The sequence below is a fragment of the Pan troglodytes genome, chromosome 19, assembly GCF_028858775.2.
Source record: "Pan troglodytes isolate AG18354 chromosome 19, NHGRI_mPanTro3-v2.0_pri, whole genome shotgun sequence".
Lineage (NCBI taxonomy): Eukaryota > Metazoa > Chordata > Mammalia > Primates > Hominidae > Pan > Pan troglodytes.
This window is the reverse complement of record NC_072417.2, coordinates 51,445,003-51,728,855: the sequence shown is the minus strand read 5'-3', so window position 1 is coordinate 51,728,855 and position 283,853 is coordinate 51,445,003. Positions and strand designations below refer to the sequence as shown.

Here is a 283,853-nt window from a genome sequence, read left to right as displayed (position 1 = left end):
TAGTAGCGACGGGGTTTCACCGTGTTAGCCAGGATGGTCTTGATCTCCTGACCTCGTGATCCGCCCGCCTCGGCCTCCCAAAGTGCTGGGATTACAGGCGTGAGCCACCGCACCCGGCCTTAAAAAGAAGTTTTAAAAAAACTAATTTGGATTCCGTATACTAACTTTATAGCTCACTAAGCAGTCACACCCCATAATTGGAAAAACTGTGTGCAAAATACGTAAAGCCCTAACACTGTGCAGAGATTTTACCTGGGCATAATCAGCAGATTGAAAGTGAATGAAGAAGGAAATTGCCTTCCCACTGTAGTTGATTATCTACTGAGGCGGCCACCAAGAACTTCTCCCTGCCCTGTGCACTCCGCCACCCCCACATCCAAAGGTGAAGCCTATTTCCCCTCCCCTTGCATCTGGCCTGGCCTTGTGGCTGTTTTCACCCCTAGAATGCACCCCCACTAGAATGCACCAGAAGTGATGTTCTGGGACTTCCAAGTTAAGACCTCAAGAGGACTAGCAGCTTCTGATTGTTATCATTTGGGATGCTCCTTCTGGAAATGAGCCACCACGTTGTGAGGAAGCCCAAGAAGCAACACAGAAAGACCCATGCGGAGAACTGAGGCCCTGGGCTAACAGCTCCAGCTAAGCTTCTAGCTGGCAGCCAGCAGCAACTGCCAGCCACATACTTCCTATCCATGCCTACGGCATCATACCACGAAAACACAGGATGACCGGGCGCAGTGGCTCACGCCTGTAATCCCAGCACTTTGGGAGGCCGAGGTGGGCGGATCACGAGGTCAGGAGATCGAGACTATCCTGGCTAACATGGTGAAACCCCATCTCTACTAAAAATACAAAAAATTAGCCGGGCGTGGTGGCGGGCGCCTGTAGTCCCAGCTACTCGGGAGGCTGAAGCAGAAAAATGGTGTGAACCCGGGAGGTAGAGCTTTCAGTGAACTGAGATCGCGCCACTGCACTCCAGCCTGGGCGACACAGCGAGACTCTGTCTCAAAACAAACAAAGAAACAAAAACAGGATTCCCAGTTAAAATTGAGTTTTGAAAAAATAGTGAAAAATTATTGTCACTATTATTTTTATTTTTATTTTTTTGAGACGGAGTCTGGCTCTGTCACCCTGGCTGGAGTGCAGTGGCACGATCTTGGCTCACTGCTACCTCCGCCTCCCGGGTTCAAGCAAGTCTCCTGCCTGAGCCTCCCAAGTAGCTGGGACTACAGGCAAGGGCCACCACTCCTGGCTAATTTTTATATTTTTAGTAGAGACGGGGTTTCACCATATTGGCCAGGCTGGTCTCAAACCCCTGACCTTGTGATCTGCCCATCTCAGCCTCCCAAAGTGCTAGGATTACAGGCGTGAGCCATTGTGCCTGGCCTGAAAAATTATTTAGTATAAGTATGCCCCAAATAACATGGGACATTCTCATACCAAAAAAAAAAAAAAAATTCATTCATTGTTTTCTAATTTAACTGGGAGTCCTGTATTTTTATTTGATATATTCAACAACCCTGCGGACTTTCTCTGGCTTCAAGAGAATGCTCAGCCCGGGCGAAGGGCAAAAGAACAATGAGGACAAGTGCCACCCTCTCCAGCCCTTGTTGGGACACTTCCGAGCTGTGCTCGCCCAAGAGCACTGAGCCTCTGCTGCCTGCAGCAGTGACCTGCTCCTTCTTGGCTTTCACCCCTTGATCTCACTTCTCCACATGCCTGCTGGTGCCTCCTAGGGTTACCTCCCAAAGAAACTCCCAGTACCGAAATTCTTGTCTCAGGGTCTTTTTTTTGAGACGGAGTCTCGTCCTGTCGCCCAGGCTGGAGTGTAGTGGTGCAATCTTGACTCACTGCAACCTCCACCTCCGGGGTTCAAGCAATTCTCCTGCCTCAGCCTCCCGAGTAGTTGGGACTACAGGCGTGTGCCACCACGCCTGGCTAATTTTTTGTATTTTTTAGTAGAAATAGGGTTTCACTATGTTGGCCGGGACGGTCTGGATCTCCTGACCTCAGGATCCATCCGCTTCGGCCTCCCAAAGTACTGGGATTACAGGCGTGAGCCACCGCGCCCGGCCTATTTTAGAACTCAAACCAAGACAGGAAGAGCTGGGTAAACGCTAAGTTTAATGATGGCCGTTATTCCAATTATTCACTCGCATTTCCTCTTACTGTAGAGGAAAATAAACAGGAATGTAATAATCACAGCTAACATTAATTAAGCCCCTACTGGATATGATACATGTTCCAGATGTACTAACTCACTTCTTACCAACAACCATCTGAAATATCTTTAAGTCCATTTTCCACACAGGGAAACCAAGGCATAGAGAGCCTAAGCAACTTAACATCTCATTGCCAGCAAGCAACAGCAGCAGAATTCACACCTAGAAAGTGGGGCTTAATAAAATGTAAAATTGTTCTATAAATAGATAAAGTGTTATTAAAAAGAAAAATAGAATGAATTTTGAAACGTCAATTAATGTACTTATTTATTTATTTATTTGAGATGGAGTCTTGCTTAGTCGCCCAGGCTGGAGTGCCGTGGCGCAATCTCGGCTCACTGCAAGCTCCGCCTCCCAGGTTCACGCCATTCTCCTGCCTCAGCCTCCCGAGTAGCTGGGACTACAGGCGCCCGCCACCATGCCCAGCTAATTTTTTTGTATTTTTAGTAGAGATGGGATTTCACTGTGTTAGCCAGGATGGTCTCGATCTCCTGACCTTGTGATCCGCCCGCCTTGGCCTCCCAAAGTGCTGGGATTATAGGCGTGAGCCACCGCACCTGGCCTATTCATTTTATTTTTAAGACAGGGTGTCACTCTGTTACCCAGGCTGGAGTGCAGTGGTACAATCATGGCTCACTTCAACCTCGAACTCCTGGGCTCAAGTGATCCTCTCACCTCAGCCTCCTGAGTAGCAGGTGGGCACCACTCAGGGCCCATGTGTTCACATATTAGGCCACAGTGCCTCTCCAACCCCCAGAATGAAATCCAAGCCCCTTGGCCTGGTCCTCAAGTCTTTCTCTGACCTGGTCATCCCTGCCACCTGCCCTCTCTTCTCCAGCTACCTTGAATCACTTGAAGAATCTCCATGCCTCACAGCTTTCATTGCTGTTACTTCTGCCTTGAACACCCTTCCTCCTTGTCATTCCCACTTTTCAAGTCTCACATCAGCATGCACTGCCTCCTCCAGGAAGCCCCTCAGCACTCACCCCAGAGTCCGCCAGGCTCCTCTAGGTTCCTATGGCCTCCCAGCTGTCCCCTATTTGATCACAAGTGCTGGCTCTGGAAGAGTTGATAGAGGAGCAGGCGGCTGAGTGAGAGGCACCATGAGGAGTGGGCGGCTGAGTGAGAGGCACCGTCCTGCCCCATGGTTAGCGCAAAAATCGATAAACCAGCACCCAGTGGGCACCTACTGTGTGCAAGGCACTGTTCTCAGTGCTGGGGCTACCCATGGAAGTAGACAGACAAAAATCCCCGCACTAACAGGCCGACTTTCTCCTGGGCAGGCAGACGATAAACACAGTAAGTAGGATGGAGAGCTGGGAGGTGGCCCAAGGAGAGCACATGAGGGAGGATGCTGGGCGTTCGTGCCATTTGCATGGCTATGACAGCGTGCTGCGGGGGCATCGATGTTCCCACCTCCCCATGAGGCCTCCCCTCGCATCCTCCGATACACACTGGCCCCTCCAGCTCCACTTCCCCCTTTTTTTTTTTTTTGAGATGAAGTCTTGCTCTGTCGCCCAGGCTGGAGTGCAGTGGCCCGATCGCGACTCACTGCAACCTCTGCCTCTCAGGTTCAAGCGATTCTCCTGCCTCAGCCTTCCAAGCAGCTGGGACTACAGGCGCCCACCACCATGCCCGGCTAATTTCTGTATTTTTAGTAGAGACAGGGTTTCACCGTGTTGGCCTGGCTGGTCTCCAACTCCTGACCTCAGGTGATCCGCCCACCTCAGCCTCCCAAAGTGCTGGGATGACAGACTTGAGCCACCACGCCCGGCCTTTTTTTTTTTTTTTTTTTTTTTTTTTAGACTGAGTTTTGCTCTTGTTGCCCAGGCTGGAGTGCAATGGCGTGATCTCAGCTCACTGCAACCTCTGCCTCCCAGGTGCAAGTGATTCTCCTGCCTCAGCCTCCCGAGTAGCTGGGATTGCAGACATGCCCCACCATACCTGACTCATTTTTTATTTTTGTTAGAGACGGGGTTTCTCAGTGTTGGTCAGGCTGGTCTCAAACTCCTGACCTCAGGTGATCCGCCCGCCTGGACCTCCCAAAGTGCTGGGATTACAGGCGTGAGCCACCGCGCCCGGTCCGGCTTCACTTCTTTAAGCACTCACCCTGTGCTAGACAACTGACATTCCGCGTTGTGTTTATTGTTTATTGCCTGTCCCCTCTATGTCAGCTTCCTGAGGCAGTGACTTTGCTCATCGTTGTCCCTGCGGTATCGCCGGTGCCCAACTCAGTATCTAGCACACGGTAAGTACTCGGGGAAGAGTTGTGGAGGATACATTTTGCGGAAGGGGAAACTGAATCTCAAGGAAGGAAGATGATTTGCTCGAGGCCACATGAAAATTAGAAGGCAGGAGAGGGATTTGAGCAGGGTCTGTGGCTCCGAGACCGAGGCTCCTCTCCGGGTGACTCTTCCCGGGATTCTGGCCTCATTTGGACCTCCAGGCCCCCGACCTGAGCCTGGGGCAGAGCTGGGACCCAGGCGGGCGAGGCTGAGCGGCTAGCTGAGAGTCGCCAGCAGAGGGCGCTGTCTACACGTGTCCGGGCGCAAGGAGGCACCAGTAGGGCTGAGCCTGGGGAGACAGAGAGAGCGGCGGGTTGTGGGGTGGTGGGGCAGTGGGGCGACAGGATGGGGAGGAGACTGAGGCAGGGGGTGCTGTGGGAACCTACAGGAGAACTTTACCAGCTGGATAAAGGCAGGTTTCCCAGGAATTTATTTTTAAACTGTATGCTGAAAAATAAATGGGAGGTGGCGTTTGAGAAAGCGAAGCGTGTTCCAGGTGGAGAGAACAGCATGTGTGAAGGCCCAGAGCCGGCCCCCGGATCTTTTCAGAATGCATCTTGGTCAGGGGAGGATGGTCGGCCAGGACACATGCATGGCCCCCTGGAGTCGTGCAGCGCTGGCCTCGGTGAGTCTTCAGGCACAGATTGAGGCGTAAAGGAGGTGCTCCTGCCGAAATTTAATTATGCCCAGGCATGGTATCCCAGCATTTTGGGAGGCCAAGGTGAGAGGATTGCTTGAGGCCAGGAGTTCGAGACCAGCCTGGGCAACATAGTGAGATGCGATCTCTACAAAAATTTTAAAAATTAGCCAGGTGTGGTGGCATACACTTGTAGTCCCAGCTACTCTGGAGGCTAAGGTGGAAGGATCACTTGAGCACAAGAAGTGGAGGCTGCAGTGAGCTGAAGGGGCCACTGCACTCCAGCCTGGGTGACAGAACAAGACCCTGTCTAAAAAACAAACAAAGAAGTAAATGCCCTAGTCTCAGGTATTCTGTTAGAGCAACACCAAACACACTAAGACAGGGAGGAAGGGGCTGGGTGGGCTCCCACAGTCCTGTCCAGCCACTGGGCCCGTGCAGCACAGCACTTCCCGGGTGCATCAGCATTGAGCCTTTCCTGAGTGCTGCTGCCATCTGTCCTCCAGTTATGAAGGGAACAAGAGACCCAGAAGGGGTGGGGCTGGCCCTTGCTCACAGCCCTGGGCTGCAGCCCTTGTACAGAGCTGCCTCCTGGTCAGCCACGAAAGGCTCACTGGAGGAGGAGGGGTAGGTCAGGCCTCTTCCTGGCCTCAGAACAGGATATGGGTGGGGGATGTTGGTGTCTCCTACACTGGGGTCTGCCCACCTTCTTCCCCCAATGTTCCTCCATCCTGCTCTGAGCGTTGTGCAGAGGACCCTGGACTGTGGGGTTCATCCTTTCCTAGGGAGCTTCCAAGGGCCCACACAGCCTGCTCCCCGCACCCCATGGAGGCGCAATGATAGCAGAATTACTGACACTGTTAACCTGCTGGAGTTGGAACCTGGAGTCCTGGAAGGTCAGAGGTCAAGCTGGGGGGCTGGGGGCACGGCCTGCACTGGCCACTGCAGTGCAGAGAAGCTGAGGTGACCTCAATCTGAGAGACTGGAGACCAGGGTTGGGTGAGGGTGCATGGGAAACGGGTGGATGGGGACTGGGTGAATGGGTACTGAGTGGATGGGGACTGGGTGGATGGGGAGTGGGTGGATGGATAGTGGGTGGATGGGGACTGAGTGGATGGGTACTGGGTGGATGGGGACTGGGTGGATGGATACTGGGTGGATGGGGACTGAGTGGATGCGTACTGGGTGGATGGGGACTAGGTAGCTGGATACTGGGTGGATGGGGAGTGGGTGGATGGATAGTGGGTGGATGGGGACTGAGTGGATGGGTACTGGGTGGATGGGGACTGGGTGGATGGATACTGGGTGGATGGGGACTGAGTGGATGCGTACTGGGTGGATGGGGACTAGGTAGCTGGATACTGGGTGGATGGGGACTGAGTGGATGGGTACTGGGTGGATGGGTACTGGGTGGATGGGGACTAGGTAGCTGGATACTGGGTGGATGGGGACTGAGTGGATAGGGACTGGGTGGATGGGGACTGGGTGGATGGGGATTGGTGGATGGGGACTGGGTGGATGGGGACTGGGTGGGTGGGGACTGGGTGGGTGGGGACTGGGTTGATGGGGATTGGTAGATGGGGACTGGGTGGATGGGGATTTGTGGATGGGGACTGGGTGGATGGGGATTGGTGGATGGGGACTGGGTGGATGGGAACTGGGTAGATGGATACTGGGTGGATTGGGACTGGTGGATGGGGACTGACTGGATGGAAGGAGGGCGGGGGCCAGGTGGGGCCAGGTGGGGCCAGGCAGCCTGCCTGCTCTGCTGAGCAGCCTGGACCCAGGGGCTGCCTCTCCCAGGCCTCAGTCTCATCGTCTATAGAATGGAGTTTCCAGAGATGGTCTGAGGCCCCTTCCAACTACCTGCAGTGTGCTGGGTCCCAGGTCCACAGGAAGGACTGGTTCCTAGGGTCTTCCTTCCCAGCAAATTGTCCCTCCTGCTTCTGGCAGCAAAAGCTTCCCAGGATAATATTATCAATAGTAATATTGTCCCCCCTCCTCCTCTGCCTCTTCTTGTGTTTCTATATTCCAGGAACTTTCCTAAATGATTCATTTATTTATCAAATAATTTAATCCCCCACAATCCCATGAGTAAGAGACATTTACTGATCCCTTTTTATAGTTGAGGAAACAGACTCAGGGAGGGGAGGTGACTGGCCAGAGCCACACAGCTGGCAATCTGGCTCCTGTACTTCCGCATCCCTGAGGTCACTTTAGTGCCCCTGCCGCATGCCAGGGATAAAGAGACCCAAGACCTTACCGCAACTCACGGAGACCTATGTGGCTGCATGTGTCACCCCCAGGCAGAGTGACCTGAAGGGCCCAGGGAGGGGCCTCTTTTCATCCTGGGGACTGCCAAGCCCTGGAGTCCAGCTGGGCACGGGCAGTCAGCCTGGGCTGGGGGATGGTGCCTGGCTGCTAGGATGCTGGTCCTAGCATGGCAGGCATGGGTTAAAATCCCAGCTGTGCCACTTTCTGGTGTGTGATTCCAGGCACGTGACCTTTCTGCTTTGTGCCTCAGTTTCCCCTTCTGTGGAACGGGGATAATAGCAACACCTCTTTTATAAGGCAAGGTGGTTGTGAGGATTCAATGAAGCAATACACGAAAGCACTTGCCTGCTTGGTCCCGTGGGTTCTCCATGGGATAGGGAACCCATGGAAGCCACGCCCAGCTAATTTTTTTGTATTTTTTTTAGTAGAGACAGGGTTTCACCATGTTGGCCAGGCTGGTTTCAAACTCCTGACCTTGAGTGATCCACCCACTTCAGCCTCCCAAAGTGCTAGGATTACAGGCCTGAGCCACGGCTCCTGGCTGTTTGTTTTTTGAGACAGGGTCTCACTCTGTCGCCCAGGCTTGAGGGCAGTGGTGCTATCATAGCTCATTGCAGCCTTGATCTCCTAGGCTCGAGTGATCCTCCCACTTCAGCCTCCTGAGTAGCTGGGACTACACGTCCACACTACCATGCCTGGCTAGTTTTTTATTTTGTAGAGGGGGGATTTCACCATGTTACCATGGTCTTGAACTCCTAAGCTCAAGTGATCCACCCACCTCGGCCTCCCAAAGTGCCGGAATTATAGGCATGACCCACCACGCCCAGCCTGAATGGCCACTTTTGATGGAGCACTTACTATGTGTCGCTAAACCCCTCTGAGCCTCAGTTTCCTCCTTTGTAGGTGGGACTTGCTCAAGGACTCACTGCTGGCCTTGGGGAGCAGAGAACTCAGGTCTTTGTGATTCCGAAGTCCAGGTTCTTCCACCTGCAACTGCAGTTTCCAGAATTGGTCTCACCCCAGGAGGATCAGCCAGGTGATATGAGATTCTGCTCGGGGCTGTGAAAAGGGAATGGGAAGTCAGGGCACCCTGCCTGGTCCCACACTGATCCACCTGGGGTACCCATCTGAGAAACAGGGGTGGAGACCAGACTGGATGATGCAAATGGCATGTGGCATTGATCATTGGCCCCTCACCCTGGCCACGGCCTCTAGGTGGGCAGAGTACACTCCCTGTCTCTTGACTCTGGGCTCAGCCATGTAACTTGCTTTGGTCAATGGGATAGCAGTGGCTATAACAAGACCAAAGGCTTGAGGTGCACTTCCACAGTGGAGCTGTCTTCTTGGCTTCTGCTGTGAGAAGATTGTCCCCCTGAATGGCTGCCGGCCCTTCAGCCTCGCCCCGCCAAGAGACACATGGAACAGCCAGAGCCCAGCCTAGAGCCTGTATCCCAGCCTAGCCTGAGGCAGAGCCACCCAGCCAAGACCAACTGACCTTCAGCTAACCTGCAGATGCATCAGGGGGAATTAAATGATTGTTCTAAACCACTGAGTTTTGGGGTGGTTTGTTATGTGGCATTATTGCAGTGATAGCTAATACAAGCCTGGTATCACTCTACAACTCTTGGACTCTGAGCTGCATTTACATCCTGAATCCATCACTTACTGAGAATCAGGTCTTTATTATTATTATTAATTTTACTCCATCAATTTCAAGTTTTCCATAAGAGACATAGACAATGTAAAGGTCAAAGATTTTGGGCGACAAAACAGAGATAACTACAAAACCTCTGGCAAACAACAGTTGCTACCTTTGCACCAAGCTGAGCTCTGAGCTTCCTGACAGGCACGGCAAAGAGAGGAAGAACATGCACTACTCATATGCTGGGGAGCATTAAGGTCCTACGGGCTGCGTCCCATGGGCTGGCGACCTCCCACTGGGGCCCTCTTCACATTGCTGTGGGATCCCAGCATTTTCCCCAACTTTCCTCCTTCCAGACCCTGCTCCAGTATCACCCCAACTTGAAGCCTTCCTGGCTGTTAGAATTTCTTACAGCAGATTGCCTCTGTCACTCATTAGTTCATCCCGTATCTGCTGGCATCAACCTATGTTGTGCTTAGAAAAGACTTATAGAGGCCGGGCGTGGTGGCTCACGCCTGTAATCCCAGCACTTTGGGAGGCCGAGGTGGGTGGATCATGAAGTCAAGAGATTGAGACCATCCTGGCCAACATGGTGAAACCCTGTCTCTACTAAAAAAATGCAAAAAAATTAGCTGGGCGTGGTGGCGGGCGCCTGTAGTCCCAGCTACTTGGGAGGCTGAGGCAGGAGAATCACTTGAACCCGGGAGGCGGAGCTTGCAGTGAGCTGAGATTGTGCCACTGCACTCCAGCGTGGCGACAGAGCGAGACTCTGTCTCAGGAAAAAAAAAAAAAAAGAAAGAAAGAAAAGAAAAGATGTATTGAGGCTGGGCGCGGTGGCTGAAGCCTGTAATCTACCAAGGTGGGCGGATTGCCTGAGCTGAGGAGTTTGAGACCAGTTTGGGCAACATGGTGAAACTCCCGTCTCTACTAAAATACAAAAGAAATTAGCCAGGCATGGTGGCATCCGCCTGCAGTCCCAGCTACTCGGGAGGCTGAGGCAGGAGAATGGCTCGAACCCAGGAGGTGGAGGTTGCAATGAGCCGAGATTGTGCCACTGCATTCCAGCCTGGGCGACAGAGCATGACTCCATCTCTAAAAAAAAAAGAAAAGAAAAGAAAGGACTTGGCTGGGCACGGTGGCTCACGCCTGTAATCCCAGCACGTTGGGAAGCCAAGGTGGGCGGATCACGAGGTCAGGAGATCGAGACCATCCTGGCTAACACAGTGAAACCCCGTCTCTATTTAAAATACAAAAAAATTAGCCAGGTGTGGTGACGGGTGCCTGTAGTCCCAGCTGCTCGGGAGGCTGAGGCAGGAGAATGGCGTGACCCCAGGAGGTGGAGCTTGCAGTGAGCCGAGCTTGCACCACCGCACTCCAGCCTGGGCGACAGGGCGAGACTCTGTCTCAAAAAAAAAAAAAGAAAAGAAAAGAAAAGAAAAGACTTATCGAGTGAATAATGAATAAATGAATGAATGAGGAAATGAATTTACAGATGGGGAAGTGAATTAATGAAGTTAAAAGCAAGTACATGGAAGAAAGTGTTTGTTTACCTGAGTCTGATTAGGGGAAGGAGCCCTGAGTGGAGGCACTGTCGTTTGAGGTGGTCTTGCCTATACGTTTGTAAAGAATGCTTGAGAAGTTTCTTGAGGGGTTCTGGGAGCTGAGGATCACATAAGAATTCTAGCTGAGAACAATTTGTCAGCTGTCACAGTGCAGAGCATCATGGTTGAACTCAAATGCCGCCAAGCAGATGACGGGACACTTTCCACCTAGTTCAGGAACATAAGCTAAGGCACTTCAGGGAGGTTTATTTTGTTTGTTTGTTTTTAATTTTTTTGAGACAGGGCCTCGCTCCGTCACCCAGGCTGACTGCAGTTGTGCGGTCTTGATTCACTGCAGCCTGGAACTCTTGGGCTCAAGGGATCCTCCCACCTCAGCCTCCTCAGTAGCTGGGATCACAGGCTTGCACCACTATGCCGGCTAATTTTTTAATTTTTTTCCAGAGAGGGGGTCTTGCTTTGTTGCCCAGGCTGCTCTCAAACTCCTGGCCTCAAGTGGTCCTTCCACCTCGGCCTCCTAAAGTGCTCAGATTACAGGCGTGAGCCACCGTGCCCAGCTGGGGAGTATTTTTATGTCCCCAAAATGCAGGATCTGCCTCCAGTTGATTTATCTTTAGTGAATAAGGATGAAAATGCTATCTATTTCCTGGAAAATTCTCTTGGCCTTCAACCAAAAATGGTTAAAACAGATCTTGAAGAAGAGCTAGTTGAGTGGGGCAAAATGGGAGCCTATGGTCACGAAGAAGGCAGCATCCTTGGGATACAGAGATGAGAGTATTGTAGGCCTACAGAAGGACTATAGGAGCCTACGAGAAAGAAATAGCCCTAGTGAATGCGCTGACTGTTAATCTACATCTTCTACTGTTACCCAGGGTCTCACTCTGTTGTCCAGGCTGGAGTGCAGTGGCACAATCACAGCTCACTGCAGCCTCAACTTCCCAGGCTCAGGTGATCCTCCCATCTTAACCTCCCAGGTAGCTGGGACTACAGGCACACACCACCACGCCAGACTAATTTTTGTATTTTTTTGTAGAGATGGGGTCTTGCCATGTTGCACAGGCTGGTCTCGAACTCCTTGGATTACAGGTGTGAGCCACCGCGCCCAGCCTTAGTCCAGTTATTGTTTAAGCCTATACCAAATGGTATAAAATTCTTATAGAAGCCAAAGCTTTCTCTTTTAATCATTATACTATTGAGTCACAGCTACGACTCCATGGAGTTAACATTGAGGAAAGGGGATTATAAAGCCAAGACGGGGGAGGAAACCTTAAGAATAAAGGATATTGGCCGGGCGCGGTGGCTCATGCCTGTAATCCCAGCACTTTGAGAGGCCGAGGCCGGTGGATCACCAGAGGTCAGGAGTTTGAGACCAGCCTGGCCAACATGGTGAAACCCCGTCTCTACTAAAAGTACAAAAATTAGCTGGGCGTGGTGGCAGGCGCCTGTAATCCCAGCTACCCTGGAGGCTGAGGCAAGAGAATCGCTTGAACCCGGGAGGTGGAGGTTGCAGTGAGCTGAGATCGCGCCATTGCACTCCAGCCTGGGGGACAAGAGAGAGACTCGTCTCAAAAAAAAAAAAAAAAAAAATTAGCTGGGTGTGGTGATGCATGCCTGTAATCCCAGCTACCCAGGAGGCTGAGACAGGAGAATCACTTGAACCCAGGAGGTGGAGGTTGCAGTGAGTCAAGATAGCGTCACTGCACTCCAGCCTGGGTGACACAGCAGGACTCCATCTGAGAAAAATAAATAAATAAATAAAATAAAATAAAGGATATCCCTGAAGCAATTGAGAAGGGAGGAGGCTCAATTACAGCAATCCTGTTCAGTGGGCTGCATTTTTATACTGGGCAGCTCTTTAATATACCTGCTACCACGAAAGCTGGACAAGTGAAGAGATGTTTTGCTGGCTTGATCTAGCATGTACAGTTGGAAATGCTGAACTCACTTACATGACAGAAGAGTTGACTTTGCCCACTGGTGTTCCCACAATAATTTGAATGCAGGAGCAGGAGGTCTGGCAGGTACTTTTTCCATGAAAAGCATGCCCGTATGATTAAAGCTGTGCTGCTGGGGTGGTTTGGCTGTGAACTCAGCACCAGATTTGAGATGGATAACCAACTGCAGTTAATCCCTGGGGTTAGTGGATTCCAAATTTCAAATCCTCCCATTTTGTTGGTCTGTTTCTTACAGTTTAGAGATCTTTAGGCAGGCAGCGATTAAAGCATTGTGGAGAAAATCTATTTTGCTGACTGGTTATCTGGAATACCTGATCTAGCACTGCTATGGCAAAAATAAAGCAGAATCTAAGAAGCCAATGGTGACCTGGAGGTGACCATTACTCCATCCCATATGGAGGATCAGGGCTGCCAGCTGACACTAACATTTTTCTGTTCCAAAGAAAGATGTTTTCCAAGAGGTAGAAAAAAGAGGAGTGGTTTATGACAAGTGGAATCCAAATGTCATTCAAGTGGCTCCAGTTCCTTTCTATCATTCTTTCCATGATGTTTATAAATTTATCAATCTGGGCTGGGTGCGGTGGCTCACACCTGTAATCTCACCACTTTGGGAGGCCGAAGCCAGAGGATCACTTGAGCCTAGGAGTTTGAGAACAGCATGGACAACATAGTGAGACCCTGTTTCTACAAAAAAAAAAAAAACAAAAAAAAGTATTTTTAATTAGCCAGGCATGGTGGCACACACCTATAGTCCCTGCTACCCAGAAGGCTGGGGCAGGAGGATCACTTGATCCCAGGAGATCAAGGCTGCAGTGAGCTGTGATGGCACCACTGCACTCCAGCCTGGGCAAGAGAGTGAGACCCTGTCTCCAAAAAAAAAAAAAAAAATTATCAATCTGCTCACTTCTGTACTTCACTCTGCAGAAACAAAAATTTGCAGTGTTTTCTAGAACAATTTAAGCAAATTATACTGAAAGCTGATGTGTGTTTTTTTTTTTACCATTATTCAATTTTTAGTTATTGAAAGTATTTTACAATTGATTGCATGTAGCTGGCAGTAAGTAATATACTTTACAGAAAAGAAAAATAAGTAAATGAAACAACAAGTAAGCCTAAGGAGTGATGGGGGGGCTAAGGAAATTGCTTTTATTTTATACAAGTTTATTGAAAACCACCTGTACTTATCCCTGAGAGAGGATGCAGATATGGCCCCTGCTTATTAGAAGCACAGGTCTGAGGGGGGGAGGCAGATCCAGACCCAGCCAATCATGGCTGAAGGTGATCAGTGCTGTGACAAAGGAGTCCCAGGGACTGAAGGGCCCAAGAAAGCCCCAGTCCATCCTGGAGGTCAGGGAAAGCTCCCTGGGGATGGAAAGAAATGGGTTGCATAGGAATTTGCCAGGAGAAGAGGCGGGAGAAGATGGAGCAACATGAGCAAAGGGTGAGGAATGAGAAGAACTAAGCAAATGTGCAGGAGAAATAAATGGAGCTTCTAGAAATTTAACACCTAGTAACATATTAAAAACTCAATGGAGAGTTTAAACGACAGTTTAGACAAAGCTGAATAGAGAATTCATGATCTGGAAGATGGATTTGAAGAAATTATCCAGAATTCAACCCAGAAAGAAAAATAAATGGAAAATGGGGGTGGTGGGGAAAGAAGAATTCAACCTGAGAAAGCTGAAGGAGGAGGAGGAGGAGGAGGAGGTGGCAGCAGTAGCAAGGAGAAGGAGAAGAAGAAGGAGGAGGAGAAGGAGAAGGATGAGGAGGAGGGAGAGGAGGAGAAGAAGAAGAAGAGGAGGAGGAGGAAGAGGAGGAGGAGAAAACAAAGAAAAAAAGTGGTTAGGAGCCAGGGAGAATACAACAGGAAGATCTAACATAGGTAGCAGTTCCAGACAGAGAAGGGAAAATGAGACAAATGCAATATTTGAAAACATAAAGTCTGACATTTTTTTCCATATCTAATAAGCACCACCAAATGCACAGATTCTAGAGATCCAATGAATCCCAAGCAAGATAGGTAGGAAGAAATTCATGTCTGGACATATTGTAGTGAAAATATAGAACACCAAAGTCAAAGAGGAGATCCTAGAAGCAACCAGAGAGAAAGCAGAGGAGATTCTTTAAGTGTTTCAGTGTTGCAACAGTGAGATATTCAAAGGCAGGGAGTATAGGGAAATGGGGCTCTAGTAGAGCCAATTATTAAGGGTGATTTTGAGCCAGAGGAGTGATACGATGAGATCTGTGTTTCAGAATCTGAGTATGGAAAGCCAGGTGCGCTGCTCAAACCTGTAATCTCAGCACTTTGGGGGGCCAAGGTGTGTGGATCGCTTGAGACCAGGAGTTTGAGACCAGCCTGGGCAACAGAGTAAGAGACGCTGTTTCTTTTTCTTTTCTTTTCTTTTCTTTTTTTGAGACAGAGTTTCACTCTGTCACCCAGGCTGGAGTGCAGTGGCGTGATCTCGGCTCGCTGCAACCTCCGCCTCCCAGGTTCAAACGATTCTCCTGTCTCAGCCTCCCAAGTAGCTGGGACTACAGGTGCCCACAACCAGACCTGGCTAATTTTTGTATTTTTAGTAGAGACAGGGTTTCATATTGGCCAGGCTGGTCTCGAACTCCTGACCTTGTGATCCACCTGCCTTGGCCTCCCAAAGTGCTGGAATTACAGGTGTGAGCCACCGCTCCTGGCAAGAGACGCTGTTTCTACAAAAAAATAAACAAAAAAAATTAGCTGAGCATGGTGGCATGTACCTATAGTCCCAGCCATTTGAGAGGCTGAGGTAGGAGGATCACTTGGGCCCGGGGGCTCAAGGCTACAGTGTTCGCACCACTGCACTCCAGCCTAGTGTGCAGACTGGAGTGATGGAGTGAGACTCTGTCTCAAAAAAAAAAAAAAAAAAAAAAAAAAAAAAAAGGAAAAGAAAGATGCGGTTCTACTCAGCGTCATCTGATTGCTACCCTGTAAAAGTGCAGCCCCAGAGTTCTGAGCTTCTGATATCCCAAAAGAAATGGAAACAGGTGGCCCCTGGATGAAGGAGGAGGTCAGGGGTGGCTGGAAGGCAGGTCCTGGGGAGTGTAGGGGCTGGAAGAAGACGGAGGGGGAAGGTGTGGTAGACACTATTATAATAGCTGACTGATCCTTGTGTACCATTCCCAATTCCCGTCTTCCCTGCTGCTTTCCACTGTGGAGGCTGGAAAAGAGAAACTACTTACCTTCTCAGCCTTTGTTGCAGCTGGGAGTGACCATGTGACACAGTTTTGGCCAATGACATCTAAGGAGTCTCATTAGATCTCATTATGTGTGTGTGGCAGGGGTGGGGGTGGGGGGTGAGGGGGGCGGGGTGCCTGGGAGATTATTGACGAAAGTGACAAATGCTTTCAATTAACCCTGAAAGTAACCATTCCTTTTCCTTTCTGTCTTAAATGCGGAGGCAGATGCAACGCCAGGAGCAGCATCAGCCACGCTGTAAACAAGGGGGAAACCCCAAGCGCATTACAGAGGACGTCAGCCCTGCCATCACTGGGCTGGGGAAACAATGCCAGCCATGGCTGGTCTCCAGGTTCACAGTGATAGGGGAAATAAACCCTTATTTGTCTAAGCCATTGTGATTTGTTTTCCTTTTTTTTTTTTTTCAGCCACTTTACAGAAGAGGGATATTTGTTAAAATTCAGAAGGGGAGAGAAAAGGAGAGACTGCGCAGGTTGAAACGGTGGTGGGTAAATGTCAAAGAGAGAGAGACTTTGTTTGCAGGTGGCAGGGGCCTGAGCACGATTTTGTCACAATAGCAGATTGAGCACAGGATGTGCCAGGCACAGCGCTTTATACTGATCGACGCGTTTTAAAAATATTTTGTAGGCCGGGCGCGGTGGTTCACGCCTGTAATCCCAGCACTTTGGGAGGCTCAGGCGGGCGGATCACGAGGTCAGGAAATTGTGACAATCCTGGCTAACGCGGTGAAACCCCGTCTCTAGCAAAAATACAAAAAATTAGCCAGGCGTGGTGGCACGCGCCTGTAGTCCCAGCTACTCGAGAGGATGAGGCAGGAGAATCGCTTGAACTCGGGAGACGGAGGTTGCAGTGAGCTGAGATCGCTCACTTGAGATCGCGCCACTGCACTCCAGCCTGGGCGACAGAGCGAGGCTCCGGCTAAAAAAACAAAAAAAAAACCCAAAAAAAAACAAATTTGTAGAGACGGGGGGGGGGGGGGTCTCACAATGTTGACCAGGCTAGTCTCAAACTCCTGACCTCAAGCCGTCCTCAGGCCCGGCCTCCCAAAGTGCTAGGATTAAGGCCTGAGCCACCGCGCCCAGCAGAACGCATTTAGTTCTCACTGCAACTTTCTGAGGCAGGCTGTGCTGTTATCCCCACCACACAGAGGGAACTGCGGTGCTCTTCTTAGACAAGAAAAGCGCCAGCCAGCGGGTGGTGAGGCAGGATTTGAACTCGAGCACACGGAGCCCATCCAGTCCCGATGGACTGACTCCTCCGTCAGCGGAGGAGGGAGCGAGTCGTTAGGTGAACAGTGAGTGTCTCAGGGTCCCGAGTGTGAGGTGGGGCGTCTGACGTGTCGCGGGGTCCTGCCTGGCCGTGTCCGGGCCGAGGCAGGGGAGGACGATCCCGGGCAGGGCAGCCAGCACTGCTCTCCCTGAGGGCCGGGGCTGTGCGCGCTGCGCGGTCTGTGCGTGGGATACGCCGGGCCCCGCCTCGCCTTCCCGCCCCGTCTCCCAGTCCTCCGCCCTGGCCCTGCCATAGGGAGCCCGGCCCGGGGTTTCTGCGGCTGCCGCAGCCCTGACAGGGGCCGGGGACGTGGAGGGAGCGGGCCGGCGCTGGCGCAGCCGCAGAACTGTGCAGGAGAGAGAGACTGTGACCCCGGTGGCCCTCTCTGAGTCTTGGTTTCTTCCTCCGTGAAATGGGGCTTGAGCAGCGCCTCCTCGACGGGGAAGAGGGCCCGCAGAGACAGCGCGCCAGAGAGTCCAGGGCAGCGCAGGGAAGGAGCCTGTGGATCCCTCCCAGGCCCATCCCACCGCCGATCCCGCCCAGGGGCGGCCCAGAGCATTTCCTGAAGGGCCTCAGGAAATACCAGGCCCCCGCCCCCAACCCTCCCGCCACCCCCGCCGCCCCCGCCCGTCCGCCCGCTGGCGTCCAGCTCCCTGGCCGCCCCTCCCCCGCCTCCTTCCGGCCGGGCCCCTGCTCGCATCTTGGCTTGCTGAGGCTGCGGGTCTTGGCCGGGGCTTCGAGAATCCCCCGCCGCCTCCCCTTCTGGAGGTATCTGCGCCGCCTCCTTTCTCCCTCCCCTTCCTTCCAGCCCTTCATTCCCTCGGGGCGGGCAGGCCGGCAGGCCCCGCGCAAACCTGGGGAAAGGTAGGTGGAGGGTGCGGGGTCCGATAACTGGCAGCCACACCCAGTAGGCCAGGCAGCTGCAGGAAAGAGGTTAAAGGAGTTGGAAGAGATTCTGGGAACTCAGGAAAGGAATCAGGGAAAGCTGCCTGGAGGAGGCGACATTTAAGTTTGGACTGGAAGAGCAAGGCGGGTCAGACAATAATTCATGTATTTACCAAGCATTTATCGAGCACTTACTGTGTTCAAGACCCTGGGGTTGGGGCAGGAGGCAAGATAACTGTGTCCTTATGGGTTCTGCAGTAGGGAAAACAGTGAAGGCAACCATCTCACAAACTGCTGGAGTTGAGACCACCAGCGGGGACAATAGAATGTTAGTTCCATTTGATCAATGAGACCAGAGAGGACTGGGGTGAAATTACTTTCCCACAGTCACAAGTAGTAGAACTGGGATTCGAACGTGTGCTACTGTAACATGAGCCCCTAACCACAGGAGTCTCTGTGGCTTTTCAAAGCAGACACGCTGCTGCACACAGGAGCAGCTGCCAGCCTGCCTTGCAGCAGCCATGGCCATGCTGCAGGGCCCACCCGGGGCAGGTGCTGGCAGAGGGGACAGCCAGCCACTGGTGGGAGATCTTGCCCTGGGAGAGGCAGCAGCGGAAATTGCTGTGGGATGGTGGAGGCTGTGGTGGCCATGATGTGGTTGCTTCGGGGCCCCTGTGGTTCCAACCGGGGCACTGTGCCTGCCTTCTGTGGCTTCTTCACCCACAGAGAACCCTCACTGGGGCCATGTCCTGCTTCCTGGAGCTGAGATTGAGTCTGGGAGCCCAGGTGGAACCCTTCTCACTCTCTGGGGACCTCCCACCCTTTATCTCCTGGGAGGCTGGGCTAGCATTCCTGCTTTATAGAAGAGGAAACCAGGGTCAGAGAGGCATGTTGGCTCGTCCAGGGCCACACAGCAGAAGGCCTGTGTCTGCTCAATGACTGAAGATACGCGGCTCTTTTCTTGATTCTCCATTCATTCGTTCATTCACTCACTCACTGTAACACATGCACATATCCTCTGGGTACTCACTATTCCATTGCACAGCAACCTGAAGGCTTCCAGCTAAGCTTGAGCACCTGAGGACCAGCGACTCTGCCTGGGGGCTTCATCCAGCAGCTGCAGCCTGCTGGCCCCCTGCCCCAGAAGGCCACCGTAGTGCTAGAGTAGGCTGTAAAGTGCTATCCCCCGAGTAGCCTTGATGCACGACTGACCTGGTGAGAGTTAGTGATAAACAGTTCTGCATCATCGCCCAAGGTTCCCCAGCTGTCCATGGTGTTATGTGCTCATTCCCATACCCTTTGTTGGCTCCTTCCCTTCCCTGTATCATTTTCCTGACAACCTAAAGGTGATTCTTGGGATCTCATTCAAGCCAAAAACCTTGCACTGGAATTTTTTTCCGGACTGGGCTTCTGAGGGTAGCAAATGAAGACATTCATTTATTCAGTCTTCAAACACGATTGACCTAACCTGAGCCCGCCCCATGCTGGGCTCTGGGGGTGTGGGCATGATTCATAGGCGTTTTCTGGCCTCCAGAGCCCCTTGCTTGATGGAAGAGGCAGGAACAGCTTCTGATGATTCTCACCCAGTGTGGTTAATGACGTGACCACATCTCCAGGGAGAATGACCCCTTCTGCCTGGGAGGTCAAGCGGCATCTCCAAAGATGTTCCCTTCCAGCTTGGCTTTGAAGGATGAGGAGGTGTTCCCCATCGGGACCAGGGGGCTGGGGAAATGGCATTCTTGGCAAAGAGAACAGCATGTGCAGACCAGGAGCAGGAGCATGGAGGGGCTGACAGATGGTGGCACTAGGGACGTTGGCAGGGTCAGACTGTGCCAGCCTTGAAGGCCAGGGGAGACCCTGGGACTGTGGCATGGTCATGGGAAACCACCACTGACAGTTTTGGAGCAAGGGCAGGATTTGGTTTTAGGAAACGCACTATCTCTGGAAAGACCTACAGGTTTAATGGTCCTTCCTTCCTCATTGTAACTCCCAGCAAGTCAAGGGAGTCCAGCCTGGAGCAGCTGAACAGCAGCATCGCTATACGTGGAGCTCTTATTAACACTTCATTCACTGGGTCTTCACACCCTTGAGTGAAGCATCCTTTTTAGTAACCTCTTTTTATAAGTGGGGAAACTGAGGCATGGTACAGGACTCAATCAAGGTCCCATAGCTAGGAAGCGGGGGCATTGGGATTAGAACCCATGTTTCTTGGCCAGGCATGGTGGCTCACGCCTGTAATCTCAGCACTTTGGGAGGCCGAGGTGAGCGGATCACCTGAAGTCAGGAGTTCGAGACTGGCCTGGCCAAGATGGCAAAACCCTAAACATACAAAAATTAGCCAGGCGTGGTGGCACACGCCTGTAATCCAAGCTACTCGGGAGGCTGAGGCAGGAGAATTGCTTGAACCCAGGAGGTGGAGGTTGCAGCGAGCCGAGATCGTGCCACTGCATCCAGCCTGGGCAACGGAGCAAGACTCCGTCTTAAAAAAAAAAAAAAAAAAAAAAGACTGGGCACGGTGGCTCATGCCTGTAATCCCAGCACTTTGGGAGGCCGAGGTGGGTGGATCATGAGGTCAGGAGATCGAGACCATCCTGGCTAACATGGTGAAACCCTGTCTCTACTAAAAATACAAAAAATTAGCTGAGCTTGGTGGCAGGTGCCTGTAGTCTCAGCTACTCGGGAGGCTGAGGCAGGAGAATGGCGTGAACCCAGGAGGCAGAGCTTGCAGAGAGCCAGGATCACACCACTGCACTCTCGGGACAGAGTGAGACTCTGTCTCAAAACAAAACAAAAACAAAAACCCAAACAACAACAACAACAACAAAAGAAGCTGTGTTTCTTTGGCTTTAAGCCCATCCTCTACGTTGCGCCACTGCCATGCTTTTCAGAGGCTAGAGGGCTCCAGGAACCACCTTCTCTCCCCAGCACAGCCCTGGGGGTGGGTGGGTGGGCAGAGAAGGGACAAGCAGCCCAAGTCACAGCCAGGGATGGAGACAGCATGGCTTCTTTCGGAGAAATGAAGAAGCAGGAGTGTTATTCTTGGCCAGGATGGGAAACGGGTTGGAATCTTGGCTCCTATGCTCACCAGCCATGTGGTCTGTGGCAAGCCACATCCTCTCTCTGTGTCTTGGCTTACCCATCTGTAAAATGGTGGCTCCTCATAACCCCCACCTCATAGGGCTGTTGTGAAGATTGAACGTACTGAAGACTCAAATTCTTAGTACACTGCCAGGCACGTAGGAAGAGCTCTTAGAGTGTTATTTTATAGCCCTCATTTGAGAGGGTGTGGGCAGGAGCACAGCCTCTGGGCTCCAATCCACAAACTGCCATCTACTAGTCCATTTGTGAGCTGGCTGGTAAATTCATCTTCCTGGGCCTCAGTTTCTTCATCAGTAAAATGGGATAATGATGGTGCCTTCCTAGTTGGGTTGTGGTGAAGGTTAAATGAGATGCCATGTGGAAGTGCAGAGGAGAAGGGCTGCTATAAGGGGCTCCAGGTGGGTGCTGCTGTTATGATTGGGCACCTACTGCATGCTGTGTCCCTGCATACAGGAGTCGACCTTTGAGACCTGCTTATTCATGGCTGTTTCACGGATGTCGAAGTGGAGGCTCAGCAGGGTTGGAGGTTCCCGGAGTCTCCCAGCTGGTAAGGGCGGTGTCAGGACTGGAACCCCAGCCAGGCTGACTCAGACATCCCTGGGGCCTGAGCCCAGCAGGGCAGCTGTGACTCAAGTTTGCAGGAAGAGGAGGAGGAGGGTGGGGTAAATGGGTGCTTGACGGAAGCCACAACCTCTATTCCCTCAGAAATGGAAGTGCTTGGTGAGGTTTGGTGTGTCCGAGCCGAACAGCAGCCAATGACAGGCCTGGGGATCATCTGGCACAGCCCACTTGACAAGGCCTTGGAAACTTGGTCTCTGCAGCAGCAACCGGATTTCAGCCTGGGCCTCGGACACCTCGGCCTGGGTACGGATGCGACTTGGATGCAGTCCTTCCCTGGCAGTGGAGGGGATGCCCAGGCTGGCACAGGAGTCTCAGGTCCTCTCCGGCTCTACCCCAATCTGCTGTGTGATTTTGGGCCGAGGCAGGGACCCCTCTGGGCTCTGTTACTGGAGAAAAGGCAAATGGCTGGGACAGGTGGGTCCCCAGCCCTCCTTGCCTGGAGGTCTGCGAGTTGGAGGGCTCTGGGGTAAAGCCAGAGCCAGGCCCGGGGAGAGCCTAGGCTCATCTCTGGTGAACAGGGTACCCTCTAGCCAAAGCAGGGGCAAGGCGAGGCACATGCCCCTCATATGGGAGCTGGGGCTGACCCCCTCTCCTAGCCCTGCACACCTTGAGCACATGGCCTTGGCCCATCTGCCCTGTGGGTGGACACTTTCCAGCCCTGGGTCCTGAACTCTACCAATCAGCAGGAACCTAGACTCCTGAGGGGTGCAGCCTGGATGGGAGGTCAGGGAACTGGGTTCCTGAGCACATCTCTGTGCCATTCATCTCTCCATTGGTTTCCCAAATGTGGACTGAGCACACACTGTGAGTCAGGCCTGAGCTAGGTTCTAGGGATGCTACTGTCAACAAGACAGATGAAGGTTCCTGCCCTCATGGAGGGGAGGGAGACAATAAGCAAAGAAATAAATGCATGATGTAATGTCAGCCAGGGAGCGATGCTGCAAAGCAGGGTGGGCGTGGGGAGTGACGCAGGCCGGGGTTGGGGAGGCATCGTTGTAGTGGTCAGGAAGACTGCTCCGAGAGGCAGACTGAGGGAAGGAGGATGGACATCTAGATGTCTGAGGGAAGGGCCATTTGGGCAGAGGAAAGAGCACAGGGCTCAGTAAGTGTGGGGGGGAGGTTGGAGGGGGCTCCGTGTGCGAATGGGGAAGGGAGGCAGGCTGCGAGTGGACAGGGCTATATGTAGACTTCATTCTAACTGTGACGCAAAGGCCTTGCAGGGTTTGGGAGGGGGACATGATCTCATTTGGTCTTCCCAATAACTCCCTGCCAGAAAGAGACAGAGCCCCAAATTGCAGTGAGGAAGCTGAGGCTTAGAGGACACCCCTGTACATGTCTGGGGTGTCATATCATCATCATCGGAGGAGCTGGGACTCAAACCCAGCTCTGGAACCTGCTCTGTCCCCAGCTCCGTCCCCAGCTCCATGATAACATTGTGTGAGGTGCTGGGTGCAGCTCCCAACTCCTCCCTGCTCAACCATGCTCTGTTAGCCTGTGGTCTACAGAGTGGCTTCCTCCAGGGATGTCTTGCCTTTTTTTTTTTTTTTGAGACAGGGTGTTGCTCCATTGCCCAGGCTGAAGTGCAGTGGTGGGATGATAACTCACTGCAGCCTCAACTTCCTGGGCTTAACTGATCCTCCCACCTCAGCCTCTCAAGTAGCTGAGATTACAGGTGCACACCAATACGCCTGGCTAATTAAAAAACAACAAACAAACAAACAAAAATATGTTTTTTTTTTTGTAGAGATGGGGTCTCACTGGGTTGCCCAGGCTGATCTGAAACTCTTGCCCTCAGGTGATCCTCCCGTCTCAGACTCTCCAAGTGCTAGGATTGAGCCACCACGCCCATCTGGGATGCCTTGTCTTTTATACCTTTACTCCACAAATATGTGCTTAGGCATTGCTTGCTGTGGCCAGAACCTTGCAGGGGTGAGGGACACAGGTAAATGAGAGCTGGTCCCAGCCCTCCCTCAGAAAGCTGCTGGACCACAGGGTGACAAAACTGAAGCTGTCTGTCACATCCGGGAGCAGGTGCTATGAGGATAAGCAGCCAGAGAAGACCCCTAACTTGATCTGTGGCCATCAAAGAAGGCACCCAAGGCAGGATGCCTCCCTGAATCCTAAAGCCAATTAGCAGTCAGCCAGGACAGCTGCTAGAGGGGGTCTAAGCGGGAGTGGAGAGGATGTTCCAGGCAGAGGGAATAGCAGACAGGAAGGCTCAGAGGTGAGTGTGAGCAGGCAGTCTCAGGGACCCCAGACAGTTGGTGAGGCTGCAGTGCTCAGGGGAGGTGTGCCAACAGGTAAGCTGGCAGGGCCGGGTCCGTGGGGGCTGGCTTGTCCTTTCTGCCATTGTCTGAGAGAGTGGGTGGCTGGTATCTGGTGGCCCAGATGAAGATAATGGCGATGCAATTGTGTTCTTCTTTCTGCTCGGTGCCTCTCAGTTAAGGACATTTGCAAAAATTAATAACAGCATATGCTTTTATGTCCTCCACTTAAATTTCCTTTGGATTAAAGAAAGTAATGGAGGGAAAGGAAGAAAAGCAGGAAGGAGCGAGAGAGGGAGGGGAGAGACAAAAGAAGGAAAATAATTTGGGGAAAAAAAATTTGTCCTTTTCTGGGCTAAGATAGCCCCAGCCTTTGCATTTTCTCACCCACTGAGTCACCAGCCTCCTGCCCTCTTTCAGGACTGTACATCTTGGCCTCTTACCTACTGTGTCTGCGTCAGCCTCCCTCACAGCCTGATGGCCCCTGCGGCAGCCCCAACCCAGTTTCAGGGGCTAAGAAAACTACAGTTGCATGAACGAGTGGAGGTGAGTGGGAGGCAGAAGCGGCGGGGAGAACCAGTCTGTTCCGAGATCTCTGGACCAACCAGTGGCTCCTGATGGTCAGCCTTGTCTAGAGCCCCTTCCAGCGTGCAGGCCAGTCCTCCTGGCATTCTTCTAATTACACCGAGCTGTGAGTTATGTGTGCCAAGTATGTGCTGGATTTTGTACCAAGTGCTTTCCATTCATCAGTTCAGGGTAGTGATGCAGGTAGCTCCAGGCTCAGAGAGGAACAGTGACTTCTCCCAGGTCACACAGCTGGAAAGTGGCTGAGTCTGGATTCAAACCCAGACTTCCTTGTTGCTAGGACCTGTATTTTCAACCACTGCCTATGCCTCTATAACGAGCCAGCTTATGGCTGTGTTCACGCAAAGAGAAAAGCATCCAAATGGGAAGGCTGGAGAATTCAAGCAATTTTCCCACGTGTCAGACAGTCCTGTTTCCCTCTCCCTTCAAAAAAAGTCCTGGATTATCTCTCTCTCTCTCTCTTTCTTTTTCCTTTTCCTTTTTGTTTTTTTTCTTTGTTTTTTCTTTCTTTCTTTCTTTCTTTTTTTTTGAAACAGGGTATTACTCTGTTACTCAGGCTGGAGTGCAGTGGTGTGATCACAGCCCACTGCAGCCTTGATGTACCTGTGTCCCTGGCCTCAGGTGATCCTCCCACCTCAGCCTCCCAAGTAGCTGTGACTATCCCGAGAAGCTGAGACTACAGGTGTGCGCATGCCATCACGCCTCACTAATTATTTTACTTTTTGTAAAGACAGGTTTTTTTCGCCATGTTACTCAGACTGGTCTTGAACTCCTGGGCTTGAGTGATCCATCGGCTCCCAAAGTGTTGGGATTACAGGCGTGAGCCACTGCACCTGGCCTGACATCTCAGTCTTGATTTGCACTTTTTGCCCAAAATAATCGAGTGTAAGGCAGGCCAGAAGTGGTCAGGGGGCAGGGACAGTCCCCAGCAGGGTGGCAAGTCTTTCTGCAACATTTTTGGAATACAAGCAGAAAGTGATTTGCTATTCCACACAAAACATGATTGGGAGGGCACTGGATGAATACAACTAAGATCTAAGCATTACTTCAACAAATATATACACAGAGCTAAATCAGTATCAGGAAGCAGTGGAGAAGCACTCAGAATAGGCACAGATCTCCACAGCTGTTAAGAGTCTTGTTACTTTTTTTTTTTTTTTTTTTGAGATGGATTCTTGCTCTGTCGCCCAGGCTGGAGTGCAGTGGCGCGATCTCAGCTCACTGCAACCTCCGCCTCCCGGGTTTAAGTGATTCTCCTGCCTCAGCCTCCCAAGTAGTTTGCCTTAAGGAGTGTAGACACAAAGCAAGGGAAGCGTCCCCAGAGAGATCCCGGCCCACAGGGTCAGTGCCTCATCCCCACATAACATAAAAACAGCCTGGGACAGGCGCCCATCACCATGCCTGGCTAATTTTTGTATTTTTTAGGAGAGACGGGGTTTCACCAAATTGGCCAGGCTGGTCTCGAACTCCTGACCTGGTGATCCACCTGCCTCGGCCTCCCAAAGTGCTGGGATTACAGGCGTGAGCCACCGCGCCCGGCCACATTCTTTTTTTTTTTGAGACGGAGTCTCGTTCTGTCACCCAGGCTGGAGTGCAGTCGCATGATATCAGCTCACTGCAATCTCGGGCTCCCGGGTTCAAGCAATTCTCCTGCCTCAGCCTCCCAAGTAGCTGGGATTACAGGTGCACACCACCACGCCCAGCTAATTTTTGTATTTTTTAAGTAGAGACGGGGTTTCACCATGTTGGTCAGTCTGGACTCGAACTCCTGACCTTGTGATCCGCCCACCTCTGCCTCCGAAAGTGCTGGGATTACAGGCGTGAGCCACTGTGCTCGGTCAGCTGTTTATTGATTTTGAGTATGTTATTGATTTTGTGAATGGAGAAGGGATCATCGGGTAGGGTTCTTTGATCTGGAGCAAAAGATATGGATTCTGATTAACCAAAGGGGAAAAAAGAGGGGGGTGGATTTAGTGGAAAGAACTGGAGTAGTTCAGAGAACCAAAGGCAAGCCAGCACGGTCGCTCACGCCTATAATCCCAAAGACTTGGGAGGCTGAGGTGGGAGGATCGCTTGAGCCCAGGAGTTTGAGGCTGCAGTGAGCCATGATCACGCCGCTGCACTCCAGCCTGGGTAAGAGAACAAGACTGTCTCAAAACAAATAAACAAAACAAAACAAAGGCCAGGCTTGGACAGGCCACCACCCAAGGTAGCTCCAGGATCTCAGAAATGAGAATTAACAGGCAAGTTTTTTGTTTGTTTGTTTGTTTTTGAGACGGAGTCTCGCTCTATCGCCCAGGCTGGAGTGCAGTGGCGCGATCTTGGCTCACTGCAAACTCCGCCTCCCGGGTTCATGCCATTCTCCTGCCTTAGCCTCCCGAGTAGCTGGGACTACAGGCGCCTGCCACCACACCCGGCTAATTTTTTGTATTTTTATAGAGACGGGGTTTCACTGTGTTAGCCAGGATGGTCTCGATCTGACCTCGTGATCCACCTGCCTCGGCCTCCCAAAGTTCTGGGATTACAGGCGTGAGCCACCGCGCCCGGCCTGTTTGTTTTTTGAGGTGGATTCTCGCTCTGTCACCCAGGCTGGAGTACAGTGGCGTCATCTCGGTGCACTGCAACCTCTGCCTCCCACGTTCAAGGGATTCTCCTGCCTCAGCCTCCCAAGTAGCTGGGACTACAGGCATGTACCACCATGCCCTGCTAATTTTTGTATTTTTAGTAGAGACAGGGTTTCACCATGTTGGCCAGGCTAGTCTTGAACTCCTGATCTCATGTGATCCGCCTGCCTCGGCCTCCCAAAGTGCTGGGATTACAGGCATGAGCTACTGTGCCCGACCAGCAGGCAAGTTTTTGAAGGCAACACTGCTGTGGGTGGTCCGCAGGGTGGACAGACGCTGGGCAGTTAATTCAACAGAGGACCTCTCCAGGTGGCTAGGGTGTTGGCTGACAGCATGCAAATCTCCAGAGCTCTCACCTGCAGCTGGCATGTGAAACCCCACTGAACATGAAGCAGTTTTGTTCTTTAAATCCTACCTTTGAATCTGAGAATCAAATATAGGTTGAGATACCTGGCCTACCAGTAACCTTTAGTCTAGACTATGGAATTTCCCTTCTAGAAACTTACCCTGCGGTTAAATTTGCGCAAGAACATATATGAGAAACAGAATGCAGGGTATAATGTACGTCATCTGCTGGGGACTGGTTAAATATAGGAAGGCTTTAAGAATGAGGTTGGGTACAGGGGCTCACGCCTGTAATCCCAGCACTTTGGGAGACCGAGGTGGGTGGATCACCTGAGGTCAGAAGTTCGAGACCAGCCTGGCCAATGTGGCGAAACCCCATCTCTACTAAAAATACAAAAATCAGGGGACGGGGGTGGTGGCTCACACCTGTAATCCCAGCACTTTGGGAGGCCAAGGTGGGTGGATCACTTGAGGTCAGGAGTTTGAGACCAGCCTGGCCAACATGGTGAAACCCCATCTCTACTAAAAATACACAAATTAGGGGCCGGGAGTGGTGGCTCACGCCTGTAATCCCAGCACTTTGGGAGGCCAAGGTGGGTGGATCACTTGAGGTCAGGAGTTTGAGACCAGCCTGGCCAACATGGTGAAACCCCATCTCCACTAAAAATACACAAATTAGGGGCCGGGAGTGGTGGCTCACGCCTGTAATCCCAGCACTTTGGGAGGCCAAGGTGGGTGGATCACTTGAGGTCAGGAGTTTGAGACCAGCCTGGCCAACATGGTGAAACCCCATCTCCACTAAAAATACAAAAAAGTAGCTGGGCATGGCGGCACATGCCTGTAATCCCAGCTACTCGGGAGGCTGAGGCAGGAGAATCGCTGAACCTGGGAGGTAGAGGTTGCAGTGAGCCAAGATCACACCACTGCACTCCAGCCTAGGCAACAGAGTGAGACTCCGTCTGAGAAAAAAAAAAAATTGGGGCCAGGTGCAGTGGGTCACCTGAGGTCAGGAGTTCAAGACCAGCCTGGTCAACATGGTGAAACCGCATCTCTCCTAAAAATACAAACGTTATCTGGGCATGGTGGTGCATGCCTGTAGTCCCAGCTACTCGGGAGGCTGAGGCAGGACAATCATTTGAACCTGGAACGCGGAGGTTGCAGTGAGCTGAGATTGTGCCACTGCACTCCAGCCTGGGCAACAGAGCAAGACTCTGACTCAAAAAAAAAAAAAGAGCCTGGGCGTGGTGGCTGACGCCTGTAATCCTAGCACTTTGGGAGGCCGAGGCGGGTGGATCACCTGAGGTCAAGAGTTCAAGACCAGCCTGGCCAATATGGTGAAACCCAGTCTCTACTAAAAATACAAAAGAATTAGCTGGGCATGGTGGTGCATGCCTGTAATGCCAGCTGCTCGGGAGCCTGAGGCAGGAGAATTGGTTGAACCTGGGAGGCGTAGGCTGCAGTGAGCCGAGATCGTGCCACTGCACTCCAGCCTGAGCGGCAGAGACTCCGTCTCAAAACAAACAAACAAACAAACAGAATAAGGCAGTTCTCTTTTGGTGGGTGTGCAACAATCTCCAAGAGTTACACCGTTAATGATATAAGCATGAGGTAGTGTGTGGAGGGAGTTACTGTTTGCATGTGTGGGGGTGAAGGAAATACATACAATAAGATTATGTCAGAATCTCTGTTACACTGTAACAGTGATTGCCATTAGGGAGGGGATCTGCAGATCAGGAGAAACAGTAGGAGGGAGACTTGTTGCATATGTCCTTATGCACTGATTGAACTTTTTTTCTGTGCATGTATTTTTTTTTTTTTTCTTTTTCTTCGAGATGGAGTATTGCTCTGTCACCCAGGCTGGAGTGCAGTGATGCGATGTGAGCTCACTGCAAACTCCGCCTCCTGGGTTCAAGCAATTCTCCTGCCTTAGCCTCCTGAGTAGCTGAGATTACAGGCATGTGCCACCACGTCTGGCTAATTTTTGTACTTTTTTTTTTTTTTTTTGTAGAGGTGGGGTTTCCCTATGTTGCCCAGGCTGGTCAAATGCTACTCTTTTGAGCAGACTTCTTTGTATTACAGTTTGGAGTGGTTATGTTTTAACTCTCAAGCCAAGCTGAAAGTTTTAAGCGTGTGAAACTTGTCTGTAAATTTTCTGAAGAAGCAAGCACCGTGCCCTTCTGAGGCAGGTGAGGAGCTACGGCTTTCTCAGAACACACTAAGAGTCTCTTGTAGAAAGGTGCTATGCACATTTCCAAAGAAGGGGCACTCTGAGAGAGGACAGCAGAGAATAGTGGATAGATGTTGGTCCCTGGCTCTGACTGACATGTGAAAATCTCAGCCTATCAGCTGGGCCACCAGCTATTGCCCCTCTCTGCACCTCAGTTTACTTTGCTCATCTGTTAAACAGTGATAAGTGTGCCTGTCCTACCCTGTTGCAACGATCTGTCAAGAAACAAGCCAAGACCGGGTGCCGTGGCTCATGCCTGTAATCTTAGCACTTTGGGAGGCTGAGGCTGGCAGATCACTTGAGGCCAGGAGTTCAAGACCAGCCTGGCCAACATGGTAAAACTGTGTCTCTACTAAAAATACAAAAGTTAGCCAGGCATGGTGGCCTGCACCTGTAATTCCAGCTACTCTGGAGGCTGAGGCAGGAGAATCACTTGAACCTGGGAGGTGGAGGTTGCAGTGAGCCGAGATCTCACCACTGCACTCCAGCCTGGGTGACAGAAAACAAAAAAGACCTGAAGCCAAGGTTGTGTCTGTTTACTAAAACAATGCATGTGAAATGTTTAGTCCATGTAGTTACCATTTCTTTTTCTTTGGGTGGGGGGGGGGGGTGTTGTTTGCTTTTTGTTGTTGTGTTTTTGTGTTTTGTTTGTTTGATTTGTTTTTGAGACAAGGTCTCGCTACTGGACCCAAGCGATTCTCCCACCTCAGTCTCCCAAAGTGCTGGGATTACAGGTGTGAACCACCAGGCTCAGCTTATGATAACTATTTCAAGTCAGAATTTGACAATCTGAAGAAAACTTTTTTTTTTTTTTGAGACGGAGTCTTGCTCTGTTGTCCAGGCTGGAGTGCAGTGGCGTGATCTTGGCTTACTGCAACCTCTGCCTCCCGTGTTCATGGGATTCTCCTGCCTCAGCCTCCCGAGTAGCTGGGACTACAGGTGTGCACCACCACGCCTGGCTAATTTTTGTATTTTTAGTAGCGACGGGGTTTCGCCATGTTGGCCAGGCTGGTCTCAAACTCCTGACCTCAAGTGATCCATCCACCTCGGTAGGCCTCCCAAAGTGCTGGGATTGGGATTACAGGCATGAGCCACTGTGCCCAGCCAAAAACATTTTTTTTTTCTTTTGAGACAGAGTCTCACCCTGTCACCCAGGCTAGAGTGCAATGGTGTGATCTCAGCTCACTGCAACTTCTGCCTCCCAGGTTCAAGTGATTCTCCTGCTTCAGCCTCCCGAGTAGCTGGGATTACAGGCATGCACCACCACGCCCAGGTAATTTGTTGTGTCTTTAGTAGAGACAGGTTTTCATAATGTTGGCCAGGCTGGTCTCAAACTCCTGACCTTGTGATCCAGCCACCTCGGCCCCCCAAAGTGCTGGGATTATAGGCGTAAGCCACGGCGACCAGCCTGAAAACGTTTTTTAAATGGCCCATTTTGTTTGGAATCTTCACCACTTTGGGAAAAAACCTAAAGATTAATGGAACAGAAATGTGCCATAAGATCAGAGACTAGATATTGAGTGGATGCTATCTTTTTTTTTTTGAGACAGAGTCTTGCTCTGTTGCCCAGGCTGGAGTGCAGTGGCACGATCTCAGCTCACTGCAACCTCTGCCTCCCAGGTTCAAGCAATTCTCTGCCTCAGCCTCCTGAGTAGCTGGGATTACAGGTGCCCGCCACCACGCCCGGCTAATTTTTTGGTATTTTTAGTAGAGACGGGGTTTCACCATCTTGGCCAGGATGGTCTCAAACTCCTGACCTTGTGATCCACCCTCCTCGGCCTCCCAAAGTGCTGGGATTATAGGCGTGAGCCACCGCGCCCAGCCACGGATTTTTCTCTCTCATTTCCCGTCTGTGCCCAGCCTTCCAGCCAGCCCACTACCGCCAAATCGCCCCAAGTACCTTCTAGCCCAGCGGAGGAGAGAGCCTGCTCTTTCTTTTTTCTTCTCTTTTTTTTTTTTTTTTTTTTTTGAGGCGGAGTCTCACTCTGTCACCCAGGCTAGAGTGCAATGGCGCTATCTCGGCTCACTGCAAGCTCCGCCTCCCAGGTTTACGCCATTCTCCTGCCTCAACCTCCCGAGTAGCTGGGACTACAGGCGCCCACCACCGCGCCCGGCTAATTTTTTTTGTATTTCTAGTAGAGACTGGGTTTCACCGTGTTAGCCAGGATGGTGTCGATCTCCTGACCTCGTGATCCACCCGCCTCAGCCTCCCAAAGTGCTGGGATTACAGGCGTGAGCCACCGCGCCCAGCCGAGCCTGCTCTTTCAAACTGGCCAGAGGCAGAGCCTGTCCTGGCTGGGACTGGGCAGAGGAACTAACTGGAACCTCTCACACTCGGCGTGTCCACCCAGGACAGGCCTTGTGGGGCTGGGACTGGAGGCGGTGCAGCTGTGGGTCAAGATCATGGCAGACATGACTGCAGCGCTGCCCCGCTGTGCTTCGGGGGTGGCTGGCCTGCCTCACGGCCCAGGAGGAGCAAATTGGGCCCTATGTTTCAGTTTCTCCACCAGTCATCCCTGGGGCAGCTTGCTGCTTTATTGATGTTTTAAGATGAAAGATTTCAGATAAAGATGTGTTCAAGGCCGGGCACGGTGGCTCACGCCTGTAATTCCAGCACTTTGGGAGGCCGAGGCGGGCGGATCACGAGGTCAGGAGATCGAGACCATCCTCGCTAAACCCCATCTCTACTAAAAAACAAAAAAAAATTAGCCAGACGTGGTGGCGGGCGCCTGTAGTCCCAGCTACTCCAGAGGCTGAGGCGGGAGAATGGCATGAACCCAGGAGGTGGAGGTTGCAGTGAGCCAAAATCGCACCACTGCACTCCAGCCTGGGCGACAGAGCAAGACTCTGTCTCTAAAAAAAAAAAAAAAAAAAAAAAAAAAAAAAAAAAAAAAAAAGATGTGTTCAAGGTTCCCACCCTCTGGTCTGTATGAGGCATAGGGCAAAACAGGATTCCCCCTACTCCATTCCAGTCAAGGGGTCCAAACCACTTCTAAACACACCTCCAGGCATTTGCACACAGAGTGTCCTCCAGCTAGAGGGAATTTTTCTTGAAATCCTCATGCCCCAGTGGGGAAACTGAGGCCCCGAGTGCAGCCGCGACCTGCCCAGAGCCACAACAGCAAGAAAGGTCAGAGAGCTGGGGCCACATTTGAGCTCATACATGTAAAACGTTGCCTAATGCCCTCCTGATTGGTTATTATCACATAACAATAGCAATAATAATTATTCCAATTATGATATTACTATTGTTCCAGAGCTCATCATTCCAAGTCCATTTCTACTTTGCCATGTTGCTACCTGGGCTGTGCCCCCCAGGAGGCCCTCCCTCCCTGCCTCATCCTCTCTGCCTGGCCAAACCTTAGCTACCTTTCCCAGCTCTATAGCCAGCCTGCCTGGACTTACACCCCAGCCCACCTCTCTGGGCCTCTGCGTCCTGGCCTGCCAAATGTGGGCGATAGTGCACTCCTTGCAAGGGAGCTGAGAGGCCTGGGACCCTGGGGGCTGTGTGGGTGCTGCCAACAGAGCCACCCTAGGCCCACCTGGCTGGGCTAGGGGCTGTGGGGAGAACACAGAACAGTCCCAGCTCCCAACCAGAAAGAAGACAGTTTAGGACCCCGAGGGAGGGCACCTGTTCAGGTGGCTGGCGGAGCTAATAGCTGGGAAAGCCTGGGGCCCTGTGAGCCGGGTGAGGCAGGGTAGGGGCACAGGATGGCCACTGGGAGGTAGATAGCCCCTCAGCCTCCTGAGCCACAGGCTAGGGATCTTTTTGTTCACATTTGGGCTAAATGAGATCCAACCACCAGTCCAAAGCACTTGATGACTTGATGGTACACATGCGCGCACACACACACACACACACACACACACACACACATATACACACACACCTCAGCCTCCTGAGCCACAGGCTAGGGATCTTTTTGTTCACATTTGGGCTAAATGAGATCCAACCACCAGTCCAAAGCACTTGATGACTTGATGGTACACATGCACACACACACACACACACACACACACACACACCTCAGCCTCCTGAGCCACAGGCTAGGGATCTTTTTGTTCACATTTGGGCTAAATGAGATCCAACCACCAGTCCAAAGCACTTGATGCCTTGATGGGACACATGCACACACACACACACACACACACACACACACACACCCCTACCTCTCCTGGGTTGTAAATTGAAATCTGGTTAAACAATTTGGTTGCAATACATTTGCAAGCTTGGGTTCACGCACAGCCTGAGTTCCTTCAGGTCTATGGTTCTCCCGAACAAGAGGGTGGTGTCTGTCACCCCAGCTGCCCAGATCTGCTGCTCCATCTGTCCTATCCCTGCCTGTGGTTGAGTTTCTCCACCAGTCATCCCTGGGGCGGCTTCCTTCCTTATTGATGTTTTAAGATGAAAGATTTAAGATAAAGATGTGTTCAAGTTTCCCACCCTCTGGTCTGTATGAGGCGTAGGGCAAAATGGGATTCCCCCTACTCCATCACAGTCAAGGGGTCCAAATCACTTCTCCCTTTTTTTTTTTTTTTTGAGACAGAGTCTCGCTCTGTCACCCAGGCTGGAGTGCAATGGCGCGATCTCGGTTCACTGCAGCCTCCGCCTCCTGGGTTCAAGCGATTATCTCATCTAAGCCTTCCGAGTAGCTGGGATTACAGGCACCTGCCACAACGCCTAGCTAATTTTTGTATTTTTAGTAGAGACAGGGTTTCACCATGTTGGCCTGGCTGGTCTCAAACTCCTGACCTTGGGTGATCTGCCCACCTCGGCCTCCCAAAGTACTGGGATTACAGGTGTGAGCAACCGCGCCCAGCCCCAAACCACTTCTAAATACACCTCCGGGCATTTGCACACGGTATTTCCTCCAACTGGAAGGAATTTTTCTTGAACTCCTACTCATGCCTCAAGGCCCAGGTAAAATGGCGCATCCTGTGAGAGCTGCATCAGACCCCATCACGCAGTCAGGGCCTTCTTGGATCCCTCAGCCCCTCTCATAGCCTTCTTGTAACTTGCTACTCAAAATGACTTGCATATGAGACACTTAAAAGGCAGGGAGGCAGGAGTGGGCCCTGAAGGTCCAGTCTAGCTGGGACTCAGCAAACAGAGCATCACTTTCCAGGTCTTAGGTCCTCATTGCGATGCTTTCTTCTTGAAACCCACTTCTGTTGGTTCTGAACTGGGATTGCAGCCCACCAGGTGTTCTGACCCTGAACCCAGGCTCCGGTGGCCAACCCATTGCTCTAAGATGCATCCAGCCCTCAGGGTCACACAGCCAGAAAGAGAGCTAGTTCTCCCCATGAGAACAGAGGCTCTCGACAGGTGGAGCAATGGTCCCCAAATCTGAGACAAAGCTGCTCACGTGCCGTCAGAGGACCTTGTTCCCAGTGACTCAGCCACTTGTGTTGCCAGCTGTGGGACATGTGTGTCCATGTGCTCATGACGCGGAGGTGGGTGTGCAGGCAGATGTGTGTCTCCTGCCCTGTCTGGCCTTCCGAAGCCTCCCAGAGGCTTCCGAGAGGCAGCCTCTGAGCCCCATGACTCCCTAGTGCCACGTGCTAACCAGCCCAGGGTTTACTGAACTTTGGCCGTGGTGCCTGGGGAGGAGCACTGCTTCAAGCAGTGGAGTGACGGTGACCCACAGCTGGGCAGGCGAGAAGCCTGGAGACAGGGATCCCAGTGGCTCCACCTCTGGGGCACCGGGTACCCAGGCAGAAGGCCCTGACTCCCTGTTGGCCCCGAGGAGGGGCCTGCGTACAGGTGGCCCCACTCCTCTGGGTGAGGGGACAGAAAGGGTGTGGTGGGTTTGAAAATGATTTCAAACCCAAACGACCACAACTTTGAATTTTATGGTATTTGACGTTCATCTTTAGATACTTGGAAAGTTATCTAGAGCAGATAGAACGTTATCTGGAGCAGTTCTTTGATCATATAGTAGAGTCAGGGAGTGGAGAACAGGAGATAAGGGAAAGGGAGCCAGGGACCCAGGGATTCTAGGGCTTTCCAACCTGGGAACTGGAGAATTCTCAAATCTGGGAAACGTGCATGTGCCAGCCCCTACCTAGTCTGTGTGTGGCACATACTAGGTGCTCAGTAAATGGCAAATCTTGTCCCTTCTCCCACCTGGTCCAAATGTCCTGCTTTACAGCAGAGGACAGTGAGGCTTGGGTGCAGCCCCTCCTGCTGAGCCAGCCCCTGCCTGAGGCCAAGCGGTGCTGTCTCTGTCATCTCACAGCCCAGCATCCCAGCTGTCACTCCCTCTCCCAGCCTGGCCCTTTTCCCTAGCCTGGCTGGGCTCTTGCTCATGGCCCTCACCAGAAATAATGCCTTTTCCCTTTTCTCTGTCTAGTCTTGACCTTAGCCATCCTTCAAGGCCCAGGTGGAGCCTCAAAGCATTTGAGAATCCCCCAGACTGGGGCTACCCTCTGGGGCCTCTCCAGACCTCATCTCCACTCCGCTTCCCAAGGCCTGTGGGAACTTCAGAGCTTGCAGGAGGAACGGAATCTGAGTCCAGATGGCCCCGGAACCGGGAGGGCTGGATCCAGTGCAGCCAGCTCTGCTGCATGAGCCTCCCAGAGCCAGAGGAGGGAGGGGGCACTGGGATTGTGGGCCTGAGTTGGTGAGAGGAGAGGCTGCTGGAGCCATTCACTTCAGTGGGCAGTGCCAGGGTGTGAGAGCATCTCCATTGTGTCTGAGTGTGCATTCCTGGGATGCTTGTGTGTGTGTGTCTGTGTGTGTCTCCCACTGTGTGGAGTGACTGTTATGTGTGAGTCTCTCACTGAGCAATCATGAGTATCTTTGTCTCTTTGTGTGACCCCTACATCCACCTACCCAGGGGAACAAGGGGCTAGGCTGACCCCTGGGCTGTCAGAAAAGCCCCAAGGACCAAGTCAGGCCTAATGCTGGCAGCAGCCAGTCCTGCCCAGCGAGTTTTTCTGGCCTGGTGGCAGCAGCAGCAGCAGCAGCAAAGGTAACAGTGTCAGCCCAGAGAGGAAAAACAAGGCTGGGGTGGGGGCAGGAGCCCTAGGACACCCCCTCCACCACCCCAACCAGGGCTTGTGGACGTGTGGACCCACGTGGGTGCTAACTGCCTGCTGGGCGATCTCCATCAGGCATGGCCCCTCTCTGGCCTCAGTTTGCCCATCTGTGAAAAGGAGGGGTGGAACAACCTGTTCGGCAGCAGACAGGAACCAGAGTCAAGCTGAGCTTGGGAGGGGCAGGACACTGGTGCAGACAGACTCCTGCTGGGTCTTTGGAGCTCAGGGAGGGTGGGTGGAGGACAGACCAGGTCTGTCAGGGCACAGAGGTCGGTGGGCACCAGCTCTAAGTTCCTCGCTGTGTGACCTTGGGGAAGTTGCTGCACCTCTCCAGGCTTCAGTTTCCTTACCTGCAAGCTGGGCTTCTGGGGATCAGGCAGGTCTCCTCACTTCCCCCCTGTCCTTGCCTGCAGCCAGTCCCTTCCTCCTAAAATTGCACCCCCCCTCCACCACTTCCCGGCTTCATTTTCTCCAAAGCCTTGGTCATTGTGTAAGATTTTATACAATTTCCTAATCACTTATTGTCTGTCACCCAGTAGCACATGGGCACTTGAGGGACAGAGAGCTTTGCCCTATTTTGTTGCTGGCTGAATCCCCAGGCCCTGGGACAGGGCCGGCACACAGCAGGGGTTCAGTGACCAGATGGGCAGGGCAAACACATGTGCATTGACTCCAGGGTACCTCTGGCTAGAAAGGAGGCAAATATGTCACTTGGAGACAAACTGTCATTTATGGCAGAAGAGTCCACAGTAGCTTGGATAGGAGTGTGGGGCAAAAGTTAGGCAGCCCAGACACTGCACGCCAGCCTTGGCCCCTGGCCCGCTGCCCGCCAGCTCAGACATGCTCCCTGGAGGAGGAGGGGGACAGCCCTTTGTAAACTCATAAAGGGCAGCTAGCTATGGCCACAGTTGCTCTAGGAGGCAGCATGAGGCCCATAAACCCCACCTCTGACAGCTTTATAGGGCTTGGTGTGAGTATGCCAGAGATGCCATGCATAGTGCCATCAGAGTTCCCAAGTACCAACCAGCAAGGGTGGAAGAGCTCTTACACACCAATCTGCCAGGCTGTCATTTTCCGAGGTGGCCATCAGGTCACCCGGCTTCCCAGCATCTGGGTTCCCTGACTCCCTGTGCTGCTGCCTCTTCTCTAAGAGTGTTGGATTCATGGGCAGGGGGTGGGGGGCAGCCTTCCAGGCCAGGAGGGGCTCCCTAATTCCTCCCCAGCTTGGTGTGCGGTCCTTGGGGCCTTAATATAATTATGATAACTGGCACTTATCATGTGCCAGTCATCATAAAAAACATGTTACATAGCTGTCCATTTTATAAATGAGGAAACTGAGGCTCAGAGGGGTAACTTGCCCAGGATTATACAGCGAGCAGCTAGCAGGTGTCAGAGCTGACTGTTGCTCAAAATACCGTGCTCTTAGCCACATGCCCCATTTGAGTCTCAGCTTCCAACTCTGACCCCTGCTTGGTGGTTGTCCAAGGACCACTGAGAGGCCCCATGACAGATGATGGACAGAATGGGAGCAGGACCCAGGAGCCTGGGCCCAGGCAGGAAGAAGCCAAGGGTCAAGGGCTCCACCTGCTGGTGCTGTGTACAACCCACAGCCAGCCAAGCCCAGGAAGCGCCTGACAGTTTTGACCTGGGCACACTTGGCCAGTATGCCTTGGACAAAGGGTTGGGGGGCACAGGCCAGGATTTCTCTGAGGGTCGCTTCCAGATCCCTTCCCAGGAAACACCGGTGCTGGCTCGCCTGCTCAAGAACTGCTCCCTAAGACTGTCCATCTTCCCTCCTGGTCAGAAAACACGTTGTTATCCAAACACACCCCTCGCTTCCCCGCCTCTAGATCTCTACTCACGCTGTTTCCTGTGCCTGGCATATCATCTACTCTCCTTGTGCACCAAACGCCTACTCATGCTTTAGAGCCCAACTCAGATGTCACTTCCTCCCTGGTGCCTTCACTATGTGGAATGTATCCGCTGTCATTGAATTTCATTTATTCATTTGCTCATCATAGAGACCCCTGGGCCAGGCTGTGACCATTTCCCCTTCACATGCCTCTGGTTTGTCTCCTGTTTCAGTCCTGCCTTGTGGTTTTCACACAGCTGATGCTCAATAAATGCGTGCTGAGCAAACTCACAAGGCTGGGGTGTTCAGGTCTGATCATGTGCGTGTGCGCAGGTGGCTGCACTTACAGAGAGACGCCTGAAGAGGGCAGCACACTGGGGCGCTAACTTGGAGAGTGAGGCCGCGTGATTTGTTAGAGGAGGAAGCCGGAGGGCGGAGGGAGGGCCAGCCCCTCCCCCTCAACTCGGGCTCCAGACGTAGTTTGAGTCCCCTGTGCCCCCACTTTGCTGGGTGACCTTGGGCTTTGGGGTTGGTTCCAGGAGCCACTCAGCCAGGCCAGCCCGCCTGGCGGACGCCATTCCCAGGAGATGACCAGGCCCTGGACAGCCGACACTTGGAAGACTGCCACGTCCTGCCTCCGCAGGAGCCGCAGCTCCCCGGGGCTGCAGGGAAGTGGGGGCTGGGCTGGGGGGTGGGGGGTGAGCCCGCGGGGACTCCAGGCTCCAGGTGCCCACACCATCCCGGGGGTGGGCAGTCAGGGCCAAGAACGCACAGTAACCCCCCAGCACGCACAAGCGCACACACGCACACGCTGACAGCACTCGCATTTTTAAGATGGGGAAATAGAGGCTCAGAGGGGGCATGCGCGTTCCTGCCCCTCAGGATCACCAGCCTGCCCCCAGGAGAAAAGGGAAGGGAACAAGGCTGATGGCTGGTTCCACCAACTGGGCGCCCGGGCTCAGGGGGAATGCGGGGGGCTGTGACCCCTGAGACGTTGGATCTGCCTCCCTGATACGGTTTGGATGTTTGTCCTCTCCAAATCTCTCATTGAAACGTGACTCCCAGTGTTAGAAGTGGGGCCTGGTGGGGGGTGTTTGGGTCACGGGACAGACCCTCATCAGTGGCTCTTTGCAGTAATGAATGAGGTCTGGTTGTTGAAAAGAGCCTGGCACCTCCCTCCCCGACTTGCCCCCGTCTCGCCATGTGATGCGCCGGATCCCCTTCCCCGTTTACCATGCGTAAAAGGTTCCTGAGGCCTCACCAGAGGCACATGCCGGTGCCATGCTTCCTACACAGCCTGTAGAACACCAAGTCAAATAAACGCCTTTTCTTTATAAATTACCCAGCCTCACATGTTCCTTTATCACAACACTAAATGGACGAACACACCCCTAGAGCCGCCTTCCTGACCATAGGCTCCTATGCCTTGCGGGTGCCTCCAGGCTCAGGGGAGCTCGCCACCCTGCAGGGCTAGCAGCAGACGTGCTGATCCCACACAGTGAACAGCTTGAGCTTGTTTCAAAACAGGCGGGCTGAACACATGGGAGTCACAGGGACCCGGCAGAGCCTGGAAGGCATCAGGTGGGTGGGAATGCTTTTCCCCCAGCAGGAGCCCTCATGGGCTCCTGGCCCAGCCTGTCTGAGTCTGCCTTTGTCTGCTTCTTTGGGACCCCCTGACTCCAAGCCCCATCAGGCTTGCGTCTCCACACCCAGCCCCAGTGTTAGCTATCGACCCAGGCCTGTATTTCTTTGTCCTTTATTTGTATTTGTATTTGTATTTTTTGAGACAGAGTCTTACTCCATCACCCAGGCTGGAGTGCAGTGGCACAATCTCGGCTCACTGCAGCCTCTGCCTCCCGGGTTCAAATGATTCTCATGTCTCAACCTCCCGAGTAGCTGAGATTACAGGCGTGCGCCACCATGCCTGGCTGATTTTTGTATTTTTAGTAGAGACGGGGTTTCAGCATGTTGGCCAGGCTGGTCTCAAACTCCTGACCTCAAGTGATCCACCCGCCTTGGCCTCCCGAACTGCTGGGATTACAGGCGTGAGCCACCACACCTGGCCTTCATCCTTTAGGAGATCGTGAGAGGCCACTCTGCCCTCCTCTGGGGCCACCCCTTCCTTCATCCCTTCCTCCCGGCTGGCCTCTTTACCACCCCAGTGCTAGCTCCGCTGGTGGCAGTAAGAGCTGGCATGGTAAGCGCCTCCTCCGTTCCGGGCTCTGTGCCCACAGCAGCCCTGAGAGCTGGTACTGCTGGTGGTCCCCCCGCACACCTCCATGCCTGGGCCCAGCCATTTCTCTGTGTCCCCTCATCAGCCCCTACCTGTACAGTCCCAGAGGCCATCATCTCCCTCCTGACTCCCCACGGGCCTCCCTGCCACCACGCTCTCCCCCAGCAGCTCTTTCTCCTCACAGCACTCAGAGTCATCTGCTAAAAATGGAGTCCAATTACATCTCTCCCCTGCTCAAGACCCTCCACGGCTCCCTATTGCTCTGAGAGAAAACCCGACCTCCTTTCAGGCCCTCTGTGATCACTGGATGTGGGTGGAACTCCAGCCCCTGCCCTTCGCTCACTCTGCTCCAGCCACGTCACCTCCTCCGGGCTCCTACATGCCCCAATCACATTCCCACCTCAGGGTCTTTGCAAATGCTATTCCCTCTGCCTAGAAGCCTCTCCTCCCAGGTCCTCCTCATTCCTGGGCACCTGGGAAGCCTCCACCTCCTAGTTCAGAGCTTTGCTGCAATGCCACCTCCTCAGAGAGCCCTTTCCTGACCACCTTGGTTCATTCTGTATTAACATGTTTTCTTGTTCACTCACAAAGACTGAAACCCACGACAGCAGCAACTTTGTTTTTTTTCCCATTTGGTTTCCCCAGCCCCTAGAGCATCCTGGCACATGGCACCTAATCAATAAATATTCCTTGAATTAATGCATCTAGATTCTACCAAGGCCTAAGAGTAGGAAGGACAGAGACTAACTAGGAGCCTGACCCTGTCTACCCCCACCCCCATTCCTGCTGCTACTTTCCAGCCTGGATTCCTCAATCACTCCAGGGTGGCCCTTTAGGATTGGATTCTGTGCTGCCCAGAGGCTGCCACACCACAGCTGAGGGCCGCCCTAATACAATGCCAGATGTTCCCCAGCACGGCCACCCTGCCTCCATGCCAGGGACTATTCTAATTGCTTTAAATATACCAACTTGTTTCGTCCATGCAATAGCCTATCTTACATGTGAAGAAACAGGCACAGAGAAGGTAAGTGACTTGCCCAAGCTCACACAGCCAGGAAGTGGCAGAACTAGCATTCGAGCCCAGGCAGCCTGGCCTCAGGGGGCATCTTCCCAACTATATCACATAGAGTGGGACCCTGTGCGGAGCACATCCTGGACACCCGCCCTGGGCGTTTCAGCACTCTCCTGCCCTCAGTCTCTTGCCACATCACCACCCTGGACATCGCCCTCTCCTGATGAAGAACCTATGATGGCTCCTATACTCGTAGAAGCCTGGACTTCAGCCTGGCATTGAGGCCTTGCACAGCTGGCCTGATCCTGCTTTCCCAACACACCCCACTGCTCTGGGCTGCACCCTGGGGTGCCCAGACCACCGCCTGTGTCCGGAAGGCCTCTGCCCGGACTGCTCCCTCTGCAGGGATGCCATTCCTCCACCCTCACTCCGTGAGCCCGTCCCGGGCCCCAAGGCTCAGCTCAAATGCTGCCCACCCCCCGCCCACCCTCCTCTGCACACACCCCCAAGGGCCAGAGCTCACTTCACAGACACAGAGAACTCCCCTGGGGAGCTCTCGCTCTCCCGGATCAGGAAGGCTCCCAGATGGTTCCGCTTCATCAGAATCTCTTCCGCCAGCTGCCGGGAAATCCTGCCCGAGTACCACCTGTGGAGAGAGGGAGCCGGTGAAGGCAGTGTGAGACCAGGCTCTCAGCCAGCCTCCCACCCCGTGCCAGGTGTTCAAGGTCTGAGACAAGGGAGATGTGATTGCACCCATTTTACAGATGGGAAAACTGAGGCACAGAGAGGTGAAGCAATACACCCACAATCACACAGCAGAGGCAGGCAGGAGCTGGAACACAATCCCAGCATTTTAGCTCCTGAGGCCAGCCTCTCCTACCATGCCAGCAAACACACACCCTTATGGAAACAGAAAAGTCACACTCCAGTGAGCCACACCCCAGCCAACCTCAGTCTAACTTTCCCTTTGAGATGGTAGATTCTTTAAAGTCAAAAAATAAATCAGGCTCGGTGGTGCATGACCGTAGTTCAGCTACTCGGGAGGCTGAGATGGGAGGATCACTTGAGGCCAAGACTTTGAGACCAGCCTGGGGAATAGAGAACCTCCCACCCCCATTCCTTAAAAAAATACTTTTGGCCGGGCGCGGTGGCTCCCGCCTGTAATCCCAGCACTTTAGGAGGCCGAGGCAGGAGGATCACGAGGTCAGGAGATCAAGACCATCCTGGCTAACACGGTGAAACCCCGTCTCTACTAAAAATACAAAAAAATTAGCCGAGCGTGGCGGCATGCACCTGTAGTCCCAGCTGCTGGGGAGGCTGAGGCAGGAGAATGGCATGAACCCAGGAGGCGGTGCTTGCAGTGAGCCGAGATCGCACCACTGTCCTCCAGCCTGGGTGACAGAGCAAGACTCCGTCTCAAAAACAAACAAACAAACAAACAAACAAACACTTTAAAAAAAAAAATAGAGTCTTGTTCTGCCGTCCAGGTTGGAGTGCGGTGGCATGATCTCAGCTCACTGCAACCTCCGCCTCCTGGGTTCAAGTGATTCTCCTGTCTCAGCCTCCCGAGTAGCTGGGACTACAGGTGTGTGCCACCGCCCTGGCTAATATACATATATATATATATATATATATATATATATATATATATATATATTTGTATTTTTAGTAGAGACAGGGTTTCACCATGTTAGCCAGGATGGTTTTGATCTCCTGACCTCGTGATCCGCCCACCTCAGCCTCCCAAAGTACTGGGATTACAGGCGTGAGCCACCGCGCCCGACTGAGAACTGTAAGAAATAAATTTGTGTTATTTATTTATTTAAGCCACAAAGTCTGTGTATTTTGTTATGGAGCCCAAGAAAAGACAAGCAGCTTCTTCTGAAACTAAACACTCTTTCGGTATGATCAGAACTCGTGCCTCTTGGTGTCTACCCAAATGAGTTGAAAATGTCCACACAAAAACCTGCACACCTGTTTATAGCAGCTTTATCCATAATTGCCAAAACTTGGAACAAACATGTTCCTGAATAGAGCCGGCGGCTGTGGCTTGTGTCTGCAGTCCCTGCTACTTGGGCAGCTGGGGCAGTCACTTGAGATACTTGGGCAGCTGAGGCAGTCAGTCAGTCACTTGAGATCAGCAGTTTGAGACCAGTCTGGGCAACAGAGTGAGACCCCCATCTCTATAAAAAGTACTTTTAGGGCCGGGTGCGGGTGGCTCACGCCTGTAATCCCAGGAACTTCGGGAGGCCGAGGCGGGCGGATCACCGAGATCAGGAGTTGGAGACCAGCCTGGCTAACACGGTGACACCCCGTTTCTGCCAAAAAAAAAAAAAAGCCTGGAGTGGCGTGTGCGCCTTTAAACCCCGGCTACTCGGGAGGGCTTAGGCAGGAGACTCGCTTGAGCCCGGGAGGCAGATGTTGCTAGGAGCCGAGATGGCGCCACTGCACTCCAGCCTGCGCGCCAGACAGGACAAGAGACCCGGAGACCCCGTCTGGAGGTGGGAGTGGCGGGCGGGAAACGGCAACAAAAGAGGCAGCGAGAATGGGAGAAAACGCAAAAAGAGAATAGGAGGTGCCACACAGCACCCCCCCACGCCGAAGCCTAAAATTAAAAACCCACCCGGACGAAACACGACGGCCATCGCCGCTGAAACAGAAAGCAAAAGCCTTCCTCCCCACATGCGACGCACGAACTGAACAGCCCGGAGAGCTCGCACACTAGCGCTATCATTGAACCATCAAGAAGGAAAAACCACTCAGACCGCGTTCTCTCCCTCTTACTCCCCCAAGCGGAGAGAAGAACGATCATCAATGGCTGACGGCAGTTGCAGCTAAGCAACACCATAAAGCCGGCTTCACGCTCAGGAGAAAACGCTATGTCTCTTCCTCGTGGCTTTCGGTGCTCTACACGTTCAGAGAAACTTCTCTAGTAACGAACTATAGAAATGATCCCTGAAAGTATAGTCTTAACGCCCTCTTCCCGGCCTCTGCTAGGTCTACAGCTGCCGCAAACTTTTAACTGATGGCGAGATACTTTCGCTAGTTCCGATGCCATTAGGAAACAAATAGGAAAATAGTTTGGCAATAACAGCTTTTCGAATATTATCACTTGACACATTTTAACGTTTTAGGTGGAAAGGTAATTTTAAAAATTGTTTTAAGAAGTTTAAAAGCAGGCATGCTTAATTAGCATAATACTGAATGACAGCCAATCACAAACTGAATTTTTAAAACCGGAAGTGTTTGCTCCTGGTGTGGTGCGCCCGCCTGTCATCCGGGAATCCCAGCGTTTTGCGAGCCCACGCCCAGGCCCAGGAGGGAGGATCCTTTGTTCTATGAGTTCGACACCAGCCCAGGCAATATAGCGGAATCCCGTCTCTACCAAGGGGGGGTGGGGGGGGGGTGGGGGGGAATCAACAATGAGCTGGGCGTGATGGCACCGTCTGTAGTCCCAGCTACTCGGGAGGCTGAAGCGGGATGATCGTTTGAGTCAGGGAAGCTGGCTGAGTTCAAAGCTGCAGTGAGCTTTGATCAATTACCCCCACTGCACCCCAGCCTGGGAGACAGAGTGAGATCTTGACTCTTAAAAACAATTTTTTTTTTAGGGGGGATGGTATAAAATAGATACAAAATTTACCATTTTAACCATTTTTCACATATACAATTCAGTGGCATTAAGTACATTCGTGTAGCCATTGGCATGTAATCATCACCATTATTTATCTCCAGAACTTTTTCGACATCCCAAACTGAAACTCTACCCATAAAACAAACTTCCCTTTCCTCCCTCCGCCCAGACCCTTTTAACCACTATTCTACTTTCCGTCTCTATGAATTTGATTCTTGTAGGTATCTCTATAAGTGGAAACATGCAATATTGTCCTTTTGTATCTGGCTTATTTCACTTAGAATGGCGTTTTCAAGGTTCATTCACGTTGTAACATGTTGCAGAATTTCACTCCTTTTTCAGGCTGGAGTGCAATGATGCATGATGTGACAGCTCACTGCAGCCTTGACCCCCCGGGCTCAGGTGATCCTCCCACGTCAGCCTCCTGAGTAGCTGGGATTGTAGGCACATGCCATCACGCTCCGCTAATTTTTTGTATTTTTTGTAGGGAGGGGGTTTCACCACATTGCCCAGGATGGTCTTGAACTCCTGGGCTCAAGGGATCCACCCGCCTCGGCCGCTCAAAGTGGTGGGACTACAGGCGTGAGCCACCACGCCCAGCGGTTTTCTTAATTACATTTTTGAATTGTTCCTTGCTAGTGCATAAAAACACAACTGGACCGGGCACGGTGGCTCACGCCTGTCATCCTAGCACTTTGGGAGGCCGAGGCGGGTGGATCACGAGGTCAGGAGATCAAGACCATCCTGGCCAACATGGTGAAACCTCGTCTCTACTAAAAATACAAAAACTGGCCGGGCGTGGTGGCCTGCGCCTGTAATCCCAGCTACTGGGGAGGCTGAGGCAGGAGAATGGCTTGAACCCGGGAGGCAGAGGCTGCAGTGAGCCAAGATCACGCCATTGCACTCCAGCCTGGGCGATAAGAGCATAACTCCTCAAAAAAACAAACAGGAAACCACACAACTGGTTTTTGTGAGTTGATCTTGTGTGATCTGAAACTTTGCTGCATTTGCTTATTAGCTCTAGTAATTATTGTGCGTGTATTCTTTGGGATTTTCCGTATTTAAAGCGATGGTTTTATTTCTTATTTCTCAATTTGGTGCCTTTTCTTACCTAAAGGCTCTGGCTACAACTTCTAGCAAAATGTTGACTAGGCCAGGCGCGGTGGCTCACATCTGTAATTCCAGCATTTTGGGAGGCCGAGGCAGGCAGATAACAAGGTCAGGAGCTCAAGAGCATCCTGGCCAACATGGTGAAACCCTGTCTCTACTAAGAATACAAAAATTAGCCAGGCGTGGCAGTGCGCACCTGTAGTCCCAGCTACTGGGGAGGCTGAGGCAGGAGAATTGCTTGAACCCGGGAGGCAGAGGCTGCAGTGAGCCGAGATCACGCCACTGCATTCCAGCCTGGGCGACAGAGCAAGACTCCTTCTCGAAAACACAACAAAACAAACAAAACAAAAAAACAACATTGAGTAGCAGTGGTAAAGGTGAACCTCTGTGTCTTGTTCCTGAACTTAGGGGGAAAGCTTTTAGTCTTTCACCGCTAAGTATGATGGTAACTGTGGTTTTTTCACAAATACCTTTTATAATGTTGAGGCAAATCCCCTCGTTTCATAGTTTTCTCTATGTTTTAATGATGAAATGTTAGAATTTCTTAGATGCTTTTTCTGTGTCAGCTGGAATGACTGTTTTTTTCCCTTTGTTCTACTAATGCGGTACATTACGTTAACGGATTTTCTTATGTTGAACCACCCCCTGCATTCCTGGGATGAATCCCTCCCATCCCCTCAGCTGCAGCACCTGATTAAAGCCTTCCTCCTTGGCAATAATCGTTGTCTCAGTGATTGGCTTTCTGTGAGGTGAGCAGCAGGCCCTAGATGGAACCCCTGGTGTTTGAGTAACACCAGGATGGCCAGTAGCCTCCAGACGCCGGAGGAGTCAAGGAAGGATCCCCCTTCGAGGCTTCAACAGTTTGATTCCTGACTTTGAGCCTCCAGAACTGCGAGAGAATAATTTCTGTTTTGACAGAGTTTCACTTCATCACCCAGGCTGGAGTGCAGTGGCACGATCTGGGCTCACTGCAACCTCTGCCTCCTGGGTTCAAGTCACTCTCATGCCTCAGCCTCCTGAGTAGCTGGGATTACAGGCATGCGCCACCGCGCCTGGCTAATTTTTGTATTTTTAGTAGAGACAGGGTTTCACCATGTTGGCCAGACTGGTCTTGAACTCCTGAGCTCAAGTGATCTGCCTGCCTTGGCCTCCCAAATTCTGGGATTATAGGTGCAAGCCACCATGCCCGGCCTACATTTCTGTGTTTTTTTTTTTTTTTTTTTTGAGACGGAATTTCGCTCTTGTTGCCCAGGCTGGAATGCAGCTCTTGGTGTCTACCCAAATGAGTTGAAAATGTATGTCCACACAAGCCTGGAAACATATGTTTATAGCGGCTTTATCCATAATTGCCAAAACTTGGAACTAAGATGTTCCTAAATAGAGCCGGGGGCGGTGGCTTGTGTCTGTAATCCCTGCTACCTGGGCAGCTGAGGCAGGCAGTAACTTGAGATCAGGGGTTTGAGACCAGTTTGGGCAACAGAGGGAGACCCCATCTCTATAAAAAAAAATACTTTTAGGGTCGGGCGTGGTGGCTCATGCGTGTAATCTAACCTCTTTGGAAGGCTGAGGCGGGTGGATCACCTGAGGTCAGGAGTTCGTCACCAGCCTGGCCAACATGGTGAAACCCCATCTCTACTAAAAATACAAAAAATTATCTGGGCGTGGTGTCGGGCTCCCGTAATTCCAGCGATTCGGAAGGCTGAGGCAGGAGAATCACTTGAACCCAGGAGGCGGAGGTTGCAGTGAGCAGAGATCTTGCCATTGCACTCCAGCCTGGGCAACAAGAGCGAGATACCATCTCAAAAAAAAAACACAAAAACCAAAAAACTTAAAAAAAAAATAGACTGGGTGTGGTGACTCATGCCTGTAATCCCAGCACTTTGGGAGGCTGAGACAGGTGGATCACGAGGTCAGAAGATCAAGACCATCCTGGCCAACATGGTGAAACCCCATTTCTAATAAAAATACAAAAATTAGCCGGGCGTGGCAGTGCGTGTCTGTAGTCCCAGCTACTTGGGAGGCTAAAACAGGAGAATTGCTTGAACCGGGGAGGCAGAGAGTACAGTGAGTTGAGATCGTGTCACTGCACTCCAGCCTGGGAGACTCTGTCTCAAAAAAAAAAAAAAAAAGAAAGTAAAAGAAAATAAAAAAAGAAAAACCCCAAAGGCAAAACACTACAAGAGGCAGAAAAAGAGTGGAAGACAAAAATAGAAACAAAGGCAACAAATAGAAAACAGTAAAAACAAAAAAAGGCAGCTATTAATCCAATTATATCAACATCCCTTTGCATATCAATGGTCCAGATGAACCAATTAAAAGACAGAGATTGTCAGAGTGAGCAAAAAACAAGACGTAACTATATGTTGCTTACAAGAACTACACTTTAAAGACTTATGTATTAAAAGCGAATGGATAAAGAAAGATCTATGCCAACACTGATCAAAAGAAAGCAGGAGTCTCTATATTAATTTCAGACAGTACAGACTTCAGAGCAAGGAGAGTCATCAGGAATAGGCCAGGCACAGTGGCTCACACCTGTAATCCCAGCACTTTGGGAGGCCAAGGCGGGCAGATCGCCTGAGGCCAGGAGTTCGAGACCAGCCTGGCCAACTCGATGAAACCCTGTCTTTACTAAAAATGCAGAAATTAGCAGGGCGTGGTGGTAATCCCAGCCTGTAATCCCAGCTACTCTGCAGGCTGAGGCACGGGAATCGCTTGAGCGTGGGAGGCAGAGGTTGCATTGAGCCGAGATCCCTGCACTCCAGCCTGGTTCGCAGAGACCCTGTCTGAAAAACAAAAAGAAAAGAAAAGAGAGTCATCCAGGATAAGGACAGGGCATTACATAATGATTAAGGAGTCAATGCTCAAAGAAGACATAACAGTCCTTAACATGTATGATCCTAACAAGAGAACATCAAAATATCTGAGGGAAAAAGCGACAGCACTGCAAGGAGAAACTATTATAGTTGGCGACTTCAATGTCCCTCTATCAGAAACGGACAGATCCAGCAGGCAGAAAATCCGTAACTCAGTAACACCCTCTATAACTGGATATAATGGAAACCTATGGACTATTTCATACAATGACAGCAGAAAAAAAAGAAAAGAAAAATGCTTTGGTTTTTCCCGTATCTTAGGCTGGAGAGCAGTGGCACGATCACAGCTCACTGCAGCCTTGAACTCCTGGGCTCAGGAGATCCTCCCGCCTCAGCATCCTGTCTAGTTGGGACTACAGGTGTGCACTAACACACCTGGCCAATTTTCTTTCTTTCTTTCTTTCTTTCTTTCTTTTTTTTTTTTTTGTGACGGAGTCTTGCTCTGTCGCCCAGGCTGGAGTACAATGGCACAATCTCGGCTCACTGCAAGCTCCGAGAATGGAAAATGGTTCACGCCATTCTCCTGCCTCAGCCTCCTGAGTAGCTGGGACTGCAGGCACCCACCACCATGCCCAGCTAATTTTTTGTATTTTTAGTAGAGATGGGGTTTCACCGTGTTATCCAGGATGGTCTTGATCTCCTGACCTCATGATCCGCCCACCTCGACCTCCCAAAGTGCTGGGATTACAGGCGTGAGCCACCGCGCCCGGCCCTTCTTTCTTTCTTTTTAAATTTTTTTCATCATGCAGCTCAAAATGTCATAATTTTTAAAAATTTACTTTTCTGTAGAGATGGGATCTTGCTATGTTGCCCAGGCTAGTCTTGAACTCCTGGCCTCAAGCAATCCTCCTACCTCGGCCTCCCAAAGTTCTAGGATTACAGGTGTAAGCCTGAGTCACCATGCCTAACCACAAATATATATTTTTATTTTTTGAGACGGAGTTTCACTCTTCTTGCTCAGGCTGGAGTGTAATGGCATGATCTCAGCTCACCGCAACCTCCACCTCCCGGGTTCAAGCAATTCTCCTGCCTCAGCCTCCCGAGTAGCTGGGATTACAGGCATGTGCCACCATGCCTGGCTAATTTTGTATTTTTAGTAGAGATGGGGTTTCTCCATGTTGGTGAGGCTGGTCTCCAACTCCCGACCTCAGGTGATCCGCCCGCCTTGGCCTCCCAAAGTGCTGGGATTACAGGCGTGAGCCACCAAGCCCGGCCCAAATAAAATGTGGTGTTTTTTTTGTTTGTTTGTTTGGTTTTTTAGATGGAGTCTTGCTATGTAGCCCAGGCTGGAGTGCAGTGGCACGATCTCGGTTCATTGCAGCCTCCGCCTCCTGGGTTCAAGCGATTCTCCTGCCTCAGCCTCCCAAGTAGCTGGGACCACAGGTGCGTGCCAACATGCCCGGCTAACTTTTTGTATTTTTAGTAGAGACGGGGTTTTACCACGTTAGCCAGGATAGTCTCGATCTCCTGACCTCGTGATCTGCCCACCTTGGCCTCCCAAAGTGCGGGGATTACAGGCGTGAGCCACCATGCCCAGCCTATAGATACTTTAAAAAAACATTTTATTTGTCACGGGTGCCGGGTGAGCGAGCACGCCCGGCAATGATGAGTTTTATCTGGGCTGTTATACATCTGAGAAACGTCCAGGGGATGGCGCCCAAGAGGCATTTGGAGCTCAGAGAAGAGGTCAAAGGTGGACTTGGTGAGGTTAGGGAGTCTCTTGGGGCTGTGGGAGTGGTTCCTGAACTGTGATCCGCACTGTCCCCCAACTTACATACCCAGAACAGCCAGGCTTGGGTAATAGTGGGATCTCTCACCCTCAAAGGGCCAAACTGGGTAGAACTCAGGGCTTCCTTTTTTTTTTTTTTTTTGAGATGGAGTCTTGCTCTGTCGCCCAGGCTGGAGTGCAGTGGCACAATCTTGGCTCACCGCAACCTCCGCCTCCCGGGTTCAAGTGAGTCTCCCGCCTCAGCCTCCCAAGTAGCTGAGATTACAGGTTCATGCCACCATGCCTGGCTAATTTTTTGTATTTTTTTTAGTAGAAATGGGATTTCATCATGTTAGCCAGGCTGGTCTCAAACTCCTGACCTCAGGTGATCCTCCTGCCTCGGCCTCCCAAAGTGCTGGGATTACAGGCGTGAGCCACCACGCCCAGCCAGGGCTTCCTTTTTAGGATCCAAAGTTAGGGAGAAGCTGAGGCCACCCTGGCTGGTCTCTTAGCCCTGGAAGGATCTGACTGACCATGATTAATGAGTCTTTTCACTCTAGCGACACCAAGATATTCTGGGTCCCAGCTTGGTAGTGCCGGGAGCCAGCAATGAGTCCACTCAATGGAGCTCAGGCACCAGCAAGGACAGGGGGGCAGACAGGGGCAGGGGTCATCAAGACAGCAGACATGGCTTAATAGCCATCCTAGGGATGTGAAGGGTGTGTCATTGTGGGTTCGACTTGCATTTCCCTAATGACAAATGAGGTTGAGCATCTTTCAGGAGCTGTGAGCCATTTGTATACCTTATTTGGGGAAAAGTCTTTTAGGATCCTTTGCCCATTTTTAAATTGTGTTTTAAATTGTTGTTTGTGTTCTAGTATTGAATTCTATGAGTTCTTGTGTATTCTGGATATGAAACTTTCACCAGATTTATTATTTACAAATATTTTCTTCCATTCTGTAGGTTGTCTTTTCACTTTCTTGAAAGTGTCCTTTGATGAGCAAAAGTTTTAATTTTGATAAAATACAATTTATCATTTCATTGCTTGTATTTTGAGTATCATATCAAAGGTTCCATTGACAAATACAAGGCATGAAAACGTACCCCTGCGTTTTTTATTTTTATTTAATTATTGTTATTTGTTTGTTGGTTGTTTCTGGTTTTTATTCTTTGAGACAAGGTCTTGCTCTGTGGCCCAGCCTGGAGTGTAGTGATGCGATCTCTGCTCACTGCAGACTTGACTTCTTGGGCTCCAGTGATTCTCCTGCCTGGGCTTTCCAAAGTGCTGGGATTACAGGCGCGAGCCGCCACACTCAGCCATTTTTTTTTTTCTTTATCAAGATTTTTTTGGCCATTGTAGATCATTTGCAATTCCATGTGAATTTCAAAATTAGCTGGTGAATCCCTTTAATGAATGTTTTATTTCAGTTACTATACTTTTCTTTTCTTTCTTTTCTTTTTTTTTATTTTTTTGAGACAGAGTTTCACTCTTGTCGCCCAGGCTGGAGTTCAGTGGCGTGATCTTGGCTCACTGTAACCTCTGCCTCCCGGGTTCAAGCGATTCTCCTGCCTCAGCCTCCCGAGTAGCTGGGATTACAGGTGCCCGCCACCATGCCTGGCTAATTTTGTATTTTTAGTAGAGATGGGGTTTCACCATCTCTGGCCTCCGAAAGTGCTGGGATTACAGGGGTGAGCCACTGCACCCGGCTATTTTAGTTACTATACTTTTCAACTTCATAATTTCCATTTGGTTTTTTTTTTATAATTTCGACTTTTTTTTTTTTTATTCGGAGTCTTGCCCTGTCGCCCAGGTTGGAGTGCAATGGTGCAATCTCAGCTCACCGCAACCTCTACCTCCCAGGTTCAAGGGATTCTCCTGTCTCAGCCTCCCGAGTAGCTGGGATTATAGGTATGCACCACCATACCCAGTTAATTTTTTTTTTTTAATCTTTAGTAGAGACAGGGTTTCACCATGTTGGCCAGGCTGGTCTCAAACTCCTGACCTCGTGATCCACCCGCCTCGGCCTCCCAAAGTGCTGGGATTACAGGCGTGAGCCACCGTGCCTGGCAATTTCTATCTTTTTATCGGTATTCTCTATTTGATGAAACACCATCATCATACATTCCTTTATTTATTTAGTCACAGTTTCCTTTGGTTTTATGAACGTGTGTATAATGGCTACTTTAAAGTCTTTTTCTGATAAATCAACATGTGCCCTCTCACAGGCAGTTTCCTTTGCCTGCATTTCCCCCTATCTATGGGTCATGCTTTCCTGTTTATTAAATTTTTTGCAGGCTTCATATATATATATATATATATTTTTGGAAACAGGACATTTAAATAATACATTGTAGCAATTCTGGGTATGAGTCTCCCCTGACCTGGGCTTGTTATTATTTTCTTGTTTATTTGTTTAGTGACTGGCTGGATTGTTTTAGTGAAGTCTATTTCTTCCCTACGATGTTCAGCTTCTATGGTCGTTCTCAGGGGGCCCAGCTTTGAGTATGCCTGCAGTTACTCTGGGATGACAGTGGTTTTGGAAGGCTCTCTTCCTCTTTCCCTGACCATATCCAGCTGTTAAGCTATGCAAATTTTCTTTTCTTTTTTCTTTCTTTCTTTCTTCTTTTTTTTTTTTGAGATGGAGTCTCGCTCTGTCGCCCAGGCTGGAGTGCAGTGGCACAGTCTCGGCTCACTGCAACCTCCGCCTCCCGGGTTCAAGCAATCCTCTGACTCAGCCTCCCAAGTAGTTGGGATTACAGGCACCTGCCACCACGCCCGGCTAATTATTGTATTTTTTGTTTTTTAGTAGAGACGGGGTTTGACCGTCTTGGCCAGGCTGGTCTTGAACTCCTGACCTAGTGATCCACCCACCTCAGCCTCCCAAAGTGTTGGGATTTTAGGCATGAGCCACTGCACCCAGCCCTTCTTTTTTTAATCCTTGCTTGGTTGAAATAAGCTCTGCAAGTTGCCAATGGATTGCTTTATAATTTCCTATAATGCCCTGCACTACACACTGATCCTATCAAGTTTGGCTCCTTGGAAGAAATAGTGTGTGAGGTCAATGTCTGCTATTTGTTCTGACCTCAGGAGGGCTCCCTCTACTGGTGCTATTCCCTGTTCTCTCCTGTAAACGAGCAGCCTAGAGTTCAGCTTGTGTCTTGAATCTTCTCCTAATTATCTCTCACCATAATCTCTACTATTCTCAAAAGCACCTTTTGGGCCGGGTGCGGTGGCTCACGCCTGTAATCCCAGCACTTTGGGAGGCTGAGGTGGGCGGATCACCTGAGGTCGGGAGTTCGAGACCAGCCTGGTCAACATGGTGCAAACCCCGTCTCTACTAAAAAAAAAAAAAAAAAAATTAGCTGGATGTGATGGTAGGCACCTGTAATCCCAGCTACTCGGGAGGCCGAGGCAGGAGAATCGCTTGAACCCAGGAGGCGGAGGTTGCAGTGAGCGGAGATCACGTCACTGCACTCTCAAACAAACCTAACCAAAATCAAAACAAAAGCAACTTTTGCCTTGAATTCCTTCGTTCTCTGTAGCAAATGAGGTCAGTTGCTTTGGGAAGAGATTAGGAAGTCTCTTTTTTATGGCCTGTTTCTTCATTAGACAAAAATCTCTCTGAGCCAGGGCCCTGGAGCTGGGGGTGGAGACTTTGGAAAGCTTCTCTCTGAGTGACACCCTGCGCTAGGGGCTGAGGACTTGGTGGGAGTGGGGACAATGGCCGAGGTCCTCAAAGTTTGCCTCTCCTGTTGTCGAGCTACTTCCACACGAGCCAGGGCCGGAGTGATCAGGACCCCAGCACTCGCAGAACACTGCACCCAAGGCAGAGCCTCTGTTCCTTGAGTGGGGCTGGGTGCAAGAAGGGGGCCCCCAACTCTTGGCTACACTCATCCAGGACTTAGTCTCAGCAACAGGTGGCTGGGGGTAGAATAGGAAATTGATGTCCTGTTCTTCCTGGGAGGCAAGCCCTCCTACTGGGAGCTGGGGGCAGAGGGAGCCCTGTTTCCCTGGTCTGGAGGCAGCAGGGGACCCCATGTTCTTGGCTGCAGCTGTCCAGAGTGGAGTCTCAGCCTCACTGAGCTGAGAGGAAGGGCAAGAGGGGCCATGATCTCAGTGCAAACACCATGGCCTCACCTTTTTAAACCAAATATTCATAGATGTTCATGAATCCATGTTTCTTCATTTGCATTTTCTTTTTTTTTTTCCAGACAAAGTCTCGCTCTGTCCTCAGAGACAGGAGTACAATGGTGTGATCATAGCTCACTATCACCTTGAAATCCAGGACCGAAACAATCCTCCCACCTCAGCCTCCTGAGTAGCTGGGATTACAGGTGAGAGCCACCATGCCTGGCCTATTTTTGTTGTTGTTTATTTTTGTAGAGATGGGGTCTCACTATGTTGTCCAGGCTGGTCTTGAACGCCTGGGTTCAAGCATTCCTCCTGCTCCAGCTTCCCAAAGTGCTGGGATTACAGGTGTGAGCCACCATGCCTGGCCTGTTTCTTCATTTTCTTTTCTTTCTTTCTTTCTTTTTTTTTTTTTTTCTGAGACAGAGTCTCCCTCTGTCACCCAGGCTGGAGTGCAGTGGCACAATTTCTGCTCACTGCAATCTCCACCTCCCAGGTTCAAGTGATTCTATTTCCAAGTAGCTGGGACTACAGGCGTGCGCCACCATGCCTGGCCAATTTTTGTATTTTAAGTAGACACAGGGAGGCGGAGGTTGCAGTGAGCTGAGATCATGCCACTGCACTCTAGTGCAGGCAATAAAAGCAAAACTCTGTCTCAAAAAATTTTTTTTTCAGGGAGTTCTCTCAGGTGTTTCAGCCAATCTCTGATGATAAAAAGTTCCCCAGTCAGCCTGTTTGGAGTGTTCCAGGGTCTAGTAGTCTAGTCCAGTCTACTAATTACAGAACTCAAACTGCATTGAAATTGCAGTTTCCATCCAATCTCACGATCCTTAACATAATCACACTGGCAAAGTCCCTCTTGTCATATAAGGGAACATTCCAAGTTCTTGAGATCAGGACCTAGATGTCTTCGGGGCTGTTACTCAGCTGATCACAGGGGGTTAGGGTTTCAGCACTGAGGCAGTGGCTGGGTCTGCCCTGGCCTGGTGTGGCCTGTGGCCAGTGATGAGTTTTCCTCCTGTGAGCAGCTTTTGAGGGACCTCCATAAACCAAAACCAAAATCCTAAGCCCCTTAACCATCCGAATGGACTCCTTCTCTCGGCAAGGGCATTCCAAAGTTAACCTGAAAATGAGTTCAGGATATGATGGGAAGGGGGAGCTGGACATGCCTTGTTATAACCTCCTCGCTTTTGGAATTACTGTTAGAACGGACTCTTTCAGTCTGATAAGAAACATTTACACTATATTCTCTCTGAAGCCAGCTACCTGGAGGCTTCATCTGCATAATAAAACCTTGGTTTCCAAAACTCCTTATTTCGTTGTTGTTGTTTTTTGTTTTTTTTTTTTTTGAGATAGGGTTTCTCTTTTGTTGCCCAGGCTGGAGTATAATGGGGTGATCTCGGCTCACTGCAACCTCCGCCTCCTGGGTTCAAGCAATTCTCCTGCCTCAGCTTCCCAATTAGCTGGGATTACAGGCGTGCGCCACCACTCCCGGCTAATTTTGTATATACATTTTTTGAGATGGAGTTTCACTCTTGTCGCCCAGGCTGGAGTGCAGTGGCATGATCTTGGCTCACTGCAACTTCCGTCTCCTGGGTTCAAGTGATTCTCCTGCCTCAGCCTCCCAAGTAGCTGGGATTATAGGCACTCGCCACCACGCCTAGCTAATTTTTTATTTTTAGTAGAGACGGGGTTTCACTATGTTGGCCAGGCTGGTCTCAAACTCCTAACCTCAGGTGATCCACCTGCCTCGGCCTCCCAAAGTGCTGGGATTGCAGGTGTGAGCCACCGTGCCCAGCCTAATTTTGTATTTTTGGTAGAGACAGGGTTTCACCATGTTGGTCAGGCTGGTCTCGAACTCCTGGCCTCAAGTGATCTGCCTGCCTTGACCTCCCAAAGTGCTGGGATCACAGGCATGAGCCACCACGCCTGGCCCAAGCCTCCAGTTTCCGATGGCCCCTCGTTCCAGGCCCCAGCGTCTGCCTCATTTGGGGTGCTGCATTCTTCAAGGGTCCTCTCAGTCAAGTCTCATTTGTGGGGTCCTCTCTGGTCTCCCGGAATCAGGGCAGATTTACCCTCCAACAAAGCTTTGCTGCTTACCTCACTGCACTCCTTGAGCTCGCTGTACAGTAGGCAGCCCAGGCTCCCAGCTCTGGCCCGAGCCACCTTGGGCAGGAATCCTTCGGGTTGAGGCCATGCGGCGAAGGAGTTGTAGGCATGGTTTGGCCCTCAGGCCTGCCTGGGTTTGAACCCCAGCCCTGCCACCTACCAACTATTGGTCACTTACCTCTTTGTAAAGGACTTGGCAGAGAATAAATACTTCTAAAACACATAAAAATAAACCCGGCATCTGTCCCACCGCCCCAGGGGACACACATTCAGCTTCATAAGGGGAAGTCCTCTTCCCCTCATATGGGTAGAAGCACCTCAAAACTGAGGCGGGGGCGGATCCCAACCCCTCCACTGCATCATTCTGAGGCTTTGAAACCTCAGCTGCAACAGAGCCGGAAAGAGGGGCCTTATAACATCCTGTCACCCTTGGGGTCGGGGGCAGCCAGAAGGCAGGGGTCTTTGAGTAGAGGGCAGCGTGGAGAAGCCCTGGAATGGAGCTGGGTGAGGCCAGGGCCAGCTCCATCCTGCCTGGTTGGCTCAGGGACTCCAGAGTGGGCGGCGGGCAGCTGTCATCTTCTCTTCTTTCCTCTCAACTATTTTTTTTTTTTTTTTTATTTGAGATGGAGTCTTGATGTGTCACCCAGGCTAGAGTGCAATGGTGCGATCTCGGCTCACTGCAACTTCCATCTCCCAGGTTCAAGCGATTCTTCTATTATTGGCCAGAAGGTCAGGGTGTGTTCATAGAATGATGGGTCCATGTCAAAAGGATAAGGAGACAGCTTGAAGGAGACCCCACTGGCCTAATCAGGGGCATTTTAAGCATCAAAATAAATGTAATAGTAATGGATTATAATCCACTGGCTAAAATATGAAACCATGAGTCCATATTAATATAAATGAAGGAAGAAAAACTTCTTTACAGAAAAAAAACAATGTGACTTCACACTGATTCATCCAGTGTCCATGCAACACCACAGGGCTCTGCCTGGTTTTCCTTCCACGTCTGTGTCTCCCTTCTTTCCCAGGGAGAACCCTGGTTCCAAACAATACAGCTGTGCTTGTCCATTTGTGCGCTATCCTGCAACACTTGCAAAACAGTTTCAGAATTGCTACACCGATAACACTGCTCATAACAAACCCACTAAGGAAAGGTAGAGATTTATTTACAATTCTCTTTTTTTTTTTTTTTTTTGAGAAGGAGACTCGCTCTGTCACCCAGGCTGGAGTGCAATGCGCAATCTCAGGCAGGAGGATCGCTTGAGTCCAGGAATTCAAGACCAGCCTTGGTAACATGGTGAAAACCCATCTCTACTAAAAATACAAATAATTAGCCAGACATGGTGGTGGGCACCTGTAGTCCGAGCTACTCTGGAGGCTGAGGTGGGAGGATTGCTTTGAGCCTGGATGGATCCTTGGCTCACTGCAGCCTCTGCCTCCCGGGTTCAAGCGATTCTTGTGCCTCAGCCTTCCCAGTAGCTGGGATTACAGGCACATGCCACCATGCCAGGCTAATTTTTTGTATTTTTATTAGAGATGAGGCTTCACCATGTTGGCCAGGCTGATCTCGAACTCCTGACCTCCAGTGATCCGCCCATCTTGGCCTCTCACAGTGCTGGGATTATAGGCATGAGCCATCGCGCCCGACCTACAAGTCTTGTTGACCTTAGGATTTAAGTCCCACCTAAGGTGCCCAGTGTCTAAACCAGAAGAGGTACCTTCTGAGCTGGTCTTTGATGGATGAATAGGAGTCTCCTGGGAGCAGAAAGAGGAGAACACCAGGCAGAGGAACCACATGTGCAAAAGTCTGGGGTTGAAATGAGAGTTTGGTGTGGCCCCTTGCTGTGGCTGAAGCCCTGGGTTTGTTTAGAGTGAAGGGGATGACAAAGGATGAGAATGGGGGCTGTTTGTAGGGGCAGGTGGAGGTGGTGGATTGCAAGGGCCTTGAATGCCAGGTGAGGAGCTTGGGATTGAAGGAGCAGGAGGCAGGGCATCACAAGAGGCATCAGGGTTTAGGAAAAGATGGAGAGTCATTGGCAAATTGGTGAAGGGAGGCCAGCATCTGGTGCCATGAGACTCAGTGCCTGAGCCAGCAGGACAGCTTTGGCACTTCTCCTCCAGGCACCTCACTTTTACGGATGATAAAACATAGGCACAAGGGGGCCCCACTCCCAGAGCTTCAGGGAGACTCCCCAAGGGCCATTCCTGGCACCTGGGGTCTGAGGTAGGGACGGAGCTGGCTCACAAGCCCTCCCTGCTCTGTGACATGTCTGTTTCCTGTTTCTCCCCCATCAGGAGCAGTTTCAGTCTCAACTTCAAAAGAACAAACGCGCACTCAAAACAAAGGAAGACGGTCCTCGACTGCAGAGGAAGCAGGAAGCTGTCGGCCCAGCTCTGAGCCCAGCTGCTGGAGCCCCGAGCAGCGGCATGGAGTCCGTGGCCCTGTACAGCTTTCAGGCTACAGAGAGCGACGAGCTGGCCTTCAACAAGGGAGACACACTCAAGGTAGGGGGGCTGGAGCCTGCTGAGTTGGCCCCACACGGGGTGGGGGTGGATTTAGGAACCAGGGACCTGGGACTGTCCCAAGCAGACTGTGGCCCCTGGAAGACAGGCCCAGCCTCTCCAGTTATTGGCTGTGTGACTCTGGACAAGCCACCTTTTCCCTCGGAGCCTCAGATTCTCCATCTAGGAAATGGGGAGATAACTAATGACCCTCCTTTGGGGCTGTTGTGAGGATTCGATGAGATATTACCACAGTGTCTGGCAGGACTTAGTTCAACCCCCAGTTTTCCAGGAAAAAGTTTGAAAAGAAAATTGTTGAGAGAGGGAGAGAATGAGAGCTAGAGAGAGAGAGACAGAGTATGGGAATGGAGAACAGAGCGAGAAAGAGGGAGAGAGAGAAGGTCTTAGGAAAGAAATAAGTACACATGCTAACCTAGTAGGGCTAAAATAGCTAAGATGAAAGTGTCAAGGATGAGCTTCCCAGTAGTGTGGAGAAAAGGGAAAATAGAGTCATACCACAGTTCATTTCTCCTTGTCTGGGCCACTTTTGACAGATGTTGCAGCCTTCCAAGACGGTCTAGACAGTTGGGGCTGTGGAATGTGTCTCTGGAAATGTCCTTGCTTAAAAGTTTGCATATGAAAGCCATGCCCAGGATTCTGGGAGTGGCCATGCCAAGACGTGTGCACTGGAACTGCCAGTAAACCACACTAGGGAAGTGACTGCCCTTCCCTGGGCCTCAGTTTCCCCACTGGAGCAATGGGTGTTAGACTGGATGCTCCTCTGCGCTGAGCCCTGGGCGCTGCTCTCGGCCACAAGCTTCAAGCACAAGACGGGAGAGCTCCCTGTGCCATCACCCTGCTATAGCCAGGCCCCGAACTCCGCAGCACACCTCATGTACCATTTAAGCAATGGGGACTGGCACCCCCATTTCACAGGTGACTAAACTGAGGCACAGGGAGGCAACATGACCTGCTCGGTATGGAGTCAGTTTTGAACCTATGTCCCTTTGGCTGTGGAACTTGCGCTTGGTCTGAACAGGCTGGGCTGGGGGTTGGGGTCCAGAGGAGGAGGAGCAATTCCTCCTTCTCTATGCTGGGGTGCTGGCACCTGGGGTCACTGCAGTGCTGGCTGTCGGCCTCGTGGACATGTGGCCAGATGGGGACAGGGCCAGGCTGAGCACTGGGGCTGTGAGCCCAAGGCATGACCCTCTGCGGGGATCCAAGTCTTGGTTTCTCATCTGAGAGCACTTCGAGGTCTCTAGACCCAAGTGTGGTGTTGGGAGGGAGTGGGGCAGTGAGGAAACAGGAATGGGGTGCGCGGGAGGCGTTGAGCCAGGCTTGGAGGGATCAAGTGGCTGGGGTGGAAGCTGAGCTCCGCGACCATCCTGTCCTCTCGTCTAGCAAGTATTTTCCAGTGCTCCCTGTGGGCCAGCCCCTGCCATGGCACTGCCTGCCTACAGATTGAGTCCAGCCTGGGAGGGTGGGCGATGAAGCCCGTTCTTGAAATCTGAACTTTGGTCTTGGATGAAAACTCTGGCTCATGGACTCACTCTGGACAAATGGCCCCAAACATCACCTCCTTGGGACAAAGCCTCCCTCCCTGATAGGCCAGGCATTTCTGGGCGCACGCACCCCTCTGCTGTTGCCAGCTGGAGGGGCATGTGGTTAGTGGCTTCACTCCCATCTCTGCACGAGCAGCCTGGATGATGAGACCCAGACTCAGGAAGCCCATGTCACCTTGACATCTCCATGGGAAAGGGCGATGGTCCAGACCCAACACAGCCAGCCCTGGGCTCCCTGAACCTACTTTCTGCTGCCTGTCATTGTCTTGTCGGCAACTCTGGCAAAACCTACCTGAAGCCCCTCCTCCAGCCCAGGCCTCCATTGTCACTTACCTGGGCTTGCGTGGTGGCTCCCGAGGCCTCCCCGCAACAATCCCTGCTCCCCAGCCCAGTCTCCACGCAGTGGCCATGACTCAGAGCCTGGTCCTCCCCCGTACATCTTATGACATCTGCTCCTCCCTCCCTCAGCTCCAGACACCCTGGCCTCCTTTCTGTTTCAGGGACAGAGCTTGGCCCCACCTCAGAGCCTTGGCACTGGCTGTTCCGTCCGTCTTGGACACTGTTCCCCACATTTTCTTACCGCTGGTTCCTTCTTGTAATTTGGGTCTCAGCTTCCATGTCACTTCTTCAGAGAGGCCTTTCTGGACCACCCCACCTGTCCCGTGTTGACAATCTCCCTGCTCCCACCCAACCAGACATTCTCCATCTGTCACCTGATGTCCATTTTTCACAGCACTTACTGCTCCATTAAACTACCTTGCTTATTTGTTTCTTCCCTTGTTTATGGTCTGTCTCTGCCTACTAGAATGTGAGCTTCTTGTTCCCTGCTCTGTCGTGGGGTGCCTGGCACACAGTAGGTGCTCAGTAAACAACTATCAAGCAGCAACTGCATCGGGCTGGGATGGTAAAGTGGGGCGGCAGCCTGGGTGGAGGGCACCATGTGGGCAAAGGCTCAGGGGCAGGCCAAGTTCTGCCTCTCACCTCGAGCAGTGATACTCCTCCAGGGAGGAGTTGGCCTCTCTCCCTTGTGAGAATTCCCGGGTCTCAGAGGGTCTGGGGCTTTCAAACAATGTTCACAGTAAGAAATCAGTTAACGTGAGGTCAAGAGATCGAGACCAGCCTGGCCAACATGGTGAAACCCCATCTCTACTAAAAATACAAAAATTTAGCTGGGCGTGGTGGCACACACCTGTAGTCCCAGCTACTCGGGAGGCTGAGGCAGGAGAATCGCTTGAACCCAGGAGGCAGAGGTTGCAGTGAGCTGAGATTGCGCCACTGCACTCCAGCCTGGTGACAGAGTGAGACTCCATCTCAAAAAGAAAAAAAAAAGGAAAAAGAAAAAGAGATTAGCTAATGTAACCAATGGGACATTCCTGAGTCCTCTGAGTGCAGATGACAAGGAGACAAAACGAAGCAGGGACTGCATGAGATGTAGTCCACCCAATGTCCGCACTGCTGCATGCAGGGCAGGCCATGAATGCACCCATTGGACAGACGAGGGAGGACACTGAGGCCAAGGCCACAGAGAGAGTCAGAAGCAGACAGAATGTTCTGGAGCCCCAGGCTTCAGGGCATCCTCCTGGAATCCATGGCTGTGGTATGTGGCCTACAGGCCCTCATTTTCTCCTTAGGTTGGGGGAGTTGTTTTGTTTTTTTGAGACGGAGTCTCACTCTGTTGCCCAGGCTAGAGTGCAATGGCGCGATCTCGGCTCACTGCAGCCTCCAGCTCCCGGGTTCAAGTGATTCTCCTGCCTCAGCCTCCTGAGAAAGTTGGGGATTATAAGGGTGTGCCACCATACTTGGCTAATTTTTTTGTATTTTTAGTAGAGACGGGGTTTCACCATGTTGGCCAGGCTAGTCTTGAACTCCTGACCTCAGGTGGTCCACCCTCTTCAGCCTCCCAAAGTGCTGGGATTACAGGCGTGAACCACCGCGCCCGGCCTGTTTTGTTTTGTGTTGAGCGAAAGTTTTCCTGAGTCAGCCACCTGCTTCCGTTCACCCCTGGGTCTGCTGACCTGACCCAGGCTGCAGGGGCAGGAAGGAAGGGGCTCAGCCAGCCTGGCCTGGTGGACAAAGCGGGGGTGGAGATGGGGGTGCAGAGGCCACCTGTGAGGGTGGGGCCTCAGGCCTGGGCCCTAGGAGGCCAATCCCAGCTACTCTTGGCAAAATATCACTGCTGGAGTTGATGCCCCTGTATTGGCCTGCCCTGGGCCTTTGGTACCCCGTGCCCTATTTTTTCTCTCAAGTACCCCTGAAGGATTGAGCTGACATTGGAACCTGCTCCAGGACTGACAGGAGAGATGTCCCCTCACAGGAGAGATGTCCCCTCAAGCTGGAGTCCAGTGACAAAGAGGACTGGAGGCAAAAATTGGTGGGCCAGGACCCCCTTGACCAGTGAGCCAAAAACTCCAGGCCTCAGAGTCCTGACTGACCAAACAGGCTCTGCCTCTCCCCTGCTGCGTGGCCTTGGCCAAGTCACTTCCCCTGTGGGCCTCAGTTTTGTTATTTGTAAAATAGCATTTGGTGATGTTGACCTTGGGGGCTATATGAGAATCAGGGGGACACACGGAAGGCGTGCCCAGGGAATGGAGGCAGGACCCCCGGCCTCATGCTGTGCCCCTCCCAGGCCCGGCCCCGCCCCCCGCCTTGGTCGCTTGGTTGCTCCCCCTCAGGGACTCCCACCCCCGCTCTGGCTATTTCAGTTCCTCCGGGCCCACCTGTGGTGTGATAGGGGCCTCACAGGCTCGGAAGAGGAGCCCGTGTGACCGAGCAGGCCATGCCAGGGCTGAGAACCAGTCTGTCTCAGACCAAAGGCCCCCTTATCTGCTCCCCAGAGCCTGACGTCCCCCCACTGAATTGTCACCCCTGAGCTGTCTAAATGCGAGGGACCCTAGGTGACCACTGGTGGCTGTGCTCAGGCCGGGTCCCCCGACCTTCACCCCAAGGCTCAGTGCGTGGCATGTAAGTGCTGTGGGCCCCCCAAACTCGGGGGCACAACCCAGGAAGGAACTCAGGTCCCCAGTTCTGCTCCTGCAAACCCCATGGTCCGCAGGGTTCCTGGTGTCGGAGCCTGAGAATCCAGCTCCAGCCACCCCAAGCCTCCTACGAGTCCCCGACTGTGCCTCCCTTGGAGTCTGTGAATCACCTGAGGATGGGCTGTCCTGGGGCCAGGGGATGGGCAGCACTGAGGAACGAGGGGTTCTAATTCAGCCCTTGTGACCGTGGGCAAGTCCTGTCCCAGGCCCCCAGCCCTTCTCTGTGAGTAGGCACAGAAGCTGGTGCAGGCGAGGCCCACCTGGGGCCTGGCGTGCAGTGGGGCCTCCGGGGGTGACCGTTGTTCCTTCTCGGTGACTGAGTGGCTTTGTGTCTCCTGCCCACAGATCCTGAACATGGAGGATGACCAGAACTGGTACAAGGCCGAGCTCCGGGGTGTCGAGGGATTTATTCCCAAGAACTACATCCGCGTCAAGCCCCATCCGTGAGTGGACAGCCCCATCCCATCCCCGTGGCTCTATCTCTCCTGGCCACGGGACCCCCTCACTCCTGGGCCTCTGTCCATCTGTCTGGGGCCCCCAGGCTCCACAGAGGCCACCAGCCTGGGCAGGCATAGGAGACTGAGTTCTGAGGACTTCCCCAGAGTGGGGACAGAGTCAGGGCAAGCCCAGGCTTCCACACTGAGGACGTGAGCCACTGGAGAATGTCCAGGAGGTCCCCGAGAGAGGACAAGGCCCTGGGCTTTCAGCTGGCTGCGCCACTGGCTGCTGTGTGGCCTCAGGCAGGTCCCTGCCCTCTGTTCCTCAGTTTTCCTATCTATAACTCAAGGAGGGCAGATGCTCCAATCTGTTCAGGGTGGAGGGTTCTAGAGCTCTTGCTGAGAGCTGGCCCGGCCCTGGGTGGTGGCTGGGAGAGGGCTGGGCAGGAAGCAGACCCTGTAGGCCCTGCCTTTGGAGTCTGGGGGGGAATTGGACATTGGCAGAGCAGAGTCTGGTACCAGGGTGGAGCAAGAACTGGGCCTGGGGCCCAGCTATCCTGGGGCCTGGGACCTACTAGCCTAGGGATGTCCCAGGTTGGGCTCTGGGCAGGTGGCAGCCAACACTGCTGCCCTGAGAATGACTGGGGCAGGGCCCAGCCTCAGAACAGGCATGGGACCCAAGAAATCTATGCAAACCAACTGGATATGCTTTAAATGGCAGCTGAGGCAGCCCCAAGATACAGCCACTTAGTCATTCAGTAAACACTGGCCACAATTCCAGGGGGCCCAGCCCGGGTGATGCTGGAGACACAAGGGGTCAGAGCAGCTGTGTCCTGGGGGAGAAAGAGGACATGAAGGACATACTACATGGGAAGACAGTGAGCATTAAGGTGATTTCTCAGGGAAGGCTTCTCAGAAGAGGTGGCAATCAGTGAGGTTTTGAAGGATGTGTAGGAGTTGGTTAAGTAGAAAAAGAGAAAGGCATCCCTGGGAGAGGGTCAGGATGAGCAAAGGGAGAGCAATGAGAGAGAACTTGTGGCATGTGGGACTGGCAGGAGGCCCCCAAATGCCAAGCCATGTGGGGAGCCATGGAGGTGTTATGGTAGGACTCAGTCAGATATGGAGACAGGTGACAGGGCCAAGCAGGCTGGAGGGACAGTTTGGGAGCTGAGATGTGTGTGTGGCTGTGCGGTGGGAAGGGAAGGAGGTGCAGGGCCAGGGTGGGGCATGAGAGGTATTTCCTCTTTATCTCTCTTTAAGTTAGTTCCAAAGCCGCCACCACCTCCAGCTTCCTGTGCTGGGCGAGGCCCCCTCCGACCCAGGTCCTCAGCCACCTGCCCGGGCTCCAGGCACTCCCAGCCTCCCCCACAGAGGCCGCAGCTTCCAGTCGGCATCTGGGGCTGCAGCCTGGGTTCCAGGCCCTACTATGTCCCGCGTGGTTGTGTGACATTGGGCAGGTTTCTGTGATCTTTCTGTCAATTAAGGGGGAGAGGGAGGGGGGTGTGTGAAGAGGGAGAGAGATGAGAGAATCCGACCCAGGGCCACAAGCTGGAGCCAGTGCCCCAGGCCCCTGTAAGCCAATGGGACCATCCAGACATGCCAGAGGGCATGAACGGGAGCAATCCCCCTGGGCCAAGCTGTCAGGGAGGGGCCTTCAGGTGGAGGAAATGGCCTGGCAATGGCTGGAAGGCTGGCTGGCCTACAGCTGCTGAGAGGGTCGCATTTGCTCAGGCAGGGGAGAAAAGATGACAAAAGATCGCAGTGCCGGGCCAGGCCTGTCGAGGGGATGCCAGTGGTCGAGGCAAGACTCTAGCAGGGCCATGGAGGGTTTCAGCCTCCCATGCCTCTGGGGTCATCTCTGGCCATTTGTGTCTGGGACACAGCAGGGATGGGGTCAAGCCCCTGAGTAACCTGCCTGAAGTGATGCCCAGGTGTGTCCTCGACCAACCTCAGCACCTGCCTTGCTCCCCAAAATAACTACGGGGAAACTCCAGCTCCATACCTGACTTAGCCCATAAAGGCCTCAGGTGTGGGGGCAGAGGGAGGGCTGGGGCCTCAGAAATTCAGAGGTAGGCCTCGTGCCTATGCCAGGCCCACTCCTTCCCTGGGCACCCCCTCTCACCCCCGCCAACCCCAGGAGCCCCTGGGGGAGGCACAATGTACGCCAAGTGCTCCAGAGCCAGCCCCATCAGCAGGGGCCACAGCGGCAAGTGACCCAGCCTCACGGCCCATGGGAGTCAGGGATGGCTTCCTAGAGGAAGGGTGTGGCCCGCTGGGCCTGGAAGTTCAAGTGGATGTCTGCCAGGGAAGGCAGAGACAAGCCTGGCAGGGGGATGTGTGGGGGGAGCAGCAAACACCCGCGTACGAGCAGCTCATGCATCCTCCCAAGGCCCTAGGAGCTGAGCACCACCATCGCCATCTTTGAGATTAGCAGACAGAGGCACAGAGAGGTTGAGTGCCCCCCCAGGATCTCACAGCTGGCACGAGGTGGAGTGGGACTGCAGCCGTGTGGCATGGCCCTGGGCTGGGACACCCTGGAGGACAGCGGGGAAGCTCATAAGAACAGCTGTGGGACTGGGAGAGTCCCAGGCCATGCACTTGCTATGCAATCTGGTGGGGTGTGGGGGCGTCTCTGCCCCTATCTGGGCCTCGGTTTCCACATCAGTAAAACAGGAATGATGCGAGATGGCCACAAATGGAGTGACACTGGTGTGGGGGAAGGAGCCGGGCCCTGGAGTTTCAGGAAGTGCTTTCTTCTTGCCTCCATCCGTCAAGCCATGGTGGGGGCAGGGCTGGCAGGGGACGTGGGAACTCCTGGGAGGGTGTGATTGCGATGCTCTCTGAGGGCAACAGCCACCCACACACTGATGCCGCCTGAGGAGTTTTGTGGGTTCTTCGAAGAAACCTGCCCCCTCAGGAAACTCCCACCCTGGGCCACGCTGGGCACTGTTGCAGGACGGAGCTGGGGGCTTCCTGGTGGAGAAGCTCTCTGCAGCTCCCCTGCCTGGTAACCCCAACCCTGGGCCCCCTACGCTCCCCTCCTGCTGCAGCCTGTGGCATTCACCTCTGGCCTTGAGACACCCAGGCTGGCTGGGCACCTGCCTTCAGGTCTCCAAACCCCAGAAGACCCAGGCTGAGCTCTCCGGATGGTTGCCTTGAGCCCTATACCCAGCGGCTACCTTCCCCACGTCCCCTCCCAGAAGGAAACTCGCTGGGACAGGGGCCGAGGGGCCCCCATTCGTTTGGGGGCAGCAGTGGTCTAGAATCTCATGTCTAGGAGTTCGGGTTTCTCCGGAAGCCGTCCCTGAGACACGAGCCTGATAACAAGGAATTTATATAACAGTGGAGAAGAGGACAGGGAAGTGGGGGAGCCAGTGGGGCAAACTGTTGGCGTCATCGCTGCTGGGGGTAACCGGAGCTCCATCTGGCTGGGGACCAGGGCCAGCTGGAGACAGTACAGAATGCGCACCTAGGAGTCATGCCTCCGGAAGGCCAGGCGCTGGGGCGTCTACCCCTCTGCTCCATCAGTCACCACTGGGAGTCAGACTGTTCCTGGGAGCCTCAGCCTGCCCTGAACCCAGGCCAAATATGTCAATCACCAGAAAAAAAGCCCCGAGGTCTGTACTGAGCAGCCTTCATCCTGCCAAGGCTGGCGCCGGGACACGGCCAGGACACTAGCGGCATGTGCAGCACCGCACGCCTTCTGCACTCGGCCCCGAGGGCTCATCAACATCCGAAACAACAGGAAAAGCCCCGCCTGGCTTCCACCACCTGTGCCAAGCTCAGTCTGACTCAGGGAGAGGAGCATTTATGGAAGGAGTGAAGGGGAACATTCTGTCATGGTCCCACCACGAGACCTGTGGCTGCTCTGGGCCTCAGTTTCCCCATCCGAACAATAAAGGGGTCAGAGCCAAAGCTGGGCTAAAACACTGGAGTTAGGAAAGCCAGTCAGAGACCACACAGCCCCTCCGATGGTGGGTGTTCTAGTCCTGCAGGCTGCTGTCTCGGAATGCCATCCACTGGGTAGCTTATGAACAACAGACATTTGTTGCTCACTGTTCTGGAGTCTGAAGTTCAAGATCAAGGTGCCGGCAAATTCACGTCTGATGAGGCTACTTCCTGGTTCACAGACGGCTGTGTCTTTTAGCTGTGTCCTCACATGGCAGAGAGACAAGTGAGCTCTCTGGGGTCTCTTTCATAAGGGCACCAATCCCATTCATGGGGACTGCTAATCACCTCCCAATGACCCCACCTTTTACTGCTGTCACATGGGGGATTAGGTTGCAATATTTGAATTTTGGGGGACACAAAGTCAGCCTATAGCAGTGGCAAATTCCTGAAGAGGCCAGGGGCTACCAGGAGCTACCAGGAGCCACACAGCAAGATAAGCAGGACTGGAAAAGGAGTTTCACTCCCAGACCCTGGGGATCTTGCAAGAGTCTAAGCATTTACCAGGCAACTTCTGCATACCCAGTTCTGTTTGGTCAGCAGCAAAAGGAACTTGTGCCTGTGAAAAAAATTCAGGTGGCCTGAGACTGTGGAATGGATATTTCCTCACCATATCAAAGCTACTATTATTTTTGTCATGTTTTTATATTTTCGACTTAAGAAGTTTTTTTTTTTTTTTTTTGCCGGGTGCGGTGGCTCATGCCTGTAATCCCAGTACTTTGGGAGGCTGAGGTGGGCGGATCACGAGGTCAGGAGATCAAAACCATCCTGGCTAACATGGTGAAACCCTGTCTCTACTAAAAATACAAAAATATATATATATATGTATATTAGCCGGGGCGGTGGCACACACCTGTAGTCCCAGCTACTCGGGAGGCTGAGACAGGAGAATCACTTGAACCCAGGAGGCGGAGGTTGCAGTGAGCTGAGATCATGCCACCGCACTCCAACCTGGACGGCAGAACAAGACTCTATTTTTTTTTTAAAGTGTTTGTTTGTTTGTTTGTTTGTTTTTGAGACGGAGTCTTGCTCTGTCACCCAGGCTGGAGGACAGTGGTGCGATCTCGGCTCACTGCAAGCACCGCCTCCTGGGTTCATGCCATTCTCCTGCCTCAGCCTCCCCAGCAGCTGGGACTACAGGTGCATGCCGCCACGCTCGGCTAATTTTTTTGTATTTTTAGTAGAGACGGGGTTTCACCGTGTTAGCCAGGATGGTCTTGATCTCCTGACCTCGTGATCCTCCTGCCTCGGCCTCCTAAAGTGCTGGGATTACAGGCGGGAGCCACCGCGCCCGGCCAAAAGTATTTTTTTAAGGAATGGGGGTGGGAGGTTCTCTATTCCCCAGGCTGGTCTCAAAGTCTTGGCCTCAAGTGATCCTCCCATCTCAGCCTCCCGAGTAGCTGAACTACGGTCATGCACCACCGAGCCTGATTTATTTTTTGACTTTAAAGAATCTACCATCTCAAAGGGAAAGTTAGACTGAGGTTGGCTGGGGTGTGGCTCACTGGAGTGTGACTTTTCTGTTTCCATAAGGGTGTGTGTTTGCTGGCATGGTAGGAGAGGCTGGCCTCAGGAGCTAAAATGCTGGGATTGTGTTCCAGCTCCTGCCTGCCTCTGCTGTGTGATTGTGGGTGTATTGCTTCACCTCTCTGTGCCTCAGTTTTCCCATCTGTAAAATGGGTGCAATCACATCTCCCTTGTCTCAGACCTTGAACACCTGGCACGGGGTGGGAGGCTGGCTGAGAGCCTGGTCTCACACTGCCTTCACCGGCTCCCTCTCTCCACAGGTGGTACTCGGGCAGGATTTCCCGGCAGCTGGCGGAAGAGATTCTGATGAAGCGGAACCATCTGGGAGCCTTCCTGATCCGGGAGAGCGAGAGCTCCCCAGGGGAGTTCTCTGTGTCTGTGAAGTGAGCTCTGGCCCTTGGGGGTGTGTGCAGAGGAGGGTGGGCGGGGGGTGGGCAGCATTTGAGCTGAGCCTTGGGGCCCGGGACGGGCTCACGGAGTGAGGGTGGAGGAATGGCATCCCTGCAGAGGGAGCAGTCCGGGCAGAGGCCTTCCGGACACAGGCGGTGGTCTGGGCACCCCAGGGTGCAGCCCAGAGCAGTGGGGTGTGTTGGGAAAGCAGGATCAGGCCAGCTGTGCAAGGCCTCAATGCCAGGCTGAAGTCCAGGCTTCTACGAGTATAGGAGCCATCATAGGTTCTTCATCAGGAGAGGGCGATGTCCAGGGTGGTGATGTGGCAAGAGACTGAGGGCAGGAGAGTGCTGAAACGCCCAGGGCGGGTGTCCAGGATGTGCTCCGCACAGGGTCCCACTCTATGTGATATAGTTGGGAAGATGCCCCCTGAGGCCAGGCTGCCTGGGCTCGAATGCTAGTTCTGCCACTTCCTGGCTGTGTGAGCTTGGGCAAGTCACTTACCTTCTCTGTGCCTGTTTCTTCACATGTAAGATAGGCTATTGCATGGACGAAACAAGTTGGTATATTTAAAGCAATTAGAATAGTCCCTGGCATGGAGGCAGGGTGGCCGTGCTGGGGAACATCTGGCATTGTATTAGGGCGGCCCTCAGCTGTGGTGTGGCAGCCTCTGGGCAGCACAGAATCCAATCCTAAAGGGCCACCCTGGAGTGATTGAGGAATCCAGGCTGGAAAGTAGCAGCAGGAATGGGGGTGGGGGTAGACAGGGTCAGGCTCCTAGTTAGTCTCTGTCCTTCCTACTCTTAGGCCTTGGTAGAATCTAGATGCATTAATTCAAGGAATATTTATTGATTAGGTGCCATGTGCCAGGATGCTCTAGGGGCTGGGGAAACCAAATGGGAAAAAAAACAAAGTTGCTGCTGTCGTGGGTTTCAGTCTTTGTGAGTGAACAAGAAAACATGTTAATACAGAATGAACCAAGGTGGTCAGGAAAGGGCTCTCTGAGGAGGTGGCATTGCAGCAAAGCTCTGAACTAGGAGGTGGAGGCTTCCCAGGTGCCCAGGAATGAGGAGGACCTGGGAGGAGAGGCTTCTAGGCAGAGGGAATAGCATTTGCAAAGACCCTGAGGTGGGAATGTGATTGGGGCATGTAGGAGCCCGGAGGAGGTGACGTGGCTGGAGCAGAGTGAGCGAAGGGCAGGGGCTGGAGTTCCACCCACATCCAGTGATCACAGAGGGCCTGAAAGGAGGTCGGGTTTTCTCTCAGAGCAATAGGGAGCCGTGGAGGGTCTTGAGCAGGGGAGAGATGTAATTGGACTCCATTTTTAGCAGATGACTCTGAGTGCTGTGAGGAGAAAGAGCTGCTGGGGGAGAGCGTGGTGGCAGGGAGGCCCGTGGGGAGTCAGGAGGGAGATGATGGCCTCTGGGACTGTACAGGTAGGGGCTGATGAGGGGACACAGAGAAATGGCTGGGCCCAGGCATGGAGGTGTGCGGGGGGACCACCAGCAGTACCAGCTCTCAGGGCTGCTGTGGGCACAGAGCCCGGAACGGAGGAGGCGCTTACCATGCCAGCTCTTACTGCCACCAGCGGAGCTAGCACTGGGGTGGTAAAGAGGCCAGCCGGGAGGAAGGGATGAAGGAAGGGGTGGCCCCAGAGGAGGGCAGAGTGGCCTCTCACGATCTCCTAAAGGATGAAGGCCAGGTGTGGTGGCTCACGCCTGTAATCCCAGCAGTTCGGGAGGCCAAGGCGGGTGGATCACTTGAGGTCAGGAGTTTGAGACCAGCCTGGCCAACATGCTGAAACCCCGTCTCTACTAAAAATACAAAAATCAGCCAGGCATGGTGGCGCACGCCTGTAATCTCAGCTACTCGGGAGGTTGAGACATGAGAATCATTTGAACCCGGGAGGCAGAGGCTGCAGTGAGCCGAGATTGTGCCACTGCACTCCAGCCTGGGTGATGGAGTAAGACTCTGTCTCAAAAAATACAAATACAAATACAAATAAAGGACAAAGAAATACAGGCCTGGGTCGATAGCTAACACTGGGGCTGGGTGTGGAGACGCAAGCCTGATGGGGCTTGGAGTCAGGGGGTCCCAAAGAAGCAGACAAAGGCAGACTCAGACAGGCTGGGCCAGGAGCCCATGAGGGCTCCTGCTGGGGGAAAAGCATTCCCACCCACCTGATGCCTTCCAGGCTCTGCCGGGTCCCTGTGACTCCCATGTGTTCAGCCCGCCTGTTTTGAAACAAGCTCAAGCTGTTCACTGTGTGGGATCAGCACGTCTGCTGCTAGCCCTGCAGGGTGGCGAGCTCCCCTGAGCCTGGAGGCACCCGCAAGGCATAGGAGCCTATGGTCAGGAAGGCGGCTCTAGGGGTGTGTTCGTCCATTTAGTGTTGTGATAAAGGAACATGTGAGGCTGGGTAATTTATAAAGAAAAGGCGTTTATTTGACTTGGTGTTCTACAGGCTGTGTAGGAAGCATGGCACCGGCATGTGCCTCTGGTGAGGCCTCAGGAATCTTTTACGCATGGTAAACGGGGAAGGGGATCCGGCGCATCACATGGCGAGACGGGGGCAAGTCGGGGAGGGAGGTGCCAGGCTCTTTTCAACAACCAGACCTCATTCATTACTGCAAAGAGCCACTGATGAGGGTCTGTCCCGTGACCCAAACACCCCCCACCAGGCCCCACTTCTAACACTGGGAGTCACGTTTCAATGAGAGATTTGGAGAGGACAAACATCCAAACCGTATCAGGGAGGCAGATCCAACGTCTCAGGGGTCACAGCCCCCCGCATTCCCCCTGAGCCCGGGCGCCCAGTTGGTGGAACCAGCCATCAGCCTTGTTCCCTTCCCTTTTCTCCTGGGGGCAGGCTGGTGATCCTGAGGGGCAGGAACGCGCATGCCCCCTCTGAGCCTCTATTTCCCCATCTTAAAAATGCGAGTGCTGTCAGCATGTGCGTGTGTGCGCTTGTGCGTGCTGGGGGGTTACTGTGCGTTCTTGGCCCTGACTGCCCACCCCCGGGATGGTGTGGGCACCTGGAGCCTGGAGTCCCCGCGGGCTCACCCCCCACCCCCCAGCCCAGCCCCCACTTCCCTGCAGCCCCGGGGAGCTGCGGCTCCTGCGGAGGCAGGACGTGGCAGTCTTCCAAGTGTCGGCTGTCCAGGGCCTGGTCATCTCCTGGGAATGGCGTCCGCCAGGCGGGCTGGCCTGGCTGAGTGGCTCCTGGAACCAACCCCAAAGCCCAAGGTCACCCAGCAAAGTGGGGGCACAGGGGACTCAAACTACGTCTGGAGCCCGAGTTGAGGGGGAGGGGCTGGCCCTCCCTCCGCCCTCCGGCTTCCTCCTCTAACAAATCGCGCGGCCTCACTCTCCACGTTAGCGCCCCAGTGTGCTGCCCTCTTCAGGCGTCTCTCTGTAAGTGCAGCCACCTGCGCACACGCACATGATCAGACCTGAACACCCCAGCCTTGTGAGTTTGCTCAGCACGCATTTATTGAGCATCAGCTGTGTGAAAACCACAAGGCAGGACTGAAACAGGAGACAAACCAGAGGCATGTGAAGGGGAAATGGTCACAGCCTGGCCCAGGGGTCTCTATGATGAGCAAATGAATAAATGAAATTCAATGACAGCGGATACATTCCACATAGTGAAGGCACCAGGGAGGAAGTGACATCTGAGTTGGGCTCTAAAGCATGAGTAGGCGTTTGGTGCACAAGGAGAGTAGATGATATGCCAGGCACAGGAAACAGCGTGAGTAGAGATCTAGAGGCGGGGAAGCGAGGGGTGTGTTTGGATAACAACGTGTTTTCTGACCAGGAGGGAAGATGGACAGTCTTAGGGAGCAGTTCTTGAGCAGGCGAGCCAGCACCGGTGTTTCCTGGGAAGGGATCTGGAAGCGACCCTCAGAGAAATCCTGGCCTGTGCCCCCCAACCCTTTGTCCAAGGCATACTGGCCAAGTGTGCCCAGGTCAAAACTGTCAGGCGCTTCCTGGGCTTGGCTGGCTGTGGGTTGTACACAGCACCAGCAGGTGGAGCCCTTGACCCTTGGCTTCTTCCTGCCTGGGCCCAGGCTCCTGGGTCCTGCTCCCATTCTGTCCATCATCTGTCATGGGGCCTCTCAGTGGTCCTTGGACAACCACCAAGCAGGGGTCAGAGTTGGAAGCTGAGACTCAAATGGGGCATGTGGCTAAGAGCACGGTATTTTGAGCAACAGTCAGCTCTGACACCTGCTAGCTGCTCGCTGTATAATCCTGGGCAAGTTACCCCTCTGAGCCTCAGTTTCCTCATTTATAAAATGGACAGCTATGTAACATGTTTTTTATGATGACTGGCACATGATAAGTGCCAGTTATCATAATTATATTAAGGCCCCAAGGACCGCACACCAAGCTGGGGAGGAATTAGGGAGCCCCTCCTGGCCTGGAAGGCTGCCCCCCACCCCCTGCCCATGAATCCAACACTCTTAGAGAAGAGGCAGCAGCACAGGGAGTCAGGGAACCCAGATGCTGGGAAGCCGGGTGACCTGATGGCCACCTCGGAAAATGACAGCCTGGCAGATTGGTGTGTAAGAGCTCTTCCACCCTTGCTGGTTGGTACTTGGGAACTCTGATGGCACTATGCATGGCATCTCTGGCATACTCACACCAAGCCCTATAAAGCTGTCAGAGGTGGGGTTTATGGGCCTCATGCTGCCTCCTAGAGCAACTGTGGCCATAGCTAGCTGCCCTTTATGAGTTTACAAAGGGCTGTCCCCCTCCTCCTCCAGGGAGCATGTCTGAGCTGGCGGGCAGCGGGCCAGGGGCCAAGGCTGGCGTGCAGTGTCTGGGCTGCCTAACTTTTGCCCCACACTCCTATCCAAGCTACTGTGGACTCTTCTGCCATAAATGACAGTTTGTCTCCAAGTGACATATTTGCCTCCTTTCTAGCCAGAGGTACCCTGGAGTCAATGCACATGTGTTTGCCCTGCCCATCTGGTCACTGAACCCCTGCTGTGTGCCGGCCCTGTCCCAGGGCCTGGGGATTCAGCCAGCAACAAAATAGGGCAAAGCTCTCTGTCCCTCAAGTGCCCATGTGCTACTGGGTGACAGACAATAAGTGATTAGGAAATTGTATAAAATCTTACACAATGACCAAGGCTTTGGAGAAAATGAAGCCGGGAAGTGGTGGAGGGGGGGTGCAATTTTAGGAGGAAGGGACTGGCTGCAGGCAAGGACAGGGGGGAAGTGAGGAGACCTGCCTGATCCCCAGAAGCCCAGCTTGCAGGTAAGGAAACTGAAGCCTGGAGAGGTGCAGCAACTTCCCCAAGGTCACACAGCGAGGAACTTAGAGCTGGTGCCCACCGACCTCTGTGCCCTGACAGACCTGGTCTGTCCTCCACCCACCCTCCCTGAGCTCCAAAGACCCAGCAGGAGTCTGTCTGCACCAGTGTCCTGCCCCTCCCAAGCTCAGCTTGACTCTGGTTCCTGTCTGCTGCCGAACAGGTTGTTCCACCCCTCCTTTTCACAGATGGGCAAACTGAGGCCAGAGAGGGGCCATGCCTGATGGAGATCGCCCAGCAGGCAGTTAGCACCCACGTGGGTCCACACGTCCACAAGCCCTGGTTGGGGTGGTGGAGGGGGTGTCCTAGGGCTCCTGCCCCCACCCCAGCCTTGTTTTTCCTCTCTGGGCTGACACTGTTACCTTTGCTGCTGCTGCTGCTGCTGCCACCAGGCCAGAAAAACTCGCTGGGCAGGACTGGCTGCTGCCAGCATTAGGCCTGACTTGGTCCTTGGGGCTTTTCTGACAGCCCAGGGGTCAGCCTAGCCCCTTGTTCCCCTGGGTAGGTGGATGTAGGGGTCACACAAAGAGACAAAGATACTCATGATTGCTCAGTGAGAGACTCACACATAACAGTCACTCCACACAGTGGGAGACACACACAGACACACACACACAAGCATCCCAGGAATGCACACTCAGACACAATGGAGATGCTCTCACACCCTGGCACTGCCCACTGAAGTGAATGGCTCCAGCAGCCTCTCCTCTCACCAACTCAGGCCCACAATCCCAGTGCCCCCTCCCTCCTCTGGCTCTGGGAGGCTCATGCAGCAGAGCTGGCTGCACTGGATCCAGCCCTCCCGGTTCCGGGGCCATCTGGACTCAGATTCCGTTCCTCCTGCAAGCTCTGAAGTTCCCACAGGCCTTGGGAAGCGGAGTGGAGATGAGGTCTGGAGAGGCCCCAGAGGGTAGCCCCAGTCTGGGGGATTCTCAAATGCTTTGAGGCTCCACCTGGGCCTTGAAGGATGGCTAAGGTCAAGACTAGACAGAGAAAAGGGAAAAGGCATTATTTCTGGTGAGGGCCATGAGCAAGAGCCCAGCCAGGCTAGGGAAAAGGGCCAGGCTGGGAGAGGGAGTGACAGCTGGGATGCTGGGCTGTGAGATGACAGAGACAGCACCGCTTGGCCTCAGGCAGGGGCTGGCTCAGCAGGAGGGGCTGCACCCAAGCCTCACTGTCCTCTGCTGTAAAGCAGGACATTTGGACCAGGTGGGAGAAGGGACAAGATTTGCCATTTACTGAGCACCTAGTATGTGCCACACACAGACTAGGTAGGGGCTGGCACATGCACGTTTCCCAGATTTGAGAATTCTCCAGTTCCCAGGTTGGAAAGCCCTAGAATCCCTGGGTCCCTGGCTCCCTTTCCCTTATCTCCTGTTCTCCACTCCCTGACTCTACTATATGATCAAAGAACTGCTCCAGATAACGTTCTATCTGCTCTAGATAACTTTCCAAGTATCTAAAGATGAACGTCAAATACCATAAAATTCAAAGTTGTGGTCGTTTGGGTTTGAAATCATTTTCAAACCCACCACACCCTTTCTGTCCCCTCACCCAGAGGAGTGGGGCCACCTGTACGCAGGCCCCTCCTCGGGGCCAACAGGGAGTCAGGGCCTTCTGCCTGGGTACCCGGTGCCCCAGAGGTGGAGCCACTGGGATCCCTGTCTCCAGGCTTCTCACCTGCCCAGCTGTGGGTCACCGTCACTCCACTGCTTGAAGCAGTGCTCCTCCCCAGGCACCACGGCCAAAGTTCAGTAAACCCTGGGCTGGTTAGCACGTGGCACTAGGGAGTCATGGGGCTCAGAGGCTGCCTCTCGGAAGCCTCTGGGAGGCTTCGGAAGGCCAGAAAGGGCAGGAGACACACATCTGCCTGCACACCCACCTCCGCGTCATGAGCACATGAACTAGCTCTCTTTCTGGCTGTGTGACCCTGAGGGCTGGATGCATCTTAGAGCAATGGGTTGGCCACCGGAGCCTGGGTTCAGGGTCAGAACACCTGGTGGGCTGCAATCCCAGTTCAGAACCAACAGAAGTGGGTTTCAAGAAGAAAGCATCGCAATGAGGACCTAAGACCTGGAAAGTGATGCTCTGTTTGCTGAGTCCCAGCTAGACTGGACCTTCAGGGCCCACTCCTGCCTCCCTGCCTTTTTAGTGTCTCATATGCAAGTCATTTTGAGTAGCAAGTTACAAGAAGGCTATGAGAGGGGCTGAGGGATCCAAGAAGGCCCTGACTGCGTGATGGGGTCTGATGCAGCTCTCACAGGATGCGCCATTTTACCTGGGCCTTGAGGCATGAGTAGGAGTTCAAGAAAAATTCCTTCCAGTTGGAGGAAATACCGTGTGCAAATGCCCGCAGGTGTATTTAGAAGTGGTTTGGGGCTGGGCGTGGTTGCTCACACCTGTAATCCCAGCACTTTGGGAGGCCGAGGTGGGCAGATCACCCAAGGTCAGGAGTTTGAGACCAGCCAGGCCAACATGGTGAAACCCTGTCTCTACTAAAAATACAAAAATTAGCTAGGCGTTGTGGCAGGTGCCTGTAATCCCAGCTACTCGGAAGGCTTAGATGAGATAATCGCTTGAACCCAGGAGGCGGAGGCTGCAGTGAACCGAGATCGCGCCATTGCACTCCAGCCTGGGTGACAGAGCGAGACTCCATCTCAAAAAAAAAAAAAAAAAGGGGAGAAGTGATTTGGACCCCTTGACTGTGATGGAGTAGGGGGAATCCCATTTTGCCCTACGCCTCATACAGACCAGAGGGTGGGAAACTTGAACACATCTTTATCTTAAATCTTTCATCTTAAAACATCAATAAGGAAGGAAGCCGCCCCAGGGATGACTGGTGGAGAAACTCAACCACAGGCAGGGATAGGACAGATGGAGCAGCAGATCTGGGCAGCTGGGGTGACAGACACCACCCTCTTGTTCAGGAGAACCATAGACCTGAAGGAACTCAGGCTGTGGGTGAACCCAAGCTTGCAAATGTATTGCAACCAAATTGTTTAACCAGATTTCAATTTACAACCCAGGAGAGGTAGGGGTGTGTGTGTGTGTGTGTGTGTGTGTGTGTGTGTGTGTGTGTGTGCATGTGTCCCATCAGGGCATCAAGTGCTTTGGACTGGTGGTTGGATCTCATTTAGCCCAAATGTGAACAAAAACATCCCTAGCCTGTGGCTCAGGAGGCTGAGGTGTGTGTGTGTGTGTGTGTGTGTGTGTGTGTGTGTGTGTGTACCATCAAGTCATCAAGTGCTTTGGACTGGTGGTTGGATCTCATTTAGCCCAAATGTGAACAAAAAGATCCCTAGCCTGTGGCTCAGGAGGCTGAGGGGCTATCTACCTCCCAGTGGCCATCCTGTGCCCCTACCCTGCCTCACCCGGCTCACAGGGCCCCAGGCTTTCCCAGCTATTAGCTCCGCCAGCCACCTGAACAGGTGCCCTCCCTCGGGGTCCTAAACTGTCTTCTTTCTGGTTGGGAGCTGGGACTGTTCTGTGTTCTCCCCACAGCCCCTAGCCCAGCCAGGTGGGCCTAGGGTGGCTCTGTTGGCAGCACCCACACAGCCCCCAGGGTCCCAGGCCTCTCAGCTCCCTTGCAAGGAGTGCACTATCACCCACATTTGACAGGCCAGGACGCAGAGGCCCAGAGAGGTGGGCTGGGGTGTAAGTCCAGGCAGGCTGGCTATAGAGCTGGGAAGGGTAGCTAAGGTTTGGCCAGGCAGAGAGGATGAGGCAGGGAGGGAGGGCCTCCTGGGGGGCACAGCCCAGGTAGCAACATGGCAAAGTAGAAATGGACTTGGAATGATGAGCTCTGGAACAATAGTAATATCATAATTGGAATAATTATTATTGCTATTGTTATGTGATAATAACCAATCAGGAGGACATTAGGCAACGTTTTACATGTATGAGCTCAAATGTGGCCCCAGCTCTGACCTTTCTTGCTGTTGTGGCTCTGGGCAGGTCGCGGCTGCACTCGGGGCCTCAGTTTCCCCACTGGGGCATGAGGATTTCAAGAAAAATTCCCTCTAGCTGGAGGACACTCTGTGTGCAAATGCCTGGAGGTGTGTTTAGAAGTGGTTTGGACCCCTTGACTGGAATGGAGTAGGGGGAATCTTGTTTTGCCCTATGCTTCATACAGACCAGAGGGTGGGAACCTTGAACACATCTTTTTTTTTTTTTTAGAGACAGAGTCTTGCTCTTTCGCCCAGGCTGGAGTGCAGTGGCGCGATTTTGGCTCACTGCAACCTCCACCTCCTGGGTTCATGCCATTCTCCCGCCTCAGCCTCTGGAGTAGCTGGGACTACAGGCGCCCGCCACCACGTCTGGCTAATTTTTTTTTGTTTTTTAGTAGAGATGGGGTTTAGCCAGGATGGTCTCGATCTCCTGACCTCTTGATTCGCCCGCCTCGGCCTCCCAAAGTGCTGGAATTACAGGCATGAGCCACCGCGCCCGGCCTTGAACACATCTTTATCTGAAATCTTTCATCTTAAAACATCAATAAAGCAGCAAGCTGCCCCAGGGATGACTGGTGGAGAAACTGAAACATAGGGCCCAATTTGCTCCTCCTGGGCCGTGAGGCAGGCCAGCCACCCCCGAAGCACAGCGGGGCAGCGCTGCAGTCATGTCTGCCATGATCTTGACCCACAGCTGCACCGCCTCCAGTCCCAGCCCCACAAGGCCTGTCCTGGGTGGACACGCCGAGTGTGAGAGGTTCCAGTTAGTTCCTCTGCCCAGTCCCAGCCAGGACAGGCTCTGCCTCTGGCCAGTTTGAAAGAGCAGGCTCGGCTGGGCGCGGTGGCTCACGCCTGTAATCCCAGCACTTTGGGAGGCTGAGGCGGGTGGATCACGAGGTCAGGAGATCGAGACCATCCTGGCTAGCACGGTGAAACCCCGTCTCTACTAAAAATACAAAAAAAATTAGCCGGGCGCGGTGGTGGGCACCTGTAGTCTCAGCTACTCGGGAGGCTGAGGCAGGAGAATGGCGTGAACCTGGGAGGCGGAGCTTGCAGTGAGCCGAGATAGCGTCATTGCACTCTAGCCTGGGTGACAGAGCGAGACTCCGCCTCAAAAAAAAAAAAAAAAAGAAAAGAAAAAAGAAAGAGCAGGCTCTCTCCTCCGCTGGGCTAGAAGGTACTTGGGGCGATTTGGCGGTAGTGGGCTGGCTGGAAGGCAGGGCACAGACGGGAAATGAGAGAAAGGGGCCTGCTTGCTTCATCGGAGAGGATATAAAGTAAATGAAGCTGGACATGTAAGTGGAGCCAGATCTTGAGTCTGAGGTGTTAAGAGTTTACCCTGAGGCCAAGGGAGAAGCCACGGAAGGTTCATGGGAGGGGGAGGACATGAGACATTCAACAGGTCTGAGCTCCTCTCATAGCAGTAGGCTTTGGTCTAAGTCAGGATGAGTCTAGGACTTGCTCCCCAAGGGACTCTGGGGCCTGGGAGGAGCAGGGGAGCAGGGAGTAGGTCCAAGCTGAGGGGAACAACAAAGAGATGTGAAGGAGATGCTCTCTGATCACGACACACTCAGAGGTACCCATTTCACGTTGCCAATATGCCAGTCACTGTGCACTTACCCATAACGGAGATGTTATCATTATGAGGAAACTGAGGTTCAGAGAAGTTGAGAGACTTGCATCAGGTCACACAGTGAGAAAGTGGCCTGGTTCAGAGCCCACACTCTTAACCCCATATTCCACTGCCAGATGGGACTCCCCAGACCCCATGTGGAGCTGGGTCAGTGGGGCCTATCCCACTTGCACCTTATCTGACTCCAGGTCCCACCCTGAGACAGGCTGTTTCCAGGTGGTAGTGAGACGGGAGCCCCTGGGACCATGCCAGGCTGGGACGGCCACCATCTGAGGTGGCCCCGGGTCCTTTCCCCTAGCTATGGAGACCAGGTGCAGCACTTCAAGGTGCTGCGTGAGGCCTCGGGGAAGTACTTCCTGTGGGAGGAGAAGTTCAACTCCCTCAACGAGCTGGTCGACTTCTACCGCACCACCACCATCGCCAAGAAGCGGCAGATCTTCCTGCGCGACGAGGAGCCCTTGCTCAAGGTAGGGGCGGGTGAGGGCTGGCCTGTGGGAGCCTCTCTGCGTCTCCTGCTATCTGCAGCAGGGGAGATGCTGACACTGAGGCCAAGCACCGGCCTGGTCTCCTTTCCCCAGCAGCCTGGTATTGCAAGAGGCGTCCAGCCCAGGCTTCGAAGTTATATCCTGGTGGCGGCTATGGTGAGACTTGCAAGGGTGGGAAAGGAGAAGAGGGAAAGAAAAGCAAAGGACAGAAGGAAAATCCCATGGGGACAAACTGTCTAGCTTGTTCTCAGCTCCTAGAATAGCATGTGGCACACAGTAGGTGCTCAATAAATGTTCATTGAGTGAAGGAAGGTACAGACCCCCACTGAGCATACTGGGTACCATGCACTGAACTGGTCTCTGTACTCTGGGAGCCTCATCATGCCCATTATACAGATGAGGAAACCGAGGCTCAGAGAGTGCAGTGACTCATCCAAGGACACTTACCTGGTAGGCTCAGTCCTGGTTTCTGCTCGCGGAAGAGTTGACCTTGGGTGTGGGGCAGCATGAGTGCTCGTGGGCGAGATCCTGGCAAGCCGCGGGGTGGGGGGTGGGGAGTCGGGGTCATCCACCCCTTGACCTTGCAATAACAGCAATTTGCCAGCCAGCCCTTTCATCAAGGAGCCCCAAGGGCCAGCTCTGAAGCTGATTGGGATGCCGACAATAGCCACTGGGGTTATTAGCCCCAACAGGCTGTTTTCTTCAGGAGCGGGGATGCTGGCAAGGCCTGGGGCTGGAGGTCAAGACCCTGGGACACTTGAGCTTGGGCTCTGCAGAGGAGATGGGGAGTGTGGCCAAGGCCTGGGGAGAGGCTGATAACCGCTGCAGAGAAGCTCCAGCCATATCTTGTTCCTAGCACCTCCCCACCACCTTTCCATGTGATCAGAGGCCAGTTCATCCCCTCAGTGTTCCCTCTGTTCAGTAGGATGAGCCCTGGGGTCTGATATGCCAGGGGAGTCAAACAGTGCCTTGAGAGACCCCCACTAGTTTCTCCTCTGTTGGTCTTCCCTGCCTGACCCTGAGTGCCCAGGTCACTGTGAGCTCCCAGCCTCAGGGCACTTTTCTCTCCAGCTGGGCTCCTGTCTGCCAGATCTCCATCCTCCTCCCTGTTCACCACCTGGGCCAGCTCTGCCTTGGAAGAGTGTGAGAAAGCCAGGATGGAGCTAGGGCAAGGGCAACTGAGAGCTCCCCTACACGCAACACCTCGCTCTGGCCCGGGCCGTGGGGTCACCCACCCTGTGGCTCGACTCCAGAGCTGCCTCAGTCCCCTGGGACCTATGACGCCTCCTCCTTCCTGGGCAGAGAGCTGCTAATTACAGCTTCTCTGCTGATCGTATCACCCATCCTGGATGAGATTCTGCAGATTCAGAGCTGAGATCTTGGTGGGCAGGCAGGGCCAGGGTGCTGGGTGCAATAGTCACGGTGCCAGGCAGATGTGCTGCAGAGAGCTCCTGTCCTGCTGCCATTCACAGGTGGGGAAACTGAGTTCCACAAAGGGCAGGGACCTACCCAACATCACACATGGGGCATAGATAGGAGTGGAGCCCAGGCCTGAGAGCTCAAAGTGACAATTCTCTCCCTCAACGGCTGACCAAGGGCAAGAGCAATAAACACAACTCTTAGCTGCACGTCACTTTACAGTTTATAAGGCCCATTCTCATGGCTTTGTGGCCTGGAGTCAAAAGCTACCATGGCTGCTGCAGAGTCGGGTAAATAAGATCCCAAGAGAAGCAGGGACCTAACCAAAATCCCACCCTAAGGACCAGGACTCAGGTCCCCTGACCCACCAGCCCTATTGTCCCAGCTGGGCGGCTGGGAAAGCCGTGTTCTATGTAGATGCAGCATCTGCACAGCAGACAGGCAGGGGTGTGGGCAGCAGGAGGCCCGGTGGTGGCACTACCATTGATCTGGACTTAAAGTTCAACTCCGGTGCTGCCTGAGACCCCTCCTCACCTGTGGCAAATCACTTCTCTTGGGTGCCTCTGAGGGAGGGTGGGTTGCAGGGCTTCTGAAGGCACCCTACTAACCACCTCCTCTTCTTGCAGTCACCTGGGGCCTGCTTTGCCCAGGCCCAGTTTGACTTCTCAGCCCAGGACCCCTCGCAGCTCAGCTTCCGCCGTGGCGACATCATTGAGGTCCTGGAGCGCCCAGACCCCCACTGGTGGCGGGGCCGGTCCTGCGGGCGCGTTGGCTTCTTCCCACGGAGTTACGTGCAGCCCGTGCACCTGTGAGCAGCCTGGCGGCCGATCTGGCCAACGGGCCTTTTTACAGGAACTGAGGTCCAGAGAGGACATGGACACCCCCAGCTCGGTCAGAGTCACACGGGGCTCAGTGGACGGCCTTGGACTGAACGTGGGCTCCTAACTGCCTCCGGCCGCTCTGCACAAACTGGGATGGCCCAGGTCCCCCAGCAAGAGTACCCAGCAAGGGTAGCTCCGGGGCTTCCTGGCTGGTTGCTTTCCATTGGCTGCCAGCTGTGTGACACCACAGGGCGGAGTCTGTGGAGGCCCCGCCCACCTCCTCTTGTCAATGGCCCCATCTGCCAGGAAGGTTGAGGACTCCCAGGTTTCACCCACTGGAGGCCCAACCTAAGGAACCCTGGCCATGGTGGCTGGGTTCACCTTGGGCTGACCACCCACTGGGCCGGCCTGCCCCTCCCTCAAAAGGCCCCTGGAGTTGTTCAGGCTGTTGGGAGGTGGCTCAGCCTCGAAGGACAGACTGCACACCTGTTGACCTAAACTCACTGGACAGACTCCAGGTGGACACCAACTCCTCAACAGCCCCATGACTTCAGCTCCACCTGGGGCACCCAGCACCCCACCACAGGGCTAGAGGCCCTAAGACCCTGAAAAAGGGGCGGGCAGTAGGGAAGGTGGAGGCACACTCCTCTTCTGTTGGACAGGTGAGCTCTGAGGGCAAGCCCTGGGCCCAGCCACGCAGAGACCCTGGCTGCCCTGGCTCTTGTTTGTTTAGGCCCAGGTTCTGCCCAGACCGGGGCCCAGCAGAGCCCTCAGGAGGCTGAGAAACCTCCAGGGCAGACAGAAAGTTGGGGCCAGAGCTAGGTTTTAGAGATCCTACAGGATCCCACATGGGACGGCTACCTAGGTGGGGCACGGCCCCTACCCGAGAACAGGAGGGTCCTCCAGAGAATGTGCCACGATCAGGGATAAGAGCAGGGCCTGCCCAGAGCCTGGGCACCTTTGGGAGAGGGAAAAGTGAGGTGGGACTTGGAAAGGCTTTGAACGCCAGGCTGATGGTTGAGGGATGGTGGGCAGGGAGGGAGGGCGAAGAGGCTCCCTCTGGCATTTGGGAGCTGGTGGGTGGAGGGAGGAGCCCTTGCAGGTGGCTGCAGTCCCTTAATGGGGGGCCTTACTCTGGGCATGTGGGGCTCTCCCTCCATCCAGAGCTGGCCCAAGACCCTTAGAACCCTGAGTGCTGGCAAATCTCACTGCTCCTGACCCAGCCTGTGTATTCAAAACGAAAACAGTAAAACCAACATCAGGATGTCCGTCAGAAATCTAATTTTCCTTCCAATGCTGACTGCTTTGGTGCTGTTTTTGAAATGTCACATTCTTTTCTCCCATTTCCCCCCTAATTTTTCAGGGCTCCCGCTTTGCTGGCTTGGCCAGTTCTTGGGCACCGAGCTGCTGTGCAGCCGTGAGGGGAATCTGCCCCTCTTGGGGCCTCAGGATCCCCATGAGGGAAATGGGTGGACCTGAGGACTCAGAGCTCCTGCCTTTCTGTCCAGGATGGCAGTGTCAGGCGAAGTAGGCATAAAAGAATATGTTGACACACATGAGGAGGATGGCATTGAAGCCACAGACACGGGCCCAGAAGGCGTGTTTCTGGGGTGTTTGGCCATCACCTGGAGGGGGTTGCAGAAGGAGAGGGACAGATGAAGGACACAAGGTTACACCTGGTGCCCTTGCCTCCAGGCCAGGGTCAAGGTGGAGGAGTGCCTAGGGTCATCCACTTACCTGCTTTAGTTCCCAAGGGCAGATCCTGAGCCAGGGTCCACCAGGTAAGGTTCTCAATCTGTAAGAAATGAGTGAGGATAGGGTTGGGGGTGGGGGATGGCAGGGTGGGGGTGACCCAGACAGGATCAAAGGTTGGGGATGGCAAGATGGCAGCTGAGTTCAAAAAGGGACGGGGCTAGGTAGTCCAGGGCTAGAAAATTCTGAGTCAGAGTGGGTCGGGGATGAGAATGGGACCAGAGTAAGAAATTGTTAGGGGTCAGGGTCAGGGGTCAGGGCTGGCTCACCTGGACACTCTGTGGGGGTGGGGTCAGCAGGCTTCCAGCCACCACAACAGCACCACTGAGTGCAAAGAGGGCGACAGCGAAGTGCAGGTAGTGGATGCTCCCCAGGACGGCTGGCCGCGTGTCTGGCTCTCCGCAGGGTGGGGCTGGGTTCAGGAATTCCAGGACCAGCCTCGTGGCCCCCACCACCAGCCCTGCTATCAGGCCCCAGAAGGCCCCCTGGGGAGGAGGGAGGCAGGGCATGTGGGGCTACGGGAGGAGGACCAAGGCTCCCCCCACAGGCAGCAGGGAAGAGCAAATTGTGGCACGTCCCCAGGGAGAGCAGACCGCCGAGTCCTGTCCCCCGACACCCACCTGCTCGTTGGCACGTCGCCAGAAGACGCCCAGGACAAAGACTGCAGTCACTGGTGGGGCCAGGGAGCTGGTCACTGACTGCATGTAGATGAAGAGTTGCCCACTGTTGGAGTCCTGCAGGACGGGGATCCAGGCCACACTCACGCCGATGAGTGCCACTATGACCAGCCTGCAGGCGAGTGGAAGGCAGGCAGCGGTCGTCGTGGGAGGCTCTTCAGCTCTCTCCCACCTCCCCTGGTCACTAAGATTTGCTCTCTAATCTTTCCCCTGCTACCCCAGCTCCAGCCTCCTCCCTGGACTCTGGTCCACACCACCAGTGACCTGGCCAGTCCTGCCCTGCTCCAAGCCCTTTGGTGGCTCCCTGGATCCTGCAGGTGCAGCTCCTGACTCTAAGTGCTGTCTGCTCCTTCCCTGCCCTGGGGTCTCTGCGGAGCCAGCCCTTGGAGCTCCGCCATGGAGCTCCCTCTTGTCTCTCCTTCAAAGCACCTGTCCCAGTCACTACATGCACATTTACCTGGGTGTCTACTTGTTTACTGCCTGTCTTCCCCTCCCGATGGAAGCACCAGGAGAGCAGGAGCCTCATCTCTTTAGTTCATTGCTGTGTCTCCCAGCATATAGTAGGTGCTTACTAAGCATTTGGTGAGTGCATGAATGACCACTGCCCCCCGATCTGGGCCAGACTGACTTCCTGGTGGTTCTTTGAAGACACTAGGATTTTTCACACTGGCCGGCATTTGTGGGAGCTGGGACCTCTGGCTGGCACATCCCCACCCCGACAGCCCTGTGCTGCACATCCTTCACAGGGCAACCTGCTTACTAAGGATGCAAAGTTTGGAGCCAGAGGTGTGGGTTGGGGTTAGAGCCCATACTCCCCAGCTGTGAAGCCGGAGCCCTGCTGGGCCAGCATGAGCCCGTCCCCTCCTGTCCCCTGCGTGTCAGCTCCTGCCTGCCTCTCCCTTAGGCCAAGAGCCCCTCTACAACAGGCACATGCTACACTTGTTCATCCAACAAACCACTGGTGAGGTGCTCACCTGCGTAGGACACTACCCTAGGATCCCCAACTCGGCGATGAGTGGGACCTGGTGCCTGCCCAGCACTCAGAGTCCAGCAAAGAAAACAGATGAGCCTCTTACCTACACTTGGGCTGGGCTGGAGCAGCTCAGAGGAAACATCAATCTAGGAGGGCTTTCAGGAGGAGGCACCCCCTCCCCAAGCCTTGAGGGGCATGGGACCCAGCTAAGGGGATGAAGCTGGGGCAAGGCATCCATCTGCTCCTCCCTGGCTGAGCACCTCACCCCTGTGTCCTGGGTCAGTTGGCATTCCTCACCCCCAAGGTGGGTGGTGGGTGACCCGCTGGAACCCTGGCTGTGGTGGCAGGGGTGACAGAGGCTATGTGTTCAGCTAGGGTGGGTCCTCTCAGCGCCTGTCCGCCTTCCTCCCTCCCTTTCTTCCCTTCTAGGCCTGAGGGAGAGGGTGGAGGAAGGAGGTGTCACCTTGATTAAGGCTAATTAACCCCTAGCCAGGCAGGCAGGCGGGCGCTGCCCTCATCAAAGGCCCAGGCGGGCCTCCATTAACGCCTGCCCACCCCGCCCTCTGCACACAGCTCTCCCGCCCAGCACCAGACTCTGCATCTCTGTGCCAGGGCTGGGGCCACTCCAGCCAGGCCCTCACTTTCTTACCCAGCCTTCTTACCTGGCTGCCAGAGGACCCCCAAACCCAGAGGCTGCTCCTTCTGCCTGGAATGCCACTCCCTCCCATGCCACCATCAGGGTGGACAGTGCCCTCCAGCATCTCCCTGGGCTGCAGCCACAGTTACTGTGGAACATCTCAAGGAGGGGTGTCTGAGATCTCTCCGAGTCCTGCACAGGGTTTCCGGGAGGCTGTGGGCCCCATTTATGGACTGAACAGCCGGGAACACAGACAGGGGAGAGTGGGGCGGGGGGGCAGTGGCGGAACAGTGGACTGAGGTGTGGGGGCTTGGGGCAGGCATACAGGAGGGGGGGAGGGTCATCGCTGTCCCCCAGCCTGTGACGGCTCCTCCAGCCTCCACTCAGCTGGACAGAGCCATCAGGGTCACCGGCATGGTACTGCACCCGGCCCTGCGATGGCCTCCTCTCCAGGCCTCTGGGCTGTTGGTCTTCTCTCTGTAAGCCTCGCCTCTCCCTGACAGAGACTGTGGTCAGGCCATTCACCCTACCAGAGATCCATGACCACGAGGCCTAGGAGATACCGCTCCAATGGTGGTGTTTAGGGCAGGAGGAAGCTGAGACGGCTTTGAGGGGCTGGGGGTGTTGAGGGTATCCCAGTGCTGTAAGAGGGACGGGAAGTTGAGCTGGCCAGCCTGACACCTGGCACGGGGCCCTTTCTGCTCTATCCAGCTGGCAGCTGAGAGAACTGGGGCCCAGAGAGGGTGAGCAACCTGCCCTGCACCACGCAGCCTTGTGCCTTGCTCCTCAGGGAGGCCGACTGCCAGGCTTGCAGGGCTAGGGGCGGGGGGTTGACTTGGCAGAAGAGGTGGGAAGGAGGGTCAAGGGCATGGGCAGCTGGGTGAGCTGGCGCAGCAGGAGGCCAGGTCAAGACTTTTGGTTGCAGGTGGGAGTCTGGGTGAGGAGGCCAGGAAGTAGTGGGCAGGGGACATGAGGGCCACTGGGCAGGTACAGGGGCTACCAGTGTCACACACTGGGTGGCAGGAGGGCATCCAGTTCCCGGGGCCCAGGATGCTGGAGCATGGAGGGGCTTAGAGCAAGGTCTGGCCTCAGAGGAGACACATGGTCAGAGAGGGGCAGGGTCTTCCCCAGGCCACACAGCTTCTGAGGAGAGGCAGGGGAGCCAGAGGGGGAGAAGTGGTCAAGGGGCCAAGTGCCCAGGACACAGGGACATGGAAGTGTCTTGCCCAGTGAGAGGTGGGAGACTCCTTGTTTTGGAGAATCCTGTGAGCCCGTGGATGAGCTCACTCGCACCCGCCTCTGGCGTGTCCCAACAGGGCCCTTCCAACAGAAGCCTGACTGTTTTGCATCCCCGGGACAGCTGCCTGGAGCTCTGGAGGAGACCCCACCCCCAGGATGGGTGCCCTGGGCTCCTGGCCAGGGGGTGCTCTGTTGTGCCAGAAGGCTGGACCCCCGAGCAGCAGAGTGTGAGCCACACTGCTCAGAGGACAACAAGAGGGTGGGACTGGAGGGCCAGGGAGGGCGCAAATAGACACGTGCACATGGGAGCTAACCTCTGAGGATGTAAAGGCATAAGAGTGATAGAATGGGCTGGGCACACTGGCTCATACCTGTAATCCCAGCCCGCTGAGGTGGATGAATAACCTGAGGTCAGGAGTTCGAGACCAGCCTGGCCAACATGGTGAAACCCTGTCTCTACTAAAAATACAAAAAGTTGCCGGGCGTGGTGGTGCGCTCCTGCAATCCCAGCTACTCAAGAGGCTGAGACACGAGAATCTCTTGAACCCGGGAGGTGGAGGTCGCAGGGAGCCAAGATCGTACCACTGCACTCCAGCCTGGGTGACAAAACGAGACTGTCTCAAAAAAAAAAAAAAAAAAAAAAAAGAATGATACAATGGACTTTGAGGACTCAGGGGAAACGCTGGGAGGGTGTGAGGGATAAAAGACTACACATTGGGTACAGTGTACACCACTCGGGTGATGGGTACACCAAAATCTGAGAAATCGCCACTAAAGAACTTATTCATGTAACCAAACACCACCTGTTCTCCAGACACAGCCCCGGTCCTCATGAAGCGCCCAGATATTTGGAGAAGGGTGTCGGGGAGGTCTCTTGGCCTGTAATGGCCACATGTGCTGTGGGAAGAATCTGGCAAGAGTCCCTGGGGTATGAAGGGGAGAGAGGCTCATTCCTTGGTTGAGGGTCTCAGGGAGGACTGCACGGAGGAGGGGACACAGGCAGAGTCCAGAAAGATCAGCATGAGTCATCGAGGTGAAAAAGGAGGGGACAAGCTGGGCTGGGAGGAAACAAGCTGGAGCTCAGTGGGGCCAGGGCCATGGAGGCTGAGGGACGTGGCAGCCCAAGTGTGGCCAGTCCTGAGTGCTGGCCCCGGGGCCCTCTGTGGCGCAGCTGGGAACCATCAGGAGGAATGGGGGCCCAGGTTTTCGGGGAGATAGAGAGATCTGTGGCATGGTTGGGGAGGGAGGGCTGGCCCCTGCAGAAGGAATCCAGCTCGAGGGTGGAGATGCATCCCAGATGAGGGCTGTGATCACACAGAGGTGGACAGGAGAGCAATGTGAGAGGTGGTATGGATGGGGTACACTGGCCCTTCTCTTCCCTTCTTCCTGGCATCCACCTTTCTCTAAGTGGCAAACTCCGGCTCATCCCTCAAAGTCAGTGCGGGCGCCCACCCTTGTAGTGTTCCCCCACCCCCGTACTGGCCCCCACCCCCATACCGTCCCACCAGCAGGAGCTCCCGCTCGCCGGAGCGGGGACGCAGCCGCCTCCAGATGTCCATAGTGAAGAGGGTGCTGCTGCTGTTGAAGATGGAGGTCAGCGACGACATGAGCGCGGCCAGCATCACTGCGATCATCAGCCCCCGCAGACCTGGGGTGGGACGGGGGATGTGTGACCCTGTCCGGCCTTGAGACAGCCCCGGGAACCCCTCCCGCCTGGGCTCTAATGCCTGAGGCCCGCCCGCCATTTGCATGCTCCTCCAAGGCAGAGGGCGGGGAGGGAGAGAAGCTGAGGAGGTTTGAGGTGAGCAAGACCCAGAATGAGGAGACTGGGGAGGCCAAGGACAAACCGTGGGGACTTCGGAGCTGGCTGCTTGAGCCCTAGGCTTGCTGGCAACCCTAGGCCCGACCATAATTACTCATAATGCTGAGGCTGCGATCAGGCCTGTCCTTTCTGCAGAGCCTGGCGTTGACAAAGCACTTTCACACCCATGCCTTCGTCCGAGGAAAGCATGATTAACCCGCTTGACAGATGAGGAAATGGAAGCTCAGAGAAGTGAAGAGATTGCCCAGGGATTCACAGCAGGCCAGCGGCAGAACTTTGGGGTGCGGTGGGGTTGGTGAGGAAGGCTTGGGCGGGGCCTCTGCTTGAAAGTCACACCCTGGGCAAGATGCACACCTCACCCCAGCATGCAGTGCCCCAGTCTCTGGAATTTTCCGCCACTTCCTGTGCATGGCAGGACCCAGCAGGCATAGTGGATCCCCTCTCTCCTTGGCTCTGTGGTTTTCCAGAGTGGGAGTGAGGGCTCCCCTAGGAGGTGCGGGTAGCATTGCTGTGAAAGGCCTTCTGGGAGTTGTGGGCTCAAGAGGGCCTGAGGGTGAGGAGCCCTAAAGAAGGTGGAAGAATGCTCAACTGCCCACTCCGTGCTGTGTGGCTTCAGGCTGGTCGCCTCCCCTCTCTGGGGATGAGTTCAAGTCTGTCTACAAGAACTCCTGCAATTTTAAGCACCTCCTTTACCTCTACAAACTCTTGCCCGTCTGTCCTAGGATAAGCCTGACATAGGACCCCCTGCCCCGAAGGCACAGCCATTTATTGCCTGGCTGGGTTGTCTGGCCTCGGTTCTGTGTCTGATTGGCTGTGTGACTTCCAGGTGTCTCTGGGCTCTCTGTTCACTTGTCAGAAGCTGGCTGGGATGGAGCCCAAAGGAAAGTGAGTCAAATCACAGCTTTCCCCAAAACATTTCTCCACCCACTCCCTTGTCTTGCTCATGGAGATGGATGAACTTGGAGCTTATTCCATCCATTTCTTAGAGAGGGAACTCAAGACCTAGAGAGGGATTGTGGCCCAACAATGGCTCGGTGTCAGCCCTGGAGGGCTTAGCGAGTCCCCTTGCCCAGAACAGAAGAGAAAAGCGAAGGCCCAAGGTGGGAACTACAGCGTGGCCAAGCCTGCACCCAGCATTTTCCCTGTGTCATTATGTTTAATCCCAGCAACAACGCTGAGGGGTGGGTAGATGCCATTACCTCCAATTTACAAATGAGGACACCCAGGCTCCAAGCAGGGAAGTGACATGCCCCAAATTTCTTGGCCAGTGAGTGGCACAGCCAAGATCTGATCCTAGGTCTGTGTACTCAGTTCCCTTAGGCCTAAGCTCTGCAGGAGGGAGGGAGGGAGGGAAGGAGAGGAGGAGAGAGCAGGGTGGGGCTCACCTGAGGGATCGAAAGCTTCCAGGAAGAGGGGATTAGAAAGAGGGGGACCAGGGAAATCTCCAGCACCTGAGAATCTGTAGAGGAAAAGCTCGGGCTGCAAAGGGCTCAGGAAACTGTTTCTGCTTTTTGCTTAGGGTTGAACCTCCCAAACCCCTTGCTATGTTGCTTCCTCCTCCTTGCATACCTCCTGTGATGGAGAACTTGCATACCTCCTGTGATGGGGAACTCATCACGCCACATTAAAATGGCAGGGATGCTGCTACCATGAGAAACATGGAAAAAGCCAAAACCTGCCCACTAGTTCTACCCACTGGCTTGCAGTGTCTCAGGGCGGTGGGCGGGGGGCTTGCAGAGGATAGGCACTCATGCCTGCAGATGTAATGGGGGGTCCTGAGCTCCTGATCCCAGCAGAGTAAGCAGTTTGTGTCTTGGGTTTGTGTCTCAGTCACTATACAACTTCAGACAAGTCACTTTCCCCTCTCTGTGCCTCAGTTTCCCCATCTGTAAAATGGAGCCAATAACCCTATCTCATAGCATTTAATGAGAAACTGTTAGTAAAGGGCCTGGCACCTAGTAGGCATGCAAGAGGAGAGAGTGGGTGGCCTTTCTCAAGAGATGGTACAGCATGAGATAGGAGATCAGGGTGTGCAGGCAGATGCATCCGGTCAGAAGCCCAGCTTTGCAGCTTACTTGCCATGTAACCTGGGCCAGGTCACTTAACCTCTCTTGGTCTCAGTTTCCCTGTCTTTAAAATGGGGATGATATAGGCCAGGTGCAGTGGCTCATGCCTGTAATCCCAGCACTTTGGGAGGCCGAGGCGTGTGGATCACCTGAGGTCAGGAGTTCGAGACCAGCCTGGTCAACATAGTGAAACCCCGTCTCTACTAAAAACACAAAAATTAGCCAGGTGTGGTGGCACACGCTTTTAATTCCAGCTATTTGGGAGGCTGAGGCAGGAGAATAGCTTAAACCCAGGAGGTGGAGGTTGCAATGAGCTGAGATCACACCATTGCACTCCAGCCTGGGCAATAAGAGCAAAACTCCATCTCAAAAAAAAAAAAAAAAAAAAATGGGGATGATACTAACAGCACTAGGTGTTCCTGAGAAGAGGAGGCCAGTGCATCACCTGGGAAACCCTGGGGATGGTGGTGGCATGCAGTGGGTGTTCGAGTGTTTTCTATCGTGAGTGCTTCTGCTCTCCTCTCCTAGGAGCAGAACAGCCCACCTGGATGTCACCCAGCATCACACTAGATCCACAGTAGCCTCCACAGTCCCCATACTCATTGGGCCCCAAGTCCAACCCCACGCCCTCCACCCAGACCCCCACCCACACAGCCTCACCGATGGGCATCAGTTCCATGACCAGCTTGGGGTAGGCGATGTTGGAGCAGCCGACCTCGGCCCCGCAGGCCCGCAGGCACTCAGACGGCACCACGCAGCCCACATCATCTGTTCGAGAGATGGACACTTGGTGTCTCTCCCCATAGACATGAGCACCTGGGGTGGGCAAGATAGGGCGGGGGGCAGGAGCCTGGCCCAGACCTGCTCCATCAATGCCTCTGACCTGTTACCATTTGGCCTTGGGTCTCAGTTTCACAATCTGAGCCACAGGGAGGGAATGGCCTCTGAAAATCCTTTTCCCTGCTGTTCTCCATCATAACTCTTCTTCCTGATCCCACTTCTTGGCCAGGGGGCTCACCTGCCGTTGGCTCTGCTGTGTGAGGTCCGCCATTAGAGTCTACCTGGGGCCTGAGCCTCCCTTGCCCCCCTCGTCCCCAGCCATTCTCCCCAAAGGGGGAAATGGAGGCTAGAGAAGAGAGAGGCCTGCAGGATGGGCCCTGCCCCAGGCCCTCAACCTGTCCCCTGGGCTTTGTGTTCACTCAGCGACAAGTCAACAAGTCGCATCTGTCCATGGGCAGCCGGCTTGAGTGTGCTGTCACACAGCTGCAGCTCATGCAGCAGGGCTGTGGTGAAAACTCAGGGGCTGGCGAGGCCTGCCTGCTCCAACTTCCTGGCTTAGGACGTGGGGTCAGAGCCCATCCACACCCCTGTCTCCAACCCTGGGGTCCAAGCTTTACGCCAGGCTATTTCCTGCTGCAGAGAGCTGAGCTGATGCCCAGGACTCTCCAGCCACTCAGCCTCTCAACAGTCTACAAGACCCTGGGTGATCCAGACCCTTGGCCCCTCCCCACAAGTCCCTCCTCGCTCCCACCTGAGGCCTGCCCCAGGCCTCGCCTGAGGACTGCCTCCTTCCCGAATTCCGGTCTGTCCTTCCCACCCCATTCTCCATCTGTCCCCTTGCCCCACATCGCTTTCCCTCATCCCTTGTCATCCCTGGGAGGACTTGGACATGTTTATTCGGTTCTTGCCACTTCCCTGTGGCAGGTGAGTCCTGAGAGGACGGGGTTTGCCTCGTGCTATCTCCCCCATGGCTGGGGTGGTACACACGGCTCATTTGTTGAATGAAAGGACTCACGAATTTCTCAGGCTCAGGCCAGATCCCGACTGAACCCTAAATCCAGGCATCCCTCGGCCTCCTGCCCTGTGTGGGGGCAGAACCCCGGCCTACCTCCATAGCCCTGAGGTGTGGGGCTCTCCTCACTGCTCTGCTCAGTGAGATTTGTTGGTGTTAGCAGTCGTGGGGCTGACTTTGGCCTAGTGATACGTAGGGATGAAGAGAGTTGACCCACATTCACTTTTTCCTCCCATAAAAGACTTTCTAGAAACCTTTGGCCCCTGCTTCTGGGGGTTTTCAGGAGGGCCCAGAGTGCAGAGCTAACCAGAAGATGATGATTACGGGGGAGTTCAGAAACAAGCTGACTGACAGCACTGCAGTGGCTTGTTAGGGGCAGGCAGAGTTGCAACACAGCAGCAGCAGGGGCGGCTGGCATTGACACTTCTGTGACTTGGTGCTCCCTCTGTAGACTGCCCCCTCCAAAGCCCCTTTCTGATATGTCCCTTCTTAGATGCCCAGCCCATGGGGAAGGGCGGGTCTCAGACCCCTTCCCCCAGGCCAGCTGGCCTGGGGCAGTGTCCCCTACCCTGGCACCCTTGAACATGTCCCAGTCTCCAGCCCAGCCTGTTTGAGCTCCAGGCTTTCCGGACGCCAGGTTCCTGTCATCCCCCAGGCACCTCCCTGGCTCCTCCCATTAGCCCCCCAGGCTCATAGCTTCTTCCCCCTCCCGTCTGGGGCCCACCCTGCCCAATCCCATGCTCCTCCCCAGCCTCCTGTCCATCCTCTCCACACTTTGGAGTCACAGCTCTCAGCATATTACTTATTTCTCAGGACCCTCCTCCCTACCCCCACCTCTCAGCCCATGGCATCCTGGGGGGAAAAAGTATCCTTTCTATGGCATTCGAGGCCCTTGACAGTTGGTCCCAGAACCTCCCATCCCAGCACCGTGCACGAGCCACCCTGACCTGCTTGTATTTTCTCACACACACCCAGCACTTGGACGCCTCCATGCCTTTGCAGACGTAGTCCCTCCTCCCAGGGCACCACTGTCCGTCTAACACCCACCCACACCCTTGTTTACCGCCTGCTTCAAGGCCCATTGCAAAGGGCTTGTCCTCTGAGGCCTTCCCTGACTCTCCCAACCCCCAAGGCAGTAGCAGCTTCCTCCCAAGGGCTCCTAAGGCCAAAGATTGAATCACAGTTGTTTGTTTACATAGTCTACCTTCCCCACCAGGACGGAGGCTCCCCAAGGGCAGACACTGGGTTTGAATCATCTCCAAGTCCCAGGTATCGCCTGGTCCAGGGCCGGGCCCAGAAGAGACTTTCTGGGAACACTGATTGAATGAATGAATAAGTGACTGCATGGTGGGGAGGAGGGAGGAAAGGCACAGGAGGAGAGGAGTAGTGGGAGAAGGGATCCCAGAAAGAGCCATGAGGAGTTCAGGCACTGTTTGATCCAGCTGCCCTACCCTACCACCTCTACCCCCATTAGTTTTTCAGGACCAGAAAGGACATAACTTGCCTGGGGGACACAGTCGGATCCAAGACAGAGCCGGGGGCCCCATGGCAGAACTCTGAGGACACTGGGGTCCAGGATTCAGAGGACAGGTGATGGGCCACTGCTGATGGGCTCTGAACCTAGGCAGGCTGACTGGCACTCGGAGGACCCAGCCCTCCTGGGAGGGACAGGTGAGGCGTTGCAGCCATATAATGTTTCAGAAAGCCCGAGTCAGGAGATTCTTTGTGAGTTTCTTCAGCCCATTCCAGGCTCTCGGCATGGGAAACCGCCCCGAGTCCCACTGGTTTGACCAAGTGTTTGTGCTGAGCAGCAAGAAAGAACTTCTTTATGAGAACAGTGGCAGTGGTGTCACCATTGAAACACAGTCCCCCAGGACTCCAGAGTAAGCAGCCCCGGGGAGGCAAAGCGGGGGGCAGTGAGAGCTGGGGAGCTGGCAGGGGTCTATGGGTTTGCCAGGGTACTGGCTTCTGCAGGCCTAGGAGCTCCCCACTGGGCCCCACTTTTGCATCAGCCCCCCGTCCAGCCAAGGCCCACACCAGAAGCCAGGGGTTGCCCCTCCTCGTCCCCTTGTCTTCCCTCCCCATGGCCAATGCCCAGTCCTGTTTGATTATTAGGCGAACTGCACTACCTCCTTGCTGTGCCTCCTAATCCACTCCCCCTGCAAGCAAGCAAAGGGAACTTCGAAACCTACCAATCCGCCCACGCTCTTCCCTGCTCAAACCTGCTCCGTGCCTCTCCAGCCGCTGCAGGGGTATCACAGGCTCCGATTAAGGCCCTCCCACACCCCTTGCTATGGCCACCTCGCTCGACCACCCTCTCCTTGACTAATTTCACCCAGACTTCTGGCACCCCAGGCTCTCCTGGACACCTCTGGGTCTCTGTGTTTGCTGTTCCTTCTCCCTGGAACACCCTTCCCACCTTCTGCCCTTCCCTGGATTTATCCCAGGGAACTTATACTCATTCCTCTCAATTCGTTATGGACATCTGAGCCCTTCAGGCTTTGGGGCTATATCCTCCACGGCACCAATAACTCTATGACCTGTGACTGTCCTGTCTCCCACCCAGACTATGACTGTGGGGCCTCAGGGAAAAGTCTGGGTCTCAACAGTGCTTAGCACAAGCAACCATATGGTAGCCTCTGCCAGTGTCTGTTGACTGAGTGAATGATTCCCTCCCAAGGAGGTCACTGGACACAGTCCCTTGAGGAGTAATCAAGGTGCTCTCTACTCCCTAACCAGGCCCAGCACATTCTCGGGAGCCAGTCCAGACACTGCCATTGCAGGAGGGAGCAGGAGAAAGGCTCCCAGACCTGAGTTCAAATCCAGTTCTCAGTCAGGCAGAGTGGCTTACATCTGTAATCCCAACACTTTGGGAGGCCGAGGCAGGAGGATTGTTTGAGGCCAGGAGTTCAAGACCAACCTGACCAATATAGGGAGACCCCCATCTCAATTAAACAACAAAGCCTGGCGAAAGCATGTCTCTACCAAAAACATTAAAATTAGCGTGGTGGTTCGTGCCTGTAGTCTCAGCTACTCAGGAGGCTGAGGTGGGAGGATTGCTTGAGTATGGGAGTTCCAGGCTGCAGTGAACCGTGATTGCACCGCTGCACTCCAGCCTTGAGGTGACAGAGCAAGACCCTGTCTCAAACAAACAAACAAACAACAACAACAACAAAACAAACTCAGCTCTCCCAATCCCTTGCTGTAAGATCTTGAGTGATTATTAAGATCTCTGAGACTGGCCAGGAACGGTGGCTCATGCCTGTAATCCTAGCACTTCGGGAGGCTGAGGTGGATGAATCACTTGAGGCCAGGAGTTTGAGACCAGCCTGGGCAAGATGGTGAAACCCCGTCTCTACCAAAAAATACAAATATTAGCAAGGTGCAGTGGCACGCACCTGTAGTCCCAGCTACTTGGGAGGCTACGGCATGAGAATCGCTGAACCTGGGAGATGGAGGTTGCAGTGAGCCGAGGTCAGGCCATTGCACTCCAGCCTGGGAGACACAGCAAGACGCTATCTCAAAAAAAAAAATAATAATAATAATAATAATGCCAGGCACGGTGGCTCACGCCTGTAATCCCAGCACTTTGGGAGGCTGAGGTGGGCAGATCACGAGGTCAGGAGATCGATACCATCCTGGCTAACATGGTGAAATCCCGTCTCTACTAAAAGTACAAAAAATTAGCAGGGCGTGGTGGCAGGCGCCTGTAGTCCCAGCTACTCCGGAGGCTGAGGCAGGAGAATGGTGTGAACCCAGGAGGCGGAGCTTGCAGTGAGCTGAGATCGTGACACTGCACGCCAGCCTGGGCAACAGTGCAAGACCCCGTATCAAAAAAAAAAAAAAAATCTGTGAGGCTGTCTCCTCCTCTGTAAAAACTCAGAATTCTGAGAACATCTATAGGCCAAAAACCTACCCTCAATCTAAACTTCACACCTTATACAAAAATTAACTCAAAATAGATCACAGATTTAAATGTAAAATGTTAAAAAAACTATCAAACTTTTGGGGAAAATAATAGGAGAAAATCTTTAGGACCTAAGGCTAGGCTGTAAAAGTTGATCATACACATTGGATCATTCTTGTCTACAAAACTAAAATAGAGTTAAGAGGACAGTGGGGGAAAGCACCCAGGGTACATAACATTATTCCAAAAATGCAATTCCCTATGAGCCTGGCTGGTGAAAGAAACTCCCTTTTACAACCTGCAACCAGTTTTATCTATAGCTGCTGAGATAACTTGCTACAGATCTAGGACTAATTTTGCTTACCACTGTCACTTACCAGTCAGAACTCTTCAGCTCCCCAAACCCTTACCAGTGCCAAGGAACTTTCTCAAAGAGCACTAAGTAACATTTCTGCTTTCAAGAAAACCTCTAACCTTCTTTGTGTTCTCTAGACACATCAAAGACCACCCAGTCTTTGTGCATGCCCTGAATTGCAATTTTTCTTCCCAAATAAAACGTTAAATATAGAGATTCGTCTCTACATTTTCATTTTGACTTCAACAAAGTGAATAGTTCTTAGACTTGACGCCAAAAGCATGATGCATAAAAGGAAAAATTGATAAACTGGACCTCATCAACATTTAAAACTTTAGCTCTGTGTAAGACACCTCGAAGAGGATGAAAAAGCAAGCTACTGACTGGGAGAAAATATTTGCAGAGCACACACCCAACAAAGGTCCTGTATCTAGAATATATAAAGAACTTTTGAAATTCAACAGTATAAGCCTGGGCAACATAGCAAGACCATGATTCTACTAAAAAAAAAAAACAATTAGCCAGGCATGGTGGTGCACACCTGTAGTCCCAGCTACTCAGGAGGCTGAAGTGAGGACGGCTTGAGCCCAGGAATTTGAGGTTGCAGTGAGCTATCATTAAGCCACTGCACTTCAGCCTGGATAACAGAGCAAGAGCCTATCTCTAATAAAACAAAAAAGTAAAAAAGTTAAAACTCAAGAGTTAAAAAATAGACAATCCAATTAGAAAATGGGCAAAAGACATGAACAAATGTTTCAAAGGAAAAGACAAACAGATGGCATATAAGCCCATGAAAAGAGATTCAATGACATTAGCCATCAGGAAAGCACAAATTTAAGCCACAATAAGATATGATCTACCTATCAGAATGGCCAAAAAAAAAAAAAAAATAGTGGTAACACCACATGTTGGCAAGGACGTGGAGAAACTGGATCACTCATACATTGTTGGTGAGAATGTGAAATGGTACAGCCACTCTGGAAAAAGTTTGGCAGTGTTTGAACATGCAACTACCAGGACCCAGGAATAACACTCTTGGGCACTTATGCCAGAGAAATGAAACCTGATGTTTATATACATATGTGTATGAATGCTCATAACAAGGTTATTTGTAATAATCAAAAGCTGGAAACCCCACATATCCTTCAATCACTGAAATGGTTAAGCAAACTGTGGTATATCCATACCATGGAATACTAGTCAGCAATGAAAAGCACAAACCATTGATCCATGAAACAACCTGGATGACTTGCTGGAGAATTATGCTAAGTGGGAAAAAAGGCCAATCCCAAAAGTTTATATACTATATCTTCCATTTATATAGCATTCTTGAAATAGCAAAATTGTTGAATTGTAGAATGGATTAGTGGTTGCCAGAAGTTAGGAATGGTGGTCGGGGGAGGTGTGGGGATGGCTACAGAGAAGGAGATCTTTGTAGTGACAGAACAGTTCTGTATCTTGACTGTAATGGTGGTTACACAAATCTATACACATAATAAGGTTGTATAACACACATAAATGAGTGCATGTAAAACTGGTGAAATCTGGCCAGTGCAGTGGCTCACGCCTATAATCCCAGAACTTTGGGAGGCCAAGGTGGGAGAATCACTTGAGGCCAGGAGTTTGAGACCAGTCTGAGCAACATAGTGAGGCCTTGTCTCTACAAAAAAAAAGAAAAAAGAAAAAAGAAAAAAAATTAGCTGGGCATGGTGTCTCTGGTCCCAGCTACTCAGGAGGCTGAGGCAGGAGTATTGCTTGGGCCCAGGAGTTCAAGGCTGCATTGAGCAATGATTGTACATACCACTGCACTCCAGCCTAGGTGACAGAGCAAGACCCTGTCCCAAAACAAACAAAAAACTGGTGAAATCTAAATAAGCTTTGTGGATTGCACCAGTGTCAATTTTCTGGCTGTGATATTATTGTATTATAGTTATGCAAAACGTCGCTACTGGGGAAAACTGGGTGCATACAACCTTCCTGCTCATCAACTGCAGAAGTGTTGGGGTGGTGGAGGTGGGAGTGAGGCCTTGGACTCCCTTCCTGAACTCTCCAGCCTCTGTGCATTGGTAAGAACACAGGGAGAAGCTGAGGTGGCTCAGAGAAGGTCTTACAGGGGATCCACAGTAGCAGAGGGGCTATAAATGGGTCTTCAGGACCCTCAAGGCAGGGCTCCCCCGCTGGGACCACCTCCCCTCTCTGGCCCTGGGGCAGGGGGAGGATGCAAATATGTGTGCCTGTTCCCCAGGGGCCACTATGTTCAGTAGCATAAAGCTCTTGGGGGGCTATATGGCAGAGTGTAGGACTTCGTGCTTGAGGGGTCAGTGATGGGTACCACAAGGATGCTGGGCCTAGGAGGCCAGTCATTGCCCAGGGCAGTGGACTCAGAGGCAAGGAGTCCTGATGGGCCATGAATGGTGGAGACGGCCTTGGAGGAGGGGGGTTTGAGGGCACAAGGCCTAGAGATGTCACCAGCCTACGGAAGCAGCATCCTTAAGGGACCCAAACCAGCCCCATCCAGATCCAGAGCAAGTATGGGGGATGGGAGGAAGGGCTGGGCCTGGTGCCGGGCAGACTGGCTGCGGCACGCGATGGGGTGGGGGCTGTTTGTTGGGCCAGATTTAATGGGCTTTGCTGTCCCACCCTCAAAGCCTGCCTTCAGATGTGGTCTCCACGCTCCCCATAACCAGGGTCCCAACCCCAGGGGACGCTCAGCAGAGAGCTGGGCCTGACCCCAGCCCACAGCGGGCCTCTTGGCCCCTCCCTGCCCTAGGGTTCAGGTCGGGTGCTGCCCGCCACGCAGAAGCAGTCCGGGGACCCCTCCCAGAGGGGATCAGGGCTTAGGACTGAGAACTGGGTATCTGCTCAGGAAAGCCCTGAGTTTGGGTCAGTCAGTGCCCCATCCCTGCCTGGGGGCTCCCAGCCCAGTACCCTAGACCTGTTTCCACAACTGGACAGCTGGGTATCTATACAGCCGCACGGACTTCCCGCCACGCCGGCGAAACTGGGCACAGCCAGGGTTGATCCAGGATCACCAACAGACCCTGGGGGCACAGGGGGGTGCCAAGGCTGTTGACCCGCTGTGTGACCTCAGGGAGAACACTGTCCCTCTCTGGGCTGGGTGTTCCGGGAGCTCTTGGGCTTAGGCCTCTGATATTTTCGGAATTCGGGCACCAGGGGACCGTGGGCAGTGCGTCCGCCCCAGGTCTGTCTGCCTGTCGAGGGGTGAATCAGCTTCCGGCCCCGCCCCGGGCGGCACGTGACCGCAGGTGGCGGCGGCGGGGTGAGCGGGGCGGCCCTGAGTCACCGGCGCGCCCCCGCCCAGCCTCTCGCCGCCGCCGCAGCCGCCGCGTGTGCGCCCCGCTCCGCCAGCGCCCGCTCGGTAAGCAAGTCCCGGCCGCGCCCCCCGGATCCCGGGTCTCGCGGGGCGTCGCCGCCCCGCAACCGCGCTTCTGGGTCTCCTGGACCCCTCCCAGAGCCCCAGCCTCCTCCGGGCAGGCCTCCTGGGTTGCCGGCACCCGGAAATTTTTAAGACCCCTCCCTTACCCGGAAGCCCTCGGTTTGCGGGGCGCCTCTGTGCCGGGGCCGCCTCCCACTCTAAGAAGCTACTGGGAAGTTCCCCGGCTGCCCTAGTTTCCCTCAGAAGTTGCTAGGACTTCAGGCAGCTCCGGAAATCTGGGATGTGGGTTCCCTGCACATAGAGGCACGCTGAGCCCTGGGACGTGGCCCACGGCTCCCTCACCGCTGTTCCGATCCCTTAACTTTCTTCCCATCCCAGTCCAGTGCCCCCACCTCATCTTCCCAGCCCCAGCCCCAGCCCCAGCCCCGTCCTTCCCACGCCCACCTGAGTTCCCGGCCCCGCCCCCGCCGCCCCTCCCCGCGCGGCCCGCCCTCCCCGCCAAGCCGGGCTCATCAGGTCTTTCCCGCAGATTGCTCATGGGCAGAGGAGCAGAGGCCGCGGAGAGGCCCCCGAGCGCGCGGTGCCCCAGCTGGGCCGGAGCTAGGAGCTGGACCTTGCCCACCCACCCCCGGCAGCAGTGCCCGGGCAGGCGGCGCCATGGCCTTCTCCCAGGTGCAGTGTCTGGACGACAACCATGTGAACTGGCGCTCCAGCGAGTCCAAGCCTGAGTTCTTCTACAGCGAGGAGCAGCGGCTGGCGCTGGAGGCCCTGGTGGCCCGCGGCCGGGACGCCTTCTACGAGGTGCTCAAGCGGGAGAACATCCGAGACTTCCTCTCGGAGCTGGAGCTCAAGCGCATCCTGGAGACCATCGAGGTGTACGACCCGGGCTCTGAGGACCCTCGGGGCACGGGCCCCTCTCAGGGGCCCGAGGACAATGGGGTCGGCGACGGCGAGGAAGCCAGCGGGGCGGATGGGGTCCCCACCGAGGCCGAGCCGCTGCCCTCCCTGGAGTACTGGCCCCAGAAGTCGGACCGCTCCATCCCGCAGCTGGACCTGGGCTGGCCCGACACCATCGCCTACCGCGGCGTGACCCGGGCCAGCGTCTACATGCAGCCCCCCATAGACGGGCAGGCCCACATCAAAGAGGTGGTGCGGAAGATGATCAGCCAGGCACAGAAGGTGAGGCAGCGCGGGGACTCCTGGAGCCATGGCCCAACCAGCCACCGGACCCCTCTCAATACAGGCTCACTCAGAGCCCAAAACGGGAGCCCAACATGGGCTTCTAGGGATCTCTGCTGTTTCCCTGGCTGCCTCTTGGGTGGAGGTTTCCTCCCCACCTTCGTGGGGATCCTCAGTTTCTTTGCAGGGTAGGGTTCCCAGGTCCTAGCAGGTGACAGTGGGCTGCCCCGTCTCAAAGGGCCTCTTTATTGTTGGAGGGTGTTTCTGGTTCCCCAGAAGAAGGCACCGAGATAGGGTGGAGTTGGGGAGGGGAGGAACCCCAGGGCTTCCTCTCACTCTCCCTTAGAGTGGCTCTGATTCACTGTAAAGGCGCGCACACACCATGAGCTCTCTGGTGGGGAGAGCTTTTGTTGTGGGGTGAGGGAATAGGCATGGTCCAAGTCCATCTGAGACTGGCCTGGAGGTCCTTGTTCAACACTGCCTGTTTCCTAGCTGTGCTGAGCAACTGGGAGCAGATTGCACACCCTCTCTGAGCCTCTTTGTGAGCTTTGCAATGGTGGAAACTTTCCAGGCCAGGATGCTTGGGTGAGGGAGGTGTGGTCCTCATCTGTGGAAGTGGAGCGAGTCCACCTGAGCATTGTCCACCTGAATTTTGCCACCGGAAGGGACCTCAAGCCTTCTCTGGCCCTCCCCTTCTCCACCCCTGTTGGGCTATGCAGTGTGGGGGGCCATTCTTAGCTGACACACCGTCACACATTCTGAGAAGGGGTGCTTGCCATTTGCAGAGACAGCTAGGCCACTGCTGGACAGTTGTGACCATGAGCAGGTGCTAATGCCTGCTGCACGTAAGTACCTTCTCATCGTTTCCAAGCACATCTTAATTTGATAGATAAAGCTTACCTAGTGAGCTGTGTTGAGAAGGATTCTGAAGCCAGGTCTGGGCCTCAGGTTGTGGGATGAGGTGTTCCTAGCTGGGTCTAATCCCTTTATACTTCCAGTCCCAGAGCAGGGCAGCCAATTGCAGAAGACCAGAATGCTGGCTTTGGGGACCATCCTGGCTAACTGACAGGGCCTTGGGGAAGTTCGTGGGCAGAGAAACCAGACGTGGGTCAAGAACTGATGAGGTGGCCCCTGGCCCTGGCCCCAGTTTCCAGGAAGGTGGAGTCCCTGCCCAACAAGGGGACCAGTTGGGGCAGCTAGCTGGGTGGGGGCGCCTGGCCCCTGGCCTGGCTGCTCTCAATTCACTGACTGACCCTGGGCAGCTTTGAGGCTTCGGGTTTCTGATCTATAAGATGGAGGTGGTGTGGATAAAAGCTGCATCTTTGGCTATTGTGAAGATGGACTATCGGGTGACAAAAGTAAGGAAGGAGTTAGAGGAAGAGGAGGAGGAGGGGGAGGAGGAAGGGACCTTCATAGTTTGCAGACTGAGAGACCCGCCCCACACCTGCCGTGGTGTGGAGGAAGTGCTGCTGATGTCTGTGCCTGATGGGGATGACTGGCTGGAGGCTAGAGAACCCAGTCCCCACAGAGAGCCTGCTGGGATCCCATTACCCAGCCTCCACTTCCATCTTGAAAATAGGGAAACTGAGGCCATGGGTAGGGGGACCTGCTGTGCCAAGGTTCCCACTCCTCTGTGCCTCCCCTCCTTGTCAGCGACAGGAAGGAGGCAGATGGGAACAGCCAGAGGGTCTGCAGACAGACAGATCCCCCGCCCAGCGATGGGCCAGATAGGGGCTCCCAGGGCCAGGACTTCACCTGCTGACCCCAGGTTCCTCCCTGAGTCTCTGGCTACAGCTGTGACCCAGCCACTCCGTACAGTCCCATGAGCCACCTGGAGCTTCCTTTGCTTCCCACAAAAGTCCCACAAGGTTATTAGTGTCACCTAAGGTGACATTGCCTTCCTTTGCTTCCCACAAGGTGATTGCTGTCACCTGTCTAAGGTGACATAGCCAGGAAGAAGCTGGTCTCCAGTTTGGGCGCCAGTGTGTCTACACGGCCCCATAGTGAGTGATGTCCTCCAGCCTCGGACAGGTGGGCCCTGCTTTCTGCTTTTCCAGCCCTCAGGATGGGGCACTCACTGCTGAAACTGCTCCCTACTCTCAGACCTCAGGGAGTCCTCAAGGGTCCCACAGTGGGGGCCTCAGAGGCAGTAGAGACTAAGCCCCTCATCTGACAGACAAGGATACTGAGGCACAGAGAAGGACAGGGATTTGTTCATGACTCCACAGCATTGTGGTGAGCCAAGCCCCTGCTTTCTGCCCTGGGCACTTCCTTCCCTGCCACATCTGTCCTGGGACCCGTGGCCCAGGCATGTGTGGCATGTGTGGGCAGGGATAATAACAATAGCAAGTGTTGACTGAGTGCGAGGCGCTTTATAATCTCAGCTAGTGTTATCTGTCTCATTTTTCAGATGTAGAAACTGGTTAGTCCCTGCCCAAGGTCACCTAGCTAGTTCTCGGGTAGAGGGGTGGGGACCAGGCCTGTGTTTCCCTCAAACTCTAGGCTATCCCTTGTGCCCTGGCCCTGGCAGGACAGAGTGACAGGCAGGGGCTGGGAGGGGCAGCTCATCCAGGCCACTGCAGTCCTCCAGCTGTCCTGCCCCAGCTGCTTCCCAGGCTCACAGGGGCAGGGCCCGGACACTGACGGATGCTGACGGGGCGCTTTGTCTGCCTGCTTCCTGGGAGCGCTCCCTGCCTTATCTCTCCCCATGAATCACCTCTCGTGCCCATGCTTCCACCTCCCCTTCTCACTCTGGTATTGTGTAGGGAGAACTCTGCCTGCCCCCTGCCTAGGATGGGGATCCCTCTGCCTGGGCCGCCTTGTCACACACTGGCCCCTTCCCACCGGGGGCTTCAGGCTGGGGCTGCTGGGGCTGAGTCAGGACAGCCCAGCCTTCCGCCTCCTCACTCACCTTACCTGTCGTCAGCACAACAGGCAGACCCTGGGGCAGTGAAGTGACGCAGCACTTAGGGGAGCGGCTGTGTTCCTGTCAGGACTGCTGTCAGTCCCCCCGTTCCCAAATGACTAGAATGGAACTAGTGGACAGCAGGACCAGGAGCCAAGAGTCCGTGCTCTGCCTCTGCCTGACTGTGGGACCTGGAACAAGCCCCAGCTCCTCTCCAAGCCCCGGTCATCCCATCTGTAAAATGGGAACAGGTATTGAAGACTGTTAGGGGCCCCTTCAGCCCTGACACCTTGCTGCCCTGTGATCCTAGACTCCCCTGGGACAAGAGGCGGGTGGGTCCCGCGTCTCACTCTCAGCAGCTTGTGCCCTCCAGCCTCCCTCCAGCCCTAGTGGGCTCCTACTCCAAGATGGAAGGTCAACTGCCTTCCCCTCCCCTAGCCCCAGGAGCCATGATTTATCTGGGAAAAAACATGCTGTGGGGTTCCAACTACATACCAGAGGACGGGCTTGTAAGATCACGCCTGGGAGGGGCGAGCCCCGGCCTCACTTGGCTGCAGCCTGAGAAGGCGTGAGGCTGGGCTGGGTTGGGGCTTCCTCAGCCAGAGCTGGATGTAGATGTTCTAGCTGGTTGCTCCTCCAGCAGATGCTGAGCCCCCCTCAACATGACACAGCAGGGGGGCCTTAGCAGGATCCCTCACCAGCCCCAGGGTGAGGCCCCAGGGCAGGGACAGATCACACCTTCCCTATTTCACAGTTGAGGAAACTGAGGGCAGGTGAGGCGCCGGTGGCCAGGGCCAGAACACTGATCTCTGCATGCCAGGCCAGGGCTTGGGAACAGACCCAGAGAAATAAAGTCGAACCCAGGTTTCACGAAGCCTGATTCACCCCACATTTTTTCTGTCAGGCCCCCGCCTTCACACACTGAAGTCCTGGCCCACAGCTTGGCTCTGAGAGAATAGAAGCAGCTTAATGAGGTGCTTACTAAATGCCAGCCCCGCGCCAGGTGCTGAGCGGGCACTTTACCATGCTGTGTAATCCTCCCCACAACTCTGGAAAGTAGGTGTTGTCTCCATTGTGCAGATGAGGAAACTGAGGCTTGGTGGGGCTCGGAGATGGCAAATAACTTGCCTGAGGTCACAGAACTGATATTCTGGAGGGACTGGGCCGAGACCCCCAGTCTGCAGGCCCTGAGCACCCTCCCATTCCCTGGAGAAGCAGTGGCACTGTTCCTTCTGAGCCCTACCCCTGCATGGGAGCACCAGAGCCTCACTGCTGGATCCTGTTGACTCAGGACAGTAAAAGCATTTTCTTTTTTTTTTTTTTTTCTTCTCGAGACAAAGTCTTGCTCTGTCGCCCAGGCTGGAGTGCAGTGGCACGATCTCTGCTCACCGCAACCTCCACCTCCAGGGTTCAAGCGATTCTCCTGCCTCAGCCTCCTGAGTAGCTGGAATTACAGGCGTGCGCCACCAGGCCCAGCTAATTTGTGTATTTTTAATAGAAACGGGGTTTCACCGTATTGGTCAGGTGGGTCTCGAACTCCTGACCTTGTGATCCACCCGCCTCTGCCTCCCAAAGTGCTGGGATTACAGGCATGAGCCACCGTGCCTGGCAGTAAAAGCGTTTTCATGAGGCTCCTTGGCAGCTAAATACTGGGCTCTCTGGAGGAGGGCTGGGACGGGGACTCACAAGAACAGGGTGAGCTCTGTGGCCTGGGGACCAGGAGGAAGGCCACTCATTGCATCCTTTAGCTGGGCAGTGCCAGGACAGCTCCCCACACTGCCAGAGGCCACAGGTGGCCCAGTTGACACCTTGTGGGGCGCACAGCTGGCCCAGGCTCCCACCACAGGTCAGAGAGTGGGTGGGGAACCATCTGATAAAGTAATCCCAGGTGTTAACTCCTGTGTGCTCCAAAGGCTCCCTTCCCTTAATTAAGAGTTTCGAGGAGAGCCGGGAGCAGCCCTTCGAGGAAGGAGCTCTAAGGAGAGAGTGCCTGCCCGTCTGGGCACTCCAGTGGGACAGGCAGCTGCTCAGCCACTGGGCTGGCCTCCTTCCCACAACCCCAAGAGCCAGGGCCTGCCGTCATGTTCATATCACAGCTGGGGAAACTGAGGCTCAGAGTCGGCTGGGGCCTTCATAAGGTTACACCAAGGGTCTTAGGTGTGGCTGGACCTGGATTGGGTCTCCCTGGCTGGAGAGGGTCTCCCTGCAGCTGAGGGTCCTGGCCCCTGGGCCAGCAGAGAGTGCTGGTCCCACTTAGCCACTTGCATGCTGCAGGACCCTCGGCCTCAGTTTCTTCACTTGTAAAATGGGGATCAGGCCTTGTCTTGATGCAGTGATAGACAGGAGCATCCAAAAGCACTGAGCTACCCTCTGCCTTGAGAGCAGCTGGGGAGGAAGATGGGGTCCCACCCTGTGCCCTGGCCCACGTTGGCCCCAGCCTGGCAGGCCCTGGCCTGATTGGGCTGTCCTAGTCCCCTTTAAGGGTCTGAATGACCCCTGGGCTCGAGTACCTTGCCAGGTTAAATGCCATGTGGGGTGGTGGGAAGACAGGCTTCCATATCACTGGGACCCAGGCATGAGCCCCAGCTCTGGTGTTATCTTTAGTGGCTGCTTGGAGATAGTTGCTTGGCCTCTCTGACCTTTTGTTCCTTCCTCCTCAGTGTCATGGTAGTGCTAACAGCTAACACCTGCCTCATAAAGTCATAGTGAGATTTAAATGGGAAAAAGTGTGGTGTGTAAAACACTCTGTGTCTGGCATGGAGCTGGCATCGGTAGATGCCAGATCTCTCCTCTCGCCTCCTCCACCTTCACTCCTCACTCCTGTCCTGAGAGCTTCTCTCTGTGAGTAGTCTGGGGTGGAAGTGGTGAGCTCCCTGTCCTGGGAGAAGTTCAAGCAGGGGCTCACTGGAACGCAGCAGAGAGCATGTGGGCACCAGGTGGCCTAGAAGCCTCAGCCCTGCCCTGGTGTGCTTTGTGACCTTGGGCAAGTCCTTTCCAAGCCAGGCTTTCTGGGGCATTAGGATGCTTGATGGCCCCAATGTCTGTCGCTCTTGGACCCTGGAGAAGCTGAGGTTTTAAAGGCTTTTGAATCTATAGTTTTGATATTTTCCTGTTTGAAAATTCTCAGCTGGTGCCATTTGCTGCCCACATGGGATGGTCTGGTTGGCTGGATCCTGCGCCTGCAAGCCTGGAAGCTCTGAGGATTCTGAAGCTCCTTGCGGCCAGCGGGAAAGGATCTTGCCCTCTTGCCTCATCCACAGGGAACAGCCTTGGTCACCTCATGGCCTTTCCCCAAGCTCTGCCAGCCCCTTGTCTCTGCAGTATTCCTGAGCCATGACCAGGAAGCTGATGTCCGTCTGGGGGAGGTAGGAGACTCAGGGTAGTGCCTTCATGCCACTGGGCTAGGCTGAGCCTCCTGGTCAGAGCGCTCTGGGCATGATTAGCCTGGGCTTCTTGACCCCAACCCACTGCAGCCATTTGGTGCTCAGAAGGCCTGATCTTCCTTTAATTGGCCTTAATGAGGCTTCAGTCTTAATAGTCAGAGGGTGGGGAAGGTGTTCATAGAGCTGATGAATGTCAAGGGGAATGGGACCTCAGAGTTCATCCAGTTTCACTCCCCATGTTACCAAGAAGAGAAACTGAGGCTTAGAGTGGGAAGTGACCCGCCATGGGCCACCCAGGGAAGGCATGGCAGAGCCAGGGAGGCCCAGGCATTAACCTTCCAGACAGTGCTGATGGTCAGGTATTTCTTTCAAGAGCTGAGGTGGCCTCTGGGAGGCTGTGGGTGGGTTCAGAGGTTGGAATGGACACAGGGTCCCCCATTAGGAGAAAAGCCTAGGAACAGGAGACCTCTGCCACTAGTTGACAGGGTGGCCCTGGGACAGTGACACCCCCTCTGGAAAATGGGAGTGGCCATCACCACCCCTCCCTGTCTCCAGAAAAGGGACACCTGTATGCATGCCAGCTGGTTGGCCTAATTATCCTTGCTCTGGCTGGGGTCAGCATTTGTTACCAAGTACACAGACTCCCTTTACCCTGGGAGGCAAGATGAGACTGTTAGCTAAACTAGTCCTCTCGGTGACAGACTTTCAGAGACATTATATGGGCAAACTGGTTTGGAGATTGCCAGGAGGTGGCAGGGAGCACCACCCAGGGATCCTAGGAGAACTTCCTAACCCAGAGAACCTTCTTGGGCCTCTTCAGATGGCATGTCACTAATTCTGCGAGCCCCCTGGAGGGGAGGAGGAGGGGAGGGGGAGTGGGACCATGTCATGATAGAAAAACTGAGGTGCTGCAGCCACGTCTGTCCCAACCGTGCTGCTGGAGGAGGGGGTTGCAGCTGGAGGAGGGAGTGTGGGTCTGCTGGTAATGAATTCTCTCAGCTTTTTTATATTTGAAAAAGTCTTTAGTTTGCCTTTTGTTTTGAAATGTATTTTTGCTGGGTATAAAATTCTAAGTTGATTTTTTTTTTTCCATTTAGTACTTTAAAGATATTGCCTGTTGTCTTGTGGCTTGCAGTGATTCTGATGAGAAGTCCACTTACTTTGTTCCTTGACATGCAGTTGTCTTTTCTCTTCTGGTTGTTTTTAAGGCTCTCTTTGTTACTGACTTTAAGTGATTTGTTTATGATTTGTAGTTTTTTCGTGTCTCTTCTGAGACCTGTGGATTTAGTCTTTTTTTCTTTTTCTCTTTTTTTCTTTTTTTTTAATTGAGACAGAGTCTTACTCTGTTGCCCAGGCTGGAGTGCAGTGGCGCAATCTTGGCTCACTGCAAACTCCACCTCCTGGGTTCAAGCAATTCTCCTGCCTCAGCCTCCCAAGTAGCTGGGATTATAGGCACATGCCACTATGCCCTGCTAATTTTTGTATTTTTAGTAGAGACAGGGTTTTGCCATGTTGGCCAGGCTGGTCTCCAACTTCTGACCTCAAGTGATCCACCCGCCTCTGCCTCCCAAAGTGCTGGGATTATAGGCATGAGCCACTGCACCTTGCCTTGGATTTAGTCTTTAATCAAATGGTAGAAGTGTTTTGGCCATTTTTTTCTTATTTATTTATTTTTTTGGTCTCTCGCTCACTCCCAACCCTTCCACCTTCTGAGACTGCAATTACACATATATTGGATGGCTTGAAGTTGACCCACAGTTTGCTGATGCTGTGTTCATGTTCTTTCAGTCTTTCTGTGTGTGATTTTGGACAGTTTCTACTTATATGTCTTCAAGTTCACTAATTTTCTCTTCTATAGTGTTTAATCTGTTAATTCCACCTAGTATATTTTTCGTCTTAAATGTTGCATTTTCACCTCTTGAATTTCGATTTGTTGGCTAAAAAAAAGCTTCCACATCTCTACCTAACTTTTTGAACACATGGAACACAGTTATAACTGTTTTTATGTCTTTATCTGCCAGTTCTAACATCTGTGTCGGTTTTTGGTTGATTTTGATGGATTTTTTTTCTCACGTGCATCATGTTTTCTTGTTTCTTTGTGTGTCTGGTAATTTTTAATTGGATACCAGGCATGTTGGATTTTAGTTTGTAGTTTTTGTTTGTTTTGTTTTCTCCTTTAAATATTTTGGAGCTTTGTTCTGGGATGCAGTTAGGTTACTTGGAAACGATTTAATGCTTTTGTGGCTTCCTGTCAAGCTTTATTAGGCAGGACCAGAGCAGACTTCACTCCAGGGTAGGAGTTGCAAATTATGGACCCCAGGCCAAAGGAAGCCTGTTGCCAGCTTTTATAAACAATAGAACATAGATATTTATTTATATACTTTGTTTGGCTGCTTTTGTGTTACACCAGCAGATTTGAGTAGTTGTGACAGAGAACATATGGCCCTTAAAGCCTCACATGTCTACACTCTGGTTCTTCAGGAAGTTTGCTTATGCCTGGTCTAGGACTTATTTGTCAACTGCTGAGGCAGTATCCTTCTGAGGACCCCCCCTGCAGGACCTGTGTGTTAGGAGGGGTTTCTGTTCTGGCTGGGGGCACATACACTATTCCCGGTCCTGCGTGAGCACCAGCAATTGTTCCAGCCACCCCTTTCCGGTGGTTCTCTGCTCAGCCTCCCCTTTCCAGTGGTTCCCTGCTCAGCCTCAGTAGTTTCCTCACGTTCATGTGCTGCTCGGCTATCAGCTGAAGACTCCAGGGGACCCTCTGCAGGTCTCTGGAGTTCACTCTGTGCAGCTCTCTCCCCTGCGGCACTCCGTCCTGCAAATCCTAGCTGCTACACTCAGAGTGAACCCTGTCTCCTCAACTCAGGGAGACCACAAGACTCCACGGGGGCGCCCCTCCCTGTGCTGCAGCCTGGAAGTAGTGGGGTGATCCTAGGGCTCAGCTGGTTTGTTCCTCTTCTCTCAGGAATCGCTGTGCTGATTGAAGCCTGTTGTCCATGGCTTCATAGATTTTATCCGGGTTTTTTATTGCTAAGGCAGTGGGTGAATTCCGTCTCTGTTATTCCATCATGGCTGTAAGTGGAAGTTGAATCCAAGGTCATGATGGCCACTGCCTCAACCTTTAAGACAGTCTGCAGCATTCCTGTGAGCAGCCCTGATGCGTCACTTACAGCCTTCCAGCTGGCCCGGAGGGTAGTGAGACGCTCCTGGCCTGTTCACCCCAGAGGGAGCTGTGGGTCTGGTGGGATGGGACTTGGGTTGGTGGGAAGACGAGGAGGGTCCGTGCAGCTGCCGTTTGTGGATCCCCTGCTAGGGCTTCACCTGCATGAATTCATTTTAATTTCCAACAACCTTGTGGGTGGGGATTGTTATTATCCCCATGAGGAAATGAAGGTACTTGCCCAAGGTCATGCAGCTTCCCAGGAGGAGCTGAGATCGGAGCCAGCGGGTGCAGAGCCCACACTGCCACTGTCTGGGCATCTGCCATCAGACCTGGAGAATAATGAACCCCAAGATGAGAGACTGTCTCCACCCCCTGCACTTCTCAGGTGGGAAAATGAGGCCCAGAGAGGCCTAGGGACTTGTCTGCAGTGTGTGCAGTGTCTGTGGCTGCTTCAGGGCTCCAGGTTCTGGGGCAGGCTTGAAGGTATCTGTCCTCCACCTGCCTGGAGCATAGTGAGGAGAGAGAATATGGCCGCCTCTCTCCTCTCTCTGAGCCGCCTCTAGGGATCTCTGAGGCCTAGGAGGGTGAGGTGAGTGTAAGGCTTGTCACGTGCAGGTTGGAAACTGTCCCCTCTTGCCCGAGTCTTGCGACTCAGTCCTTGGGAGACTCCATTGCTGTGCCTGAGAAGAAATACGCAAGTGATACACGCTTAACCCAGACAGGCCAGAGTGACGACAGGGAAGGCTGGGGCTGCACTGGAGTTGGGATTTGAAAAAAGGTAGTTGTCCGAGCAGATGCAAAATGGGCAGGTGGCAAGGAGAACAACATGTAGGAGACACAGTGGCTTGAGGCAGGACGCGTCGGGGAGAGGGGTCAGGATGCGTTGGTTAGGGCCCCCCTGAAGAGGTGCTGCTGCAGAGGCTGGGCCTGTGCACCCGTGGTTTCCCACCATGCTCGGAACCAGGCCAGCCCGTCTTGCCCCACCCCTCCTCCCCAGGCACCTCTGTGGAGACCTGTTCTACCTACTCGCCCTGCGAGGGCACTTCTGCTTCAAGAGTGGTTCTGTGGTCACAGGAAGGCTAGGAAACAGCTGTTGTGGGTGTCAGGAGCCACAGGCTGTTGTTGGCACCTGTGAGGCAGGAGCTGTGTGGGGAGGCAGGGAGAGGGCGGCCACCAGCACTTCCTCTCCCAGACCTGTGGGCGCAATGAGATGTGTTAGCCGCCCAGACAGGCCCTGCCGGGCACCAGGCAGGGAACAGGAGTTGGGGTCCCTCGGCAGGGACATCAGAGACGAAGGGGCTTGGACATCTTGTCCACCTTCTCCTTCGACAGGTGAAGAAACTGAGACCTGGAACGCAGGTGTGGCTCACCCAAAGCCCAGCCTAGAGCTTGGGCCCTGGTGCTGGACCGACTCCGCCTGCTCCACCCTTGCTCAGGGGGCTCTGGCTGGGGCTGAGGGAGATTGAGGAGGCCCACGCCTGTGCTCCCTGCCTCTGTGACCTAAAGCCCTGTCCCACCCCCAACGCCAGCAGCCAGTGTTACGTGGCTTCAGGCCGTGTCTGCTGGGGGGCAGTGGCCACAGGTGGGGTTCTCCTTTGTGTGAGATGCTGTCACCCCTGCATCCCAGCTCAAGCTGCTCCAGTCACTGCCCAGGTGTTGGAGGTGCTCCTGGCAGGGCACTGGGGATCCCCATGCAGCACCACCTTGGACCAGTGCCCTCCCCTCTCCCAGCTGCAGTTTCTGCATCTCTCACATGGAGGCTGATGTCCCCCTGTCCCAAGGACACAGAGGGAGGTGGGGGATTCGAGACACAGGCAGAAGGCAGGGTGGAGAAGGCCGGCGGATCCACTGGGCAGGGAGGGTACAGCATGGGAGGAGGTGCTCATTGGGCGGGGCGCTGGAGGGCTTGTGCATATGGACACCCCTGGACAGACATGCAGGAGGTGTTTGGGCACCAGGAGCCCCCAGGGAGAGGCCTGAGCTGGGGCAGGCGCAGGCTCGCTGTTGGCTCACTGGAGCAGTGCCCACATCCCTGCTGGTGTTCCCCTCCAGTGCAGCCTGCCTGCCTCTGCCCCCCAGGCATGGCCATCCTCCCACACCCTGCCATCTTGGGCCATCCTCCCACACCCTGGCAGGAGTCAGATGGTTGTCTTGGGCATTGGGCCTCCTGGGTTCTGCAGCTGCATCTTCGAGGCCTCAAGGCCGCCCAGCAGAGGCCTGTCCATCAGTAAGATGCACAGGGACCACTGGGCTCCCTCCTTCACTTGGGAGCTGGGCTGTGTGGCCTGCGCAGATTCCAGGCTGCTGGGCTGGGAGCTGCCCGTCGGCTTTGACAACGGTACCTGGGGTGCAGGACACACACGTGCCCGCCTGCCATGCCTGCCCCTGTGCCAGCTGCTCACATGGACATGGCTGGTTCCTGCCTCAGGAGCGGAACAAGCTCAGTGATGGGACCCAGGCCACCCGCCTCCTGCCCAGTATGGCCCCTGACATAACAGCAGGTAGAGCTGGTCTTTGGAGTCAGCCTCCCCTCTCATTTCCACAGCCCTTGCCCTGCCCAGGACCTCTGAGAGGACGTGTGGGCTTGGGGCTGCGCGAAGCATCTGGTGCTTTTCTTGACTTGGGCCAGCTCTGCCAATGTGTGAACTGGATAGAACCACAGGGGCAAGCCAGGCCCACACCCCCATTTGACAGATGGGGAAACCAAGGGCCCAGGAGGGGCTGTGGTCCCAGATGCCCTGATTCCTGCAGTCATTCCCAGACCAAGCCAGTTGGTCTTGTTCTCAGTTGATAAAAGCTCCCCAGGACCTTCCTTAAACCAGGCCCCGTCCTGGGCTCAGACAAGGGCTCTGCTCTTGCTGAGCTCACGGTGTCACGAGTGAGCTGGGCCTCCCAACAGAATTAGGCAAGGTAGCGAATGCCTCTGTGCTTCAGTTTCTTTATCTGCAAAATGGGAAAAAGAACCACTGCCTCCCAGTGTGCTTGTGAGGCCTGAACAAGGTAACAGCTGTAAAGGCTCCTTATAAACCATCAAGCAGCTCAAGGGCCCAGGACTGATGCCCAGTCTCTTGTGCAGAAGGTGCTCTGGGTGGGACAGGGCCCTGGGTTCTAGCCTCAGTCATGGACTGTGATCCCAGCTTTCCTGTCTATAAAATGGGAAAGGGCATGACAGGACTCAAGGGACCCCAAGAAACCTTTGTGGCTCCATGGACAGGCCAGGCTGTTGGGGGTTGCCTGGGGAGCACCAGGCTCCCCCTCCCCATCCCCAGCATAAGCTCATGCCTGTTACAAACCCATCTCTGATCACCCTAGGCACTGAACCCAATGCCTGGGGAGAGCCAGGACTGTGGGGGGATCCATTTTGGAGTGCAGGCTCCAACATATCCAACCTGACAGCAGATGGTCCCTGGATCAGGCACCCTGCCTGGCTGAGGGCAATGTGGGGAGTGGCGCACATGGTGCGGGTCCTGCTGGGGCACGTCCCCCAGCCCAAGCCCAGGGCAAGTCCCCATCTGCCACGGTAGGCAGGGCCTGGTGCCCTCCAGGGAGAAGCATGCCTACTGCGCCCTCATTAGGCTCCTTTCCAGGGTGGCATGTGAGGCTGTTTGCCTGCTCAGAAGTGGCTTAACTAAGGAGATTCCGGGGCTGGAGAGGCTTTGGGTCTGGGAGATCCCAGGCAGGGAGGACCCTGCTACCACCACACACCCCTGCCCAGTGTCTCATCACCACTGCATCCAGGGTCATGGTGACCTGCCTGCATTGTGTCTTCTCTGCCCTATCATCTACCCCCGCTCCAAGCAGTCTCTGGCCTTCCTTGAACATCTCCTAGGTCAGGGAATGAGCTCCCTCTTAAGATCCCTGTTTAACCTTGGGCAGCCCTGGGGGCAGCAAGTGCTTCCCCATCTGGTGCCAACATCTGCCTCCCCTGCGAGTCGTAGACCCTGCATCAACCAGCTACTCCCTCTGCCCCAAAACAGCCCTTCAGAAACAGAGATAGGGAGCAGTCATCTCCCCAGAGAACAGAGAGAACCCTAGGCCTTGGAGTTCTGGGAGTCCCAGCTGGTCCCACACCTCCGCTGTCCGCTCTGGGGGGACCACCGTCTCCCAGGCTCTCCGAGACTAAACGTCCAAGAGAAGGGACTGGAGACCAACCCTGACCTGACTCGGAGGTAGGTCCAGGCCCTGGCCCAACTTGCTTTGCAACATCCAACAAGCCTTACAACCTCATTGAGCCTCAGTTTACCTGGCTGCATGCTGGGCTGTCACCACCATGGTGCCTGTGAGAGGCTGCAGGAGTCAGGCTGACAAGACCCCCTGTAAATGGGAACGTGCGGGGTGACTGTGGGAGAAAGGCAGCAAACGGGCATCACCGAGCCCCTGCCCCAGCCCCTGGTCGGGCTCTTTGCAGGTGCTGCGGTATTCAGGTGTGCTCTATTCTCCTGAGAGATGGAGCATGCTATACTGATGAGAAAACTGGGTCCAGAGAAGCCAGGTGTTTTGCTCAGGGTCACACAGTGAGTTTGAGGCAGGGCAGGTATGGAGCCCTCCCCTCTGCTGGAGTTTGGGCTTTGGTGCCAGGTGAACGATGGGTGTCAGCAGGGGCCTGAGGCCCAGGAGGAGCCCAGATGGGCCTGCAGGGGCCAGCCTGGTGAGCTCACTTTGGGGCGTGCAGACACATCCCCAGCAGGCTCCAGGCTGCCTCCATCACCCTGAATCTCCGCATCCCAGCAAGGCTGGGGTGCTCTCTGGCAAGTCAGGGTAGTCTGTAGCCTGACTCTGTCCCCAGCTTGCTGTGTGGCCTAGGGCAGGTCCCTGGCCTCTTCTCCAGGTGGTCGTCAGACCTGGGACAGGGATGGTGGTGCCAGGCTCGGAGGGTGGGAGGGGTGGGGCTGCCCGAAATTGGGACATGTGTCTGCATCAGCAGTGTAGGCGGCTGTGCCCAGGCACAGGCCCTGTCCTGACTCCCTCCCCTTGCTGCCAAGGGACAGGGAGGGGACTAGGTGTGAGAGAAGGCTGACAGTCACTGAGCCCCACTGGGGCTGGGCCCATACCACCTCATCCTGTCCTTCTGCATGTTCCACCTTGCACCTTCACTCACCCAGGCCCCCTGCCCTGTTGGTGGTGCTTGGCTGGGCTGGGGGAAGGCCCTGACCACTGGGGCCCGACCCTGAGCCAGGTCCAGCAGGAGGTCACCTGCTATGGGGACAGATGTTGTCAGCTGACAGGAAGAGATCTGGGTTTAGACACTGGCCAAAGTCCACACCAGCCCAGGAATGTAGGGGATGCCCCAGCGAGCCGCCACACCAGCTGCTGCCCTTCCGGTCATTGACACATCATGTTCATCTCAGCATTCCCAGGTGTTACAAGGAGGGCAGAGCGTAGCCGGCCCTGGCCTGGGAATGCACCAACACAGGGCCCCTGGGCTGAGCCCAGAGCTGGGACTGCAACTAGAACTTCAGGGCAAGAGAGGCCCCTGGCCCCTCACTTCCTGGTCCCGGGCCTGAGGCTCCAGGACTAGGGCCAGAGTGGGCACCTGTGAGAGGCTGGTGGCATGGGAGGGCTGTGCGTTCTGCCAGGGCACCCTGTCCCCACTGCTGCGCTGTCTGACAGGCCCTAGTCTCTCTTCTTGCTCCCAGGTGATAGCTGTGGTCATGGACATGTTCACCGACGTGGACATCTTCAAGGACCTGCTGGACGCCGGCTTCAAGAGGAAAGTGGCCGTGTACATCATCGTGGATGAGAGTAACGTCAAGTACTTCCTGCACATGTGTGAGCGGGCCCGCATGCACCTGGGGCACCTCAAGGTGAGCAGGCTCCTCACTTGCCTGGCTGGCTGGAGGGCAGGGGTCATTCAGTCTGTCAACAAACACTTCGAGTACCTGCGTGCTCTGGACGGAGTCCTGTGCCAGGCACTCAGAGTCCAGTAATCCTAGAGCCTCCTGCCAAGCAGTCACATAGCCACTGCTTGAATTCCCTGAGGGACAGGATACTCACTACCTCCAACGTGGCAGAGATAAAATAAACACTGATTAGGTGCTTGCTGACCAGGTGCTGGAGCTCATGCCAAGTGCTGCATCATGTTATTTCAGAGCAGCCCATGCCACATCGGTTATCTGTTTGCTTGCATACCTCTGGTGATAGTGTGCTCACTGCCTCCTCAGGTAGCTTGTGGCCTTTCTGGAGAGCTTCAACTCCCAGGAAGTCCTTTCTTGAGTTAAGCCCAAATCTGTCTCCTTAGAATGTCCATTTACTGGTTTTAGATTCTGGCTCAGACAGAGGAAGCTCCCTCAGGCTGGGGCCAGGGAAGGCTTCTGCGATGGCTGCACAGTTGAAGTGAATTTGAGGCACAAGAGCAGAGGAGAAAGAACCTTTGGGGTGGGGGAAACCATGGAACAGAAGTGGATCAGAGAAGGCTGCCGATGGGGTCAGGGTGGGCTGTGGTTCTCAGCACTGTTTTGCTGTGTGTCCTTGGGCATGTCACCTCCCTTCTCTGGACTACAGGATCTCATTGGTCCAACGCTCTTCTGCCCAGACACCCTGGCATTTGGTGTCTGGAGCCCTCCTTCTGCCAGGCATCGCTTGGCACCTGCTGCGTGCAGAGCGTTTCCCTGAGAGCAGATGAGCGTGCGTGATGACGGCGAATAGTTCTCTTGCATTGGCCGTGCGCCAGGCCCTGTCACAGGCACTTTGCATTGGTTAATTTAATCCTCACAACAGCCTAGTGGGATAGGGAGTTGTTCCCATTTTGCAGATGAGGGAATGGAGCCACATACCCCATGTCACTGCTAGCAAGTTAAAGATAGTGGGGTAGAGGCCTGCTCCAGACCCTTGGGCTCAGCACCAGTGTCTGACAGGTCAAAATTCTGCAGGTTTCAGGCTTGTGGTCCTAGGAGAAGAGGCACCGCCAGTCTGGTTAACAAGGGGCCGGGCTCCACGCCTGTAATTTGTCAGCATTTGTCAAGCGTGCCCACCCCCTCCGACCCCAACGCCTCCGGTTGAGTCCTTTCAAGTGGTTGTGAGCACTCCGTGGTGAGTCTCTAGCTCTTGGGACATTTTTAATATGGTCTCCCTGGTGGGTTGGCCCCAAGCCCCACACCCACCTCACTCCCCGCCGCGTAATTAGTGCTGGGAATCGATTCCAGTGGCAGATAGCTCATGCCTGAGAGAGCCAGTGTGGAAAGGCCACTTTGGAAACCTGACTGCAGAAGGCCTGGCCCTGCCCGATGCCCAGGAAGAGACCCCAGTGGGGCCCCACCAGCACCGTACCCCTGCCCCAGGCCCAGCGAGTGCTTTGCACTTCCCCCAGCGTGCAGACGCAAGCAGGGAGCAAGCCTGTTGGTTTGGAGCAGGGACCCTAACCTGGGGCCAGCCACTCCAGAGGCCTCGCCTTCCACCCAGGCCCCTTCTCAGCAAAGAAGCCCTGGCTGCTCCGCTGCTTGCAGAGTTCTGAGTTTCCAGGAAGCCGGAGGCAATGGGGCAGATGGGGGGCCTGGAGTGCCTGGGCCTGAAGGGGGCTTGAGGTCATTCAGATGAGGCTCCCACAAGACAGATGGAGAAACGGAGATCCGAGGGAGGCCATGCCTTGCCCAAAGCAATTCCGACCAATTTAGGGGTGGCGCCTAAAAGCCAATAGTGACAAATCAGCTCTGACAAGGAGGCTGCAGATCCCTGGTACTCAAGCAGCAAATAATAAACAACTACAAATAATAACACAGAGCATCAAAGGATGAACTTGATCCCTTATATTAATTTCTCTTATCCTTTTTATTGGCTCAACCAATCTTCTAGCACTCCCACCCTACTCATTCACACCAACTACTCAACTATCAATAAACCTAGGAATGGCCATCCCACTATGGGCAGGGGAAGTAGTCACTGGCTTCCATTATAAAACCAAAACCAAAGCCAACCTGCCAGCACAGGCTGCCCTGGTGCTGCCCACACGGCTCACTGGCCGCTGACCTGCTGTGGGTCCTGGGTGTGTGGTTCCACCTCTCTGGGCCTCGAGTGCCCCATGGCCATAGTGATGCCTCACGGGGTTGTGTGAAGGTGAAATTAAAGGAGACGGTGGTTGTAAAGTGCTGTGTGTGCTGAGGAAAGTTATACAGCTACTGGCAAGAACCACACATTCTAAATCCCAGGCCCTGGGCTGGGTGGGGCAGGGGCTTGGGTATGAGGCCTGCCCTGTTCCACCCCCAGCCCTTCCACTGGCTGTGACCAGCTGGAAGGCAGCTGGCACTGCAGGTCCCTGGCCCCGCCTGCCCTGCTCAGCCGCCTCGCTTCCCCAGGGAAGGTGGCAGAGTCTGTAGGGTGACATATCCAGGAGCTAGACGCCTCCATGGGAAAGTGTGACCTGGCTTCCTCATTCTCGCCTCTGAGCTTGCCCTTCTACAGCCCTGGGCGGGTGGCCAGAGGCCCTGAGAGCCCAGCCCCAGCCAAGTGTCACCCCCTGTCGAGGGCCTGCCTTCCCTGCCTACCTCCCTCACCTTGAGCTAGCTGGGCCCAGACCTGTCCCGGGAGCACTTCCTTTGCCGATAATCCCTGGGCCTGCCCTCAGCCACCGCCACCCCTGCCCAGCTCTGCACCAACCTGCCCCAGCTCCTTTGGGCCCAGGGTACAGGTTTTCTGGTAGGATCATCCTTTTGACCTTGGGGTGTCAGGTGCCAGTTTGGGGGTGATACCAGGAGCCAGTCCTGAGCCCCAGCTGTGCCACCTGCATGGTAACCTTGGGCAGAGTCACTGAATCTTTCTAGGCCTCCATTGTCTTGTCTACAAAATGGGGACATGGTCATTTATCTGTCAGGGGTGCTGTGAAGAGTGAAGGAGGCCGTTTGTGCGGTGGGCCTTCGGTCACGAGCTCCCTTCCCATCCTGGCTTTGGCTGTGGACAGGCACAGCCCCGCCATGAGACGCAGCTCTGGTCTGAGTGCTGAGCGGCTTTCTTTCCCTCTGCGCCAGGGTCTGGCCGTGGTTCACCCTCACTCGGCTCCTTCCTCCTAAGCTTGGAGCCCACACCAACACACTCTCGAAACGCTGCCCTGTTGCTTGGGCCAAGCCCACTCCTGGTCCCCAGGTGAGGTGGGAGCAGCGTGCACCAGTGTCTCCCCAAATGTGGGGCTCCCAGCCATTCCTAAGCACCTCAGCCGGTCGCCCTGGCCGGCCCCAGTGGCCCTCCACGTGGGAGTATGGGAATGACCACCCCAAATGACAAATAGGGAGCAGGCCTTGGGAAGAGGGCCAGAACTCTCACTGACACCCTCTAGGGTCACAGGGCCAGGCCGCATGACTTGGCTGCTTTTGGGGGTGATACTGGGTGTGGAGGGATGCTCCCAGGCCAACCAGAGACAGGCTGGGCCTGAGGCTTCCAGCTTAGGACAGACAAGAGCCATGAGATGCCTGGGCCATCTGAAAAGCCAGTTGACTTCGTGCAGCCAAACTGGAAATACCAGCAGCCCCTGGGCAAAGGCCAGACCCGTTTCCCATTTCTGATGAACAAAGAAGCATCAGCTGGGATGGCCATGGGAAGGCACACGGTGAGGAAGTGAGGATCGCTGCCGCTCAGGCCTCACGCTGGACAGGCACGACCCAGCCCTTCCGCTGCCCAGGTTCCCCCGTTCCCCGGGGATGCCTGGGTGTTGCTTGCTGTCTCTACCTGGGCCTGGGTCTGTGATGGATTCAGGGTATAAGGCAGGGTTCTCTTTTTTTTTTTCTTTTTTTTGAGAGGGAGTCTTGCTCTGTCGCCCAGGCTGGAGTGCAGTGGCATGAACTGCAAGCTCTGCCTCCCGGATTCGTGCCATTATCCTGCTTCAGCCTCCCCAGTAGCTGGGACTACAGGTGCCCGCCACCACGCCTGGCTAATTTTTTGTATTTTTAGTAGAGATGGGGTTTCACCGTGTTAGCCAGGATGGTCTCGATCTGCTGACCTCGTGATCCGCCCGCCTCGGCCTCCCAAAGTGCTGGGATTACAGGCGTGAGCCACCGCGCCCGGCCAAGGCAGGGGTTCTCAAATGGGGGGGATTCACTCTGCTGAGGGACATTTGGCATTGTTAACTGTCCACCTTGGGGGTACTACCAGCATTGAGTGGCCAAGGATGTTGTTAAACATCCTACACTGCCGGGGACAGGTCCCACACAAAAGGGGACATGTATCAGTTGTGCAGAGGCTGAGCAGCCTTGGCCTAGGGGAGAGAGGAGCCCCTCAGACCAGGGCCTTGGAGCTAGGCTGGCCCTGCCCCTACATGCTGTCACATACTTTGGGCCAAATATGGTTCACAAAGGGCCCACCACCCCAACTTCACAACAGCCTGGAGAAGTCCAGGGTGAGTGTTGACCACCCCTCTCCACCCTCCACAGAGAGCGAGACAGGCCCTGTAGAGGAGAGTAGAGGCTGCTGGAGGCCTGCACCTCAGGCAGCCAGGCTCCTACTGCTATGTTGGGCTCTGTTCCTTGCATTCCTCACACTAGGCCTGGCCTCACTGTTCCCAGCTCAGACCTGGTCAAGGATGCATCTCTGGGCCTCCCCACTGCTCTACCGGGCCTCTACTCATTCACACTAACTACTCAACTATCAATAAACCTAGGAATGGCCATCCCACTATGGGCAGGGGAAGTAATCACTGGCTTCCATTATAAAACCAAAACCAAAGCTAACCTGCCAGCACAGGCTGTCCTGGTGCTGCCTACATGGCTCACTGGCTGTTGACCTGCTGTGGGACCTGGGCGTGTGGTTCCACCTCTCTAGGCCTCGAGTGCCCCATGGCCATAGTGATGCCTCACGGGGTTGTGTGAGGGTGAAATTAAAGGAGACGGTGTTTGGCCAGCAGGGCCCTGAGGAGGTGGGTGATGAAAGAGCCCTGTCCTCAGTCCTGGCCCAGCCCAGGGCTACTGGGAGACAGTGGGCAGGTCACTTCCCCTACCTGAGCCCACCAACCACCCACCCAGTACGGCTGACAGTCCTGGCCTCCCTGGGCAGTCCATCCCTCCTGGATGTTTTGTGGTCCTCTGTGTTGGTCCCCCACAGCCCACTGCGCCACTTCCAGTTCATGGGGCACCCACTGGGAGCTGGACACCTTCCCTGGGTGGGCCCCACCTGTATTGTGGCTCTATTCAGTCCTCACAGCAGCCTTGCAGCACAAGGATGAGTAGACCCTTTCATAGATGAGAAAACTGAGGCGTGGAAAGAAAGGCCTTGGTTGGCGTCCATTTGGTGCTAGGATTGGAGCCTGTTTGACTGGAGCTCAGGAATGCCTAGACTCTAGACCCACTCTGCTCCAGGGGCTCCTGGGCTCAGCCCCCTCTGCCTCGCACCAGCGGGCTTGGCACAGTTGGATCACATGTCCTTTAAGCACATGTGGCCTGGAGGCCTGGGGGGATTGGGGGCAGGGTGCTGTAGTTTGCCCCAGCCCTGGAGCCCCCACCTTGCCACCCGCTGAGAGCAGATGAAGCACCGCCCGGCCGTCCTCCCCTGCCCTGACTCGCCCTTGACGTCCTCTCTTACTTATGAGGAAACTGAGGTCCCAGAGGGTCCAAAGACTTGCCCAGGGCACCCCTCTTGGGCCAGCCCCGGCGTCCCTCCACCCATCTGCTGTCCTGTGCCGGGGGTGTCCCAGGAGCTCAGAGACAATGCAGCTTTGTGGGATCCTCCACCTCTGCGCACACGAGCCCAGAGTCTTGAGACATTACCTCATCCAGGCCAGGCCCCGTGGGGTGGGGCCCATCCAGGCACAAGCTGGGGAGCAGGCCATGAGGCAAGAGGTGGGGGGCCCTGCTGCAGGCCCCCACCTGCTGCTGAGCCCCAGGTAGAACGGGCCTAAGAGTTGGAGGCCCGCCCTGCTGTGTGCTAAGGGAGACTAAGGCCCAGCAAGGGCCCGGGACTTGCTTCGAGTCACACAGCGAGTCAGCGGCCCAGCCGAGGCCTGCGGCTCACACGGAGGGTGAGTCACTCTGAGATGGAAGTGGTGACTTTCCGAGCCCTCATCAGGACAAGGTTTGGGATGGGTGGGGACAGACACTGTCCAGAAGGGTCCTGATGCTGGCGGCCGATTTTCCAGGCTAAGGAGGGGTCTGTGGCCGGGCCAGGAGCCTGCAGGAGGCGGTGGAGCTGGGCTCGGTTGGGCTCAGTGACAGGGAAGGCCTTGTACCACCTCCAGGATCTTTGTCCGACTTCTCAACCCCGAGCGTGCTCCATGTTGGGTACAAAGTCACGAGCGCTAATTGTCCTGGGCCGTGGCCAGCTTCCTGCTGAGCTGGCTGTGTGCAAACCTGCAGCCTGCGGGGTGGGGGGCCGGCGAGGGCGGCCCTGGGAGCAGAGGCTTATTTGCCTTCTGCACTGGGCCCTATGAAAAGGCTATTGTTTATCCCACAGGTGGGCATCAGATGGGGACTCACCCACGGCCCACACCTGCCTGCCTCTGTGGTTGCTTGCCTGGGGCCACCCCAGCCACAGGGGTCTGGGACACAGAAAGGACTGGCAGGGCAGGAGGCTGGATGGCATGGCGGGCAGCTCTGCTCTCTCAGGCTCCCCTCCTCTCCCATAGCATTCACCTCACACACCCACTGCCTGATGCCAGAACTGCTCCTGAGATGCACACCCAACCCCATCGCTTTTGCTGTAAATCCTCCCATGGCTCCCTACTGGCCCCAGGGCCAAGCTCAGGCTCTTAAGCCGGTGCAGGGTCTTTTACCAGGAGCCCGCCCCTGCTCGCTCTGCAGGCTCCATCACCCACCCCTCCTCCCCTGAGGTGCTCTTGTACAAAGGCCTCTCATGCCTGGTCTTTGAGTCCCTTCCCTGGAATGCTTCCCCACCTCCCCCTGTGACCTATGTCATCCTCTCCCGGGAGCCTCCTGGCCAGCCCTTCACACTTCAGGCTACTCCTCTGCGATCCTGGGCATTCAGCTTGTTTTCGTTTACCCCCCCAGCCTCCCCTTCACCTCCCAGGTGGGATCCTCATCACAGGCATCTCTGCAGCTGGAGGCCTCGGCAGGGGTTGATGACTATGTGAATGAGTGGGGTGAATAAGCTGGGGCCAGTGAGTGGGTGAGGGGACAGACCAGTACGTCACAGCTCAGCCTGACTAAGAACACGTCATAGCCGAGAGCCAGAAGCCGGCACAGAGCCCCTCGGGAGGGAGTGAGACTCCCATCACAGGAGGCATGCAGGCAGACCAGTCAGGAATCCCTGGAGTTGGTGTTAAAACTGAGATTCCCTGCCTGACCGCAGGCCTCCTGAGTCAGACCCTCAGGGCACCCAGAAGCATTTCTTACACACTGCCCTAGACAGGGGCCAGATGAGCCCCAGGTCCCCTTTACACCTGTGATTCTACTTCGGGATGCCCTTGGCCATCCTCGACACTTGGGTTCCAGCCAGGCTCGCCCTGTCCTTCCTGGGGTCTGCCGTGCCCAGCACCAGCCTTTACCATCTGCTCCCCCCTCACAGCAGGTCCTGCTACCTGGGGGAGGGAAGTCAGCACCTGGAGCTCATAACACTCAGGCCCTTGGCAGCTCCAGAGACTCCACACTGGGACAGAGGGCCCTTATGTGTCCAGGGTCCAGGAAAAGGCCGGTGACGACCTGGCCTTGGAGCTGAGGCAGTTGAGGGGCCCGCTGTGCTCCTCATGCCCAAGGAGCCCTCTTCTCCTTGGGTCTCAGCTCCCTTGGCCACAGTCTCTGAGGGCCTTCCTGGCCTGCTCCTGGGCCAAACAGTGTAAGCCAGCACAGAATTGAATCTCTGACCATTTACAGGACCTGGCCTGGGTGCTGGGTGGTGTCCTGGCCATGGGGAAGGAGAAAGATTTGCTGTGAGTCCTGTCCTCGGAGCAGAGCCCAGCAGAGACAGGGGTGTTGAGAAGCACAGGGGAGAGGCCACGCACCCTGGAGGGCCACAGACTTATCGGAGTATAAGGCACAGATTCCGCAGGGCAGGCCCCCTTCCTGCCCTCCTCTGGCTGCATCACCCCCTAGCCATCCAGGAGACACTTCTAAAACGTGTGCACATCACCCTCCCGCTCAGGACCCCACCATAGCATCCACCACCCATGGCAGCATTTCCCAAGCTGGCTGGCTGTGTAAGCCTTTTCCTGCCTGATGCTGCTCTTCAGACACCTTTAGGGCCAAAGCCCAGACCATCTTATCCCAACCCCTTTGTACCAGTGCCTGCCCGCTCTGTAGCTTCACGGCTCAGCAGCTCCCTCCTTACCCTGAGCCCTGCAGTCCCAGACACACCAGCCCCTTTCTCCAGGCCTTACAGCCTCTTTCTTCCCCTCCTGACTACTCCAGAGTCCCCTCTGAGCCCTGGGCAGCTGCCGTCCTCCCCTCGCCCTGTGTGGTCAGGGTTGCAGTCGTGTAATTCTGTCTCTTGGTTCCCAATACAGAATCTCAGAGTGCGGAGCAGCGGGGGAACTGAGTTCTTCACGCGGTCGGCAACCAAGTTCAAGGGTGCCCTGGCCCAGAAGTTCATGTTTGTGGATGGAGACCGGGCTGTGTGCGGCTCCTACAGGTGACTCTCCAGCTTTCAGGGAAGTTGTGCGAGAGGTACCTCTGGCTCCCAACTGGTTTCTGCCCTTAATCCTAACCCTGGTTATTCTGGTTCATTGGTCCCAAGGCTGCTGAGGTGTGCGCAGGGCTGGAGCACATCTGCCCGCCTGTCTGTCTCTGGAGGCAGGCAGAGAAGGGCTTTGTCTGAGGACGCTGTTGTTCCAGCTTGGAGATGTCACTGGCCTGGAGGTGGGGTGTGGCCAGGCCGTGCCTTCGCAAGCCTATGGGGGTCACTCTGAGAGCCGTCCTTAGGGGTGGGGCCAGCTCTGTGGGCACCACCACATGGGGCATGGGGTGGGCGCTGCCCATGGTTACATGGGGGTTGGTGGCAGCATAGACGCATGGCAGCAGCGGCCACCACATGCAGAACCCCCACGGTGTCCAGGGCCTTCCTGAGCTGCTTAGTGAATCCTGTACCAGCCTGAGAGGAGCACAGTGCCCTGTCATTTGCAGAGGTGGGAACGGGCTTGGTGCAACCAACTTGCTTGACATCCGACTCAGTCTGACCCCACAGTATGCACCTGCTCTCTGCCCCCATTCACTTCTTGATCCCAGGGCCCTGTGGCCACAGTCTGAGGCCCAGCGGCTATGGGTGCACGGGGGCTGGGCGGAGGAAGCAGGGTCATGTGCCTGACCAGCGCCCCCTCCCTCTGTTGCAGCTTCACGTGGGCGGCTGCGCGGACGGACCGGAATGTGATCTCTGTGCTGTCTGGCCAGGTGGTGGAGATGTTTGACCGGCAGTTCCAGGAACTGTACCTCATGTCACACAGTGTGAGCCTCAAGGGCATCCCTATGGAGAAGGAACCGGAGCCGGAGCCTATTGTGCTGCCCTCTGTGGTCCCCCTGGTGCCCGCGGGCACTGTGGCCAAGAAGCTCGTCAACCCCAAGTACGCACTTGTCAAGGCCAAGAGCGTCGACGAGATTGCCAAGATCTCCTCTGAGAAGCAGGAGGCGAAGAAGCCCCTGGGGCTGAAAGGCCCAGCGCTGGCCGAGCATCCAGGGGAACTCCCCGAGCTGCTGCCACCCATCCACCCAGGACTGCTTCACCTGGAGAGGGCCAACATGTTTGAGTACCTGCCCACGTGGGTGGAGCCAGACCCGGAGCCTGGCAGCGACATCCTGGGCTACATCAATATCATCGACCCCAACATCTGGAACCCCCAGCCCAGCCAGATGAACCGCATCAAGATCCGTGACACCTCCCAGGCCAGCGCCCAGCACCAGCTGTGGAAGCAGAGCCAGGACAGCAGGCCCCGTCCAGAGCCTTGCCCTCCCCCAGAGCCCAGTGCCCCCCAGGACGGTGTCCCAGCTGAGAACGGCCTCCCCCAGGGGGACCCTGAGCCATTGCCCCCCGTGCCCAAGCCCCGGACAGTCCCTGTGGCAGATGTACTAGCCCAGGACAGCAGTGATATTGGCTGGGTCCTGGAGCTCCCCAAAAAGGAAGCTCCCCAGAATGGGACAGACCATAGGCTACCCAGGATGGCAGGCCCAGGCCACGCCCCACTCCAGCGGCAGCTATCTGTGACCCAGGATGACCCCGAGAGCCTGGGGGTGGGGCTCCCCAATGGGCTGGATGGGGTGGAAGAAGAAGATGATGACGACTACGTAACCCTCAGTGACCAGGACAGCCACTCAGGCAGCTCCGGCCGTGGCCCTGGCCCCCGACGGCCCTCAGTGGCTTCCTCTGTGTCAGAGGAGTACTTCGAGGTGAGAGAGCACTCAGTCCCTCTCCGGAGGCGCCACTCAGAGCAAGTGGCCAACGGGCCAACCCCACCACCGCGCCGGCAGCTGAGTGCCCCCCATATAACCCGAGGGACCTTTGTTGGACCCCAGGGTGGCTCCCCATGGGCCCAGAGTCGGGGAAGAGAAGAAGCAGATGCGTTGAAGAGGATGCAGGCCCAGCGCTCCACAGACAAGGAGGCACAGGTGGGTCAGGGTCCCTGCACACCAGGGGTCACGAGTCCCTCCCTGCCAGCCACCCAAGAGCTCGAGCTGTTGTCTTCTGGGCTACCGTGTCCCTGACTCTGATGACTTCAATTCCCTTGTTACAGATGGGGAAACTTGATGAACAGGCAGGGGTGGGAACCGGCCAGGGCCATATGGAAGGCCATCATTAATGCTGGACTCTTGGTCCCAGCATCCTGAAAAGGCAACCTAAGGAAATGCACGTTTCCCCACCTAGAGGTCTCCAAAGCCTGTGGTTAGAGGATCTTGATGGCACCTGCCAGATGGGTGGCACAGTCCCTAGTTTGCAGATGAGGAAACGGCGGGGCACAGGGACGTTCATTTACAGCCTTGAGGTCACACAGCAGTAAGTGATACCTGTCCAGACCTTGTGCCAAGCCACATGCATGTTAATCCCTTTGATTGTGGCCCTGAGGACCACTCTCCCCACTCCCCAGGTTGGGGAACAGTTCACATCTATCCTTTGCCTCTTCTTCTGGTGACGTTTGCAGGACAAGGTCCCAGAACCCTGGGTGCCCTGCAGCCTGGGTTCAGTGCCCGGAGCCCGTCCTACCTGGGAACAATGCGCGGCTGATCATGCCCGGCATGATGATCAGGCCCATGGGGAGCATCTTGAGGTAGCTGGCCAGGATGGAGCCCGCCTTGGCATGGTTCAGGTCCCGGGCTGACAGTGATCGCTGCACGATGACCTGGGGGTGGAGTGCGAGACGGGGTGAGTCCAAGCCTGAGGGACACTTGTGTCAGGATTGGTCCTTGGTGGGCCTCAGGGAATGGGCATGAGGCACGATGATGTCCCATTAGCCTCTGACCTGCCCAAAACAGCCACACTCAAAGCCCCAACACTGTCAGGGTCCCACCAGGAGAGCTCACTTCAGCAGGCCAAGCAGCGAGAGCCGAGGTACACTCATTCCCAGGGACTCAGTCCCCTGACCTGTCAATAGGGGAGGTGTGGATCCTGCCCAGCCCACCACCCCTGGCAATTGTCAGGGCTGGAGGAGACCCTGGGTGGGGTGGTATGGGGACATACACCCCTACCCTCATCTCCTGGACCCTCATGACAGCAGCTGGCACATTTATAGTGCCAGGAGCAGACATTGGTGCCAACTGTGTTTGCATGGCTGGCAGAGTTCAGGTGCTTTAAGACCTGGGGTTTTGAAAGCTTGCAGTTCAGTAGCAGAGGGAGGGTAGAAGCTATCTGAGGACACCGGCCCTTCTGGGAGCCTTCAGCAAATCCTAACCAGGCCTTTCCAGATTTGCAGAATGGGAGGAGGGAGCGGTAAGTTGGACCCATAATGTCTGAGATCTCTCCCAGCACTGATATTACGATTCTACTTCAAAAGAGTTACTTTTTTTTTTTTTTTGAGTCGGAGTCTCGCTCTGTCGCCCAGGCTGGAGTGCAGTGGTGCGATCTCGGCTCACTGCAAGCTCCGCCTCCCGGGTTCATGCCATTCTCCTGCCTCAGCCTCCCAAGTAGCTGGGACAACAGGCGCCCGCCACCACGCCTGGCTAATTTTTTGTATTTTAAAAATAGAGACGAGGTTTCACTGTGTTAGCCAGGATGGTCTCGATCTCCTGACCTCGTGATCGCCCGCCTCGACCTCCCAAAGTGCTGGGATTACAAGCGTGAGCCACCGTGCCCAGCCCAAAAGAGTTACTTTTTAAACAGCTTTATTGAGATATTCACAGACCATATAATTCACCCAAAGTGTACACTGTTCCCATGGTTTTTAGTACGTTCACAAAGTTGTACGACCTATGACTCTGAAACGTAACTAGTTTTCCTTTGCGGTTCCACAGTTTAAGTCACCAGCTGCAACTCAGGAGCAGGAAGCCTCTGTGATTTTTTTTTTTCTTTGAGACGGAGTTTCACTCTTGTTGCCCAGGCTGGAGTGCAATGGCGCAATCTCGGGTCACCGCAACCTCTGCCTCCCAGGGTTCAAGGGATTCTCCTGCCTCAGCCTCCCAAGTAGCTGGGATTACAGGCATGAGCCACCACGCCCGGCTAATTTTTTTTTGTATTTTTAGTAGAGATGGGGTTTTACCATGTTGGTCAGGCTGGTCTCGAACTCCCGACTTCAGGTGATCTGCCCGCCTCGGCCTCCCAAAGTGCTGGGATTATAGGTGTGAGCCACCGCGTCCGGCTGCCTCCGTGATTTTAACTTACTTTCCAAGCTTGCTAGTTTAACGGACGGCTCCCAGCATTTACCCCTAAGCTGTGGATGTCACGGAAACATTAATTACAGAGGCTAGGAGTGCCTGCGGGCTGCAGCCTCCGAACGCAGGGCAAGCTGCTGTCCTTCCTGCTTCTCTGCCAGCTTGCTGTGACTTGGGAGAAGCCCTTGCCTCAGTTTGGGCCTCAGTTGCCCCATCTGGACAATGAGAGAGTTAGACGGTGGTTCTGTCTAGGTGCTTGGGAGAGAAGCATTTCCCTAAGACCCTGAATGTCTTTTTGCCATTGGTGGGATATTTGCCTCTATATTCCAATCTGTGCTCATGGCAGCGGGCCCTGGGACAGGTGCTGTCACCCCAAGTAGAGAAGCTGAGGCTCAGAGTTTCCATGAGCTGTGAGGCCTGCCAGTCCCCCTGAATAGGGCAGGGGCTTTCCCCACCCCTGACTGTCAGATAGCAAGGCTGGGCCCCCAACTCAGATGTCAGCAGGCCACTGCTCACCCCCACCTCCCAGCACTGGTGTCTAGTCCCAGCCAGGCGCTCTTCCCTGAGGAAGCCGGCACTCACTCCCTGAGTGGCCATTTCACCTTGGGCTCCTCATCTGCAAAATGAGGAGAGTTGTTGCAACGACTTAAGTGAGGCTGCTAGTGTAGCCGGCCAAGCCTGTCCCTGGCTCCTCAAGGGCCTCCGGTGAATGTGAGTTCTCTTTCTCAGGGAAGATGATGAGTGAGTTTTGGGGTGTGGCCATTGGAGTCAGCACGCTGCCCACGAAAGCTGTGGTTGCTGTTATGACTGAGGTGGCTGCTACTGACTAAGGGAGGGCACCCGGCCTGGAGCTGCGGCATCAGCAGGTGACAGAGCTGGCAGGACCCTGGGAGGCCTTCTGGTCTGTGCACTGCCCTGTTTCACAGACAGGGACACCAAGGCCCAGGGAGGGGCAGGGGCATAGCCCAGACGGGAGCCCAGACCAGGGCTCTGTCCACTGGACCCTTTGCCTCTTTGTTACTGGTTTTGTTTCTGGTTAGAAAAATGCCACCTACTTGTCATGGATGAGCCAGAAGATAGTGAACGGTCCATGCCTGTATCCCAGCACTTTGGGAGGCCAAGATGGGTGGATTACTTGAGGTCAGGAGTTCAAGACCAGCCTGGCCAACATGGTGAAACCCCATTTCTACTAAAAATACAAAAATTGGCTGGGCATGGTGGCTCATGCCTGTAATCCCAGCACTTTGGGAGGCCTAGGTGGGCGGATCACGAGGTCAGGAGTTCGAGACCAGCCTTGCCAACATGGTGAAACCCCGTCTCTATTAAAAATACAAAAATTAGCCGGGCATGATGGTACACGCTTGTAATCCCAGCTACTTAGGAGGCTGAGGCAGGAGAATTGCTCGAACCCAGGAGGCGGAGGTTGCAGTGAGCTGAGATCACACCACTGCACTCCATCCTGGGTGACAGAACAAGACTATGTCTCTGGGAAAAAAAAAAAAAAACTTAAAAAAAAAATACAAAAATTAGCCGAGTGTGGTGGCACATGCCTGTAGTCCCAGCTACCTGGGTGGCTGAGACAGGAGAATCACTTGAACCCAGGAGGCGAGGTTGCAGTGAGCTGAGATGGTGCCACTGCACTCCAGCCTGAGCAACAGAGCAAGACTCCATCTTAAAAAAAAGCAAAACACCCCTATGGTCTCAACACACAGAACTGCTACCTCCCTTCTGACTAGACTGTGGCTATCTTTGAGGGCTACCCTGGCCACAGAGCAAAGTGGAGTCAGACCTCTAGGTGCCCCTAAAAGTCCCCAGTGTCAGTGAGAGCCACACAGAGACCAGGAACCTCAAGTAGGACTAGTGCCTGGGTTTCTGGACCGAGGCCCCACATCCACCAGGCAGACCCAGCCCGAGGGGAAGAGGATGGGGAGGTAGGGCAGAGGCCAGGCTACAGCTCCAATGCTGGTTGGTGTCCTGAACCACCTGGGGTCAGCAGTGTTCCTCCTCCACCTCCCTGTGTGATCCTCTCTGGGCCTCGGGCTCCTTATCTGTGCAGTGGGGCCTGCCCAACCCTGACCCCAAGGCCAGGACATGTGCAGATTCGTTTGGCCTTGATGGGAAAATCTCCTGACTGATGTTCCACCCAGAGAAGACCGTGCCATGCCAAGCCCATGCTGCATTGGGAGGAGGTGGGAGGTGGCGGGTGTAAAGGGGCTCAGCCTGGCAGGGTACCACTTGCCTACTGTGCCCTCCACGGCCAACCTTTCACCAGCCCCTTGCCCACTGGGGCTGGCCCTCAGCCCTCCCAGGAGAACTGGGCAGACGCCTGCTGTGAGCCCACGTGTTCCCTGGAAAGCCCTCCCATGAGGCATGGCAGATGTGGGCAGCTTGTGAGCACAGCATGCTGGAGTATGAGGGGCCCTGCTTGAGGACCACGTGTTACAGATGGGGAAACTGAGGCCCAGCCTTCCAGCGCTTCTGATAGCTCCCAGTTGGGGTCTGTTCTTTTTTTTTTTTTTTTTTAGACAGAGTCTCGCTCTGTCCCCTAGGCTGGTGTGCAGTGGCACAATCTCGGCTCACTGCTCACTGTCAACTCCACCTCCTGGGCTCACGCCATTCTCCTGCCTCAGCCTCCCAAGTAGCTGGGACTACAGGCGCCTGCCACCGTGCCCAGCTAATTTTTTGTATTTTTAGTAGAGACGGGGTTTCACTGTGTTAGCCAGGATGGTCTCGATCTCCTGACCTCGTGATCCGCCCATCTCAGCCTCCCAAAGTGCTGGGATTACAGGCTTGAGCCACCGCCCTCGGCCAGGTCCGTTCTTACCGTTGGAACCCAGGGAGGGTCTCTGGGCAGATACTGATGGAGCCCGTGCTGCTTGGGAGAGGAAGAGCAGAGTCGGGAACCACGGAAAAGTCACTCCACTCTGGGTTCAGATCCAGCTCTGTCTCTGGCCTCAGTGCTCTGGCCTATGAATGGAGCTGGTTGGGCCTACTCCCAGGGTAGGCCACGTGGGAAAGGCTTGTGTGAGCGCTGTGATCGTTCATTCCACAGAGGCTGGCTGTGGCTGCCTTGTCCTATGGTGGACCCCTGGGGCTGGGTCCAGAGGCATGGACAATTGTGGGGCCTGTGCCCACTGCTTCACAGGCCTTTTCCCACCCACATGCTCCCTGGAGCTGCCCACGGCCTTTGGGACAAGCAAAGCAAGGGCACCATCTGCTTCTGCCCAGAGACAGGAAGCAACTCATCTGAGGTCACCTGGAGGGCTGGTGACAGGGTCTTGAGGGCAGGGCCAGAGTCACCCCCTGCACTCAACAGAAACTCCTGCATTGCCTCCAACAACCCCATTCAGCCCATTTCCAACCACGTCCCAGGCCTGTGTCGGAATAGAGGAGGCTGGGGGGGTGAGCTGGGAGGAAGCTGCCTTGCTACACCCACAAAGGGCAGGATTATTCCCATATTACAGACAGGGGAACTGAGGCATCGAGTGACTAAACCAACTGGTCTAGGCCCACTCCCTGGTGAATGGCAGAGCCAGGAGGCGAACCCGGGCCTGCCGGCTCCTGTGTGCCTGAGCAGGGTCCTGTGCTGGGGCGGGGTTGGCCCTTCTTGCTCAGCCTCACTCTCTGCTCTCTCTCTCCCAGGGCCAGCAGTTTCATCATCACAGGGTCCCTGCCTCAGGGACTAGGGATAAAGACGGCTTCCCAGGACCCCCTAGGTACCGCTCTGCTGCTGACAGCGTCCAGAGCTCTACCAGAAACGCTGGCCCAGCCGTGGCTGGCCCCCACCACTGGCAGGCCAAGGGAGGCCAGGTACCCCGCCTGCTTCCGGATCCCGGCAGCCCAAGACTGGCCCAAAATGCCCGCCCCCTGACCGATGGCAGGGCCACCGAGGAGCATCCGAGTCCCTTCGGAATCCCATACTCCAAACTGTCTCAGTCGAAGCACCTAAAGGCCAGGACGGGCGGTAGCCAGTGGGCCTCCTCCGATTCTAAACGGAGGGCTCAAGCCCCCCGGGACCGCAAAGACCCCTAGCAGCATGTCCCAGCCTGGAGCCACACCTTCTGAGGCCCCAGCCCAGACTCATGATGCGGAGGGCAGACAGGCCGCCTGGGCCTACCAGAGCCCACTGGGACGGCAGGAAGGTGGGATGGGCGGGAGACGTTGGCACTCACCTGGTCGGTGCACCAGTACCAGGTGGCCATGATGGTCAGGCCAAAGGTCATCCCGGTCCACGGCAGGTCCCCTGTGTGGGGGTCTCGAAACATGTGCATGGCGTCTGTACGTGGCAGGTGGCAGGTGGTGTTGGCAATGGTCCTGGAGGGAATGGCCTGGGCATAGGCTGCCTCCAGCTGCCCGTAACCACCGATCTGGTCAAAAGCTGGAGGGGTCAGGGTGGAACAGGGACAGTTCGGTGGTTGCGGGGCCCTGACTTCCTGGGCTCCCCCTGCCTTCATCTCACAAGAAACTTCCTGATGCATCAAACTTGAGTTTTTTCCACCTCATCTTTCCCAGTGTTTGGAAAGGTGTGAGGGTAGAGGGTTTTTTTTTTTAAGGTGTATTTGAATGACTATTTTATTTGTATTTAAAATAATACTATTAAGTAAGCATTTTGCACATGGGCACCCCAGTGTCCCGCTGGCCCAGCAGGAGTCACTGTTGGCCTCTGGACACTCATCGGCCTTGGGCAGGTGGTTCTCAGCCAGGTTTCCGATTGTCGATTCAAGGAAGCAAAAGTAATTTTTCTTGACATTTGAGGACCTTCCTGAGGCTTCTAAAGTGTTCATCCTGATCACCTGAAGGGTGTGATTTTAGCAGAGCTGAGAGTGGCTGGTGGTGACGTGGCCCCCTGAGGCACAGAGAAGAGGGAGACAGGTCCAGAGAGGGATGGGGCCTCCACCAAGACCATATAGACCATCTGGCGGGCTCAAACCGGGGCTTTTTCCTCTCCAGTCCAAAACACCTCACTGTTCCTGTCTACCTCGGGGTCAGGGCCCGGCATGGCCAAGCCCTGGCCCATCTGTGTCTGTGTCACTCCCCTCCCTTCCAGACTGGGCCTGGCTGCTGGGATCCTTCTCATGCGGTGGGTCCCAGGGACACTAGAGCCCCTGGTCTGAGAGGGAGAAGCCGGGATGTAGGAAAACCCATTTCCACCCCAGGCCCTACTTCCTAGCCTTTTCCAAGTGGGACATGGAAGAGGCAGCCTGCTGCCTGGATGCTGGTCTCCCCAGCATCACTGTTCCCATGGAGCTCAGGTCAGGCTCTGTATTCAGACCGAGGGTTTGTGTGAGGCTCAGAGCAAATGAACAAGTGCCATTCAAGGGTTAGAAACTGCTCAGCCACAGGGTCCCAGTGTCTGAGTCTGGAAGAGTCTTTAGAGATTTGTTCACTCTCTGAGGGATCCTCCTGGCTCTGCTTACATACTTCCAGGGACGGTGAGCTCACACTCTCTCCGGGCAGCCCTGTGAGTTTTCTATCTGTTCCAGACTAGTATCGCCAATCTCTCCCAGCTCTCTTCTTTCCTCCCTGGCCTTTGTCCTGCAGGAGGTAGCATCACCTCTTGGCATTTTGTACATGCTTTTAAACAATTGGAGGAGCTGCCCAGGCAGTTTTATGGCCTCCTGGTTGTGTGCCTTCACACCCGCCTACAGCCCCACCTCACCATCAAGCGCTGAGCCAATGCGGGTGTGGCTGGCCCTGAGTTCCTGAGTCAGCTCCTTGCCAGGGCCAGAGCTGGTAACAGCGGGGCAGCAGGGTGGGCAGCCTCTACCAGCCAGGGCAGTCCCTGAGGGGCCAGCAGGGGGGCTGACTGCCTAGTGGCTCAACCTCCTGAACCCACCCACTCCCAGCGATGCTACCCAGAACCCCAACAGCATGAATCCTGCACAGTGCTGGGCAGTGCCAGACTCCAAAGGGCTCGCTGTGGGGACAGCCCCGCCATGGCCACAGACTCTGTCCTCACCTTTGATTGTCAGGATGACAGCCCCCACCACCATGATGAGCGTCTGCAGGGCGTCCGTGTAGATTACAGCAGCCAGGCCCCCTGCCAGTGGAAGCAAGGTTGCTGGAGGGGGCCCTGGCCCCAGGGAGGAGGGACACGGGGAGGAACTTCTGGGGCTCCTGCTGGGGCCACTTCCTGGGCTGCTCCCTCGGGCCTGTAGGGGGAGGTGGCCTTCTGACCCCTTTACACGTCCCCTGGGTGGACCTCCCTGCTGCAGGCACCATACCTGCGATGGTGTACAGGGCTGTGATGCCGAGCGTGAGGATGGTGGAGAGGTAGAAGTTCCAGCCCAGGCAGATGTGCACAAACAGAGCCCCCGCGTACAGGTCCAGCTGCGGAGGGAGAGAGCCTTGTGTGGGGCTGTTATTCCCAGGGCTCCAGCAAGCCACTCCCTGGGTGACCTCGGGCAAGGCCCTCTCTGGGCCTCGGTGGCCTGTGGATAAGGAGGGGAGACCCCCCTCGCCTGCCTGCCTGCATCACGGGGCCATTGTGAGGTTGGGGGAAGACCTGGCCGTGGAGCTACAAGCTTGTGCGGATGTCAGGGGACATTACTGTTGCTAATAAAGTCCAAAGTGGCCAATGCCTTTCCCAAAAGCAGTGTTGTTATTGAATCTGGCCCCTTCCCGAGGGGATAAAAGGCAGAGCCCTGTCCCCTCGGTTCCCAAGGGCACCTTGATGAGTTTGTGAGGAGTCTGTGAAGACCAGTAGGCCTCAGGAAAAGTGTGTGCTGGGCAGACCAGGAAACAGAGGGGCAGCCTTGCTTCCTGCCCCCACCCACCAGTGGGTTTGGAACTGAAGCCGAGAGTGGCTCAGAGGCTGGGTCTCAGGCTGAAGCTGGTCTCCACACTGACTGGACACAGCCCCTGCCCTCCCAGAACCTGTGGCTGCTCCTCCTAAAGGCAGGAGCGCTAGCCTGGAGGCCAACCTCTGCCTGGCATGGGCCTCAAAGACCAGAATCCCACCCTCTACCTGGCAGTGGGGGCCCAGTGAGAGGAAGGGCAGGACCCTGTTCTCTGGGACATGGGCTAGTAACAGGCTTCACCTTGCCCCACCCCTGAGTTCCTAAACCTACCATTCTGCTTTAACTCAGGAGAGGCGAGATGACCCAACACACAGCCTCAGGGGCCAGGAGCTTCCTGAGAAGGCTGGGGCCCTGTGCTTCCTAGTGTGGGGACACATCTGCACGAGGCCCAGGAAGTGCAGGCCCCAGGCCCCTTTGAGCTCCCCCAGGCAGGGATCCCTGCCTCCTGGGGTCTGACACAGGGCCCAGGCAGGATGGGATCTGGCTCCAAAGCCTGTGCTTCCTGTACCTCTCCCTCCAGGCGCCTCTCTCAACCTGTCTTAGAGAGACCAGCCAGTTTGGAAACTAGCCAGGGGCTTTCAGGAGAACCCCGGCTCTGGTCCTTATCTTTGGCTGTGTGTGTGTGTGTATAGGAAGGGCAGGTAGTTCAGGGGAAGGTGTGGTGGGGGGTGGGGGCGGGATCTGCCTCCAGCCCAAGTAGAGAAGCGCAGAGGTGCTGAATATCAGAGCAGGATGGACTCTTCAAGTCCTGCCCCATCAGACTAGAGGATAAACTGAGGCCCCAGGAAGGGAAAGGACTTCCCCAAAATCAGCCCCTGGTAGGTATCAGAGATTGGAGTTACCAGGAGAGGGAAGGCCGAGAGGGAGCAGGAGGCTTCCAGAAGGCCCACCACAGCAGCCTGCAAGCTTCTGCCCTACAGTCACTGCTCCAGACTCCTGCTGGACCCTGGCTGTCTCTGGACAGAACCTGGGTCTGTGTGCCCGGTCTTTGGCTCTGGCCACGCCAGACACATGGCCCTTCATCCCATGCCCAGCACTTAGCTGCCTCTGAGTCTTTGCTCACTGGCTCACCAGATTCCCTCTGCCCTGGAACATCCCAGCCTCTGCTTCTCATCTTTCAAAACACAGCCGTGCCAGCCCCTCTGCTCTTCGAGTACATTGTTCATTCGCCCTCCCTCCTGCCTCCCTCCTTCCTGCCCTTCCTTCCACGGTGGCAGGCCCCAAAGACTGAAGAGAAGTCCCGCAGGTGCAGGAACGGCAGGAGCAAGGGTGTGGGGTGGGCCTTTCACTGCTATCTCCCCTATAGACTGGACACTACATGGCATCCAGTGAAGGTTTGCTGCTGTTGCTAGAGGCCCAGTAGGTGTGCGGTTGCCTGCAACTCCCAAGCAGCCCCCGGGTGAGGAATTCAGACATCACTTAGCCCTATCCAACCCCTCCTGCAGCCCGAGCACTCTTCTCTGTGGGCCGGGGCAAGCGTCAGCCTGACAGATGCCAAGAGCCACACAGCCCTGGCTCTGTGCCCCTGGTCTGCCATGTCCCAGCCACATGGCTTTGAGCAGGCCACTTCATCCCCTGAACCTCAGTGCCCCTGATCTGTGCCATGTGGAAGTGGGTGTGGAGCACACAGAGCCAGCCACCCAGCTCCTCCACCCTGCCGGCACCCTGCAGCCCTTCCACCCCCTCACCCTGGCACGGGATGCTCCCTGGGACTGTCTGAGATAGCCAGCTCTCCTCTGTGCCTCCCTCCCCAGTGACCCAGGAGCAACCGCAGAGTATTTTTTTTTTTTTTTTTTGAGACGGAGTCTTGCTCTATCAATCACCCAGGCTGGAGTGCAGTGGCGCGATCTCGGCTCACTGCAACTTCCACCTCCCAGGTTCAAGTGATTCTCCTGCCTCAGCCTCCTGAGTAGCTGGGATTACAGGTGTGTGCCATCACGCCCGGCTAATTTTGTACATGGTTTCACCATGTTGGCCAGGCTGGTCTCAAACTCCTGATCTCAGGTGATCCACCCACCTCGGCCTCCCAAAGTGTTGGGATTACAGGCGTGGGCCACCGCACCCGGCCCAGAGTCTATTCCAACTCCTAGAAGGCACAGATGGGGAGGTCAAGGCCCAAATTGCAGAGGAACTCGCCCATGGAGGCAAAACTCTGGGAACAAAATCAACAAGACTGCACCAGGGAACAGCATCCCCGAGGAAGGGCCATTCCCAGGGCACAGGCTGAACCAGGACCTTACTCCAGGCTGCCACCCATGGGGCCGGAGCAACTGGTCCACCCCCAGCTCAGCAGCCTGATCCAGGCTGCTGTCCAGAGGTGCCCGCCTGCTCCTGTGATGTGGCCCCACATTCACCCTGCACAAACTGTCCTTTCCACTTCCCTGCTCCTTCCTCCCCATGCAGGACCCCCACGATTCCTCCCTTCATCTTGTACCCAGAAACCCTGCCAGTCCTTCATGGCCCTGGTTGTCCTCCAGGACGCCCTGCTGACTTGCCACTTTTGACAGGTGACAAATGTGCGTGTGTGCCACACGGCGCCCTGATGTCTTTCAGGTCTCCCCCAGTGCTGCTCATAGCATCCTACCAGGTGGGTGTGGTAATCCACTCCACTCCACAGTGGGGGGCACCTGGGCATGGAGAAGTGAAATGACTTTGTCAAAGTCCCACCGTCCTAAGAGGTGGGCCCCAAGGACGTGCCCTTCCTGCTGGCTGACCCTGGGGCCTGTGAGGTCCTGGGGAGGAACCTCATGGCAGGGGACCTCCCAGAGAGCACACACTGTTGGCAGCAAGCCACTCCTCTCCTGGCACCATGTAGCCACCACTGGGGGCTTGCAAGGGCGGGAGCCCAGTACACAGGGAGGGAGCAAGGCTGAGAGAGGACACGTGGGCCATGTGGTGCAGGATGGGACTGATCTGGTGGGCTCTGCACAGCTTAGACCCCCAAGCTCCCCACGTATATGAAGGAGCCTCACTCCATCTCCCAGCCGATGGAAACCATTCACTCCAGGGCGTGTCTGAGGCTGAAGGAGGCTGGGAACCGGCCCTGGTACTCTGGCTGCCCGGCCTGGGCCCTTGCCCTGCCCGCTCTCGGCCACCTTCCCACATGGAACTTATATCTCCCATCCTTCGTGGGACAGCAGAGAAGCTGGGTGGGCTCTGCACTGACACTAGGAGTTGACTGTGATTTCTCCCAAATCTTTTTGGTGTCCTCTGCCCCTGAGCCTTGCCCATTTCCATGGAGGCCATCACCGTCCTCCGGGGCTCCCCTTTGCCACACTCCCCGCCTCTGACCCACCGGCCGCTGCTATGGATTCCCTCTCCAAAACACACACCCACTCCCCAAAACCTCTGCTGCCCCCACCCTGGGCCCGATCCCCTTGCAAGCCCCTCACCGGTCCCTCCTGCATTTGGCTTGTGCAAGGAAGATCTGGGGCTCTGCATTTCCTCTTTTTTTTTTTTTTTAAAAAAAAACCTCTGCCTCCTGGGTTCAAGCGATTTTCCTGCCTCAGCCTTCTGAGTAGCTGGGATTACAGGTGTGTGTCACCACGCCTGGCTAATTTTTTGTATTTTTAGTAGAAACAGGGTTTAACCATGTTGGCCAGGCTGGTCTCGAACTCCTGACCTCAGGTGATCCACCCGCCTCGGCCTCCCAAATTGCTGGGATTACAGGTGTGAGCCACTGCACCCGGTCAGGTTCTGCATTTCTACCATTCCAGGAATAAGGTGCACCCCCGCCCGGCAGAGGCCCTGCCCAGAGGCTCTGCGTGGTCCCCACTGCCTCTCCGCTCTTGGTCATTGCTGCCCCTCCATATCCCTAGGCACCCCCAGCCCCATGAGCTTCCCACTCCTGGACTTGCCAAGCTCTTGCCCTGTGGCTGCAAGGCTGGCATTTCCACCCCAGACCGCCCTGTCTCCAGTGAGCCCACTCCCTGCTCCTGTCTCCCCATTTCTGTCCCCCCTTCACCGTGTTTGCTTCTTTTATCACACTTTTACCATTTCTTATGATTTCCTTGGTCTGTTTCCTTACCCCCTGTCTAGAAAGCATCTATGGGTGTGGGGGGCTCACCCAGGGCCTGGCACACAGTAGGTGCACAGTAAGTAGGTGATTTCCATAGGGCAGGGAGTGGCAGCCCAGAACCCGCAGGCCAGGCCCAGTGATGGGCATATTGTCTGCAGGCACTTTCGGGTCCCAGGGGCAGAGTTGAGGAGTGAGGACAGAGACTGGGTGGCCTGTGAAGCTGAAAATATTTACTCTCAGGCCTTTCGCAGAAAAAACGAGCTGACCCCTGGCATAGATTCTCTCACCTAGACCCACGAGGCATGCGGGCAGCCCTGGGGATGTGCCAGTGAGCAAGGGAACCAACGGAGCACACAGCCAGCAGGTGTTCCAAGTCCATGGGGGTAGAGAGAGGAAGGGGGCTGGCCTGCGGGGATGGGGGTGAAGATGGAGAGAGTGGAAAGGCTTGAGGGACATGAGGGAGCCACGTGGATATCCAGGCAGAAGGTTCCAGGCAGAGGCCACAGCAAATGCAAAGGCCCTGAGGCAGGACCATGCCTGGTGTGTTCATGGAAGCGCAGAGGCCAGTGTGGCTGGAGCGGGTGGGGGCAACAGGGCGAGGGAGGGGTGAGGTCAGTGAGGGCGCAAAGCGACCCCCGTGGAGGACCTTTACTGCAAGTGGCATGGGGCATCGTGCCCAGTTCCAGAGGTTAAATGACTGGCTAGAGCCCCACAATGATGGAGCTGGGCTTGGGTCCATGCGTCTGAGGATCAGGGTGGTGATTCTCCATGCCCTGCCATCGCGGGTCCTCCTGTGGGCCAGTGCCCCTGCCTGAGGGATGGCAGCAGGCACCCTAAGATCTCTGTCCACACGGGCAGTGGCTGGGATGGGTGCTGGATGCACAGACATGTGAGGCATTCCCGGGGCACAGCCCAGTGAGGTCAGGGCCTCTGGGGACCGCCTGGGCGCGTGCACTTCAAACAGCCAGGGTAGCCCCAGTCCTCTCGCAGCCAAGCCCAGCAATTAGCATTCCTCAAGCTTCGCCCTCTGCTTCATCCAGGCAGCCCCAGCGTTGGTTCTGAAGCCCAGCCTTGATGTGAGGGGGTGCTCCCTGTTTTATAGTTGGGTAAACTGAATCACCCCCATCACAAAGTGGAGTTTGAAAGGCCACATCCTGGCTGCTTCAGGGCAGCAGGGCTGAGGTTGGGCCTCTTGTGGTGGGAGGCACAGGCCTGGGTTCTAACAGTAGTCCCTGCCTGACTCGCTGGGACCTGGACCTCAGTGTGTCATCTGTAAACTCGGAGAGCTGGACAAGATTGTTTCTAAGGTCCTCCCGCTTCACTGAACTCTTCCCTCTGCCTTTTGTTCTTTTTATTTTTGGAGAGTCAGCTCACTGTAACCTCCATCTCCCCAGTTCAAGTAATTCTCCTGCCTCAGCCTCCTGAGTAGCTACAGGCGCATGCCACCACATTTGGCTAATTTTTTTGTATTTTAGTAGAGATGGAGTTTCACCGTGTTGCCTAGGCTGGTTTTGAACTCCTGAGCTCAGGCAATCCGCCTGCCTCAGCCTCCCAAAGTGCTAGGATTATAGGCATGAGCCACCACGCCGGCCCCCTCTGCCTTTCTAGAAGTTCTGCCCAAGCCATCCACTTTCAGGACTCTCTGAGTGTGAGGTATAAGCTCTACTGCAGAGAAGCCAGCAGGGTGAAACAGGGCGGGGAGAACCCTGTGCCCATGGCTCAGTCTCCCTCCCTCACCAGACCTACCTGGGGCCTCCTCACAAGCCTGGCCTCCTCTTGTCTCTCTCACCTCCAGTCCACCCTCTGGAAGATTCCAGAGAGCACAAAGTACAAACACGACCATGTCACTGTCCCACTTAAACACCACCCCGGCTCCTAAACACCACCCCCCTGGTCCTAAACACCACCCCCCTGGTCCTAAACACCACCCCGGCTCCTAAACACCACCCCGGCTCCACCTGGGCACCTTGGGCACTTCAACCTCTTACAATCAGACCTCCCTCGCCTCATCTCTCACTGCAGGCCAGACCCTGAAAACTGGCAGCCGAGAGGCAAATGTGGCACACGGGCCTGTTCTGTGTCAATCCTGGGGCACGTTCTCTGGTTTGCCTTTGTCCCCACCACTGCCTATTACTCACTCCCAGCTTCTCTCCACGCTGTTCTTTATCTGGCCCCAGAAGTGTCTGACTTAGTGACTCCTAGAGTCTAAGCCTCCAGCCCCGACCACCCCCAGACACATCCTGCCTCTTCCCACCTCTCTCTTTGTCATTTGCTCCCATCCCCCATCAGTATCCCTGTCTCCATCAGAGCCCAACTCAAATGCCACCCCCAGCAAGCCCCGCTGTGTCCTCTTCTGAGTTTCATGCCTGTCCCATGCATCCATCTATTCACCACAGTGCGAGCCCCTGGCAGACCAGGGCCAGGTCTTGTTTATTTCTGTATCCCTGGTTTCCAGGGAGGTGGCTGGCATGGGGGTGGCTGGCATGGGGGTGGCTGGCATGGGGGTGGGGTGGAGATCAAGAAATGTGGGAGAGGAAGGAAGAGTATGAGTGGAAAGCTCTAAACTCAGCCTTAAGGGCAGGCCAAGGCCAAGTCCCTCCGGACTCTAAAGGGCTCCCAGAGAAAGCAAACCTCCTACAGTACGCCAAAGGCATCTGGCGAAGACTGCGGTACGGGGTTTGCTGCTGGCCACTCCTGAGACCTGCCCACACGAAGGATGAGACACTCTGGGAACCTCCTCAGAGTCACCTAGCAACGCCAGTGCAGATAGAGGCCAGGCTGAGGCTGCCGAGGGGATGCCCCAGGAGAGGAGAGGGCGGGTCAGATGCTGCATGAGACCCCCACCAGGGCCTAGTGGGGGCTCTGGATGGACCCTTTAGGGCCCTCTTCCCAGGTAGCCCTGCCCACAGCTCCTGGCTGACCAGCGAGGCCTCTACCTCTCCGGCCTCTGCACCTCCATTCCCTCCACTAAATCGACGCCTCTTCTGGGCTTTCCTAGTCCCAGGACTGAATGAAGAGGGCCCAGGAGGCCATTTGCCTCTGAGGGAAAGCTGGGCCTCACAGAGCACTTCCCGCAGACACAGCAGCCCTCACACGGTGGTCCTGCCCATTGCTATCACCAACTCACAACTCACGGGAGCCCTAGGAGAGAAGGTCTGCCGCCCCTCCTTACAAGGGAGGAGCCCCAGGCACAGGGAGGCTCGGAGGTTGCAGGGGCTAGTGTCAGCTCTCTCAGCCAGAATCAGGCAGCCCCAGGACTCAAGCCCCTTCAGAAGCCTGGGGCTGGATGAAGCTAGCTGCCCCCAGGGACTTGGAGTGAGAGCAGAAGGCCTAGTGTTGCCATGAGGTCACCGGGAGGGTTAGGACAAGCTCTTTCCCTTCTCTGGGCCTTAGTTTCCCTCTCTGTAAAGTCAGGGGCTTGGACAAGATGAGCTCCATGCTTCTCCTGACCCTGACATTCGAGGTGTGCTCCTGCTCTTAATATGCCAGTGGGGCAGGGCCAGGCCCCCAAGGATGGGTGTCAGTGATGGAGCCCACCAGCCTTGGGGTGAGAGGCAGGTCAGCTCAGTGCAGACCAGGTGTGGCTAAGACCACCTGGGCTTTTGGCGCCCCCTAGTGGAAGGTCGTGGCTCACCCAGGTGCCGGCCCCAGAACTGACCTCAGACCGAGAACCGTCCTAGCACCCTGCGTCTAGAACCTGAGGCAAAGCAGAGGTCACCAGGTTGTGTTCTGTCCCTGACTAGGGCTGGCTGCTGAGCCTACACCCTGGGGGCCCTGGACTACCTGTCCAGACTCGCTGCGTGACCCTGGGCAAGTCATTGCCCCTCTCTGGGCCTCAGTTTGCCCAGCTGTTAAATAAGGCAGAGATGAATGAGAAGATGTCAGGTCCACTTGAGGGGCCCACAGATTGGGGATGTTTCCAGGCTATGCCAGCAGGGAGCGGGAGACAGCTCACCGATATCTTGGTGAAGACAGACAGTAGCAGGGACAGGACAGACAGGTACATGCGGATCCGCTGGCCCCCGTAGCGCTTCTGAATGTACTCAGGTAAGGTGACGATCTGGGAAGGCACATGGGTAGGGGCTAAGCATCCTCCAGATGATGCCCAGGGCTCCAGGCAGGGCCTGTCTCAATCACTCTGCCTCTCCCCCCGCCGCAAAGCAGCTGCGAGCCTCTCAAGGGCAAGGCCCAGGCACTGACCCCTTACAGCCCCAGCACCCGGCCTGGAATCCCGGGCTGCTCCGGCTGCGCCCCGAGGGTGTCAGGCAGGGGAGTGGCAGGCTGAGATCCCTAGACTGGCTCTTTAGGGCTGAGACGAGGAATGGATTGGAGGGGCCGTGGCTGGGACAGAGGGACAAGTTTAGAGGCTGTTATGACAAATCCAGGTGCACTATGATGAGGCTGGATGAGGGAGGTGGCTGTGAGGGGCAGAGCTGGGGACAGGCTGAGAGACATCCAGGAAGTGGAGTTGACTGGACTTAGTGGCTGCATGGCCGGGGCTGAAGGAGTGGGCAGAGTCGAGGATGGTGCAGCCAATTGTGCGGCCCAGGTGTGCCATTCAGGTACGCAGCCCAGGGGTACAGCCCAGGTATGCTACCCAGGTGTGTGGGCCAGGTGTGCAAACCAGGTGCATGGCCCAGTTGTGCAGCCTATGTGCCCAGCTGGATGGGACATTATTCCTGAGATGCAGCACTCAGGGCAGTGGAAACCAGCCAACACGGCACCCAGGCTGAGGTCTGAGGGGATCCACCTTAGCAGGTTGATAGAAATATTAGTCGGGCTAATAGCAAACCCAGCCCTAAGAGTTTACCAACTCCTGATGTGAGGTCACGGTGGTCCTGCCCATTACTACCACCAACTTGGACCAAGGCTCAGCCCCCCGGCTGGAGGCCCCATGAGTAGACTCACCTCTGAGGAGATGTAGATGGGCACGAACACCCACGCCAGTGCCAGCAGCACGTACGTGGCCTATGGGGACAGAGACAGGTGAGGACTGCAGGTGCAGCTCCCACAGCTCTGCTCCAGAGACAAAGCAGACATGGCTGGGATGAACCATCTGGAGGCCTGGCTTCCCCCAGCCCCTCCTGACTTGCCATGAGATCCTGGGTGGCTCCTTCCCCTCTCTAGGTCTGGGGCAAGGCCCACAGCTCCCTGCCAGTCGTGCCATCCAGCACCTTGGTATTCTGAAGACACTATTTGGCCCAGGAACAGCACTGCACAGAGCCCACCTGGACATCGGCTAACACCAGCCACTGGGAGCTGTCCCCCTCCAGTGCTGTGACCACACCCTGTGCCCTGGCCCTCCCACAGGCCGCCAGTCCTCCAGGACTCACATTCCACTCGAAGCCTGCCACGGCCAGACCTCCTGCCGCGCCTGAGCCTGCCAGTCCAATGAAGAGGCCAGAGCCCTCGCTGCTGGCGAAGAGGGAGGCTCCAATCTGGAGGAGAGAAAGGGAAACGCATCAGCAGCGGGTTCCCTGCGCCGGCCCCATCCTGGGCTTAATAGCTTCTCCTTCATCCTCACAAACCTAAGCGGGGTCCTAGCCCCACCTCACGGATGAGGAGCCCAGGGTGTGTGTTCTACCCTTAGCTGCACAGCTAAGGAGCGGATGTAAGTTTCAGACTCCACAGCCCCTGCCCCTTACACAATTTCTAGCAGCTCAGCCCTATGCCCCTCACTTGGGGACCTCCTGCCAGCCTCCGGCCTGCTCCACTGAATTGGACTGGCTCAAAGATACAGATGCCAGGTGACCTAGAGATCAGACACAGCCCCACGGACAAAGTGGGGGTGTGTGAGAAGTCAGGGTGCACTCACCGGCCACCACGTCATGTCCCGGCCTGCCAGGAAGTAGCCATTCACTGTGTTCCTGCTGGCCCGACAAGAGGACTGCAAGAGGAGAAAAAAGAGACAGGAGTTGGAAGCCCGCGCACTGCTGGTGGGAAGTAGAATGGGGCTGCTGCTGCGGAAACGGCTTGGCAGCTCCTCAAAAGGTTACGCATAGAATCACCATATGACCCAGAAGTTCCACTCCTAGGTATATGTCCAAAAGAATTGAAAACACACATCCACTCAGAAACTTGTACACGAATGTTCATAGCAGCATTATTCATAATAGCCAAAAGTGAAAACAACCCACATTTCTGTCGACTGATGAGTAAATAAACAAAATGTGGTATATCCTATATAAAGGAATATTATTCAGTCTTCAAAAGGAATGAAGTTCTATTGGGTGCAGTAGCTCATGCCTGTAATCCCAGCACATTGGGAGGCGGAGGTAAGCGGATCACTTGAGCCTAGCAGTTTGAGACCAGACTGGCAACATAGTGAGACCCCAGGTCTACAAAAAATGCAGGGTTTGGTGGCACACACCTGTGGCCCCCGCTACTTAGGACGCTGAGGTGGGAGAATCTCTTGAGCCCAGGAGGTGGATGCTGCAGTGAGCGGTGATTGTGCCACCACACTGCAGCCTGGGCAACAGAGTAAAATCCTGTCTGGAAAAAAACAACAAATATCTTGGGAATGAAGCTCTGATGCATGCCCAACTTGGATGGACCTTGATAACATGACGCTTCATGAACACAGACAGACACAAAAGGCCACGAATTGTATGATTCCATTTATATGAAAAGTCCAGAACAGGCAAATTTATAGAGATAGAAAGCAGATGAGTTGTTGCCAGGGGCTGGGCGGCAGGAAGAACGGTGCTTGACTTTGATGGGGACAGGATGAAAATGTTTTGGAGCTAGCTACAGGTAATGGTTGCACAACATTGCAAATGTACTAAATGCCATGAATTGCACACTTTAAAATGGTTAAAATGGGCTGGCGCGGTGGCTCACGCCTGTAATCCCAGCACTTTGGGAGGCCGAGGTGGGTGGATCACGAGGTCAAGAGATCGAGACCATCCTGGCCAACATAGTGAAACCCTGTCTCTACTAAAAATACAAAAATTAGCTGGGCGTAGTGGCAGGCGCCTGTAGTCCCAGCTACTCGGGAGGCTGAGGCAGGAGAATTGCTTGAACCCGGGAGGTGGAGGTTGCAGTGAGCCGAGATCGTGCCACTGCACTCCAGCCTGGTGACAGAGCAAGACTCTGTCTCAAAATAAATAAATAAATAAATAAAATAAAATGGTTAAAATGATGAATTGTATATTATGTAAATTTTATCTCAACTTTTATAAAAAGAACAGAAGCAGTCAGCTCCTTACCCACGTATTCCCACATGCCTTTGGTTTAGGGGGAGTATAGAATTTTGTCCTCCATGTAGGTGGAATAAAAATTCTGCATTCAGAACGTCTGAGAGTAAAATCCTGTCTTCCCTGCTTCCTGGCCGTGTTACCTGGGGCAAGTTACTGAACGCGTGTGCCTTGGTTTCTTCCTCTGTAATGTGGTCCTAAGAAGTTCTTCCTTCATGAATTTTGTTTTGTTTTGTTTTTTGAGACAGAATCTCACTCCGTCACCCTGGCTGGAATGCAGTGACAGATCTCGGCTCACGGCAACCTTCACCTCCCGGGTTCCAGCGGTTCTCCTGCCTCAGCCTCCCGAGTAGCTGGGATTACAGGTGCGCACCACCACACCTGGCTAATTTTTTGTGTTTTTAGTAGGAGGGGGTTTCACTATGTTGGCCAAGCTGGCCTCAAATTCCTGACCTCATGTGATCCGCCTGCCTTGGCTTCCTACCCTCACAGGGTTTTTATGAGCTTTAGTGGGTTAGTACACGTAGCATGCTGAGATAAGGGTCAGTGAGTACATGGATTTTTCAAGCCTGTCTTTAGTGCTATTTGGATGGGAGAAATTTAAGTTAAATCATCCAGGCGTGGTGGCTCATGCCTGTAATCCCAACACTTTGGGAGGCCAAGGAAGGAGGGTTACTCAAGCCAGGGATTCAAGACCAGCCTGGGCAACATAGTGGAACTCTGTCTCTATAAAAAGTTTTAAAATTAGCTGGGCGTGGTGGTGCATGCTTGTAATCCCAGCTACTCTAGAGTCTGAGGTGGGAGGATCACTTGAGCCCAGGAAGTCAAGGCTGCAGTGAGCCAAGATGGCGCCACTGCCCCCCAGCCTGGGCTACAGAGCAAGACTCTGTCTCAAAAAAGAAAAAAAGAAAAAAAAAAGAAAGAAAAAAGAAAAAACAGAAGAATTTGAAAAGAGGGACACAGGACAGGTATTTAGATACAGATTTTGTATTTCTTTTCAGAACATACATAAAGCTGGATCACAAAATATATCCATCAATATGCAGGTCTCTTTCTTCCTGACTTTAATTGCCCTGCCCTATACTCAGGATGATTAGGCTTCATTGTATGTACTCACCATTCAAAGCTTTATTTATCTATTTGTTATTTATTTATTTATTTATTTTTGAGACAGAGTTTCACTCTTGTTGCCCAGGATGGAGTGCAATGGTGTGATCTTGGCTCACTGCAACCTCCGCCTCCCGGGTTCAAGCGATTCTCCTGCCTCAGCCTCCCTAGTAGCTGGGATTGCAGGCATGAGCCACCATGCCTGGCTAATTTTGTATTTTTAGTAGAGACGGGGTTCCTCCATGTTGGTCAGGCTGATCTCGGACGCCCGACCTCAAGTGATCTGCCCACCTCGGCCTCCCAAAGTGCTGGGATTACAGGCATGAGCCACCACGCCCGGCCTATTTATTTTTATTTTTAAGACAGGGTCTCATTATGTTGCCCAGGCGGGTCTTGAACTCCTGGGCTCACGTGATCTCCCCATCTGAGCTTCCTGAGTAGCAGGAACCATGTGGACACCACCACACCCAGTGCAGAACTTTTGATGTGGCTCCTGCCTCTCTCCAGCTCCAACTCCCACCACTTTCTCTTTGTGTGCCGTGATCTTGCCGTACTAAATGCAGCATAGTCTGAAGGCTCATAGTCTTGGCCAGGATGGCCATATCCAGATGTGTACGCTGTGCACTGCACAACTCCAAAGCATCTATGTTTACAGCCCATGCTTTTTCCTAACCCTTCTCATCTTTCAAGCCTATAGTGGGCATTGCCAGTTGCCTTCTTATATCTGGGGCTCTGGGGGCTGCTGGCAGTTGCTGGGGGTCACATGTACCCATTTAAGGTTCCCCGAAGGCCCCCATGCCAGAGTTGGCTTCAACTGCTTGATCTGTGTGGAGTTCTTAGTCCTCGCAACAGCTCTATGAAGTAGGTGCCATGTTACCAATGAGGAAACTGATGGTCTCAGAGATGAAAACACACCCATCTAGCAAGTGGTGCAGCCTGGATTTCAACTCAGGCTCAATCGCAGGGCTGGTCATTTCACATCAGGACACGAGGGGAGCTGTGCTTAGGACAGAGCTACACATGGATAGAGGCTGAGAGAACCAAAGTGAGGTGTAGCTGTATCCTTAATAGTGCTGTGAATCCCTGGATCATACTGCACCTGAAGCCCTTTCTATTGCTGGACACAATTACATTTCCTGAATTCTTTTTTTTTTTTTTTTTTGATACAGTGTTTCACTCTTTTGCCCATGCTGGAGTGCAGTGGCGTGATCTCAGCTCATTGCGACCTCCGCCTTCCGGTTTCAAGCGATTCTCCTGCCTCAGCCTCCTGAGTAGCTGGGATTACAGGCGCCTGGCACCACGCCTGGCTAATTTTTGTATTATTACAAAATAATACGAAAGTAGAGACAGGGTTTCACCATGCTGGCCAGGCTGGTCTCAAACTCCTGACCTCGTGATCCACCCGCCTAGGCCTCCCAAAGTGCTGGGATTACAGGCATGAGCCACTGCGCCCGGCCTACATTTCCTATATTCTTAGAGCTCATTTGAAAGCAGTTTTCTGTCACTTGTTAACAGATACTTTAATGAATGCAAAGGCTCAGCTCAAAGTCCCCTCCTCCAGGAACATCTCTTCCTTAAAGGCCCCCCCCGGCCCCCGCCAGACTCTCCCAGGCCCACCATCTAAACATCTTTGCAGGGCTGCACCTGCCTGGCTTGCTCTGTCTGCTTCTCCCTGTGGGATGCATCTCCAGCATCCTCCCTGTCTGTTTCTGATCTTTTCTGGATGTGCTCACTGCTCTCTTGCCAGCCGCTCCCAGCTGGGCCAGCCTAGCCTGCTAGGAGGGACAGGGCAGAACTCCTACAGCCCTACTTCCAGGGGCACCAGCCTGCAAACAGCAAGCTGACTCACTAGGAGAGGTGGGTCATGGGCAGCAAGGGCTGGTGGCCCAAGTCACTGGGCTACAAAGGGTCTGGCCTCAGGTGCCCAGAACATCTTTCTTAGACGTGCTAGCCAGGACAGCCTTGTCTCCCCTCCTCTTTCCCTCTTCAGATCTTGCCTGGCCCTTACCTCCCCTCATCCAGAAACCCTCCACTGTCTGTTCTGCCCCACGTGGGCACCTCCTCCTCTGAATTCTAGCCACCAACAGTCACAGGAATATAGCACGTTACAGTTTGCAACAGATTTTCACTTCCATTGGCCCCTTGCTCCTTGGAACAGCCCTGAGATGTGGGCTGCACAGAAACCCGCATTGCGTGTTTGAGGAAACTGAAGCCCACAGAGATTAAGTGACTTAAGTACACAGAGCAGAGCCGAGACTTGAACTCGGCTTTGCCGATGGCCAGCACTGGGCTACTTGTGAGTTAATATTTAATCACATACAGGTTGAGGAGCCGTTATCCGAAATACTTGAAACCAGAAGAGTTTCGGATTTCGGACTCTTTCAGATTTGGGGATATTTACAGAATACCTGCCAGTTGAACATCCCCAACCCAAAAATCTAAAATCTGAGATGCTCCAGTGAGCATTTGCTTTGAGCATCATGTTGGTGTTCAAAATGTTTCAGATTTTGGGTTTCAGATTTTTGAAATCCAACCTGTGATAATTAATTTTAATGACTGCGGCTGCTACTCTTATAATCACCACTGCTACAACCACCACCACCACCACCACCGCTACCACTGTAGAACCAATGGCAGCAGCAAGGTCTGGTCCTGTGTGGGCCTCTTGATAGCAGACCTCACCCCAGGTAGGTGGTGTCTCCATATAACAGATCAGAACACTGAGGCCCAGAAAGCTGAGGGGACGTGACCAGTCTCATGTTTGCCAGGCCTTCGTGCTTAGGCCAGGGGTTATGGAAGATAAGAAGGGGTACTCGGCCGGGCGCGGTGGCTCACGCCTGTAATTCCAGCACTTTGGGAGGCCAAGGCGGGCAAATCATGAGGTAAGGAGTTCGAGACTAGCCTGGCCAACATGGTAAAACTCTGTCTCTACTAAAAATACAAAAAATTACCTGGGTGTGGTAGTGGACGCCTGTAATCCCAGCTACTCAGGAGGCTGAGGCAGGAGAATTGTTTGAACCCAGGAGGTGGAGGTTGCAGTGAGCCGAGATAGTGCCACTGCACTCCAGCCCAGGTGACAGTGCTAGACTCCGTCTCAGTTAAAAAAAAAAAAAAAAAAAAAGAAGGGGTACTCATTCTCCCCAGGAGACTGTCAGGGCTCAGGGATGCCAGGCTGGGGACCTCTGGGGCTTAAGAAGTGGAGCCCAACATCCCCAGGCGCTAAGCGTGGAGCAGGTGACCTGGACCAGGCTGTGTCCACCTTCCCTCAGGAAGGCCTCCACGATAGACCAGAGGAGCCCTTCCCTTGCTGCAGGGCCAGAGCCTCGGTTTCTCCATCTGCACATGAAACAGCCTGTCCCCAGGGGCCCCGCTGCCCCTGGAATCTGTGTGTGGGGTCAGATCTCTGCTCATTTCTCACTGTTATGAAGGGAGAAAGAATCGGCTTATGATCTAGGGCTAGGCCACAGGACATGAATCCCCAGGGAGCTTGTTCAAAATAAAGACCCCCAGTTCCCAGGGCCCTCCCTGCCTCCGGATTCTGATCCAGCAGCTCTGGGGTGCAGCCAGGGAATCCCTGGGAGCCTGTTGTTCAAGCAGACAGGAGTCACTGACACCATGGAGACTGGGACCAGGAGGCTGATGGGCCACACCCAAGGACTCCAGCTGGGCAGCAGCACAAAAGCCCAGTTACCTGTTAGAGAGAATTTCCTCCTCCTCACTTTGCAGATGGAGACACCATTACCCAAAGAGAGAAAGGGGCTTGGTCAAGGTCTCCAAGCAAGTCTACCCCAGGCTGTGAGGAGGACCACAAGGATCACTAGGCCACCAGCTGGGACCAATGCTGACACCACAGGGACATGCTGGACCCCAATTCCCACCCCAAGCACCAACCCTGAGAGCCCACTTGGCCGACACCACCACAGGTCCCCTTACCCATATGCCCACGGCCACATTCAGAGCAAAATACACGGTGATGACAATGATGTCAGCCACGCTCAGCTGCGTCCCGGGAGTGTGGAGGTTGCTGGTGGAGTTGGCGGCCATGGCTGTCCTGCCGCAGGCACTAGGTATGAGCCCGAGGGACTGAGGGGCAAACCAGGTCAGAAAGGGTTTCCTGGCAGGGAGCTCATTGATCATTAAACCAAGCGGACAGTGGCATCTCCAGCCCATGATGTGGCTGCATGCAGGGCAGCTGCCTCACCATGCAGTTCAGCTTCCTCACCCCATGGTGGGGTGCAGATCCCAGAGCGTAGGAGTCAGGGAGCCTGGGAGAAGCAAGTGGGAGGAGGAGAGGAAGGAGCCTCCTTGAGCTCGGAGGGGGCTTGGGGAAAATTAACCACATTTAGTGGACCCGGAGGCAGCCCAAATAGTCCCAGAAAGGCTGGGTTGCTTAATGGGTGGCTTCACCTATATCTAATTTGTATAAGAAGCATAGAGCGTAGGGACAACTGCCTCACCTCTGAAGACACTGCCGTGGCGGGCAGCCATGTCCTCCCTTGGCCATCGGGCTGTGAGTGGACTGAGCAGGGCTTGGGAGGGTGACACCTGCATTATGGCTCACGTCCAGCCAACACAGCCCAGGCTCAGAGGCAGCCCCATGTCGGACAATAAAGTCCTGCTTCCAGCGTTTCTGCTTTCTCTTTCTAGACCCGTGAAACAGTCCCAAGCCCCTCAACTTGACCATGCATTCGGCTCCCACCCCGGGCAATGTCTGCCTGGGACCACAGAGGGACCCAATATCTGTCACACACCAAGGACCATGCGTGGCTGTTCTGCACATGATCCCATTTCACGGACCATGCGTGGCTGTTCCGCACATGATCCCATTTCACGGACCATGTGTGGCTGTTCTGCACATGATCCCATTTCACGCTCACAGCAGCCATGCCGAGTAGGCAATGTCTCATCCTAGTCAAGGAAATGGCCATCCGCCATTACACAGCCATTGAAGGCGCAGAGTAGGATTCAGTGCAGATGTGGCCCCACCGTCTCCACGGCAGTGACAGTGATGATTTCCATCTGGATTCCATCAGAGTGGGACGCTCGCTCACTAATTCTATCAGTGTACACAGCAGGGCTGGCCGGCAGTCTCACGCCTCTGCTCAGTGACATGACTCGTGACTTTGCAAAGCATTTGCAGTTTAACCAGACATGCAGCACTTCCAGAAGTGTTAATGAGTGAGCGGCTGCCACCAGGAACACGCTGGCCTGCAAACCCAGCCAGCCTGTTACTCGATAACCCTGGGGTGCGGGTAAAAATTAATCCCCTCGGCCAGGAGCAGTGGCTCATGCCCTTGGGAGGCTCATGCCTTTGGGAGGCCAAGGCGGGTGGATCACCTGAGATCAGGAGTTTGAGACCAGCCTGGCCAACATGGCAAAACCCCGTCTCTACTAAAAATACAAAAATTAGCCAGACATGGTGGTACGCACCTGTAATCCCAGCTACTTGGGAGGCTGAGGCAGGAGAATTGCTTGAACTCAGGAGGTAGAGATTGCAGTGAGCCAAGATTGCGCCATTGCAGTCCAGCCTGGGCAACAGAGGGAGACTCCATCTCAGAAAACAAACAACAACAACAACAACAACAACAACAAAAAACAATTAATAGTCCTCACATACAGGACTAGGCAGAAGAAGGAAGGGAAAAAGGAAGTCACTGCTGAGAGAACCCTCAGGCAGGCTCAACTGCCTGCCATCTCCCCTTGCCTCTGGCCAGCCAGCCTCAGATGGTGTTTACTTCCCAAGCCATTGCTTGCAATGTGTTATAAAACAAAAGGCTGCTTTGCACTGATCAGAAGGACCCAGCTGGGAGGATCCAGACTTACCAAACCTATCTCATTAATAGAGTAGTTGTATCAGCAGCATTGGCTCTGAGACAGTTGGCTAGGTCTTAGAAGGAAATAAACCACTTAGTGATAACTGCCGCCTTTGGATCAAAAGTCCTTGGGATTTTTGCCACTGAGTTTAAATGGAAAAAAATGAAAAAAGAGAAAAAAAATCCTAGGGAAAGAAAGCACCAGTAAAGGTGCTCTTAAGGGGCTGAGACTGATTTGCTGGTTCTGCCCTGAAGGACGGGGACAGGAGGAGGGTGGCAGCGGAGGACATGGAGGGAGAAGTACCAAACAAGCCCAGCCATGTCTGCGGGAGAAGAAACGCCACCCGGAGCCCAGTCACACCCACATTCCCACCCCACCTGACCCAACGGGATCATCTATTCACTCACCCCAAGAAACATGAAGACCGTCCTAGCTGAGAAGTCATCTGTACCACACCCCTTGAAGCCTCTTCCATCCCCAGAAGAAGTCCCTCAGACTCATGAGAACCAGGAATGGGATGTGGAGGGGTCAGCAGAGCCTAAGCAGGATGACTGGAGCCATTTGTATCTTGTGTGTGTGGCACATCTATGAGCTTATGAATTTCTTTCTTAAGTGCTTCAGAATTGTGACCAAGGCATGACCAACCATGTGATGAGCTGGGCAGCACTGGAACGGACCGCACATGAGTGAAGGGAGCCCATGAAGGGAGCCCACGGTCATCTGCGGCAGCTTGGGGCGAATCCCTCCAGGGCCTCTCTCTGCCTGCCTGCCAAGTCTAGTTCCAGCTTATCTGTTGCTCCTGCTTTTGCGATAAACACAAGACTGATCATTTATTCCTGCTAAGTATTGTCTGCTTGTCTGTCCTCATGGAGAAACTCCCCAAGAGTCCTAAGCTACAAGGGCAAGGGTGCTCAGGGCAGCCAAAAAGTTTAGAAATTTCCTACATAACCACCCAGAGAAGGTGGTGAGTGAATTATGAGACCTCCAAACCATGGAACACCATGACCATTAAAAAGATGAGGTGGCTTTATATAATGGCATGGAAGGATGATACACTTGTAAGTGAAAAAAGCAAGCTAGAGAATATAGACCTATATCCATGTTTATCCTCTCCTTATGTATAATGTAAGGGGCTGAACAGCCACAGTGTTTTGAAGGACACACACCAAACTGCTAAGGAGAGGAGAAAGGAGAATTATCACTTTATTTTATTTTATTTTTTTGAGACAATGTCTGGCTCTATTGCCCAGGCTGGAGTGCAGTGGTACAATCACAGCTCACTGCAGTCTTAGCCTCCCGGGCTCAAGCGATCCTCCTACCTCAGCCTCCTGAGTAGCTGGGACTACAGGCATGCACCACCATAGCCAGCAAAGTTTTGTGGGTTTTTTTTTTTTTTATAGTGACAGGGTCTCACCATGTTGCCCAGGCTGTTGTCAAACTCCTGGGCTCAAGCAGCCTTCCAAAGTGCTGGGATTACAGGCGTGAGCCACTGTGTCTGGCCCAAGTTATCACTTGTTATGCTTTGGTGTGGGCTGGGCTTTTCTGTAAGACCTCTGGCCTCGGCCTTGGTTTAGACCAGCAAGCTGGCCCCTAGGGGTGCCCCCGACCCTGCCTGGGCTCCCCTCACCAGCCAGGTCAAGCAGTTTCCTTCCACTGATACAGAGGCTCAAGGAGAGTGTTGCCAGGTGCTTCGTGAAGGGTGGTGGGTCCCGGACAACCATTTCCTGAATGCTCACCTGCCCACCTGTGCTGGGTACCTGCATCTGCATTGGTTGGTCACCTCCCAGCAGCCCTTCCAGGCGGCCTTCACTTCCCTCCACTCCGCTGCTCTGCTGGCAGAGCGCTGCGTTCTCTCATCCAGGTACCCTCTTGACCACTCCCCTTGAGGGCTTCAGGTTTGAGAGTCCACCCTCCATGACTCCCCACCCAAACCCACCCTCCCCAAAGCTCAGTGGGCTTGGCTGGGACCCCAGGGGCCAGCCCACAGCTTCATCTTTACCATGGTTACAGACGCCTACCGAGCAGTCACCATGTGCCCACGCATCGTCCACCCTCAACTCTCCCAACTCCTTGAGGGATGGAAAATCCGAGGCACAGAGAAACAGAGGAACTTGCTCAAAGTCACACAGCAACTAAGAGACAGAGGAGGACTTTGAACCCAAATTGTCCAGCTCTCGACTCTGCCCTTTTAATATTAAACTCCACCACCCAGCATGGCTCATGACAGGTATTCAGTGGGAAGGAATGACCCCCCTCCTCCCCTGGGGTCCCAGCCAAGCCCACTGAGCTTTGGGTGAGGTTGGGTTTGTGCAGGGAGTGATGGAGGTTGGACTGTTAAGCCTCAGGCCCTCGAAGGGAGTGGTTGAGTGGGCACCTGGATGGGAGGACCCTGAGCTCAGCCGGCAGAGCAGCAGAGTGGAAGGGAAGTGAAGGCAGCCGGGAAGGGCTGCTGGGAGGTAATGGAACCGATGCAGACCAGGCGTCCAGCACAGGTGGGGAGGGACTGATCCCTGGCCTCCAGTCTTATCCTTTTGAATCTACTCACCACGCACAGTATGTCAGAACACCCTAAAAGCCTAACCCTGGACATGACACTCCTGTTTCAAACTTACCTTCAACAGCCTTTACTGCTCCAGAGATCAAGTGCAAGGCCATGGGCTCAGCACCAGGGGCCCTGGAACCTGGCCCTCCCCCGACCCAGCTCCATCTTCTGCTGCCCTCAGTTCCTCCCTGGGTGTCCTCAAGTCCCCCTACCTCTCAGTCTGCTTGGTGAACTGCTACTCATCCTTCAAGACGGTACTGAGACATCACTGCCTCTCTGAAGCCTTCCTTGGCTCCTCCCTCTTCTGTGCATCCCTGGCCCTGCTGGGCTAGTTGCTGTGCTGCCACATGACACAGTAGTATCTGCCCCCACCCACCCGTCACCCCGCTCCTCCGGTGACCGGCACAGGGTCTACCCTTGCCACATCACTGCAAGAGGTCCAAGGAGCCCAGGCAACTGAGGAATCTTCAGATGCTGAGGCCCCTGAGGCCCTTCAATCCCAGAAACCTATTCTTTTTTATCATTATTGAGGGAGAATGCATTTAACATAAAATCCATCATTTTAACCCCTTAAAGTACACAAGTCTGTGGCTTCCAGCACCTTCACAACACTATGCACCCATCGCCATTACCTATTCCAACATTTTTCTTTTCTTTTTTTTTTCTGAGACAGAGTTTTGCTTTGTCACCCAGACTGGAGTGCAGTGGCGCAATCTTGACTCACTGCAACATTTGCCTCCTGGGTTCAAGCAATTCTCCTGCCTCAGCCTCCCGAGTAGCTGGAATAACAGGCGCGCACCACCACGCCTGGCTAATTTTTGTATTTTTAATAGAGAGGGGGTTTCACCGTGTTGGTCAGGCGGGTCTTGAACTCCTGACCTCAGGTGACCCACCAACCTCAGCCTCCCAAAGTGCTGGGATTACAGGCATGAGCCACTGCGCCCAGCCTATTCCAGCATTTTTCATCCTCTCCAATGAAACCTTGTACAAATTAAGCATCATCTTCATTCCCCCTCCCCAAGCCTCTGGCAGCCACCAATCTACTTTCCCTCTTTGTGGATTTGCCTTCTCTGGTGGTGTGGTATCATAGGTATGTAGGAGTTGCCTTCTCTGGTGTCGTGGTGTTATGTGTACACACAGGTTTCCACCCTGAGTTCCTGACTCAACTCCACAGCCCTTGCTGCATTCTGTTGTTATCACATCTGGCATGTCAGGCCTCAGGAAACAGAATCTCTCTGACCTTCTCCTGCCTCCTCTCACCTGCCCCAAGGCGGCCTCTAATCTTCCCCTGTCTTTCTAATTGTGGGTCACATCATCCTCATTCCAGAGAGGGTCCTGCCCCACACCCTGGGGGAAGGAATGCTGATCTCAAGAAGCTTTCATAAAACCCAGGAGGACTAGGTCCAGAGAGCTGCCAGATGGCTGAACACGTGGAGGCAGGCAGGAAGGTGAAAAAGAACTCATCCCTGTCCTGGGAGGGTGGCAGGAAGGTGAAAAAGAACTCATCCCTGTCCTGGGAGGGTGGCAGGAAGGTGAAAAAGAACTCATCCCTGTCCTGGGAGGGTGGCAGGAAGGTGAAAAAGAACTCATCCCTGTCCTGGGAGGGTGGCAGGAAGGTGAAAAAGAACTCATCCCTGTCCTGGGAGGGTGGCACTCCCCAACTGCAGGAACAGAAGCTCCTGTGCTCAGGACCCTTCCAGATGTCACCCTGTGTCTCTCTTCATCTGGCTGTTTCTTTGTATCCTTTAAAATGCCCTTCACAATAAACCAGTAAGCCTCCTAAGTAAGTGTTTCCCTGAGTTCTGTGAGCCGCTCTAGCAAATTAATTGAATCCAAAGAGGGGGTCGATCGTGGGAACCCAACTTGAAGCTTGTGGGTCAGAAGTTCCAGAGGTCTGGACTGGTGGGAAAGGAAGAGTCAGCCTTGGGAACTGAGCCCTCACCCTGGGTAGATAGTGTTGGAATTGAATTGGAGGGCACCTTGCTGGTGTCTACTGCAGAATTGATTGCTTGTCTATTGATGGGGAGATGTCCCCACATTTGGTCACAGAAGTCTTCTGCGTTTGTTGCAGTGTGAGAGCAAAGGTAAAACCCGGTTGGGAAATTTTTCCAAAACAGGTGTATTATATAAGTGGCATCACACGATACATGGTCTTTTGTGTCTGGGTGCTTTCGCTGAGGATGTTTTCACGGTTCATCCATGTTGTAGTGCATGTCGGCACTTCGCTCTGTCTTCTCACTGAATAATTGTCAACTGTATGTGTATGCCATAGTTCATTTATCCATTCATCGGTTGGATGGACATCTGAGTTTTTTCTACCTTTTGTCTATTGTGAATAAAGTTGCTATGAACATTGAGGTGAAAGTATCTCTTTGAGACCCTGCTTCCTTTTAAAAATTTTTTAAAATTAAAAACATTTGTTTTTGTTTTTGTTTTGTTTTGTTTTTGAGACAGAATCTCACTCTATCACCTAGGCTGGAGTGCAGGAGCGCAGTCTAGGCTCACAGCAACCAACCTCCACCTCCCGGGCTCAGGTGATTCTCATGCCTCAGACTCCCAAGTGGCTGGGATTACAGGCTAAATTCTGTATTTTGAGTAGAGACAGGGTTTCGCCAGGTTGGCCAGGCTGGTCTCAAACTCCTAGCCCCAAGTGCTCCGCCACCCCAGCCTCCCACAGTGCTGGGATTACGGATGTGAGCCACCTCACCCAGCCAATTTTTTTTTTTTTTTTTACTTCTAATAGTACTTTGAAAGAAGCCCTACTTTCAATTCCTTTGGGCATATATTTATGAGTGGAATTGCTGGGTGGTATTCTATGTTAAACTTTGAGGATTGGCCAAACTGTCTTCCAGAAGAGCTGCACCATTTTACATTCCCACCAGCAACGCACTAGACCCCCAGTTTCTCCACATTCTCATGAACACTTGTTATTGTCCATTTTTACATTTTTTTTTTCAGGCAGAGTTTTACTTTACAGCCCAGGCTGGAGTGCAGTGGCACGATCTGGACTCACTGCAACTTCTGCCTCCTGGGCTCAACGGATCCTCTTGCCTCAGCCCACCAAGTAGCTGGGACCACACGTGCATGTCACACACGCAGCTAATTTTTGTATTTCTGGTAGAGATGGAGTTTCACTGTGTTGCCCAGGCTGCATTTTGACATTATTATGATAGCCGTCCTAGTAGGCGTGAAGTAGCATTTCATTGTGGTTTTGATTTGCATTTCCCTAAGGACTAGTAATGTTGAACATCTTTTCATGTAATTGTTGGCTGTATGTCTACCTTCCTTGGTAGAGAAATATCCTGACCCACACATGCATAGCCACCGCCATTATCAAAATCCCCAACCAAAAGTTGTTATGCTTGTTACAAATGATGAGCCTGCATTGATACATCTCCCAAAGCACATACATTGCATTAGGGTTCACACTTGGTGTTGTATTCTATGTGTTTGGATAAACATATACTGACATGCATCCACCACTATAATGTCATACAGAGTAGTTTCACTGCCCTAAAAGTCGCCTGCATTCTCCCTATCCTTCCCTCTCTCCTCCCTAACCCTTGGCAACCACTGACCATTTTCTGTTCCCACAGTTTTGCCTTTTCCAAAATGTCATATAGCTGTAATCAAACACTTTGTAGCCTTTTCAAAAGGCTTCTTTGACTTAGTCATCTGTATTTCTGTTTCCTCCATGTGTTCATGGCTTGGTAGCTCATTTCTTTTTAGCACTGAATAATATTCCATTATCTAGATACTATGATTTATTTATTCATTCACCTACTTAAGGACATCTACCAAAGTTTTGGTAATTATGAATAAAGCTGAATTCATAATGAGTAAACATCCATGCACAGGTTTTTGTGTGGACGTAAGTTTTCAACTCCTTTGAATAAATACTCAAGAGTAACTGCTGAATCATATGATAAGTGTAGGCTTAGTTTTTATGCTTTTTTAAAAATTATTATTTTGCTCAGTTATCAGATGGAAAGGGGTTCAAATATACTTGCATCAAAGCACATTTAGATTTGTAAGAAACTTCCGAGGATGGCGCCGTCCCGCAGATGTGCGGGGACGCGCGCCCGCCGCAACGTGAGGCTCATAGGCCACACGCAACTCTGAGCATTGGCCGGGACCTGTAGTAGCCAACAGGACACTTAATAACTGATGTATAGGGTCAGTCCTCGACCTTGTCCCCCCAGATTGCTTCGTCTCTGAATCCAGCCTCTGAAGTTCGGCTCTGCCTACCACCTTAAGTTATCCGATGTGGCCTTAACGTCAGCCTAGTCTTTGACTACAGGAAGACCTCTCTTCCTGAAGAAGACGCCTCTTTTCATCCATTCACTCTGGAAATGATTCAACGTCTGCCTGCTGCTGATGCTTTACTCTCCACCAGGGGTTTTCGAAGTGTGCTTCCCCATTCCCCTTGGGCCTATAGCATCAGCATCAGGGAACTTGTCAGTAACGCACATTCTTGGGCCCCAACCCAGAACTACTGAATCAGAAACTTGGGGTGAGGGCCTGTCGTGGTGGCTCATGCCTGTAATCCCAACACTTTGGGAAGCAGAGGAGGGTGGATCACCTGAGGTCGGGAGTCGAGGACCAGCCTGGCTAACATGGTGAAACCCTGTCTCTACTAAGAATAGAAAAATTAGCCAGATGTGGTGGCGTGTGCCCATAATCTTAGCTACTCGGGAGACTGAGGCAGGAGACTCGCTTGAACCCGAGAGGCGGAGGTTGCAGTGAGCCAAGATTGCACCACTGCACTCTAGCCTGGGCGACAGAGTGAGACTCTGTCTCAAAAAAAAAAAGAACTCAGGGTGAGGCCCAGCCGGCTGTGGTTTTATGAGCTTTTCAGGGGATACTGATGCGGGATCAAATTTGAGAAGCACTGGTCTAGGTCTTAGATCCTCTTGCTTCAGTTTCGTCATTGGATCTCAGGAATGTTCAGCTACACTCTCAAGGCAACTTCTTACTTCACTTGACTTTCCAAGACCTCTCGTTCTGTCAAACCCCAATTTTGGATCAACCCAGGCATGCTTCCCTCATGTGTTCCAAAGCTGGTCAGAGTAGTCTACACCACTATCTGCTTCAACTTCTAGTAACGTCTAAGCCTTCAGCAGTTTTGCTTATGAAACTGCTTCACTGAAGTTCTCCACCACCAAGTAGTCAGCTGGCATCGGAATTCGGCTTGTGTCAAATGGAACTCAACATCTTCCTCTTCAGGACATCCCCTATTTTCATCCTCCCAGTGAATGACACCACCAAGTTAAAGCCTGGAGGCTGGGTGTAGTGGTTCATGCCTGTAATCCCAGCAGTTTGGGAAACCGAGGTGGGCGGATGGCTTGCGCCCAGGTGTTTGAGAGCAGCCTGGCCAACATGGCGAAACCCTGTCTCTACAAAAAAGTACTGCCGGGCGCGGTGGCTCACGCCTGTAATCCCAGCACTTTGGGAGGCTAAGCAGGCGGATCACCTCAGGTCGGGAGTTCAAGACCAGGCTGGGCCAACGTGGCGAAACCCCATCTCTACTAAAAATACAAAAATTAGCCTGGTGTGGTGGCACGTGTCTGTAGTCCCAGCTACTCGAGAGTCTGAGGCAGGGGAACTGCTTGAACCCAGGAGGCGGGGGTTGCACTGAGCCTGTTGCGCCACTGCACTCCAGCCTGGGTGGCAGAGCGAGACTCTTATCTCAGAAACAACCAAACACAAAACAAAAATTAGCTGGGCCTGGTGACATGTGCCTATAGTCCCGGCTACTTGGGGGGCTGAGGCAGGAGGATTGCTTGAGCCTGGGAGGTTGAGGCTGCAGCAATGAGCTGTGTTTGTGCCACTGCACTCTAGCCTGGACAACAAAATGAGACCTCGTCTCAAAAAGAAAAAAAAAAAGCCGGGTGCAGTGGCTGACGCCTGTGGTCCCGGCACTTTGGGAGGCCGAGGCGGGCGGATCAGAAGGTCAGGAGATCGAGACCATCCTGGCTAGCACGGTGGGGCCCTGTCTTTACTAAAAATGCAGAAACTTAGTCGGGTGTGGTGGCACGCACCTGTGGTACCAACTACTCAGGAGGCTTAGGCTGGAGAATCGCTTGAACCCAGGGGGTGGAGGTTGCAGTGAGCCGAGATTGCGCCACTGCACTCCAGCCTGCCAGCCTGGGCAACAGAGCGAGATTCTATCTCAAAAAACAAAAACAAAGAAACCCAGAATAACTCACCCCAAACTTCCAGGTTTTTTTTTTTTTTTTGAGACGGAGTCTTGCTGTCGCCCAGGCTGGAGTGCAGTGGTTAGATCTCGGCTCACTGCCACCTCCGCTTCCTGGGTTCGGGTGATTCTTCTGTCTCAGCCTCCTGAGTGGCTGGGATTGCAGGTGTGTGCCACCATGCCTGGCTGAATTTTGTGTTTTTAGTAGAGATAGGGTTTCACCGTGTTGGTCAGGCTGGTCTCGAACTCCTGACCTCAGGTGATCCGCCCGCCTCGGCCTCCCAAAGTGCCGGGATTACAGGCGTAAAACTCCCATGCTGGGCTGGTCAAAGTGCTGGGATTACAGGCATAAGACAACGCACCTGGAACTTGGCTTGTGTCAAATGGAACTCAACATCTTCCCTTTTACTAAACCCCACCCAACATCCACTGCGCACAAGTTGTCTTATTCACTGGACTTCTAATATGTTTAAGGGGTCTGTCCCCATTTATTTTTTGAAACAGGGTCTTTCTGTGTTGCCCAGGCTGGAGTGCAGTGGTTGTTCACAGGCGCCAACCTACTATTGATCAGCATGGGAGCTTTGGGGTTTTAAAAAAAATTTTTAAGCCAGTCATATTTAGCAGTGGGGGGTTGTATACCAACTTTAGTGACACTAATGTTATTAAATTCTAATAACCCACTACCATCAGACCAGCCCAGCTTGGGAGTTTTGACCTGCTCCATTTCCGACCTGGGCTGTTTCACCCCTCCATAGACAACCTGGATAGTCCCCTGTCCTGGGAGGTCACCATATTGAAGCTGAACTTAGTGTGGACACCCAAACTGCATAATGCATTACAGTCTAGAACTCCTGGGCTCAAGGGATCCTCCCACCTCAGCCTCCTGAGTAGCTGGGACCACAGGGTGCACCACTGCGCCCAGCTGTCTTCCTTTTTTTTTTCTGAGACCGAGCCTCGCTCGGCTGTCCAAGCTAGAGTGCAGTGGTGTGATCTCCATTCACTGCGGCCACTGTCTCCCGGGTTCGGGCGATTCTCCCGTCTCGGCCTCCTGAGTGGCTGGGATTGCAGGAACCCACCATCATGCCCGGCTAATTTTTGTGTTTTGGTGGAGATGAGGTTTTGCTATGTTGGCCAAGCTGGTCTTGAACTCCCGACCTCAGGTGATCTGCCCACCTTGGCCTCCCAAAGTGCTGGGATTACAGGCATGAGCCACCACCCCCAGCCCCCTACCCTTAAAAAAAATTATATATATATATATATATATATATATATATATATATATATAATAGAGAGGGTTGCGCTATGTTGCCCAGGCTGGTCTTGAACTCCTGGGCTCAAGGGATCCTCCTGCCTTGGCCTCCAAAAGTGCTGGGATTACAGGCATGGGCCACCGCACCCTCTTACATTTTTTTAAAACTCAGAGCATACCTCATTTCAATTTTCCTCCTCTCTTGCTTGGGTTCATGTAAAATCTTTCTAACTGGTTTCCAAGTGTCTGCTCTATTATGCTCCGTATATCCTCCATACTCTAGTCTGCTCCTACGAACTTCAGCATCTTCGGCCCCTCTGCCTGGAATTTACATCTTTCCAATGCTGCCTCACAAATTTTCTATTATATAAGGCTCTGAAATATGAACTAGAAGTAATTTCCATGAAGCTGATGACTTTATCTGGCATATGGTAAGCTCTGAATCAATGTTTATTGAAAGAATGAAATGTCCCCCTCCCCCCTCTCCCCTCTCCCCTCTCCCCTCTTTCCACGGTCTCCCTCTGATGCTGAGCCGAAGCTGGACGGTACTGCTGCCATCTCAGCTCACTGCAACCTCCCTGCCCGATTCTCCTGCCTCAGCCTGCCTAGTGCCTGCGATTGCAGGCGCGCGCCGCCACGCCTGACTGGTTTTCGTATTTTTTTTGGTGGAGACGGGGTTTCGATGTGTCGGCTGGGCTGGTCTCCAGTTCCTAACCGCGAGTGATCCGCCAGCCTCGGCCTCCCGAGGTGCCGGGATTGCAGACAGAGTCTCGTTAACTCAGTGCTCAATGGCGCCCAGGCTGGAGTGCAGTGGCGTGATCTCGGCTCGCTACAACCACCTCCCAGCCGCCTGCCTTGGCCTCCCTAAGTGCCGAGATTGCAGCCTCTGCCTGGCAGCCACCCCGTCTGGGAAGTGAGGAGCGTCTCCGCCTGACTGCCCATCGTCTGGGATGTGAGGAGCCCCTCTGCCTGGCTGCCCAGTCTGGAAAGTGAGGAGCGTCTCTGCCCGGCCGCCATCCCATCTAGGAAGTGAGGAGCGCCTCTTCCCGGCCGCCATCACATCTGGGAAGTGAGGAGCGTCTCTGCCCGGCCGCCCATCGTCTGAGATGTGGGGAGCACCTCTGCCCTGCCGCCCCGTCCGGGATGTGAGGAGCGTCTCTGCCCGGCCGCCCTGTCTGAGAAGTGAGGAGACCCTCTGCCTGGCAACTGCCCCGTCTGAGAAGTGAGGAGCCCCTCCGCCCGGCAGCCACCCCGTCTGAGAAGTGAGGAGCGTCCTCCCTCCTCGTCCGGGAGGGAGGTGGGGGGGTCAGCCCCCCGCCCGGCCAGCCGCCCTGTCCAGGAGGTGAGGGGTGCCTCTGCCCGGCCGCCCCTACCGGGAAGTGAGGAGTCCCTCTGCCCAGCCAGCCACCTCGTCCGGGAGGGAGGTGGGGGGGTCAGCCCCCCGCCTGGCCAGCCGCCCTGTTCGGGAGGCGAGGGGTGACTCTGCCCGGCCGCCCCTACTGGGAAGTGAGGAGCCCCTCTGCCCGGCCAGCCGTCCCGTCCGGGAGGGAGGTGGGGGGGTCAGCCCCCCGCCCGGCCAGCCGCCCCGTCCGGGAGGGAGGTGGGGGGATCAGCCCCCCGCCTGGCCAGCCACCCCGTCCGGGAGGGAGGTGGGGGGATCAGCCTCCCGCCCGGCCAGCCACCCTGTCCAGGAGGTGGGGGGCGCCTCTGCCCGGCCGCCCCTACTGGGAAGTGAGGAGCCCCTCTGCCCGGCCAGCTGCTCTGTCTGGGAGGGAGGTGGGGGGGTCAGCCCCCCGCCCGGCCAGCCGCCCCGTCCGGGAGGGAGGTGGGGGGATCAGCCCCCCGCCTGGCCAGCCGCCCCGTCCGGGAGGGAGGTGGGGGGATCAGCCTCCCGCCCGGCCAGCCGCCCTGTCCAGGAGGTGGGGGGCGCCTCTGCCCGGCCGCCCCTACTGGGAAGTGAGGAGCCCCTCTGCCCGGCCAGCTGCTCTGTCTGGGAGGGAGGTGGGGGGGTCAGCCCCCCGCCCGGCCAGCCGCCCCGTCCGGGAGGGAGGTGGGGGGATCAGCCCCCCGCCCGGCCAGCCGCCCTGTCCGGGAGGTGAGGGGCGCCTCTGCCCGGCCGCCCCTACCGGGAAGTGAGGAGCCCCTCTGCCCGGCCAGCCGCCTCGTCCGGGAGGGAGGTGGGGGGGTCAGCCCCCCGCTGGGCCAGCCGCCCCGTCGGGGAAGTGAGGGGCGCCTCTGCCCAGCCGCCCCTACTGGGAAGTGAGGAGCCCCTCTGCCCGGCCAGCCGCCCTGTCCGGGAGGGAGGTGGGGGGTCAGCCCCCCGCCCGGCCAGCCGCCCCGTCCGGGAGGTGAGGGGCGCTTCTGCCCGGCCGCCCCTACTGGGAAGTGAGGAGCTCCTCTGCCCGGCCACCACCCCATCTGGGAGGTGTACTCAACAGCTCATTGAGAACGGACCATGAAGACAATGGCGGTTTTGTGGAATAGAAAGGGGGGAAAGGTGGGGAAGAGATTGAGAAATCGGATGGTTGCCGTGTCTGTGTAGAAAGGGGTAGACATGGGAGACTTTTCATTTTGTTCTGTACTAAGAAAAATTTTTCTGCCTTGGGATCCTGTTGATCTGTGACCTTACCCCCAACCCTGTGCTCTCTGAAACATGTGCTGTATCCACTCAGGGTTGAATGGATTAAGGGCGGTGCAAGATGTGCTTTGTTAAACAGATGCTTGAAGGCAGCATGTTCGTTAAGAGTCATCACCACTCCCTAATCTCAAGTACCCAGGGACACAAACACTGCGGAAGGCCGCAGGGTCCTCTGCCTAGGAAAACCAGAGAACTTTGTTCACTTGTTTATCTGCTGACCTTCCCTCCACTATTGTCCTGTGACCCTGCCAAATCCCCCTCTGCGAGAAACACCCAAGAATGATCAATAAAAAAGAAAAAAAAAAAAAAAAGAAACTTCCAAACTGTCTTCCAAAGTAGCTATACCGGCCAGGCGCAGTGGCTCACGCCTGTAATCCCAGCACTTTGGGAGGCCAAAGTGGAGGATCACCTGAGGTCAGGAGTTTAAGACCAGCCTGATCAACATGGAGAAACCCTGTCTCTACTAAAAATACAAAAATTAGCTGGGCCTGGGGCACGAGCCTGTAGTCGTAGTTACTCAGGAGACTGAGGCACAAGAATCATTTGAATCCGGAAGGTGGAGGTTGCAGTGAGCTGAGATTGCGCCACTGCATTCCAGCCTGGGCGACAGAGCAAGACTCCGTCTCAAAAAGCAAACAAACAAACAAAAAACAACAGGCCGGTGCGGTGACTCACTTCTGTAATCCCAGCACTTTGGGAGGCCAAGGCAGGTGGATCACCTGAGGTCGGGAGTTGGAGACCAGCCTGGCCAAGATGGTGAAACCTCTTCTCTACTAAAAATACAAAAATTAGCTGGGCATGGTGGCGCATGCCTGTAATCCCAGCTACTCAGGACGCTGAGGCAGAATTGCTTGAACCAGGACCTGGGAGGCAGAGGTAGCAATGAGCAAGATCGTGCCACTGCACTCCAGCCTGGGCTACAGAGCGAGACTCTGTCTCAAAAACAACAACAACAACAACAACAAAGTAGCTATACCATTTTGCATTCCCACCAGCAATGAATGTGAGTTCCTGTTGCTCCACATCCTCCCCAGCATTTGGCGTTGTCAGTGTTCTGGATTTTGGCCACTCTAATGGGCTTGCGGTGGTGTCTCACTGTTGTTTGAATTTGCAATTCCATGATGACATATAATGTTGAGCATCTCACATGCTTATCTGCCATCTTTATATTTTATTTGATGATATGTCTGATCAGATCTTTCACACATTTTAAAATTGTTTTCTTATTTAATTTTTTTTCTTTTGCTTTGTTATTATTGTTGTTTTGGTTTTTTGACAGGGTCCTGCTCTGTTGCCCAGGCTGGAGTGCAGTGATGTGATCTCAGCTCACTGCAACCTGCACTTCCTGGGCTCAAGCAATCCTTCTACCTCAGCATCCCGAATAGCTGGGACTACAGGTGCCTGCCACCACGCCCAGCTAATTTTTTATATTTTCAGTAGAGATGGGGTTTCACCGTGTTAGCCAGGATGGTCTCGATCTCCTGACCTCGTGATCTGCCTGTCTCGGCCTCCCAAAGTGCTGGGATTATAGGCATGAGCCACGGCACGTGGCCAGTTCTTTCTATATTTTGAACAACACTTCTTTATCAGATATGTCTTTGGGAACTATTTTCTCCCAGTCTGTGTCTTGTCTTTTCATTCTCTTGACACTGTCTTTTGCAGAGCAGAATTTTTTTTTTTTTTTTTTTTTGAGATGGGGTCTCACTCTGTCACCAGGGTTGAAGTGCAGTGGCTCAATCTCGGCTCACTGTAACCTCTGCCTCCCTAGCTGAAGCCTTCCTCCCACATCAGCACCCCTAGGTAGCTGGGACCACAGGCATGCACCACCATGCCCAGCTAATTTTTTTTTTCATATCTTTGGTAGAGACAGGGTTTTTCCTTGTTGCCCAGGCTGATCTCAAACTCCTGAGCTCAGGTGATCCACCCGCCTCAGCCTCCCAAAGTGCTGGGATTACAGGCATCAGCCACCATGCCCGGCTGCGGATCGGAAATGTTTAAATTTGTGAGGTCCAGCTTATCAATTCTTTCCTTTATCAGTTGTGGCTTTGATGTTGTATCTGAAAAGCATCACCAAATCCAAATTCATCTAGATTTTCTCCTATGTTGTCTTCCAAAAGTTTTACAATTTGTGTTTTACATTTAGGTCCATTTTGAGTTAACTTTTGTGAAAAGTGTAAGGTCTGTGGTTCATCTTTTTTTTTGTATGTGGATGTCCAGTTGTTCCAGCACCATTTGTTAGAAACGCTTTTCTCCATTGTACTACCTTTTCTCTTTTGTAGAAGATCAGTTGACTATATTTATGTGGGTCTATTTCTAGGCTCTCTATTGTGTTTTATTTTGTTGTTGTTTTGTTTTGTTTTTGATTTTGATTTTGTTTTTGGGGGAAAAGTTTCGTTCTTGTTCCCCAGGCTAGAGTGCAATGGTGCAGTCTCAGCTCACTGCAACCTCTGCCTCCCAGGTTCACGCGATTCTCCTAGGCTGTCATTTTCAAGTATAAAAATTTAGTGTTCCATAGGCCGAGGTGGGCGGATCACAAGGTCAGGAGATCGAGACCATCCTGGCTAACACGGTGAAACCCTGTCTCTACTAAAAATACAAAAAAATTAGCTGGGCGTGGTGGCAGGTGCCTGTTTTCCCAGCTACTTGGGAGGCTGAGGCAGGAGAATGGCGTGAACCCGGGAAACGGAGCTTGCAGTCAGCCGAGATTGTGCCACTGCACTCCAGCCTGGGGGACAGAGCCAGACTCCATCCCCCCTCAAAAAAAAATTTAGTGTTTCATTACCCAATCTGTGCAGAAGACATAGCTACAAGCTCAAGTCATGTGAACTTATTCCTTCTTTCATGTTCTTTCTTTCTTTATGTAGATCCAAATTTCTGACCTATATTATTTTCCTTCTTTCCTTAAAAGAATTGATGGCCAGGCACGGTGGTTTACACCTATAATCCCAGCACTTTGGGAGGCCAAGACGGGTGGATTGCTTGAGCACAGGAGTTTGAGACCAACCTGGGCAACACGGAGAAACCCTGTCTCCACAAAAAATACAAAAAAATTAGCCAGGCGTCGTGGTAAGTGCCTGTAGTCTCAGCTATTCAGGAGGCTGAGGTGGAAGGATCCTTGAGCCCAGGAGGCAGAAGCTGCAGTGAGCCAAGATCGCGCCACTGCACTCTAGCCTGGGCAACAGAGTAGTGTGACCCTGTCTCAAAAAAAAGAAAAAAGAAAGAAAAAAAGAATTTATTTATTACAAGACAGATCTACTGGCAATAAATTCTCTCAATTTTTGTTTGTCTGAGAAAGTATTTCTCCTTCAAATTTGAAGGATATTTTCACAGGGTACAGAATTCTAGGTTGGTAGTGTTTTTCTCTCAACACTCAAATATTTCACTCCACTCTTTTCCTTCTTGCATGATTTCTGAGGAGACACATGTAATTTTTATCTTTGCTTCTCTATAGGTAACATGATTTTTTCCTCTGACTTCTTTCAGATTTCTTTCTTTTCCTCTGACTTCTTTCGGGATTTTTCCTTTATCTTTGATTTCCTGTAGTTTGAAAATGTCACACTTATGTGCAGAGTTTTTGTTTCGTTTCATTTGTCATTTATCCTGCTCAGTGTTCTTTGACCTTCTTGGATCTGTGGTTTGGTGTCTGACACTGATTTGAGGAAACTTGCAGTCCAATATTTCTTCTCTTCCTGTCTCTCTTTTCCTTCTGCTATTCCCATTTACATGTATGTTACACCTTTTGTAATTGCTCCACATATTCTGATTTTTTTTTTTTGTCTTTGTTCTTTTTGCTTCTCAGTTTTGGAGGTTTCTATTAAGATATCCTAAAGCAAGGCCAGGCGCTGTGGCTCACACCTGTAATCCCAGCACTTTGGGAGGCTGAGGCACAAGAATCATTTGAACCCAGGAGGCAGAGGTTGCAGTGAGCCGAGATCACGCCACTGCACTCCAACCTGGGTGACAGAGTGAGACTCTGTCTCAAAAAAAAAAAAAAATTCCCTATCTGATAATTTCAGCATTCCTTGTGCCAGGTCTGGTTCTAATGCTTGCTCTGTCTCTTTGAACTGTTCTTTGCTTTTTAACATGCCCTGTAATTTTTTTCTTGATAGCTGGAAGTAATGTACTGGGTAAAAGGAACTGCTATGTAAATATGCCTTTAGTGATGTGGTGGTGAGGTGTAGGGGGAGGTCCTACAATTAGGTCTTTTCTGGTGACCCTGTGCCACTGGACTGTGAATGTCACCGAGCTTTTCTCAGATTTTCTTCTCTACCCTTAGGTAGGAAAGGATGGCGAGAGTGGGCTGGGATTGGGTACTGTCCTTCTCCCACATGGTTGGCTAGGGTGAGCTTTAGTTGAGTATTTCTCTTCTCCCACGTGGAAAGTTAGAGCTGGCTAGAATTAGGTTTTACCCTTCTCCTAGTTCAGTTAGGTTCTGATAAAACCCCAGAATGTTAGGCTCTGGTTAACTAGCTTCTCCTGAGGGCAGAGTTTGTCAAGAGGAGCACAGTGCTCTGAAGCTTTCAGAATGATTCCTATTTCCGTCTCCCTGCTGGAAGCTCAAGGGGATTCTTCTTGAGAAGGTAAAATTCACAAAAGTATGGGGTCCTCATATGACGGAGTCCCCCTGAAGTTTTTAACTCTCAGACTTGTTCTCACCTAGCCTCTAACAATTTGTTGATTACAGTTCAGGTTTCCTAACTCTGGCACCGGTTCCTATAAAGACTTCTGTACATTGTTCTCAATGTTTGCATTTCTGTCTCTGATTATGGGAGCAGTGGTTTGCCCTGTGACCTCACTTCTCATATGGCTCTAACGAAGTAGAGTTGATTTTTCAGCGTGTTGAGCTTTTTACTTGTTGTTAGGATGGAGTTACAACTCCCAAGCTTTTTACATGTGGAACTGAAATTTACTAAGAAGAAATTCACAAAACATAAAATTAACATTTTAAAGTGAATAATTTAGTCAGGCGCGGTGGCTGACATCTGTAATCCCAGCACTTTGGGAAGCTGAGGCGGGAGGATCACTTGAGCCCAGGAATTCGAGACCAGGCCGGACAATATGACAAAACTCTGTCTCTACTAAAAACACAAAACTTAGCTGGGCGTGGTGGCACATGCCTGTGGTCCCAGCTACTCGGGAGGCTGAGGAGGGAGGATCGCTTGAGCCTGGGAGGTGGAGGCTGCAGTGAGCTGTGATTGCATCACTGCACTCCAACCTGGGTGACAGTGAGACCCTGTCTCAAAAACTAAATAATAAAATAAAAAGTGAATAATTTAGTGGCATTTAGTGCATTCACAATGTTGTGCACTCATCACCTCTATCTAGTTCCAAAACATTTCTGTCACTCCAAGAGAAAATCCTGTGCCTATTAAGAAGTTTCTCCCTGGCCAGCTGCAGTGACTCACACCTATAATCGCAGCACTTTGGGAGGCTGAGGTGGGCGGATCACGAGGTCAGGAGTTTGAGACCAGCCTGGCCACTATGGTGAAACCCTGTCTCTACTAAAAATATAAAAAATTAGCCAGTTGTGGTAGCATGCTCCTGTCGTCCCAGTTACTTGGGAGGCTGAGGCAGGAGAATTGCTTGAACCCAGGAGGCAGAGGTTGCAGTGAGCCTAGACTGTACCACTGCACTCCAGCCTGGGCAACAGAGCAAAACTCTAGCTCAAAAAAAAAAAAAGAAAAGAAGTTTCTCCCTATAACCCACTCTATCCCCTGGATCAGGGGTCCCCAACCCCCAGGACCACGGGCCGCACAGCAGGAGGTGAGCGGCAGGCAAGCCATCATTACTGCCTGAGCTCCACCTCCTGTCAGATCAGTGGCAGCATTAGATTCTCATAGGAGCAAGAACCCTATTGTGAACTGTGCATGCGAGGGATCCAGGTTGCGCACTCCTTATGAGAATCCAATGCCTGGTACCTGAGGTGGAGCAGTTTCATCCCCAAACCATCCCCAACCCCTTGCCCCAATCTGTGGAAAAGTCGTCTTCCATAAAACCAGCCTCTGGTGCCAAAAAGATTGGGGACCACTGCCCTGGATAACTACACATCAGCTACATATCTATCTACTCATCCCCTGATAACTACATATATGCTTTCTGTTTTTATGGATTTGGCTATTCTGGATATTTTATATAAATGGAATCACACAATATGTGACCTTCTGTGTCAGGTTAATTTCACTTAGCATAATGTTTTAGAAGCTTGTGCACGTTGTAACTCATACAGTAATCTATTCCTTTTTATTCTATGTATGTAAATACTGTTTTGTTTTGTTTTTTTTGAGACAGGGTCTCACTCTGTTGCTCAGGCTGGAGTGCAGTGGTGCTATCTTGGCTCACTGCAACCTCCGCCTCCCAGGTTCAAGCGATTCTCCCATTTCAGCCTCCCAAGTAGCTGGAACTACAGGTTGGTGCCACCACACCTGGCTAATTTTTTTTTTTTTTTTGGTAGAGATGAGGTTTCAACCATGTTGTCTAGGCTGGTTTCAAACTCCTGACCTCAAGTGATCTGCCCGCGTTGGCCTCTCAAAGTACTAGGATTACAGGCATTAAATACTAAGATTTGTTTATTCATCCATTGATGGACATTTGAGATTCCACAATTTGGTGATTGTGAATAGTGCATCTGAACATGTATGTCCATGTACTTATTTGGGTATCTGTTTGTAATTTTTTTTGGAATATACCCAGGAGCAGAATTGCTGGGTCATCTGGTAATTTTATGTTTAACTTTTTGAGGAACCGCCAGACTGTTTTCCACAGCAGCTGCATCATTTTACCTTTCCACCAGCAGTGTATGTACGAGGGCTCCAATTTTTCCATATTCTTGCCAATACTTGTTTTTGTTGGTTTGTTTTACAAGGCAGGGTCTCACTATGTTGCCCAGGCTGGTCTCAGACTCCTGGGCTCAAGTAATCCTCCCACCTCAGCCTCCTGAGTAGTTGGGACTACAGGTGTGCAACACTGCAAGTGGTGCCAACACTTGTTATTTCTGGTTTTGTTTGTTTTGTAGCATAACCATTCAAATGGGTATGAAGTTGTAACTCATTGTGGTTTTTGTTTGTACTATCTATAATGACTAATGATGTTGAGCATCTTTCCATTTAGATGTATTTTTTGTATGAATGCCTGTATATCTTTTTGTTCTTTTTTTTTTTTTTTTTTGAGACTGAGTCTCACTCTGTTGTCGTGTCTTGGCATAATCTCGGCTCACTACAACCTCTGCCTCCTGGGTTCAAGCGATTCTTGTTTCTCAGCCACTGAGTAGCTTGAATTACAGGCGTGCATCACCTTGCTTGGCTAATTTTTGTATTTTTAGTAGAGACCGGGCTTTTCCATGTTGGCCAGGTTGGTCTCGAATTCTGGGCATCAAGTGATTCACCCATAGCCTCTCAAAATGCTGGGATTACAGGCATGAGCCACCATGCCTAGTCTGTATATCTTTTTGTATATCTTTCTTTGTGGGAATGCCTATTCAAATCCCATTTAAAACATGTTTTTGGGCCAGGCGCGGTGGCTCACTCCTGTAATCCCAGCACTTTGGGAGGCCGAGGCAGGCAGATCACAAGGTCAGGAGTTCGAGACCAGCCTGACCAACATGGTGAAACCCCGTCTCTACTAAAAATACAAAAATTGGCTGGGCGTGGTAGTGCATGCCTGTAATCCTAGCTACTCAGGGGGCTGAGGCAGGAGAATCGCTTGAACCCAGGAGGCAGAGGTTGCAGTGAGCCAAGATCACGCCAATGCACTCCAGCCTGGGCAACAGAGCGAGACTCTGTCTCAAAAAAAAAAAAAAAAAAAAACATACGTGTGTGTGTGTGTGTGTATATATATATATATATATATATATATATATGTATGGTTTTTTTTTGGCCAGGTGCAGTGGCTTACACCTGTAATCCCAGCACTTTGGGAAGCTGAAGTGGGCAGATTGCTTGAGCTCATGAGTTCAAGACCAGCCTGGGCAACATGGTGAAACCCCATTACTACAAAAAATACAAAAAATTAGCTGGGCATGGTGGCACATGCCTGTAGTCCCAGCTCCTCAGGACGCTGAGGTGAGAGGATTGCTTGAACCCAGGAGGTCGAGACTGCAGTGAACTTAGATCATGCCACTGCACTCCAGCCTGGGTGACAGAGCCAAAACTTGTCTCAAAAAATAAATTGGTTTTTTATCTGTTTGTTGTAGAATTGTACATTTATATATCCTGAATAAGACCTTTATCAGATATATAATTTGAAAATATTTTCTTCTACTTTTAGATTGTCTTTACACTATCTTGATAGTGTCCTTTGATGCCCAAAAGTTTTAATTTGATGAAATCCAGTTATCTATTATTTATTTTGTTGCTTATGCTTTTGGTGTCATATCTAAGAATCCTTTGCCAACCCGAAGGTCATGAAAATTTATCCCTGTGTTTTATTCTAAAAGTTTTATAGTTTTAGCCCTTCATTCTTTGTGTATGGATTTTTAGTTGTCGTAGTACCATTTGTTAAAAACACCATTCTTGGCTGGATGCAGTGGCTCACACCTGTAATTCCAGCACTTTGGGAGGCTGAGCGGGGTGGATCACTTGAGGTCAGGATTTCGAGACCAGCCTGGCCAACATGGCAAAACCCCGTCTTTACTAAAAATACAAAAATTAGCCAGGCGTGGTGGTGCATGCCTGTAGTCCCAGCTACTCGGAAGGCTGAGGTACAAGAATTGCTTGAACCCGGGAGGCAGAGGTTGCAGTGAGCCGAGATAGTGCCAGTGAGTCAAGATCGCGCCACTGCACTCCAGCCTGGGCAACAGAGTGAGACTCTGTCTCAAAACAAAACAAAAAATGAAAAAGAACCCCCCAAAATCACCATTCTTTTTCCTGCTGAGATCTTGGCACCTTTGTTGAAAATCAATTGACTATAGTATTTATTTCTGAACTCTTGATTCTACTTCATTGGCTTATATGCCTCTCCTTATGCCAGAACTACACTGTTTTTGATTGGTATAGCTTTGTAGTTAAGTTCTGAAATCAAGAAGTGCAAGTCCTCAAACTTTGTTCTTTTCCAAGACTGATTTGGCTATTTGAGGTCCTTGGTGATTGCATATGAATTTTAGGATGGGCTTTCCTATAGCTGCTAAAAAATGCCATTGGGATTTTGATAGATATTCACACTGAATCTGTAGATTGCTTTGGAGTATTGCATCTTAACGATAGATTGCTTTGGAGTATTGCATCTTAATGATATTAAGACTTCCAACCTGTGATTGTGGGATGTCTTCCTATTTAGGTCTTCTTTAATTTCTTCCAACAATGTTTTATAAGGTACACAATACATACAACATAAAATTTAGCATTTCAGACTTTTTTTTCTTGAGATAGAGTCTCACTCTGTCACCAGCATGGAGTACAGTGGTGTGATCTCTTTCCTTATTGATCTTTTGTCTGGTTGATCTGTTAAAAGTAGGTGTTGAATTCTACAACTTTTTTTTGAGATGGGGTCTTGCTCTGTTGCCCAGGTTGGAGTGCAGTGGCACGATCTCGGCTCACTGCAACCTCCATCTCCCAGGTTCAAGCAATCCTCCCTCCTCAGCCTTAGAGGTAATAAACAGTGAGAGCCAAAAGATTAATGTCCCTGGCACACAGTGTGGTGGAACTGGTATGTGTCCATCCACTCATGCCCTTTAGTGGCATCCTGTGTGTGGAACTGGTATGTGTCCATCCACTCATGCCCTTTAGTGGCATCCTGTGTTCTTGATGCCTCGAGAGCATTGCTTTAACCACGAGTCTGTCAAGTGATGACGTCACAGTCAGAACTGGAAACGATCAGCCTGTTTTCTGTCATAGAATTTCTGGGTTCACTTCCCCATTATCTCTGGCCACAGAGACTGTCTCTGTCTCTAGCAAAGACAGTAGTCTAGAGGGTAAATGGCTTCTCTGGCCAAAGAAAAGCCTACAACACACGGAGAAACTGTATCTGGGGCCTCCTCTAGACAGGGAAGAGGATGGCTGAGGGGTTTGGGTGTCCTTACTGGGCACTCCTGAAGCCCTGAGAGTCCCCCAGCACTCCCCACCACACCACGGAACCTGACTTGCCCCTTGAAGGCTTCCATCCTCCTGCCCCAGCCCGGCGGGCCAGGACGTGGCACTCCACTCTCCTCCACCATCATCTGCCAATTGTCTTTCCTGGGCCTCAGCCCTGTCAGCCATCCCCTGGCACATGCCCCGCCCGTGGCTCCTCCCAGCACTCATCTTCATGTTCTTCCAGAGCCAACTCAGGGCAGACCTTCGAGTCTCTGTGGGTGTGAAGGATCCTAGCTTTAGCCAAGTTCATTACCCAGAGGAAAACACTCCCATAAAACATGTTTCCATTCACTTCTGTAAATATGACTTTTCTTCATGAAGGATGACATGCCAAGAAAAACCAGAGGTCAAAGCTCACTGGACACAGTGGCAGGAGGAAACCTCCCACTGAAGGAGCTTGAGAGCCCACTGCATCTCCAAGGAACCCAGAGCAGAACCTGTCCTCCGTGCTAGTGCAGCACCACCATTCCCAAACCATGGGAGGGCCACTGTGCCAGCACAGCCACCCCAGGGGATGCCCCATGGCTGTTCAGGAAGTGCCTGTCACTTGTTATAAAGCCAAACCACATGGCAACTTCAACCGTCATCTATAGTAGCAAATGGTTAGGCAGCATCCAAAGGGCAGAAGGTAGGAAAAAACCCAAACCCATCAGAGGCTGGAGCTGTGAGATTTACTGAAGCCTCTTCAGCTCATTTCACAGCAACAGTGGGAGGTCCTGGCACCACAGGCAGGCTCCACTCTCATGGGTGGTGACACCTTGCTCCCAAAGCTCTTCTTCCAAATGTGGAAACTGGGTGGAGGTCTCCAGCCTGCAACTGACAGAGCTGCACTGGCAAAGAAGCCGCCAGCTACCATCCCATGCCCTAAGCCAATTCATTCCGAAGATTGAGAGGCCCCATTTCTAGGGACAGGTTCACAGAAAGCAAGGACACTTTTTCAAAGTAAATAGCTCTATCATTAACTGGATTTGAAAACTTGGGGAGAGAATGAACACCTTTCCCTCAAAGCTGTTTCCTCAAGTAAACTAGGTGTGAGGGGTGGCACTGCTGAGTGTGCAAGAGCCCACGGAACACTTGGGCAGCTTCCAGAAGCAGAGCCCTTGGTGCTTCTGCACAAACAAGGCCCTGGCCTACTGGGGCAAGCCCTCGGGCCACGCTGCTCTCTGTGGAGCACAGGGAAGGCCAGCGTGGCTGGTGACTGATCCTAATTTTGTGCTAAATAAACTATTTTATTCCAGATTCTAACACAGACAAGCAGAAAGCAAAGGTTTAAGGTGTTTGGGGAGGAAGAAAAATTAGTTTTTATGAGCAAGTCTACATATTCCTCCATAAGTCAGGCTGAGTGGGAGGACAGGGGTGTGTAAACCCCAGTGCCAGTGCTCCAGGGGAGGCCACTCCAATGGACTCTGTGGGGAAGCTCAGGGTCCTAAACTCTAAAGACAGATGATATTAGACCCTTGACAGCAACAAGGGTCATGTCACTTGCCCTTTGGGATGCATCCCCCAGCATCTCATCTCCCTAGAGCATGATGGAGAACAGCCAGCCACGGAAGAGAGGCAAAGCCACACCAAGACCAATGGCAGATGGTGACCACTGGCTTCTCTGCTGCCTGTGGCCTTGCATGCTGAGATTCCAGCTCCTCCCCCTCCTCAATCAAATGACTACACATCGGGAACTTTCAGGGCCTTGGACAAATTGTCAGAACAGAGGATATCACATCTCTGAGAGGCTACTGCATCCCCCACAAAGCTGCAGAAGAGAAAACAAGCTGATGAACATTTCAACATTCACAGTGTGTAGATTTAGCTTTCATTTTATTTTAGTTATAAAACGATTGCCAAAACACAAAGTTTTAGAAAAACACACAAACACAAGTTTTTATTCCTTTTTTAGTTGCAGAAAATAAATACAATCACATATTCCATATGCTTGTCTACAAAAGCATCTCTAAAAATGTCATTTACTGGACTTGACAGTATAATCTTTTCGGCTTTTCAATTGCAGGTATCATACAGATCATTTTATTTTATTAACTTTTTAAGCACTTGGCTCAAGCAACTTTGGAAAAAGGCCTTGTGAGCTTACAAATCTTATTCCAAGTGTTATTTTTTAAACAGTTAAAACTAAAACAAGGTCTTACCTTTTCAAAAGAGGAGAATAAAGTTTTTCTTTTATAAAAATTGCTCCCCAAACTCACAAACACCCAAACCGACATAAAAAGTTGGTCTATCTTCTTAGGAATCAATAAGAAGTGAGGTTACAGGGGAGAGGGAGGAACAAGCATGACGGTTCCTGTGAAATCTATCCCACCGAGCAGTCACTCTTATGTTTCCAGTTTGGCCCTCAGGAGTTTTCCTAAAGGAAAACTCAGTCATCTAAGCCTATGTTTCTGAAAAGGTAGGACATGGACTCCCCATTGTGGATCCGACGGATCGCCTCTGAAAGGATCATGCTGATATCCACAGTTTTAATCTTGGGGCACTGGAGCTTCTGGACTTCATGTGGAATTGTATTGGTGACCACCACCTGTGAAGCAAGAGAAAAAAAACCACAGCATCAGAAAGCCAAGTAGCTTCATGGTTTGATCTGGAAATGTGATAGCTTCTCAAATCTGAGGCTTGCCACGACAGGAAAACACAGTGGATCTATGTCTCAAGTCAATGTTTCAATTATTTATTTATTTATTTATTTATTTTTAGACGGAGTCTTGCTCTGTCGCTCAGCCTGGAGTGCAGTGATGCCATCTCAGCTCACTGCAAGCTCTGCCTCCCGGGTTCACGCCATTCTCCTGCTTCAGCCTCCCAAGTAGCTGGGACGACAGGCGCCCGCCACCACGCTCAAGTAATTTTTTTGTATTTTTAGTAGAGACAGGGTTTCACCGCGTTAGCCAGGATGGTCTCGACCTCCTGACCTCATGATCCACTGGCCTCAGCCTTCCAAAGTGCTGGGATTACAGGCGTGAGCCACCGCGCCCAGCCTGTGTTTCTTAGGTTAAGATTTGATAACCTCACACCCACTAGGATAGGTACGGCAAAAAAAGATAATAACAAGTACTGGAGGGATGCAGAGAAACTGGAGCCCCCTCCAACTCACGGCTGTGGGAATGTAAAATGGCGCAGCTGCTTTGAAAAACAGTCTGGCAGCTCCTTGAAAGTTTAAACATGAAGTTACTGTATGACCTGGCAGTTCTAAACCTAGGTACGTATCCAAGAGAAGAGAAAACACATGTCCACACAAAAACTTGTACACAAATGTTTACTGCAGCACCATTCATAAGTTAAAAAGTAGAAAAAAAATTTTTTCTATCAACATGAAATACGAAGAGAGAGACAAAATGTGGACTATCCATGTAACACAGCATTATTTGATCATAAAATGAAGTATTGATTCATGCTCCAACATGGATGAACCTTGAAAATATTATGTTGAGTGAAGACAGCCAGACACAAAAGACCACACATTGTATAATCTCATTTATATGAAACGTCCAGAACAGGCAAATCTAGAGAGACAGAAAGCAGATTAGTGGTTCCCAGGGACTAATGGCAGTGAGAGAAAATGTGAAGTGACAGCTAATGGGTATGGGGTTCCTTTCTAGGAAGAAGAAAATGTTCTAAAACCAACTATGGTAATGACTGCACAACTCTGAACATTCTAAAAACCAATGAGTTGTACACATTATTATTATTATTATTATTATTATTATTATTATTTGAGACAAGAGTCTCATTCTGTCACCCAGGCTGGAATGCAGTGGCACAATCTCGGCTCACTGCAGCCACTGCCCTCTGGGTTCCAGTGATTCTCTTGCCTCAGCCTCCCAAGTAGCTGGGATTACAGGTGTGTGCCACCACGCCCGGCTAATTTTTGTATTTTTAGTAGAGACGGGGTTTCACCCTGTTGGCCAGGCTGGTCTCCAACTCCTGACCTCAGGTAATCCACCTGCCTCGGCCTCCCAAAGTGCTGGGATTACAGGCGTGAACCACTGCACCCAGCCCTTGAATCGTTTCTCAGCCACAAAAGATCTCAGTCTTGTCCTGACTCTCTGTAACTAAAGATCAAGATGTGCCAAAAGCCCAGGCAGCTGTACCCACACACACCCAGACCCTGTTACCTCATCAATGGCAGACTCTTCAATCAGCCGGGGGGCGTCAGAAGACAACAAGCCATGAGTTGCCATCACAAAGATCTTATATGCACCTCTTTCCTTCAGGGTCTCTGCTGCAGCAAGAAAGCTGTCAACATCATCAATGATGTCATCCTGCCAAAGCGCAGATGGAAAAGAATGTATATGAGCACTTCTACAATAATAGGTTAGACAACCAGGAAAAAAAAAGGGTCTGCCTACATTTACCGTGAAAAATCTGCTCTTCCACTTGGCCTTGTGCAGACGGCATGGCCCCATGTCCCCATCACCGTGCCCCATGGCAGCCCTCCAGTACTTTCACACGAGCCTCTTCCTGCACAGCACCTGCCACTATTGGAGCTATCTCCCACCACACTCCAGGCTCCCAGGGGTAGCACTGTTTTCTGCACCATAACTGGCCAACATTGTGCTGTCACAATGCAGGTCACAGCAGAAATGATGGAGGTATAATTTTCTTTTTTTGTTTTTAATGCACAGAAAAAGTGTTAAAAGATGTTTTTGACTCTGGGTAATAGAATTATGGGTGCCTCTTTCCCCCCACTTCTTCTTGCTACTTTCCTTATTTCCAAATTTTCTCCACTGAGCATATGGGAAATACGTTTTTTTACATGTTATTACAATGGAAAAATAATAATGATTATTGTTTTTAATAATAAAATACCCAGTTCAGTGGTTTCCAATCTAGAGACTAGATTCCCAGGCTCCCAGAGTTATTTTAAACCCATTATGGCATCAAATGTTGTCTAGAGTTGAATCAATATTCGTGTCTTTATTTTACATACATATTATTACTCTTTAATTGCATACTGATGTTACTACGATAAAAAATATACATATAAAGGCCAGGAGTGGTGGTTCATGCCTGTAGTCCCAGCACTTTGGGAGGCTGAGGTGGGAGGACTGCTTGAGCTCAGGGGTTCAAGACCAGCCTGAGCAACATGACGAAACCCAGTCTCTACAAAAACAGAAAAGGAAAAATTAGCCATGCATGGAGGTACGCACCTGTAGTCCTAGCTACTTGGGAGGCTGGGGCAGGAGGATTGCTTTAGCCAGGAGGTAGAAGTTGCAGTGATCTGTGATCAAGCCACTGCACTCCAACCTGGGCAGCAGACCCAGACCATACCTCAAAAAAAAATACATACACACACACACACACGCTACTTTACAAGTCCTACTAGTAAAATGGTACAGCCACTTTGGAAAACAGTTTGACAGTCTCTTATAAGAGTATATTTGCAACTACCATGCAAACCAACAACTGCATTTGTAAGTGCAATTATCCCAGAGAAATTAAAACTCTGTTCACACAAAAACCTATACATGAATGTACATAGCGAGTTTTATGTATAATAGCCCCAACCTGGAAATCATCCAAATGTCCTTCAACAAATAAACTCTGGTACCTCTATACCATGGGATACTGCCCAGCAATAAAAAGGAATAACATATTAATATACAAAACAACCTGGATGGATCTCAGGGGAATCATGGTAGGTTAAACAAAACTCAAAAGGTTATATACCATAGATTCCATTTATATGATATTCTTGAAATAATAATTAGAAAGACAGAGGACAGATCAGTGGTTGCCAGTGCTGTGGCTTGAATGTTTTTGTCCCTCCAAAATTCATGTGTTGGAAACTTATTCCCCAGTGCAACAGTGTTGGGTGGTGGGGTCTTTGGGAAAGTGTTTAGGTTGTGAGGGATCTACCATCAGGAATGAATTCATGTCGCTATAAAAAGGCTTGTGGGAGTGGGTTCACCTCTTTCCTGGCCTTCTGAAGGAAAGTTCATTCCTTTTTGTCCTTCTGCCTTATGCCATGTGAGGACACAGCAAGAAGGCCCTCACCAGACCAGATGCTGGTGCCATGATTTGGACTTACAGCCTCTAGAGCTGTTAGAGAATAAATTTCTTCTATTCTTTATAAACAACCTAGTCTCAGGTGTTACAGCAGCACAAAGTGGACAAAGACACAAGGGGTTGCAGATTGGGTGGGAAGGATGTCAGTGTAGCTATGAAAGGAAGCATGAGGGTGCCTTGCAGTGAAGGAGCAATTCTGTGTCCTGACTGTGGTGGTGGTTCCACAAAGCTACCCATGGTAAGACTGCATTCACACACACACACACACACTCACTACATGCACAACTGGTGCTGTCTGAAGGACCTCTGTGGCTGTGGCACTGAGAATTTTCAGGCTGTGTTATTGTACTATAGTTAAGCAAGATGGAGGATGCTGGGTAATGAATACACAGGATGTCCCTGTGTATTTCCCCCTACTTCCTGTGGATCTATAATTACTTCAAAATAAAAACGTTTTTTTTAAAAAATGCACTGGCGGCCGGGTGCAGTGGCTTGCGCCTGTAATCCCAGCACTTTGGGAGGCCAAGGCGGGCAGATCACGAGGTCAGGAGTTCGAAACCAGCCTGGTGAATATGGTGAAACCCCGTCTCTACAAAAAAAATACAATAATTAGCCGGACGTGGTGGCGTGCACCTGTAGTCCCAGCTACTTGGGAGGCTGAGGCAGGAGAATTGCTGGAACCCAGGAGGTGGAGGTTGCAGTGAGCTGAGATCACGCCACTGCACTCCAGCCTGGGCGACAGAGCGAGACTTTGTCTCAAAAAAAAAAATAAAAAAAAAAAATAAATAAATAAATAAATAAATAATGCAGTGGCACTAGAACGGGGGGAAAGGTGCTACTGAATCCACAGCACCTTGTTACTATAGACTTTGCCAACTAAGGAATAAGTAATGGACAGCTATTACCCTGGAGGGTGACGTGAGAGATTTTCTTATTTTTTTTTTGAGACAGAGTCTTGCTCAGTCGCCCAGGCTGGAGTGCAGTGGCACGATCTCGGCTCACTGCAAGCTCCGCCTCCCAGGTTCATGCCATCTCCTGCCTCAGCCTCCCGAGTAGCTGGGACTACAGGAGCCCACCACTACGCCCGGCTAATTTTTTGTATTTTTAGTAGAGACGAGGTTTCACCGTGTTAGCCAGGATGGTCTCGATCTCCTGACCTACACCCGTCTCGGCCTCCCAAAGTGCTGGGATTACAAAAGTGAGCCACCGTGCCTGGCCCCAGAGAGATTTTCTAACCTGAAAAGGGTGTGTACAAAATTATCAAGCACTGGGGATAATGTGGGGCACCCACTATGGAACTTGGGAAATGGGTGTGACCACTTTGGAAACAATTTGGCAGCACCTTGTAAAGTTAAAAATGTGCATACCTTCAGACCCAACCACCCCACTCCCAGGCACCTTGAAACTCTCACACTTTTGCACCAGAAAATAGGCATGAGGATGTTCAAAGCAGTACCATTGCCTCAATCAGTTGTGTAGCAGTTATACCAAAGATACAACACATAGCAGTGAAAAAGAATGAAGTACAACTTCCTGCCACTACACAGGTAAATTTCAATAACAGTGTTGAGCAAGAAAGTCCCAAAGTACACAAAGACATCATTTACATAAACATCAAAGACAAGAAAAAAAGGCAGCATTTAAAGGCCACAAGCCCTCATGGCTGACTACAGGATCAAAATGGGCAGCTTTCACATCAGTGACAACCTCTGAGGCAAAGAGACCAGGGTAAGCCCAGAGGAGGCCTCTAGGTACCTGGTGATGATCTATGCCTCAAGTGAGCTAGCGGGTACCCAGTGTTCATTCTATTCTTTAAAATATACAGGCATGAAGTGCACTCTTTTTGTGCACTGGTCTTATGATGTGTGAAAGGATGCATGTTTCAAACAGTTATAATCAACTTTGTAGTTTACTTTTTTTTTTTTTGAGATGGAATCTCACTCTTTCGCCCAGGCTAGAGTGCAGTGGCACAATCTTGGCTCACTGCAACCTCCGCCTCCCAGATTCAAGCGATTCTCCAAGATCAGCCTCCCAAGTAGCTGGGATTACAGGTGTGCGCCAACATGTCCAGCTAATTTTTGTATTTTCAGTAGAGATGGGGTTTCACCATGTTGGCCAGGCTGGTCTTGAACTCCTGACCTCAGGTGATCTGCCTGCCTTGGCCTCCCAAAGTGCTGGGATTATAGGCATGAGCCACTGTGCCCGGCTTGTACTTTACTTTGATCACAGAACAATATCTCATGTTATGACAGGATGACTTTTTTTTTTTTTTTTGAGACACAGCCTCACCCTGTCACCCAGGCTGGAGTGCAGTGGCATGATCTCGGCTCACTGCAACCTCTGAGCCCCAGGCTCAAGTGATCCTCCCGCCTCAGCCTCTCAAGTAGCTGGGACTGCAGGTATGTGCCACCAAGTTCAGCTAATTTTTGTATTTTTTGTAGAGACGGGGTTTCACCATGTTGCCCAAGCTGGTCTTGAACTCCTGAGCCCAAGCGATTGGCCTGCCTTGGCGTCCCAAAGTGCTGGGATTACAGGCATGGGCCAACGCGCCCAGCCAGTAGTTAGCAATTTTAAAATAAACAATAGCATTTTCCAATTTCTGGGCCAAAGCAAACATTTAGCACAAGGCACCAATTTAATAAGAATTATCTGGCCATACTACTATCCTTAGGCCTTTATATGCCCAGAATTAACAAATAAATTGGCCAGGTGCAGTGGCTCACGCCTGTAATCCCAACACTTTGGGAGGCCGAGGCAGGTGGATCACTTAAGTTCAGGAGCTTGAGACCAGCCTGGCCAACATGGTGAAACCCCATCTCTACTAAAAATATAAAAATTAGCCAGGCGTGGTAGCAGGCACCTGTAATTCCAGCTACTTGGGAGGCTGAGGCAGGAGAATCGTTTGAACCTGGGAGGCAGAAGTTGCAGTGAGCCGAGATTGTGCCACTGCACTCCAGCCTGGGCGACAGTGAGTCTCTGTCATAAAATCAATCAATCAATCAACAGAATAACAATGGCAAATACTAGAATTAATAATAAAAGAGGTCTACATACCACGATGATGGCAATCCTTCCTCCAACATCACCCACAACCGTGATTGGGGGCTTTTCTTTAGGAATCAGCACTGGTTGGAATAAAACACACACACCAAAATTTTTATATTAAAAAGTAAAACAAAACTTTAAAGAAGTTAATATCTCAAGATAAAAACATTCAACCAACTAGGAATACAAGGGAATTTCCTCAATCTGATTAAGGGCAACTACAAAAACCCACAGCTAACTTGATATTTTATGGCCGAAGGCCAAAAGCTTTCCCCTAAGATCAGCAACAAGACAAGGATGCCCACTGCACCACTGCCATTCACCATCATACTGGATACTCTAGCAAGGGTAATTAGACAAGAAAACGAAATGAAAGGCATCCAGATCAGAAAGGAAAAGTAAAACTATCTCTATTAGCAGATGACATGTTCCTACATATTGAAAATACCCAAGAATCCACAAATCCACCTACCAAAGCTAATATACAAATTCAGCCAAGTTGCCAAGTACAAAATCAACACACAAAATCAGCTGCTACACAGCAGCACTGAACAATCAAAAGAGGGAATTGAGAAAGCAATTCCACGCCAGGCGTGGTGGCTCACGCCTGTAATCCCAGCCCTTTGGGAGGCTGAGGCGGGCGGATCACGAGGTCAGGAGATCGAGACCTTCCTGGCTAACATGGTGAAACCCTGTCTCTACTAAAAATACAAAAAAAAAAGAATTAGCCAAGTGTGCTGGTGGGCGCCTGTAGTCCCAGCTACTTGGGAGGCTGAGGCAGGAGAATGGCGTGAACCTGAGAGGTGGAGCTTGCAGTGAGCCGAGATCATGCCACTGCACTCTAGCCTGGGTGACAGAGCGAGACTCTGTCTCAAAAAATAAATAAATAAAAATAAATAAATAGATAAAAATAAAAAAGTAAAAAAAAACCCCTACAGAATGGCAGAAAATATTTGCATATCATGTATCTGGTAAGAGAGTCTAGTATCCAAAATATATAAAGTAGGCTGGGCATGGTGGCTCATGCCTGTAATCCCAGTACTTTGGGAGGCCGAGGTGGACAGATTGCCTGCCTGAGTTCAGGAGTTTGAGACCAGCCTGAGCAACATTGCGAAACCCTGTCTCTATAAAAAAAATACAAAAATTAGCAGGGCGTGGTGGTGCATGACAGTAGTAACAGCTACTTAGGGGGCTGAGGTGAGAGGATCACTTGGGCCCAGGAGGTGAAGGCTCCAGTGAGCCACGACTGCACCACTGCACTCCAGCCTGGGTGAGAGAGTGAGGCCCTGTCGCAAAAAAAAAAAAAAAAAAAAAAAAAAATTATATATATATATATATATATATATATATATATATATGCGCCATATGCCAAAATATATAAAGAACTTTTATAATTCAACAAAAAAAGACAAACCTAGTTCAAAAATGGGCAAAGGATTTCAAAAGATATTTCTCCAAAGAAGATATACAAATGAAGTCATTAGCCATTAGGGAAATGTTTATCAAAATCACAATGAGATGCCACTTTATGCCCACTGGGCTGGCTACAATAAAAAGTAGAAAATAAGTGTTGATGAGGATGTGGAGAAACTGGAATCTTTGTACATTACTGGTAGGAATATAAAATGGTGCAGTTGCTGTGAAAAAAGAGTCTGGCAGTTCCTCAAAAAGTTAAACATACACCAAGTGACGCAGCAATTCCGATACCAGGTATAGACCATGAGAAATGAATCATCTATCCACACAGAAAACTCATACATGAATATACAGAACAGCATAGCCAAAAGTGGAAACAACCCAAATTCCTTTCAAATGCTGACAATGAAATATCATCCAGCCACCAAAAGCAATGAAGTACTGACAAGTGCTATCACACGGATGAACCTCAAAAACATGCTCAAAGAAAGAAGCCAGATACAAAAGCCCACATATTATATGATTCCGTTTATATGAAGTGTCCAGATTAGGCAAACATCCACAGAAACACAAAGGAGGTAAGTGGTTGCCAGGGGCTGGGGGACGGGGGCATGGTGAAACTACTTAATGGGTGCAGGGTGTTCTTCTGGGGTAATGAGAAGTTTTGAAACTAGAAAGAAATGGTAACTGCACAAAACTGTGAATATACTGAAAGCCAGTAAATTTTATACTTTAAAATGGTTAATTCTATGTTATGTGACTTTGACTTCAATTTTCTTTTAAGGCAATGTCACAAAAAGAAAAAGTGAAAGTACTGTTCTAGATTGGGACTTTTCAACTGCTGAGATCTTGGGCCAGACACGTTTATGCTGCAAGGGACCACCCTACGTACTGTGAGAAGTTTAGCAGCATGTTTGGCCTCTACTCACTAGATGCCAGTAGCCACCCCCCTGATTGTGACAATCAAAACTATCTCCAGACATTTCCAAATGACCTCTAGGAGACAATATCCACTCCCTAATTGAGAACCACTGCTCTAGATTGAAAGAGATGAAAGACATATGACAACCAGAGGCAATGTGTGACCCCAGGTGAGCATCAGGAGAGGACAAAAAAGTGTAACAAAACAGAGCAAAGCAAGATAAATTCCAGAACTGAAGTGACTTTTTACATTTTCAACAGTCCTACTCCCAGGACACTTGACCTCAATGCCGGTGAAAAAGTATAATGAATCACCCTCTAGGAAATCAATTTGACAAAAAGCCTTATATTCATACCTTCTGACTCATTAATCTCACTTTTAGAAGCTTGAAATGAAATAAGCCAAAGTATGGGAAAAGTGTTTTATCCACATATATTTCCTGCCACATTATAAGGGCAAAGAACAGAAGAAAACATAAAAACCCCAAATTAGGCTGTGGTTGGGCAGTCTAAGCCACATTCATACGATGGGTTATTAGCCATAAAAATGCTGTTTACAAGAGGCTGAGGTGGACAAATCGCTTGAGCCTGGGAGGTCAAGGTTGCAGTGAGCCGTGATTGTCACTGCACTCCAGCCTGGGTGACAAAGTGAGACCCAGTCTCAAAGAAAAAAAAAAGAAATTGCTGTTTCCTGTGAAAGTTTCTGGTGACCTGAGATGACACGTCGGGCAGCTGGGAGGAGGAGGCAGCAACATGCACAATTACGTATGAAGCATGCATCACAGCTCTGTGAAAATAAGGGTGAAAAACTAAAAAGAGGCTCACCAAATTAAAGTGGTGTGTCTTTGAATAGTGGCATCAAGCACTAATTATTATTTTCTTCTAACTTTTATGGATAATATTTTCAAATATTATATATAGTGCTTATATTCTGAAAAAGTATTTTCATTGTTTTTTAGTAGGCATATTTTCATCTATAAGAAATCAGAGGATACAAAATAATTTTTAAAATCTAATACTAAATAACAAAATCTTTATATTCGAGATGCTACAGGAAGAATGCTTTCTTTTCCCTTCATATATTATTTGCTAGTACCTTAAAAAAGTATTCTATGTAGGGTGTCCAATCATCAAATGTATAAAAACAATAGAATATTTAGGATCTATGAAACTAAAATTCTACTGCATTCCCAAAGACGGCCTGTAGTGATCACTACTTGAGTCAAAACATAAACATAGAAACATTATAATTAAAATTATGAATGAAACATAAAGATCCCATGAGTAAAGAAATATTAGAAAGAACATAGAGATCATCCAGTCCTATGAACTCATTTCCAGATGGGAAACCTGTAGTTCAGTGTCTGCAGTCCAGAGTCCACTCCCAAAGGCCACACCAAAAGCTAACGCCCAGCAAGTTCCAAAGAAGCAGCGTTCATCTAAAGACTGCCAACGCGCTCCTCATCACAGCCCATGCGCTTACAGGACTGAAGAGGAACATATATTCTTCCATGCTCCCGGGCATGGCTCATCTCACCAATGGTCCCAGCCAGCCCTTGCAGGGTTCTGCTGAGGTTCCTAGACACAAGCCCCTCTGAGGCCAGGCAAGGATTCTGAAAGGGAGCGGCAGCCCCAGGCCTACCCCCCAGCACCAACAGCCTGGGCACGTGAGGCTGTGAGAAACGCACACACAAGCAAAAGGCTTTGAGGTCCTGAGCCAAACGCTTCATTAACACCCTCCCAGCCCCAAATCCTGAACCCTGGCTCTATCTCCTGCCTTCCTCCTCCTTAAATCCCCATTACTAAGTCCAAGAGACCCAAGAGCACAGTGGAAAAAGCACAGGTTTTAGTCAGACATGTCCAGCTTGTCACTATGTGACTGCAGGGAAGTCGCTTTCTCTTTCTGATCCTGTTTATCTATAAAGTGGAAAATCATCACTCAATTAAAAGGGCTGTACTGGAGACTAATACACTAAAAATGTTCATTCCCTCCTGCTATCTTTTTTAGAGACAGGGTCTCACTCTGTCACACAGGCTGGAGTGCAGTGGCACCATCATGGCTCACTGCAGCCTCGACTTCCTGGGTTCAAGTGATCCTTTCACCTCAGACTCTCAAGTAGCTGGGATTACAGGCACATCACCATGTCTGGCTAATTTTTTTTTTTTTTGAGAGGTAGTCTCACTGTGTTACCCAGGCTGGAGTGCAGTGGCACAATCTCAGCTCACTGCAACCTCTGCCTCCTGGGTTCAAGTGATTCTCCTGCCTCAGCCTCCTGAGTAGCTGTGATTACAGGCACGAACCACCACACCTGGCTAATTTTTATATTTTTAGTAGAGACAGGGTTTCGCCATGTTGGTCAGGTTGATCTTGAACTCCTGACCTCATGATCCACCCACCTCGGCCTCCCAAAGTGCTGGGATTACAGGTGTGAGCCACTGCGCCCAGCCGCCTGGCTAATTTTTAAACTTTTTGTAGAAACGGGGTTGTGCCATGTTGCCCAGGCTGGTCTCAAACTCCTGGGCTCAAGCAAACCTTCCACCTTAGCCTTCCACGGTGCTGGGATTAAAGGAGTGTGCCAAAGTACCTGGCCTCCCTCCCATCGTCTTTTTAACATTTCTCAATGTGCTCTGTCACTTTCATTCCCATTGTTACCAACCCCTAGAGCAATAACGCACAACAGAAATGAAAGCCACATATGCAATTTCAGATTATCTAGTAGCCACATTACAAAAGCACAAAAAAAGGTAAAATTAATTTTAATAACATGTTTGATTTGATTCAACATATCAAAATATTACCATTTTAACACAGAGTCAATAAAACTTCACTAATGAGATACTTACATTAAAGTTTTCAGATTAGGGGTGTATGTCCTTCACACTCCCACTGCTCCCCACCCCGTTCCCAGTGCGCAGGAGCCACATGTAGCCGGTGGCCACCCGACTGGACAGCACAGCCCAAGAGATCAAGCTCTCCTCCCATGTGCCTGCTCAACTTCATCAGCCTCCCAGATCTGGCCTCTGCACTTGCAGCCCTATCCCAAACACAGATGCAGGCCTGGCCTGCTGAACACTAAATGGCCCGGATCGAGAGCCTTTGTGGGCCGCCTTCTAGGACGCGAGTGTATTTACTGGTATTCAAAGTCCTCCTTGGTTGGCTCCCCACAGATACTGCTATCTTAGTCCATCTCTTCCCTCCAGGGGCCTCCTGGTAGTCAGGCTAGTGTCTTCCTGGCCACACCATGGCCCATCACTGAACGTCTCACCACTGCAGTCCTATCTCACTCACATAAGGCAGGCAGCGCTGGGTCCTGAGGGCTCGTCCTGGGCTTTCCACCATCTTGGCCTATCATGGGTCCACTCTGAGGATGGCCTCTTGCTGTCGCTCTTTTTCAGAAAAACAACAGGCCCAAGAACACACAGCTGATAAGTGATGGAGCCAGATGCAAACTCAAGCTCAGTCCCCCACCCCTTAGGAGATTTAACCCCTGCCCAGATGGCCTTCCCTTTCCACCTCAGCTGGGATCTACAAAGTATAGCTGGAATCCCAGCTGTGTGCATGGCTATCCCAACCACACTAGTTCCTTCTCTGGTTTTTTTCCCCCTCTATTTATAAATGAGCAAACTCCTGGGCAAGGCAAAAACCTAACAGTCCAGAATATACCTCTGTGACCTAAAAATTATTTTGAGCTGAAAGCATTTGAGTTCCTGAAGTCCCTTATATGCTGAAAAGCAGAGCCTCACAAAATAACTCCAAAGAACTCAACTGTGATAAATCTCCTCCCTGGGAACACCAGGGAAGACTGACTCTTATCGCTTAAGACCAGAAGAAGTCCAGACCACACCTAAACAGACGCTGTCAAAAACTAGCCTCTCTCCCATCTTTTCTCCTCAGTGCCCACTTCCCATCAGTCCCCTCCCTCCTCCTCTTCCCCTATTAAGGAGTCATCTTGGCCGGGCGCCTGTAATCCCAGCACATTGGGAGGCTGAGGCGGGCGAATCACTTGCAGTCAGTTCGAGACCAGCCTGGCCAACATGGCAAAACCCTGTCTCTACTAAAAATAAAAATATAAAAATAAAAATAAAAATAATAATACAAAAATTACCTGGGCATGGTGGCATGTACTGGTAGTCCCAGCTACCCAGGAGAATCGCCTGAACCTGGGAGGCCGAGGTTGCAGTGTGCCATGATTGCACCACTGCACTCCAGGCTGGGCAAAAGAGTGTTTCAAAAAAAAAAAAAAAAAAAAAAAAAAAAGAAGTCATCTGTTTTCCCACAGGGGCCTTTTCTGCCCCTCCTGTTCCCCTATTAAGATGCTATATAAGCCCCAAATTCTAAACACTTCGAGTCACATTTTTGTGACTCACAAAAGAGTTTAATCACACACATCTGTATGTATGTGATTAAACTGTCTTTCCTCTTCCTCATCTGTCTTTTGCCAGTTTAGTCCATATGCCACCAAACACTGAAACTATGAGGGCAGGGGGTTAGGGTTCTTCCCCAACAACTCGAAGGTGGCATTTTTTTTTTTAATTAAGAAGATGTTATTAAGGGATGGGGAAGTTTCTTAAACACAAAAACAAATTCATGCATAACTCTACCACCCCAACCCAACTACATTCATTCTTCCTATTTCCTCCTGGTCTTTGCATAGACAAAGAGAGTGCTGTGGTCTGAAGATGGTGTCCTCTCAAAATGCTATGTTGGAACTTAATACCCAATGTGATAGTATTAACAGTGGGGCCTTTGGGGAATGATTAAGTCTCAAGGCCTCTGCCTTCATGAACAGGATTAGTGCCCTTACAGAGAGCTGCCTTGCTCCTTCCATGATCTGAGGACACAGTAACAAGGTGCCACCTCAGGAGCAGAGTGAGCCCTCACCAGACACCAATCTGCTGGTGCCTTGATCCAGGACTTCCCAGTCTCCAGAACTGTGAGCAATGAATTTCTGTTGTTTATAAATTACCCAGTCTGGCCAGGTGCAGTGGCTCATGCCTGTAATTCCAGTACTTTGGGAGGCTGAGGTGGACGGATCACCTGAAGTCGGGGGTTCGCGACCAGCCTGACCATCATGGAGAAACTCTGTCTCTACTAAAAATACAAAAATTAGCCAGTCGTGGTGGTGCGCGCCTGTAATCCCAGCTACTCAGGAGGCTGAGGCAGGAGAATCGCTTGAACCCGGGAGGTGGAGGTGGAAGTTGCGGTGAGCCAAGATCGTGTCATTGCCCTCCAGCCTGGGCAACAAGAGCGAAATTCCGTCTCAAAAAAAAAAAAAAAAATTACCAAGTCTAAGGTATTTTGTTATAGTAGCCTTAACAAACTAAGACAGAAATTGGTACTGAGAAGTGAGTTGCTGCTGTATTAAATACCCACCAATGCAGGAGTGGCTTTGGAACTGGGTAATGGGCAAAGGCTGGAAGAGGAAAAGGCTAGAAAAAGACTGTATTGCTATGTACAGACCGTAAAGGGGAGCTCTGGTGAGAGTTCTGCTTTGGTTTGGATGTAGTTTGTCTCCACTAAAACTTATGTTAAAAATTTGGGCCAGGGGCAGTGGCTCACGCCTGTAATCCCAGCACTTTGGGAGGCCGAGGTAGGCAGATTGCCTGAGCTCAGGAGTTCAACCAGCCTGGGCAACAAGGTGAAACCCCATCTCTACTAAAATACAAAAAATTAGCCGGGTGTGGTGGCATGCACCTGTAGTCCCAGCTACTTGGGAGGCTGAGGCAGAACTGCTTGAACCCGGGAGGTGGAGGTTGCAGTGAGCCAAAATCGCACCACTGCACTCCAGCCTGGGCGACAGAGCAAGACTCCGTCCCAAAAAAAAAAAAAAAAAAAATTGATCCCCAGTGTGTGCTATTGAGAGGTGGGGCCTAGTGGGAGATGTTTGGGTCACAGAGGCAGATCCTTCATGAATGGATTAATGCCTTCCTATGGGGGTGAGTGAGTTCTTGCTCTCAGGGCACTTAGTTCCCATGAGAACAGGTTGTTATAAAAATGAGTTTGGCTTCCCAGACTCTCTCGTTTCCTCTCTTGCCATGTGATCTCTCTGCACCCGCCTGCTCACTTTTCTTCTCCACCATGTTTCAACCTAGTGTGTGGCCCTCACCGGAAACTGCCAGATGTGATGCTATGCATTTTAACTTACCAGCCCGAAGAACTGTAAGCTAAATAAATGTGTCTTCTTTATAGAATACCCAGTTTTATATAGTCTGTCATAGCAACACAAAACAGACTAAGACAGGCTCAGAAGAAAACAGCTGTAAAGAAAGCCTCAATCTTCTTAGAAATGATCTAAGTGGTCATGATCACAATGCTAGTAGAAAAACAGACAGTAGGCTGGTCATGGTGGCTCACACCTGTAATTTCAGCACTTTGGGAGGCTGAGGTGGAAGGATCACTTTGAGCCCAAGAGCTCAAAACCAACCTGGGCAACATGGCAAAACTCCATCTCTACATAAAATACAAAAATTAGCCAGACATGGTGGCACATGCCTGCAGTCCCAGCTACTTGGGAGGCTGAGGTGGGAGGATCGATTGAGCCCAGGAGATCAAGGCTGCTGTGAGCTGTGATCACACCACTGCACTCCAGCCTGAGCAAGAGAGTAAAACACTGTCTCAAAAAAAAAAAAAAAATGGTCGGGTGCGGTGGTTCATGTCTGTAACCCCAGCACTTTGGGAGGCTGAGGCAGGCGGACCACTTGAGTTCAGGAGTTTTGAGACCAACCTGGCCAACATGGTGGAATGTCATCTCTATTAAAAATACAAAAATGAGCCAGGTGTGGTGGTGTGTGCCTGTAGTGCTAGCTACTCAGGAGGCCGAGGCACGAGAATTGCTTGAACCCAGGAGCCGGAGGTTGCAGTGAGCCGAGATTGCACCACTGCATTCCAGCCTGGGTGACAGAGTGAGACTCTATCTCAAAAAAAAAAAAAGGGGGCAGTGAAATAGAATCTTTGGCTAAGAGGGTGCATGGCTGCTCTTGACTGCTTATACTAAAATCCAAGAAGATGAATTAAAGATGAGATTTATCATCAAAGGGGAGGTAGAACTTAAATATTTGGAAAATTATCAGCCTGGCCATCTTGTAAAGAATGTAAAAGCAAGGCTGGATGCAATGGCTCAGGCCTATAAGCCCAAGAGTTTGGGAGGCCAAGGAGGGAGGATTGCTTGAGCCCAAGAGTTTGTGACCAGCCTAGGCAACAAAGCAAGACCCCGTCTCTACCAAAAAAAAAAAAAAAATTAGCCAGGCCTGGTGCACACATCTATAGTCCCAGCTACTTGGGAGGCTGAGGTAGGAGAATGGCTTGGGCCCGGGAGGTGGAGGCTGCAGTGAGATCTGATTGCACCACTGTACTCCAGCCTGGAAGACAGATCAAGACTCTGCCTCAAAAAAAAAAAAAAAAAAAAAAAAAAAAGCAAAAACATGTTCAGGATAGAACTCCAAGGGTGTAGCCAAGCAAACTTTTCTTTTTTCTTTTTTTTTTTGAGATGGTGTCTCACTCTGTTGCCATGCTGGAGTACGGTGGCACAGTCTTGGATCTCAGCTCACTGCAACCTCCAACTCCCTGGTTCAAGTGATTCTCCTGCCTTAGCCTCCCGAGTAGTTGGGATTTAAGGCACGCACCACCATGCCCAGCTAATTTTTGTATTTTTTGTAGAGACGGGGTTTCATCATGTTGGCCAGGCTGGTCTTGATCTCCTGACCTCGTGATCCACCTGCCTCGGCCTCCCAAAGTACTGGGATTATAGGTGTGAGCCACCGCGCCCAGCCACCAAGCAAACATTTGATAAGGAGATTAGTATGGATAGAAAGAAGCCAGACGGCCAGGAGTGGTGGCTCACACCTGTAAGCACTTTGGGAGGTTAAGGCGGGTGGATCACTTGAGCTCAGGAGTTCAAGACCAGCCTGGGCAACATGGTAAAACTTTGTCTCTACAAAAAATACAAAAATTAGCCAGGTGCGGTGGCAAGTGCCTGTAGTTCCATCTACTCATGAGGCTGAAGTGGGAGGACTGCTTGGGCCCAGGAGGTGAGACTGCAATGAGCCATGATCGCACAACTGCACTCCAGCCTGGGTGACAGAGTGAGACCTTGTCTCAAAAAAAAAAAAAAAAAAAGAACCAGACGCTATTCATCAAGACAGTGACTCAATGACCCCAAAGGCATTTCTGAGATCTTTGTGACTGCCCATCTCATCATAAGCCTAGAATGCCAGGGTCTTGGGGGCAGAACGATTTCAAGGCTCCACTTCCCACATTCCAGAATACTCCTTACCCACTCCAGCTATAGCTCAAGCAGGTCCAACTATAGCTCGGGCCACCCCTCTGGAAGGCACAGGCAACAAACCACAGTGGTGTCCGTGCAGGGCCATCTCCACAGTGCACAGAGTGAATGAGCTGTGGGGGCACACCTACCTCTACCCAGACTTCAAAGGATGCCCCAAAGAGTGCCAGGGCCCAAGCAGAGAACTGTCACAGGGGCAGGGCCACCAGAGAGACCCCACTAGGGCAATGCCCAGTGGAGTTGTGGGGCAAGACCACCCCAAGACTTAAGACTGGTAGAACCACTAGAGTGCAACTCCAGCCCGAGAGATGCAGGCATGAGAATCCAGTGACTGAGAGCTGCTGCATGGGCTGCTCCCAGCAAAGCTGTGGGAGTGGGGCCATCCAGAGCTTTGCAAGACCAACCCCTGCCCCAGTTTTTGTGGAAGGCGGGGCTTTAAGTCAACTTAAGCCTTAAGATTTAATGTTGTTTGTCTGGTTGGGTTTTAGACTTGGTCAGGACCTGTCACTCCTTTCTTTCTTCCTACTTCTCCCTTTTGGTCTCGAACTCCTGGCCTCAAGCAACCCTCCCACCTTGGCTACCCAAAACGCTGGGACTACAAGCGTGAACCACCACACTGGGCCTCACTTCTCCTTTTTGGAATGGGAATGTCTATCCAATGTCTGTCCCACCATTGCATTTTGGAAGCATACAACCTGTTTGATTTCACAGGCTCACAGCTGGAGAGAAACGTGCGTCAGAGTGAATCCCAGAGCTGGAGTCTTACCCATATTTGATTTAGATGATATTTAGATGGGACTTTGGACTTCAGACTTTTGAGGTGATGCTGAAATTAAGTTAAGACTTACCCGGAGTTAACATTTTGGGGGCTATTAGGATAGAATGAATGTATTTTGCACGTAAGATGAACATGAATTTTGAGGGGCCGGGGCAAAATGCTATGGTCTGAATTTTTGTGTCCTTCCAAATTCATGCTGGAACCCACTGTGGTGGTATTAAGAGGTAGGGCTTTTAGGTGACTAGTTTGTTAGGACTCTGCTCTACGAAGGGGGTCAGTGCCCTTGTCAGAGAGGCTTGAGGGAGTCTTCCACCTTTCTCCACCATATGAGGATGCAGCAAGAAGGTACTATCTACGAGGAACAGGCCCTCAACAGACACCAAATCTGCTGGCGCCTTTATCTTTTTTTTTTTTTCTGAGAAGGAGTTTCACTCTTGTTGCCCAGGCTGGAGTGCAATGGCGTGATCTCGGCTCACCACAACCTCTGTCTCCCGGGTTCAAGTGATTATCCTGCCTCAGCCTCCCAAGGTGCTGGGATTACAGGCATGCGCCACCACGCTTGGCTAATTTTGTATTTTTAGTAGAGAGGGGGTTTCTCCATGTGGATCAGGCTGGTCTCGAACTCCTGACCTCAGGTGATCCACCTGCCTCGGCCTCCCAAAGTGCTGGGATTACAGGCGTGAGCCACCGTGCCCGGCCCATCACGGGGTCAGTGCTGGCGCCTTTATCTTGACCTTCACAGCCTCTAGAACTGTGAGCAATAAACTTGTTGTTTATATTACCCAGTCTAAGGTATTTCATCATAGCAGCCTGAACTAAGACAAATAGGTATACAATCTTATATTCTGCCTTGTTCATACATATTCCATATATTTTTCTCATTTCCAGGTAGTCTTGATTATTTCAAAGGGCTGCATAATTAGCTGTACTGACACAATATAATTTACCAAGCCCTACCCTCTGGTAAACCATTTAAACCTTTCTAATATTTGCATTAAAAACAACATCACAGTCAATAACTTTGTATATAAAAAGCTTTTTGCTTATGTTAAACTACACTCTAGTATATATTGCTGAATGAATGAATGGACTTCCCTGAAGCATCGCAACTGTCTCAATAGTCCAAACATTTTCACAGGTCTTGCAAAGAAGGACAGACTGCTTCTAAATGGCCTTACAATTTACAAGGTAATCAGAAATGCATTCACTACTATCTGGCCAAGAAAGGTGTTAATGAGTTTTTGCCAACTTAAAAAAAAAACGAAGAATGAGGAAAAAAACCACACAGACAACAGTGTAGTCAGCCTTAAAATCAGAGGAAAGTGGGAAAGAGGCAGCAGCACACTTACTGGGGATCTCCAGGCTGGGGTGGATGGCAGCCACACTTCTGACCATGGGTGGGGAATGCCGTCCATCCACTAAGTCCGACTCGGCATCCTGCGCCTCTCCATGAATCACTGCAATTCCCAGGCGCAGGCGCTCAGCAAAAGACTGTGCCCTGAGGGAAAACACCAGACACAAGCTCAAAACTCATGCAGCCCTTGGTTCTGCTAATGCCTAGGGGACAAAACATTAAGAGAACATAAGTAGAATGTTGTCTCCCAAAGGACTAAAGAAAAGAGAGAATAAAACAGCCTCAGACTCTTAGAAACCAGGACTAACTATAGAGACCCCACATGCCAAACACTTCCCTCTGCAGCAGCACCAAAGAAGGGCAGCAGCCTGGCCTGGTCTGCAAGCCACTGGCCGGGAGAGCCTGACTGAGTGAAGGAACCTCCGCTCAGCTCTGTCTCACCTAAAGCTGCTAATTCTACCTGCCTGCCTACGTACCAGTGAGAACCAACTACATGGGGCAAAGGGCATAAAATGCTCACCAAAGTATTAAGCACAAATTTCTTAATAGTTTTAGGGAGGTAAAACTGAGATACGAGAAATTGTGCATATCTAAAGTATATAATTTCATGAGCTCTGAAGTCTGTATGTGCCCATATAAGCATTAGCACAATCAAGACAAGGAACGTCATCACCACAAGCATCTCCTTATGCCCCTTAGTGATTTTTCCTTCTGGCCCCAGGCAACAGCTGATCTGCTTTCTGTCACTATAGTTTCACCTATCTAGAATTTCACATAAGTGAAATCATAGTTGCCTTTTTTTGTCTGATCTTTTTTTTGAGATGGAGTCTTGCTCTGTCCCCCAGACTGAAGTGTGGTGGCGGGATTTCTCAGTTCACTGCAACCTCTGCCTCCCGGGTTCAAGCGATTCTCCTGCCTCAGCCTCTCAAATAGCTGGAACTACAGTCATGCACCACCACATCTGGCTAACTTTTTTGTATTTTTAGTACAGATGGGGTTTTACCATGTTGGCCAGACTGGTGTCGAACTCCTGACCTGAAATGATCCACCCACCTCGACCTCCCAAAGTGCTGGGATTACAGGTGTGAGCCACTTGCGCCTGGCCATTTTGTCTTTCTTATTTTACGCAGCACATGTTTTGGAGATTCATCCATGGAATAACATATCAATAGTTCATTCCCTTTCATTGCTGAGTAATATTCTGCTGGGTGAATATATCACAGTGTATCCATTTATGTATTGCTGAGCTTTCCAGTTGTTTCTAGTTTTTGGCTGTCACAAAGCTGCTGTGAACATTCATACACAGATCTCTGTATGGGCACATGCTTTCTTTCCTTCTTTCTTTCTTTTTCTTTTGAGACAGAGTATCACTCTGTTGCCCAGGCTGGAGTGCAGTGGCGTGAACCTCCACCTCCCAGATTCAAGCTATTCTCCTGCCTCAACCTCCCAAGTAGCTGGGATTATAGGCACGTGCCACCACGCCTGGCTAATTTTTGTATTTTTTGTAGAGACGGGGTTTTGTCATGTTGGCCAGGCTGGTCTTCAACTCCTGACCTCAGATGATCTGCCCACCGCGGCCTCCCAAAGTGCTGGAATTACGCGCCCAGCCACATGCTTTCTTATCTCCTGATAAATTCCTAAGAGTGGAATGGCTGGATCATATAGTAGGCGTATATTTAACTCTTTATAAAAAGGCCACATAGGCTGGGCGCGGTGGCTCACGCCTGTAATCCCAGCACTTTGGGAGGCCAAGGTGGGCGGATCATGAGGTCAGGAGATCAAGACCATCCTGGCTAACACGGTGAAACCCCGTCTCTACTAAAAAAATACAAAAAAATTAGCCGGGCTGGGTGGCAGGCACCTGTAATCCCAGCTACTCAGGAGGCTGAGGCAGGAGAATGGCGTGAACCTGGAAGGCGGAGCTCGCAGTGAGTGGAGATAGTGCCAATGCACTCCAGCCTGGGCGACAGAGCAAGACTCCATCTCCAAAAAAAAAAAAAAAAAAAAAAAAAAAAAAAAAAAAAAAAAAAGGCCACACTGTTTTCCAAAGTGGTTATACCATATTACAGTCCCATGAGCACAACACGAGAGATCCAGTTCCTCCACATCTTCACCAACACTTGGTACGGTAGGTAATTTGCGTCTTGTTTTCTCCTAACCAGTCTGGATAAAGGTTTATCAATTGCATTGATTTTCTCAAAGAATCAGCTTTTTAGCTTTTTTCTGGTTTTTGTTTTCTATTTCATTGATTTATGCTTTAATCTTTTTTTTTTGAATGTTGAATTCAGTTCTTTATATAACATCCCTTGTAAAAACAAAACAGAATAAAAACAAACCGAAAAGGAGGGGCAGGGTAAAATTTGAAAAGGAAAGGAAAGGGAGGAAAAGGAAATAAAATAAGATGATTTATTGCTTCTCCTCAGCATCCTCCTTGGTTTCCTCCTCCGCCAAAAGAGCTTCTAGCTTTTCCGCCACTTTTTTGGCATGATCGTTTTTGCCCGATCCTTTCTTTTCTCTCCGATCTCTTTCTTGCATTCTTCAAACTTTGTTTTGAATTTCTGTGCATTCTCAACATTCAGGAATTGGATGGCCAGCAGCTCTGGCTTGGGGCACTCGTTGGCGAAGTCGGCGTGGGTGTTCCAGACCCAGGCATGGTCACTACCCATGTTGGGCTTCAGCTCCATTATCAGCGTGAAGCAGTGGTTAGCACAGATCTTCAGGGTCTTGTCCCTCCGCATGAGGAGGCAGATGGTCCCTTTCTCCTTGTGTTTCAGGAGCTTGACGTTGCCGGTGCCTCACTCCTTCCATTCTGGGAGATCCTTCTCTGAGGCAAATCAGAACAGTTTCGTCTGCATTTTTAAAAGTTCTTCATCTTCCTCCAGCGTTTTAATTTCTTGCTCAGGAAGAGAAACTATTGGCTCAAACTGAGGGTCATGGTTGGACTCATCTGCATTCTCAGTGGAAGTATCATGGTCCTCATGAGTGTCCTTGGTGTGCTGCGAAAGCGGCAGCTCGGCTGAGTGGGTCGTCACTGGCTTCAAGGCCTCCCGTCGCTGGCTCCGTGGCCTCTTGCAGGAGCTTCTTCCCGCCGCATCTGGCTTTTTTTTTTTGTTGAGATGGAGTCTTGCTCTGTCGCCCAGGCTGGAGTGCAGTGGCGTGATCTTGGCTAGTGCGGTCACATGATCTCGGCTCACTGCAGCCTCCACCTCTGGATCAAGTGATTCTCCTGTCTCAGCCTCCCGAGTAGCTGGGATTACAGGGTGTGCCACCACGCTCGGCTAATTTTGTATTTTTTGTAGAGATGGGGTTTCATCATCATGTTGGCCAGGCTGGTCTTGAACTCCTGACCTTAGGTAATCTGCCGACCTTGGCCTCCCAAAGTGTTGGGAATACAGGCATGAGCCACCGCGCCTGGCCTGTGTCTTCATTTTCATTTGGTTCTAAATACTTTTTAATTTCACTTTTGACTTCTTCTTTGACCTATGGGTTATCTAAAAGTATGTTATTTAGTTACTAAATATTCAGGACATTTCCAAAGATACTTCTGTTATTAGAATTATTCTTAATTCCACTGTGGTCAGAGAATATATTTTGTATGGCTTGCATAATTATCAATTTGGAGCTTATTTTATGGCTCACAAGAATATGATCTTTGTGTTTATACTAAAAAAGAACTACATTCTGCTCTCTCTGGATGGTGTGCTATGACTGTCAGTCAGATCCAGCAGGCTGAAGGGGTTGTTCAAGTCTCCCGCATCCTTAATGATTTTCAGTCTCCTTATTCTATCAATTACTAAGAGAAGAATAATGGAATCACTATCATTATGGATATATCTATTTCTCCTTGCAGTTATCAGTGTTTGCTTCATATACTTTGAAACACTGTCATTTAGTTTATAAATGTTTAGAACTGTTTTGTCCTCTTGAAGAACTGACCCCTTTATCATTAGGAAAAGACCTTCTTCAACCATGGCAAAATTATTTGCCTTGATTTGTCTGATATTAATACAGCCACTCCTGATTCCTGGGGGCCATGCTGAGTCTTACTCTTTTTTCCATCCTCAGCACCTGATGCATGGTAAATGTTCAAGTGTTTAAGAATCCAACAAGTTCTCGCAGTCTTGGCTTACCAGCACCAAAAATTCAAAACAAGTTCTTAACTAACTGCTCACAAGAATTACTAAAAACAAACAAAAAATTAAGGATTATACTGAATCCCACTAGTACTATCTATACTAGATACAGCCAAGGCATTTACATGACATATGAAGAGCAGGGCACTAGAAAGTACTAAATACTATTAGTTTGTAGACTCTTATGAGCTGTTAGAAATTTCACATCAACCTGGTTTCCTATATGCACTACACAACGAAGGAAAGCTTTGCTACAGTGTTAGCAATTATTTCAAGAAATTTAAATTTGGCTGGGCACAGCAGCTCACGCCATTAATCCCAGCACTTTGGGAGGCTGAGGCGGGCAGATCACTTGGGACAAGGAGTTCAAGACCAGCCTGGCCAACATGGTGAAACTCCATCTCTACTGAAAAACGAACAAACAAACAAACAAACACACAAAAAATTCATGCTTAAATCATCCTATTTTCAATATATTTTTTAAAGCTGGGTGATGGCTCACACCTGTAATCCCAGCACTTTGAGATGAAGGCAGGAGAATGGCTTGAGCCCAGGGGTTTGAGACCAGCCTGGGCAACATAGGGAGACCTCGTCTCTACAAAAATAAAAAAAAATTAGCTGGCCCAGGCACAGTGACTCACGCCTGTAATCCCAGCACTTTGGGAGGCTGAGGCAGGTGGATCGCAAGGTCAAGAGATCGAGACTATCCTGGCCAACATGGTGAAACCCTGTCTCTACTAAAAATACAAAAATTAGCTGGGCGTGGTAGCACGTGCCTGTAGTCCCAGCTACTTGGGAGGCTGAGGTGGGAGAATCACTTGAGCCCAGAAGGTCAAGGCTGCACTGAGCTATAATTGCACCACTGCACTCCTGCCTGGGCAACAGAGAAAGACCCTGTCTCAAATAAACAAACAAACAAACAAACAATCTCAGACACGCGTAAGTAAACATTTATTGGTCTGGTCCTATCTATGAGGAATGTAATTTATATTTCCAAGGAAAAGATGATAAACCTTCACAGGAGCAAGACTGCTTAGGTCAAAAACAGTGAAGTCAGTAAAATATATTTATCTATGTGTGTGTAAGACAGAATATTTGTCCTAAGGGAAAAGAGGGAGCATCATAAACACGGAATATTTTAATAATATTTGATAAATATCCCAAGATGTAAGATTTAGTATTCATATAACTTTGAATTCATCCTTACAAAAAAAATCAAAATAGTTTTTAAAAAATTATCAAGAGAGTGGCCAGGAGCAGTGGCTCACGCCTGTAATCCCAGCACTTTGGGAGGCCGAGGCGGGCAGATCACCTGAGGCTGGGAGTTTGGGGCCAGCCTGACCAACATGGAGAAACCCTGTCTTTACTAAAAACACAAACAAATTAGCCGGGTGTGGTGGCACATGCCTGTAATCCCCAGCTACTTGGGAGGCTGAGGTGGGAGAATCACTTGAACCCGGGAGGCGGAGATTGCGGTGAGCCGAGATCGCGCCATTGCACTCTAGCCTGGGCAACAAGAGCGACACTCCGTCTCAAAAAAAAAAAATTCTCAAGAGAAAAAAATTTCAGACAGAACAATGGGGCAGAGTCTTCAAAAGAGTTGGCATCACATAGATTATTAGTTCCTCCTTGAAATTCAAGATTGGCTTTGCAAACAAAATTGGTGCCAAATGACTGACCTGTCAGTTATCCTCTAAGGAAGTCTTTTCCATCTGGGATCTGTGGAGGTTTGCCAATTCCTAGAATAAGATTTCAATTATACCAACCTCTACAAAACACAATGCTCTTAAGATAAATAAAATCATGGCCGGGTGCGGTGGCTCACACTTGTAATCCCAGCACTTTGGGAGGCCAAGGCAGGTGGATCACCTGAGGTCAGGAGTTCGAGACCAGCCTGGCCAACGTGGTGAAACCCCGTCTCTACTAAAAATACAAAAAAATTACCCAGGCATGGTGGCAGGCACCTGTAATCTCAGCTAATCGGGAGGCTAAGGCAGGAGAATTGCTAAAATCAGGGAGGCGAAGGTTGCAGTGAGCCGAGATCATGCCATTGCATGCCAGCCCAGGCGACAACAGCAAGACTCTGTCTCAAAAAAATAAATAAGTAAAATAATAAATAAATAAAATTATTACCTGCATAGCAATGGGAGCTTCTGGATACTCCATATAACTTAATCAGATACTTTGCATTCCCATCTAATTCCAAAATCAATCAGGATGGTTTCTCTGTGTCATTTTGTTTCATGCACTGACAGAGAGGAATTCTAAAGCAACTTGATCCTGATTGTACGATAATGAGAGTTAATTTACATCATGGGTGAGAAAGAACAAGACACAGGGCCTCAGCTATCCTTTTGTTTCCTATTCACTCAGTTATTCAGAGAAAACAATTTCAAACAACTCATTCAAGCAAGTTCTGTTCCTTACAAAAGCAACACTTTCTCTGATGATCCCTTTTAGTCAAAACAACTGCTCATTGTCAAACAACTCCAAAACAATAGCTCTGCACTTAGACCTATTCAATAACTTCAGGATTCTAAAGGCACTAACCACTAAACGCAGTGGCTCACGCCTGTTATCCCAACAGTGGCTCACGCCTGTTATCCCAACACTTTGTTTGGAAGGCCGAGGCGGGCAGATCACTTGAGGTCAGGAGTTCGAGAAGAGCCTTACCAGCATGGTGAAACCCCATGTCTACCAAAAATACAAAAATTAGCTGGGCATGGTGGCGCACGTCTGTAATCCCAGCTACTTAGGAGGCTGAGGCAAGAGAATCGCTTGAATCCAGGAGGTGGAGGTTGTAGTGAGCCGAGATCGCACCACTGCACTCCACACTGGGCGACAGAGGGAGACCCTGTCTCAAAAAATAAATAAATAAAGGCACTAACCACCACCATTCTACATAATGGTATTTAATTTATAAAGTCCTTCAGTAAGTTCTTTGATGCTTATTAACTCTGTAAGATAAGCCAAGCAGGTGTTATCCCCAGGAAACTGAGGCTTGGAGAGACAGCCTTGACCAAGGTTCTCACAAAGACTGGCTAAGGCACAAGTGGAAGCCCAAGTCTTGGACTGCTAATTTAATACCTTCCTGACTGATAAAAGTCAGCCCCAGTCTGACTTCTACATTGATTACAGCTATTTTCTAAGGTTGGCTGCCAAATGAAAAACTTGGAGGAGGGAACTAGAAATAATAGGATCAGAATTTGCATGTGGCTGAGCCAGAAAGTGCCATCTCCTGCTCGAAGTCTGGGTGAATGTGTTTATCAGGACATTAGAACACAAGAAAATCACCACCACATAGCTATGGGATATGAGACAACCAGAACTGACTTTACTGTGTTGATGCCATGTCGACAGAGCTCTTGCTCACAATACCTTTTTATTTTATTTTGTTTTTTTGAGACAGGGTCTGGCTGTCACCCAGGCTGGAGTGCAGTGGTGTGATCTCACCTCACTGCAACCTCCACCTACTGGGCTGAAGTGATCCTCCCACCTCAGCCTCCTGAGTAGCTGGGACTAGAGGCACATGCCACCACACCCGGCTAATTTTTGTATTTTTGGTAGAGATGGGGTTTCAACATGTTGCCCAGGCTGTTCTTGAACTCCTGGACTCAAATGATCTTCCAACCTCAGCCTCCCAAAGTGCTGGGATTACAGGCGTGAGCCATCGAGCCTGGCCCACTCACAATACCTTAAACTCACAGACCAAACTCCTAAGCCTTGACTGTGTTATTTTACTACCTGTTCCATATAAAACTGAACCTTTTGTAGCACTCATCTCCATACTAAAACACACGTTCATTCATTCATTTATTTATTTGATGGAGTTTTGCTCTTGTTGCCTAGGCTGGAGTGCAATGGCACGATCTGGGCTCACCACAACCTCCGCCTCCCGGGTTCAAGCAATTCTCCTGACCTCAGGAGATCCACCCATCTCGGCCTCCCAAAGTGCTGGGATTACAGGCGTGAGCCAATGCGCCCAGCCTCTAAAACATTCATTTAATGTAGTATGATCTATGTGGATTCAATTACTGAAACTGGGAGAAAAAGAGACCGGGTCTTTCGTTCCAATCTACCCAACTGACCTACCAGTCAAAGAGCACATGAGGGCAGTCTGCAAGTGCCACGGGAACACAGCCCTGCCTGCACTGGTCACCACCACATCCACGATGGCTGGCACAGCAGCACTCAAATATGTACTCGGTAAAGACTCAGTGGAGGGGGGCAAGTCAATTTCTTTTTTTTTTTTTTTTTTGAGATGGAGTTTTGCTCTTGTCGCCCAGGCTGGAGTACAATGGCGCCATCCTGACTAACTGCAACCTCTGCCTCCTGGGTTCAAGCAATTCTCCTGCCTCAGCCTCCCAAGTAGCTGGGATTACAGGCGTGCGCCACCATGCCCCGCTAATTTTGTATTTTTAGTAGAGACAGGGCTTCACTAAGTTGGTCAGGCTGGTCTCAAACTCCTGACCTCAAGTGATCCACCCCCCTCGGCCTCCCAAAGTGCTGGGATTACAGGTGTGACACTGCACCTGGCCCAATTTCAATCATATTTGGCCAACACTCAAGTCCCCTAATCACTGGTATAGAAAACATTCTTGGAAGTAAATAGTTGCACCACTACCTTCAAGGAAACAACATTTGGTGGAACTACCTTGATTCCTTCATCTCTGTGGGTCTGTTTCCTCATCTATGAGAGATTATAACTGCTGACTTCCAAAGTTGCAAAGATCAAATAACATAACAGATAAAAAACATCTGACACTACACATGCATTCCTACAGGGCATCTTCCTAGGCCTCATCAGCCCCAGCACAATAGGTTCTCAATAAACATTTGAACAGATGAATGACAAACATCACTGACAAAAGCCAAAGAAACTGAGCAAAAGGCTACCACATCCATCCCTCTGTGAACACGTGGGTGACAGAAGTAAACTGAGGACTCTAGAGGTTACTAAAAGTCCACCCAGATGGGAAAGTCAACAGAAAATTCATCATGTTCTTCTGGTATTTAGTGGGAAAGAAAAAAATTGTATCAAGGCCAGATGCAGTGGCTCATGCCTGTAATCCCAGAACTTTAGGAGGCCAAGGCAGGAGGATTACTTGGACCCTAGAGTTAGAGACTAGACCTGGCAACATAGGGAGATCTCGTTGCTACAAAAATAAGGAAAAAACCAGCTGGGCATGGTGGCACATGCCTGCAGTCCTAGCTACTCAGGAGGCTAAGGCAGGAGGATCTCTTGAGCCCAGGAGATGGAGGCTACAGTGAGCCGTGGTTGTACCACTGCACTCCAGCCTGGATGACAGAGCAAGAACCTGTCTCAAGGAAAAAAAAGTATCAAAACATATTGTCACTTCTGCTTCCACTAGGAAGGATTATTAATACTCCTTCTGCCACCCACAACTAAAACCCCTGGATGTTACATACAAACAAAAATGAGAAGACTCTGGCCAGGCGCAGTGGCTCACGCCTGTAATCCTAGCACTCTGGGAGGCTGAGGCGGGCGGATCATGAGGTCAGGAGATAGAGACCATCCTGGCTAACACGGTGAAACTGTCTCTACTAAAAATACAAAAAATTAGCCAGGCATGGTGGCAGACGCCTGTAGTCCCAGCTACTCGGGAGGCTGAGGCAGGAGAATGGCATGAACCCGGGAGGCGGAGTTTGCAGTGAGCCAAGATTGTGCCACTGCACTCCAGCCTGGGTGACAGAGCAAGATTCCGTCTCAAAAAAAAATGAGAAGACACTAAAAGGTAGAGAGAAGGCAGACTAGCAAGGGACCTCAGGACCTGAGCAACGTCACGGTGGTGGCTTCCCTGGGCATTCCTTTTGCCTTATTATCCCAGATTTGTAGCTGGAGAAGAAGCGACCCCAAAATGCCAGTGGGCAAAGACAAGAAAAGCTCCAACAAAGGTCGGCTCTCCCTAGTCAAAGGACTAAGAAAAGGGCAACCTAGTGAGTGAGAAAATATTTAGACAATAACTGCCTTACTCTAGCCACACAGGCAGGAAAGCCACAGCCCACGTTTCCGCCACATTTCCGCCGCATGAGTAAAGGTTGAGGGGTGAGCCTGTACCTCCTGGCTTGTCAGGCTATAATGAGGCACCCTAAACCCAATGGGGTGGTTTCACAGAAGGCCAAACAGGGAGCTGGGACTTTCACCCTCACTCAGCAGTAAGGAGCAACTGCCAGAGTCAGTGGAGAGTGAAATCTGGACTTCTACCCCCAACTCAGCAGTAAAGAGGTGCCCCTCCCCTCTCCATTGCAGTGGTATCAGAGGCAGCCTGGTGGAGTCAGGAATTTCACCACCACCCAATGAGAATGATGCTACTTTTCCTTGGCGTCAGTGGAGGACATGGAGGGAGCATTTCCACCCATGAGTAACAAGGACCACCTTAGGTGGTCCACACAGGCCTGGTGGTGAATCTCGACTTCTACCCTTACCTAGCAGAAACGAGCCCCAACACCACCACTTTCCCTGCCAGAGTCCTGAGAAGCCAGCAAAATCAGAAGGCCTAAATGAGACCCAGAGTCTCACACACAATATCCAAAAGTCCAGATTCCCATCAGAAGCCACTCGCCACACTAAAGGCCAGTGAAATCTCAATATGAATGAAAAAAGACAATTAACAGATGCCAACACCAAGATGACAGACATGCTGAAACTGTATAACAAAGATTTTAGAGCAGCCATCAGAAAAGTGCTACAAGCAGCAATTATGAGCATGTGTGAAATAAAAAACAAGAAGTCTAAACAAAGAAAGTATTGACAAAAAAATAGAAGGTATAAAAAAAGACCCAAGGCCAGGCGTAGTGTCTCATGACTGTAATTCCAGTACTTTGGGAGGCCGAGGCAGGCAGCTCACTTGAGGCCAGGAGTTTGAAACCAGCCTGGCCAACATGGCAAAACCCCGTCTCTACTAAAAATACAAAATTAGCAGCCAGGCGCGGTGGCTCACGCCTGTAATCTCAGCAGTTTGGGAGGCTGAGGCGGGCAGATCATGAGGTCAGAAGTTCAAGACCAGCCTGACCAACATGGTGAAACCCCGTCTCTACTAAAAATACAAAAATTAGCCGGGCGTGGTGGCTCACGCCTGTAATCCCAGCTATTCAGGAGGCTGAGGCAGGAGAATTGCTTGAACCTGGGAGGCAGAGGTTACAGTGAGTCGAGATTACGCCACTGCACTCCAGCCTGGGTGACAGAGCAACACTCTATCTCAAAAAAAAAAAAAAAAAAAAAAAATTAGCCTGGCATGGTGGCAGATGCCTGTAATCCCAGCTCCTCAGGAGACTGAGGCATAAGGATCACTTGAACCCAGGGAGCGGAGGTTGCAGTGAGCTGTGATAACACCACTGTACTCCAGCCTGGGCAACAGAGTGAGACTCAGTCTCAAAAAAAGAGAACCAAAAACTTATTTTAGAACTTAAAAAATACAATAACCAAATTAAAAAGCTCAGTTGGGCTGGGGGTGGTGGCTCACACCTGTAATCCCAGCACTTTAGAGAAGCTGAGGTGGGCAGATCACTTGAGCTCAGGAGTTCAAGACCAGCCTGGGCAACATGGTAAAACCCCTGTCTCTACCAAAAATACCAAAAATAAATTCGCAAGATACGGTGGCATGCACCTGTAGTCCCAGCTTCTTGGGAGGCGGATGTGGGAGGATTGCTTGAGCCTGGGAGGCAGAGGTTGCAGTGAGCTGTGATCATACCACTACACTCCAGCCTGGGCAACAGAGGTGAGACCCTGTCTCAAAAAAAAAAAAAAAAAAAAACAAAACTCAGTTGGATATACTCAACAGCAGAATGGAAGTTACAGTGAAAATAATAATGGAAGTCAAGGAAAGAATCAGTGAACTGGAAGACAGACAACAGAAATTAGCCAATTTGGACAACAGAGAGAAAAATGACTGTGGCAGGGCATGGTGGCATGTGCCTGTAGTCTCAGCTACTCTGGAGGCTAAGATGGGAGAATCACTTGAGCCCAGGGGTTCAAGACCAGCCTGAGTAACATAGTGAGACCCACTAAAAAATAAAAATATAAAAGACTAGAAAATAGAAATAAACAGAATCCCATGGACCTGTAACAAAAGATCAGCTGGGCACAGTGGCTCACACCTGTAATCCCAGCACTTTGGGAGGCCAAGGTGGGTGGATCACCTGAGGTCGGAAGTTCGAGACCAGCCTGACCAACATGGAGAAACACCGTCTCTACTAAATATACAAAAGTAGCTGGGTGTGGTGATGCATGCCTGTAATCCCAGCTACTTGGGAGGCTGAGGCAGGAGAATCGCTTGAACCCAAGAGGCACAGGTTGCGGTGAGCCAAGATCATGCCATTGCACTCCAGCCTGGGCAACAAGAATGAAACTCCATCTCAAACAAACAAACAAACAAACAAACAAAAACCTGACATTTATGTCATAAGAGTCCCAGAAAAAGAGGAGAAAGACGGTAGGACTAAAAAAGTACTCAAAAAGACAATGGCTGAAAACTTCCCAAATTGGTCAGAGACATAAACCCACAGCTTCAAGAAGTCCAGCAAACACCAAACAGGATAAACCCAAAGCAATCTCAAGATATATTGTAATTAAACTTTTGAAAACTAAAGACAAAGAAATAATCTTGAAAAATAATTCATGACAACCAACTTCTCATCAGAAACCACAGTGAGCAAAAGAAAGTGACACAAAAACTTTTCAGGTGCTGAGAGAAAAGAACCGTTACTCCAGAATCCTATACCCAGCAACAATGTCCTTCAAGAACGAAAAGGAACTCTAGACATTCTCAAATGAAGGAAAACCAGCAAAATGTGTTACCAACAGAACTATTATTTAAAAGGGGCAAAAGGAGGTACTCTAAACAGAAAGGAAACAATAAACTAAACTTTGGAATATCAGCAAGGAAGAAGGAAACAAAAATACCTGTAAATATAATAAGCTTTTCTTCATTTCTTGACTTTTCTAAATTATGTTTGATGTTTAAAAGCAAAAATTCTGGCTGGGTGTGGTGGCTCACGCCTGTAATCCCAGCACTTCGGGAGGCCGCGGTGGGCAGATTGCGAGGTCAAGAGATGGAGACCACCCTGGCCAACACAGTGAAACCCCATCTCTACTAAAAATACAAAAATTAGCTGGGCGTGGTGGCGCTCGCCTGTAGTCCCAGCTACTTGGGAGGCTGAGACAGGAGAATCACTTGAACCCGGGAGGCGGAGGTTACCATGAGCTGAGATTGCACCACTGCACTCCAACCTGGTGACAGAGCGAGACACTGCCTCAAAAAAAAAAAAAAAAAAAAGCAAAAATTCTAACAGCCTGATACTGCTATAAATGTATGTATAGGAAATATTTAAGACAAATATATTAAAAACAGGGGGAGTAAAGAGACATAGAGAGAGAGGTATGGCTTCTATATTTCACTCAAGCCGATAAAATGACATCAATATATTGTAATATGTTTTGTATATGTAATAAAATACTTAGAACAACTATTAAAACAGCTATATAAGGTGATATTCAAAACACTATAGAGGCCGGGCGTGGTGGCTCACGCCTGTAATCCCAGCATTTTGGGAGGCCAAGGCAGGCAGATTACCTGAGGTCAGGAGTTCCAGACCAGCCTGGCCAACATAGTGAAAACTCCATCTCTACTAAGAATACAAAAATTAGCTGGGTGTGATGACGGGAGCCTGTAATCCCAGCTACTCAGGAGGCTGAGACAGGAGAATCGCTTGAACCCGGGAGGTGGAGGCTGCAGTGAGCCAAGATGGCACCATTGCACTCCAGCCTAAGTGACAAGTATAAAAATCCGTCTAAACAACAACAACAACAACAACACTATAGAGAAGCACCACTCTAGAATGGCAGAATAAGGACCCTAAAAAATCTGCTCCTCCATGAAAGAAAGAAAAACTCTAAAAAATTTTGCAAAAATTAACTTTTACATAACTGTGGAAGTTAACCAACAGCTTGCAACAATCTGAGGAGTGTTTAAGAAAAACAGCTGAATCTTGTTAAAGAGCAAACTTTGGGCTGGGCATGCTGGTTCACGACTATTATCCCAACACTTTGGGAGGCTGAGATGGGCAGATCACTTGAGGCCACGAGTTGGAGACCAGCCTGGGCAATATAGTGAGACCCCATCTCTACAAAAAAAACATGAGAATTAGCCAGGCATGGTGCTGCATGCCTGTGGTCTCAGCTACTTGGGAGGCTGAGGTGGATCACCTGAGCCCAGGAAGTCCAGGCTGCAGTAAACCATAATCATGCCACTGCACTCCAGCCTGGGCATCAGAGTGAGACCCTGTCTCAAAAAAAAGAAACTTTGTGTGTTTTAACTTGCCCCATTCCCATTATTCCATTATTCCCATGCCTCTCTCTCCAGTTCTGCAAAAGACAAAAATTGGAAACCTCATAATCATGGTGGCCATGAGAAACAGAAGACTAGCAACCACTGGTGGGAAAAGAACAGGTTTGGAGCTTCTCAAGAAGCCCATTCTCAGGTAATCGTCACTATTATGCCTATCTGGCAGCTTGCTGAGACTCAGGGCTGGAGAATATGATCAAACTTAGAGTCACTCTGTGTCAATAGTCCCATCCCCAGAGTAGATGAGCAATCAACAGCAACTGTTTAACACTGCAGCTGCCTGAAGTGACAATACCAGTTGAGTAAAACAAGGGGCTAGACAAAAAAAAAAAAAAAAAAAAAAAAAAAAAGGAAAATCTGGGGAATGAAATGGCCACATGGGCCTTGAAAAGCTTATTCCTGCATGTAAAGAACATGCGCTTACCCAGGAAGGACCTGAAAAGCCCCTAACCTTGAACCTTGGCTGACCTTAAGGCTCTGTGCAACCAAGAAGTAAAGGCTAAGGCAGAGTTGTAAGCTGCTGGGAGAATTGAAGACATGCACAAACACACACACACAGACCTTGAAGAGAGTGGGAGATTTATTGCTTCAAGGCATTTCAGGAAATCTCTGTCCAATCATTAGCTGGCCAGTAAGCTAACCAACCAGAGACTTCAGTGGCTGAATGCTACAAAGAATACAGACTTTACAGAATTGGCACAGGGTGGCCACTAAACAAACATATCACAGAAACAACAGCAACAACAAACACTGGGAATTGGTGGAGGTAGAATCTGATGCTCAGATTTTTCACATTACATAATTTAAAATGTTGTTTTTAACTAAAATGTACAAGGCATGCAAACAAAAAGGAAAATATGGGCCGGGCATGGTGGCTCACACTTTTAATTCTAGAACTTCAGGAGGCCCAAGGCAGGAAGATTGCTTGAGGCCAGGAGTTTGAGACCGGTCCAGAAACACAGCAAGATCTTGTTTCTGTATTCTTTTTTAAAGTAAGAAGTTTTGGCCAGGCACGGTGGCTCACACCTGTAATCCCAGCATTTTGGGAGGCCAAGATGGGTGGATCACCTGAGGTCAGGAGTTTTGAGACCAGCCCAGCCAACATGGTGAAACCCTGTCTCTACTAAAAATACAAAAATTAGCTGGGCTTGGTGGCACACACCTGTAATCCCAGCTACTCAGGAGGCTAAGGCAGGAGAATCGCTGCCGGGAGGCAGAGGTCACAGTGAGCTGAGATCATGCCACTGCACTCCAGCCTGGGCAACAGAGCAAGACTCTGTCATAAAATAAAAATAAAAATTAAATTAAATTAAAATAATAAAGTAGTAAGTTTTTTTAAACATTAAAAAAAAAGAAAAACATGGCCCATACACAGTAAAAAAGCAGTCAACAGAAAACGATCTCTGAAAAAGCCCAATGTCAGAATAACTAGACACAATAAATTAGCTATCATAAATATGTTCACAGAACTAAAGAAAACAATGTCTAAAAAATTAAGGGACACCCAAAGAAATGAAATATTTATTTAGGCATAAATATAACAAAATATGGGCTGGAAGTGATGGCTCATGCCTGCAATCCCAACACTGGGAGGCTGAGCCTAGGAGTTAGACACCAGCCTAGGCAACACAGTCAGACCCCTGTCTCTAACAAAAAATATATATATATATTTTTAATTAGCCAGGCATGGTGGTGCACACCTATAGTCCTAGCTACTCAGGAGGCTGAAATGAAAGGATTGCCATGAGCCCAAAAATTCAAGGCTGTAGTGAGCTGTGATGGCACCAGTGCACTCCAGTCTGGGTAAACAGAGCAAGACTTTCTCTCTTTAAAAAAAAAAAAAAAGTACACATCTATATGGGGAAAACTACAAAACTCTGATGACAGAAATCAAAGATGAATTTTTTAAAAATGATATCCCATGTTCATGGATAGGAAGACTCAATATTGTCAAGATGCCAGTTCTCCCCAATTTGATCTACAGATTTAATGCAAATCCCAATCTAAATCCCAACAAGTTATTTTGTGTATTTCAAAAAACTGATTCTGAAGTTTATATGGAGAGGCAAAAGACCCAAAATAGCCAACACAATATTGAAGAACAAAGTTGGAGGTGTGACAATACCCAACTTGAAGACTATTAAGGCTGGGCGTGGTGACTCACGCCTGTAATCCCAGCACTTTGGGAGACTGAGGCAGGTGGATCACGAGGTCAGGAGTTCAAGACTGGCCTGGCCAAGATGGTGAAACCCCATCTCTACTAAAAATACAAAAATTAAAAATTAGCTGGGCATGGTGGCAGGTGCCTGTAATCCCAGCTACTCAGGAAGTGAGGCAGAGAATTGCTTAAACCCAGGAGGTGGAGGGTGCAGTGAGCCAAGATTGCACCACTGCACTCCAGCCTGGGCAACAGAGCAAGACTCTGTCTCAAAAAAAAAAAAAAAAAAAAAAACTATTGAAAAGCTATAGAGGGCCGGGCACGGTGGATCATGCCTATAATCCCAACACTTTGGGATGCCGAGGCAGGCAGATCACCTGAGGTCGGGAGTTCGAGACCAGCCTGACCAACATGGAGAAACCCCATCTCTACTAAAAATACAAAATTAGATAGGCGTGGTGGCGCATGCCTGTAATCCCAGCTAGTCAGAAGGCTGAGGCAGGAGAATCACTTGAACCCGAGAGGTGGAGGTTGCAGGGTGAGCTGAGATCGTGCCATTATACCCCAGCCTGGGCAACAAGAGCGAAACTCCGTCTCAAAAGAAAAAAAAAGCTATAGAGGGCCGAGCATGGTGGCTCACGTCTGTAATCCCAGCACTTTGGGAGTCCGAGGTGGGTGGATCACCTGAGGTCAGGAGATCAGGTTGGTCACCAGCCTGACCAACATAGTGAAACCCCATCTCTACTAATTAGCCAGGTGAAGTGGTGCACACCTGTAATCCCAGCTACTTGGGAGGCTGAGGCAATAGAATTGCTTGAACCTGGGAGGCAGAGGTTGCAGTGAGCCAAGATTGTGCAGCCCGGGCAACAAGAGTGAAACTCCATCTCAAAAAAATTAAAAAGCTATGGTGGCTGGGTGCGGTGGCTCATGCCTGTAATCCCAATACTTTGGGATGATCACTTGAGGTCAAGATCACTTGAGGTCAGGAGTTGGAGACCAGTCTGGCCAACGTGGCGAAACCCCGTCTCTACTAAAAACACAAAAATTAGCCAGGCATAGTGGTGCACACCTGTAAGCCCAGCTACTCAGAAGGCTGAGGCACAAGAATCACTTGAACCCAGGAAGTGGAGGCTGCAGTGAGCTGAGATCAAGCAATTGTACTCCAGCCTAGGTAACAAAGACTCAGTCTTTAAAAAAAAAAAAAAAAAAAAAAAGCTATAGTATCAAGACACTGTGGGATTGGTGAAAGAACAGACAAATATATAAATGGAACAAAACAGGGAGCTCAGAAATAGACCTACATAAATATTGTCAACTGATCTTTGATAAAAGAGCAAAGGCAATATAATGGAAAAAAGTCAGTCTTTCAACAAATGGTGCTGGAATAACTGCATCTCCCATGCTCAGGATGAAGTTGGATGCCCATCTTACTCCATATACACATATTAACTCAAAATGATCAAAGACCAGCCAAGCACGGTGGCTCACGCCTGTAATCTCAGCATTTTGGGAGGCCAAGGCAGGCAGATCACTTGAGGTCAGGAGTTCGAGACCAGCCTGACGAACATGGTGAAACCCTGTCTCTACTAAAAATACAAAAATTAGCCAGGCGTGGTGGCGCATGACTGTAATCCCAGCTACTGAAGAGGCTGAGGCAGGAGAATCGCTTGAACCCAGGAGGTGGAGGTTGCAATGGGCCAAGATCATGCCACTGCACTCCAGTCTGGGCAACAGAGCAAGACTCTGTCTCAAAAAAAAAAAAAAAAAAAAAAAAAAAAAAAAAAAAAAATCAAATACCTAAATATAAGAGCAAAAACTAAAACCATTAGGAGACAATACAGGGGTAAATTTCATGACCTCGGATTTGGCAATGGACTGTTCTTCTTTTTTTTTTTTTTTTTTTTGAGACAGGATCTGGCTCTGTCAATCAGACTGGAAGGCAGTGGTGCAATCACGGCTCACTGTAGCCTTGACCTCTTGGGCTCAAGCAATCCTCCCACCTCAGCCACCCAAGTAGCTAGAACCACAGACAAATGCCACCACATCCAGTTAATGTTTTTTTTTTCTTAAAAACGAGGTCTCACTATATTGCCCTGGCTGGTCTCAAATTCCTGGGCTCAAGTGATCCTTCTGCCTCAGCCTCCCGAAGTGCTGAGATTACAGAAGTGAGCCACTACACTTGGCCAATGGATTCTTAGACATGACATCAGAAGCAGAGGCAATAATAAAAAAGATAAATTGATTTGGGAGGCCAAGGCAGGCGGATCACGAGGTCAAGAGTTCAAGACCAGCCTGGCCAACATGGTGAAACTCCATCTCTACTAAAAAATACAAAAAATTAGCCAGGTGTGGTGGCGGGCACCTGTAATCCCAGCTACTCAGGAGGCTGAGGCAGGAGACTCGCTTGTATCCGGGAGGCAGAGGTTGCAGTGAGCTGAGACACTGCACTCCAGCCTAGGCAACAGACTGAGACTCTGTCTCAAAAAAAAAAAAAAAAAGATAAACTGAACTTTACCAGCATTGAAACCTTTTTGTGTGAAAGAACACCATCAAGACAGTGAAAAGACAATCTGCAGAAAGAGAGAAAATATCTGCAAATCATGTATCTAACAAGGTTTAGTATGTAGAATATATAAAGAGTACTTACAACTCAACAAAAAGACAACCCAATTATTAAATGGGCAAAGGGTGTGAACAGGCATTTCTCCAAATATATACAAATGGCCAAAAAGCACATAAAAATATACTCAACAGCTAGGCATGGTGGCGCATGCCTGTAATCCCAGCTACTCAAGAGGCTGAGGCAGGAGAATCGCTTAAACCTGGGAGGCGGAGGTTGCAGTGAGCCGAGATCGCGCCACTGCACTCCAGCCTGGGTGACAGAGCGAGACTCTGTCTCAAAAAAAAAAAAAAAAAAAAAAAATATATATATATATATATATATATACACACACACACACACACACACACACACACTCAACAGGCTGAGGCAGAAGGATTGATTGAGCCCAAGAGTTTGAACCCAGCCTGAGCAACATACTGAGACCCTGTCTCATTAAAAAAAAAAAAAAAAAGATACTCAACATCATCAATCATTAGGGAAATGCAAATGAAAACCACGATAAGGTACAATTTCACACCCACTAGGATGATTATAAGGAAAAAAAATCAGAGAATTAAGTGTTGGTGAAGATGTGGCGAAGTTGGAACCCTCATACTCTGCTGGTGGGAATGTAAAATGGGCAGCTGCAGTGGAAAAGAGACTGATAGTTCCTCAAAACATAAACGAAACTGCCATATGACCCAGCAATTCCAATCCTAATATATATCCACAAGAAAGGAAAAATGAAAACTTATGCCAACACAAAAACTAATCCATGACTGACCATAGGAGTACTATTCATAATAGCCAAACGGTAAAAAAAAAAAAAAGTGTCCATCAACAGATGAATGGATAAACAAACTAGTATACACATACAATGCAATATTACTCAGCCATCAAAAGGACTGAGGTACTGGCCAAGTGCGGTGGCTCACGCCTGTAATCCCAGCACTTTGGGAGGCCGAGGCAGGCAGATCACAAGGTCAGAAGTTCAAGACCAGCCTGACCAACATGGTGAAACCTCATCTCTACCAGAAATACAAAAATTACCCAGGTGTGGTGGCACGCACCTGTAATTCCAGCTACCTGGGAGGCTGAGGCAGGAGAATTGCTTGAACCCAGGAGGCGGAGGTTGCAGTGAGCTGAGATCGTGCCACTGCACTCCAGCCTCGGCAACAGAGTAAGATTTTGTCTCGAACAATAACAGCGACAACAAAACACTGAGATACTACATGCTACACCATAGATGAACCTTGAAAACTGCTAAGTGAAAGAAACCAGACACAAAGGGCCACATACTGTGTGGCTGCCGAGGGACAGAAGGTGAAGGGATAAGGAATGATTGCTGAATGGGTACTAGATGTTCTTCTGGGATGACGAAAATGTTCTGAAAATAGAGACAGGTGGTGGTTACACAACATTGTGAATGCACTAAATGCCAGTGAATTCTATACTTTAAAATGATTGTATATTATGTGATTTTTCACCTAAATTTTTTTAAAGCATGTATATCAGAGAAAAATTATTAAGTAAAATTAATTCAGCCTTTGAAGAAATGTTTGGAAAAGCTATTTGAAATGTTTACATTCTAAAATTCAGTCTGTTTCTTACAATTTAATCAAATGGACAAGACGAGATCAGGTGATACAACTTCTTGAAGGACACATGGGTGAACACAGGCCCGGCTGGGTTGGGAAAGTCAGCCACAAGAACACAGCCATGTAATGGTTTTATCGCAAATGCCAATTTATTTTATTTAATATACTAAGTCTACATATTAAAGTGCTATTCTTAATTCATAACGTCAATGACTTATGTGAAATACTTTTGAAATCAATGGCTTACTGTGTGCAAGTTCTCCTCCATCCTTCAATACTGCCAGCCCACGAGCCCAGGGTGGAGGCACCCTACACTTTCTTTCATTCCACAGGACTCAACAACAATCCAGTGATCAAAGGTATTCAACTGGAAAATAACTTTAAAAGGGCTTTTTTAGGAAAAAGGCTTTATTCCTACAAGTGATTTTGTTCTTTCCCTCTCCAGTGGAGTGGCTTCTCCACAAAACACTGGTGGTATAAGAAATCCTCTCAACCGACATATAATTTTAAGTATGCACTAGTGACACATCAGTTACTCCAGGTTACATGTAACTCACTCTACTGACTCTCAAGGCTCCCCCTTTGGTACACCTCAGGTTGTGTCAATTTTGTAAAATGTCACCTTTAACATATACAAATAACTGGCCTCTCAGCTGGATAAAATTCTGTTAATCAATTTCTGAGTTCCTCAAATAAGGGGCAGTAAACAACTACGAAGTTGTCTGCTAGTACTGTAAATATTCGCCAGTACTGTAAACGCCAGACTCGAAGATTGACATGTGATTGTCAATCTGGGTCTGGGGAAAACACTAGATCGTATTCCCCAGAACTGGATTGCTTTGGTCGAGAAATATGATTGAGGTCAGGCACAGTGGCTCATGCCTGTAATCCCAGCACTTTGGGAGGGTAAGGCGGGTGGGTGGATTGTTTGAGCCTCAGTAGTTCAAGACCTGCCTGGACAACATGGCAAAACTCTGTTTCTACTATTAAAAATAAAAATAAGGCCCAGTGTGGTGGCTCACGCCTGTAATCCCAGCACCTTGGGAGGCCAAGGCAGGTGGATCACCTGAAGTCAGGAGTTTGAGACCAGCCTGACCAACATGGTGAAACCTCATCTCTACTAAAAATACAAAAATTAGCCAGGCATGGTGGTGCACGCCTGTAATCCCAGCTACTTGGGAGGCTGAGGCAGGAGAATCGCTTGAACCCAGGAGGTGGAGGTTGTGGTGAGCCGAGATCGCGCCACTGCACTCCAGCTTGGGCAACAAGAGCGAAACTCCATCTCAAAAAATAAAGAAATAAAATAAAATAAATAATAATAATAATAAAAATAAAAGAAAGTGTAAGTGGAAGATAACTTAAAAAAGGAAGTATGTCTGGCAATCATAGAGTGGGATTGGAAAAAAAAAGAGAGGAAATTAAAATGTTTACTTAATAAATGGAGTTGACAGAACAATCTTAAAATACCAGTCCATGGAAGAAAAATAAGAGATATCGCTGGGAACCACTGAAGTTCAAATTAGAATGCCTGGAACTCATCACGGATACAATCCTTAGAAGTAGATCCAGAAAGAGGTTGTGAGATTCCCACCTACCTCTTCGCCGAGGCTGGAGACTTGGCCACGATTACTGCATTCCTGTAATCTGGGATCTGTGACAGACAAGAAGTCAGGTATTACTGCATGTCAACAAAAAGGAAAATTCCAACAGACCCAAAAATGCTTGGCTAGTTGAAAGATTTCCAAAAAAAGAAAAAGTTCAAAGTAAAATTCTCCTTTGGAAAATGAAGAAAGGAACCTGCCTATGAAAAAATATTACTAACTTGTGAGCCACACAGACTTCTTTTAGGAAAAAAGTAGGGATAATTTGTGATTAGCTCTTATCTCTGCCAGCAAATACTAATGATGCAGTGTAAAGATGTTTCTATATATCTCGTCAACAAGAATCCTAATTACATGTAATTTCAAAGTACAAGGATATCCAATTCAATCTGAATACAAGCTGACTGTCAAATTCCAAATTACTGCAGTCCAAACAAATGGCTATTTAACATATCGCAGTCATAACATGTTGAAGTAACCAATTTGTTAAAGGATAATTGGCCCAGCACTATTTTAAAAAAATATATTAACTATATTCTCATTGCTTTTTTCTCACAATTACACCAATGAATTTTAATATGAGCAGTTAATAACACCTAGCAACATGTATAAAACAATGCCTACCATACAACAAACACTAAATAATAACTACTTAGCAAATGAACAAAAAATGATTAATTTGAATAATTTAGTACAGTTGCCTCCGGCATAATCACATGGCTCAGCTGTATCTACAGGAAAGCCTAATTTGTCCAACACTCTCAGGAAGTAAGGCAGTAAAATATATTTCCATTTGGGCACTTTCATTATTTTTGCTGGCAGTCTTTCTAAACTTTTTCATGTACTTCCTTGTCTCATCAAACATCATTAAACATTACCAAACCTAGCCAAGAAAAGACAGAACCAAGAAAACAGTTAATAACAATTAAAGGACCTAAAAGAAAGGACTCTAACAAAAACAAGTCTATTGTCTCTACGGAGGTTAAAATGGGAAATTATATACAACAAGAAAGAACAAGTTATTATGAAAAAGAACCAAAAATAAATCTAGGGGGAAGAAGTTATTATGGTCTAAAGAAACCCAGTAGCTGGCTGGCTTAACAGCAGAATAAACACAACTTGAAGAACAAACCAGGGAAGATCAAGCCAAGGAATTTCCCCAGAATGCTATATATAAGTATGCAAAAAGTAAAATAAGTTTTTAAAAGTTATAGAGACTAGATCCAAAATTTTCAGGACCTAATAGTTCCCAAAGGAAAATAATAAAAGAAATAGAAGGGATGAAATACTTAACAGATTAAAAAAATTTCCCAAAGATGGCCAGGCACGGTGGCTCATGCCCATAATCCCAGCACTTTGGGAGGCCAAGGTGGGCAGAACATCTGAGCCAAGACCAGCCTGGCCAGCATGGTGAAACCCCCTCGATACTAAAAATGCAAAAAAAAATTAGCCAGGCGTGGTGGTGCACACCTGTAATCCAGCTACTCAGGAGACTGAGGCCGGAGAATTGTTTGAACCCAGGAGAATTGTTTGAACCCATTTAAAATGTCTCCAGAAAGAATTACTATGATTCTTTTCATTAAAATTTTTCATTAAAATGAAAAATTATCAAGCCGGGCACGGTGGCTTCACGCTTGTAATCCCAGCACTCTGGGAGGTTGAGGCGGGTGGATAACCTGAGTTTGGGAGTTCAAGACCAGCCTGACCAACATGGAAAACCCCCTTTCTACTAAAAATACAAAATTAGCCAGGTATGGTGGCCCATGCCTGTAATCCCAGCTACTCGGGAGGCTGAGGCAGGAGAATCGCTTGAACCTGGGAGGCGGAGGTTGTGATGAGCTGAGATTGCGCCACTGCACTCCAGCCTGGGCAACAAGAACAAAACTCCGTCTCAAAAAAAAAAAAAGAAGAAAAGAAAAATTATCATGTATGCAGAAAGACACAGGAAGAGACCATCAGAGTATAATTTGATATTCATGAATCAAATATTCATCACTGGAAAAATGATACAATTCCACATTTTCTTGCAAGGCAACAATCAAATGCTTTATGAAACTTAAGAAAGGAAGATCCCTACCAGTAGGTCAAACTGTGAAAAGGACTGCCTGACACATCCCCAGCAGTGCAGTGGAAGGCAACAGACACTGTCAGACGCCCTCAGAAGAGATGGCAAAAGTTGGCTGGGCGCGGTGGCTCACACCTGTAATCCCAGCACTTTGGGAGGCTGAGGCGGGCAGATCATTAGGTCAGGAGATTGAGACCATCCTGGTTAACGCGGTGAAACCCCATCTCTACTAAAACTACAAAAAAATTAGCCAGGCGTGGTGGTAGGTGCCTGTAGTCCCAGCTACTGGGGAGGCTGAGGCCCAGGAGAATGGCGTGAACCCGGGAGGCGGAGCTTGCAGTAAGCTGAGATTGCGCCACTGCACTCCAGCCTGGGCGACAGAGTGAGACTCCGTCTCAAAAAGAATAGATGGCAAAAATTTCAAGGCAACGAGCATCCTAGTTCCAGAATGTTCCTTCTGACTCTGGCAGAAGGTGCTTAAATTCCAGTGACAAACACAAGAGATGGAGAAAGCGTCAGCATCAAAACCTGCAGAATAGGATCACTAAGTGACAAGAAGGCACAGTGCCACAGTATAATTAGCAGTGTTTTCTTCTTTCTTGGTGACGTAAAATAATGTAAGCCTGGACTGACAGCACCTTAGATTCAGTGAAACATGAATATCTATCCCCTGCTTTAAGAGGCTCTAACACACGAAAACAAAAGAGACAAGATAAGTATACTATAAAAAGGCAATACAGGCCAGGTGTAGTAGCTCATGCCTGTAATACCAGGACTTTGGGAAGCTGAGGCAGGCAGATCACTGGAGTTCAGAAGTTCAAGACCAGCCTGGCCAACACGGTGAAACCCTATCTCTACTAAAAACACAAAAATTAGGCCAAGTGCGGTGGCTCACACCTGTAATCCCAGCACTTTGGGAGGCCAAGGTGGGCAGATCACCTGAGGTCAGGAGTTCGAGACCAGCCTGACCAACAAGGAGAAACCCTGTCTCTACTAAAAATACAAAATTAGCCGGGGGTGGTGGCACATGCCTGTAACCCCAGCTACTCGGGAGGCTGAGGCAGGACAATCACTTGAACCTGGGAGGTGGAGGTTGCTGTGAGCCGAGATCATGCCATTGCACTCCAGCCTGGGCAACAAGAGCGAAACTCCATCTCAAAAAAAAACAAAAAACAAAAATTAGCCAGATATGCTTGCTTGAACCCAGGAGGCGGAGGCTGCAGTAAGCCAAAATCGCACTCCAGCCTGAGTGACAGAGAGAGACTGTCTCCAAAAAAAAGAAAAAAGCAATACACAAAAATTCCTTTTTAACACTGAGTTCCCACATATTAAATTTTTTTTTTTTTTTTTTTTTTTTTGTGAGATGGAATCTCACTCTGTCGCCCAGATCACGGCTTGATGCAGCCTCGACCACCTGGGCAACTTCAACCTCCCAGGCTCAAGCAATCCTCCCACTTCTCATCCTCTCGAGTAGGTGGGACCACAGGGATGCACCACCACACCTGGTTAATTTTTGTATTTTTTGTAGAGACAGGGTTTTGCCATATTGCCGAGGATGGTCTTAAACTCCTGGACTCAACTGATCCAACCTCCTCAGCCTCTCAAAGTGCTGGGATTATAGGTGTGGGCCACCACACTCAGCCCTGACTTCTTCTCAACAATGAAACTAAAATGGGGATTTTTTCAAGTAGAAGGCAGTGTCATCCTCAGGTAGAAGCCTGCACTACAGGCAATGACTAGTGTTAGGCTTCCAGCCTGACCTTGCAACCAGCACAAGGGTGCCCCAGCCTTCGTTCTTTAGGCTCACCCACCGGGCATCCCTTAAGAGGTGCAATTGCCATTTGTGCCTTGAGACATTGGCACACAACATGCCTGTGTCTTGAATGGAAACATCCCCTAAAACAACAAGATGTCGACAGCAACCCACATAAGTCTATAGCGACTGCTCTATTTCTTCCAAAATGACAGGTTTCTCCATGCGGCTGGTTGCTAACTGAATCACGTTCAATGCTCACCCTCTCACTCTCTCTCTGCCTAAACCTCTTCATCCTTCCCTATCAAGACATTTGCCAATTTTATCTCACCTTCTCTCTCAACTGAGAATAATATTCAGGTAAAATTAGGCCAGGCACAGTGGCTCACACCTGTAATCACACTGCTTTGGGAGGCTGAGGCAGGAGGATCGCTTGAGGCCAGGAGTTTGAGACCAGCCTGGGTAACACAGCAAGATTCTGACTCGGGAAACATTTTTTAAAAATTAGCTAGGTGTGGTGGCACACCTCTAGTCTCAGCTACTCAGAAGGCTGAGGTGGGAGAAATCTCTTGAGCCCAGGAGTTCAAGGTTGCAGTGAGCTATCATGGCACTACAGCACTCCAACCTGGGTGACAGAGAAAGACCCTGTTTCAAAAAAAAACATAAAATTTTTCAGGTAAAATTAAAGTCTCTATTATTTTTTTAATTTGTTAGAGTATTTTTGTTTTCTTTTTTGTTTTTTTGAGATAGTCTCGCTCTGTCACCCAGGCAGGAGTGCCGTGGCACAATCCTGGCTCACTGTAACCTCCACCTCCCAGGTTCAAGCAATTCTCCTGCCTCAGCCTCCCAAGTAACTGGGATTACAGGCACGCGCCACCACATCCAGCTAATTATGTATTTTTAGTAGAGATGGGGTTTCACCATGTTGGCTAGGCTGGTCTGAACTCCTGACCTCAAGTGATCCACCCGCCTCAGACTCCCAAAGTGCTGGGATTATAGGCGTGAGCCACTGCGCCTGGCGTAGAGTTTTTATGTTTCTTGTGTGTAACTTTAAAGGAAAAAAAAAAGCAGAATATTTTACATTTTTCTCTTTCAAAAATACTTAAATTCATTTTCTCTATAAGGACTTATAACAAGTGCTGGAGAATGGGGAAGCCCTGTACTCTTACCAGAAAGAAGTTCCTCAGAAACCTATAAACTGCCATCTTTTAAACACAGTACTGTAAAAAGAAGTTATCTTCTTTCAAATACAGTACTGTAAAAAGAAGTTATCTAGAAAAGTTATTAAAGAGAGAAATAATTTATATAAGAAAAACAGCTAAGGCCAGGTACGGTGGCTCATGCCTGTAATCCCAGCACTTTGGGAGGCCGAGGCAGGCAGATCACGAGGTCAGCGTTCGAGATCAGCCTGGCCAACATGGTGAAACCCCATCTCTACTAAAGATACAAAAAATTAGCCAGGTGTGTTGGCGCATGCCTGTAATCCCAGCTACTCGAGAATTGCTTGAACCCGGGAGGTGGAGGTTTCAGTGGGCTGAGATTGCGCCATTACACTCCAGCCTGGGAGTGACTCCATCACACCCCCACCACAAAAAAAAAAAAAAAAAAAGAAAGAAAAACAGCTAAAAGCAAAATAGCTAAGTACAGTATAAATTAACATTTTAAAAGCTTTCTTAAATAGTAAGTCACAAAAATGCTAACTCATATCAAAGAAAAACAAATATAGCTATATTAAAATTAAACATCTGATTTATCCCAGGATTCAAGGGTGGTAATAAACCACATTAACAGAATGAAGGAAAAAAAATGATCATCTCCACTGATACAGAAAAAGCATCTGACAGATTCAGCACCGCTTCAGAACAGAGGTTCCCTAGGGTGGAAGGAGGCAGGGGGATAGGACAGAGAAGGAGCCCATGAGCAGCTCTAAGTTATGATGATGACTCTAGTTTTCTTGCTGGGAGGGGGGATCATGGATGCTGACTATTATAACTGGATGGACAGAGAGACAGGATGGATAGATGGATACATAAAACAGAACCAGGATCAAGCATAGACTAGTAATGAGAGTAAATTACTCATTACAATCATATCTAGTCCAATTCTAGGTACTTGAGGTCCAAAAGAAAAAGCAATTTTAAGAGCTTAACTAAAGAAACAAACTGCAGATTCAGAATTCTAAAATGCGTTGGATTATAGCTATAAAGTATAATGGTATTTTAAGTAGAATACATCAAGTTTTAATCCTTTAGGGGTATCCTAAGGAAATGGAAATACATCTTTCAACCTTAATCAGAATGTTAAAATAAAAAAGTTTGAGCTAGCTCACCTCTTCTTGAATATACTGTAATAAGAAGGGAGATGCTCTTAAATTGTCAACAGGAATATTGAAGAAGCCCTGAATTTCCTTCTGGTGTAAATCCATAGTAATAAGATGAGTTAGACCTTTGAAAATAAAGCAGACACAAGCAATAAATAGTTTTGTTTTTGTTTTTTTTTTTTTAAGATGGGATCCCATTCTGTCACCCAGGCTGGAGTGCAGTGGCATGACCATAGCTAACTGCAGCCTTGAACTCCTAGGCTGAAGCAATCCTCTCACCTCAGCCTTGAAAGTAGCTGGGAATACAGGTGCATGCCACCACGCCCAGATAATTCTGTATTTTTAGTAGAGAAGGGGTTTCATCATATTGGCCAGGTTGGTCTCGAACTCCTGACCTCAAGTAATCCTCCTGCCTCAGCCTCCCAAAGTGCTGGGAATACAGGCATGAGCCACTGCACCCAGCCTATAAACAGTTTAAAAACAAGTTGCACTGTATGAAATAGGTACTACATAAAATACTATATACAATAAGTTACTATTAAAAAATTGCTCTCCAGCCGGGCACTGTGGCTCACGCCTGTAATCCCAGCACTTTGGGAGGGCAAGGCGGGTGGATCACAAGGTCAGGAGTTCAACGCCAGCCTGACCAATATGATGAAACCCCATCTTTACTAAAAATACAAAAATTAGCTGGGCGTGGTGGTGTGCGCCTGTAGTCCCAGCTACTTGGGAGGCTGAGGCAGAAGAATCGCTTGAATCCGGGAGGCAGAGGTTGCAGTGAGCCAAGATCATGCCACTGCACTCCAGCCTGGGTGACAGAGCAAGACTCCATCTTAAAAAAAAAAAAAAAAAAATTGCTCTCATGGCCGGGCACAGTGGCTCACACCTGTAATCCTAGCACTTTGAAGGCCAAGGCTGACAAACTGCTTGAGCTCAGGAGTTTGAGATCAGCCTGGGGAACATGGCAAAACCCCGTCTCTACAAAACAAAAATTAGCCAGGCATGGTGGCGCACGTCTGTAGTCCCAGATACTCAGGAGGCTAAGGTGGGAGAATCGCTTCAGTGCAGAAGGTCAAGGCTGCAAGTGAGCTGAGATTGAGCCACTGCATTCCAGTCTGGGTGACAGAGTGAGATCTTGCCTCAAAAAAATAAAAAATAAGGCCGGACACGGTGGCCCACGCCTGTAATCCCAGCACTTTGGGAGGCCGAGGCGGGTGGATCACCTGAGGTCAGGAGTTGGAGACCAGCCTGGCCAACATGGGGAAACCTCATCTCTACTAAAAACACAAAAATTACCCAGGCATGGTGGCATGTGCCCATAATCCCAGCTACTCGGGAGGCTGAGGCAGGAGAATTCGCTTGAACCTGGGGGGGCGGAGGTTGCAGTGAGCCGAGATTGCACCACTTCACTCCGACCTGGGTGAAAGGGGGAGACTTGGTCTCAAAAAAAAAAGACAAAATTGCTCTACCATCAAAAAAACTCAGCACTTGTATTTTTCAAAAAAAATTTTTTTTTTTTAGTACTGTGAGATGCCTGATTTTCACATCAATTTAAAGTCTTGGTCAGGTGCGATGGCTCACAGCTGTAATCCCAGCACTTTGGGAGGCTGAAGCAGGCGGATCACCTGAGGTCAGGAGTTCAAGACCAGCCTGGCCAACACGGTGAAACCCCGTCTCTACTAAAAATACAAAAATTAGCCAAGTGTGGTGGCATGTGCCTGTAATCTCAGCTTCTAGGGAGGCTGAGGCAGGAGAATCACTTGAATCCAGGAGGTGGAGGTTGCAGTGAGCTGAGATCATGCCACTGCACTCCAGCCTGGGCGACAGAGCGAGACTCCATCTCGAAAAAATAAATAAATAAAAAATAGTCATAATATAGCAAAGATAACAGTAATACAGAAGAGTCTTTAAAAATTATATTAGAGCAGATCAAATCTTCTTGAAGTTTAACAGGCATGGCAAAGCCCAATCTTAAGATAACAAGTCAGCCGGGTGTGGTGGCTCATGCCTGTAAACCCAGCACTTTGGGAGGCCGAGGCAGGAGTATCACTTGAGCCCAGGTGTTTGAAAATGGCCTGGGCCACATGGTGAGACTCCATTTCTACTAAAAATACAAAAAACTAGTCAGGTATGGTGATGCATGCCTGTAGTCCCTAGTTACTCTGGAAGCTAAGGTCGGAGGATCACTTGAACCCAGGAGGTCAAGGCTACCTCCTCGTAGTGAGCAGTGATCACACCACTGCACCCCAGCCCGGGCAAGAGGACTGAGACCCGTGGGGAAAAAAAAAGATATCAAGACAAACTGCACCAGCCTGGAAATTGGAGAAAACAGAAAACCTTCACCACCTTTGTAACGATCACCAGAAAAGTGTAAGGAAAATTCAGTATGAAAAATTGTTTAAAGCATTACTTGCCCAAAAGAACAGGAAAGTAAGTCTGGAGGCCCATCAAGCAAGGCTGGTAGAGAAGATGGGCCCTTTCCTGAAGATTCAGCAGGCAAGCCTGCTCTCCTCACCAGCTGCCTGTCATAGTGTTTACAATGGGGTAGGCTCCTGAGGTTGCTTCGGGTTGAGTTTTTAATTTTATTTTTATTTTTTTGAGACGGAGTTTTGCTCTTGTTGCCCAGGCTGGAGTGCAACGGCATGATCTTGGTTCACCACAACCTCCACCTCCCGGGTTCAAGCAATTCTCCTGCCTCAGACTCCCGAGTAGCTGGGATTATAGGCATGTGTCACCACACCCGGCTAATTTTGTATTGTTAGTAGAGACGGGGTTTTTCCATGTTGGTCAGGCTGCTCTGGAACTCCCAACCTCAGGTGATCGCCCACCTTGTTCTCCCAAAGTGCTGGGATTACAGGCGTGAGCCACCGCACCCTGCCTAGTTTTTAAATGTTTGTTTTACGTTTGCCTTTACTGAAAAACTATCTTAGAAAGTTTATTCTGGGCTGGGCGTGGTGGCTCACGCCTGTAATCCCAACACTTTGGGAGGCTGAGGAAGGTGGATCACCTGAGGTCAAGAGTTCGAGACAAGCATGGCCAACATGGTGAAACCTCGTCTCTACTAAAAATACAAAAATTAGCCAGGCGTGGTGGTGGGTGCCAGTAATCCCAGCTACTCAGGAGGCTGAGGCAGGTGAATCACTTGAACCCAGGAAGTGGAGGTTGCGGTGAGCCGAGATCGCGCTACTGCACTCCAGCCTGGATGACAGGTGAGACTGACTCAAAAATAAAAAATAAAAATAATAATAATTAGTTGGGCATGTTGGTGTGTGCCTGCAATCCCAGCTACTCTGGGGGCTGAGGCAGGAGAATTGCTTGAACCCGGGTGGTGGAGGTTGCAGTGAGCCAAGATCACATCATTGCACTCCAGACTGGGCAACAGAGCAAGACTCCGTCTCAAAAAACAAACAAAAAAAAAGAAGGTTTATTCTACAATAAGTACCTGTCTTAAAATGCAGTGATATGGGGACTTTTATTCTATTCACTCTGTGCAAATGCTCCGTGATACATACCTTCTAAAATCATATACATTCAGGCTGGCTATGGTGGCTTGTGTCTGTAATCCCAGAATTTTAGGAGCCCAAAGCAGGTGGATCACTTGAGGTCAGGAGTTCGAGACCAGCCTGGCCAACATGGCAAAACCCCATCTCTACTAAAAATACAAAAATTAGCCGAGTGTGGTGGCAGGCACCTGTAGTCCCAGCTACTAGAGAAGCTAAGGTACAAAAATCGCTTGAACCCAGGAGACAGTGGTTGTAGTGAGCCGAGGTGCCACCACTGCACTCCAGCCTGGGCAACGGAGCAAGACTCCGTCTCAAAAAATAAATAAATACAACAGAATAAAAATTAAAATAAAAAAATCACAGGCCGGGTGCAGTGGCTTACGCCTGTAATCCCAGCACTTTGGGAGTCTGAGGCGGGAAGATCCCTGAGGTCGGGAGTTTGAGACCAGCCTGACCAACACGGAGAAACCCTGTCTCTACTAAAAATACAAAATTAGCCGGGCGTGGTGGCGCATGCCTGTAATCCCAGCTACTTGGGAGGCTGAGGCAGGAGAATCGCTTGAACCAGGGAGGTGGAGGTTGCGGTGAGCGAAGATCATGCCATTGCACTCCAGCCTGGGCAACAGGAGCGAAACTCCATCTCAAAATAAATAAATAAATAAATAAAATCATATACACTTATATAAGCGTGCACACACACAAACACAAATATATTGACACACATACCCAATAACAACTATGAAGGTTATTTAGAAACACAGGAAAAATACTTAGGTTGTTACCTGAAAATGCCTGACACAGAATAATATGTATCTTTTCCAATATATGCCTATCTAGGCAGGCACGGTGGTATATGTCCATAGTTCCAACTACTCAGGGGGATCACTTGAGCCCAGGAGTTCAAAGATCATCCCACATAGCTTCCCAAAGCATTGGGATTGCAGGCGTGAGCCGCTGTGCTCAGCCATTACTTTGATATTTCTAAGGTAAAAATAAAACTCCAGCAGGGTATGGTGGTTCATGACTATAATCTCAGCACCCTGGGAGGCCGGAGCAGAAACATCCCTTGAGGCCAGCAGTTCAAAACCAGCCTGAACAACATAGTAAGACCCAGTATCTACAAAAAATTTAAAAATTAGCAGGCAGGGTGGTATGTGCCTATAGTCCTAGCTACTTGGGAGGCTCTGGTGGACTGCTTGACTGTAGGAGTTCAAGTTGCAGTGAGCTATGATCACGCCACTACACTCCAGCCTAGGTGACAGGCCAAGACCCTGTCTTAAAAAAGAGAGAATAAATAAATAAAACTCCCAGGCCCCCAATTAATTGTGAAACATCTGCCATTCTTACCAGCTTTGCACATCATGGAAGCCAGCAATTTAGAGACAATGGAGCCTCTTTTTCTCATCTTGCACTGCTTGCTGTAAGGAAAGTAGGGTATCACGCCGATGATGCTCTTGGCACAAGAGGTCTTACATGCATACACCATGATCAGGAGCTCCATGATGGTGGTGTTCACGTCCCTGTAACAAAGACACAGCAAATCTCATCAAGGGATCTACAACACAGTATTCCCTGTTCCAAAAAGTGTCAGCAGTGTGTTACTCATGCCTTTATACAACCTAAGGTGCAAGGCAGAAAAAAACCAACCAATAAATTCCTCTTTTCTCAGGCCTCCATAAGATCCCCCATCATCTGCTCTCAACTGACCACCCTACTTAAGTACTCTCAGAGGAGCGTGTCCACAAGCTCCCACTATGTGCATCTGTGCCCCAGGAGTCGGCCTGCCCTCAGTCATCAGTCAGAGGAAATTTCCATGCCAGTGGCCCTAAAATTAATCCCTCCAAATGGCACACCTATGTAAGGAATTCTCTCTCCTCTCCTGCCTCCACCACTGACAACCCATCGGCCACAAACATTCTGTTACTTCCATTAACACGACTCATAACCACTCTCCCCTCTGCTCCCCTTTGCTGTACATCTTACACTATCTCCAATTTATCTACTCTCAGTCTCTCCCAAATAGTCCAGTGAAGCTTTGTTTTCATAAAGGTCATCAGTGGCCTCCATGCGGCCATGTCCACGGTCACTTGGCTTCCAGAATGCCCCTCTCTGGTGTCCTCCTTCCACCCTTGGTTTCTTTTGCTGGTTCCTCTTCTCCCCAGCCTCACGTCCCAGGACTTGCTCATGTGTCCTCTCTTTCTGTTCCCTCTCGTCCTTTGGGCTTCTCATCTAATTTCACAGCTTCATAGATGGTGGCAACTCTCAAATTTACAACTCCAGTCCAAAGTTGAGGATCCGCCCCTCCCCTCTTGCCTGGCCACACCTGACCCTGTTCAGTCCTCCCACAGCAGCTCACACCGCTAAGGGGCTTGCTCTAGGCGTTCCCACTGCCTGCAATGCTTTTCTCCCCACCTAGTCACCTGACTCTCCCTCACCTTCTCTAGTCTCTGTTCAAATGTCACCTCCACAATGAGGCCTACCCTGTCTGCCTCTCTCTGCCCTCTCACCACTATCATCTCACCATGCTGTCTTATTTTTTTCCAAACCACTCATCACCTTCTAGATAATCTATGTCTTTATTATGCTCACTTTATGTCTTCCTCCACTGGAATATAAACTCCACAAGGACAAGGACTTTCTCTGTTTTAATCATGGAGGCATCTTGCATACGTGTAACTAACTGTAATTCACATATTGTAGACATTCAAAATAAGTATTTGTTAATGAAAGAAGGAGTGAATGGAAACACAGAACATTCGGGTGAGTAGATTCTCTGTCACTATACAACAAGTCTGACATCTGATGAGTTAAAAGAGACTTTCACCCTGTTAATTAACTTAGGAAAAAAAAAAATTTTCAGAAAAGTATTCTATGGGAAGGATAAGAGTGGAGGAACAAGGCTTTCCATTACTGAACTCAGATAAGGACAGTCTTGTTTGAAATACAGGAAAACTTCAGTTAATGGATGGAATTTTCTTAATTTTAAATTTCTCTTTTATTTTTAGTGCTACCACTAATCTGTAGTAAAATGAAGTATAAGATGTATCTGACAACACTAAATCATTTTTTTGTTTGTTTGTTTTTGAGACAAGAGTTCTGCTCTTGTTGCCCAGGCTGGAGTGCAATGGCATGATCTCGGCTCACCGCAACCTCCACCTCCCAGGATCAAGCAATTCTCCTGTCTCAGCCTCCCGAGTAGCTGGGATCACAGGCACGCGCCACCATGCCCGGCTAATTTTGCATTTTTAGCAGACAGAGCGTTTCTCCATGTTGGTCAGGCTGGTCTTGAACTCCCGACCTCAGGTGATGTGCACGCCTGGGGCCTCCCAAAGTGGTGGGATTACAGGCTTTTTTTTTTTTTTTGAGACGGAGTCTCACTCTATCACCCAGCCTGGAGTACAGTGGCGCCATCTTGGCTCACTGCACCCTCTGTCTCCTGGGTTCAAGCGATTCTCATGCCTCAGCCTCCCAAGTAGCTGGAATTAGAAGCGCATATCACCACGCCCAGCTAATTTTTGTATTTTCAGTAGAGACAGGGTTTCACCATGTTGGCCAGGCTGGTCTTGAACTCCTGATCTGCCCGCCTCGGCCTCCCAAAGCTCTGGGATTATAGGTGTAAGCCACCTCGCCCAGCCTTTTTTTTTTTTTACTTCGAGATGGAGCCTTGTTCTTTTACCCAGGCTGGAATCCAGTGGCGTGATCTCAGCTCACTACAACCTCTGCCTCCTGCGTTCAAGCAATTCTCGTGCCTCAGCCACCTGAGTAGCTGGGACTACAGGCGCTCATGACCATGCCCAGCTAATTTTTTGTATTTTTAGTAGAGACAGGGTTCCACCGTGTTGGCCTGGCTGGTCTCAAACTCCTGGCCTCAACTGATATGCCCACCTCGACCTCCCAAAGTGCTAGGATTACAGGCATGAGCCACCACATCTGGCCCTCAACACTAAATGTTATTTCATGGTATTTCACAAAGAAGACCATGACGTCCAAACTCTGCAACATGGACAAGACTGAGAACCCGAGTTAACACAAGCTTACGTCAGGTATGGAACAATGCAAAATGAGACACGGAGAGAAAATGAAAGGGGTGCTGAGTGATTCTGATTAGAGGAATATGAAACTGACAAAAGACAGGGGCACAGGATAAGTATTGAAATGTACAAAAATAAAGAACCAGAAGGACTTGAAAATGAGAAGGATCAGCAGTCACCCTTCTGAAGTCCTAAATTCTAAGTCCAGGGGTGCCCTCAATGCCTACCCATCCCCTTGGGTAATCCACACAACCTCTGTGCATTTATCCAATGGAATCACACTTGTCTGTAAGGACATAAAAGTACCACAGACACAGAAACCAAGGAGCCAGAAGCCGTGTAAGTTGTTGTGTGCCCGCCCCTTCCCTACCCCGATGCTGGAGGTAAAGGGTTAAGATGTGGGCACAGGTGAGTCCTCCACTTCCACCCTGGTTTGGTGGCAGACCTGGGAAAGGGGAAAGAGGACAGCAGCAGGAGGGGCAGTTGGCGCTCCGTGCCCCCACCTCCAGCTCTGCTGAGAATCCTGGGTGTCACAGCAGAAGGTGAAGCTAGGGCACCGTGGCAAAGGCCCTCCACACCCTTCCTCCTTCAGAGCACACCCGTTTGCCAGGGCTATAGGATGCAAGGACAGGTCTCCCCTGCCACTCCTCTTCCCAGGAGAGATGGGGGTTTTGTGACTTCATCCCAATAAACCAAAGACCAGGAGAGAAAATGTTCAAAATTTAGGTGAAAAAAATGTGTGTTCCAAGACTAAAGTCTCCCGAAATGGCCTTCTTCTTCCCTTTCGTTGGTATTATATATGTATATACACAAATTAAGCATGCAGCAACTTTCAGACTCTCTAAGCTAAAAAATAATGCACTAGACAAACTGATTTCTAGACATTAAAAATTGTTCTGAGTGAAGAACTTCATACACAGAAGCATTTAGGGACATTTGTGGACAAACACACAATGGAAAGTGGGGCTTTAAGGCCAGGTGTGATAGGCTCACCTTCTATATTGCTGGAATCTCAGCAATATAGGAGGTCGAGGCAGGAGGATCACTTGAGGCCAAAAGTTTGAGACCAGCTGGGCAATACAGTGAGACCTCCATCTCTACAAAAAATGAAAAAATGAGGTGAGCATGCTGGTGCATGCCTGTAGTCCCAGCTACTTGGGAGGCTGAGGGAGGAGGATAGTTTGAGCCCAGGAGTTTGAAGTTGTAGTGAGTTATGATCTCACCACTGCACTCCAGACTGGACAACAGAGCAAGACTCTACCTCTTAGAAAAAAGAAAAAGAAAAAAAAAGTAGGGCTCCAGGTGATCACCCTCCCTTCCAGAGTGCCAGAGACAGCCTCGCTGCATTGAATCTTCTATACCTAACTTAAACATATGTGACCAAACAATTTCCAGAACACAGGTGTGTCAAAGGTCACACCAGACAGGAATACACATTCCTTCAGTACAGTTTTTTATCCTCTCAGCTAATTTATGTAATAAAACAGTAAATAATGATCACTTTTATATGCATTAAAAGCTTAAAGAACCCCAACTAAGAAAGGTCTCTTCCCCTAGCCTCTGTTTCTTTTGGGGAGAGGAGGGAACTAGAAATGCTTCCCTGCAAGTTTTACAAAATTCTGGCTGTTAATTGTTAGGAAACTTAATGTATACTATTATCATTAACAGCCTCTACTCCAGGCTGGGCGCAGTGGCTCACACCTGTAATCCCAGCACTTTGGGAGGCTGAGGCAGGTGGATCACCTGAGGTCGGGAGTTCGAGACCAGCCTGACCAACATGGAGAAACCCCGTCTCTACTAGAAACACAAAATTAACCGGGTGTGGTGACACATGCCTATAATCCCAGCTGCTCAGGAGGCTGAGGCAGAATTGCTTGAACCTGGGAAGCAGAGGTTGCGGTAAGCTGAGGTTGCGGTAAGCCGAGATCGCGTCATTGCACTCCAGCCTGGGCAACAAGAGTGAAATTCTGTCTCAAAAAAAAAAAAAAAAAAAAAAAGAGCCTCTACTCCGATACTTGGTTATTTCCACCCGTTAAGAACACTAAGTGGCTGGACACGGTGGCTCATACCTGTAATCCCACCACTTTGGGAGGCCGAGGTGGGCAGATTGCCTGAGGTCAGGAGTTCAAGACCAGTCTGGCCAACATGGTGAAACCCCGTCTCTACTAAAAATACAAAAATTAGCCAGGCATGGTGGCGCCAACTGTAGTACCAGCTACTCGGGAGGCTGAGGCAAGAGAATCACTAGAACCTGGGAGGAGGTGGTTACAGTGAGCTGAGATTGCACCACTGCACTCCAGCCTGGGTGAAGGAGTGGGACTTTGTCTCAAAAAAAAAAAGAAAGAAAGAAGGAAAAACACTGAAAGAACATGTAAAAGTCAGCAGTTATGTCAGAAAACTTAGTTTTCTAAATTCTAAATTGGTAAGATATACTAATTTTAAGACTATTATAACTCTTCCTGGCTGGCCATCTATCATTATTTTAAACACTCATGCCTAAACTGAAACCCAGAAAGCAACACTTCTGCTGGATACTCACTTCGAAACGGTTTGGATGATGAAAACATCTTTTCCCCTCACAGACTCTTGAATTTGTACTCTCGTTTCTGGCAGGAAAAGGAAAAAGAAGAGAGGGAAAGGCATATAGTTCAAATTTTTCAAAATACACAAAAAAATCTGTATTATTCCCTAATGTAATAGAATATGGCAACTCAAACTGTTATAAGACTCAGTAGGCTTTAGATGTTACAAGGGATAATACACATACTGCCATTAATCACTTTTTAAAACACAGCTTTAAGAGGGAATTACATTTCTGACTTGAAATAAGTAAATGTATAATTCTCACCCCTTATATATACAAACAGTTGAGTGCTGTACCACTCCGGGCATAGTAACTTTTTTTTTTTTTTTTTTTTTGAGACGGAGTCTTGCTCTGTCGCCCACGCTGGAATGCAGTGGTGCGATCTTGGCTCACTGCAAGCTCTGCCTCCAGGGTTCATGCCATTCTCCTGCCTCAGCCTCCCGAGTGGCTGGAACTACAGGCGCCCGCCACCACATCCAGCTAACTGTTTTGTATTTTTTTAGTAGAGACGGGGTTTCACCATGTTAGCCAGGATGGTCTCGATCTCCTGACCTCGCGATCTGCCTGCCTCAGCCTCCCAAAGTACTGGGATTACAGGCGTGAGCTACCGTGCCCAGTCTGAGCACAGTATCTTTATAGACAATCATAGGCCAGGCACAGTGGCTCATGCCTGTAATCCCAGCACTTTGGGAGGCCAAGGCGGGCAAATCACCTGAGGTTAGGAGTTCGAGACCGGCCTGACCAACATAGAGAAACCCCGTCTCTACTAAAAATACAAAATTAGCCAGGCGTGGTGGCGCATGCCTATAATCCTAGCTACTCGGGAGGCTGAGGCAGGAGAATCGCTTGAACCCAGGAGGCGGAGGTTGCGGTGAGCCGAGATTGTGCCATTGCACTCCAGCCTGGGCAACAAGAGCGAAACTCCGTCTCAAAAAAAAAAAAAAAAAAAGAAAATTATATACTCATTCAATCAGCAGCAATTATCAATTCAGAATGTATTAGGTACAAAACATTGTATGTTGTGAGAAACAAAGATAAATAAGACCTAATATCCCTACTCTCAAAATATGTGTGATCAGTCATAAAGAAACAATTAGACAAATCCATAATGGGACATTCTACAAGACAACCTCTTCACTGTCACAGGAAGAAAACGGAAGAGGTGAGGGGATTGTTCTAAAATAGAAGAGACTAAAGAGATATTTTTTTAAAAAATCCCTTGAACTAAGAATCCTGGTTTGGGGTGGAGGTGTTGGAAAAAACAACTATAAAAGACCCTTTAGGCTGGGCACGGTGGCTCACACATGTAATCCCAGCACTTTGGGAGGCCCAGGCAGGCGGATAATCTGAGGTTAGGTGTTTAAGGCTAGCCTGGCCAACATGGTGAAACCTCGTCTCTACTAAAAATACAAACATTAGCTGGGCTTGGTGGCACACACCTATAATCCCAGCTACTCAGGAGGCTGAAGCAGGAGAACTGCTTGAACCTGGGAGGCAGAGGTTGCAGTAAGCCAAGATCGCACCACTGCACTCCAGCCTGGGTGACAAAGCCAGATTCCATCTCAAAAAAATAAAAAATAAAAGACCCTTTAGGACAATTAGGGAAATGTGAATATAGGCCATATATTAGATGATTAAAGAATCGTTGTTGGGCTGGGTGCGGTGTCTCACACCTGTAATCCCAGCACTTTGGGAGGCCAAGGCGGGCAGATCACTTGAGGCCACAGAAAAAAAAAGAATTGTCCTTAATTGTTAAGTTAATTATCTTTTCCTTTTTTTTTTTTTTTTTTTTGAGACAAGGTCTTGCTCTGTTGCCCGGGCTGGAGTGCAGCGGCGTGATCCCAGCTCACTGCAACCTCCACCTCCCGGACTCAAGTGATCTTCCTGCCTCAGCCTCCCAAGTAGCTAGGATTACAGCTGTGTGCCACCAACCCTGGCTAATTTCTTTATCTTTGGTAAAGACGGGGTTTTGCCATGTTGCCCAGGTTGGTCTCGAACTTCTGGTCTCAAGTGATCCACCCACCTTGACCCCCACAAAGTGCTGGGATTACAGGTGTGAGCCACCACGCCCTGCCTGTAGTTAATTTCTTTAAATGTGATAATGGTATCATATTTATTTAGGTGAAAGTAATTATTCCTAGAGGATGCATGGTCAAGTATTCAAGGATTAACTGTCTGCAACTTACATTTTTTTTCTTTTTTTGGGACACATCTCGCCCTGTTGCCTAGGCTGTGGTACAGTGGTGCAAATATGGCTCACTGCAGTCTTGACCTCCCGGGCTCAAGAGATTCACCCACCTCAGCATCCCAACGTGCTGGGATTACAGGAGTGAGCCACCGCACCCGGCCTGCACTTAATTTCAAATGGTTCGCCACATACATATTCATATGGCAAAATGTTAACTGTTCAAGCTAGGCGGTAGTTCACTGTACTATTCTTTCAACTTTTTTATATGTTTGAACATTTTCATTAAAAATGTAGGAAAATAGTTTGGGAGGCTGAGGTGGACGATCATTTGAGGTCAGAAGTTCGAGACCAACCTGGCCAACATGGTGAAAGCCCGTCTCCACCAACAACACAAAAAATTAGCCGGGCGTGCTGGCACACACCTGTAAGCCCACCTATTTGGGAGGCTGAGGCAGGAGTATCGCTTGAACCTGAGAGGCGGATGTTGCAGTGAGCCAAGATTGCGCCACTGTACTCCAGCCTGGGCAATGGAGCAAGACTCTGTCTCACAAAAAAAAAAAAAAAAAAAAAAAAAAAAAAGTAGCAAAATGGGAACAGATTGTGAAGATAAGAGAAAAAAAAATGTTGGAAAAAACAGAATACAAGTTTACAAAAGAATGTGGTATGATGTTAAGAAAATGAGCTTTACCAGCCTGAGCAACATGGCAAAGCCCTGTATCAAAAAAAAAAAAAAAATTATGGCTGGGTGTGTGTGTGTGGCTCACACCTGTAATCCCAGCACTTTGGGAGGCTGAGGCACGAGAATCACTCGAACCTGGGAGGTGGAGGTGGCAGTGAGCCGAGGTTGCCCCACTGCACTCCAGCCTGGGTGACAGAGCAAGACTCCATATTAAAAAAAAAAAAAAAAATAGCCTGGCAGCATGGTGCCCACCTGTAGTACCAGCTACTGGGGAGGCTAAGGTGGGAGAAGCACATGAGCCCAGGAGGCAGAGGCTGCAGTGAGCCCTGATCATGCCACTACACCCCAGCCTGAGTGACACAGAAAGACCCTGTCTCAAAAAGAAAAAAAAAAAGAAAAGAAAAGAAAATGAGCTTTAGAGTCAGGGAGATCTGGATTCAAACTGGACCTCGTACCTAACATCAATCCCTGAACTCCTGAACTCAGTTTTTCAGTATCTGGTAACAGTAAGAAATTCACAAATATTACTTCCTTCCTTCCCAATAAACACCAAGTATTTTCTCTCCCTTTATTCAGAAACTTGGAGAGTGGACCAGTCTCCTGGAGTCTTATGCCACTGCTTCTCCCTTTCACCTTCCCTCCTAGACTCCAGACAAAGAACATCATTCAGTCCCCTCTAGGGGAAGAATCTTCTCCAAACTCTCCTTGCAGAGTTTAATTATACTTTTTCCCTACTGACGCCACATAGGGATCTTGGGAGACAGAAAAGAGGCAGTAACGGAGATAAACATGGGAACAGCAAAACTTGTGCCTTTTTATCAAAGCCTCCTGTAGGCTTTATAATATGTAAATATTTGATAAAATCCTGTAGGGGGGCCAGGCCTGGTGGCTCACACCTGTAATCCTAGCACTTTGGGAGGCTGAAATAGGAGAACTGCTTTTGCCCAGAGTTTGAGATAAGCCTGGGCAACATAATGAGACCCTCGTTCTACCAAAAAAAAAAAAAAAATGTTTTTTTAAATCTTCTAGTGGAAAAGGAACAGGAATAAGTATATATTGAGCACCTACTGTGTGCCAAAAACTGGTAGGCACACAAGTTATCCCACTTAATCCTCAAAACAGCCCTAATTTACAGTTTATTTATAGTTTAGAAAGGTTAAATAACTTGTCAAGGATAAGGTGTGTAACTCTCAAGCCCATGCAAGCTGTCCATCGCTCCTGCTAAAATAATTTCTTTTTTTTTTTTTTCCCCTGAGACAAAGTCTCGCTCTTGTTCCCCCCCAGGCTGGAGTGCAATGGCACAATCTTGGCTCACTGCAACCTCCACCGCCCGGGTTCAAGCGATTCTCCTGCCTCAGCCTTCCCAGGAGCTGGGATTATAGGCGCCTGCCACCAAGCCCAGCTAATTTTTGTATTTTTAGTAGAGACAGGGTTTCACCATGTTGGCCAGGCTGGTCTACGAACTCCTGACCTCAGGTGATCCGCCCACCTCGGCCTCCCAAAGTGCTGGGATTACAGGCGTGAGCCACCACGCCTGGCCTAAAATAATTTCAAATATCCACCATTGCTAAAGAAATTACAAAGATCACTTTCTATTTATTTATTTTTGAGACAGGGTCTCACTCTGTGGTATGATCACACCTCACTGCAGCCTCCACCTCCTGGGCTCAAGCAATCCTTCCACCTCAGCCTCCCTAGTAGCTGGGACTACAAGTGCAAACCACCACTCCTGGCTAATTTTTGTATTTTTAGTAGAGACAGGGTTTTGCCATGTTGCCTAGGCTGGTCTCAACTCCTGAGCTCAAGGAATCTGCCTGCCTCAGCCTCCCAAAGTGCTGGGATTAGATGCATGAGCCACCACACCTGGACCTACAAAGGTTAAATAACACTTTTTTTTTACAACTTGGGAGAATTATGTAATGACATGTATCAATTAGCAAAAAGTATTTCTTAACAATATTTTATGAAGTCTAACCCAAGGCAGCTTAGGTGCAAATAAAGACTAACTAAAACTGTGGTCACACAGGATTTAGTCATCCTGTCTAAGGTGACAGGATTTACTCATCCTGCCTAAGGTGACATAAATTTAAGCAACAGTTGAGCTCATGTTCATTCAGTTGACCAGCTGGTTCAAATATGTCTGCAGCTTTTACTGAATGAAGTCTCAGAACTGGAGTTCAAGCCCCAGAAATGACTTGCACCAGGGTTACATATCTAGCTGGTATTAGTGAGAGTTAAAAAACCACTCTGTTCTACCTTGCCTGCCTGACTTCTTGCTAATGGAAATGTACAACTGAATCAAATCGTTTCAATAGTAAAGGATGAAGGACAGAGCCAATATGCCACATTTCACAAAAAGGTCAATGTTCCACATGCCCAAGATAGCTCACCTCTGTTAGGTTCCTGGTAAACCTGCACTTTGCCCATCTCCACCCCTAGCCGCCTAGAGAAGAGAAAGGGGGAAAAAGCTGAAAAAGTAATAGAAGAAACCCAGTATCTTTACTATTTAAGGAGACTCGTAAATCGATAAGAGTAAAATAAAATAAAATTATTCTTCTTATAAAATTTAAAGTCAACATTAAATTGTCACATCAATCCATTACCTAGCCCCTCACCCCAACCCCATGTCTCCCCAGGAAGGACTATGCAGTCCCGCTCTGCCTGCCTCACCAGCCATCTTCCTTGGACACTCTGTACTCCAGCCCACGTTCCTGAGACACACCAAGAACCCCTCCTGCATGCTGCAGAGGCTTGGAATCTGCTGTCCCCTCTGCTTGGGGGGCTCTGCCTCCAGACCTTCACTTGGTGGCTCATTCAGGTTTCTCAACTCACACACCATCCCTTCAGTTTAAAAGCACTTCAGCACACATGCTAAAGCAGAACAACCTGCCCCATCATTACTTTCACACAGTTTTCTTCATAGCATTGACATCATCTGAAATTACCTTGTTTGTTTTGTTGACTTGATTTCTGTTTAGCTCCCATACTAAAATGTAAATTTCATAAAAAGGATGGATCTTGACTCACTGATAATCCCCAACATCTAGATCAAGGTCTAGTACACAGTAGTAGGGGTACAATATTTGTTTAATAAATATCTAAAATTATACTAAACTATAAGCTATAAGTTATTTCATATAATATACATGTTAATGTTCTTTTTTTGAGACAGAGTCTCGCTCTGTTGCCCAGGCTGGAGTGCAGTGGTGCAATCTCAGCTCACTGCAACCCTCCTGCGTTCAAGCGATTCTCTTGCCTCAGCCTCCCAAGTAGCTGGGACTACAGGCGCCCGCCACCACGCCCAACTAATTTTTTGTATTTTTAGTAGACGCGGGGTTTCACCTTGTTAACTAGGATGGGCTCGATCTCCTGACCTCGTGATACACCCGCCTTGGCCTCCCAAAGTGCTGGGATTACAGGCGTGAGCCACTGCACCCGGCCCCAGTGTGCTTTATACTCAAATAATTTTATATATATATAGCACCTAACACAATCCTTGGCACTTATAAGGCACTCAATAAATGTCTGCTGAAAGAATACGTAGGGAGATGGGATAGTTTACAAAAAGAATAGCCCTTAATATATACAGATGAGACATACTACATGAACATCTTGCATGATGAAAAAAACGATACATGATGAAAAAAAGATATAATTATTTTATAATTATAAAATATCTGCTTTCAAGTTTAACAATAACTGCTAATCTGATTATCAAATTTAAAGCATCACATAATGAATATAGATTTTAATGGTACAATTATAACTCACTCTGCAATTTTCTTTGATAGCTCCATACATGATGAATTCGAGTTTGCTGAAAACAACACCAGACCACCTTTGGTTATGTTCATCTTGGTTTCTAATTCAGGTGGCGTCACACAAAACATCAAAACCTTCTTGGTTTTCCAATTTTCAGAGCCTAGAAGGATATAATACTTATTAAAAACTGCCATATGATATGAAATATACCTGAATGAATTTTTTTAAAAGCAAATGACTTCAGCTGAAGGAAATTAGTTTCCATCCTAATAGTATTTTTTAAATATTATATATATATGGACAAACAGAAAGTTCAGTTGGATTTCAGGGTCCTAAATTTATGGAAATACATTATCACATGATGTTCACAACCACTAAGAAGAAATGATAAACTTACAAGAAAGGCGGAGCTGAAGAGCTCAATGTTTTACTGATTGCTGCTTAAAGTCAATTATGGACAACCTCCTTTTATTCTCTGACAACAAAATTCCTCCTGGATTAACACACAGAAAAATGGCAGAGCCATTAGCGAGAACAAGGACTGATTAATCCTTAAACAAAGAATAAATGACCCATCTACACCCAGCTTTTCCTGTAATCCTTGTTTACCATAAAACCTTTCCCGGCCTTTCAGCTGCCCTGTGTCATGTCTAAAACTGACCTCTCATCTTCATTTTCCTCAAGTGGAACACGGGCTGACTAGATAATCACCTTGAAGGACACTTAAGCGACCACCCAAATGACAGTTATGGTCACACCCAAATTTTGGCAGTGGGCCAAAAATAAAAAGGTCCCTGGCTTATAAATCATCAGTGCTGGTCAGATGTGGTGGCTCACGCCTGTAATCCTAGCACTTTGGGAAGCCAAGGCAGGCGGATCACGAGATCAAGAGATCGAGACCATCCTGGCCAACATGGTGAAACCCTGTCTCTACTAAAAATACAAAAAATAGCTGGGCATGGTGGCGCGTGCCTGTAGTCCCACCTACTCGGGAGGCTGAGGAAGGAGAATGACGTGAACCTGGGAGGCAGAGGTTGCAGTGAGCTGAGATCGTGCCACTGCACTTCCAGCCTGGCGACACAGCAAGACTCCATCTCAAAAAAAAAAAGTCGTCATCAGTGCTGAGTGTCCTCATCACATAATGGAGATGCTAGATGGGAGGAACAGCAACAATCCAGCAGGCTGTGGGCAGGGGGGCCCTTTCTCAGCAAGCCCACTGCATTTCCACAGTTGTATGTTCACCTGGGACCTCTGGGAAGGCTGGTGTAGATCATCAATGAGCTGAAACTAAGCTAATCTTTTTCATTATTCTCAAATTTTAATTATACAAGTAAAACACAAACACATCCTCCCTATAAAAACCTGAAACATGGCTGGGCGCAGTGGCTCAGACCTGTAATCCCAGCACTTTGGGAGGCCAAGGCAGGCGGATCACAAGGTCAGGAGTTCAAGACCAGCCTGGCCAAAAGGGTGAAATCTGTCTCTACTAAAAATACAAAAATGAGCTGGGCGTGGTGGCGGCTGCCTATAGTCCCAGCTACTCTAGAGGCTGAGGCTTGAGAATCGCTTGAACTCAGGAGGCAGAGGTTGCAGTGAGCCAAGATTGCACCACTGTACTCCAGCCTGGGCAACAGAGCGAGACTCCGTCTCAGAAAAAAAAAAAACCTGAAACATGATAGTTAAGGATAAAGTCACCAGCCTCGATCCCAGGTCCTCCCCAGAAGTGAGGGTTCTTATCAGTTTGGTAGGGACAACATAAGACTTTTTCTATGCATTTATACATCTGACCTCCATAAAAATTATATATGGCCAGGCACAGTGGCTCACGCCTGTAATCCTAGCACTTTGGGAGGCCGAGGTGGGTAGATCACTTGAGGCCAGGAGTTCGAGACCAGCCTGACCAACATGGTGAAACCCCATCTCTACTAAAAATACAAAAAAATAAAAATAAAAATAAGCCAGGCATGGTGGTACATGACTGTAATCCCAGCTACTCATGAGGCTGAGGCAGGAGAATTGCTTAAACCCAGGAGGCAGAAGTTGCAGTGAGCTGAGATCCACTGCATTCCAACCTGGGCAATGAGAGCAAAACTCCATCTAAAAAATTAAAAAAAAAAAAAAAAAGGCCACGCAGTGGCTTACGCCTGTAATCCCAGCACTTTGGGAGGCCGAGGTGGGTGGATCACCTGAGGTCAGGGGTTCGAGACCAGCCTGGCCAACATGGTGAAACGCTGTCTCCACTAAAAATACAAAAAATTAGCTGGGTGTGGTGGTGCACGCCTGTAGTCCCAGCTACTTGGGAGGCTGAAGCAGGAGAATTGCTTGAACCTGGGAGGCAGAGATTGCAGTGAGCTGACATCATGCCACTGCATTCCAGCCTGGGTGACAGAGTGAGACTCTGTCTCAAAAAAAAAAAAATTAATTAATTAAAAAAATACATATCTACGTGTGTGTGTGTGTGTGTATATAAAATGTTTCAAACACAAAAAGACGTAATTGTGCAATTGTATCTATAATTTGCTTTTTCACTAACCAGTCTATTTTGGCAATCTGGGTTAGAAGATACAGACTTGGCCAGGCATAGTGGCTCACGCCTGTATCCCCAGCACTTTGGGAGGCCAAGGCCAGAGGATCGCTTGAGCCCAAGAGTTTGCGACCAGCCTGGGTAATGTGGTGAGACATTACCACCTCTACAAAAAATTTTAAGATTAGCCAAGCATGGTAGTGCATGCCTATTATCTCACCTACTTGGGAGGCTGAAGTGGGAGTATGACTTGAGCCCTGGAGGACAAAGCTGCAGACAGCTATGTTCATACCACTGCACTCCAGCCTGGGGGACAGACTGAGACCCACTATCCAAAACAAACAAACAACAACAACAACAAAAAAAAACAAGAAGATATTATAATAGAGACCTATTTTGCACAGTCCCACTAGCACTTCCTGCAGAGGCATTCCAGCTGGCACAACCCAGGAATCTGTAATGGGAAATATGGCAGACTACAATGCAATTTACCTTAAATTTGCCTATGACTTATAAACAGAAATGTATACACAACTAACCAAAGCCCTAAAGTGACCAAGGTGGACAGTGGCATCTATACCATGGAAGTGGCTTTGGGGCAGAGATCAGCAAATTACAGCCTACACAGGCCAAATCAGGTCCCTTGAAAGCCTATTTCTGTAATACAGGCAGTAGCACAGCCACACTCATTTGTTTACAAATTGTCTCTAGATAACAACAAAAGCAGCAAGTATGCCCCACAAAGCCTGAAATATTTATTATCTAGTCCTTTACAGAAAAAGTTTGCTAAGGCCTTTTACGGGACAATGTAGCATCTGCAAAGGCTACTAGCAGAGTGGCTGGTATAAATGAAAGAAATTGGCTGGGCGCGGTGGCTCATGCCTGTAATCCCAGCACTTTGGGAGGCTGAGGCAGGCAGATCACGAGGTCAGGAGATCGAGACCATCGTGGGTAACACGGTGAAACCCCATCTCTACTAAAAAATACAAAAAATTAGCCGGGCGTGGTGGCAGATGCCTGTAGTCCCAGCTAATCGGGAGGCTGAGGCAGGAGAATGGCATGAACCCAGGAGGCAGAGCTTGCAGTGAGCCAAGAACGCGCCACTGCACTCCAGCCTGGGCGACAGAGCGAGACTCCGTTTCAAATAAAGAAAAGAAAAGAAAAGAGAAGAAGAAAGAAAGAAAAGAAAGAAAGAAAGAATACGTTTAATCATCAACATTCTGGAAGGGATCTTAAATACTTCTAAAGCCATCTCTCAACCAATAAACATGTGTGTTTAAGAACAAAAGGTATGGCCAGGCACAGCAACTCACACCGCTAATCCCAGCACCTTGTGAGGCCAAGGTGGGCTGACTGCTTGAGCCCAAGAGTTTGAGACCAGCCTCGGCTACATAGTGAGACCTAGTCTCTACAAAAAAATTTAAAAATGAGGTGGGAGGATCACTTCAGCCCAGATGGTCAGGGCTGCAATGAGCCATGATTGCACCACTTCACTGCACTCCTGCCTGGACGATGGGAATGCGACCTCGTCTCAAAAAAATAAAAAAATAAAAAAATAAAAAATTGCCGGGCACGGTGGCTCATGCCTGTAATCCCAGCACTTTGGGAGGCCGAGGCAGGTGGATCACGAGGTCAGGAGATCGAGACCATCCTGGCTAACACAGTGAAGCCCCGTCTCTACTAAAAATACAAAAAATTAGGTGGGCGTGGTGGTGGGCGCCTACAGTCCCAGCTACTCGGGAGGCTGAGGCAGGAAAATGGCGTGAACCTGGGAGGCGAAGTGGGCAGTGAGCTGAGATCATGCCACTGCACTCCAGCCTGGGAGACAGAGCGAGACTCTGTCTCAGAAAAATAAATAAATAAATAAATAAATAAATAAATAAATAAAGGGTGTTACAGGTCCAGGAAAAGAAATAAAAACAAACTAATTTTCCTGTAGTTGTAAATACAGGATTTGGAGTCAAACTCATGTTTGCATCTTGAAATACTTCCCCTAAACTCACAGTGAGGACGTGCATAAGTTATCTAATACTCAAAATCTCTTAGCCTCAGTTCTGCCATCCATACAACTGTGAAAACTGACCCCACAGGTGACTGTAAAATTTCTGCAAGGCACTTAACACAGTGCCCTGCATATCGGACATGCTACCTATGAACTGACTTCTAACATCTTGATTATCTACCATATAAGTACAGTAACAGCCATGGGGGGGAGGGGCATTTTTTTTACACCCCCTAACCTTCAAATAAGAAGCTCCTTAAAGTACAGCAGGATTCCTGATAGGAGTTGGAACACTTAGAATGAAAGTATTTTAGAGGTAGGAAGAGATCTTAGAGGTAGTTCAGCCCATCCCTCCTAAATCTTTTGTTCAAAGCCCATCTGTAGGAATCCTGCCAAGGAACCACTCAACAGAAGCTTGAACAGCCCCAGGGTCTGATGCCCACATCTGCTGAGGGCCCATCATTCCAAATTCTTCCTTAGAACATGCTGTGGCCAGGCGCAGTGGCTCATGCCTATAATCCCAGCAAATTGGGAGAGCGAGGCAGGCGGATTACCTGAGGTCAGAAGTTCAAGACCAGTCTGGCCAACATGGTGAAACCTCATTTCTACTAAAAATGCAAAAATTAGCTAGGCCTGGTGGCACACGCCTGTAGTCCCAGCTACTCACGAGGCTGAGGCAGGTGAATCGCTTGAACCTGGGAGGCGGAGGTTGCAGTGAGTAGAGACTGCACCACTGCACGCCAGCCTGGGTGACAGAGCAAGACTCTGTCTCAAAACAAACAAACAAAAGAACATGCTGAGATTCCTCTTCCTGCAGCTTCTGCCCACTGGTACTTGCACTCTCCTTAGAGATTTATGGGAAACATCAAATTCCTTTTCCACAGGACGGCCTCCAAACTATTTCAAGATAGCTCTCCTGCCTTTGTATATTTTTTCCAGGATATTTCCTGAAGTCTTTCCTTATCTCTCATGGTTTAAAATGGCCTGCAACACCCTGCATGTGGTCTCTGACGTTCTAGACTTCAGATATAGGCTTCTATATAGAAGCCTAACCTAAGACCACCCTCAAAATGACATGGTGGAGTGGACTGGGGAGCATCCACTTGGAAATGACAATCAACATAGTCATGTTTTGTGACTATTCACTTCACAAGTTATTCAAACATAAGGGCTGTTTATTTTTCTTTTTTTTCTTTTTTTTTTTTTTTAAGATGGAGTTTCACTCTTGTTGCCCAGGCTGGAGAGCAATGGCGCGATTGCGGCTCACTATAACCTCCGCCTCCCCGGTTCAAGCAATTCTCCTGCCTCAGCCTCCTGAGTAGCTGGGATTACAGGCATGCGCCACCACACCCGTCTAATTTTGTATTTTTAGTAGAGACAGGGTTTCTCCATGTTGGTCAGGCTGGTCTCAAACTCCCAAGCTCAGGTAATCCACCCGCCTCAGCCTCCTAAAGTGCTGGGATTACAGGCATGAGCCACTGCGCCCGGCCATAATGCCTGCTTGTAGTTTTAGTTCTCCTTTCTCCTGTTGGTAATTAAGGCTGTGTTCTTTACCAAGCTTCAAGAAAAGTTATAAAGACTATCCTCAAAAACATAATAATCATCGAGATGGGGCTGGCAGGAGGCTTGTTAGCACAAGGTTTTAGTGTGAAATGAGAACACTCCCTTATTTTCCCCATGAGCTATAACTGCTTTATGTTTATTCTAAATTTACTCTAGAATGTGTGAGAATTATTTATAACATGTATGAAAACACACCGTTTTCAGAGAATCTTAGCACCTTTTAAAGAGCAAATCATACTCCTCTTTTGAATAAGATTTGAGAATGTTAAGTCTCATGAATGAAGAAACCACACTGAGAGATCATTTCCTTTGGACAGACTAGCAGTCATTTCAAAACCACTCACCCACATTTCAGATGGGGAAGACTCACACTGAAGTGTGTTGTCTTCCCTGTACAGCATCTACTGTGTAAATACCTTCTACTTAAAGATGGCTGAAGTAGGAGTGTGAAGAGTTGGGTTTGCCTTCCAGCTACTAGGCCATGTGGACATCACTTGTCCTTGCTGGGCCTCAGCCTTTACCTTCCAGACAAGAGATATAACCTTGGTAAAAAGATTTCCCCATCAGAATTTAAGGTCCAGGCAGCAGAGATTATTTTTTACCATGATATTCTCTGCTGTATACCCTGTGCAGCTGCCACACGGTAGAGGCTAAACAAATGATTGCTGAATAATGCCTGACCTCAATGAGTCACAATGATTAACAAATGAAATTGAAAGATGAACTAAAAGGCATCATAAAGTATAAAAACCAGCCAGGCGCAGTGCCTCAGGCCTGTAATCCCAGCACTTTGGGAGGCCAAGGTGGACAGATCACCTGAGGTCAGGAGTTCGAGACCAGCCTGGTCAACATGGCGAAACCCCTACTAAAAAATACAAAAATGAGCCGGGTGTGGTGGCATGCACCTGTAACCCCAGCTACTTGCGCAGCTGAGGCAGGAGAATCGCTTGAACTTGGGAGGCAGAGGTTGCAGTGAGCTGAGATCGCGCCACTACACTCCAGCCTGGGCAACAGAGCAAGACTCTGTGTCAAAAAATTAAAAAGTATAAAAATTTATGTTTATTGGATGGGCATGGTGGCTCACGCTTGTAATCCCAGCACTTTGGGAGGCCAAGGCAGGCAGATCACAAGGTCAGGAGTTTGAGACCAACCTGACAAACATGGTGACACCCTGTCTCTACTAAAAATACAAAAAATTAGCCGGGCGTGGTGGCGCATGCCTGTAATCCCAGCTACTCAGGAGGCTGAGGCAGGAGAATCGCTTGAACCCGGGAGGCAGAGGTTGCAGTGAGCTGAGATCGCGCCACTGCTCTCCAGCCTGGGAGACAGAGCAAGACTCTGCAAAAAAAATAAAAATAAAAAAACTTATTATGTATGTTTATTAGTGATGTGCCTCACTCCAAGGAAATCTGTTTTTAATATCAATATTGATGAGAATTTGAAGGGCAAATTCTAAACCGAATTACTCTTCCACTCCTCTATGATCCCAGGCTCTGCTTATCTCTCCAACAGAATGTTAACTCATGCCTAACATCTGAGTGTTCACAATGCTTATGACAACCCAGTGAAGCAAGCACTAGAATGAGACCCATTTTAGACAGGGAAGCTAGGTTTCCAGATGAAGAAACTTACTCAAGGCTGCAAAGCCTCTAAGCCGCAAAAATAGCTCGGTCTCAGCATGATTTGTAGTAGTTAGTCCTATGCAACAGTGGGCTGCACAGCCTGTCTCTCAACCCACACAGAAAACGACTTGGCACCCCGCTGAATTCTGCATACAGAGAGCAAAATCGGACAAATACCCAGATTTTGAAAAATGTCTATTGTAAACATGCCTTGTTTGGAAAACAATTTATATAATAGTGCCAAAGAAAGAAAACAGAAGTTTGATTCGGTATTTCCACTTCGGGTAATTATCCCAAGGAAATAAGGAAAAAGCTATATGCTCAGTGATGGTGGTCAACATAAGACTTTTCAAAGAACAAGTACACCAGACCTGTGTAAAGGTTCCATAATAAAGTAATTAAGTAAAACACAGAATAGAAATTCAATAAATATTCAACACGACGCAAAAGTATCTATGAATGACTTTAAGTGGAACGAGCTCAAATCACAACTGAGTAATAATGGTACACACGAGGGCAGCAGGAAAGGAATATGGACAAAAAGGATATGCTTTAGTGGGGTTCAATAATGTGGTTGAATTATTTCTATTTGTGCAATTAAATTTTTTAAACACTAGAGATCACACCTCCTCAAGCCCCAAAGCCCCATTCCGCATTTTCATACTCCTTTCAAAAGCTAAACATCCAAACGGAGCCAACATTAACATAGGAGAAAAATTATTATCATCAAGCAGAATACTTAAAAATTTCATCACGGTTCCCCCTCAATCTCTGCTGGGGTGAGTTCTGAGTTGGATAAAATCATCCTTTAGGAGGTGAGAGATATATTCGTAACTAGCAAAGCCAGGTAAATTAAAATCAGGGGCTCCGTGTCAGCTTAGGGACGGAGAATGGCTGGGTCTGGGCTTGCTTTCAGGGCTGCTCACCACAGGTCCCATCATCAGGGTTCGACTCCCCAGCGGCGCCTCAGGGAGCGGAGAGAGCCCAGGCACCGGACGCCCGTCCCCCGCCCCCGCCGACCCCTGGCGGGAGAGGAAGAAGGGAGGGAAAAATGGAAGGGCCGCGGGCGCGAGGTCGCCCCAGTGAGCCCCCAAGCAGCCACCACCCAGGGACCCCGACCCGTCCGCCTGCCGGCACCGCGGGCTCCCCGCCCCTTGCACCTGCGCCCCGCAATGCCGGAGCCAGCCAGCCCTCGCTGCCGCTCGCCACTGGCTCCCGCCCGCCTACCTGGCCCCGACCCCAGCCCCGGCCCCGCCGCAGCCTCAGCTGCAGAAGGAAGAAAGCGCCGGGTCTCCTGGCGGCCTCTCTAGTAGCAAAATGGCGACTCCATGCCCAAGATTCGCGTCCGCGGCGACTGCGAGGCCGGTGGGCGGGGAGGGGCGGGGGCGGGGGCGGGGCTAGAGCCCGGACAGCGGAGGCACCTGGCTGGGGGCTGTGGGCGTGGCCCACCAGTGGGGAAGGCGCGGGGCGTGGGTGTAGCCACAGGGGTGGAGTCGGGCTGGCACGATGGGCGGGGCGGTGGGCGGGGATGCGCCTGTTTTGGTCCCTGGGGAGCTGCTAGCCCCACACCAACTGTGACAGCCCAGGCAGGTTACAAGGAATGAATGTGGACAGAGTATGACATTTGGAATTACAAATACCTGGGTTCAAGCCTCCACTGGCCTGTAACCTTGGACAAGTCATTTCAACCCTCTGAGCTTGTTTCCTCATCTGAAAAACAAAGATAGCAGCACCCATTCCATAAGACTGTTGTGAGGATTAAATGAGACAATACGGCCAGACGCGGTGGTTCACGCCTGTAATTGCAGCACTTTGCGAGGCTGAGGCGGGCGGATCACGAGGTCAGGAGTTCGAGACCAGCCTGACCAACATAGTGAAACCCCCGTCTCTACTAAAAATACAAAAAAAAAAAAAAAAAATTAGCCAGGCGTGGTGGTGCGCGCCTGTAATCCCAGCTACTCAGGAGGCTGAGGCAGGAGAATCGCTTGAACCCGGGAGGCAGAGGTTGCAGTGAGCCGAGATCGCGCCACTGCTCTCCAGCCTGGGTGACAGAGCAAGACTCCATCTCAAAAACAAAACAAAACAAAACAAAACTGTGCTAAAAGCACAGTTCTGGGTGTATAATAAATGATCAGTTTTTTGTTCGTTTGTTAGTTTTTTGTTTTGAGATGGAGTTTCGCTCTGTTGTCCAGGCTAGAGTGCACCGGCGCGATCTCAGCTCACTGCAAACTTCGTCTCCCGGGTTCAAGCGATTCTCCTGTCTCAGCCTCCCGAGTAGCTGGGATTACAGGTGTGCGCCACCACGCCCGACTAATTTTTTGTATTTTTAGTAGAGACAGGGTTTCACCATGTTGGCCAGGCTGTTCTCAAACTCCTGACCTCAAGTGATCCGCCCGCCTCGGCCTCCCAAAGTGCTGGGGTTACAGGCGTGAGCCATCGCGCCCAGCCATTATCAGTTATTATCGTTATTTGCCTTGTCGCCTTTTTTTCTTTTATTATAAAGGAATTGGTACTTTTGGTATCCATTGCCTAAGTTCTTTATAACTTAGGTAATGTTTACTCTTTATTGTATGGATAACATAATAATAGCAAACACATGGTCCTCTTTTAAGTGCTTTACATATATTAACGGTAACTTATTTAATCCTCACAAGAGCATAAGGTAGGTGTTGTTATCCTCTCCATTTTAATAGTTGTGGGAACTGAGACGACGACGTTAAATAACTTTTCCAATGACAAAGCAGTGGACAGAATTTCGACCCAGGAGGCTTTGCACCAGTCTTCACTTACCTAATCCCTATACCACATCTTCTCTCCAATTCTGCTTTGGATTTTTCACAATAATGAGGCATGAAATATTCATCAGAGGTTGCAGAGCTAGCTAGAGTCTTTATGGTTCAACGTCTTATTTTAGAAACGAAGAATACAAGCATCTCAACTAACGAATTATAAATTAGGTGAGACTTCGTGAAATGGAGTCGTTTGAAACATTTCCTTTGCCTGACAACTTTACAGGGACACACCTCTTTGTAAAGAGCAAGACCCATGAGCCCAGTGATTATCTGCATACCAAAATTGATTCCTCTTCAGCGGTACCTCGGCTGGGCTCACGTCCCTTCTGCGCTGGCATCTAACTCCGGTCACAACCCCCACCTCTCTGCTGTGGCTGGCGTAGATTCCACGCGTCACATGTTGGCATGTGACTGGATCTGGCCAGTCAGAGAAGTTCATCCCTCTCCGCTCGCTGATTCGCTCCAAAGATAGGCTACTGAGCCAATCGGAGCCCACGAAACACCGTCTCCATCCCTGCGCCGGGACTGGAGAGGCTTACTCTCTCCTGTTGATGCTGCAGCTGCTGGGATGCCAGGAGGGGAACCGCCTGAGGAAAGTGCTGAGAGAAAAGAGAGGGAGGGATACAGACCGGGCCCAGATGAGTTTGCGCTGAATCTGAAGTCGGTAGGTCCCTGGACATTTCTATTATGGAAGCCAAGAAGAACCTCCCCTCCACCCTCTGAAGCCAGTGTGGATCGGGTTTCTGGCACTTGCAGTGTCTGCACGGTCTCCTCTGCTTCCTTCTCCATTGCCCTTTCTCACCCGCCTGGGCCCGCCACCCTGAACTACCGGGACACATGCTGTTCCTGCCTCCAGGCGTGCACTTCTTCCTGCAGCCTCCTCCCCTACTAACTCCTTCTTGAACTTGATAGCTCCATTGTCACTTTCGAGTCTTCCCTAAACCACCCCCTTCCCAAATAAAACTGTTTCATGTACTTTTCTTTCATTGGGCTTATCACGATTTCTAATTAAGTGTTTGGGTGGTTATTTGACAAATATCACCACCTCAGCCCCTGTACACTGTAAGCCCCATGAGGGTGGGCTCTTCGTCCCTCCTGCTGATCACTGTTTCCCAGGGCCTGGCACAAGTATGGTACTCAAGAAATGTCTGGAAAATTGAGTGCCTTGTCCTTGCTGGAAAGAAAATGGGCAGTAGCACAGCATTATATAGTGTTTGCACCATACAAGAATAATATTACTGGAAAAAAAAAACTTTTCTAAGAGACAGAGTCTTGCTCTGTTGCCCAGGCTGGAGTGCAGTGGTGCAATCATAGCTCACTGCCGCCTCGAACTGGGCTCAAGTGATCCTCCTACCTCGACCTCCAAAGCGCTGGGATTACAGTCATGAGCCACCACACCCGGCCTTGAATTTTTTTAAAAATCCACTCTCATTAACCAGAATGAGCTAGCTCCAGTGTATCACCGCGTCCAGGGTTCTGCAGTGGGGTGGCTTGCTCCTCAATAGTTTCCCGCACTGCAGGCACTTAGTTTGTAGTTTCGTTTGTTCTGTTATAGCAATACCACTCTTCCATCCGCCATCCATTCTCCAAGGACTATTGAAATCCCTTGTAGGCTGATGTCAAAACTCTCATTCTCTTTATCCTTGGGGTTTAGGCCATAGGAGTGTGCCATGGTAGGTGTTCAGCCAAGCTGACCCACCAGGTGACTGCAGCCCCAGCCACCACCTGACTGCAACTTTATGAAAGACCCTAAGCAAGAGCCACCTAGCTAAGACCAATCAAACCACAAAAAATTGAGAGCTAAGAAATTTTTTATTAAAGCCCAAGTTTGGGCATATTTTGTTATACAATGGGTAATGAGCAAGAAAGGAGCAAAAGCATAATGTAAAGCTTGTGGTCAGTTCCACACGAATGCAGTTTTTGGTTAGTCCATTGCTAAACTTGATCATCCCTTGCCCACTTGGATGTTTGCAGTCAGAGTCTTTGCATGTAATAGAAGTGCTCAGCTTGCTGCAACACGTCATTGGCCATATTCAAGGGCTAAACTGCTGCATATCGACTATAAATCAAGATACTCAAGTCTAAGACATTTCCCTTCAACATTTTTTAAAGGAAGGAAAGGAATCTTTGCTATAGTTCGATAGAAATTTTTGAGCAGTATGGTGTAACAAAAAACACAGGATTCTCCTTCAAATGGTTGTGCAAATGAAAAAACAGGGACTTAGGTGTCCATCACTAGGATGGAGCCTGCTTCCTGCCTCCTGTCCTCATTGTGGAAATGACCCTGGACAGATCCACCTCTCTAAGTTTCTGTTTCCTCAGTGGAAAAATGAGCACTAATATCAGCAGCCATATGATGGTTGGGGGTGAGGAGTTACTTTTAGATGGAGTCCATGAGTATGAGGCACCGAGGAAGCTTTTGCAGCTGCCTCTCTGCTCTCGCCTGTCTGGCTATCAGGGAAGAAAAACAAGGCACCCCTTTTTCCCCAGTGGAAGAGGATGGCAGCTTGCCTGGCTGTAGGAGGCAGCGGAGGCCAAAGCCAGGTCACCAGCCAAGGAGGCCTTGGAAGTTCCTATAGAGTCCTTTCCTGCATCCTCCAGCTTTTCTCCTTTTTCTTTTCTTTTTTCTTTTTTTGAGATGGAGTCTTGCTCTGTTGTCCAGACTGGAGTACAGTGGCGCAATCTCGACTCACTGCAACCTCCACCTCCCAGGTTCAAGCTATTCTCCTGCCTCAGCCTCCCAAGTAGCTAGGACTACAGGTGCATGCCACCACACCCGGCTAATTTTTGTAATTTTACTAGAGACGGAGTTTTGCCATGTTGGCCAGGCTGGTCTCGAACTCCTGACCTCAAGTGATCCACCCATCTCGGCCTCCCAGAGTACTGGGAATACAGGCATGAGCCACTGTGCCCGTCCTCTTTTCTCCTTTTTCTATTTTCCCCCAAAATGAAAGGAACTTCATTGTCTTTTTTTTTTCCCCGAGGCTGAGTCTCACTCTGTCATCCAGGCTTGAGTGCCGTGGCGTGATCTTGGATCACTGCAACCTCTGCCTCCTGGGTTCAAGCGGTTCTCCTGCCTCAGCTCCCCAGCAGCTGGGACTAAGAACTTCATTGTCTTTTGTAAGCATAATAATATTTACACATTGTAAGAAAAATTCAAATGAGAAGAAAAAATTAAAAAGATATTTGCCATTATCCCATGTGGAGAGGTAGCCACTCTTGGAATTTTCCAATATGCCTTTTCCCTGTAACAATTTATTGCAGGCATGATTCCATGTTGACGAATTCAGGTCGACATCATCATGATATGAGCTGTGAATGAAAGACTGTAGTCTTGGGAACCAGCGCCTAGATCCAAATTCCTTCTCTCCTCACCAGCTGTGTGACCTCAACAAGTTTCTTAACCTCTCTATACCTGTTTCCTCATCTACAAAATAGGAATAATAACAGCATCTTTGTCATAGGGGAATCTTGATGACCACTTGAGTTATCTGGCACACAGTTGACTACCACTTTCTATTAACCGCAGCAATTATGAGCTATTGTGATATGGATGAACCATTATTTTCTCTTAACTAATCCCTCATTCTGGGCACTTTTTACTATTAATACATAACCTGTCTTTCTACCTTTGCCCAAGTATTTCCTCATGTTAAATTTCTAGAGGTAAGCTTGTTTGGTCAAAGGATATGCCCTTTTAAAATTTTGTTCCCTGAAATTTTGTACCAATTTACAGTCTCACCAGGAAGGTGGAAGAGCATCCATGTCTCTTCATCTTCACCAACACCAGGCACCATCCATTATTTTTAGCTTGTCCAAGTGAATAGTCAATGTTTTCTGGGCTTTTAAAATTACTTGTCCACGGGCCAGGTGTGGTGGCTCACACCTGTAATCCCAGCACTTTGGGAGGCCGAGGCAGGCAGATCACCTGGGGTCAGGAGTTCAAGACCAGCCTGGCTGACATGGGGAAACCCCATCTCTACTAAAAATACAAAAAAATTAGCCAGGCGTTGTGGCAGGCACCTGTAATCCCAGCTACTGAGGAGGCTGAGGCAGGAGAATCGCTTGAACCCAAGAGGCAGAGGTTGCAGTGAGCCAAGATCACACCATTGCACTCCAGCCTGGGCGACAAAAGTGAAACTCTTTCAGAGGTTCAAAATAAATAAATAAAAATAAAATAAAATAAAATTACTTGTCCAAATCAGGCTGCCTGTAGCTACCCTGGCTGCCTTGCTAGCTGACTTTTACCTCCATTCATTTACTCAACAAATATCAATAAAGTACTTAACTCATGCCAGGCCCAGTGCTGAGGGTTGGGGCTACAGCTGGGAATGGCAAAGCACCCACCTCATACAGTGACCATAGTAGATGATCCACTGCATGCTAAGAGTTTAACAAAGTCCTGGTTTAGTATCCAATAAGCTATACTAGGTAGGTTAAATATTTATAATATATATGCTCTCTGGATATATAAGAAGGAGTTTTGGGCCGGGCACGGTGGCTCATGCCTGTAATCCCAGCAGTTTGGGAGGCCGAGGAGGGTGGATCACCTCAGGTCAAGAGTTCGAGACCAGCCTGACCAACATGGAGAAACCTCGTCTCTACTAAAAATACAAAATTAGCCAGTCGTGGTGGCACATGCCTGTAATCCCAGCTACTCAGGAGGCTGACGCAGGAGAATTGCTTGAACCCGGGAGGCGGAGGTTGTGGTGAGCCGAGATCACGCCATTGCACTCCAGCCTGGGCAACAAGAGTGAAACTTGGTCTGAAAAAGAAAAAAAAAAAAAAAACAGAAGGAGTTTTGTAGACCCGGCACAGTGGCTTACGCCTATAATCCTAGCACTTTGGGAGGCTGAGGCAGGCAGATCACCTGAGGTCAGGAGTTCAAGACCACCCTGGCCAACATGGTGAAACCCTGTTTCTACTAAAAATACAAAAATCAGGCGGGCATCGTGGTGCATGCCTATAATCTCAGCTACTCAGGAGGCCGAGGCAGGAGAATCACTGGAACCAGGGAGGCAGAGGCTGCAGTGAGCTAAGCCGAGATCCTGCCACTCCAGCCTGGGCAACAGAGCAAGACTCCGTCAAAAAAAAAAAAAAAAAATTAGCATTAGCATTACCATTTTAGCTGTACAACCTTAGAAGTCATTTCTCTCTGTCAGTTTCCTCATCTGTAAATGGGCTAATGCCACCTACTTCATGTCACTGTTGAGGTGGATGGAGTAGAATAACATATTTACGGTAATGTCAATAAACCAAAGCCACAGCAAGGTTGGCACGGCCCACACACAGGCCCCCGTGGCAGCCTCCTCCTCCTGGTGGCAGCACCTAGCCAAGATCTAGGCTTTGAGCCCTTTGCCCACACCCTACTCTCAACAGCTTTCTCCTGGGCACTACTGGTGACAGTGTGCTGGCTCACAGCAGCACCCCACCCACCAGGACTTCTTTTTCATTTCCATAATTGGGAAGTGCAGAATCAGGGGCTGATGATCCCCCGGTAAATTACCCCCCAACTCAACTTTATCGGGTCTCTCCCTGCCAAAGACAGGCATCGCCAAGGCCTCTAGCCCGAATCATAACAAACACTCTCCAAACCTTGTATCTCTGGCTCAGCCTCTCTAAATCCCTCCCTTAAGCTGGAGGGAGGAGCACCCTAAGCCAAACTTCGGGCCCACTGATCTCCTCCCCTACCTACACTGCCCTGCCCCAGCTGGAGAGCCCCTATGCCACTGTCCTGCAAGCAGTTTTTCCTTCCCCCTTCACTGGAAGCACCTCCTAGGGAGGCCTAAGGACTGGGGCCTGGTGGTGCTGAGGCCTGCCTTGGTGGCTTTGCTTCCTGGGGCCTCCAGGGGGTAAGGCTGGTGTACCTCCTTCTGGAGCATTCAAATCTTGCATTTGCTTGAAATCTTAGTAAATGGAAGGCTTTCCCCATTCACATTCTATCATAAGTATTTGTATTAGTCAGGACTTTTGCAATAAAACTCAGCTTGAACCAGCTAAATGTAAAGGGAAAGGGGCTAACTGAGGAGGGGTGAGGCTGACTTCCACAGCTAAAAAGCCCAGGGGACAGCTTCGTATGGCTAGATCCAGTGCTCCACTATCTCCAGGGTTTTGTCTTTCTTTGGTGATTTTATTCTCAGGCAAGCTCTACCCAGTAATGCCAACAGGGCCACCAGCACTTGGAGGCCCCTATGGCACTTCATTCTGTGAACTCAGTAAGAAAGAGGCCCTACCCCACCAGCGTCCTTTGCAATGTCCAGTGAAGGACTCTGATGTCATATGTACACACAGGCATCTCACACATACATGAAGACATCACTCACACTCAAATGTTCCCCATGTGGATGACACATACATTCACAAATCACACACACTCATACATCACACACACATCCAGCTGTCTCTCACACAGGTGTGACTCAATATTCACACATGGCTGGGCATGGTGGCTCATGCCTGTAATCCCAGCACTTTGGGAGGCTGAGTCAGGCAGATCTCTTGAGCTCACGAGTTCAAGACTAGCCTGGGCAATGTGGTGAAACCCCATCTCTACAAAAAATACAAAAAATTAGTCAGGCGTGGTGGCACACGCCTGTAGTTCCAGCTACTCATCTGCCCCTGATTCTACACTTTCCAATTATGGAAATGAAAAACAAGTCCTGGCAGGTGGAGTGCTGCTGTGACTCAGCACAGTGTCACCAGTAGTGCCCAGGAGGATGGCTCGGGGAGGATGGCTTGAGCCTGAGAAGTGGAGCTTGCAGTGAGCTGAGATTGCACCACTGCACTCCAGCCTGGGCGGCAGAGCCAGACCTTGTCTCAAAAAAAAATAAAAATAAAAATAAATAAATAAATAAATAAAAATCTCTCCCCCTTAGATGTTACAGACCTGCAAATGGCCACCCTCAGAGGCCTAACTCACCCAGATTTAGTTGATATGCCACTTTCTTAAGGAACACACAACACATAGCTTCTTTTTTTGTTTTGTTTTGTTTTTTGAGACAGAGTCTCGCTCTGTCACCCAGGCTGGAGTGTAGTGGCGTAATCTTAGCTCACCGGAACCTCTGCCTCCCGGGTTCAAGCTATTTCTCCTACCTCAGCCTCCCGAATAGCGGAGATTACAGGCAGGCGCCACCACGCCCAGCTAATTTTATATTTTTAGTAGAGACAGAGTTTCTCCATGTTGGTCAGGCTGGTCTCGAACTCCCGACCTCAGATGATCCGCCCGCTTCGGCCTCTCAAAATGCTGGGATTACAGGCGTGAGCCACCACGCCCAGCATCACATTGCTTCTTACCTAGATGTAATTCTGTGACATATCACTCTAAGTCTGTGTGTAACAGATTGAAGCCCTCTCATTCTCCCAAAATAGTGTAGAGCCTTTGAAAGGATTAAATACATTCATTTTTTTTTTAACTGCCTATATCGAAAGACACAGATTGGGAGAAAATATTCACACTACATATATCTGAAGACAAAGGACATATATCCGATGACAAAGGACATATATCCAGATGATATAAGTAACTCATTTTTAATTTTTTTTTTTTTTTGAGACGGAGTCTCACTCTGTCGCCCAGGCTGGAGTGCAGTGGTGTGATCATAGCTCACTGCAGCCCCAGCCTCCTGGACTCCAGTGATCCTGCTGCCTCAGCCTCCCAAGTAGTTGGGACTACAGACATGGGCCCCTGCACCTGGCTTAAAGTTTATTTTTTAAAATTTGCCGGCCTGAAGGACAGATCTTCTGCCCTGCTTGCAGTCCCTGTGGACTGTCTGTCTTGACTTCCCTCCCACTCCCTCTGGGCACCTGCCCTCAGTGCAGCTGCCCTCCAGCCCCTCCGCTACCTCTGCAGCTCTGCCTGTGCTGTTGTTCCCTTCTTTGCTTGCGGAAATCCTGTCTCCACTGAGGCCCTGCTCTGGGAAGCTTCCACCTCCCACAGGCTTTCCCAGTGTGTGATTTCACTCCTTTGCTGGCATTTAGAGGTAGAAGCTGAGAGGCCTGGGGAAACTAACTCAAACAGTTGGTGACAGCTGAGGAGAGTCTGGAAGGTGAGGGACTCAGAGCTGGGGACATGGATGGACAATGCTGTAACCGCCCTCGCAGCCCACCATCCAGGAGGAAGCCGAGGAGACAGGCCTGGGCCCAAGCTCCAGGGCTCAGAACAGTTAGATCAGATTGCTGTTGATTCTGCCTTTAAATCTAAGAGGGTGGCCCAGATCATATATCAGGAGATGGCTGCATATAACAGAAAACAAAATAACAATTACTTACAGACTGGGTGCAGTGGCTCACACCTGTAATCCCAGCACTTTGGGAGGCTGAGGCAGGTGGATCACCTGAGTTCAGGAGGTCGAGACCAGCCTGGCCAGCCTGGCCAGCCTGGCCAACATGGTGAAACCTCGTCTCTACCAAAAATACAAAAAATTAGCTAGGTGTGGTCGTGGGCACCTGTAATCCCAGCTACTCGGGAGGCTGAGGCAGGAGAATTGCTTGAAGCCAGGAGGCGGAGGTTGCAGTGAGCTGAAATCGTACCACTGCACTCCAGCCTGGGCAACAAGAGCGAAACTCCGTCCTCAAAAATAAAAAAATAAAAATAAAATACAGGCCGGGCACGGTGGCTCACGCCTGTAATCCCAACTCTTTGGGAGGCCAAGGTGGGAGGATCACCTGAGGTCAGGAGTTCAAGACCAGCCTGGCCAACTTGGTGAAACCCATCTCTACTAAAAATACAAAAATTAGCTGGGCATGGTGGCGCACCTGTAGTCCCAGCTATTCGGGAGGCTGAGGCAGAAGAATCGCTTGAACCCAGGAGCTGGAGGTTGCAGTGAGCTGAGATTGCCACTGCACACCAGCCTGGTGACAGAGTGAGACTCTGTCACAAAGAAAAAAGAAAAGAAAAAAAAAACAGCTGGCCGGGCGCGGTGGCTCACACCTGTAATCCCAGCACTTTGGGAGGCCGAGGCGGGCGGATCATGAGGTCAGGAGATCGAGACCACGGTGAAACCCCGTCTCTACTAAAAACACAAAAAATTAGCCGGGTGTGGTGGCGGGTGCCTGTAGTCCCAGCTACTCGGGAGGCTGAGGCAGGAGAATGACGGGAACCCAGGAGGCGGAGCTTGCAGTGAGCTGAGATGGCGCCACTGCACTCCAGCCTGGGCGACAGAGCGAGACTGCGTCTCAAAAAAAAAAAATAAAAAACAGCTGGAGTCCACTGTACACAGGCAATGACTCTCACACATGAAACTCATATTTAGATCTGTGCAATGTTTTGGGTTTTGTTTTTAAATATAATAATGTTTAAACAGATTAAACCAAGTTTTAAAAATAACAGACACATATTACATGAAAGAAATCAAGGAAATGTCTCGGGAAGAAAAAAATCTTTGTGTTAAAATTCCTAAATGTCATTATAGTCATTATATATTGTTCAAAAATAGCAATATTCTGATTAGTTATATGTTTGTTTGAAAATAAAATAATTTGGTAAATTTCCCACATATTTAGTCTAGTACTTAGTCTTAATATAAAGAGCTGGATTTGCCAGCAGAAAACTGTAATTACTTTTTTATGAAGTAAACACACATTATATCACTATCATTGCATGGAAGAGAAAGTGAACAAAAAAAGATTAAGGAATAAAAAAAAGAATATCACTATCATATAACTACATACATTGACAAAGAGACAAACATTTCCCACTGGAGATTAGGAGTTTAGCAGAAGTCTCTGAAAATACTAAAAACTGAAACAAAATTAATAATTGCTTTTTGTTTGTTTGTTTGTTTGCTTGTTTTTTAACTATGTAGTGAATTCTTCTGGTTAAGACTAAGCATCAAAAAGAGAGATCTTCCTGAGAGCAATTATTAAACAATTCCTCTTGACCCACACTTCCAAATTAAGTCTATAGTTCTGGAATATGAAATCATTTTCATTTTAAACATAGTTGATGGAAGGCAACTTTTAAACAGAAAACTGCAGTTTAAAGTTGTCTCAAACTTAGTAGCTACATTTGTAACAAGCAACCACCCACAGCCAGTTGTAAATACAGTCAATCATCAGTGACCATTGGCCTCTCTCACCAACCAATATCAATGTGGGCCACTTGCTTCGGAAAGACAGCCAATTAAACACAAACTCACTCCAATCCACAAGCCTGGGAGTGTTAACCAACCCACAGCAGCCTCACTCAGATAGCCATGTTTCTCCAGATGATGTTAACCCTCTTATGCCGCTGAGAGTCTGCCAATGCTTCAAGTCCGCTCCTCCCGCAACCCTATGTAAGATCAACAGCTGCTCTGTCAGAATACAGAGTGCCTGATGAGCATAGCTCTCTTATAGAAAGCAACACATTCCAACTTGGTCTTTTAACTTCAAATACTGAAGGTTCATAATCAATTGGAAACAATTTTAAGTCCGTTAAATTTACCACCCTTATATTTTAATTTTCTTTATAAATTACCAATGAACTATGTAATTCCTTTGATCCATTTTATCATAAGTACAACTATCATGATTATTAGTAAAAGAATAAATAGCGAGTAACCACAATATTGAGCTTTTCTCTCTAAATGGAAAACTATTAATACAAAGAATGTAGCTTATTACAAAGAGCCAAAAAATCCAAAAACGCATATAATTTCCAGGCAAAAGTGTTAGAATGAACCTATGTGAAACCTTTCTTTTTCTTTTCTTTTTTTTTCTTACCTGAGAATCAATCTAATGTTTAAAACAATACACCGAAGGGTAAACTTCAGTTGCTCATTTAATAAATATTTATTGAGTAGCTACTTATTGCAAGCTAGGCCCTTTTCTAGGCACACAAACATCCTACTCATGGGAGTGAAATAAACACAATAACCATAGATAGATTAGGCAAAATATACAGTGTTAAAGGAGAAAAACTAAAGCAGGAAAATGAAATGTTTACAGGTTTGAGAGGAGGGATAGTGGGAATTCTAGGATGGCCAGAAAAGTCCTTATTGAGAAAGGGGCTTTTAAGTAAAGAACTGAAGGAATGGAAAAAGAAAGCCAGGAGGCTATCTGAGGAAAAGGCATCCCAGACATAGGGAACTGCCCAGTACAGAGGTGTGCCTGGGGTGTTTAAGCAACTGTGATAGATAACGAAGAGCAAGAAGTTTAGTGTAGCTGAAGCACAGCAAAGGGAATAAGAAACAGAAGTTTAAGTGAGAGCGAGAACAGGGCATATTGTGTGTTGCCTTCTAGGTATGAGGAGGAAACCTGACACATACTCAGAGTGAAATGGGAGGCAATCAGATGGATCTGAGCAGAAGAATGACATCATCTGACTTATGTTTTAAGTATGGCCACTGAGTTAAGGATTAATGAAAAGAGGTTTCTTTAAAAAAAAAAAACAGACCAATTAACAGTCTATTACATGCATCTAGAGAGCAGATGGTGGTGGCTTAGAAATGGAAGATATGACTGGCTTCTGGATATATTCTTCAGGTAGTCCTGACAAGATCTGCTGACAGATTAGATGTGAGGTGTCAGAGAGAGAGGGGAGTCAATGACGACACCTTAGTTTCTAGCAGAGCAACTGCAAGAGTTGCCATTAATGCAAGTAGGAAAGACCATGTGAGGGGTAGGTATGAGAAAGAATATCGGTACCCCAATCTTGGACCTGGTAAGTTTGTGATACCCAACAGTTCGTGACCAATCAAACAGAGATGTCAAGTAGGCAGGTTGGTATAGAAGTCTGGAATTAAGGAGAGAGATCTAGGCTGGAGACACGCATTTGGAAATCATTAGCACACACAAGGTAGTAAAAGTCAGGAGAAAGAAGATTGAGGACTGAGTCCTGGGACATATCAGTCCTGGGACATATCAATGTGTAAAAGGTGGGATATGAGAAGAAAGCAAAACAGACTATGACAGATGGACTGGAAAGGCAGGAAGAAAAGCCAGGTGAGTGAGTGAGATCCTGAAAGCCAAGTGAAGACACTGTTATGGAGGAGAGAGTTTTCCATTGGGTCCAATATTGCTGACAGGTTAAATAAAATGAGGTCTAAGAAACAATGTCTAGATTTACAAATCAATGGTAAACTTGAGAACAACAATCTTGGAAGAGTGGTGGGAGTGAAAATTACTGGTATCAGCTCAAGAGTGAATGGACAAGAAATCTGAATCCATGAGTATATACCATTCTTTCAAGGCCAGCATACCTAGGGGCATGACTGTAGATGATCTAATTTTCTTCTTGTTTAGCTGTATTTTTCAATTCTTATATAACTATATACTACATTTTTACCCTTTAAAAGTTTTTTTTAAATCATATCTATATGGCATTTTTGAAATGCCAGATGAAGGTATTAAATAAAAATTCATTAACTTATAAAACCAAAAGACCACTTGAACATTTCTAGATTATATAAGCTGATTGTCATTTTGCTCATGCTTATACATAAAGACCAAGGAAGACTAAAAGTTTCAGGAGAAGTATTTCTTGCTTGATAAAAATCATCTAACTCTAGAATATTTTATACTCATCAAATATACAAAGTAATAGTCAAAATATGGAATTCTATAACAAGAATAAAAGGGGACAAGTGCAGAAAATAATCTTATTTTGTAAATCAAATTTGTCTAAATTATATGAAGCTACTGTTGAAAAATATGGTGTGTTTCCTACTGAAATACATTATCTTTTAAAAGAAAGGATAATGGCATGCATGTAGGGTACCTTTAAAAAGAGGATTCACTGCATAACAGCACCTTGGTTTTAGCACAAGGATCAACAAATTGGTGCTTGTGGAGCAAATCCAGCCCACTGCCTGTTTTCATAAGGAAATTTCCTTGAAATGCAGCCACACTTACGCCCTTTATAATTCACAAGGCCTAAAATATTTACTAACTGGCTCTTTACAAAAAGAGCTGTCCAATTCTTGGTTCAGTAGAGCTAAGATCCTCCGTCGTATTTTAGTAAGTTTTACCCAGTATATTGAAAAGCTGACACGGAACATGAATCCCCATGTGCAATCCCTTGGCAATATTCAGATTAATTTGAGGATCTGGTATTTCAGCACTCACACATTGACAGCAAAAAACAAAAATTTAATAATTAGAATTCTGTTGCTAACAAGGTACAGTGTCAATGTAGCATGTAGCTAGCTTCCTTTTGTAACTCAGCAGATATTACGAGAATTCCAACAAAACTGGCTTAAGATGTGTCATCAAACTAAAGGCTTTAAATAGACTTTAATTGTGAAATAATCAGTGCACTCCTGGTCTAACAACTTCTTTTATTAAAATGAGTGCATGCTACATTATTTTCTGGGTATGACAATTGTACTATTTCCTTATTGCTAAGGATTTAGACTATCTCCAACTTCTTGATATTACAATGCTATAATAAATATCCTTATACATAAGTATATATGCAACATATATAAATATCCTTAACATAAGTATATCATATACACTTAACATTATATATATTTAACCTATTAGCCTATTGTATGTTACATACTACATGTAATCAATGTCCTTAACACATATGTGTATGTGTTTACACAAGTCATATTTTCCTGTAGGATCTTGTCCCAAAAGTGAAGTTGTTAGGTTAAAGAAGTGACATATTTGAAATTTTGATACATGCTACTAAATTACCCTGCAAAAAGGATTCATCAATTTCATTTAACAAGTGTATGAAAACGCCTTTTTCTTCACATTTGCCAATACTTCCTATTTTTTAAATAAAATATCAATATGATTGGAAAACATGGTATCTCATTGTTAGTTTGCATTTTTCTGATAACCAAGGAAGGCTGAATATCCTAGTAAAAGTATAAAATCTGTTCATCCTGAATATTAGCCCAAATTAGGATTCATTTCATAGCACATAATTGTCTCCTGTTTTTTGTTTTTGTTTCTGTTTTTGCTTTTTGTTTTTGAAATGGAGTTTTACTCTTGTTGCCCAGGCTCGAGTGCAATGGCATGATCACGGCTCAACACAACCCCCGCCTCCCAGGTTCAAACGATTCTCTTGCCTCAGCCTCCTGAGTAACTGGGATTACAGGCATGCACCACTACACCTGGCTAATTTTGTATTTTTAGTAGAGATGGGGTTTGTCCATGTTGGTCAGGCTGGTCTTGAACTCCTGACCTCAGGTGATTCACCCGCCTTGGCCTCCCAAATTGCTGGATTACAGGCGTGAGCCACCACACTTGACCAATTGTCTCCTGTTAAACGCTGCTGTAGGCTTACCTGTCATGCTCTCCATTTTCCTTCCTAGGAATCTGCTGATTTAGTCCATCATCATCATTGCCAACAGTAGTACCATCAGTTAGGGTTCCTGATAATTCTGTGCTATTACTTCTGTGCTTCTCCATTTCTTCTTCAACCTTGAGTGAGAGTTTGATGTTCAGGATGATTGTTATTGCTTTATTTAATACAAAGAACTTTTTTCTGTTTTCATTGATTTCATCATCACTTGACTCAGTTTAATTATAATTTTAGTCATTAAAATATTTGGTGCTTACTTTAATTTTATCACATCTGGAACTATCATCATATAATTATAATTATTATAATTTTATCATCAACATTTTTGTAAAGTCAGCTTCATTTCTGTTTCAATGAATGAGACAGAATTTTCCAAAATTTCAACCAGGGCCCTTCTTAATTTTGTGCTTTTATTCCCAACCACCCTTCACTATGTATTATGAATTTTTACCTCATTTGACTGGCACAAACATGGAAATAAGAAGATAAAGACACAAAGCGTGTCTTCTTCTGTCTTTGCCACTTGACTTTCATATTAAACAGCCAGATTGAGAGGATACAACACTGTGGGGTTTCAGGAAAAGAAAGGAAGCTTTCCCTTTTCTGCACTAAGCTATTCTTTTCCCCCACTAACTTTTGTCTTTTTTTTTTTTTTCATTTGAATCCTGGGATATCAAAAAGGTGAAGGTGCTTACTGAAATACAAGTCTGCCACAACACAAAAAGCAGAGTGAAACTGCTGAGCTAGGGTGGAATTCTGGAAATGAGATGCTTCCCAAATTTCACATTCAATAGCCATAAAAGTTTATAGCTGGAGGATATACAGTATAAGAATCTACTTTAGCTCACTCTCTATTGATAACTGGGCTAAAGCCAAAAAAGATTAAAATGATTGATCCAAAGCCCCTAAAGTGCCATTACCTAGCATTTTGTGGCACCAAAAGAGACAGTACAATTCCATAATGCTGAATCAGACAAATTCAGCAAATTAATCAGATAGGTTAAAAGTGTGACTTGGGTAAAATAATTTAATGCCTTAGCGGAGGGTGGGAGGCCTGCCCTAATCAATGTAGAAGACTCAGCTTTCTACTTTGGCATCATATACTAAGTGTTTGGCTGAGCATTTATGCTACTTACATGGAAAAAATATATATGCCAAAACTTACTGTACTTTATTAAGCAACATAACATAAAGGTCTGATTCAACAGAAACAGTGGAGAGTAGTTATATTAACAAATATATTAAAGTGTATATACTTGTTGTTGAAAAATATTTAAAGTGGTCATGATGCAATTCTAAGTTCCAGCAGTTTGAGTTAAACAGATAAACCTGAAAAGCACAATAAACAGATTCATTGGCCAGGAATATTTGCTGCAGCTCTCAGGGCTGGATACTTTTTTTTTCTTTTCTTTTTTTTTTTTAGTAAGAGATGAGGTCTCACTATGTTGCCCAGGCTGGAATGCAGTAGCTATTCACAGGCATGATCCCACTACTGATCAGCACAGGAGTTACTTATGACCTGCTCCATTTCCGACCTGGGCTGGTTCACCCTTCCTTAGCAAATCTGGTGGTGCCCCGCTCCCAGGAGGTCACCATATTGATGCCGAACTTAGTGTGAACACCTGATCGGCATAGCACACTATGGCCCAGAATGCCTGGCCTCAAATGGTCCTCCTGCCTTAGGCTCCCTAGTAGCTGAGACTACAGGTGTTTGTCACCACGCCTGATAGATATATTTTTATATCTCTTCTTAGTCATTGCTTCCTTTCTACTGTATTCCCATCTTATTGTTAGACACAACTCATCTTTAAGTCGGTAAAAGGAAAAAGCCCTCAAGCTCATCACATTTCCTTTAGCGATTTTCTTGACGCCTCTCCTGGTTCTGAAGGTCACATGATATATGGCTAAATGAGTTTCACAATCCATACGCCACTTGGAAGACTGACAGAGAGACTTAGGTCAATTAAGAAACAAAGATTATGAGAAAGTTTTCCTAAACTCCTATTACTTAGAAATCATCTGTTTCTACACACAATTACAGATTTAGACAACCAAACTGTATGCTTTTCATACGCTTTTCCTAAGTGGAAAATCAGAATGGACCAGATAATTGAGAGAAAAAACAAAGAGTGGCAGCAAGTAAAACCCTACCTCTTTATGAAGTTGAACATTTTCTTTCTTCAAAGCCAGGAACTCTTCTTCTAATGTGTTGACCTCATTCTTAAACTTTTGCATGTCTTGCTGTAATTCTTCACGTAGATATACTTCTGATGTTCTGTCAGAATCTGGTGGTAAAGAACTCAGATTTTCTAATTTAGGTTTCAGGCCTTTATAGTTATTTGTACTGCCACTGTCACTATTTTGGTTCATATTTTTTGTCATTTGCAAATCAAACTCTTGGTCTTCTTTCATTTCAACCGTAACCACTTCTGGGTTCCTTGCTTTCTTAGTGCTTGCATCATTATGAAAGTTCTTATCTGTACTAAAAATATGTCCAATGCCTGGTTTGTTATCATTGTCGCAGTCTAATTTATTTTCATGTAAATGAAGCTTAGAAGATGACTGGCAAACATGTTCTTGGGACCCAGAGTATGGATGATAGTATGGATGGATGATATTTTTGAGACTGGGTTCTTTTTGTTCAGGAAATGTCTCGAATACCACTGAGACAGATATTTCAGATGCATCTTCTTCCTCACAACCAGGTATGTTATTTGTCAAATTAAAGGGAATATCCTTCACATCTGTTCCTCTTGTAGAGTTATCAAGTAGTGGCTCTTCCTCAGGACAAGCCGGAATTTTGTATTTTTCATAAATTTCACCAAACCTCTGCTTTAACTCATTTATGATGAGTTTTAATTGGTTTTTCCACTCTAATTTGCCTTGTTCAATCCACATTTCCTCAGATTTTTGCACATGAGGAAGTACTGGATATATAGGTATATCCTCTCTATCACAATCCTTAGCCATTTCTGGTTCTTGAGACGTTTTCTGCAGATGCAAAAGTGGAAGATTAATTTGCTTGTTTTGTTTCTTGGGTGTCTTCTCTGTTGGGCTACATGTTTTAAAAATAGCTTTGTCCTTAAATAACAGGTATGAACAAGGAAAAATTCACAAATAATTAAAATGAAAATTTAACTGTTAAACTTCTTCATCTAGGTTTAGCTACTCCCAAATCACTGGCTTGTAACTAAGAAGTTTAAAAAAATTGTCTTAGCTGAAAGGAGGAGAAAAATATGAACCAGCAAACTTAACTTTGTCACTGTTTGTTTGGAATAAACTTAATTCATTATGTGTTAAATCTACCAAAAATGAATTAGCAGATGATTTCTAGTGTTACAAAGGCTTCCTCACTTGGAAAGTGAGCCCCTACAGTACATGTAAGTACTACATATTACTACATGTAAGTACTATATATTACTACATGTAAGTTCTATAGATTACTAACTGGAGGGTAGGCAATCTTCAAATTATTAGGAGCCCGAATCAACAGCAATCAGAAAGAAAAGCAAATTCTTAAATTTTAATTCAAATTATATACTGTAACATCATAGGGTTATATATCTAGACTACCTTCTTCAGTTCAGTTCTAATATATACTACGGTCCCCTAATAACACTAACTAAAACTTTAAAGATAATTCTTACTAAGTTTCTGCATCTAAAAAGTTAGAAATTTATTGTTTGTACCCTAACACCAAAGATCCCATTCTGCAAGGTATGATTCCCTTAATAGGCAGTTGGGTTGATTTCATAACCCCACTCTCACTGAATGTAGACCGTGAAGTCAATGAAAGGCCACATCTTTAACCTAGGCATTAGTAACTGGCAATATAAACTGCAGAATTTGAGCCACTGGCCGTGATTACTCTTATACCATGAATCCAACTCAGTGGCCATCACTGTTAAATTGTTCATAATTTCTGTTGCTTAATAATATAAGTCAATAATTGACATTACCTTCTTTATCCCGTAAGAATATTCTAAGAATGGAAGAGCAAACAAAATTCTGGAATGTTTGCCTCTACTCCAAGGGTAAAGATTAACTATAAGTTATGATAGATTCTAACAATATTGTGTTTTATAACTAGTTTAAATGTATTTAAAATTAAATATTAAGTAAGGATCTATTGACTCTCAAAGGCTAGTCTGAGAGGTAATTTCATTTGGGCTAGCTTATATTATTAAAGCCAAGAAAAGAGTATTAAACCAGAAATTTAGATTTTAGTTTAAATGTTTCCACACCTGTGGCTGCTTATTTTCGCATCCTTTAAGTCTTTCTTGCTCTTCCTCTGATGTCAGCTCCAAGTCTTGTTCTGCTGCAAAATCCAAACATTCAGTTAAACTACTTAGAACAGTTAGATAAAAGACATAGTCTTTATAAAAATAGATTTTAAATTACATTTCATTTTATTTCATAAATTGAGAGTTTAAATGAAGCTTGATCTTTAGTGGAACACTTACTTCTTTAAGAAATACTTCTAATTCTCCAAAACTTCAACAAACCACTTTCTGGGAGACACTAGATGCCACCAGGTTAAAGAAATACAATCATGTTGAAGATTCACTCACAGATTCATCCACCCAACATCAATGAACAAAGCCATCACAAACAAAACAAAATTTTGGAATGCAGTAGCAATATTATCAGGCAATGCTGCATACTGTTCTCCACTTCATAATAGTACCTCATTAATGATTTCCAAAATGACTGTGGACACCTTTATTGGTGTACAACCTCTTCCTAACATCTGAAATGGTTCCCTGTATTATTCTGACAAATGTATTAATATTTTCATCTTTTAAAACAGACTGCTAAAAATAAATAAATAAAATACATAAAATAAAAAACAGACTGCTAGGTGAAGTTGACCCTCATCCTCATCTTTCCCCAGGTAAACAGGTATCTAGGTATCTCCTTCCTTAGGGCTGCCCTAGAACTTTACTGATTTTTCTACTGCATCTCCACCACCCAAACTGTCAATTATTGCTTTACATGTCTATTCCCTTTGCTCCTTGACTGTAGGGAACAATCTTGAAAATCATCTTTGTACAAAGAGTCATTATCTATTTTACTCAGCAATTATGTATTGAGTCTTGCTATGTGCTAGGCACTAGGATTTAAAGAGTGAAAAGAAAGCATGTCAGAGATGACTTTTCTAGAGATCCTGCCTGAGCTGAGGCTTAAAGAGTGAGGCTAGCCTAATTAGAAGGGGTAGGGGACAGGAAAGAGTGAGAGCATGACAGGCAGCAACAAAAGGCAGAAAGAGGCCTGAAAGAGTATATGTGTTTGCCTGCAATCGAAGGATGGGTCAGCAGGACAGGACCAGCAGTTCAGTAAGGCCAGAGAAAGGGCACACGGGGGAAAGGGCTAAAGATGGAGAGCTGAGCAGAAGTCACATTATGAAAGCCTTATGTATAATTTTAAGATGCTTGGACATTAATGTTCTCAAGAGTGGTCCCTGGTCTTATTTGCATTGGTGATAGAACACTGTCAATGCCAAAACCAACATCCCTAGTGAACACATTTATTAACGCAAGGTGGTAGCTCATGTGGACACAGCCAAGGAGATACTATGCAGCAAATTCTCAATAAGTCTCATTAATTACTGACTTGGAAAGTCAATTCTATAATACATAAAGTCATAGAAATGATGGGAAGTCACTTAATATTTGCTTTTGGAAGGTGTTTTTTCGTTTTTGTTTTTGTTTTTTGAGACGGAGTCTTCCTCTATTGCCCAGGTTGGAGTGCAGTGGCGCAATCTCGGCTCACTGCAACCTCCACCTTCTGGGTTCCAGCGATTCTCCTGCTTCAGCCTCCTGAGTAGCTGGGACTACAAGCGTTCACCACCATGCCCGGCTAGTTTTTTTTGTATTTTTAGTAGAGATGGGGTTTCACCATATTGGCCAGGCTGGTCTCGAACTACTGACCTCGTGATCCACCCACCTCGGCCTCCTAAAGTGCTGAGATTACAGGTGTGGGAAGGTGTCTTTTAAATTATAGTGCATATAGTTATAACTAACAGCTGTGAATTCAGAGCTGTAAAAATAAAGCAAAGAAACCACATTGTGTTTGAGTCAGCAATCTTTAGGTCTCTACTAAGTTATCCTAATACAATCCTATGTTAGTCCCTAAACATACTTAGTCCCTATATTCTAAATATAATCCTACTTCCTAAAGAAAATCATGCTTTCCCCTAATTCTCTGTTATCTAGATGTTGCTTTGGTTAAAGGAAGAACACAAATATCCTGCCAAAAGGTATTCTGTTCAGTGCAAAAGGTGAGTAAACACAAAGCACATTTTACCAGAAAAAGTTTTTTTAAGTCAGAACTATAGATCTATGCAGCCAAGCAGAGGCACTCTAGGACTGAATTCTCTATGCTTCTTTGTTACCTTCTTTGCTCTCTTTGTTTTCTGGTAGCTGTGATTGGCACAGGTCATGGAGAGTATCATTCCCTGAGAAAAGTACAACTCCAGTGTCCATCTTTTCAGTTCTGTTAAGTTCATCTGTCCCAGTTCTTTGGTTGCTGACTGATTTTCAGGCATTGATGGTGATACAGATGGACATTTATCATCAACTTTCAGATTCTTGGATCTCTGACAAGTCTCATCACTAAGGGTCAAATTAGTAGGATGCCAATCTGAAAAATCCGAAAATGAAGTTTTCATTTTTAGGATGTAAATAACACAATAATTTGACTAACTTGTATACATGCTTTCTTCACAGAAACAGTCCCACATCCTGCTCTCTCCCACAACACACTATGCATTCAGGCTTATTATATTTTACATGTCCTATGCTTACAATTCATTCAGGTAAGTTTAATTAACTATCATCTCTCACTTTTCTACATTTTTACTGTTTACTATTACTTACTTTTATTCACTCAGCAGTCTCTATTACATATTTTGCTTTCCATTAAGATTCTTCGTGGATATACATTTTTTAAAACAGAATTTATGTCTAACCACTTTAAGCTTAAATATACATGACAGCATTGTATGTATGTATTGTAGAGACATAGGATTTACAAAAACTCATAATAAATATACTTTTAAAACTATTTTAATTATAATGAGATGGTCTTTCCTCAATGCACCACTATCTTCAGAATTTCCTTTCAAATACTTGGATAAACTTCATACATTTATTTGCAAAATAAGAGCCGTAAGGGCTCTAACTGTTCCCATGTGAGAACAGGATTAGTCTAGGACCACACTAGATCCAAATAGCACACAGTGCCACGAGACAGGAAAGGAATACATAACAAAAATATTTTCCTTTTTACTATATAAACAAAATTGTTGGGATTTAAATTTTTTTTTTTTATTTTTTGAGACGGAGTCTCGCTCTGTCACCCAGGCTGGAGTGCAATGGCGCAATCTCGGCTCACTGCAAGCTCCACCTCCCGGGTTCACGCCATTCTCCTGCCTCAGCCTCCTGAGTAGCTGGGGCTACAGGCGCCTGCCACTACGCCCGGCTAATTTTTTTTTATTTTTAGTAGAGACGGGGTTTCACCGCGTTAGCCAGGATGGTCTCAATCTCCTGACCTCATGATCCGCCTGCCTTGGCCTCCCAAAGTGCTGGGATTACAGGCATGAGCCACCGTGCCCGGCCTGAGATTTAAATTTTTTGAGACAACTGAAAGAAACAAGCCAAAAACACATAAGTGAAACTTTAAAGTCCATTTCATCATAAAGGGTACATTTATCCACAACCACATATGTGGTTTAAAATGTTGACTCTCAATTATGATCTGAGAATCCCTGGAGTTCAAGATCCAGATGAGGGGCCAAGACATCAAATAATACAAAATGTTATTTGCCATTTTCACTCTCATTCTGTTTCACGTGTACAGTGGAGCTTTTCATAGACATGGTGTGTCATAACATCATAGCTCTAATGGTGAATGGGTCATAGTTCTAAAGGCTATTGGAATGTATGGCTGTGCATGCTTGTTTTTTTTTTTTGTTCGTTTGTTTGTTTTTTGAGATGGAGCCTCACTCTGTCACCCAGCCCGGAGTGCAGTGGCGCGATCTCGGCTCACTGCAAGCTCCGCCTGCCGGGTTCACGCCATTCTCTGCCTCAGCCTCCCGAGTAGCTGGGACTACCGGCGCCCTCCACCACGCCCGGCTAATTTTTTGTATTTTTAGTAGAGACGGGGTTTCACCGTGTTAGCCAGGATGGTCTCGATCTCCTGACCTCGTGATCCGCCTGCCTCGGCCTCCCAAAGTGCTGGCATTACAGGCGTGAGCCACCACGTCTGGCCGCATGCTTGTTTTTAAAATATTTTAGTTTTTATTTCTAAAATAGTAAATATCAAAAGACACAACCGACTTAAATAAAAGCTCTTCGGAATTTGCAATAATTTTTCTTTATTTTAATTATTTATTTATCATTATGAAGAGAGTTTGAGATCCAGTCATTTGATAGAAAACCAGAGCTTCCTGTGTCAATAAGGACTGACCTCAAAAATGTAATGTGACCAGACAAAAGAAAGTTGCAAAATATGTAGAGTGTAAAACAATTTATATACAATTTTAGGACATGAAAACAAATTCTACATATTATTTATGACCATACACATATGTAATAAAATGTTTTAAAAGGGAATGGACATAATAAATTCTTAATTCAGGGTGTTGGTTACCTCTAGGCAATAATATTTAATCATATAAAACGAACCCCAGGCCAAAAAGTTTCAGAATCAATGTTTTAAAAGACTGTGTCCACCATATAGTTATTAAGGGTAATTAATTGCTTTCTTCATTTTTGATAATCAAAACACACACACACATGATTTGCTGACCAGAATATCTGACTGGCTTAAAATCATCAGTATAGCCACACTATGATGAAATAATTAAACTTAAAGCACAACATATTGGCAAGTAAAGTTTGTCTTATCTGATAAGTTTTGGTGCTGCACGTTCACCTTATATTCTTCCCACCTTTCTAATACCCCACTCTTCTTTTGAAGTATTATCTCATTTTACCACCCTCCATCATATCCACTTGCTTCTTTTCCCTTCATTTACTCTCTATACTCTCTGCCTTCAACATTCTTTATTCCCCCTTTTACTCTTATCCTCTTCCTTCTATCCTGACATTGCATATCTAGGGTTCAGTACTATCCACATTTCCAGGCATTCACTGGGGGTCTTGGAACATAACCCCCATGGATAAGGGGGGAAAACTGTACATTTTGTTGTGTAGGTCTATGGGTGCTGTGCTGTGTTATGTGGCAAAACATAGGGAAGAGACCAGGGACAAGGATCTTTGCAAAGACTTTTCAGCTGCCAGTGGAGAAGAGCTCAAGGGAGATCAATGTACTCACTCTCACTAATCCTCTTCTGGGGCAGATGCTGGCAATGTCTACTGAGTTCTAGCTATTTTCCCTAGCACAAACAAGGCTCAAATTCACCTCCCATTTTACCTCCTATGGACAGAACCACTGGAAAGATCACTCCCTTAAAGAGCTTATTCACTCTGAGCCACACCATTCATTCAGTGAGAAGCTTAAGAAGAAACACTGCCACAGTGGTGGCAGGTTGCCAGGGAGTACTACCTGGTATGAAAAATATATATGAACAGAACTATCAGCTCACTCAACCTGCCAGAATGTGCCAACAGTTGTTACTCTCTCTGGTGAAAACAACATTATTTTTCATTTATTGTAAAGAAAAACACTGGCATTTCCTATGACAGAGCATTTAGTTGTAGATGAGCCATATTCTAATAATATAGACTGTTTTCAAGCTCATCCCTAAAAGGAAGAGAACCAGAGAGGAACATATTTATTCACCTGTAGTGTTCACTGCCTGATCTTCTTTTTAAGTGCAAGGTAAGTATGCAAGACTTTGTGATTCTAGTTTTATAAAGTCCAGCTCTTGAGATTATCCCGTCCCATCGCTAGAGTCTATCTGGACCCATCTCCTAGAGCACCATGGTCCAGTTAGTGCTGTGGAATACTGCATGATGCCATTTTTCCCCACCCTCCCCGTTACGTGGCAAACGTCTACAGAAATCACGCTTTCTCAGCACGTCAAATCATATGCCATCAGATCCTGTTCTGATGAACACAACATGAGGAAAACAAACGCAAGGACAAAGAACATCTAAAATGACAGAATCAAATTACCATGGAACTTTATTGTTTAAATATTCAAAAAGATATCCACCACTGTTTTATTCCAACTATATGACTAGTCTGGAAAAAGCAAAACTACTGAGACACCAAAAAGACCAATGGTTGCCAGAAACCAGTGGAGAGGAAGAGACGAAACAGTGGAGGACAGAGGATATTTAGGGCAGTGAAACTATTTTGTCTGTGATACTACGAGGGTATATACATGCCATCACACATTTGTCCAACACCGTAGAATGTACAACACCAAGAGTGAACCCTAACGTAGACTGTGGACCTTGGGGGTGATGTGTCTGTCAAGGTAGATTCCTCAACTGTAACTCTGATGAACTCTGATGGGGGTTACTGATAATGAGGGAGGCTATTCATATGTCAGGGGTCATGGGGAATATGGAAAATCTCTGTACCTTCTCAATTTTGCTGTGAATCTAAAACTGCTCAGAAAATATTATTATTAATTTTAAAGCACATACTCACTGAACTTGCTATTACCCTAAATTATAAAAAGACAGAGTCACCTTGAAAATTGCAAATCACTAAAGATCAAGGTAACAGAATATGAGTACTATCTCCCAAACTGAAGCATATAAAAACACATAAAGCAATTAATTTTAATTGTATACTTAGGCAAAAAAAATTCACAAAAATGATTGAATATCTGATCTTATTTCATAATTGTAAACAGGGATTTAGTACAATATGAATCAAAACTGGTCCATCCATGAAAATAAAATGAAAGACAATTTTTATTCTAATTTTAAATCAGAACTTATTATGCCTACTTTATCCCACAATTTTACTGAAAGGTTAATCAGATAAGAAGGACAGATTATAATTACTTAATATTGCCATAGTAACTTATGTACCAATACCTGTTAAGTATTCACCAAATGTCAAAACTGTAAGCAGCCTTGCTATTTAATATGAATGATGCAACTGAAACCAGTACCATGTTATGGTCTATCATATTATTTGCTATTGTATTATATAAAATGTTAAGATAACACCAAAAATTTACTCAGGGGCATAGCTGCTGGGCAGCAAAGATTTCATATAGCAGGCATGAGACACCCATCCTTAGAAAGGCTTGCTTGCAAGGCTAGTCCTTGGCTGGTGTTTGGGACCTTGAATTTGGGAGGGTTCCCAGCATTCCCTAACTTAGAAGAAGGGAGTGGCTCACTGTGCCTAAACTGTTTGTGCAAATGTGGTTTACTATGAACAATTAATTTCCTCCTGGGAGTCTAGAGTTTTGTTACATGTGAGGGAGAGGAGAGGTGGCCTATGTGACTAGCCTCCATCGAAAACATGGGTGCTGAGCCTCTAATGAAACTCTGGTAAGGTAGACAACATTGCACATGTGTCGTCAAAATTTGAGGCTGGGGGAATTAAGCATATCCTGCTAGCTACACAGGAGATGACTCCTGTAGCTTGTGCCTGGCTTCCTCCAGACTTTGACACACGCACCTTTTCCTTTCTCGAATGTTGCTTTGTGTCTTTTTGCTGTATTAAATGTAATAAATCAAAGCCCCAAGTATGACTATCTGCTGAGTCCTGTGAGTCCTTCTCAGTGAATTACCAAACCTCAGTGAAGGGGGTCTTGGGAACCCCTGATACAATTGCATTATACAATTTTTTATTGTTTAAGTTGATGTGTTAATGTGACTACAATCAGAAGGTAATTTCACAGAATACCTTTCCCTAATCTGCTTATTTTTTTTTTTTGACATTTGCCTTGGAGATTCCTGTACTGCTATATCCACTGGACTAAAGGCATTAAAAATGCATGAAACAATGATGTCAGAAAGTAATTTTAAAAAGCAACAATCCTATTTTAACTCAATTAA

The 283,853-nt window shown here is 50.2% G+C and overlaps 5 protein-coding genes, 2 long non-coding RNA genes, 2 other non-coding genes and 2 pseudogenes across 25 annotated transcripts; 4 read left to right on the top strand and 7 right to left on the bottom strand.

Annotated features, from left to right (window-relative positions):
- Positions 1-5,375: 5,375 nt before the first annotated feature.
- On the top strand, positions 5,376-16,173 carry LOC134808957 (uncharacterized). The gene is made up of 3 exons (XR_010153250.1): positions 5,376-6,040; positions 8,322-8,454; positions 16,010-16,173. It is a non-coding gene; the product is annotated as an uncharacterized LOC134808957 (long non-coding RNA).
- Positions 12,384-14,244, top strand: LOC129137718 (kynureninase-like; annotated as a pseudogene).
- Positions 16,174-43,673: 27,500 nt separating the features above from the next.
- On the bottom strand, positions 43,674-45,153 carry LOC134808956 (uncharacterized). The gene is made up of 2 exons (XR_010153249.1): positions 44,484-45,153; positions 43,674-44,016 (listed from the first exon to the last, which is right to left on the bottom strand). It is a non-coding gene; the product is annotated as an uncharacterized LOC134808956 (long non-coding RNA).
- LOC112206207 (small nucleolar RNA U3) lies at positions 44,615-44,831 on the bottom strand. The gene has a single exon (XR_002940398.2). It is a non-coding gene; the product is annotated as a small nucleolar RNA U3 (small nucleolar RNA).
- Positions 45,111-85,742, top strand: GRAP (GRB2 related adaptor protein). 3 transcript variants are annotated; one of them, XM_024350419.3, is made up of 7 exons: positions 45,111-45,219; positions 55,399-55,521; positions 59,720-59,929; positions 64,869-64,966; positions 70,696-70,818; positions 82,022-82,190; positions 84,254-85,742. In XM_024350419.3, exons 3-7 carry the CDS (start codon positions 59,852-59,854, stop codon positions 84,437-84,439), a joined length of 654 nt encoding a protein of 217 aa, XP_024206187.1. In that variant the 5' UTR covers positions 45,111-45,219; positions 55,399-55,521; positions 59,720-59,851; the 3' UTR covers positions 84,440-85,742. The 3 variants fall into 3 exon arrangements, with proteins under 3 accessions (XP_024206187.1, XP_063655794.1, XP_063655795.1); XM_063799724.1 differs by lacking the exons at positions 45,111-45,219; positions 55,399-55,521 and adding an exon at positions 58,654-59,138; XM_063799725.1 differs by lacking the exons at positions 45,111-45,219; positions 55,399-55,521 and adding an exon at positions 59,226-59,379.
- SLC5A10 (solute carrier family 5 member 10) lies at positions 85,713-155,657 on the bottom strand. 3 transcript variants are annotated; one of them, XM_016932255.3, is made up of 15 exons: positions 155,403-155,655; positions 148,982-149,053; positions 148,500-148,604; positions 148,075-148,134; positions 147,122-147,226; positions 138,573-138,678; positions 138,308-138,388; positions 136,521-136,726; positions 130,748-130,883; positions 94,275-94,430; positions 91,224-91,374; positions 86,821-86,989; positions 86,470-86,685; positions 86,186-86,243; positions 85,713-86,073 (listed from the first exon to the last, which is right to left on the bottom strand). In XM_016932255.3, the coding sequence occupies exons 1-15, from the start codon at positions 155,637-155,639 to the stop codon at positions 85,967-85,969; spliced, it is 1,965 nt and encodes a 654-aa protein (XP_016787744.1). In that variant the 5' UTR covers positions 155,640-155,655; the 3' UTR covers positions 85,713-85,966. The 3 variants fall into 3 exon arrangements, with proteins under 3 accessions (XP_016787744.1, XP_016787745.1, XP_063655793.1); XM_016932256.3 differs by having other exon boundaries at positions 94,275-94,382; positions 155,403-155,654; XM_063799723.1 differs by lacking the exon at positions 147,122-147,226 and having other exon boundaries at positions 155,403-155,657.
- On the top strand, positions 102,922-136,671 carry FAM83G (family with sequence similarity 83 member G). Of its 3 annotated transcripts, XR_001710565.3 has the most exons (7): positions 102,922-103,047; positions 103,595-104,244; positions 119,335-119,502; positions 128,067-128,191; positions 128,889-130,155; positions 130,281-130,540; positions 130,686-130,775. XR_001710565.3 is itself a non-coding variant. In XM_009432627.5 (6 exons), exons 2-6 carry the CDS (start codon positions 103,723-103,725, stop codon positions 130,344-130,346), a joined length of 2,148 nt encoding a protein of 715 aa, XP_009430902.2. In that variant the 5' UTR covers positions 102,922-103,047; positions 103,595-103,722; the 3' UTR covers positions 130,347-130,679. The 3 variants fall into 3 exon arrangements, 2 of the variants coding, with proteins under 2 accessions (XP_009430902.2, NP_001230774.2); XM_009432627.5 differs by lacking the exon at positions 130,686-130,775 and having other exon boundaries at positions 130,281-130,679; NM_001243845.3 differs by lacking the exons at positions 130,281-130,540; positions 130,686-130,775 and adding an exon at positions 135,991-136,671 and having other exon boundaries at positions 102,957-103,047.
- An 8,130-nt stretch (positions 155,658-163,787) lies between the features above and the next one.
- LOC112206162 (small nucleolar RNA MBII-202) lies at positions 163,788-163,862 on the bottom strand. The gene has a single exon (XR_002940362.1). It is a non-coding gene; the product is annotated as a small nucleolar RNA MBII-202 (small nucleolar RNA).
- A 17,908-nt stretch (positions 163,863-181,770) lies between these two features.
- PRPSAP2 (phosphoribosyl pyrophosphate synthetase associated protein 2) lies at positions 181,771-258,006 on the bottom strand. Of its 11 annotated transcripts, none has more exons than XM_016930508.4 (13): positions 256,057-256,288; positions 249,863-249,970; positions 247,516-247,611; positions 247,128-247,278; positions 245,747-245,799; positions 240,445-240,511; positions 235,222-235,394; positions 230,381-230,496; positions 224,228-224,283; positions 201,773-201,921; positions 189,036-189,106; positions 184,088-184,234; positions 181,771-182,499 (listed from the first exon to the last, which is right to left on the bottom strand). In XM_016930508.4, the coding sequence occupies exons 4-13, from the start codon at positions 247,244-247,246 to the stop codon at positions 182,341-182,343; spliced, it is 1,110 nt and encodes a 369-aa protein (XP_016785997.1). In that variant the 5' UTR covers positions 247,247-247,278; positions 247,516-247,611; positions 249,863-249,970; positions 256,057-256,288; the 3' UTR covers positions 181,771-182,340.
- Positions 204,087-204,632, bottom strand: LOC134808879 (ran-specific GTPase-activating protein-like; annotated as a pseudogene).
- Positions 258,007-271,822: 13,816 nt separating the features above from the next.
- Positions 271,823-278,597, bottom strand: LOC746473 (putative coiled-coil domain-containing protein 144B). The gene is given in 5 exon segments (XM_024353522.3): positions 271,823-271,979; positions 274,012-274,851; positions 276,105-276,178; positions 278,255-278,353; positions 278,356-278,597. Coding segments are annotated over 5 exon segments (1,329 nt in total). The 5' UTR covers positions 278,531-278,597; the 3' UTR covers positions 271,823-271,838.
- Between the last annotated feature and the right edge of the window lie 5,256 nt (positions 278,598-283,853).

Excerpts from the sequence above, each read along its gene's own strand:
- GRAP (XM_024350419.3), top strand. The coding sequence starts at position 59,852 with ATGGAGTCCGTGGCCCTGTACAGCTTTCAGGCTACAGAGAGCGACGAG. Across the intron at positions 59,930-64,868 it reads ACAAGGGAGACACACTCAAG|ATCCTGAACATGGAGGATGA; the intron begins GTAGGGGGGCTG and ends TCCTGCCCACAG. Across the intron at positions 70,819-82,021 it reads GAGTTCTCTGTGTCTGTGAA|CTATGGAGACCAGGTGCAGC; the intron begins GTGAGCTCTGGC and ends CCTTTCCCCTAG.
- FAM83G (NM_001243845.3), top strand. The coding sequence starts at position 103,723 with ATGGCCTTCTCCCAGGTGCAGTGTCTGGACGACAACCATGTGAACTGG. Across the intron at positions 104,245-119,334 it reads TGATCAGCCAGGCACAGAAG|GTGATAGCTGTGGTCATGGA; the intron begins GTGAGGCAGCGC and ends TCTTGCTCCCAG. Across the intron at positions 119,503-128,066 it reads TGCACCTGGGGCACCTCAAG|AATCTCAGAGTGCGGAGCAG; the intron begins GTGAGCAGGCTC and ends TTCCCAATACAG.
- SLC5A10 (XM_016932255.3), bottom strand. The coding sequence starts at position 155,639 with ATGGGCTGGAGATGCCACTGTCCGCTTGGTTTAATGATCAATGAGCTC. Across the intron at positions 94,431-130,747 it reads CAGCCGCGCATTGTTCCCAG|GTGCTCATGTCTATGGGGAG; the intron begins GTAGGACGGGCT and ends TGCCCACCCCAG. Across the intron at positions 86,074-86,185 it reads GCCCTTGGGAACTAAAGCAG|GTGATGGCCAAACACCCCAG; the intron begins GTAAGTGGATGA and ends AACCCCCTCCAG.
- PRPSAP2 (XM_054669780.1), bottom strand. The coding sequence starts at position 257,959 with ATGCCAGCGCAGAAGGGACGTGAGCCCAGCCGAGGTACCGCTGAAGAG. Across the intron at positions 245,800-247,127 it reads CTATCAAAGAAAATTGCAGA|GCGGCTAGGGGTGGAGATGG; the intron begins GTGAGTTATAAT and ends TCTCTTCTCTAG. Across the intron at positions 201,922-224,227 it reads TCTCCAGCCTCGGCGAAGAG|GGCACAGTCTTTTGCTGAGC; the intron begins GTAGGTGGGAAT and ends GTTTTCCCTCAG.